Source organism: Schistocerca americana, chromosome 8 (assembly GCF_021461395.2).
Source record: "Schistocerca americana isolate TAMUIC-IGC-003095 chromosome 8, iqSchAmer2.1, whole genome shotgun sequence".
Classification (NCBI taxonomy): Eukaryota; Metazoa; Arthropoda; class Insecta; order Orthoptera; family Acrididae; genus Schistocerca; species Schistocerca americana.
This window is the reverse complement of record NC_060126.1, coordinates 112761580-113025439: the sequence shown is the minus strand read 5'-3', so window position 1 is coordinate 113025439 and position 263860 is coordinate 112761580. Positions and strand designations below refer to the sequence as shown.

Sequence of the window (263860 nt, the reverse complement as noted above, 5' to 3'; positions counted from 1 at the left end):
AATCGCTCCTTTTTTCAACCATTCTCGGATCCATTTCGTCTTTTTCATTGTTTTCTGTTGCTTGTAAGCTAATATAACCGCAGCACTCGCTTTCTTTTGGGTGTTCGACAGCTTAACCCTGTAAAACCGCGTTGTCAACTGACATTTTTTGTCTATGTTAATTAGTTTACTCATACTGACTACGAGGAGAAGAAAAACTTCTTAGCCAAGATCGCAATAAAACACTGTATTTTGGATGGCCAGTTTCGGTAAAAATATGTTATCATCATCAAATGGTGCCACTGTCAAAGTTATTGACAGTCTGAGGTCCAAATTGGCGTCCTTCACACGTACAATAATATTGTCAAACCATCAATATATTGAACGTCTGCGGTTCATATTAACGTATTGTCAAGACTAAAAATATTCACGAGAAGTACTGATGGCTTACAATATTCTCAATACATACTGAACGTATTTATTAACAATACCAGCATGTCAAGTCTTCAAAATATTGAAGTGCGACCTTACACCATCAACAATACGAAAAAATTAACAGTTAACGACGCAGTTTTACAAGGTTAAGATGTCGAATACCCAAAAGAAAGCATGTGCTGCAATTATATAAGCTATAGCTTCCGAGCAAGAGAAAACAAGGAAAAAGAGGAAATGATTCCAAGAGTAGTTGACAAAAAGAAAGGAGCGACTGGTCACAAGTTAATTTACTAATTGAAATCAGGACTGTGGACCCGGAAATTTTCATGAATTGTTTTCCAAAGAGTCCTGTAGCATACGACAATTTATTAATGTAAATACGAGATAAAATACGGAAGTATAATACGATAATGAGAGAGGCAATTGCAGTCGATGAGAGTCCTAGCGGTTGGCACATCATCAGAATGCTCCGAACTTTAGTTCTGTAATATCAGCAAACACAATTAGTAAAATACTATGGAAACCTGTGAACTAATTGTAACTGCCTGGGAAAGATCAGACAATTATCGTAAAACATATTTGACGACTTCTGATAATTTGGTGAAATCGACATGTATTTCACATACCTTTTACTAGTCACTGCAAGTAGGCGATGTATTTTTAGAATATCGTAAAACATCTTTTACGACTTGTGATAATTTGGTGAAATCGACATGTATTTCACATACCTGTTACTAGTCACTGCTTGTATGCGATGTATTTTTCGAAGTGGAAAGGTTTTTTCGAACTGCTATGTAATTCTCGAACCTATAGTATCTTTCCAAATTAATACAGCACACCGAGTCATAGAGAATCTTCCCTTGATTATCCTAAAGCGGTAGTCTTATATACTATGTTTATGCTTGTGTAGAACTATTACAATTATTTTGTGTTAAAAGTCAACTTTGGAGAATTGAATCTGAGGTGCGATACGCCCAAAGGCGAACTGAAAACATAAATAGTGCACACTAACATAGTGTGGATGGTTCATGATGCTCTGTCCATATATGAATGGAGGCTATTGACAGTATTGAGAATATTTTGAGGGTCCTCAGACGTTCAGTATAGCGATGGTTTGACAATATCATTGAACGTGAAAGGGCTTCTTAAAGCATAGTGACCAATGTTAACGCTTATTCAAAGTGTATAAGTCTTTTCGTCTTTGTTCTGTATTGTATTGTATTTTATTGACTCGAGATAGCACCATATTTTACAATACATACATGTGATACTGAACAAGTTAAATTTTAAATTCATTTTTTAGTCGTCAAGTGAAAGAAGCAACTAGTTTTACTAACAGATACATAGAGCTTCACAGACAGTGTCAATTTCTTTTAAGTCCTTTTGACAGCAGTAAGGTGTCATCGTATGAAACAGTACAACATAGTCTGCACACTGAGGAGAACTCTGCAAGACAGTCTTGTGTAGTATAAAATCACAAAAAAATAATTTTCCTCGCAAACAAGATATCTTTCGCCATTTATTATTTAATTGGCTGTGATTTCTCATTAATTTGGGGTTTCACGCTGCTTCACCACTGGGCCGGACGTGTGGGGTCACCCGGCTTCATCTCTACTACAGAAGACACCTTCGTGTGTGTACTATTGGCTGTTAGGTGCTCCAGTAAAAACTTTATTACGAAAACTGAGTTCAGTCAAATCCCTCCCTTCCTTCTGCACGTAATTCCATAGCTCCAGTCACAATATAACAAGATGGGGTCCGATGCCGGTATATGGAGTTTCACTTCGCATTTAGCAGTATGAACCACTCTTTGTGTAAGAAAATATTGGTACGTGTTTTAAGCAACAACAGATTTTTACTTTTATGGTTTTTTGAAGAAATAATAATAAACTGCCACACCTAGAATGAAGTATAATGTGTTAATGCCGTTCTCAAATAGGAGATACAAACGCAAGGAGTATGTAGAACTGTGACTTCAGTATACACTGCGACGACAAAAGTCATGGGATAAGGAAATGCACATATACAGAAGGTGATAGCGTCGCATACACAAGGCATAAAAGGACAGCGCATTGGCGGAGCTGTCCTTTGTGTTCAGATGATACTTGTGAAAAGATTTCCTACGTGATTATAGCCGCACGACGGCAATTGGCAGACTTTGAACGCGGAATGGCAGTTAGAGCTAGATGCATAGGACTTGCCATTTCCGAAATAGTTGGGGAATTCAATATTCCGGGATTCACACTGTCGAGAGTGTGCTGAGAATACCAATTTTCAGGCATTACCTCTCACCACGGAAAACGCAGTGTCCGACGCCCGTCACTTAATGGCTGAGAACAGTGGCGTTTGCGTAGTTGTCATTGCTAACAGATAAGCAATTCTACATGAAATAACAGCAGAAATGAATGTGGGACGTACGACGAAAGTATCCATCAAGACAGAGCGGTGAAATTAGGCGTTAATGGGCTATGGCAACAGATAACCGACGCGAGTGCCTTTGCTAACAGCACGACATCCCCTGCAGCATCTCTCCTAGGCTCGTGACCATATCAGTTGGACAATAGACGACTAAAAAACTGTGGCCTGGTCATACGAGTCCCGATTCCAGTTTGTAAGAGCTGATCGTAGGATTTGAGTGTGGTGCTGACCCCACAAAGCCGTGGATCCAAGTCGTCAACAAGGCACTGTCCAAGCTGGTGGTCGCTCCATAATGGTGTGCGCTATATTTACACAGAATGAAGTGGGACCTCTGGCCCAGCTGAACCGATCATTAACTGTAAATGGTTAGTGGACTGTCTTATAACTGACACTGTTTTAACAACATGGGAAATGTCATAAATATATTGAAAAAATTACTGGTTAAGCACATGTAGCTATATTGCGAAAACTCAGTGTAAGTAAGCTCTACTGAAAAGTTTTCCTGACAACAGAAGGAAATAATCTTATACAAGTAACTGACAGAATGGTTTATGATGAGGGACTAGCCATCACCAGACTGAGTGCACAGTGCACGTTGTTGTTTCTTCCGTAAAAGGAAACAGAGGATGTTGTTTGTCATCTGTTACATTTGTTTTCTTTGTTTCTTCAACACTTCGCTCCTTGTGTGGAACTCATTCGGACTTTTGCCAATAAAGTTATAGCTTTCCTGAAACAGTATTTGGAGAACTTAATTACATGGATACTGAGGAGCTCAATAAAGTGGTGAACCCGCAAATAAGCGGAAATATGCATGTGAAAATATCGATGGGTCCGTGGATGAGGTGGTTTGCATCCACCATGACAGCCAATGGAGCATTAATTCATGGATGAGCCAATTGTGTCACTTGTTCTAAACAACACTTGACTGTGAGAAATGCGGCTTTGCTCGTCAGATTCTAAGGTACTTTCCAATTACTGGCCCTGTGTTTGGTCGTGAGCAGTGTATTGAGCAGTTCCTGATGCCTTGCCAGACCCAGAAGATGTCACTGATAAAAAATCTACATAATTCTCTGTACATTGTCAGCATGGTCATATTCTGTTCTGCCTTGACCATTCCCAGCAGCAGTCCAAGCCTGACCAAAGGAACTACATATACTAGAAGTGCACTTCTCATTTACTGAACACACACTAATCAGGATTAACTATTATGCTGAATTCTTGCAAACACCGACAAAGCTGTACCTCAGCTGTTGGTGAAAATATGAGAATATTGTCCACGTAATAGGAGAAAATGGCAGACCCTATATCACTTAGTGCATAAAATTCTGCCACATCTGTGCAGTGTTTCTCAATCAGAAGACCTTAAATCTATTTTGAAACAGCTCAAAATGTGTTGTTACCATGGGTTTTCATAAATAACAGCCACCATGACCAGAATTTGCAAATAGGCCTCTGCACAATCAACTCCACTAAACAATTGAGCTTCAGCGATTGCTCTGTTACAGTGTGTTACATCAGGCACCAGGTAATAGTAGGGTGTTGTCCAAGCATTGAATGCTCTGTAGTCTCTGCATAATATACATGATCCATATTTCTTTCGTACATGTCTAAGTAAGATGCCCATGAAATGTTCAGTTTATGTATAATACCTGCTTTCAGGAACTCTTCAAACCTAGTCTGTGCCACAAAGAGTTTGTCCGATGAAATTCAGGTTTTATTCCAAAATTGTTGGTTTTGTAATGTGAAACAGAGGTATAATGCAGTATTAATAAACACACAAAAAATGTAGTTTCCTGAAAGAAAAGGTAGTCCTAAAAAAGACAACACAAGACAAACATCCCTCCAACACTTTGTCTAGATAGGACTTTTGGATTTGTCAATAATAACAGGAATCTATTGCCTTTGATCATGATGAAGAACTTTCCATTGAGAACAAAATCACATCAACAATAATAAGTACAAAAACAACAACAATTGTATATAACAACAAAAACAATCAGTTATTGACAAAATCATTTAATTGGATAGATAAAAAATCTACTCACCAAGCGGCGGCAGAATACAGGGTGTTGTAGATAAGTAATGAGACAGTCTAGAAAAACAAATTTATTGATCCAATTTGTACAAAACGTTAATATTCTTCAAAGTACTCGCCTTGGGCGTCGACACAACGTTGCCAGCGCGTTTTCCAAGCTTCATAGGCCCCACTGTAGCCCGTTTGAATTATCCCAGTTAGTGCCTTCGTGACAGCACGTTGGATGTTCGGAATATCGTCGAAACGATGACCCTTCAGGCATCTTTTGACCTTCGGAAATAGGAAGAAATCAGGACGACTCAAGTCAGGGCTGTATGGTGGCTGTGGCAAAACTTCAACTCCAATTCGGGTCAAGTAGGAGGTCACGAGGAACGCTGTGTGCGCCAGAGCGTTGTCGTGGTGGAGACGCCAGCGTTGAGCAAGGTCTTGTCGCTTCCGTTTGACGGCTCTGTGCAATCGCTGAAGGACTTCTTTGTAGAATTCGGCATTGACAGTCTTCCCCTGAGGGACAAACTCTTTGTGAATTAACCCCCGCTTGTCGAAAAACACAATCAGCATTGTCTTGATGCGGGACTTTGACATTCTTGCTTTCTTCGGCCGCGGGGATGCCGGTGTGTGCCACTCCGAGCTCTGGGCTTTCGTCTCCGGGTCGTACTGGAATGTCCACGATTCGTCGCCTGTTACTACGTTGTCTAAAAAGTGTGGATTATTTTCCAAATAATTCAACATCTCACGGCAAACGCCCACTCGTTGTTGCTTTTGTTCGGCGGTGAGCACTCGGGGAACCAATTTTGCGCAAACTTTCCTCATCATCAAATCTTGCGTAACAATTTGGTGAACCGTAAATTTATTCACGGAGACCTCATCGGCGATCATTTTGAGACGGTCGGAGTCCAGGAGTTCTTTCACTTTGGCCACCGTTTCATCCACACGACTCGTTGAAGGGCGTCCAGATCGTTCCATGTCTTCAACGGATTCCCTCCCGTTTTTAAATTCATTAAACCACCGGAACACTTGAGCTCTTGAAAGGAGTCTTCTTTGTAGGCCTCCGTAATCATAGCAAAAGTTTCCGAAGCAGTTTTGCCCAAGCGAAAGCAAAATTTGATTGCATACCGCTGTTCTATCGAGCGATCCATCTTCAGCGTTTTCACAAGTATCATGGGCACACAAACAACGTAATACGCAAAGCTCGACCCTCACTGCACCAGAGCTCCGACGCGACTGCGAACCGGTTCTATTGTTAGCTCAGATCTCCCACCACGTGACGTACAGGTGGAGACCGCCCTGCGAGCGACTGGGGCGCCGCGCGGCGGCCAGTCTCATTACTTATCTAACACACCCTGTACATACATAAAAGACTGCTGTAATTGGCAAGCTTTCAGAGCCAGTGGCTCCTTCTTCAGGTGTAAGGGTTGAAGGGGAAGGAACAAGCGTGAAGGAAAAGGCCTGGACAGGTTTAGGAAAAGAGGTAGATTTTGGGAAAGTCACCCAGAACAAAGCCTCCCTCCTACATCAAAGATACCAACCATTTCCTAGATCATCTGAAATCTCTGCCCATCCCACTCCCACCATATACCTTACTTGGCACCATTGATGCCACCTCTATACCAACATCCCCCAAGTACTTGGTCTGCCTGCTGCTGGAGGTTTCCACGGTTGGTGCCCACTTGATTCCAAACCTATGACATCCTTCTTACTCACTTTAGTCAGCTTTATACTTACCAACAACTACTTCACCTTTGATGGACAGAAATGTAAACAGATCTGGGGTATGGCCATGGGAACTAGAATGGCTCTTTCCTATGCCAACTTCTTCATGGGTCACTTGGAGGGGGCTGTCCTGGTACCCATAAGTTTTCAGCCCCTGGTTTGGTTTAGATACCTTGATGACATCTTTACCATATGGACTCATGGTGAGGCCGACCTAAAATTTCTAGAATCTCAGAATACCTTCTCCCAGTTAAATTTCTCATGTTCCTATTGCGAATCCCATGCCATTTTCCTCGATGTTGATCTCATCCTCACAGAAGGCCAGCTATACACTTCAATCCAAAACCAACCAACAAACAACAGTACTTAAATTATGGCAGTTGCCATCCTTTCCATGTCAAACGTTCCCTCCCATACAGCCTTGGCAGGCAAGGCAAACATATTTGTTTGGATGTAAGCTTTTTACAGCAATATACCACCATTTCACCTCCATCTTCACTGCAGCTAATTACCCCACCAGCCTAGTTAAAAAGCAGATTTACCACGCCATCACATCCATTACCGATCCTCAACTAAACAGCTGCGGAGCACACCATTGGTGACTCAGTATTATCCTGGTTTGGAATGTTTTAATCATCTACTTCGTCAGGGCTATAACTTCCTAAAATCATGTCCTGAAATGAGATAAATTCTGTCTGAAATTTTGTCCACCTTATCCAGAATAGCTTTCCATCGCCCTCTCAATCTCCAAAATATTCTTGTCAGACCCAATGCTCCTTCTGCACCCATCTCCAGACCCTAAGGCTCCTACCCCTGTGACCTTCCCTACTGCAAGACTTTCCATATGCATCCTCCTACCACCACCTATTACAGCCCTGTAACTGGCAAAACATATGCTATACCTGCTAAATGACACGTTGTATACCAGCCATTATGTAAACACTGTTCAGTGTTCTACATTGGCATGACTACCACCAAATTATCAATTACGATGAATGGGCATAAGCAGTATACTGGCAACTTGCATTATCCTGTTGCACACCATGCTCTACAACACGACATTGATGACCTCGGTGCCATCTGTTTTCTGTCCCTAGACACCAGTTTTTCAGAACTCCGCAGGTGGGGACTAACACTACAACGTGTCCCTGGTTCTCGCCCACCCACCTGGTCTTAATTTACATTAATTTCTTCCGTCTCTGCATTTCTTCACTGTAGCTTCTCTTTGCTTCACTCTGTTGCTTTCCTACATGTTTCATTATCTTCCCGTCTATTTTTCACTGCCCCCCTCCCACCTTCGTTACATACAATGCAATTAGCTTTAAACTCTTATTAACTCATGCATGTTGTTTAAGCAGTAATCTCTATCTGCTTATTGCCCTGTTTGCCAATTACAACAGTCTTTTATGTGTGTGTTCTGCCGCCACTTGAACAATAATTATAGAGATTTTTTTAATGTTTGTTCATGAAAATTGTATTTGCATAAAAAATAATTCTTTCGTTGCATAAAAGTGCAGAAGTTACATGTTCACAGATGAGAAAACATGGGTTCATCAGTTTGAATGGCAAACAAAATGGCAATCCATGGAGTGACAACACACCACCCCTACCCTGAACAAAGAGTTCAAAGCTGCAACCTCGGCCAATAAACTCATGGCAACTCTGAAGGGGTTATTCTGATGGAACAGGGTGTACACGCAGACAAGGAAAAAAAATACCGGATTTCCCGATTAAAAGAACACTTTCTCCGGGGTGAAAACATACTTTATCCCTGTTAAATGACTGTGTAACTTATCAATTCTTTGAATGGTTATGGTTTTGTACATGGGCGTTGAATTTCCCGGTGCTTTAGAAAACGAAACTCAGGGAAACACACGTTTTGGGAATATCTTTAATTTACGGCAACATGTACGCTCCATATTTTCGTATTACGAAACTATGAATTCGAATTCCACTAAACACTGCATATTACCTGCGCTTTTGTAAGTAGCCATAGCTCATGTCACGTGATCTCGCCAGCCGATGACAGCGGATATTCAGAGCTTAGACACGTGATGTAGTCAGCCAATAGCAACATCACTGTTAAGTAGCGCGAACACACACAAACAGGAAAAGTTAATGGTTTAAATTAATATATACATAGAGTTGCTACAAAAAAAGCAAAAATTTCACATATAATATTGGTCTCTAATGTTAATACGCTGCAAGAGAACCTAAGCTTTCACATACAATGTTGGTCTTTTATCCGCGTATTACACTTCTAAGATATATCACACAAATGTGCCACTAAAATTTTTAATAACGACATTAATGTTGATCTTCTGGGCTCGAAATTCATCTGCATGGCTCGTCATTAACGAGTTGATTTTTAAATGAGAGTCAAACGCCCTGTGACTAAAGAAATTCATCGTACATTCTCGCACACAGTTCGACTTGGGAAAATGGAAATTTACTTTGAAAGTACCGCTTTTCAAAACATTATTCGCAATATTTTCCCGCGACCTGTTAGAAATAGGTTCGTTTCAGCAGTTGCCAGAGAGCGCCAGATAACAGGCGCCACCACGCTTGCGCAGCTACGACGACGTAGGTGGCCCGTATGTTCGTACGTGTAAAACATTAAAAGATCTTACATTATGTCATAAAAGAAACAAGACATCATAGAATACTCAGAGAGCATCTGAATTTCGTGACCCATATTAAAATGTGTATATTCGTATGCCCAGATTCCCAGTCAAGTAGGCCTCGACCTGATATTAAGCTTTTCAGTGTGGTTTTTGGGATGTAAATTTTCTTGGAGTACCAGTACTGTGCTATCTCATGTTTGGTTCTTTATTATGGCATAATGCCATACGTGCTAGAAGACGAAAATATTCACTTGCAATGCAGCAAACAGTTTAAACTAGCCGATAGTGAGGAATTAAACAGTTCGTTTCAAATATATTGACTGCCTCAACCGAAAAGATTAATAAAAGTAAATTTCTTTAGCAAGCCGACAAAAATAACTTCATTGTTCTGACTATCAGAAAGATGGAAATAAAATATGAAACTAATAACATATCTTAGCCTTCCGTAATTACGTGAATGTATTTTAATTCACTTGGTAGCTCCTGGCCACAGAAATCCGTTTTGTTTTCACTTGACGTGAGATTAGTAAACAAAGGGGAAACAGCAAAATCACTAAATGTAAACACGGATCACGTGGAGACTACCCACTTCCCCACTACCGGTATAACTAAGACTGCTCTGTGCATCAGCCCCAGATCTACAATATATCCGAACCGAGGCAATACTAGATAGTCTGAAGTATACTGAGATACCCTCAGGAAATTGCAGATATGCCTTAGCACATTCATTCAGACAAAAATGCAAATAGACTTCTCCTCCATGACAACGCACAGCATCACGTCTGCACATCCAAGAGGAGCACACAATACTTCATTGAACTGTTCTTCCATCCTACTGCCCAGATCTTTCACCTTGTGACTTTCATCTGTTTGGTGCAATGAAGGAAGCACTCTGCTGCAAGCAGTATGTGGATGATGTGGAGGTTAATGATGCAGCAAGATGTTGGCTCCAACATCGACCAGTAGAGTGGTATCATGTTGGTATACAGGTCTTCACAGTAAAGTGGTGTAAGACCATCACATTGAATGGAGATTATGTCGAAAGATGAGATTTTGTAGTCAAAGGAGTGGGGAATAATATGGTGTTTTGGAATCCTGAATAAAAACAAACTGCTTTGAGAAAAAAAGTGTTGCATTACTTACTGAATGCCTCTCATAATTTATGCTGGAGATTGTGAGGGCGGAAGTGGTCTGGTGTTTATACCATGACTTGGGTCCATTCATTAAGGTTACTATCAGCCTGAATCAAGATGTTTATTTCAACAATCTTGGTGACCATGTATTGCCTCTTCCAAATCTATATGATGACTATGAATACTTCTATCTAACAAGATTACAACAGGCTCCTTGTTACATGGTCTGCATGTAAAAACCCCTGGTTTGACAAACATTCAAACACCCTGTCCCACCTTGACTGGTCCACTCAGTCACATGATCTTAATCTAATAGATGACTGTGACTATATAGAATAGCAGGTGAAACATAGCAATCATGTCATTTCAGTTTGGTATCTCGGGACGATCTATAATCAGTAGATTGCTTCTGCTAGACAAGGCATAAGTAAAGCAATCTGCGAACTCTCTTTCTTGCCGACTGAGATCATTGCTCAGACTAGAGGCAGTGTTACATGATTTTAGTGGAAGATCTCCTGTTTTTGTCCAGTTGCATAGTTCCATGACCCTTGCATTTGGTTTCTTTAGTATGCAGACAATGTCTGTCATAAGAAAATCTTTTAACCATATTCCTGTAAGGTGTATTTTGGTTAGTTGGAGGCGGGGAGGTTAAGGGAGTAAACAGGTAGGACACCAGTCCCTCGTTAATGTCTTTATTTAATCTGTACTCAATGACATATAACAGAAATTTGACTGAATTATGATTGAAAACAATATTGATGTCAGAGACAAGAAATAACTGAATGAGAGGTAAAAGTATTTGGGATTGAAAACAATATTGATGTCAGAGGCAAGAAATAATTGAATAAGAGGTAAAAGTATTTGGGATTGGCACCGGTCTGCATGCTACAGCCAATGTGGGCCTCCCGGGACTCATCTGCAGTGAAAGGCACCTTGCCCATATCTGACTCGCCAACCCGGTGAAGGAGCAAGACAGTAATGGAATAAATAATTGCTTCTAGCTGGGATGAAGAGGAGATCTGTAATTTTAAATGTGAAAAGAATAAAACATAATGAACACCAATAGCACCGTCAGTGGCAAAATATGGTGAAAGAAATAATCAGGTCAGTACATTGGCTGGGCACAGCTGTGTGGACCCTCAGCTTGTGGTGGAAGATGTCCCTATCACAGCTGTCCAACCCCTAATCTGGTAAATATGGGAATAGCACCCACTTTCTCAAAGGAAACATAGAGACCTGTATAACTGGTTTCCTTACCAGCTAGTATCAAGGATAAGGAATCCTTAAGGTCTTGCCTCCATTAAGATATTTTACAAAGGGGTACTCATAAAAAAAGTAAAATAGGATATGGCAGAAAAAAGGGCTAACCTCATCTAAAAGTAATCAAAAAACGAGTAAAAGAGGGATGACCAGAGTGGCTGGTGTAGGAGATAGTGTTGATGGACCTGCAGGTGTAGTATGTGGTCAGACACACCCCAAACCCAATCCTAGACTGATAGCAGATTAAAACATTAGATCTGAGAATCAAAACCATTTTCTCAAAGGAAATGAAAAGGCAGTTCAACTATCTATACATTATCAATCAGTAACAGAGGTAAAGAATCAGGAAGACTGTGATTGACATCGAAAAGTCAGCAGAGGGCATTTAATTAGGTTGTGAACCACTATACGTAAGGCTCTACAACATGAGGGTGGCAAATTAATAAGATAAAACTATGGATTAACCTGGTATGACAAATGTGAAGGTGATGTAGGATAGTGGATTCCCCCTGGAAGGAACTAATGAGGAACGGCGTGTGGTCCCAGTCTCCTTGATAGTGCAGCATTTATAAGAGGGGGCAGTAGTGCATCAGATATTTTTCCATTTCCAAGTAAGTGCAAGTCTTATCTGTGCCAACAAATCTGTGCCTGGACTGATAAAGTGAATGTGAGGCAGTAATTGCTTCTCTAGCCAAACTGTCAGCCAGTTCATTCCAACATAACCTAGCACACAGAGAAAGACGACTGAGCAGGTAGTATGACTAAGGTTAGAGAGATCATCATGGATAGCACATATCACAGAATGACAGGAGTAACATAGATCAGTGTCTCACAGATTTCTCACTGAGTAAATAATTAAAACACAGTCTACGGGGGTCTCTTTAATAAATCAGGACACTGTTAACTGATTTCAGCTCCACTGTAATAACACTACATGCTCCCAGTGACAAATGTGGTTCCTGACTCACTAGAGACGATAAAGTGTATCCTGTCCTACCCATGGTTTTAGAGTGATCAATGTAAATAAGAGTAACATCCTGAAGAACTGAGAGGAACATATACCGAAAGGATATGGGGGCAACTGGAACTTTAGGTTCTTGAAATAGATTTGTGCCAACTCATGGTCTGGAATCTAACCAAAGAGGTGTGCATAGGAATACAAGGAGGCCACACTGCAAGGGAGTAGCCATTGGTCCCGGCAGAGTCTTGAGGCACATTTCAACTGGGAAATCCACCCAAGGGCAAGCATACAGGGACTGATACAAGTAGTATGGAAGACGAATCTGATGAGCTGGATGGTTAAGAAATTGTTGTATAGTGATTGCCTAAGAGAATAAGAGTTCGCATCATTCGAACTGGAGAGGTAACATTCCTGCTCCTGTGAGGAGACTGTCAACAGGACTAGTCTGAAAAGTGCAGTGGTCAGTGTTACCTCACAGTGATGTACTGGGTCCAATAATTTCAAAGCCCAACGTGCTGTAGAACCATACATCTGGTGCCCAGAGTCCAGTCAGGATGAGACAAGGCCTTGTAAATGTGAGGTAGAGTAAAGCTATCTGCTCCCCAAAAGGAGAGGGCACAGAAGAAGACATCATTAAGGAGGATACCCAGAACAGTTATCGACCTTTAGTGGCCGAGTAGACTACATGGCTTGGCCCACAACTTGGATGAAGAGGCATATTTTCCCAAGGAGGAGACACAGTGTTCCCAGGCTTAATTACTTGTTATAGGTAGCGGACCTTTTCTCAGAGGTGCTTAAAAGTGACACGAGCAGTCTGTATGCGCTTAAAAGTGATGAGGGCAGTCTGCAAAGGATATCATTTGAGATCAGGGCCTTTTGATGGTCATAAATAGCTGTTGCTTGTCCAGAGACATAGGTGATCACATTAGAAACGTCTCTAAGAAATTTGTCAATACAGTCTGATGGGGAGTAGATGAAGGTGACAGCAGAGGTATATAACTGCTAGTGGGCCCTTTACAGAGTTTAAAGTGGCAGTTTGTCCATCAAGAAGTGACAAGATTACTGGAGCGTGATTACTGTGAAAAAGATTGTCATATAGTGACCTTTACAGCATAGCCATAAGATAGTGAGAACAGACTGCACGGTCAACAGCCAACATCGTGCCTTGGGTAGCACTAAAATGTGAAGGGGTGCAATTAATGAGACGGTTCACACTTAGAAAATAGTTGGCTAGTCAGAATGCAACCTACCACCAGATGAAGTGGTAGGTCCCACATGGTTGTGTTGAAATTCCCAACCAAGAGAATAAGGGAAGAACTGTCAGGCTGAGGTGGCCATCTCAAGGTACTTAAAATATCCTGCCTGGGGGGTAAACAAACGTTTCAAATGGAGATCGTGAGTCATCTGCACTCACACTGCTATTCTTCCAATGTGATACCAAGAAAAATCTACTCACTGACAACATCTGTGCAAAGCAAAGAACAGACCCCACAATTAATAGATGCTCTCTCAGGACCAGTATGATTTTGATACAGAGCACAGTAAACTCTAAGGGATGGGGAAGGTGATCAGTGATCTATGTTTGCTGGAAAGCAATACAAATCACAGAGCAGGAGAGTATTAGTTGTAGTTCTGGCAGGTAGCAGTAATGTACATTGCAGTTCTATCGAATTACCACATTAAGATCACCCTGGATAGGTGTGAAGGGCCACAGGGACATGCGACTCCCCAGGAGCACTGTTTGTTAACAATGAGAGTGGAACAACAATGACAAATATAGGGCGGGGGTCTGATGATGCGGGAGGATCTCGCATCTCTAGGTCATCAAAGTGGCCTTCTCTTGCAATTTCTTCTTTTTCTCTTTTAACGGTATCAGAGGATTGAGACTCCAGTGACAACTTATCCAGAAGAGGAGTGAGCAGTCCTGAGACCTAGTGCCTTCACCCACTGGATGTTGTTGGGTCACTTGCCTGTAGATTTGTGGGGAAAGGATCCCTAAGCGATCTCTGTCACTGCTAGGCAATGGAGGAGGATGTTGAAACTTCCTGGCAGATTAAAACTGTGTGCCGGACCGAGACTCGAACTCGAGACCTTTGCCTTTTGTGAGCAAGTGCTCCACCATCTGAGTTACCCAACCACAACTCATTCCCCATCCTCACAGCTTTACTTCTGCCAGTATCTCATCTCCTACGTTCCAAATGTCACAGAAGCTCTCCTGTGAACCTTGCAGAACTAGCACTCCTGGCAGAAAGATCCCGAGTTCAAGTCTCGGTCCGGCACACAGTTTTAATCTGTCAGGAAGTTTCATATCAGTGCACACTCCTTTGAAGAGTGAAAATCTCATTCGAGGAGGATGTTGTTTCTCTGGCTGGGCACATGGAGTTGAGATCCCTGAAGATGGCACTGCACAAACCACAGGAGGGAAGGGCTTCTCTCTCGCATGACCTAATTTACTTGTGCGATTACCAGAGGCAGATGGTCAGTAAATGTAAGGAGAAAGTATTCGAGGTACTGTCATGAAGTTGCGGCCACTGGAATGAGATATAAACAATCATACTTTTCCAGATTAATTTCTTTCATTTTACATTCGTTAATCAGTGTAGCTCACTTTGGAGATCAGGGAAGATGATCATCTCCGCAGTTAACTCAGAATGGTGTTGCTCAAATGGCGAACTTCCATGAAATGGCTGACAATAAATTGGGTTCATCATACAATGGGGAAATGTATGCCCAAACCACTGACATTTAAAGCAATGCATTGGGTATAGGAAATACGGCTCCACATCACATTGGAAGATTATGATGTTGACTTTCTTATGAAATGAACCCCCTCAGAAGTAATGATGATTGCTGTGGAATCAGCCTTATTGTCTGGGGAAGAGGCACTGATGTATAAAGCATATGAAGTGGACACCTTGCTGTTCCAGGTTTATACGTAAATTCCAATGAAATATAAATCCCTGTACTAAGTCCTGTGCTCCTTTTGGTTTCATTGTAACAGGTACATCAATAACCCTCAGGATTGGGTATTATTTGCTGTTTTAATTAAGATGGAACCACTTCATAATTTACCAAGGGAAGAGATTACTCCAAACACATTTTTGTTTTATTGATAACGACCTTCAAGTTAGTAGATAAAAATGACCCTCCATCAGTAGAGGTGCAAACCAGGAATCAAGGGCAATAAGTTTCTGCAGTTTGCTTGATTTTGCTTTCCTCCTATGGTACAGCCAAAGAAAAAAGCTGTTAAGGTTGTAATAATCTGCACTGTACCATTCAGGTCTATCTGAAGAGACTGTCAGAGCCTCACAGCTGCTGGAAGATAACTTTGATCTTTTCACTGCGTGAGGTATCTGCCATGATGCTGTCTACTCCAAATGTTGGTTCCCCCCATGGATATCACCCAGCCATAACAATGGCCACCTAGCTTGATAGCCATTACCCAGAGTCTCTAAGCAGACAGCACCTATTCCTCAGAAGATACAAGGAGGTAACAGCTCAGGCATCAATGGGATGTTCCCTCCACAGCCAGGGGGCCACCACAGCATGGTTACCTGGTGACCCCCTCCACATGGATATCTGCAAAGTTGAATGTCGAACCTAGATGAGTTAAGTTGGAAAATAAGAAGCACTGCAATGGCTCACAACCCATGCTCACGACACACATACTTACAAAAGAGTTCAGGTTCACAAATGCAGCGATGCACCAGAGCATTCGCATTTGGTCGATAGTTTCTCCTCTTCACATGTCAATAATATTATCAAAATCACTGATTATAATATTAACCGCCTTTCGGCTTCCATTTTATTCTGAGCCTTACACCTTTTGAATCTTTGTCATGTTAAAACTGTGTGCCAGATTGGAATCTGAAACTAGAATCTTTGCCTTTCATGGGCGTGCTCAAGTGACTGACCTTCAAATGCATCTTGATATAAATAAAGTGAGAGTAAACATAGTTAATTGTTTGTTTCAAATGATATAATCCCCAGAGACACAGTTTAGCTACCAATAGTATGTGAAAGTCAATTAAATTTGCTATCCAGTTTGTCCATCAGGCTGCATTTTTATTTGTTTATTTATTTATTTCTGGAACACAACAGTCTTACATCTTGAACAGGAAAATCTTGCACTTTGCAAGTGAATTACTGATTAAATATGTTCTAAGACGTTATAGTAAAATACGGTACTGATAGATTTGTAATCCTGGACAAAACTGATTATACTTGGAAGCAATGGAAGTGGTAGCTGGAACGATTAATACAGAAGCTATTGTTTCAAAATCTCATAATACTCTTTTGTTGTTAGAAATTATAATAAGCGTTCAGTCTGTTGCACCACAGTCGCTTCAGATTTCAGTGCTGGGTACAGGATGGGTTCTCCTGTACTGTGGCAGGTGTTGAATTAGGTGTAAATGAACTTGGTACTCTATTTATTGACAGGTAAGTCCATACAGGAATACAATGGTAGCTGCCTGTGTCTTCAGGCAATGTGTGACATACTCAGTGCGAAATGCTCAGGCAGCACAATAGTGTCTAAGATGTCAACATCCTGACTGACCAGGTACCCCGTCAGCTCAGCCAGCGCAAGGCCAGACAGCTGTTGTACTCCACCGGCAGTTCCACAATGTTGGCAGAATGTGTACAAGCACACCAGCCCGAACCCAAGACCCTTGAAGACAGGCTGGTATGTCAGACGATGATGACTGCTGAACAGCCTCATCCTGGCAGATCATGTACGAAGCCTGAACCATAACGTGATTCTGTTGGCTTCACACTGATGGCTCCAACTAGTAGACTATGCAGCTCAGTGGGGGCCAGCATGATCTAGCTACTGATTCAACGAAACACTGGTCAGGGGACTGTGCTGGCCAAATGCAACAAGGTGAAAGGTTTTGTCAGCTGTGCTAGGAGTATTTTATTCCCTCTGGCTGGGTGTGTTTCACAGGAGGCATGCTCCAATCACACACTCAACTGTGGGAATGCTGCATTATGTTACACCATACAGCAATATGTCCAGCCGACAAAGACATAATACAACATGCTTCTTTCTGCCAGTCTCTACAAGTTCTTCTGTTGTGGTCTTCAGTCCTGAGACTGGTTTGATGCAGCTCTCCATGCTACTCTATCCTGTGCAAGCTTCTTCATCTCCCAGTACCTACTGCAGCCTACATCCTTCTGAATCTGCTTAGTGTATTCATCTCTTGGTCTCCCTCTACGATTTTTACCCTCCACGCTGCCTTCCAGTACTAAGCTGGTGATCCCTTGATGCCTCAGAACATGTCCTACCAATTGGTCCCTTCTTCTAGTCAAGTTGTGCCACAAACTTCTCTTCTCCCCAATCCTATTCAATGCTTCCTCATTAGTTATGTGATCTACCCATGTAATCTTCAGCATTCTTCTGTAGCACCAAATTTCGAAAGCTTCTATTCTCTTCTTGTCCAAACTATTTATCGTCCATGTTTCACTTCCATACATGTCTACACTCCATACAAATACTTTCAGAAACGACTTCCTGACACTTAAACCTATACTCGATGTTAACAAATTTCTCTTCTTCAGAAATGCTTTCCTTGCCATTGCCAGTCTACATTTTATATCCTCTCTACTTCGACCAACATCAGTTACTTTACTTCCCAAATAGCAAAACTCCTTTACTACTTTAAGTCTCTCATTTCCTAATCTAATTCCCTCAGTATCACCCGATTTAATTCGACTACATTCCATTATCCTTGTTTTGCTTTTGTTGATGTTCATCTTATATCCTCCTTTCAAGACACTATCCATTCCGTTCAACTGCTCTTCCAAGTCCTTTGCTGTCTCTGACAGAATTACAATGTCATCGGCGAACCTCAACATTTTCATTTCTTCTCCATGGATTTTAATACCTACTCCAAATTTTTCTTTTGTTTCCTTCACTGCTTGCTCAATATACAGATTGAATAACATCGGGAAGAGGCTACAACCCTGTCTCACTCCCTTCCCAACCACTGCTTCCCTTTCATGTCCCTCGACTCTTATAACTGCCATCTGGTTTCTGTACAAATTGTAAATAGCTTTTCGCTCCCTGTATTTTACCCCTGCCACCTTCAGAATTTGAAAGAGAGTATTCCAGTCAAAATTGTCAAACGCTTTCTCTAAGTCTACAAATGCTAGGAACGTAGGTTTGCCTTCCCTTAATCTAGCTTCTAAGATAATTCGTAGGGTCAGTATTGCCTCACGTGTTCCGATATTTCTACGGAATCCAAAATGATCTTCCCCGAGGCCGGCTTCTACTAGTTTTTCCATTCATCTGTAAAGAATTCATGTTAGTATTTTGCAGCCATGACTTATTAAACTGATAGTTCGGTAATTTTCACATCTGTCAACACCTGCTTTCTTTGGGGTTGGAATTATTATATTCATCTTCCATTTCCATAATATTGTCCTCAAGTACATCGCTCTTGTATAGACCCTTTATATACTCCTTCCACCTTTCTTCTTTCCCTTCTTTGCTTACAACTGGATTTCCATCCGAGCTCTTGATATTCATACAAGTGGTTCTCTTTTCTCCAAAGGTCTCTTTAATTTTCCTGTAGGCAGTATCTATCTTACACCTAGTGAGGTAAGCCTCTACATCATTACATTTGTCCTCTAGCCATCCCTGCTTAGCCATTTTGCACTTCCTGTCGATCTCATTTTTGAGACGTTTGTATTCCTTTTTGCCTGCTTCATTTACTGCATTTTTATATTTTCTCCTTTCATCAATTAAATTCAATATTTCTTCTGTTACCCAAGGATTTCTACTAGTCCTCATATTTTTTCCTACTTGATCCTCTGCTGCCTTCACCACTTCATCCCTCAGAGCTACCCATTCTTCTTCAACTGTATTTCTTCCCCCATTCCTGTCAATTGTTCCCTTATGCTCTCCCTGAAACTCTGTACAACCTCTGGTTTAGTCAGTTTATCCAGGTCCCATCTCCTTAAATTCCCACCTTTTTGCAGTTTCTTCAGTTTTAATCTACAGTTCATAACCAATAGATTGTGCTCAGAGTCCACATCTGCCGCCTGGAAATGTCTTACAATTTAAAACCTGGTTCCTAAATCTCTGTCTTATCATTATATAATCTATCTGAAACCTGTCAGTATCTCCAGGCTTCTTCCATGTATACAATCTTCTTTTATGATTCTTGAACCATGTGTTAGCTATGAAGTTCTTCTATTCTTCTGTAAATAACTCCTGTCAGTATTTGCAACAACAACTTACTAAACTGATAGTTCAGTAACATTCACATCCTCTTTGAATCAGGTATATTATATTTTTCTTCATGGCTGGCTCTCTCTCCCAAGGCTCTTGTTTAGTCCTTCAGTTTTCTGTCAGATTCTTTTCGCAGTATCATCTCCTATATCATCTACATTTACTTCCTCTTCCATTTTTATAATATTGTCTTTGAGTTCATTTCTCTTGTATAGCTCTTCCACACACTCCTTCCAGATTTCCATTCTTTGCTTGGTACTGCCTCGTCACCTGAATTCTAAATTCATACAACTGCTTCTATTTTCTCCAAAGGTCTCTTTGATTTTTCTATAGGTGGCATCTTTCTAATAGACCTGCAAAATTCCACTGCTCTGCGTTTCTCCTGTAATAATACGCATTTAGGCATTTTGCACGTTCTGCCATCTCATTTTTAGATGCCTGTACTCCCGTTTGCCCTCTTCATTTTCTGCATTTTTAAATTTTGTTCTTTTGGCAATTAACTTCAAAATCTTGTATGTTATCCAAGGATTTTCACAAGGGATTGTCCTTTTTCTACTCCGCTGCCTTCACTATTTCAAGCCTGAAAGTTACCTGTTCGACTTCTATCATCTTTCTTCCCCATTTCTGTCAACCATTGCCTAATGCTCTCTATGAAACTCTCAGCCACCACTGGTTCTTTCAATTTATCCAGGCCCAGTCTCCTTAATTTCCCACCTTTCTGCAATTTCTCCTGTTCACAACCAATGAATTATGGCCAGATTCCATATCTGTTCCTGGAAATGTTTGGGAGATTAAAATCTGGGACAAAATCTGTCTTACCATTATGAAACCTATCCAAAACTTTTTGTTACCTCCAGGTCTCTACATAAATGGAATAATTATATGTACTTTTTAAGTAACTGTTACAAATGATAGACTTATGGGCAGTTTCATGGCCTGAGCCCAGCTCCATCACCACTTTTTTTGTCCTCAATGCTTTATATATGCAAGAAACAAAGCTACTTTACACTACAGATTTGTATTCCATGTTAAACTTAAGTTTAACTGGGTAGGAGATGTGTTTCACAAGCTATAAACAAAAGAGGATATAATGCTTTTATCTCTAGGAGAGGGTGTTGACTGTTTTCCTTCAATTTAGCAGCCGATTAGTTTGCAAAATTGTGCAAAATAGAATTTGGCACAGAGAGAAAGCAAGGAAAGAAAACAAATGCAGCAAATGTCCATTGTTAATTGGTGTGCACATCCACCAGGAAACATCCTGATATGATACTCCAGGATAGTATTTCTCAAGAGAATGAATTCATAAAGGTAGCAGTGGAAACATTTGACACAACTTGCCATGGACACTTTTAGCCTGCTCTCTCAGATAAGAAGTGCACGATACTTGATACTGCCCCAATCAGTTACAATGATATACAGTGAACCTTTCAATTCCCATGCATGTAAATTTTCTTTGTTCGGGACTGTGTTTTTGTTGCCTCTATAGTTTCATCTCATCTTCGACACAAAATTCACCAAAGGGCCATCAAATAGAAAGACTTGCACCAGGCTGCCAAACAGCTCCAGATGGGGTCTCCCAGCCAATAATGCCGTACATTCATTTCACTTCACCCATCATCCTCGGCAGCATGCAGATATAACTACAGATCTGATATGAATTGCAGAAGTAACTATTGAAGTTGATCATGTTGTGCTTGTAACAATATTAAATGAATTATATTTTTATTTCAGTTTTTATTTTTCTCTGTGACAGCCCAAATACTTTTGTTGTAAATGTTCTCACCGGAAATAAAATTATATCTGAAACTGAGTAGAAAAATCATGAAATTATAAAGCAGGATTGCTGGCTAGTACTTACTTTTGTGAGGCAAAATTTCAGTATTATCAACAGATGCGTGTAAAAGTAAATACACTATCCTAGCTTTCAGAACAGTTCATTTCTAAGAGAGGACAGGAGGATAAGTTGGGGAAAATAAAAGAGGAATGACAGTGACATACATATTATACACCAGCTAATCAGTTGTTGCAAAACAGATGAGTTCTCCTCACTCTGAGTGATATGACCTTTCTTTTTGACCTCCTCCACCCAACCTGCCATCTCCTTCCTGAGGAATGAACAAGCATAACTTCCGAGTGATTTTTAACAAAATTACTCGGTACATGAACTACTCAGCTCCCCAGAGTCTCTCAGAATTTCCAGAGTTGTTCGTAATTGCCTGGCTTTGTATACATTCAATTCCCCTGATAATTTCTAGATAAGTTGCCACCCTGACATGGTACACCCAGTAAGGTGAAGTGCAATACCTTATGTAACTAAAAATGCTGTCCCCAGGACTGTGGGTAAGGAAGTCCAGTGTCCTATTAGCATGGTGGAAGTATATGATACAATGAATGTTTGTATGCAACTGAAAACCTCATTTTCAATTACTGTGCAGTGAATTCTTGGTGACACATATTTGAAATACCATTTTATGATTACAAGAAAGCATATGATTTAGTAAAGCTAAACATTTATAAACTGATTCAATGGTTCAGCAATGTTACAACTATTTTTTTAGCTTTCTGATATTTTGTGTGTAATTTTTTAGAAACAATCTTGATGTTTCTTCTGGTAAACCTTGCGGGATGTAAGGTCGTGGTCCATGAAACTCTTCAGCTCCTAACGTTTCGTCCAGTGCTTCGCTGGACATCTTCAGAGGGGTGTTTCTCCTCTGGTGAGTCTTGCCGACCCCTCTGAAGATGTCCAGCGAAGCACTGGACGAAACGTTAGGAGCTGAAGAGTTTCATGGACCACGACCTTACATCCCGCAAGGTTTACCAGAAGATATGTCATCCGGTCGTGAAAGCCTTCATACTATAATCTTGATGTTTTCTATTTATAATTCCAGTGATAGGAACTGTTCAGGTTGATGACTCTGTTTAGATATCCTACATCAAGAGCTACAGTGCTGAACTGATTAATTCAACTAATGTCTATATACTTATCATGCTGAACTTGTTAATTACTGCAGTGTTAAATCTTGCCACACAAAGAATGGAAATTATTGTAATAGTCATTCCTGGGATGAGAACAATATTAGAAAAAGGACAGACTGCAGTTCACTGCAAGAAGGCACACTGACTTGCGTACAAATACATTAAAAAGACTGTTACACATTTAGCTTTTGGCCAAAGCCTACTTCAGAAAAGCATTCCAAGCTGGTCATGTGTGCATGAGGTGTGCTTGCTTGCATGAATGCGTTGTATGTGTCTTTTTTCTGAAGAAGGCTTTAGCTGAAAGCTAAATGTGTAACAGTCTTTTCACTGTGCCCGTCTGCAAATCAACGTGTCATCTTTACTATGACTAGCAATCTATCTTCTCCTAATATTGCTCATATTCCAATCTGGAGTTTCCATTGTTTCATACTTGGGATAGATAGCAAACCCCATTGAAGAGCAGCAGTATGGCATTAATGAATGGCAGATGAAGATACAGATGTGACTTATACAAGACAAAATTACACTAACTGGCACAATGAAACCTACAGTAGTGAATGTCCCCTGCAATATCCACAAAAAGATTAATTGAATCGGTTATTATGAAAAGGTCCTAAGTCCATAAAACATGATTTTGAGATATTAATAGAAAACTGTTTTATGCTTCAATGGTAGAAGATATGAAGTACTTGGATTTTTATACTCTGGTGTACCTGGAAACCATTAAATTTATATCTTCAAATCATCAATTATTATTTTCATTTTCTTCAAATTAATTTTTTTATATCTTGGACTCATGACCTTTTTGAACCAAATTAAAATAAATAATAGTAAAACTATAGAATTTTGAGAAAATTTATTAATAAACACAAATTACAAATAACATGATCATCATTACAGATAAGCATTGTTGCAGCACTTTCTGTAGGTTTCATATATTTTTCATCTTCAACTGTTGTAGGCCAAGTGGATAAATCAATATAAAAGTTTTTGTACTCCTCTGGGATGTATTGTTCCTATTTTTTTTTTTTATATCGTTTATCTTAACTTTGTTTATAGGACATTTCTCTCCATGTGTTAATGTTGTTGAGAGTCTGATATACACTTAAGTCGACTTTCATTGAACTGTCTTTTCCCACTGTTTCTAAACTCTACGAATTGTGTTTAAAAAGATCTGGCCACCAGTCCTCATAGTTCTTAACAATGTTGTTATCCTCAAGATAGCTGATGAATGAGTTCTTTTTATTGCCAGAAAGTAGGATAAGTTCAATATATTCAATGCAGGGAAGTGGTGCGTTCTGCATAAAATCCACACATATGCCTTCGACATCGTCGTTTTGCTTGCACTTTTCCTGTACAGCTTTTATCTTTTTATAAAACTTTTTGGTCCTTTGAATACGAACCATTTGCCCAGCAACAATCACTCCTTTAGCTGAATCACAAAGGTAAGTGTTTTTTAGTTGAATTTTCAGTTCCTCACAGTAACCACAAACATCTTTTTGAGGTCTGCCAGACCTCTAACTACAATTTTCGAGGAAAAATCCATATTTTACAGCCAAATTGGGGAATGTCTCTAGAAATAGCGAATGCGTGATCTTTACATTCAAACCAACCTTCAAATACTTAATATCTCTGTTTGTATAGTAAGTCACTTTTACCTCGAATGATTCAATGTGTTCCTTTATTTTATCAGTAACATCACCTTTTATAGTCCTGACTCTGCTTCCCATGCTCTTACCCCTGTTATCTACAGGAGATTTTCCTAAAACCAGCAAGTCTCCTAATCTTTGAATCCTCCTGTCACTCTTCAGGCTATGAATACTAATAAATACATTTTTAAATAGCAGTAGTCTCTTTCCCTGAACTTGAACATTTATTTGAAGTTCTTCTCCCTGCTTTTTGGATTATCCTTCCTTGGGTGTCTGCAGATAATTTCCATAACTTCCATCTTGCGCATCCTTGCTCCCGAATTCCTTGAACATTTCCAGGATCTGGACCCTGTCAATCTCATCAATGACATCAAAACACCGAAGCTTACAACTGCAATAGAAGAAAGCAATGTTTAGAATGAACAAGGGAAACTTTGGCTTTAAGTTTTACTATACATATACAAAACATGTATTCAAACTTAGTTCTTAAATTCATACTTACATGGAATTTTTCCATGTCGCAGTTGAAGGAATGTTTTGTCCTTTGTAGTTAATTTACACTTCTCCTCATAATCTAGCCTTCTTTATTAAGATGTGTTTGTATTTATCATAATGCTGTATGCCTTTCCTCTTGTTACGGCTGATACCTTCTTCATATGAGTCCATGCTCTCTTTTCTGATTAAATTGCCACTACTAATGAACGATTAGACAACAACCACACAGGATTTGCCTTACAACATGGTGCCAGCAATAGATCATGAGTCGGAACTGATAAAGTCTGACTGTTATTAATACAGGGATATAAACGGTAGGTTACGTCCAGTGATTTAAAAAATATTAAATAAAACTAATGAGAAGATGTAGTATGAAAAGTCATGAGTCCTGGACTCATGAAATTTTCGTACAAACTAAATATTTTGGCAATGATTTTCTTGGCTTTAGAGATTGGCAGTGACTTTCTTGGCTTTAAAGGCAGAAACTCATGACGTTCTCAACACAGATACATACGTCTACAGATGGAGAAAGCAAAAATACTGAAATCTGAATTTGTGAAATATTGGACTTCACTGATTAAATTATATATGTGACCTATCAAAAGTGATGAATCAACAACTTAAAGCGATGAATCAACAACTTCGAGAGATATTATAGTGTTATTTGTAGTCTTTTCTTCAAAACTAAACTAAACATAGGAATGAACTTGTCAGTTAAGAGTACATGAACATATACAGTTTTGAGTCAACCCATACCCTCTTCTGTTACCACAAAGTGGGGCAATGGAAACCAAAATAAAAATGTCAGATTGAATTCACAGACCAGACTACCTAATTGGAGAATACCAGGCAATACTTTAAAATTAGATCCTATGCCCAGAAAAAAATCTAAACCTTAAAACCATCCCACAAGTGCCCAAATCAAAATAAACAGCAGCAGCAGAACACACATAAAAGAAGGTTGTAACTGGCAAGCTTTCAGAGCCAGTGGCTCCTTCTTCAGGCAGAAGGGTTGATGGGGGAAGGAAGAGGGGTGAAGAGGATTGGAGAGGTCTAGGAAGAGGGGTAGATTTTGGGAAAGTCACCCAGAACCACGGGTCAGGGAAGACTTACCGTACGGGATGAGAAGGAAAGGGATGAGTCTTTCCTTCTCATCCTGTACAATAAGTTTCCCCTGACCCGCAGTTCTGGGTTACTTTCCCAAAATCTACCCTCTTCCTAGACCTCTCCAGTCCTTTTCCTTCCCCTTCAACTCTTCTGCCTGAAGAAGGAGCCACTGTTTGTGCAGATGGTTGTTGTCTTGCAAACATCCCCATCTGTTGACTCAGGGATCGAGACGTGGCTGCACGATCCGTTACAGCCACGCGGATAAGATGCCTGTCATCTCGACTGCTGGTAATACGAGGCTGTTGGGATCCAACATGGCATTCCATATTACCCTCCTGAACCCACTGATTCCATATTCTGCTAACAGTTATTGGATCTCGACCAACGTGAGCAGCAATGTCGCAATACGATAAACCACAATCGTGACAGGGTACAATCAGACCTTCTTCAAAGTCAGAAACGTGATGGTACGCATTTCTCCTCCTTACATGAGCCATCACAACAACGTTTTACCAGGCAACGACGGTCAGCTGCTGTTTGTGTATGAGAAATCAGTTGGAAACTTTCCTCATGTCAGCACGTTGTAGGTGTCGCCAACGGCGCCAACATTGTGTGAATGCTCTGAAAAGCTAATCATTTGCATATCACAGCATCTTCTTCCTGTAGGTTAAATTTTGCGTGTCATCGTCGTGGTGTAGCAATTTTAATGGCCAGTAGTGTATTTACATGTTCTCATCAGCATGTACCAACTTATACTGCAACTCAACAGTTTAGATAACCTTGTTTGCTCATGCATGCAGCATCTAGTGGCAGTGTCCCTGCATCCACACCAATGTCTGTGGTTGTTACATACACTTGTTGGTCAGTTGCTTCGGCATCCCATGGAGAAGTGTTTCTGAACAGTATGGCAGCCTTGGCAATGATTTGGTGAGTGTTTAACAGCATTGTGGTCCACATATCTGCTGTTAAATTTCACAAAAGTTGATGGTAATCCATGTAATTAACAAAATGTGCACAGCTGTTGAGTCTACTAACAGCAGTTTTGTATGAACAGAGAAACTTAACAGGCTAAACTGTTCCATTCACTGTGGTGACAGGGGTGGATTTTATCTATTATTCAGAGTAGCTTTTTTTAATTCAACTAGCCGTGAGAATATTTCTCAACTTTTTAACTGGGCATATTTCAGACTAAAAAAAAAGTTTAGGAAAATTATAAGAGCAGTGCATTTTTACAACATGTCTAGAAAAGTAATAATAATTTGAAATCCATGTGACTGCTGCCAGTAAGGATGAATTTTTTGGTCACATGATCATTGTCTGAAAGCCAAGGCATCTATAGTTTGGCACAAGGGTTCAATTCATAGTGACAATCTGCTGAAGTAGGGCTACACAGTTGCGACAGACTTGCATGGACTGGAACTCCGATAAACAGGTATTTCACAGGGGTAGTGTTGGAGACATGACACTTGTCTAAATTCATTTATTTATACTTTTTGTGGATGACTCTGTGTGCACTACTATTGTATGATAAACAATAGACTATCTTTACTGAATGTGTCCATTATTACCCCCATCCTCCCGTTTTCCAAACAGTCAAAAATTGTTAAGAGGAGAAAAAATTATCATCACTGGTTCTGAAAACTGAAGCAGCTAATGAAAGGAAGAAGGCACAAAATATATCAGTGAAAGAGTTTATGTTTTTTGACAGCTGTATCTTAGTGGAGTTTCAATATATCTGCTGGTTGCTAAACAATATGAAGAAAATACAGAGTATATTATTGGTGATGAGAAACTTCATTCTCCAGTCTGCTGGGAAATAGTTTGGTGGTGTTACAAGTTTGGCTAGCACTGTGGCACATAGTTGTAGCTCTTCAATCAACTCAAATTATGTTCACACTACTACTAAAAATGGAAGGACCACAACTGCCAAATTTTTAGAATGTAAATTGCAATATTCTTCTGAGGCCAACTGCAAGTCAACACATTACAATTGGTTTCAAATTTAAGTATTAATAACTAATTTTAAATAAGCTTGCAACACATCCTTCAGTCCTGTAAAGCCCCTGCCCCCAGTTTGCTAGCCTCTGGCCCACACTCACTTCCACCCTTACTTCTATCCCCATTCCACTCATCCTACAGTCATGTTCTCCCCTACACAGTCTCCCTCTTCCTCAGTCCTGTAGGTTACGCTACCCCCCCCCCCCCCCTCCTGCCTGTGGCAGAATGAGCTCATCTGTGCCACATTCCTAGCTCCTGAAACCCTTTCCCTCTTAACCCACTCCAACTGACAAACATCTTGCGCCAGCAGGGCTGCAGTGTTTGCACAACATAGTTGGTTGTGATAATGTAGCCGTACAAGTGTCTGTGTATTTTGTTAGCTCTGAAGCAGTATTTGTCTGTAGGTCAGCAAACATCTATTTTGTTTTGACAACTCGATGTCTCTACTTTAGCGTCATTTGTTATCTTTACTCTTCTATTACTTGTATTCCCCTGAGAATTTTTCATTGCCACATAAAAATTGCAAGTTTCTCTTTCTTTTTCCTTGCAACTGGTTGTAAGTCAACACATTACAACTGGCCATGCATTTCCTGTTGCACATCGTCACCATATGCAGGAGTGAAACCTCACAAGTTTATTGCAACTTCGCTGCAATAATTGTAAAAAAAGATCACTTTACATTTTTATTAAACTGCCACCAGAAACAACAAACAATTGTACAAAAGAGATATTTCAAATAAATTAAGGACAGTAACATTACAGACTGGCACACGAGTTTTACAGCATTCAAAAATCCATAGGACCAAATTTCCTTTACTTAGAAAATCCTTCTTTCAAGTACATGGAATGATCACTTCTCATAAGTTAACACAGATGTCTAGAAGTAACTCCTGTCTTCAATTCTTGCTTATCACAACAACACACTGAATTAAGTTCATGAGATTACATTTTTGTGCTATAGATATCACTTTCAAAAAGTTTGTATGAGATAACCATCTCCACTTTTAAATAATTTTTCATCACATCACTGTTTTTTCTGTTAAATGTGTATGAAGACCAGGTACCATAAATTTACATAAGAGTACAGTTTGAATAGCACAGCTCATGAAAAAAGTACAAAATAGTACATTTGTATTAGCAAAGAAAAGGTGAATGGTTGATGGCTAGACAGCAACTGTGTCACATTTTAGTACGCAAACATCTATAGCTCTAGCTTGACAAATTGCTAAGTACACCAATTTGGGAGGTTAGAGTTGCAAACATTATTAGTCAGCTAATTTACCTCACAGTAGCAATTAAAGCTTGATTGTGCTATGCTTGCCCACTTTGTATTTATGAATTTATTAAGAAAAGAGTTAATATTTAATTTCATGTAAAATACAGTGCTGTCATTTCCCTTGCTGTAGTGGTTAGTATGAAACAGTTAAGACTGGTCCCATTTCCCTATTTCACAGTATAAGAATAAATAAAGCAATTTAAAAACCACCTCTGGTAATTTAATTAACAAGGGATTTACAACTTCTTCCCTTTGATAAGTTTGCTCTGCTGTGTGGTCACACCTGAGTTACAGATACTTTTGACACAGGAATCTGATTTCTTGAAAGCTTTGTTTTTGCACAAGTTTATCAGTCACTTTCATTGCATTCACAAACATTTACAAAATGACTCTCTTCTTGTCACATTTTAAAAATGATTTATGTCATATTAAAATAAGAATATTTTTGTCATGATAATTTAAATTCAAGACTTTTAATAGCAACAATGTTATAAGGTAAATAACAACACTAGAAATGTACTAACATTTTGCAAAGTGGCTGACAAAATGTTTTATGTTTCAAAAGAAAATCAGTCTTCAAACTAAAATACATGTCATATATAGACAAAACAGTCTTAAAACACATATTGAAAAGAGCGACTCATAAGAAAAAACAATAATGCAGAAAATTTTGAAACTGTTAGACTGTCTTCTGTCCAATAACAAGGCATACCACATTGTAGTTGAAAAAAGGATACAATTGAAAGCGAGTACAGAAAATGTCCCTCCAGAAAGCATTATGGACATTTGATGATTGGAAATGTAAACTCCTATGAGAATAAAAAGTATTTCATTGTAGAGCATCTCATTTAATGACTTTTCCTCATCAAAAGTGTTGCACACATTTTGAAACTGAATCATCCTTTAGCTTTATACATGAACATTGCACAGTGTTTTGTTAATGACTTTTCGTCTCCAATCTACGCAAATAAGCAACTGACTATTATTGAAAGAGACCCTTGGAGTCCTATATATTATTAATCTTCACTACTTAAATTCTTCATTACTTAAATAAGCACAACCTATGGGATGTTTTAAATTATTCTTTGGTAAATTGGAGGTAATTTCTGCAAATCAAAAATATACACACCCTTTTGCTGTTAAACTGCAATCTTTCATTGAAATTCAATTCAAACTGAGATCACAGTTTTGCAAAGTTATACACACTAGCATGGGTACTGCATCAGACTACATCCCTTAGAGGAGATGCTATTTAAAACACAGCAATAATTCTTACCCTCTACAGCTCTGCGTCTATACTAAAATACATTATTTTTCAACAGTTACATAACCCCTTTACAGGCTACAACATAAACTTTAAAATATTCAACATTAAAGCTATGCAAACAGTAAAACATGTACAATATAAAAAAGTGCCTACTCTCTGGTTTATGATGCCTGTTAAAGCCTGTGATTTGCCTCTGAAGTACATAAAATATTTTGATTGGTGTTTTTTTCTGCTTCATAAGGTCACTTTCTCAGTACATTGGCAGATGATGTGTGTGTTTCCATTTAGCTGAACATCAACTCTTGCCTCATGATAGATCCCATAACACACTCAGAATTGTACACTTCTGGAACCAAATGAAAAGAAGCAATAAATAGCAAATCATTGTAGAATTTTGGACATGTGGTTTGTCTAATGCAACTAAACGAAAAGCTGGTTGCATTGTGCATATACGCCTCTCTCTCTCTCTCTTTTTTTTTTTTTTTTTTGAACCACCTTCGTTGGCCTGCAACATGTTTATTTTAGTATTTAGTGTGATTCCACAATGATATTACAAACTTTCAGAGGTGATGGATAAGGGTACTCTATCCATATAAGGTAAGGGACACTGGTCTGAAAACAACCAAGTCAAAAGTTATAAGTGAAAATGGTTCTCATACCTCCAACAGTGGAATACATGTACAGACTGCAGGCTGAGCAACTTTCGGAGGCAGCAGTATGGACCAATGCAAGAAAAAAAGTGTCTAGTAAACAGGGGCTCTAAATGCATATCTTAAGAGCTATGGCCACTTGTTCAACTCCGATACTGTGAAACACATCTTTTCTACAGCTAGCTCTTTTTTTTTTTTTTTGTGGGGAGGGTCGGGGGGGCAGTATGGATAAAAACAATAAAAAAAAGTCCAGTAAATATGGGTCCTGAAGTGCATGCATCGAGAGCTATGAGCACTTGGTCAGTAAAGATATGTGTTTCACTGAAGCAAAGATGAACAAGCATACACAGCTAAGGTGTGCATTTTAGAGCCCATATTTAATGGACTTTTTTCTTGTTTTGGTACATTCTATCTACTCCAATAATATGGAAAGCAAAGAGCTTGCTGCAGAAGGGGGTGTGCTTTTTTAGTATCCACTGTAGAGTCCGTGTTTGCTAGACGTTTTTCTTGTTTTGACCATGCTAACACCTCTACTAGTTGCCTGCCCTACAGTCTTATCGACAACAGTACTGGTGCACTTATTCCACCGCCATGAGGTACCAGAACAATTTTCGCCCGTAATTTTCAACATGTTTATTTCCGGAACAGAGTCCCTAATCCTCAAATTGATACATCAACCTTGAAAATTTGTATCATCATCATGCAATCACCCTGTATAATAACTTTGTTATGTAATAATTACAGATTTGTTACTACATTATTGTTATTTGGTATTTTCTTGATGTTAGGTGAGAAACAAATTTTTGTAGCACAAAAAACTGTAGTGTAATAGCAAATCTGTTGTTATTATATAACAGAATTATTACGCACAAAAACAAACATGTATTACAGGCCCCTGATGATGATTTACAAATACAAAGAAGCATAACGTGTACAATAGTATACAAACAATCTTTGATTTTGTTGCATTAAAGGATAAGCACAGATGCAGCTAAGGAATGGTGGTAAGTTCCTATGAGACCAAACTGCTGAGGTCATCGGTCCCTAGGCTTACACACTACTTAATCTAACTTAAACTACCTTATGCTAAGAACAACACACACACCATGCCCGAGGGAGGACTCGAACCCCCGCGTCAGGGGGAGCCATGCGAACTGTGGCAATGCACCTCAGACCGTGCGGCTACCCCGTGGGGAGACTAAGGAATGCCAAAAAACATAAAAAGCTGGAAATACGATGTGAAAATTTATAAAGAAATATGCAAGAAAGTGATTATATATATATAAAGGGGATGGGCACAGTACTAATATGTTCAACATCATTAAAGCATTACAGTCAAAATTTTTTCTAACACACAGTCATTGTTGCTAATGTACTATACACGAGCGGCATTTTACCTGCAAGTTTAAAAGTAAGTGTTTATTTCATGGACAACAAAAGTATTACAGTAGTATGTGTACCTGAAGAAAACTGATGAGGAGTTGTGCAATAGCAAAATAAAGTCTACAATTTTATACCCAATTTCAAATCATCACTTTGACATTTCTGTTCACGTGTGCATTTTGCAGAGCAAATAGAAATAATGAGCAGGGATTTTCATGTTATCACACTTGTGATGGTTGCTTCCATCTTTGTGTTGTTCACCAAGGGTGACAAAAAGAAAGGAGACAAATATGACACAAACAAGGAGAGTAATACTGTTTCATGTACAGACAGACAAAGAAACAGAGAAAGTAATGAAGATTACAGTTTAACAAACACGCTATGATAACGCTGTTAAGAAAGTAGGCTCAAGCTAGGATGGGTAGGAAAACAAAGAGTGTTCTATTCAAAGGAACCAGCAAGTCTGAAAACTAAATTTGTATGGTTAGACAGTGCCTTAACAACTGTACTATATCATATGTGTAAGGAATAAGGGTGGCAGGAGGGGGAAGGTATGAGGGGAAGACATACAATTCTAGTAAGCATATAGATTTGTTTGCAACATTTATTGGGTTGGTGCACAAGTTCATTACCTTTTTCCATAAGTTTAATAAACACAACACATACACAAAACAGAAACCTTAGTCATCAATAATACATTCTCTCTCACTATTTAGAACAGTCTGCCAATGGTGGGGTAACTTTCTGATTCTAGACTGTAGAAATCACACGGTTTTGAGGCAAAGAACTCATTGCGCCATGTTCAGAAGTTATTTTTCACTTGGAAAGGAAGTTTCTTTAAGGTTGTTTAATAGAGTGTGGAAAAGTTAAAAATCTGAGGGTGCAAGATCAGATGAATAAGGTGCATGCAGAATGACTTCCCAAACAATCTCCTGTACAGTATTTTTTGTCAGTATAGCAGAACGTGAGCGAGAGTTATCGTGGAGTGTCATCACTTCACAGTCTTCCTGGTCGTTCTTGGACTGCGTCTATAAGATGTCTCAGTTGTTAACAATAAATGTCAGCCTTGATGGTTATACCCTGGGGAAGCAATTCATAGTACATCACACTATCACTGTTCCACCAGATACATAACATTATCTTCAATGGATGCATGCAGGTCTTTGCACAGGAAGTTGCTGGTAGTCAGGAGTGGTCAGTGTTCCTCACGAGCCAAATGATGACGAGCAAGCAGAGATGTACATATGGCCACCCACTCATTTCTATGATTTTGGCTTAGAGCATGTGGTACCCATACACTCAATGTATGAACCTTCCCTAATGCATGGGAATGTTGTACAATGGTGGTATGACCACAGTTCATCACATTTCCAGTTCTCTTGTACACTGATGTGGATCATTGTGCATTAATGCGTTTCAACAATCTTCAACAAACCCCGAATCTTTCTGAATGTGGAGAGTCACTAATGTCACAATGATCCTCCTTAAAATGAGAAAACCATTTTCTTGCCATGCTCTGTGCGATGGCATTATCCCCATACACAGTGCAAATGTTACCCTCTACTGAAATCATGTCATAAATGTTCCGATTTCTCCATTTGGCACTTTATTTTCTAGCATCTGCAGCTCCACTCACTATCTCCAAATGACAAAATGACAAATGTAAATTCAAACAGTAATGGTGAACTACAAGTAAAAAATTACAATTGATAAATAAACCCATACCAACCAGAACACTAACATGCAAAAAAAAAATGCTACAAACTAAGCAACAACCTAATATCATTAAGTCAAACATGATAATATATGTAGGAAAAGAGAGAAGGCTACTTACCATACAGAAGACATGTTTTGCAGACAGGCACAATTAAAAGACATTTACAGAATTCATTTTGATCTGAGCTGCCGGAATTGGCAGTCATGTGCATGTGAGGTGTGCTTGCTTGTGCATATGAATACTGTGTGTTTCTCTTTTGCTGATGACGGCTGTGGCTGAAAACTATGTGTAGTCTGCAACTTAAAGTGTTTTCTGTCTAGTTTGTAGCAATCTCTCTTTTCCTACATACATTATTGGATGTTATATATTATTGTGGAAATCTACGTTTTTCTACGTTGTTAACATTCCTGTGAGGAGTTTCCATTGTATGGTATATGTGTTCTTTAAGTTAAAAATAGAATATGTAATACTTTAATTAACTAAATGTAGTTATACAATTCACTTAACTTTCCAACATTGAAAATGTGGCCAGTTAAATGAAAGATTCTTTAATTACTAAGTGAGTACATTTCTTTCATGAGCTACAGTGAAGCAGAAAAGGGAAGCAAATATTTCAAGGTGTGAACATGGCATGTTGCTCACTCAGTTTCCCCATTAACTAAAAAGCTTTTGAAATAAGTAACTCTCTTATTTGTTGTAATACTCACTAAAAATATCCTTTACAAGTGAACTGTGATCCATAACTCCACAATGACTATTCAGCTCAGCCCCTTTGTTCCCTACATTGTTTAAACTGCTTGCTTACACATCTATCTTGTGACCAAAAATATTTACACACATACCTACAATAATAAATTTTTTCACTGATGCCTCCATGTGCATTCTATTAGGGCTCTGTAAACAATTTGCCTTGGAGTCTATACTCTCAGTGGCAAATACTGATTAAGTTGCCAAAGACGTCTTGGGAGATGGAGGCTCTTTCTTTACAGACCACAACAACAACAACAAAATTGTTCAGCCCATTGATATTCAGTTTAAATAAGAACAATAAGTAGGCTGTTTATAATTGGTCAATTTTGTTGTGAAATTGTTTTCCTCTCAAGTATGTAGTGCAAATGGTTTGTTGCTACTTGATATGGCTAATTCCCTTCCCTGAATGTTTAATGAGAAGAGAGCAAGTAGGAGGCCAACTATCCGCCAAAATTCTCTCATGTGACAAGAGCTACAAATGGGAAGAGGATCTCACATTATCTCCCCCAAAACCAGAGAGAACTGTGAACACTGTGGAAACTATTATATGCTGGCCCCCAACTGGTGACTACATGTAATTTCAAAAGAATACCATACCATAATTTATCATTTATCATCGTTTAGGAATCCACAAATTACAAGGCCAAGGATTGTTAACAGTGTGGTAATGAATTTAAATTTAATAGTCTAAAACTGTGAATTAATAAAATAAACAATAAATAACAGGATTAGATGAAGAATGAGGCATGCCAGAAAAGAGGTGGAAATATGTGTATTTATTCAATATTTGTAATTTTTGTGTTTTATGTAATGTTACTAAAAATGATGTTATATCTGAAAAGATATAGTATGTAATCATAACAGAATAGAGCTGAACTACTCTGCCTTACTTTTGAGGGTATGGTTGTAAGAGAAAATGGATTGCAGTTTATATGTCTGTCAAAGGCTCAGCACCTAAATTATAGGTTGCGTCGTTTCCTTGGCTCCTTATTTGCATCCCATCCAGGACTTTCTTGCATCATATTAATTATAAGGTTTGTTAAATAGGTTGGGTTTACACACCTTTATCAAAGATTTTTCAGCCATTGTACTATGGGGAAAAAAAAAGTTGTGAGATTGCACCAAAGTAGCAAATTCTAATTCTTCACTCCATACGGACCCCACCCCTTCCTTCAACGTAGGGATTGCTAATGCACACCTATGCAATTGTGGAAGAAATTTTCACGATCAGTATTCTACTTTCAACGGGATGAGAAGTGGTGGCTTACAGCTACTGATCATCATACTTTGTGCCAATGACCAAGGTTAAATTCCAAACTTCTCCATTGTCCCTCATGGTGTGAGGTCATGTGACACTGTTGCTGATGATCTGCTAGCCAGCAGGGGATATTTCACTGAATTTACTCCTTGGTGCTACTGGAGAGAAGTAGACTGTGTGTCAGTGCCAGGTTCACCCTCCCTTCCTTTCACCCATAATAACAAAAACATAGCACTACACTGTATGAGAACCCATCACAGTTATCCAAATTACACAAACAAACATCTGACATTTCATAAAAGGTCAGAAAAATGCAATCTTCACTAGGACCTTGCCCAGAATAGCAATATAAGGCTCTTGTATCTACCACCAACACTCATTTTACTAAGAACATTCTGTAATATGTGACTACAAGGTTCCATATACATTAATTTTTCTTTGAAATACACCATATACAGAATAATAGAGAGACTTGACATTGCACTGAGAAAACACTCACCATAACCAGAGGGAAAACACTGCAGGAGAAGATGCATATCATGTTTCACCGAAATTATAACAAAACGTCGACCATCCTGTCGTGCTTCTAGGGCATAGTTTCGCAAGGCCTTCCGTCTCTTCTCCACTGTTCCGCCAGCACATTCAATCATTTCAGCGAGAGCTGATGGAGACGGGTTGATGCCAGGAGTCATAAAAAAAGTTATGCCCTGTTAAATAAAACAGTTATTAAATATCACATAATAGATGTTCACTTACATAAAAAAAAACCTAGCTGAGCACTCGGCGTTGCCTGGATATTTATTTATTCAAATCTCCTATTAGTTCATCTTTTCCTGCCCCTTCTCTCTGTCCATCTCCTCACCCTTCTTCCTCATCCACCTACCCACTACCCCTCTCCATCTTGTACCTGCCTCCGACACTTTTCCCTCCTCCCCTTCTCACTAATCTTCCCCTTCACCTCTTTCTGTCCATCTCCTGCCAACGCTATCTGTCAATCTCCTGCCACCTCTCTCCGCCCATCTCCCCCTACCACACCTGCCTGTCCATCTCCCCCCTCTCCGTCAACTCATCCTCCCACGTCTATCTGTCAATCTCCTCCTCCCCCATCTCTATGCTCATATCCTCTTCCACCATCTCTCTTGTCCTCTCTCTGACCATCTTCTTCTCCCATCTGTCCATCTCTGCCTTCCCCTTCTATCTGTCTGTCCATTCCCTCCCTGTCTTCTCACTCTCAATCTCCCCTCCCCTCCCCCCTCACTGCCCCATGTCTCTTTGCTCAGATGTGCCCTTACACACAAATAACACCTGGAATGCGTTCCAATACTACCCATCTGGCACAAGTCTGTTGTAGATTTCATGCACACTACAGACAACAACAGCTGCTACTGAGAGAGATGGCTACCTCGCCTTAATCACCAATTGCAGAGTTCAACACCACTATCTTTTTCCGTCGCTGATCGGTGGACCTGGAGGTCTTCGGTCCCACCAAGATCAGGACACCAGTGTTCCTGACATTCAGGTGGACTCAATGGGGCTTACCTAGATGGCAGGTCAATATCACTGAAATTCATGGCTACACAGCAACCGCCATCACGGTGCGACAGATGAGAAGAAGGGTGGTGAGCAGGACGGGACAGAGCACCTCACCTCACAAATCGGCGTGTGTAAGTTCAATACACACACTGCTGTCACTCACTGCTGCAGCATTGTGGTACAGCCACAGCCAGGTCCACTGCAAGTGGCAAACTGCCAGTGCAGCAGAGGCTGGAATGAAGTGCGAGATGTTAGCTGCTGTGAGCAAGTTGAATGGCACTTACGTTGCAATTTCTCAGCAGGCACTGACAGACGATCCCAATCACAAGTCAAGATGCTACCTGCATTTTTATGGAAATAAAAAACTAATTCTGAACCTTCTTTCACTGCGCCTACTGAATACGATGGGTCACTAACATACTTCTGTGGAAGTGGGAGAGTGCCCTCCCAATAGTAGCTTTCTGCAAAATTGGTGTCAGGAAGTGGTCGTCTTTCTGATCTACATCAGAAGGCTGTATGAGTATTTCATACAGAGTCACACCAGCAGTTACAATAATCATGGAGTGAATCACTGAAAAGCTTTGTTTCTCACCCAAGTTCATTTTGGTGTATCCATGTCCAGAATAAGAGACAGTGATTTCTGGGTTACTTTTTGCAATGCCTAGTATCTCAATTTAAGGGGAGTTACAGTACAATGTATTTTGTAACAGTACATTGCAAAATTTGTCGAGGCACAGAGTGCCTTTTCATAGGTTTATTCCTGTAATATATTCCACTGGCAGTATGGTCATGCAAAAGATAACTTTTTTAAGTGTCAATGAGACAAAGTAATAAGTAAATTTTTATATTCATTATAGTGTATATTGTGTGTGGTGTGTAAGGCTTATTTTTATAGAAAAGGAAGCTGCAAAAATATGGCACAAATGCGAGCAACTACTACAGCAGGCACAATATCTGCTCTGGCAGAACAAGTTACATTATTAAAGAAAGAGGACAAGCAGATGGCACAGCAGTTGCATAACCTAATGGGAGATCCTTCACAGTCAGGTCCCAGTCAAGTTAAATCAATACTGGCAGTACCTTCCACATTTGTGGACCCTATGGTCGCTAGTCTTATTTTTCCCTTTTTCTGGGAAAACATCAGAGGATGGCTCTATTTTTATTCAGAATGTGTTACCCACAGCCAGCTTGTGCTGCTAGTCTGAACAAACATCATTGCAGATGGCCAAATTGCACTTTCTGGGCGAGGTTAAGATGTACATCATGTACAATGAGGTTTCAAGTAAAGTAACCACATTTACAGAGTTGGCAAATGGCTTACAGCAACTGTACAGGAAACAAAATAGTGCTCATTTCTTTTGAGAAAAGTAATTTTGAGACAACTGCCAAATGAGACCACCAAAGCAATATCGGACAGGATACGCAAGCTGAACATCCAAACTTACGAGTTGACTAACAAACCGGACACTGATCCAGTTTTATTGAGAGAGGCTGAGGATAGGGCACTGGATCTGTTCCTAAAGGGGTTTCTCCAGAATTTTTTTGCAGTCTGAGAATGGAAAATCCACTAGATGTAGTAGCAGCACTGCAGGCAACCAATAAGCTGCAAGAGATAGACAGTGCTACTGAGTCTTGGAATGATCAGGAAATGTTTCTGTTGAACAAAGAATGTTATCACTGCAGAAGAAAGGGTCATTTTAAAGCACAGATTTGCCAACCACAATGTTTGTCAATGGATTGGTCATAAGGCATAGGAGTCTAGGTCAAAGGAACAAGGTAACTACAATGGGAAAAAGAAATCATTAAATGACAATGGTAATCTTCCTTCCTTTGAGAAGCATTCCCATTAATTGAGGTGTTTTCTGGAACAATGACTTAATGGCAATATATGGAAATCAAGATGCAAACATCAAATATTTGATCACATGTTTTCATTCATTTCAATCCCATGTACATTCACAAAATTTCATTCAAACAGAAATGACATATTGTTGTTTCAGAATAAATGACACGACACTGTTCTACGTACAACTTACATACTGATCTGAGCTGATAATACAGTACCACATTTAAGTTATTCTTCCATAAATCACTGTATAACATGAACAAGAAAATGACATTTTCCATATTTGACTATTAAACAGTCATCAAATCTAAAAGTAGCATAGTCAGACTGTGAAGCAAGAAAATATATTTTTATTCGGCAAACACAATTAGTTTTCAAAGCAACAGTACAGCGTAAAGGTGTTCCTAAAGGCATTATACCAACGAACATAACACACAATAATCCTCTTTAAAAACGTATTAATATAATCATCCACAAAATGAAAGAAATGCATTTATTCAATTACAGACATAAATACGACACAACACAGTCCTCAACAAAGATCTGCAGCAGTCTATGCATGGTTACTATTGATCATATGTCTGTTTTGCATCCTGAGCAATCATTGTCTGCCACAGATGCACAAATGTCGACAATATTCTTTAGCATTTCTGCATTGTTGTCTCAAAGGAACTTGAGTAGTGCGAAGATATCTTTCTTCTTTGCATCCATAATCCCAGGATGAGACTTCTTTGCCATCACCACGTCTGTTTTGTGCACTACCAATGTACAACCTCGTTTCTTTCTTTGGTAAGGACTGAATGTTGCTGCACAAGTAGACAAGACAGAAAAAGCATTTCCACTGTAACACAAAATGACATATTTTTGTATTCCAAATAGTGTCTTTTTCTTTGAGTTTTGTGATGTTGTATGGTGATAACACTCCTCAATAATGTCCACTCCAAAGGGTGCTGCATTCTTTCTGCAGCTCTGATATATAATGGCACACATTCTCAGTGTTTCCTACATTTCTTAGCATTTTTCCATACACGCCGAAGTTATGGTCGCATTGACTGTGTGAGTGTCCCTGAACTGGAAATATGTGTTGTACGGTAGGTTGTTTGATTCTGAAAGCGTAGTACAAAATAGCAGCACACTAATGTTTTTGTTTTGCCCCCCCCACCCAACCTCAAAAATCCAATAGAAGCATAAGAGTCTTAATATTGTTTGGTTCCCGGAGTTTCCTACTTATGAAGTCATACAAAAAGGAAGAAACAAAATTTTAATCTCTTTTTGCTGAACCTTTGAGGAACCAATATAATGTACCTGACTGGTCACTGTACAGTGAACATTAACTACATAGAACTGCAGTAGCCTGTTACAGAATTGCATAGTAATGCTCAGTTTAGGCAGAGGCATGCTCTGTGCATAATCAAATTCGAGCACTGAGGTATCTGTGTTGTTAAGTTTAGCCGACTTCAAATACTTGGCCTTGAGTTTATTGTACTCCGCAACCTTTAGTCACTGCTCTTCACGTGTGTCTTTATGCAGACTGTCTGCATTCACACTCAATATAACTTTATACTCACAGCAGAAATCAAAAGTATCAGTTCTTGGTTTTTGAAACAAATACTGACTATTCTCCCTAAATAACTTACAATAAGTTTTATACATCACCTTGAGTACCGAACTTATTTCATGGAGAAAATGATCTCTGAATGATATGAATAACCTTTCAACACTAAGGTCAGAGTTGTCAATATATGTCCTTTCAGACTTGCCCTGACGATAATGTTGCCGAGGTCGATCTGTAGAACTTCTTCTCCCTGACGTTTCGTTCTCAACTATGGAGAACATCTTCCGAGGTGAGTCGACGACTGGCTGCTAGGAGCTGGGGCCGCCGCTTATACAGAGATCATAGGGGGCGCCACCACACGTCACGTGGCGTTGATGTGCAGCTATCTCTGGCTATTGTCTGTTCTCTCGATTGCAGGCAATCGATTGTCACGTGATTGATGCAACGTCGACCGCCATATCTTATCCAGTTTTAATCCTTCTTCTTTACGATTAAAATTGTATTGATGTTTGTGGATTTCAATTGCCTCTCTATACATACGTGTATAATAGTGTGACGTCCTCGCTAGCACGCTTGTTTCACCAAATTTTATTTCGTGATCTCCATCCTTATAAACATGTTCCGCTACTGCCGATTTGTCAATATGTCCCAAGCGACAGTTTCTTGTGTGCTCCGTCAACCGTGTATTGATGCTTCTGTTTGTAGTTCCTATGTAAACCCTGCCACAACTACACGGAATTTTATATACCCCTGGGGTGGCTAGGGGGTGACGAGCATCTTTTGTTGATCTTAGGCATTCACTAATTTTCTTAGTAGGCCTAAAAATGGTCTCTACCTGAAACTTGGCTAGTACTTTTCCAATGCAATCCGTGATATTATGGATGAACGGAAGAAATACTTTTCCAGCTGATGGTTGTGGCTGTCTCCTATTTTTAGGCATTTTTCTATTTGGGTGAAGTGCTTGGTTAATCTCGTTTTTCGTATAACCATTTTTTGCAAAGGCCATTCGTAAATGATTTAGTTCTTCTTGTAAGTAGCCTGGTTCACAAATATAATTGGCCCTATCCACTAGTGTTTTTATGACCCCCCTCTTTTGCCTAGGGTGGTGGTTTGAGTTCTTATGGAGGTAGCGATCAGTATGTGTACCTTTCCTGTAGACCTTATGGCTTAAGGTCCCATCCGCCCGTTTGATAACTGATACATCCAACAAGTTAAGTTGTCCATTCTTCTCCTTCTCCATAGTAAATTTAATCTTTGGGTTGATGCTATTTAAGTGTACCAGAAAATCATTCAAGTCTTCTTCCTCATGATTCCATATTACAAAGGTATCATCCACATACCGATACCACTTCGAGGGGCTTTTTTTGGCCGACTTCAGTGCTTCATGTTCAAAATATTCCATGAATAAATTCGCAATTGCGGGACTTAGGGGGCTTCCTATGGCTACCCCATCGATCTGTTCACAAAATTCACCATTGTACTGAAAATAGGATGAGGATAGACAGTGTTGGAACAAGGCTACTATATCAGTAGGGAACATTTCGGCTATATGGGAGAGAGCTTCATCAACTGGAACCATCGTGAACAAAGACACTATATCAAAACTGACAAGTACGTCATTAGGACCGACAGCAATTTCCCTTAATTTCTCAATGAAGTGTAGAGAGTTTTTAATATGACTCTCAGTTTTGCCAATGTAAGGTTGTAACAAAGAGGCAAGGTGTCTGGCTAGTTCTTGGGTAGGAGCTCCAATTGCGCTGACTATTGGTCTCAAAGGAACATCAGGTTTTTGTATCTTTGGTAATCCATATAATCTCGGAGGATAAGCCTCCGTTTTACAAAGATACTTTTTAACTTCTATAGAAATGGAAGACTGTTTTATCAGACGATTGGTGGCGTTCAGCACATTCGTTGTGGGATCCTTTTTCAACTTCTTGTATGTGCTGGGTTCCAGGAGATCACTGATCTTCTTGTGATAACCCTCAGTATTCATTAAAACAGGAACATTTCCCTTGTCAGCGGCAACTATAATAACATTCTTGTCTGCATTGATTTCTCGCAATGCCTTCCTTTCCCCTTGAGACAGATTGCTGCTGGGTGGCTTAGCTTTGCGTAATATCCTGGAGGTTTCCATTCTAATTTCATCAGCAGAATATGATGGTAACTGACGAATTCCTGCCTCTATATTAGCAATAATGTCCTCCACAGGAATCTTGGATGGAGTTATTGCAAAATTCCCTCCTTCAGACAGAACAGAAAGTTTTTCCTTAGACAATTCTTTTTCCGATAAATTAATAACCGTTTGGGAATTGTCTGGAATCGGTGTTTCCTGTCGACCCTCTTGTAGACGATAAAACTTCTCCTTCTGCCCATTGCCTGCAATCGAGAGAACAGACGATAGCCAGAGATAGCTGCACATCGACGCCCCGTGACGTGTGGTGGCGCCCCCTATGATCTCTGTATAAGCGGCGGCCCCAGCTCCTAGCAACCAGTCGTCGACTCACCTCGGATGATGTTCTCCGTAGTTGAGAACGAAAAGTCAGGGAGAAGAAGTTCTACAGATCGACCACGGCAACTTAGCCCGGAAGATTTTACTGATAAAGACGCCAGCCGTGAAAGCCTACATGGAATGATTCGACGCCTCTACGGGGAGGAAATGTCAACTAGGGTACGACGACTGGAGAACCTACGCAAGAAGAAAGGTCAACAACTTTGCTCACTCACTTTTCTGCTACGCTGTCATGATACCGGCTTAGTTCCCAAGTTTTTAAAAGTGAGAAGAATGTTTCATTCGGCACAAGCTAACCGTATTTACTCTCGTATGGAACTGGCATTACTACGTGAGTGGATACATCAGACACGACGAGGACTGGCAGTATGGGATGGCCAACTGCTAAATCTTCATTTACTTATTAGCAATACTATGCAGTTTTGTCATTGGAACAAAGTGGACAGTTTAACATTTAGATCTATGGAGATTAGTGCAGAAGTGTCTTCCAATAGCCAGAAGGAGAAGTTTGATCGTCTACAAGAGGGTCGACAGGAAACACCGATTCCAAACAATTCCCAAACGGTTATTAATTTATCGGAAAAAGAATTGTCTAAGGAAGAACTTTCTGTTCTGTCTAAAGGAGGGAATTTTGCAATAACTCCATCCAAGATTCCTGTGGAGGACATTATTGCTAATATAGATGCAGGAATTCGTCAGTTACCATCATATTCTGCTGATGAAATTAGAATGGAAACCTCCAGGATATTACGCAAAGCTAAGCCACCCAGCAGCAATCTGTCTCAAGGGGAAAGGAAGGCATTGCGGGAAATCAATGCAGACAAGAATGTTATTATAGTTGCCGCTGACAAGGGAAATGTTACTGTTTTAATGAATACTGAGGATTATCACAAGAAGATCAGTGATCTCCTGGAACCCAGCACATACAAGAAGTTGAAAAACGATCCCACAACGAATGTGCTGAACGCCACCAATCGTCTGATAAAACAGTCTTCCATTCCTATAGGAGTTAAAAAGTATCTTTGTAAAATAGAGGCTTATCCTCCGAGATTATATGGATTACCAAAGATACAAAAACCTGATGTTCCTTTGAGACCAACAGTCAGCGCAATTGGAGCTCCTACCCAAGAACTAGCCAGACACCTTGCCTCTTTGTTACAACCTTACATTGGCAAAACTGAGAGTCATATTAAAAACTCTCTACACTTCATTGAGAAATTGAGGGAAATTACTGTCGGTCCTAATGACATACTTGTCAGTTTTGATATAGTGTCTTTGTTCACGATGGTTCCAGTTGATGAAGCTCTCTCCCATATAGCCGAAATGTTCCCTACTGATATAGTAGCCTTGTTCCAACACTGTCTATCCTCAAACTATTTTCAGTACAATGGTGAATTTTATGAACAGATCTATGGGGTAGCCATGGGAAGCCCCCTAAGTCCCGCAATTGCGAATTTATTCATGGAATATTTTGAACATCAAGCACTGAAGTCGGCCAAAAAAAGCCCCTCGAAGTGGTATCGGTATGTGGATGATACCTTTGTAATATGGAATCATGAGGAAGAAGACTTGAATGATTTTCTGGTACACTTAAATAGCATCAACCCAAAGATTAAATTTACTATGGAGAAGGAGAAGAATGGACAACTTAACTTGTAGGATGTATCAGTTATCAAACGGGCAGATGGGACCTTAGGCCATAAGATCTACAGGAAAGGTACACATACTGATCGCTACCTCCATAAGAACTCAAACCACCACCTTAGGCAAAAGAGGGGGGTCATAAAAACACTAGTGGATAGGGCCAATTATATTTGTGAACCAGGCTACTTACAAGAAGAACTAAATCATTTACGAATGGCCTTTGCAAAAAATGGTTATACGAAAAACGAGATTAACCAAGCACTTCACCCAAATAGAAAAATGCCTAAAAATAGGAGACAGCAACAACCATCAGCTGGAAAAGTATTTCGTCCGTTCATCCATAATATCACGGATCGCATTGGAAAAGTACTAGCCAAGTTTCAGGTAGAGACCATTTTTAGACCTACTAAGAAAATTAGTGAATGCCTAAGATCAACAAAAGATGCTCGTCACCCCCTAGCCACCCCAGGGGTATATAAAATTCCGTGTAGTTGTGGCAGGGTTTACATAGGAACTACAAAAAGAAGCATCAATACACGGTTGACGGAGCACAAAAGAAACTGTCGCTTGGGACATATTGACAAATCGGCAGTAGCGGAACATGTTTATAAGGATGGAGATCACGAAATAAAATTTGGTGAAACAAGCGTGCTAGCGAGGACGTCGCTCTATTATACACGTATATATAGAGAGGCAATTGAAATCCACAAACATCAATACAATTTTAATCGTAAAGAAGAAGGATTAAAACTGGATAAGATATGGTGGTCGACGTTGCATCAATCACGTGACAATCGATTGCCTGCAATCGAGAGAACAGACGATAGCCAGAGATAGCTGCACATCGATGCCACGTGACGTGTGGTGGCGCCCCCTATGATCTCTGTATAAGCGGCGGCCCCAGCTCTTAGCAGCCAGTTGTCGACTCACCTCGAAAGATGTTCTCCGTAGTTGAGAACGAAACGTCAGGGAGAAGAAGTTCTACAGATCGGCCACGGCAACTTAGCCCGGAAGAGTTTACTGATAAAGACGCCGGCCGTGAAAGCGTACATGGAATGATAATGTAATGGTTTGGAAGGAAATTGGTCTCAGAGAGAGCAGACCATGTCCCAAATTTCCATTGCAATTTTATGTGGTCTGTTGCTGTGTTTCCCTCTTTTGCCTGCTACTGTAAGACCAGTAGCATTCAGTGCCTTTAAAACAGTTTTCGGATGACTCTCGGTAACTTGCATGATACTTTGGAATTGGGATTTACAGACTACGGTGTTATTATTGTTGCATTTTAGATGGTATATATGGGTGGTGCTACAATTCCGAGCAGACCTAGCAGCATTTGATGCTCAAGATAGTGCTTTCTTTTCAGTTAAACTTAACATCAACGTATCTTGTGTGTAATTGTCACCTAAAGTCCAAAATTGTTCATGGATCTGTTGGGCATATTTTTAGATAGCATTCCTTTGGTCAACCTTTATACCAACTGCAAATTTCTTAGAACAGGCTTTCTTACTGGTTTTTGCCGAAATATAATACTGTCCTGAATTTCTTTTCTTCTTCACAACCTCTTTTTTCCACTCCTCTTTCTGCATCTTATGTTTCCTTTCAATTAGGTGGTTCTCATAATAACCACACTCCATACTGGATATACTATCACAATCACTTCCCATATTTTGGTTACAGTCACTATTTAGTTTCCATGTGATGTTGGAAAACATAAATTCCATGGCACAGATATCTTGTCTCTGACAAATAGGTCTCAGTGCAGTGCAGACACAACACCGGTAAAAGCGGCATGGAAGCTGTCTACCATGCTATGGTGGTCAGTGGAATGAGATGGAGCCACACAGCCTTCAAATGTTTCTAGAGGGTGTTGCGCCTGTCGTAGAGTAATAATAATTTGTGAGAACAAAGACTCATTTGTGTGGATACAATTACTTCACGAAATGGAAAAATGAGTAGAAAAATGAATGTAATGTCATTTTTCCTTGGAATGCCTCAATTAGAAGTGCATTCAATGCAAATGCAGAGACAGATTGTTCATTGGTGGCTTGTTTGAAAGGGAAACAATATGAACTTTTGATAGAAACAGGAGCACACATATAGATTTGTCAGTCTGGACCTCGTGCGGTAATGCAGTTGATTCAGTCAAGACAACATGGCTTGGGTTTAAAATAGGAAACACAAGGTTCATGAGCAAATGTAAGTTTGGTCAACTATGAGACAATGTGTCACTGTGATACTTGGGTTAGATTTTCTGGGTAGGCATTGTGCTAGAACCACCATTGGCAATAAGCAACATTGTTTTGTACGTAGGTGTATCTGTCAATAAACCTGGATAATTTTGGGGGAGATGAAGCGAGTCTTCCATAGGAATTACTGATAGCCACATTAGAGGTTCTCGAAGAGGAAGATACTGAGGAGTCTATGGCACACGGAAGAACAGAGGGAACCGTCGACATATCTGTGCTGTGAGAAAAAGTTAAACACCTTTAGGACAAATATAGGGCATTAATGGAATCAGTGTTAAACACAGTATAAGGATTTGTTCAATCCACAAGGAGTGTTACCTGCTACACCAATCACACAACATAGAATATCAACAGGCAATCATCTGACAGTATTTAGAAAACAGTATCGGCTACCTAAGCATTTACAGCCTTTAGTAGAGGGCATGGTGAATCAGCAGTTATCAAATGCGATTATAAAACATATTTATAGACCATGGTCAGCGAGTATGATGACTGTGGGTAAGAAGTCACCAGATGGAACAAGAAAATATCAGATGTGTTGCGACTGCATTTTCTTAAATGAAAAAACAGTAAAAGATGCGTATCTGATCCCTAATATTAGGTGACACATTAGATAATTTGGGTCAGTGCAAGTTTTTTTTCATCCCTAAATTTAAGAAGTGGGTATCATAAAATTACGGTACACCCTAAGGATAGTTCTGAAACAGCACTTACCATGACTTCTGGTCACTACTAATATTGTAGGATGCCTTTTGGGCTGAAAAATGCACCAGCTACATTTCATAATTTATTAGATGGAGTCCTCAGAGCTTTAAAAACCAAACAAATGCATGATGTATCTCGACAATACAATTATACTCACAAAAAGCCTGGAAGAGCATGTTCAGCATTTGGAGATGGTATTTGGCAGGTTGAGAAAGACTTGACTTATGCTTAACACTGATAAGCCTCACTTTGCACAATCAGAACTAAACTATCTGGGCCATATAACACGCCAAGATGTAGTAAGGATAGATCCGCACCTTACATCAGCAGTACATGACTTTTCACTCCCTCATACAGTTAAACAATTGCAGTCTTTCCTTGGATTAACAAATTACTATAGAAAATTCACGAAATTATGTTTAGCTGGACACCTGAGTGTCAGACAGCATTTCAAAATTTATTCAGATCCAATTTTGATTTTACCAGATTTCACAAATGAATTCATATTGTCATGTGATGCAAGTGGTACTGCTTTGGGAGCGATTCCAGGGCAAATCATTTACAGTAATGAACACCCAGTTGCATATGCATCACGTCAGCCTGATAAGGCAGAACAAAATTATTCTACATAGTATCTCTTATTTTAGACGTTATGTATATCGACATAAGTTCACATTGATTAAACGATCATGCAGCTTTACAATGGCTACTAGGGCTAAAAGATCCTTCAAATCATCTAACGAGATGGGCTTTGAAACTGTGTGAATTTCAATACGATGTGATTCCCAAAACGGGTGTTAAAGACACAGAAATGCAGACACACTTAGCAGGAAGATTGGAACATTGTAAGTATATGCGTTTGATCTAACAGATCTGAAGAGAGCACGAGCTAATGATACAGAGTGTCAGGTGTACCACAAACAGATACAGTTTGACGTACAATATGGGGTTTTGTGTAGATCAACCAAGTGTGGACTGCCTGTTGGGGTTCGAGCAGCTTTGAGGACAGAAATACTACGAAAAGCAAATGATCATGCATTATCGGGTCATGAGAGTAAGAGAATAAGAGTAGCAGAACAGTTCTGGTGGAGAACAACACACGCTGATGTTCAACGGTATGTCAAGAACTGTATTCTGTGCGCACAATGTGCTGATTTATGCCATCAAAAAATAGAATTACAAAAACTACTAGAGCGCAGATATTCTGGGGCTGTTTCACAGGAGTCAATCAGGTAACAAGTATGTGTTAACAATTATCAATCACTTCTCAAGGTACCTGGTAATGATAGTAATACTAGATCAGAAGGCAAGCAAAGGAGCTCATGCTATGATAAATGGCTGGATACTTAGATTTGTGGTGCCACAAACAATTATTATGGGCCACGGCACAGATTTCATGTCTGAACTCATTAAGCATATGTGTTACTTACTGAACATTAAGAAATTACGTACAAGCCCATTCCAGCGGTAGGCAAATGTTCGTACAGAAAGAGTTCATAGGACTATATCTAAGTTGCTAAGCCATTACACTATTCTCAACACCTAGATTGGGATGTATATTTATATTATGTAACTTGCGCGTACTATTCAAAAACTCATACAGGAACAGGATTATCGCCTTACCAGATGGTATATGGACGCAAAATACCTTCTCCATTTGATGCTATTCAACCAACATTGGGAAAAGAAAGTGAACATGTTAAGGTGTTAGCAAAAACTCTAAAGGAAGTCCGGCAAAAGGAAAACACAAAAGCACTATACTGTCAAGAGCATGTAGGATTAAGTAAGAGGAATTTGCAACAGTATTGTATGGGTCAATGAGTATTACACTCTCAACAATAAGATAAAAAAGTTTTTGATGAAGTTTTAGTGTCCTTACCAAGTGGTTGAGGAAAAGTCGCCTGTAAATGGAAAGTTACAATTACCAGGATGAACTTCACTAGTCCATAATAATAGAATTAAACCTTTTCAAGGGGCAATAGATTCCTTTCCTCAAGTACCAGCAGAGGTGCCACATACTAGAATTAAGAAGCATACATGGGTAATAGTAGAATGTAACTGGGTAGGTACAAAATCTACTCACCAAGCGGTGGCAGAACATGGATATAAAAAAAGGTTATAATTACACACTAGAAAAGATGTATGCGCAAAGTGTTGATTAATCTTGGTGACTAGCACATAAGCTAGAAAAAACACAGTTTCAACAAGACATATGACAACAAAGACTGACAAGAGGGGCACAAGAGAGAACGATGACCACATGGTCTAATATTACAACGAAAACAATCAATTTTTGACAATATAATGTAATTGTATAGATAAAAAACCTACTCACCAAGCAGCAGAAAAACATGAATATAAAAAGGTTACAATTATGCACTAGAAAAGACGCCCCTACATCTTTCCTGTGTACACCCAACAGGCCATAAAATCCCTTCAGCATTTTACCTATACAGAATATTTCCTTTCTAAATTACACGCTAGATGCTATGGTTGGGGTTGGGGTTGGGTTGTTTGGGGGAGGAGACCAAACAGCGAGGTCATTGGTCTCATCGGATTAGGGAAGGACGGGGAAGGAAGTCGGCCATGCCCTTTCAAAGGAACTATCCCGGCATTCACCTGGAGCAATTTAGGGAATCACAGAAAACCTAAATCAGGATGGCCGGACGTGGGATTCAACCATCGTCTTCCCGAATGCAGATGCTACGGTATTACAGGGCACAGACAAATTGATTGATGCATAAAAGGAGCTGACTGCCGTTGATCAAATATTAAGACATGTTCAGAACTTTCACCGTCGGTGAACACAGAGCACAATTACCATTAGTGTAGTAACCACTAGTATAATTGGAGTACTAACAGTCACTAGCGCAGTTTATCTTTTCCTAAGGAGTAAAATAACAAACGCACAGTCGACACTCACACACAAGATCCGTCTGGAATGGGTTGTACCAAAAGGCAATGAGAAACTGCAACACAGGTTAAGTAAGAAAGGCTAAGGCAAATGCAACAAATGGTACCTAGAGCTCTTATGAACCATTTCTTTACTATAGTAAACATGTTAAGCAAGCACAGCAGAAGGGAAACTGCTGATACCTTCGTAATAGGTCATGATGAATGACGTCAGGTAAACATTAGTCACTATTTTGCTCCATAAATATTGCAGCAGTTTAGATTGTGAGGCAGTCAGTCAGACGGATCAATGGCATGCGTGACACTCGCACTCCATTCCCTGATCACAGCAAAATGATGTCCGGCACAAGTCTGTTGTAGATTTCCTGCACACTACGGACAACAACAGCCATTACTGGGAGAGATGGCTATCTTGCCATAATCACCAGCTGCAGAGTTCAACACCACTGTCTACCAATTGCACAGTTCAACATCACAGTCTGCCTCTGTCACTGATAGGGGGGCCTTGAGGTTTTTCTGTCCCACCAGAATCAGGACATCAGTGTTCCTGACATTCTGGTGGACTAAACAGAGCCTACCTGTACAGCAGACCAATATCGTCAAACTACACGACAACAGTCACCGTGGTACAAGGGATGACGAACATTGTGGTACACGGGATGACGAAGAAGGCTGGTGAGCAGGGGAGGACCGAGCACTTCCCAAGTCAGAATGTGAGAGTTCAATATATGTGCTGCCATCACTCACTGCTGTGGATTCATGGTACAGCCAGATCTGCGGCCAACACAATCAGTGAACTGCCAGTGCAGCGGCCAGCTGGACTGAAGTGTGCGGTATCAGCTGCCGTGTGTGGATTGAAGGCTGCTTGTGATGCGATTCCTCAGCGGGCATTGACAGATGATGCCAAACATGAGTCAAGATGCTAACTGTATTTTTATGGAAATAAATAACTAATTCTGAATCTTCTTTCACCGCACCTACTGGCGATTACAGGTAACCTACACCCTTCAGCCGAAAACTGGAAAGGAGTGAAATGGGAGAGTGCCTCCCATCAAAGCAAACTCTATTCATGCCCTCCCAATAGTTGCCTCTTGCAGTACGTAGTATGCGTACCAAATCTGGCTGAAATCAGTTCAGTGGTTCAAGAGGAAATGTGGAAAATACACTTTCACAAATGCATACATCCATTTTTATATGATTATGTACATGTTTATATATGTAAATAACGAATGGGAATGTAGGCAGATAAAACAGACAGCAAACACAACAGAGGAAAAACTGTGATGGTCCTATACAATAACACACTATTAACTGATCTGTGCTCAGCGAAAATAAAGGAAAGATGTGAGAGTTCAATGTCTTGCTGATGACAAGATAATTAGATGCGTCCCACTCAAAGAATCCATCTGAAGACTAACCATATGAAATTAGGGAATCCTTGGAAAAATTTAATCACAATGGCTGAACAGGTGTTAAATGTGAGCCCATTTGTCACCTTGCTTGATACCTATTCAGGAAGGTTTGAAAAACAACACCATGGTAACTCTCTTTGTCACTTAGGACATTAATGCTCACAATAAAATGTGAAATAGAGAGAGCAACCATGCAGCGCAGAGGATATACAAACAGTGCACTGTTTTCGGAGACATGTTTTTACCCCCATCAAGAGCTTCAAAGTGAAGATCCTACATCCCCAACATCAATTAGCATAACATCCTTCAAGGGTCATACTTTTGTTTGCCAATGGATAACATGCTCTTAGGCACAAAGAGCCAACAGAAAAGGTGCAAGAATTAAATTTTCAAGTAATATCACTGAGAATTACATATACATCACTGCTGAATCTTCGATTTTACTTTCAGAATGTCTGAATCTTCGATTTATCTTTCAGAATGTCTGAATCTTCGATTTTACTTTCAGAATGTTATCTAACTGACCTATGATCACCCTCCCCTACCCCTACCTGGTATAAATGCCTGCTCTGTTCAGCTCTCTGTTTTCAAGAAACAGGTATTTAAATCAAGTTCAAACAAATGTAAGAGAGTGATAACAATACTGGTTGATATATGGGACTTCGTACATGGCTTTTTTTTTTTTTTTTTTTTTTTTTTTTTTGCATCATGTGTCTCTAAGCCCCACATTCTACAACATCTGAGCTGTATTACAGACTAGAATTCCTGTTGATATTTCTACAGCTGTATCAGCACTAAAACTGAAAACAAATTACTGATAGTTGGTATTGTTAAAGATCTTTTCTCAAACCATCTACTTTCTTTTTTACATATTAACAAACTTTTTTCCCTTCTTATAATGGGCAGTCAAAATTGGACACTGTACATATTGGCAACATGCTCTATAACACTACTAAGTATGTCTCCAACATCACAATGACACTCAAACTGATTGACTCATCTTCGCCCAAAGCTACTGGCTTGCATTTCAGAGACAGGAGCCAACATTTCAAAAGTCAAGCGGTCTTTACAAACTTTTAAGAGCATTATCACACGGCTAGAGAATGATGCCTTACAGCGACTTTATTTGTCCTACTTCTCTCTTATATTCTACTTATTATACTCCCCCCCCCCCCCCCCCCGCCCCCTCCCATTTTTTAAAAAACTTCTTGCTTCTTTTTAAGCCCTGGCACTATGCCTTTTCCTGTTCCATTGTGGATTTTTAAATATTTTATCATCATCATCATCATCGTCTAACCCCCTCCTCATTACAGATGGGTCTCTCATATCCTGAGATATGAGTGAGCTGCCCTTCCTCTTCAACTATCCCTAACTTATCCCTCCCTTCTCCACGAGGAAGGAACTAATAGTTCTGAAACTGTAATATTGTCAACACTTTTGAGTTAAAACATTGCAGGTGATTTGCGGTCTCGAATGGGTAATGCCAATGAGGCTCATATTTGTAAGCTGTTTATGTTTCTATACAAATAATGTTCCAACACTACAATGGGACAGTCAGCTGACAATGCAAACAAAAAAGATAAAGTAGACCTCCTGATGGTTGAGGAGTTGAGAGTACAAATGAGGCCCACATCACTGGGCTGGCTGTCCATATTTTGTGTTCCTGAAAAAGTGGAACTGGCATAACAACCATAATTGCTGATCCATTCTGGTGTTGTGAAGGTTGTACTCTTATGCTGTCATGGGCCAGGATTAGTCTCTCAATTCATTTAAAAAAAACGAGAAACATACAACACAAAGCTTACTGGAACACAAAGAGCATTCTGTAATGGCTACTGTGCAACTGTTTGCCGAGGCTAGAAGGATCATGAACATTTGAGTTCTGGTCTGACCTTCAGGGGTATCTTGCACAGCCCCAGTTCAAAGCCCCCCCCCCCCCCCCCACCCCCTTCTGAAACTGCCACATTTAAGTGTCCACATTGTACATGTGGAAGCACTTTGTACAACAATACACAAGCAGCACACTGAACTATAATATACAATGATGTCTGATCTGTCCACAGTGGATATGTTTTCTACTCTGATGAGCTGTAATGTGATTGGTTCTAAATGAGGGAAGTGTGTTGCACTGCAAACTGATGTACTTGGCATAGCTGGGAAAAACTATGATATTTTCTTCGGCTGAGAAAATGGGCCATGTTTATGCTGCCACCAAGCAAAAGCATTGATTCAGCAGAAAGAGAGCCACTGCAGCTTTGATGGCCTGGTTGCTTCACAACTGAGCTATGAATTTATTGTGCCTTATGTGACCAGAACCAATGCGGTAACAAAAAAAGTATGCTTCAAGCGAGTTTACAATAACCACAATTTTTAATCACAGTATTGCAGTCTGCCGACTACCTGTCCTGACTCCACCACTGCTAGCTGTGACACTGCTGCTGGTGCCAAGCTTGATATTGTGCTTTTAACGCTCACTGGTGGGCCATGCATAGGACCTATTTTAAAGGACCTACCTTAGTTGCTGCTGTCGTAGCCTGGAGGTCTCAGGTTCCCCTGTGGAAATGAGCAGCCACTCATCCATCACCTGGGTGGGAAAACTTCTTATTGCACACCACTGCTCTGGGCGGACTCTGCTGCCACTTCTGCTGTGCAGGGTCTCTAGCACGATCACACACGCCTTGGCTGTCCTAGTCTGGGTTGCTAAAAGCTTCAAACTGGGTTGACACAGATTCCTGTCCTAATGGGTCAGTGGCCTTGTACCATTTGAGTCAGCATGCCAATGCGTGCTGACAGCTCTGCCTTCTTCGACAGGGCACTAGCTGTTTACGTCCCGTGGGAGCTGGCATCTGACAATGATTTGATTCGTGTACTCTGAGTAATAAAGGAATGGTTCTATAACACTGTTTCTTTGATGTCTCCGTGGACATCCACCAGGAATCCACTCACCCCTTGACTGCAACCCATACCATAGGTGATGGTATTCTGACATTCAGACAACAGACACTAGTTCCACAACCCACTATAGCAGTCAATCACACACCCAAGGTATACAAAAAAGGAGGTAGGCCATAATAACTTACTACACAAACAATTGCTTATATACAAAGAAAATATTCATATTACCAATTTCAGAAAATAATTGCCATCTTCAGATGTTCTTAATCCACAAAAAGCTTTATACAGACAAACAAATACATTTAAGCACTTTGAACATCGTAAATTCAAGCAACATTCAATAAATGTACATATCATCACATGGTGACTGTCATTCATGTAAACTGCAAGGAGTCAATTGTCTTCAAATCTTTTATTTCGATCAAGTACAAAACTGTGCAACACACAGTTTGTTTTTGTATTATCGTCAGCAAATTCAGGACATGTGTTTAAAGGTTAATGAAAATTTCTCCACTTGTTAGCAAGAATGCTGAAAATACATCTAAAAAATGTCAAAGGATCTCTGTGACATTCAGAAACACAGAAAAAACTTCCCATTGACCTACTTAAGGAATCATTCAATATATGAAATTGGCGTTTAACTATTTTTCCTTCTAGAAATTGATACATCCAGAATTTACTTTTAAACTTCAATTTTTGATTTCCTTATACAGTACGAGAAGTAAAAGAAAGGCATGCACCTCATCAGACTCTATGATGCAACAGAAACTTTGAGGGGCAGCAGTTGACTTAGCAGTAGTGGTAGCATGACAGCTGCACAGAATGACAACAGCTACGCCTCTTCTTAGTGACAACATGTCATACATCTCAGTGCACTGCAGAGAAGCACTTCTCAATGGCAATGTGTGCATCCAACCTTACATCACTATACAGCCCACAGTTCCACAAAGGACTGAAGTATGGGAAAGTATTGCTGAAAAATGGTTCCATAAGAAGAAAGCAGAATGTGCACTACTTCAAGACCAGACATATCCAGTCAGTCATGCACAGGAACTACATGAATAATGATCATGCAATTACAGTAATATTCACCAGAACAGAAAGTGCACTGCCACAGAAGTGTCACTGAAAGCCACAGATCTTAAATCTTATCCAATAAATCCATATCTTTCTTTCCTCACTTAAAAATATGCATTCCATTTACCTTGAACAGTTCTTGTCGGTTGGGTTTTTCAAGAAGTTTAGGAATGTTACAATCAAATTTCTTCTCAAAAGCTGGATCATCTAAAATGTATGGTTTTTCATCTAGAAAAAGAAAACATTTGTAAGGTTTTCAATAATTCTGTAATACAACATACGTAAATTTCAGTAAAAGCTACAAACAAGCACTCACCCAAAATTTTATTTTGAGCATGACTGTCGTGAACCCACACCACCGAAACAATATACTGACAACTAGACAAACAGCACATAAGCTTCAATGTTCGCACTAAATTTGGCATGATCAAATGTGTTGCATCCTTACAAGAGGTTGCTTTCTCACATCCTAGTTGTAGCAATTTCTGTAAAATTACAAACAGTATCACAAACAACTATACAATTTTGGCAATAATCAAATGTCTCTCAAAGAAGTGCAGCACAGCTTCAACTACACATATAAAACTGCAGCTACATCTCGATACATGAAATCAAATATTATGACATAATACTTAATTCTCACAAACAACAACATAAATAAGGATGTAATAAAAGTATTTTGAGGTCACTCTTTACAGTAATGACATTCTTCTTTTTCTCTTTTGACCCAATCAGGTTTCAGTAATGTTGCATCACCCATATAACAATGGTGCAACAGTACTGGAATGTGTGGGTCAAATAAAACGTGAGAAGGCAGTGATCTCAAATTACTTCGCTGCTAAGCAAACATGGACATATAAAGCGGGCTTCAAAAAACATCTAGGTTTGGAAAGAATACCTTTGTATACCCTTATCTGTACTACAGGCTAAAGGTGGGCTCTGAGTGACTTGCTCTTCGTTTTAACCTTCCCCAACCTACCCTCTCTAGAACACATACGAATTTAGAAGATTGTCAAACTGTATGCCTGAAATTGCCTGCTATAAAAAGATGGTAATTGGGGAGCTTTCTGGCTGGAATTTTGACTGGCTCTATTTTAGCTTTCAATAAATGATTGTTTCTGTTGAGAAGCAGCAGCACTTTCCCGCCAGTGACCTGAGTGCTTCTCTGATTTAACGTGTTTCTCAACATCATTTTTCTTCTGACCCAGTTTGATAATTACAAAATCTGCAGAATACTGATTTTGACCTCTGGTGGGCATTCACAGCCATCCAATCCATATTTGCCAACACTAAAGATAGAACTGACAAAGTACATAATGTAAAAAGAGAACCAAAAAGAACTCTATTAACATATTGGGGAAAGACTTTCAGCATGATCGAAATACATTAACAGGTGGTGTTTTTCAGTCACTCAGTTGCTCGGAAGGCAAAAATACATATATGTAGTCTGAAGAAAATCTCAAATGAGAAACTGTAGAAGTTTATACAGGTTTAACAATAGAAACATAATTTGGTTGACTAACTTCCTTCCTGAAAACAATGAAAGAAGAGGGGGCGACCTTTCAAATCAAGAGAAAATACATACAGATAATTTTATTAAGGCTAATTAAAGCACATTTTCACATGCAGATAAACAAAGTGGACTAACCTTCGTAACCTCATTTTCATTAGATAACCCTGAGAGAATGAAGCGTGGCCTCTTGTCAGGAGGTGGTGGATCAGGATTTGTAACTGCTACCTCACCCAGTGGCTCCTCCTCAACGGGAGGAATCACAGAATTTTCACAGTCCAGCCGAGCTCGTTTATGTCTCCGCTGACTAGGTGGACTTTTTTGCAATTTGTCATATGATTCCTGTGTTATATTGATTGGCATTTTCCATGCAGCTAAATTTTAGATAAATTCAAATATGTATAGTATTGCAAAAAATAACATATATACACACATAACATAAACCTATACTCCTAGATTCTTTGCATAACATTGTAAAAAATTAATTCAAAAAGTAATTTCATTCAAATTATTAATTTATAAAAACTTATTATGAATTCAAAGCTGTAGTTACTGTGTCCATAGCTAGCGTTAAAAATTAATGTCAGAATATAGTAAAAAACACACACATTTTTATCTGAAATATCCTGTATATGAACCACTGAACAAATCTGAATGTTTATGAAATGCCAAGAATACATACACTCCTGGAAATTGAAATAAGAACACCGTGAATTCATTGTCCCAGGAAGGGGAAACTTTATTGACACATTCCTGGGGTCAGATACATCACATGATCACACTGACAGAACCACAGGCACATAGACACAGGCAACAGAGCATGCACAATGTCGGCACTAGTACAGTGTATATCCACCTTTCGCAGCAATGCAGGCTGCTATTCTCCCATGGAGGCGATCGTAGAGATGCTGGATGTAGTCCTGTGGAACGGCTTGCCATGCCATTTCCACCTGGCGCCTCAGTTGGACCAGCGTTCGTGCTGGACGTGCAGACCGCGTGAGACGACGCTTCATCCAGTCCCAAACATGCTCAATGGGGGACAGATCCAGAGATCTTGCTGGCCAGGGTAGTTGACTTACACCTTCTAGAGCACGTTGGGTGGCACGGGATACATGCGGACGTGCATTGTCCTGTTGGAACAGCAAGTTCCCTTGCCGGTCTAGGAATGGTAGAACAATGGGTTCGATGACGGTTTGGATGTACCGTGCACTATTCAGTGTCCCCTCGACGATCACCAGTGGTGTACGGCCAGTGTAGGAGATCGCTCCCCACACCATGATGCCGGGTGTTGGCCCTGTGTGCCTCGGTCGTATGCAGTCCTGATTGTGGCGCTCACCTGCACGGCGCCAAACACGCATACGACCATCATTGGCACCAAGGCAGAAGCGACTCTCATCGCTGAAGACAACACGTCTCCATTCGTCCCTCCATTCACGCCTGTCGCGACACCACTGGAGGCGGGCTGCACGATGTTGGGGCGTGAGCGGAAGACGGCCTAACGGTGTGCGGGACCGTAGCCCAGCTTCATGGAGACGGTTGCGAATGGTCCTCGCCGATACCCCAGGAGCAACAGTGTCCCTAATTTGCTGGGAAGTGGCGGTGCAGTCCCCTACGGCACTGCGTAGGATCCTACGGTCTTGGCGTGCATCCGTGCGTCGCTGCAGTCCGGTCCCAGGTCGACGGGCACGTGCACCTTCCACCGACCACTGGCGACAACATCGATGTACTGTGGAGACCTCACGCCCCACGTGTTGAGCAATTCGGCGGTACGTCCACCCGGCCTCCCGCATGCCCACTATACGCCCTCGCTCAAAGTCCGTCAACTGCACATACGGTTCACGTCCACGCTGTCGCGGCATGCTACCAGTGTTAAAGACTGCGATGGAGCTCCGTATGCCACGGCAAACTGGCTGACACTGACGGCGGCGGTGCACAAATGCTGCGCAGCTAGCGCCATTCGACGGCCAACACCGCGGTTCCTGGTGTGTCCGCTGTGCCGTGCGTGTGATCATTGGTTGTACAGCCCTCTCGCAGTGTCCGGAGCAAGTATGGTGGGTCTGACACACCGGTGTCAATGTGTTCTTTTTTCCATTTCCAGGAGTGTATTTACTGAATTTACGATATACAGCATTGTATAAACTATTCCAATGTCAGACACTGAACAACATGAATTACTTCTAAGTAAAAAACTTTTATGTCAATGTAGTAATGAATGGGGAATTAAATCTAGAAGAAATACTTTTACCGCTTTTAACTGCTATGACTCACCCATCAGATTTGGTATTAAAGCATATTCAACTCGAAAAGGATTTACAAGGTTAAACTGCTGATATTTTGGATTATCTGGTTGCTGAATGCATGAATATTGTCCGAAAAGAATATCTGTAAGCCACTGCACATTCACTACTGGTTTGCCCCATTCTCGGGCTTTCTTGTACTTCTGCCCATCTGGTCTAAAACAAATAACAGTATTACTGATATGTAAATAACCCATTATCATCAATGTAAATATCTCTATAAATAATCCATGAAATGGCGCATTTTTGTAACTAAGCAGCACCATGTAAAAAAGCTTAAAACAAAAGCTAAAGTATTTAGAGTAGAAGCAAAGCAAAAAAAGGCAGAGAAAACAGACATTATCAACGATGGAAATTAATATGAACAGTTTACAAAAAATTTGCGAGTTACAAGGTTTTAGAATCTTGATTTCCTTCTTCAAAGAACATAAAGGCAAATATCGGACAGATAAAAATGTTGGATTGGAGTTCACGGAGAAGGGACAGGAATGGAGAAGCAGGGTGCTTAACAGACTACATAATTCTTAAATCAAGCAAGAATAACTGGATTAGAGAGAACTTAGGCAAGAAAAAGCAGATGAGAGCATGGGCCATGATTGAAAGAATGGGGGCCATTCCGAATCCATGCCAATCAATACCTGGTCTCAGAATTAGCTCGTTCTTTCCACTTTTCTCATCCTTATGCCCCTGAAGATGAAGGTGTCCTAAAATCTTGAGTAGCAGTGTTCTTTTGCAAGTGTTACTATGAGGGATATTTGGAAAGTAACATCCAATTGGTTGCAAAATAGAAACCACTGTCTTACCAAACTGGAGACTATATTAATAGCCCTAGCTGACCACAAATGCAGAAGGTCAGTGACACAAAGTCAAAGACATTAACACAATGACTGCCATGAGGCCACCAACGGCCACAGTGGAGCCTCACAGCTGCTGCCACATGCCCACCAGCAGCCAGAGAAAAGTCTCATTACTAAGAAGGTGTGCCTGGCCTGGTGCTGAAATAATCATCACTAACAAGTGCACCAGTCAATGCCATTAACACTATCAAATCAAAGCCTGTCAGGACTCACTGGGATAATAAGATGGAGGAGATGATAGTTTCCTGGACAGCACTGTCAAAAAGATGTGATGATGTGTCACTGTAATGTGCAGGAGTTCCGAAGGGAGACTACCAAACAACACCATTTGAATATCCACTAAAAAGCTTAAAGAAGAAACCACCTGTGTTAAAAAAGACAGGGACAGGCTTCTGGTGTGAGCATAATGTGCTTCTGGTGGATGTCCTGGCAAAACTCAATTCTGAAAGCTAATAGAAGAGGAAAATGACTGAGCTGAAGATTTAAGTTTTCAAATGTATCCCTGAGAATTCAGAATTTTGTTAACAGCATGCAATGCTCAGCTCATACCAACTTTACAGCTAATGAACTTATTTCAGTCTTACAATGACTTCATAATTGTAGCAAGATTAGAATCGCCCCCTCCTTTTTTTTTTTTAAGTCCGTGAAAGCTTACTACAGGAGTAATTTTTGCTGGCAGTTTTATTGTTATTCCAATAATATGAGTGCATCTTACCACTGCAGATTTTTATAGGAAAGTACTTTTTTATGGGAAAGTAGTTTTTATGACATTTTTGGACAAAAGTTGTCTCAGTTTTCTACCAAAGTGCACTTTTATCAATGCTGGTGAGAACACCAAGAAATGTTGACAATTGTTGGAAAATTAAAGATGGTACTCATTTCCCTTAAGAAAAAACAGCTTTTTTCTGCTGATTAATACTAATTTCTTGCTTGATCAATTTAGCTTTCTGAATGGTAGATAATGAAGGAAAAACCAACTTACCTTCTACAGACTAGAATGTGATTTTCTCTTGAGAAATAGGCAGTAGGTTTAGCACCAATTTCAACAATCATGAAATGGACCATTCTTCTCTCTTCTTTCTCAAAACCAGAATATGATATTATGTGATTATTGCAAGGTTTTTCGTCAACCCTACAACAAGGTAAGGTATTAATGAGGCATGAATTCACATTTCAATTATTTGATTTGATTTTTTTGTTGTCTCTAGACAAATTTACAGTTGTGAGGTCAAGATATTGGTGACTTGTCAGTGACACACTGCTTATTTTACTAAATATTATGCTGCTCTGCATTTACTTGATATTAAACAAAAAATTTAAGACATACATGGTTTTAAGTCTAACACTGATGTATCCTACAGAAGTATTCCACTTTAAACTACAGTTTACTTCCTGGCACAAAGTAGGTAAACAAAAAAGTGTTGTGAAGTATTACTCTACATTTTCTAAGACATTCCTAACAAAGGAACACTTCTGAGCAATGTACACACAATATGCTTGAAAACAGGGATTAGTGGCTAGTGCCACAACAGTTTGTTCTAATATACTGATTCCGAGTAAGACAGGCTAATGTCCAACACAGATTACTGCCAAAATATAGTGCACGAGTTAATAAGAGTGGAAAGCCAAGTGAACTGTATGTGGTAGAGGTGGGGGAGGCAGGAAAAAATAAGACACGTCAGAAAATGAAAGATAAAGAGAACTAAAAAGGTGGGAAGAAAGGAATACTTACTGTTAAGAAATGCCAATTCCAAAGAAATTAACATAAATTTAGGTCAAGTGGGTGGCAAGAAAGGGCATATGGTGATGCCAGTTTCCACTCGCGGAGTTCCAAGGAACTGGTGTCTTGGTGAAGAATCCAGATGGCACGTGTGGTGACACAGGCACCAAGGTCACAACTATCATGTAGAGCAGCATGTTTTGCAACGGGATATTCCACATTGCCTGTACACACCCTCTTCCTATGCATATTAATTTTAACTTATAACTTGGTGTTAGTCATGGTGATATGAACGGCCAAACGTGTTTACATAACAGCTGGTATTTAACATGTCATTTCTGAGGTGGCTCTTCCTGTGATGTGCATATGTTTCGCCAGTTACAAGACTGGTATAGGTGGTGACAGGAAGGTGCATACGGCAAACCTTACAGCGGGGATGGTCACAGAGGTAAGAGCCATAGGGTAGGGAAATGGATGCAGAAGGATCATGGGGTCTGACAAGAATATTGTGAAGATTCAGAGAACAAGAAAACGCTGCTCTAGGCGTAGTGGGAAAATGTCAGACAGAATAAATCTCTCCTTTACAGTGCGGTTTTAGAAAGTACTCTTGTGAAGTAGGTGATTAATACATTCAAAGACCAGGACCAAGTGACAGGAGGTGTACCAACAGTTCCAAGACTACATTTTGCGTAAGGACCACGAAAATAACAGAAATTAGGGCTCATACATTGGCATGTAATAGTTGTTTTTCCCTCACTATATTTGTGATTGGAACAGGGCAAAGGAAATTACTAACAGTATCGTGCACCACATGGTAACTTGCACCATGTGGTGGATTGCAGAGAATGTATGTAGACGTAAGTGTTGTGGAGGATGGATGGGCAATGAAACACCACTTTAGGAGGGGTGGGAAGGAACTTAGGTAGGATGTCCCTCATTTTAGGGCAGCATGGTAAATAATCAAAGCCCTGACAAAGGATGTCGGCCAGTTGTTTCAGTCCAGGGTGGTACTGAGTGACAAAGTGGGCGTTCCTCTGTAGCTGGTTCTTGGGAGTGTTGGGAGGATTGGGGTGTGTATGAGGATATGGCACAGGAAACAGATTTACCCTCACCTCCACCACCAACTTTTCCGGACTGTGCAGATTGGTGTTAACCCTTACAACACATTCTCCACTCCTGAAACTATCCCTGTCTTAACCTACTGTCCCCATACCGTCCACCCAACAGTTACCATCCCTTCTTTCCTATAAACTCTTCCCAATTCACATCCCCTCGCTCTCACTATGGGCCGCTCTCTGCACACACACACACACACACAAACACACACACCACACACACACACACACACACCACACACACACACACACACACACACACACACACACACACCAGTCTTTCCACCTCTCTGCACCTCCCCTTTTCAGCCCCTCCTCGCATGTGCCTGGCAGCCTTGTCCTGCCGCCTTCTACTCCCTGCACGCTCTGCCAGACACTGCTCCTCTCCAACCCAGCCCCCTTCCCTTTCCCTTCCCATTCTGTATTGCTGCTTTTGTTCAACGCAATAGTTGTAGCTTAGTCAGAGTGGCCACAGATATCAGTCATGTATGTGTGAGGTGTGTGTATGTGTGTGTGTTCCTTTCTTTTTTGAAGAAGGCTTTGGTCAAGAGCTTAGTGTACAACAGTCTTTCTGCTGTGCCTGTCTGTGCCTCAGAGAGTAGCTATCTATTCTTTCCAGAACTTTCGATACGCCAACCTGGACCACATGGTAGTCACATAGTTTACTGTTGATACTTTCTGGAGAATATCACACAACACTTCATATAATCAAAGTAATAAACACTGAGACCACCGATATGGAAAGTCCAGCATGGCTCCAGGTAGCTGTATTTGGACTTAAAACTTTTATACTGTGTTTAATTTACCATTAGACCATACAGTAAAAGGACGCTGAAAAATAAATAATTTCTTCTATTCTTAAATTCTAGCAGCCTACAGGGTTGATAGGGCATGCAGATTGGCAGACTTAAAATTCTGCTACAGCTGGAATAAAATAACTTTGGGACTTTGCAATTGACAGATTCCATGTACCTATAAAATAACTGCGAGCATGCAGCACTTGAGAAAGAACATGATTGACTGGTGGGTGGCCCCAACCACTGATCTTGTTGGAATGTCAATCGCAGAGTTATTTTAATTGAATTACAGCAGTCAGATCTATTACCCGATTACTGATGAGCTCGAGCATCTAAGTTGTTTTCATCAAATACTGTACAGAGGAAGATGATGCGAGGAAACTGAACTGTAACAAGGCTCACGATAAAATTCAGTTTATTACTGGCAATGAAGCGGTAGAAATTACCAATTTATTCACCTAATAGACCCTTTTCCTCAGTGAATGCATATGATACCTGAAATTCAAATATATTAAAATGAGAGAATATTACGATTTTCAGAGAGCAATGATGCCGTTAGAAGTTCAAAATGGACAAGGAGTGACAAGGAAATTGGCCATGTCATTTAGAGAACTAAGAAAACTGCAAAAACCCAGTTGGGATTACTGTACGGGCATTTGAATATCACTCCTCCTGAAAACGATCCAAATGTTCTAGCCACAGCACCACCTTACTTGATAATGAATATTAGGTACTGAAAAAAAATACCACTGAGCAACCTAAACATAAGTGGATTCACCAATAATGTTATATCTTTTATCACTGTTCTAGCTTAGCTTTCACCTTGTCTTTCTTCATTTGTAATTCTACAAAACAGACTTCATAGGTTTCCTCATGTGTTTTTAAAGAATGTGTCCTTATACCAAGTGTCAAAAAATCCTAACTTGTTCAATATCACTCGCAACTACCAGTGTTCCATACTTTTATGATTTATACTGTACATGGTATAATGAGATTGGGTCCTCTATAACTTGCTGAGTAACTCAAATTCCAGACCCAACCATTTATTGTGCTGTCAAGAATGCTTTGGGACTCTCTTGCATCCATACATACTATAAAAATGCATGTGTGTATGTTCCACATATCCTAAACCATTGGCCACATTTCAACCAAACTTGGTACACATATCACTTACTACCTGGAAATACTTGCTATGGGGGTAGAAACCACCTACTTTTTAAAGGGGTGGGAGTGTAAAAGAAATGTACCCCATGACATGCGAATATCCTGACTTGATTCATCCAGTATCGGACAATGAGAGTACTTAGCGACTTACAACCAAATTTACACTCAAATTCAAATCTTTATGGCATTCCTGTCCGAGCTGTCAGGATGGCGATCACGTGTGCATGAGGTGTGTTTACTTGTGTTAATGAACATGTGTGTGTGTGTGTGTGTGTGTGTGTGTGTGTGTGTGTGTGTGTGCGCGCTTTTCTGTTGAAGGCTGCAACTGATAGCTAATGTGTGTTTTTAGTTGTACGTGTCTGCAACTTCATGTATCTTCTTTACAGTAAGTAGCAATCGATCTTTTGCTTCCATTGTTGGCACTCCAACCTGCAGTTTCTATTGTTTGATAAAACCTTTACGAAACTTTTTCTTGCCTAGAACACTCATAAAATGATGAAAGGAACAAATTTTGCTCACTACTTTTTTGCTGTTCATGCAGTAAAAATACTGCATCGGGAACAATGTTTTAATTTATTACTTCTTTACAACTAACTGTATTCACACACATTTTGCAGACAGTATTCACATATACCACTGAACGTATTGCAGATTTATCATTGCACTACACGTAGATCAGAAGACACTATGTCGCAAAGATTGAACTGTGAGAAAACGGAATGGCAGGGCAAAATTCACTACAGATAAAGGTGAAATATGTATAAACATGTTAATTGTATGTGAAACGTAAATAACATATGCAATATCTAGCAAAGCTGGATATAAAAGCATCTCCTAAACCCCTGGATTGATTTCAACAAAACCTGGTACACGCATTACTTACTATCTGGAAAGAAATACTGTGGGGATAAGGAACAATGAGCCTTGTACTGGGGTGAGGGTGATAACCTACTGAAGGAGAGAAAAGGTGGGGTGGAGGAGATGGACAGAGAAGGGGGAAGGGACAGATGGACACATGTAGGAGGGAGGAGGAGGTGAACAGAGAAAGAGGAGATGGACAGAGAGGGGGGAGGAGGAGATTTACAGAGAGAAGGGCAGAAGAAGACGAATAGAAAGTGGGGGTTGGAGGTGGGGGTGGGAACAGTTGGACAAGGGGGAGAGGCAAAGGGGGACCAACAGGAGCCTGCAATAAGCACATATCTGGGTAATGCCAGGTACTCAGCTAGTGCATTATATTTGTCAAATCTGCAAATGTGCAGTTTCTCTGCCATTTTTTCCTAGACAGTGGAGGAATTACTACAACTACAAGAGTAGATTGGCTGTGATAGTTTTAGAGCTGTGATGGGTGCTAATATAATTAAAATTGCATAGAGTGGAATGCTGTCTGTAGTTTCATTCCCACATAATAACGTAACACAACACTTTTGCTTCAGGACTTCCTTTGAATTCCACACACAGAAGAATGATGAGCTATGCGTCACTGAAAATGATAATTATTATACTACATGACTGTTTGTTAGTTCATTTATTAATAAATAACACTTCACAGTTAACTTATAATGTCTTTACAGTCTTTATTTAATAACAATTCCGAAATACCAATGAAAATTTATTAAGATGTATAGAGTATCAGTTACCCATGATTACACCTGCACAACAGTTCCACAAAAATTGAAGATGCTAGCAACTTATGTGTTCGTAACATAAAAGTAGCACAAATATTAAGTATTACTTCTACATTCCATAAATTTTGTGTTATCAATCACAGATTATTGTCATCCATAACAGAACCCACACATACTAAAATTTAACCCGTATGAATAATTAATGCTACCCATAATCCCTTCTCAAAATCTCAGCTTGCTGCATCCTAAATGTACTACTTTCATTTCATTTTTGCTTCTATTTAAAATAACTCACCCTCCACTTAAAAGAAAATTACCAACTACACAACAGGCAAACACCTCTGGAATACAATTTATTTTTAAGATGGTAAAATATCATACATACTTGTAAGGGCGTGGAAAATGAACTGCCAATGATGGTGGCACTACCTGTTGTTTCTCCAGGGCATCACTGAGCCAGTATGGTGTGACACATCGTTTACTATCTCTCAAGGCCTAAAGTGAATGAAAGTTAACTGTAAGATTCCAAAACAGAAACACAATTTATGATCTCTCTCCTCTCTCTCTCTCTCTCTCTCTCTCTCTCTCTCTCTCTCACACACACACACACACACACACACACACACACAAGTACATACAACTTCATTTGTGCCCACATCAAGTTATGAACAGCACCAATTAGAATTTAAATACACACTGATTCAATGCAGAAATTAGTAAGGTTGTCCAAGAAAAACAGATAAGTACATTGCGTTGAAGTTCATAACTGGACATTACATAGAATTCTTTATCTGGAGTTCTTAAGGTGGTATGAAATAGGTTCATTATTCAAAGCTAATACAGCTTCTACTCTTCTAGGTAGATTTTCTAGTACATTGCAGTAGATGACGGTCAACTACAACACACAAAACTTCATGTGTGTACAATTTGCTGCTATCGAGCAGGCACTACTTGATACATCTTGGCTTTGGTCAGTCCTCCTTGGTATAGTGCAACATTTCATTTATCAATGTGATGTGACACTTCTTCCATCATTTGGCTTGGCTAATTTTGATTGGCAGGACTTTCTTCAGTTTGGCAGCTCATTGTGCAAGTACTGTTTATTTTTATTTATTTATTTATATACATATTTCTTGGATCCTTTAATGCATGTGAGATGCTAGGATGTGGAACGACTTAAAGAATACACAAATGTATTTTCACAGAACATACTAGTTATTTTCCAAAAACAGACACAGGATATAATCGTCTTTTTACCAAACCAATTGCATGGAAAGTACATAATATAAAACTACAACATAAAAAAAGTGATAAAGACATGGATTAACACATGTTGTGTTGTTTAAAACCTAAAAAACATGCAGTGATACACACACACACACACACACACACACACACACCACTCTCTCTCTCTCTCTCTCTCTCTCTCTCTCTCTCTCTCTCTCTCTCTTCTCTATCGAAAATGAACGAAAGGCTTCTTCAAGTAAATGTATAATTAATTTATTTTTAAGTAATGCTTTGTTACTATGTAGGTGTTTGATAGAGTTTGGCAGTGAATTAAAAATTTTAATACTGGAGTACTGTACACTTTTCTGCAACCGAGTTAGATATTTTAGTTCACAATGGAGGTTACCTTCCTCCTTGTGTTGTGCCATGGAACCTTTCATTGGTTTCATAGTGGGCAGGACTGCCAACCATGGAACTCATAATTGAGTAAATAAATTGGGAGACTGTAGTAAGTATCTCAAGCTTCTTGAACAGATTACGGCACAAGGTTCTCCATTGTACTCTGCACATTATTGTGAAGATTTTGTGACACTCCAATTTGTGAGACTGTCCTAATGGCAAAAGTAGTGGAGAAGAAACATTTTTGGATTTGGAGGATATGATGTTCCCAGCTGGCTATATGAGGAGATCTAAGAAATTGGTGCAATGCACTCTTTGCATTTGCTGACTGCCATGTAAAACAGGAATCTCTAGTGGGACTTTGTGAGCAAAGTTGAAGTGGAGGTAACTGGTTTTGCTCTGATTTAATGTTAGTGAGTTTATTCTGAACCAGTGGAACTCGCATGTTTTGCATGACAAAAGTAAGTCATTTATGCGAATCAAAAACAGCAGAGGACTGGGGACAAATCCCTGAGGGACTCCATGGAGTACAGTGCCCCAGTCTGACTCCACCTCCTCCTCTGCTATGTTGGTCTTACGAAGAGCTACCTTCTTCTTCCTATTATTTAGGTAAGATTGTAACCAGTTTCCCACTGCCTTCTGATGCCATTGTGGCTTGCTTTGTTGCCAAGTATTTTTTGATTCACATAGTCAGACAAGTATTTTTTGATTCACATAGTTGAAAGCCTTAGAGAGAACACAAAAGATCCCAACTGACTTCATTTTTATATTAATGGATTCCAAAATGTCATTTGTGAATGAAAATATTGCTTCAGTAGTGGACATAGCTTTTTGGAAACCAAACTATCACTGATGTTAAAATTTTCGAGGTGCCTCACAATTCTGGAATGCAGTAATTTTTCGAGGACTTTTTGCAAAAGTGGTCAAAGGAGAGATGGGACGATAGTTAGTGACATGTGTTGTGTCTCGGTTTTTGTGGAGTGGCTTCATTACAGCAAGCTTCACTCCATCTGGGAAGACACTCTGATATGTAGAGGCATTAAATGTGTGGGCTAAAGCTTTGGATAATGAAATTACAGTCAAATCCAGACCTTTGAAGCTGTTTACAGGCGTTGATAAATATCAATGGGGAAAGTTGAAAATGTGTGCCCCAACCGGGACTTGGACCCGGGATCTCCTGCTTACATGGCAGATGCTCTACCTGACTGAGCCACCGAGGACACAGAGGATAGTGCGACTAGAGGGACTTGTCTCTGGCACTCTCCCCGTGAGACCCACATTTCCAGTTTATTGTCCACCCACTATATTTGTAGTGCAGATGCACTCACATTACTCAAACTCTTAAGGATTAGCTACAAATGTCTGGATTTCACTGTAATTTCATTCTTTGAGAGCTGCAAGATCACCAATGGTGTCTGTTCTTTTCGACACCATATTCACATAAAGCTTTGGATAGTTGATCACAGCAGGCTTATAGTAATTTACTGGAAATATTATTTACACCTGATGATCCTTTGCTTTTTAGTGATTCAATGGAATTCTTTACTCATTTCTGAGTCTGGGGGATACACTTACTTCATTTACTGAATTCGGATGTGGTGTTTCAATATGTCCACAGCACTTTCTTAAAGACCATTGCAGCCTATTTGCACCGCAGCAATTATGAAGTGCACACTGAAGGTTTTTGCAACTCTCTCTTGAAGGCTTATATGTTTATTGTCAATATTTAAATGAAGTCTACATGTTTATTAGCACTGTTGACACCTGTCTCATTCCTGATTATGCCTCAGATTGTTTTGTTTTTATTACAGATTGGTTGAATTTGGTGTTAAAATACGAACTTTTGGGCATTTCATTACTTTGCTTATTATTTTATAGTACTTTTTACAATGAATTCTTTGGGAAGACTTCATGAATGTTTTGCTGTGATGTACAATTCACATTTGTGTTTCCAGGGTTGCAGGGTATTCTTATCCCTTGGTGATCCATGATTTTCTTTTGATATCTTTGGGTTTATTCTTGTAAACCTTTTTTGGGAAGGAAATTTTAAATAATGACACACTTTCATTGCTAAACAATTGGATTTGGAACTGACATTTGTTTAATAGTACATGTGATTCCAATCTACATTTTTGAGGCATGACTTAAAGGCCTTAACTGTTTCATCATTTATGAGCCTGGCTATGTTCCACTGGGGCTCAGTTTTATTCTAGCAAGTAATCATATTATGAATCGTAACTCACCGACCATCACGATCAGAGAGGCCTTTCAGTATTTTACAAATGGTGATACTGCCCAGAGTCCCTTGGTCTACAAATAAATTGCCAATTAGGGTTCTTGAATTAAAAGTTACACTGGCGGGAAAACTGACCACTGGGACAAGGTTGCAGATGTACATCAAATTTTCCAGATATGACTTCCCATTACAGTGAGTGAAGAAGCTGATACTGAAATCTCCAAGTACTATGACGCCTCTTTTAGAATAAAATAGATGAAGTAAGAATCAGTCAAGCTGCTTCAAAAAGAGGTCCAGATTGCCTGAGGGTGTCCTATATATTGCTACAATTAAGAGGGTAGACTTACTTACAGAATACTCAATGGCATGTGCTTCAAAATTCTGCCCTAAACAAAAATCATTTACATCAATTCCTTTATAATTGATACAGTTCTTTATGAAAATAGCAATACCATCTCCTTTTCTTTGTTTTCTGTAGTATAAAGAATAAGATTGTTTTTAGGTACTACAAGTCTTTCCATTCCTGAGAAGCCTTGATACTCAGTGAAGCACAGTACATAAGAGATCTGCACTTCCATTGTTTTCCACACTGACAGAGAGTTCATTTAGTTTATTACATAAGCCTGTAATATTCTGGTGGATGATTGCCAGGTGGTGCTTTCCAGTGCTAGTTAAAACATTTTATTTAAAAATGAATTCTGAGTCGGTGAGCTCAGGGATGCTTTCTTGACCTGTTATTTCGGAAACCATTCATTTAATGTGGTCTGTCTATATGTACTACCTTTTGTAGAGCATAGTTTTTCCAAAATTTCTAGGCTGAGAAGGAGACCTAATACTTTTTTCCTGACCTGTTTAGGTGCATTCCGTGGGTAGTAAACAACTCCCTACTGAAACTGCTTAAGTCTACAACACGGATACTGCTAAAACTTCGCTATTCATTCATGGTATACATGAAGCTCACAAGACCAGTGACTATTCGCAAAAGTCGATGCATTTAAAAAGAAAACTGCAATGTGGAACATATATCTTCTGATAAGAATCAGTCCACTCCCCTAAGCTCATTGGTTTCAAACAAAACACGAATTCCGCACTATATACTGTGGCATTGAAAGAATTAGATCAACAGCTTTCTAAACATTTGAGGACACTGCCATACTCACATCTGTTTTTGAGCTGTTTTCGAGTCTGTTTACCATTTCAGCTGAAAGCATCCCTGTGCATCTGCAGTGTGACCGGGGTTGATTTTCAATGTAATTTCTTCTTAAATAGAAAACTCTTTTTAAGTTAAAACTGTCAAGGTATTCAACATTGTTTTCCTGAGGCAGAATTTCTATGTCTCTGTACTGAGACTGTGAGATTGCAAAGATGATATCTAAAAACCGGATTTTATGCATCATAAAAACCTTAAAATATGCATGAAAACTGTTGAAATATCAAGATCAAATAATAAAAGAACATGGTATTTACTGCATGCATTATATCTCAAAATCGAACCTGTGCATATCAATTATGAGGGAGAGTGCCAGCCATGCAAAAAATTGGTATATTTAGAATGCTAAATTTACTTTTTGAATACTTTCTGGTAGAGGTTAGGAAGGGGGCCTTCCTGGGATTATTTTCTAAAAATTTTCAAAATAGGGACGCACACTGTGTTTCAAGGACTACTCCTTCTTTGCTATTGTTGTCGGTAAAAAGTAGAGGCAATGCGAGTGATTCATAGCGAAAAATTCGATATGTACATGACCAACTTTGAGATATCTCACACGCAGAGGGGCACGCTCAAAAACTCGATAATATTTTAATTTAAAAAAAAACAATATAAAATCCTGAATTTTATGAACAGCATTAACTTTTAATTAATACTATTGGACCAAATCATCATTTACAATTTATTTTACATTTTTCTACTATTGTAAACATAAATGACCAAGTACTGTTCCAAATGTTTGATAAGATTGCGTCTTCAGTCACTCAAAACATTTTTATAAGCAGAAAAGGACCATTCTACATCAACTGAGGTAACTGGGCAATATTTGAATTTGGGTGCTACATTGTCACTTACTGTTTCTGGCAATAGTTCACCCCTCCCATTAATAAAACTATTAATTTAGCACAACGGTTTAAAGCCTTGGTTACTGTTTAAAATGTTTTCAAACTTTTGATTAAGTTTTCTTGGGAATACCTCTGCCAATGAGTAGTTCACTAGCATAATTTTATTCATTAACTGAATAGGTTCATTAAATCCAAATCTCGACTTTCAAGCTTTTTAATACTTGCAGGTAAATGGGAAAATATGAGTGCTAATCACAGTAATGTCTTTTTTGATATCTGAATCATTAAAAACTTCCTTGCACTGGCAAACTGCCAAAGCCTCTGTACTATCGAAGTCATTTACTACCCCTCTAATGGTCTCGAAATGTTCATTGTAAAACAACACAGCTTTGACCCACATACCCCAAGGAGTTACCACTGGTTTGGGAGGTAAAGGCACATTTGGCATATTTATTTTGTAGGTCTTGATGCAAGCAGGAGCCTTTAGAAACACTTTCTTTGTGGATGAAATCAGTTTATTTACATTCACAAACGTAGAACATACTTCTTCAGCAAGGCGATGTACTCCATGAGCAAAGCACGTCACGTCACACGAATCAAATTGGGATAAAATATAGGGTGCAGCATCTGAAATAAACACAAACACCCTTTCATATGCAGAAGATTCTAAAAATATTTTTCTGATATCCCCATTTGTAAATCTGGTGACTGTAGAATGATTAACTGTCAAGTTCTTTGCAGGCCACTAAATAGGAAGCAGAAGGCTCTTCTTTAAGGCACCAATAATTAAATTTGCAATGAGAAGGCCAGAAGTATCTGTGGTTTCATCAACTGAAATCCAGATAAAGCTGTCCTTGAGTTCATTGCGTTTTTTTTTTTTTTTTTTTTTTTTTTTTTTTTAGAACATTTACATAAATGTTGATTCATCTGATATATTTTGAATTAAGCAATATGTGCGCAGAAAGCCTTTGACGATAGGGTTTGTAAATTTGTGAAGACGAATATTGCTTGCAATGAATGCTTCATATAGATCCATGTTAAACCAACTGTTATGGTTACCTTGGGACAAATCCCTCCTATTGCAACCTGCTGTTGTCAGAAGTTGTTGTTGCGGTCCTTTCTTCTGTGTTTTTCCTGTATATGAAGACTTGTCTTGACATGCTGGTCTATATGAAACTTTTTTTTTTTGCACGAAAAGTTTTTCTTGCAAACTCGATAATGTAAAACAGTTCCGTCATATGTAAATGTTCCAGGATGGTCAGCTATCCACAAACATCATTTCTTTTTTCGGGCAGCATGGCGCATGACACGTTACACACTACTACATGTCGTAAACACGTTCAACTGCGTACAAGTAAACAGAAAGCTAAACTGAAACAATGGACGTGCGACTAAAAGCTTGCGTAGTTTATTTTAATTGTTGCCGACGCATATGGTATGACAGTGGAGGGGATTCACCGCGGGAGCGGGCACAGGAGCACTGGCTCTGTGTGCCTATTCCTTTTCTTCTTCTGTAATGTTTTCACTAGGCAGTGGCCTCTCGGTTAGCGATTGCACGCGGTTCATCATGGTCAATCTATGAGACATCAAAACTAGATCGAGCTAGAGACCGCCCATCTAAATCTTTAAAATATTGTAAATATAGGGCAAAATTACACATTGTCACTAGATTTCAGTTAAAACATGCAATAACCTGTGAAAAGTAGCCAAATATGGAAATGTATATAATCCAGTCTCTAATTATATCAGTTTTCACCAACATATTTGCATGAAAAGATTTTTTCGATTATGGAACAACATAAGTCACAATTACATGGCAACTTGGGTGATGAAATTCTGTGAAACTGTCTGAATGCCAGCACTTTGTACCAGATATGAATTTTATTATGTCCTCAGTATGGCAAAAATAATACTAAAAAATTGATTTGCTTGTGACCAACGCTGCTGAGAAATATGAAACAGAACTGCATGTCACATGTGGCGCTTTCACAGTTTCACCCCTTCCCCCTTCAGACAGCATGGCATGGTGGAGGGGTAAGTGCGCAAATAGGTGAGAGAAATTCGCACACATGCACAAGCACCACACACAGACTGAGTTCTTTGCTGCCCCTGCATTGTTTGCAAATATATCCAGTCATCCTTTACGCAGTGTGGTCATCAGTTCTTCCACTCTTTTGCACAGTATACCCTACTTTTCGGACTGTAAGACACCTGCCTCCAAAATTCAGGTGCATCCTATATCTGAAATTAATATAAAAATGTCCAGTGTTTGATTTAAAATTCCTGATGGTCTTGAAAATGGCCATATGTTTGATGCCATGGGAAACCTGCCTCTACCTGGTAACATCAGATTCAGCTAGCAGCAGTGCACCGATGCAACAAACGTTGAGTTGTGGGGTGGGGATTCACAAGGTTGCTAACACTTGTCTCCTTCACACACCAGCATCGCACATCCAGAACACTGTCTAGTCTATGATGAATCATTGCAGTCTACAGTGCCGGTGAACTTGAACTGAAAGTGATTTGTGTTATCAGTAACAGTAGAATATTTTTATTAGTAACTATTTTGTAATGGATAAAATAAAAAATATTCATATGATGTAGACTATAAATTGAAAGCAATAGTATACGCTGAACAACATGGGAACAGAGCAGCTGAGTGGTATTTTGGCCCTCCACCAACAGAAAAATCCATTTGTGACTGACAGGATAGTAAATAAAAACTAAAAAACAAGGGGAAAACTAAATCTGCAAACAGAAGACTTAATGTAAAATGGCCAGAACTAGACGATGTACTGAAGTAGATCCAAATACACGCTCATACGCAAGCACTGCAGTGCAAGTAAACAGACTTTAAGCGTGAAATTGGTTGGTACTACAAGTTTAGGAAGCATCATGGCCGTTCATCTACATCTACATTTATACTCCGCATTCCACCTAATGGTGTGTGGCGGAGGGCACTTTATGTGCCACTGTCATTACCTCCCTTTCCTGTTAATTGTTGCAATTGTGAAGTATGTCTACTCGGAATAAGAGCAAGCTCGATATTTTCCAGTCTCAATTTGTTTTTCACAGAAAATGCTGCACGAGTATGAAGGAGAATATCATCTTTCCATCACTTTATTATTCAACGTTGAAAGAAACCAGTGTGGAACTAAGCCAAATAGCAAATATGGATGAAACTCCTCTGACATCTGATGTGTCAAGTAACTGAACTGTTGCTATGAAAGGGGCTACAATTGTAACTAAAAAACAAAAAATGGTGGACATGAAAAAATGCTGTTGTCTTTTCATGTTAAGCTGACAGCATTGAACTTAATCCAATGATAATTTTCAAGTGCAAAACAATGCCAATACCATCTGAAATATAGCCAGGTGTTGTAGTCACGTAAGAGTTGGATGGGTGAGTATGATATGAAATTATGGCTTAACAGCGTATAGGAGAGAAGGAAAGGTGCTTTATTGAAGAAGATGTCTCTTCTCATGCTAGATCAGTTTGGTAATCACTTGAAAAAGTCTGTGAAAGACAAATTGAGACAGGGAAATACAGAGCTTGCTGTTATTCCAGGAAGACTTACTTCACAATTGCAACCTCTTGACGTCTCAATAAATAAACCATTTAAACTGTATATGAGAGAGGAATGGAACAAATGGATGATGGTAGATGGGTGAAACCCAACATCAATTCACATCAAAGGGAGCTTTAAAATGACCCCACAGACAAGTGTGTCAGTGGATAAAACAGCCGTGGTCTAGAGTGAGAGCAGACATTATTGTTAAATCTTTCAAGACGTGTAGCATAAGTAATGCTCTCGATGGCAGTGAAGATCATCTTACATATGAAGAGGACAACACTGAAGAGAGGAAAAGGAAGAAGAAGAAAGTTGAGGTGACAATTTTTAGGGATTTTTAGGGTTATTTTGGTTTTATACACTAAGAATTGTTTTCTAGTCTGGCTTTACAATCTAATAATAAAAATGGTAAAAATGTTATTTAAAAAATTTGCTTAAAAAATTAATGTGCATCTTATAGTCTGTAAAATATAGTATGCGGTGTTGATCATAAGTGACAAGCTAAAACTTGGATACAAATACTTATCTTTCACAAGCAATGTGGTACTGATTGCACTAACAGAGGGCTTTTTTACAGGCTAACTTTTCTACAGGAAATGGCTAATATGGAGAAACATCTGTGGTTTATTGATATTGAGTCAGTCAGTGATGCAAGATCAAATAAAATGGCTGGTAAACACATTTCAATGTAAGGCAAGTAACTGCATTACAATCCTGGTTTTGCAAACAGTTTTAAAATTTCAGGAATTACTTTCAGTTGCTTTCATTTCACCCAGTGATGATCAATTAGTATAAGTGCTCTGGGCTGCCCATTTTATACCATTTGCTACCATTTTGTCAAAAAGCTGGATTGTTATAGCCTCCATGAAATGTTTCAAAAATATCATGTTATCATGGAAATATTAGTTACCACAGCCTACATTGTGATTTGAACCCTAGAGCTTAAGTGGCATAAGCTCTCAACAAATTCTGCACAATAAAAACTTGAGCAAGATATATTGTAGAAATCAAACACAAAATGTGTATGGGTTCGGTAATATTCTTTTGCAATAACAAATGTCTAATTTAAGTGTGCGGAGTGTATGTGGGTCCTGATTATGTCATGTCATTCAGAGATAGTAATTAACAGAGCATATATTTTTAAAAATTCATTCTACACTCCTGGAAATTGAAATAAGAACACCATGAATTCATGGTCCCAGGAAGGGGAAACTTTATTGACACATTCCTGGGGTCAGATACATCACATGATCACACTGACAGAACCACAGGCACATAGACACAGGCAACAGAGCATGCACAATGTCGGCACTAGTACAGTGTATATCCACCTTTCGCAGCAATGCAGGCTGCTATTCTCCCATGGAGACGATTGTAGAGATGCTGGATGTAGTCCTGTGGAACGGCTTGCCATGCCATTTCCACCTGGCGCCTCAGTTGGACCAGCGTTCGTGCTGGACGTGCAGACCGCGTGAGACCACGCTTCATCCAGTCCCAAACATGCTCAATGGGGGACAGATCCGGAGATCTTGCTGGCCAGGGTAGTTGACTTACACCTTCTAGAGCACGTTGGGTGGCACGGGATACATGCGGACGTGCATTGTCCTGTTGGAACAGCAAGTTCCCTTGCCGGTCTAGGAATGGTAGAACGATGGGTTCGATGACGGTTTGGATGTACCGTGCACTATTCAGTGTCCCCTCGACGATCACCAGTGGTGTACGGCCAGTGTAGGAGATCACTCCCCACACCATGATGCCGGGTGTTGGCCCTGTGTGCCTCGGTCGTATGCAGTCCTGACTGTGGCGCTCACCTGCACGGCGCCAAACACGCATACGACCATCATTGGCACCAAGGCAGAAGCGACTCTCATCGCTGAAGACAACACGTCTCCATTCGTCCCTCCATTCACGCCTGTCGCGACACCACTGGAGGCGGGCTGCACGATGTTGGGGCGTGAGCGGAAGACGGCCTAACGGTGTGCGGGACCGTAGCCCAGCTTCATGGAGACGGTTGCGAATGGTCCTCGCCGATACCCCAGGAGCAACAGTGTCCCTAATTTGCTGGGAAGTGGCGGTGCGGTCCCCTACGGCACTGCGTAGGATCCTACGGTCTTGGCGTGCATCCGTGCGTCGCTGCGGTCCGGTCCCAGGTCGACGGGCACGTGCACCTTCCGCCGACCACTGGCGACAACATCGATGTACTGTGGAGACCTCACGCCCCACGTGTTGAGCAATTCGGCGGTACGTCCACCCGGCCTCCCGCATGCCCACTATACGCCCTCGCTCAAAGTCCGTCAACTGCACATACGGTTCACGCCCACGCTGTCGCGGCATGCTACCAGTGTTAAAGACTGCGATGGAGCTCCGTATGCCACTGCAAACTGGCTGACACTGACGGCGGCGGTGCACAAATGCTGCGCAGCTAGCGCCATTCGACGGCCAACACCGCGGTTCCTGGTGTGTCCGCTGTGCCGTGCGTGTGATCATTGGTTGTACAGCCCTCTCGCAGTGTCCGGAGCAAGTATGGTGGGTCTGACACACCGGTGTCAATGTGTTCTTTTTTCCATTTCCAGGAGTGTATTATATTAGACCAATTCACTGGGCTACAAATGAAACATAGAAGCAAATTTTAGAGATATAACGTAAGTTTTCTTTCTTACCTGCTGTACAAATGAGTTCTTTTGTGTATCACATATTACATGTGTAACACGATGAACATATGTTTCTTCAACCTCACCACCACTTCTTCGAACTAAGGTCTTCCAGTTATTTAGCTCTGGTTCATTTTCATAACCCACAAAGAAAAAGATACAGCCCAAGAGACAGAGGTCAGGTGGAACTGCAAGATAAAAATTTTATATGCTATTCTTGAAAAAGTCAGGTTCAGGTTCAAAAGTGATAATTACAACAGTGTTAACATACCCTAACCTTTAAAAATAATCTGAACAAAATGGAAATGTACATTCAATTATGAAATGCTACTGTAGTATTGGGAACACTGTATTTCTGTCACATACATGGCAGAGGAGCAGCCATTTAAAAAGACAGGCCTACAAGCTAATCTCAGCAAAGTAAAAGATAAACATTTACTCAGTGAAAAAAAACTAGAAAACAACTGAAGCCACATACAACCCAGCAATATCTAAACAGGAAATGGTAGACAAAAGTTTCCTTTTCCTTTCTACAACAGTCCATCTACACCAAAGATATTGTAACCAGTTTTACATGTTTGGCACGAACAAAACACATTTCAGAAAAAAATCACACAGGCCAACAACTTTTTTTTTAAAAAAAAACCTTTTTTACTTTTATAGCTGATCTTTATAGATTTTTATGAGCTGAATCCAAATATAGCCTTAGTTTTTTTTTATCACCCATAGTTTTTGAGCAATATGCTGTTTATTATATAGTATGAAAATCCTATGCTATACGGAAAACGGGGAAATTAATGAAAGATTTTGTTGCAACATAAGCATGGTTTGTATTTACAGTAATCTACTTAAAACAATGATATGTGTTAATAGAGGTTTCACTTGTCAGCTGGAATTGGTTTGTATTTTCTTTCTCTTTTTTTCATTGAAGCTTCTTCTTGTGTAGCTTTTTCTATGATGAGTCGCTTGCTGAACTTCTCGGTGAAGTGACCAACAGTAGTCCTCCATCATGTTGGTGTTCCAGCGACCTTGGTAGTGTTTTTCCATCACTTTAATGTCCTGGTGAAAACACTCTCCTTGCTCCTCACTAACATCTCCCATATTGTCCAGGAAGTAATCAAGGTGACTGTTCAAAAAGTGAACTTTCAGGCTCATTAAACATCCTAAAGTTTTAAATTTCTTTAACATTGTAGCTACAATAGAAACATATTCTGGGTCTTTTCATTTTCTAAGGACTTTGTAACAATTTGCATGAATGATACCCACGTTTCTCTCTCATTTAAGGTCATTGTAGATTCAAAATTAACATGCCTTCTTTTATTTTAGCTTCTGAAAGATGTGGGAACTTTTGGCGGAGATATTAAAACATGGTCCATCTTTAGGCAAAGCATTTACAAACTATTTCATTAGGCCTAACTTTATATGTAGAACTTTTTTTTATTTACAAGGTTTTTGTGTAGAATGTTCTTCTCACCAGGTTTTAAAGACTCCTTCACAGGCCAGTTCTTTCTGCACCAGTGTTGATCCCTAGCCCTACTGTCCCATTCACACAAGAAACATGGAAATTTGGTAAAGCCACCTTGCTGACCAAGGGGCATGCATGTTACTTTTAAATCGTCACATATCATCCAACCATGAGCAGAATAGCCTATTTTATTTAGCAGTATTTCTAGGTTTTCACAGCTTCCTTCCAACAGGTATAGATGCATACATGTTGCCATTGTGTAATAAAACATCCTTTAAACTAGTTTTGGATGAATCAATAAACAGCCTCCAGTCTTCCTTTTTTTATTAAATACCAACCTCATTCATCAGACAGGGAAAAATCACCTTCTTGTTGAAAAAACTTGGAAAATTGCTGCTCTCTCTATCCATACAAGTATATGCTGATTCCAACTGCCAATAAGTTCTTTTATTTTAATCTAGAGCCAAGCAGTTCAGCTTTTTCTTTCGTTAGGCCCAGATCCCTAACCAAATCGTTACGCTCGGTCTGAGTAAACAATTTGGGCTCTATACTTTCTGTATTGCAATGGAATTCATCATCATCTGGTTCATCTAAATCAGATTGTACATCAGAAAACACTTCCCTTGGAATGGAATTTAAATCATCTGATGGTTCAGGAACCAGCAAATCTACACTATGCCCTACTGGTCTGATGGCGCATGGAAGGTTAGGGTAACTTATTACCTTCTTGGTTTTCGAATTATGACCAGTAATATCAACACTGCAATAGTAGCAATCATCAGAATGATTTCTTGGTTCCCTCCATATCAAGCAAATCTGAAGGCTTTTCTCTGCTTTTTGGACTATTTTCTCATATGTTCAACACACACACAACATACCTTATGTGACACCCAAGATTTATCTTGATCACCCAGAAAACATCCGAAGCATGATAGATAAACCTTTTTCACAAAGTCTGTAATGTTTCTTTGGTGTTTTTTAATCACAAATTCACTACAAATATAACAAAAACGGTCAGCAGAGTTTTTACAACCACGATTAGACATTGTACTGAGTATGTGTACAGGAAACGGGAAAGTGAAGTTAGGTTGACAGTACACAAAACACCATCTGCTAACACAAAAATAGAATTGACCTTTTTTTGCCAGCAAATGTTTTTCAGCAGCGCTACCAGCGTCATCTACATTCATTACACCTCCTTTTTGAATTATTTTAACTATACAAAAGCTGTTAAATTATTTAAAAAATTGTTTAATGTAATAAATTTAACCATAAAATGTGAAGAAATGGTTGGTGATAAAGTTTTTAAGTATCATATTTGGATTTCCCACCCTAAAAAACATAAGAATAAGGTATTTTCAGCAAAAAAGTTTTTCCATCATTGGCCTGTGTTATTGGTGGTGATCAAAAAGTTTCCATTTGAGGGCATTGCTGCAGCATGTACGCAATGTAACGTGACTCCAATGCAGGTATATAACCAGACATGTAGTCAAGGAATTAGCATGGCATTCATGTCTTTCCAAATATGTGAGATAAATGCAGAAATCTGAACAATGGCAATGCTATTACTAAATCCACTCAAATAGAATCAACAAGCTATTATTCTTTTCTTAGCTGCTAAAGGACAAACACCACTAGACATCATCAGAAAATGAATAATGTGTACGGGGCAGCACACCTGTCGAAAACCACCATTGCGGAAAACTACAACAAAGGGTGTTGCTGGTTCATTACAACACAATTACCTATATGGAAAATGCTGTAATGTCAACTCAAGCGGGATACACTTGAAGACACGCTCTATAGGCCTCATCTCTCCCCATGCAATTATCACACCTTCGGTCCCTTGAAAAAGGACTTGGCGGGTGAATGATTGCTGCCAGATGAGGATATGCAGGAGGCAGTTACCAACTCCATCACGCAGCAGGACACGGTGTTTTATCCTATGGCTACTTCAACCTGGTATGTTGGTTGGATGATTTCCTCAACGCTCATGACAATTTCGCCTGATTGGCATACCAATTCTGAACTGTACAGCCTCCGAACAGAAACTTTTGGATTGCCCCTTATACTATCTAAAGACCAATTCTTATCAAATACTGAAAAACACTTGGTTCATAAAAATGTGAATGAGAAGCTAAGGTGCTACAATGTTGTATGTCTAGATGTAACAACTTTAATTTAATTTACATTATAAATCTTGTCAGCTGGTTCATAGTATCTTTCATTATTCACAAGCCACTACAGCGGTGCCTCACCAGCTGCTTGCAATCCCAGTTAAGACTAGGTCAAAAAGGTAGGGAACACCCCAGTGGCTAGAACATGCCACCGCAGCTGATGATATGCAAGATGACTGCGAGCAGGACTCTGTCCTCCAAATGTTCAATGACACTTACTCAGAGTTCATCAGCTGCTGTGCACTACTTTACTCAAATGTTGCAAGTAAACTGATGTATCAGTGTGACACAGTGGCAATAGCAGCCAATTCATTCTTGATGGTAAGAGATACAAATGATGGGATGCAGTTCCAAGATATGGCTTGGCAGCTAACAGGTCAATTCAATGAAACTGAGTTACAAAATTAATGAGTGAATACTGTACTACATTTTAGTTTAGTGTGTAACATGTAATAAGCATTTTTTACACAGCAGATCTGGTAGTTTTATCGTACTTTTTGCTGAATTAACAAAAACAGTGTAACTCTGTAGGTCTTACAGCAACATTTTAGAAGCAAGTTTTTGAAACTACATTTCTGACGGTCCCATATCTAACAAATGCCCACAGAGATTTATTTATTGGGACATTTACTAAAATTATCTGTGTGTTATTTTCATAAGTCACGAAAAGAACAGTTTGGAGTTTAATGTCTCTTATATGATCTGTTGTGTCTTATTATATTATTTCACATGTATTGCAGTCCATACGCCCTTTCCACGAGACATGTGCATTAATAATGTAGCAGACCAATTAGTCTCTAAACGAGACAGCACTTTGAGGTACAGGAAATATAGGTGAGGCTGGTGCTAGGAACGAAACTGCCACAGCACATAAGGCGGACATTCAGGTACCAGATGATGTCAACATCCCCTCACAGCAAAGAAAACACAATTTGCTGCAAATCACAGTACCAGGAAACAACACAAACACTGCAATACTCAGCTATGACCAGTTCAACTCAGTCCAACTTTAACGTGTGCTTGACTATGTTCAAAGTAGTAACGATAAACATAAAATCATGGGTGTTCCTTATTAAACTGTTAGAACTGGACAGTGATACCAGTAGCACCCGATTGTTGTTCTACATGAAATTTTTCTTAATACTGACAGCTTTCCTACCAACAACTACACCTGTGTGTTCTGTATACATGAGACAGATAAAGGTTTAGCAACAATGTAGGAAATGACAGATTGTTACGTACTGTAAAGAAGACACATCAAGTTGCAGACAGGCACAATTAAAAAACACTACCATAAAGCTTTCGGTCACAACCTTCATCACTAAAAGAGAGAGACACACCAGCACCTGGAGGAGCATTCAAGACTCCAATCCCATAAGTTATCAACCTACTGACATCCTACTGCCACCTCAGGGCACCACTATCCAACCCCTATCGTACCCACAGCATTCCTCCTCGTCCACCCCTTATAGTAGCTAAACTGTGCCTAGCTGACCTTTTCAACTCGCCACATCCCCGAAACTCCCTACCACCTCTCCACCAAATCCAGAGGCAAAACAGTCCTGTAACGCTGTTGTTAACTTTTCCACCAAAACCCTCAGCTCCACAGAAGTTTCAGTCCTATCTAAAGGCCTTACCTTTAGCCCTACACCCAAATTTAACCGTGCTGAACTTTTCAAAGACCTACTCTCCTTATCCCAATTCCTGCAATGGAAGCACTTCTTTGCTGCCAACCTCTCCAACCAAAACCACCCTAATTCCAACATTGAACCCTGCCTCTTCCTGTTCACACCACCATCCAACTGTGATCCTCACCCCCTCCCACCTAACCACCTTCCAGGAATTTCTTACCTCAAACTTAGCCTCACTATCCCTCCCTAGGTTTCTTTTTCAGAACACCAACTTTTCAGTAGAAGAAAGAACAGCCATACACAACCTCAACACAAATCCTGACCCAATCATCCTATCTGCAGGCAAAGGTTCCACCACTGTTGTTATGAACTGCAGTGATTACCTGGCAGAAGACCTCTGCCAATTATCTGACTCCTCCACCTACAAACTTTGCCAGAGTGATCCCATCCCGGAAGTCCAATACAAACTCCAATCCCTGCTTAAGGCCTCACCCTATGACACCAACCTTCTACACACTCCCCAAAATCCACAAACCCTACAATCCTGGACACCCCATTATGGCCGATTATTGTGCCATCGCTGAAACAATTTCGGCCCTCATTGACCAACACTTCAAATCGATGCTCGTAATCCACCTTCCCTTGTCAAAGACACCAACCACTTCCTTCACCAACTGTCCACCAGCCCTACATCTTCACCTCCTGGATCCCTACTTGTCACTGTTGACGCCACCTCCCTATACTATTGACACCACCACCCTATATAACAACATCCCTCATACCTGTGGTCTTACCACTATTGGACACTACCTTTCCGAATGTCCTTCAAGACTCCAAAACCACAACCTCATTCCTCGTACACCTTACTAACTTTATCCTAACCAACAGATACTTCTCATTTGAAGGGAAGGAATATAAACAAATCTGCGACACAGCCATGGGCGCCTGCATGTCACCCTCCTGTGCCAACCCCTAGTCTGGTACAGATATCTTCATGATATGAACTCAGGGCCAACACAACCTATCTTCATTCCTTCACAATCTCAACACCTTCCCTTCCATCATGCCACCTTTCTAGATGTTCCTCTTTTCTGATGGCTCCATCCACACCTCTGTCCACATTAAGCCCATCAACCACCAACAGTACATGCATTTTGACAGCTGTCATCCCTTTCACACCAAACACTCACTCCCATACATCCTGGCTACCCAGGGATGGCACAACTGCAGTTACAAATACAAAAAGTCCATTCCGCAGTATGCTGAGAATCTCACCAAGGCCATCACAGACGGACACTATCTCCCAGACCTAGTCCCCAAACAGATCTCTCGTGCCATTTCCTCTCATACCCCCAACACTCTCACCAACTCGCAAGATTCAGCCACAGAGGAGTGTCACCTTCATCACCAAGTACCACACTGGATGGGAACAACATCCTTCGCCAAGACTTTGATTACCTATCATCATGCCCTGAAATGAGAGACATCCTACCTGAGATATTTCCCACCCCTCCTAAAGTGGTGTTCCATCGTCCACCCAACCTCTACAACATCAGAGTCCATCCCTATGCCACTCCTAATCCCAACCCTTTGTCACATGGATTATATCCCTGTGGAAGACCCAGATGCAAAACCTGCCCAATCCATCGACCCAGCAGTTCTTATTTCAGTCCTGTCACACGTTTATCCTCCGCCATTAGGGGCCAAGCGGCATGTGAAAGCAGTCCTCTCATTTACCAGCTCTGTTGCAATCATTGCACAGCTTTTTATATTGGTATGACTACCAACCAGCTGTCCACTAGGATGAATGGCCATCTCCAAACTGTGGCCAAGAGTAAAGTTATCCTTACATCACATTCTCTGTTCTCATAATTATCCTGGCCTCAATCTACGGTAACATACTGTCTCCACACCCTCCACCCAACAGTTTCCATTCCCTCTGTCCTATCATCTTCTCCCCATTCCTATCTCCCACCTAATTTATTTGCAACCCTCAGTCAATGCATCCACAAATCTTCCCTCGCTCCTCTCCTCTTTTCTCCACCTCCTTGCCCCACAACATCCTGATGCTGTGTCTGTTGGCAGTATAAGCCCTGCACACTCCATCAGACAGCGTTCGTCTCTCTCCCCACCCGTACACTATTATCCCTTCCCCTTCCCTGACCCCCTTAATAGTGCTGGTTGCATCCCACATGATCGTTGTATTTTAGCTCGAGATGCTGGAGTTGGCGGTCGTGTGAATGGTGTGGTCTCTCTTTTGCTGATGAAGGCTGTGGCTGGAAGCTTTATGTAAGTGTCTCTTAGTTGTGCTTGTCTGCAACTAGACATGTCTTCTTTACAATAAGTAGCAATCTGTCTTTACCTACATTGTTGATATTCCTACTGTAGTTCCCATTATCTGACAGATAAAAGTTTTTTGCACCTGATGTTAGTATCTTCACTACCGTAACGAGTGATACAGCCAATTGCACTACACCTCATTAGGTGGACGGAGGAGGAGGAGGAGGAGAATGAGATTACTGTTCAATGTCCCATCAACAACAAGGTCATTGGAGATAGAGCACAAGCTCGGATTAGGGATGGATGGGGAAGAAAATCATCTGTGCTCTTTCAAAAGAACCTTCCCGGCATTTGCCTGGAGCGATTTAGGAAAATCATGGTAAACCTAAAGCAAGACGCCCGTATGAGGGTTTGAACCGTCATCACCCCAAATGTGAGTCCAGTGTGCTAATCACTGTGCCACTTCGCTTGGTCTAGGTTGATTGTACCACAGATGGAATAAAGAACTGGATGTTAAAGTATGCGTGTTGTACAGTGTAAACTCATAAATTTTGTAACTGACCTGCACATGTACAGTAGGAACATTGCTGTTGTTAGTGTGTTTTTAGTGCACTTAAGTCAAGAAGAATGTGATGTAAGTCATCACTGTTGTACAAATTAGAGGCAAATGCAACTACTGAAAGACAATTTGAATTCCAGTACAATATTATGATAACTACTAGATTATTTGAATTCCAGTACAATATTATGATAACTATTAGATTATTAAAGCAGCGATCTTGTTTTGGGTCATCCGATTTTTGACTGATTTGATACAGCCCATCAAAATTTCCTCTTCATTTAAAAGAAGCACTCAATGTTGCCAATTATTTGCTGTCTATATTCCAGTCTACATCTACATCTATTCTTTACAAATCACTGTGGTGTGCACAGCAGAGGGTACGTCCCACGTAGCAGTAATTACGGTTTTTTTCCACGTCATTTCATGTCTGAAGTATGGGATAAATGATTGATAATCTAATCTCACCCTCATGATCCCTACAGAAGCAATAGGTAGGGGATTGTAGTACATTCCTAGAGTCAACACTTAAAGTCTGTTCTAGAAACTTTTTTGGTAGGCTTCCTCGGGATAGCATACATCTATCTTCAAGAGACTGCCAGTTCAATTGCTTTAGCACCTCTGTGGCACTCTCCCAGGAATCAAACAAACCTGCAACCATTCAGGCCAATGTCCCCCATTAGTCCTCTTTCGTATGAGTCCCACACACTCCAGCAATACTCTAGAACAAGTTGCACAAATGATTTCTAAGCAATCTCCTTCATAGACAGATTGCATTTCCCCATTTGTCTACCAGTAAACTGAAGTCTGCCCTGTGCTTTACCTACAACTTGGCTAATGTGACAATTTCATTTCATATCCCTATAAAGCGTTACAAGCAGGTTTATGTATGAGTTAACTGATTCTGTGACTCACCGATATCACAGTCAAAGGATACTGTGGGTCCCCCCTCCACCCCAGTGCTCCCCATTTTTGAAGTGAACTACTTTACATTTCCGAACATTTAAAGCAAGTTGCCAGCCTTGGCATCACTTTGAAATCTTATCAAGATTTGACTGAGTATTTACACAACTTCTTTGAGACAGTGCTTCATTAGAGACACGTATCATCGGCAAAAAGTCTGAGGTTACTATGAATACTGCCCACAAAGTTATTCATATACAATAGCAACAGCAAGGGTCCTGACACACTTCACTGGAGTACTTTCAAAATTACTTCTACATCTGTTGATCAAAAAGTCCTCAGTTCAGTCACAAATTTTGCTTGATACCCCATATCATCGTACTTTTGATAGTAAGCACAAATTGAGTCAAATGCTTTTTGGAAATCAAGAAATACTCCATCCACTTGACTGCTTTAGTCCAAAGCTCTCAGCATGTCATGTGAAAAAAGTGCAAGTTAGGTTTCACATGAGCAATGATTTCAGAAATCGTGCTGGTTGGGATAGAGGAGGTCATTCTCCTCATTATGTTCAAACTCATAATATGCTCTAAGATTCTACAATAAATCTATGTTAAATATGGTAGTTTTATGGCTCACTTCCACTGCTCTCCTTGTAAATGGGTGTGGCCTCCACTTTCTTCTAATTACAGGGCAAGGGTTTTTGTTTGAGGGATTTACAACAGACCATAGTTAACAGAGGGGCTAACTCTGCTGCAAATGTAATATAGAATCTGACAGGGATTCCAGTGGGCTCTGGAGCTCCATTCAATTTTAATATTTCAGCTGTTGCTCAACACAACTAACTCTAACACTTATTTCATTCATCCATTCAGTGGTACCAGGATTAGCTGGGGCAACTCTAGTGGGTTTTCCTTTGAAAGGAACATTTAAAAATAGAGTCAAGTGTTCTGATTTTGCTTTTTTACCCTCCACTTCAATGCATGTCTCATCCACAAGTGACTGGACACTGACTTTGGTGCCACTAACAGCTTTTACATATGATCAGAATTTCTTCGGGTTCTGTGGTAGATCATTTGAAAATGTTCTGCTACAAAAGTCACTAAATACTTCACTCATTGCTCTCTCGATAGCTAAATGTGTTTCATTTAGCACCTCTCTATCTACAGTCCTATGTTTTGTTTTACATTGATTATGCAGTAGCCTCTGTTTCTTTAGAAACTTCTTTTCAGTGACTGTATAAAATGGAGAGACTCTCCCATTATCAACTGTTCTACTGGGTATATATCTATCCAGTGCATTGTCAACTATTCTTAAACTTCAGCCATTGTTCCTATACCGGCTCTTGTCCTGTGCTGAAAGTTCCAAGTTGCTCACTGAGATATGACATTACTGAACATGAATATCTTTCTGCTTGTTTTAGTTGTTCTTTGTACTTTGGTAATCACTGCTGTACAACCGTGCCATGATAACTGATACCAGTTTCAATGTGGACACCCTCAAAAAGGTAAGGTATATTTGTTGCCATTAGTGCTAATACATTTCCATTATGAATGGGATTCCTAATTATCTTTTCTAAGTAGTTTTCAAGGAAGGCATTTAGTAATATTTCACAGACTGTCTTGTCAGTCCACCACTGATGAAATTGTAATGCTCCCAACTGATAATTGGATACTTAAAGCAGTGATTACAGTACAATTGGGGAACTTACATACAACTGAGGTGAGGTTTCCTCTGAAGTTTTCAGTTACATCAGGAGGTTTTATGTCCACCGATAATGCTGAGTCTTGTCCAAACAATTCTGCATCCACCTTCAATTTTTATATTGGTGGATTTGAGTTTCTTGTCTACTGCACAAATACACCAACTCCATTTCCCACTAGTCTGTCCTTTTGATATACACTTAAACTTTCCGAAAAAATCCCACTGCTATCATATTCAGGTTTTAAATAGCTTTCTGTAGCTCGACTCTCGATGTTCCTTTACAATTTTTGTCCTTTAGAGCTCCCTCTAGTAATATGATGACTTAACCTATGTCCCATCACCCTGCCCTTTCTAGTTAAACTTTCGCATTTCCTAGCTTATCAGTCCACTTAACTTTCAGTATCTTTCTATAGCACCACACCTCACAGTTTAAATTATCTTCTTTTCTGTTTTTCACACAGTCCATGATTCAGTATCATAAAATGCTGTGCACCAAGAGATACTTTTTAAGAAATTTTCCCCCACCAGTGCCCTGTTTTCTTACCGTTACAGTAGTGCCCAATACAAGCAGTCATTTAGTGTTTCACCATTAGAACATATACAAACAACACTCTGTATACTGCAGAGATCTATATCATTTTTGAACACAATAAATATTTTATACATGACGGATACATCTTTTGATATAGACGTGTACCGTATATGCCACTGATGGTGGACTGTGTACTCGAATTTCAGTCTGGCAAATAAATACGAAAACTCATAGTATAATAAATGATGATGTTTCTCAAATGTCCTTTTAGTAAGAACTGACTTCTTTGGCAGTGCTTATCTGCTTCCTATGTTCTCTTTGCTCCATACAACACGTTATTTTTCTTCTAAGGTAGCAGAATTCCTTCACTTCATGTGCTACACCTCATCCTCTATTTTGATGTTACGTTTATCACTTATTTCATTTCTGCAACTTCTAAACACTTTTGTCATCATCCTTTCATAGTTTGTGTGCTGTAGACTGTTTGTGCTATTTAACAGGTGCTATAATTCTTCCTTACTTTCACAGAGGATAGGAAGGTCTTCAGTGTGTCTTTATCACTGATATTCTTTTAATACCATACTGGAACCTTTCTATTATTTCCTTTATTGGTTCTTGGTAAACAGATCGGGCCATAGAGTAGAAAGACTGCATCCCTGCCTTTTGGTCAGCGTTTCTCTCTGGGACTTCCATTCTTACTGTTTCCTCCTGGTTCTTGCGTATATGGTAATTACTAATATTTCTCCATAGCATACATATACACTCCTGGAAATGGAAAAAAGAACACATTGACACCGGTGTGTCAGACCCACCATACTTGCTCCGGACACTGCGAGAGGGCTGTACAAGCAATGATCACACGCACGGCACAGCGGACACACCAGGAACCGCGGTGTTGGCCGTCGAATGGCGCTAGCTGCGCAGCATTTGTGCACTGCCGCCGTCAGTGTCAGCCAGTTTGCCATGGCATACGGAGCTCCATCGCAGTCTTTAACACTGGTAGCATGCCGCGACAGCGTGGACGTGAACCGTATGTGCAGTTGACGGACTTTGAGCGAGGGCGTATAGTGGGCATGCGGGAGGCCGGGTGGACGTACCGCCGAATTGCTCAACACGTGGGGCGTGAGGTCTCCACAGTACATCGATGTTGTCGCCAGTGGTCGGCGGAAGGTGCACGTGCCCGTCGACCTGGGACCGGACCGCAGCGACGCACGGATGCACACCAAGACCGTAGGATCCTACGCAGTGCCGTAGGGGACGGCACCACCACTTCCCAGCAAATTAGGGACACTGTTGCTCCTGGGGTATCGGCGAGGACCATTCACAACCGTCTCCATGAAGCTGGGCTATGGTCCCGCACACCGTTAGGCCGTCTTCCGCTCACGCCCCAACATCGTGCAGCCCGCCTCCAGTGGTGTCGCGACAGGCGTGAATGGAGGGACGAATGGAGACGTGTCGTCTTCAGCGATGAGAGTCGCTTCTGCCTTGGTGCCAATGATGGTCGTATGCGTGTTTGGCGCCGTGCAGGTGAGCGCCACAATCAGGACTGCATACGACCGAGGCACACAGGGCTAACACCCGGCATCATGGTGTGGGGAGCGATCTCCTACACTGGCCGTACACCACTGGTGATCGTCGAGGGGACACTGAATAGTGCACGGTACATCCAAACCGTCATCGAACCCATTGTTCTACCATTCCTAGACCGGCAAGGGAACTTGCTGTTCCAACAGGACAATGCACGTCCGCATGTATCCCGGGCCACCCAACGTGCTCTAGAAGGTGTAAGTCAACTACCCTGGCCAGCAAGATCTCCGGATCTGTCCCCCATTGAGCATGTTTGGGACTGGATGAAGCGTCGTCTCACGCGGTCTGCACGTCCAGCACGAACGCTGGTCCAACTGAGGCGCCAGGTGGAAATGGCATGGCAAGCCGTTCCACAGGACTACATCCAGCATCTCTATGATCGTCTCCATGCGAGAATAGCAGCCTGCATTGCTGCGAAAGGTGGATATACACTGTACTAGTCCCGACATTGTGCATGCTCTGTTGCCTGTGTCTATGTGCCTGTGGTTCTGTCAGTGTGATCATGTGATGTATCTGACCCCAGGAATGTGTCAATAAAGTTTCCCCTTCCTGGGACAATGAATTCACGGTGTTCTTATTTCAATTTCCAGGAGTGTATTTTTATGAGGATTTAATTATTTTTTACCAGTTTACATGGTTGAACACTTTTTCTAGTCATTTTTTTTCTATTTTCCATAGTTCCTTGTTTGCTTCAAAATTTGGTAGAGGTATGTTCTGTCTATGCAACTAGTAGACAGTTTGTTTACTGCCATACATGTTTCTTCAGTGACGATTTCCAGCACTGTTAGCTCATTTGTGTGGTCCTGGAGATACATCCATTAGTCTCCATGCTCCAGTGGGCCTATTTACGGCATTCTTTCACCCACATTTGATTCAACAGATCGGATACATCACTTGCACTTCATATTTTGTGTTCAACATGTGCGTGTTTTCAGTGTGTAGTGTTGCCAACAGTTGGCAACACTACACACCCAAAACACACATATGCTGAACACAAAATATAAAGTGCAAATGATGTATGTGATGTGGTGAATCAAATGTGGGTGAACAAATGCCAGAAATCAGCTAATTGGAGCTTGGAGACTAACGAAAACATCTCCAGGACCACACAAATGGGCCAACAATGTTGGAAATTGCCACTGGAGATGCTTCACAAAGAGAAGAAGTGAAACACATTTGTCAATAAGCAAACTGTCTTTAACTAGTTGCACAGATGGAACATACCTCCATGAACTTATTCTGGGTTGACGAATCCCATGACAGTGTCTTAGTTTTACTTAATTTTTGCTTCCATTATCAAGCACAATTAGTTGCCACTTCCACCAACGATTTTGGAAAATCAAAGGAATCTTACCAAACTCTGAATCTAATACTGGATCCTCAACATCTTCCATATCGACACGCACTTCTTCTTCTATCATAATAAAGGTTTTTTTCTCCTCACACAGGCCCCCAATGTACCCTTTCCACATATCCGTTCTCTCCTCTCATTGCACATTCACTTCCTATTCCTTTAATTTCTTATTTTATTGTACTCCCTTTTCCCCCCTCCATAATTTGATTTACTTTTTTTTTCTTTCTTTTTTTTACAAACAACTGAATTTCTTCTTGAGCCCACAGTTTCCTCAGTTACCATTTTTATACCAAAATTTGTTTGTTCAACTTCTGTTATTACCCTTTTCAGGGTTATCCATTCTTCCTCAACACAAGTAACCTGCTGTAGCATTCATTACTGCAGTATCTACATCCCTAGAGAACTTTGAAGGTACATAATCATTCCTCAATATTTCAGTATCGTATTTCCTTATACTTAGATGTCTCCAAGTAATTCTCTTAAATTTTATCACAGTCATCAATACTAAACTGCGACCTAAGTTTACATATAACTAATTTAATAAAAGTAAAACTGAAACTGTATATCCATAAATGGAGTAAAAAAGTAAATGGGAGTGACTCCATCAGACTACTAGGAATATATGTGGACCTGCAACTGAAATGGGTTGTACACACAGAATAGTTCTGAAATAAATTTTGTGATTTTTACCAATTAAAGCCTTGTGTTAGTAATAACTAGCTTCTGCCTTCATACTATGCTTTCCTTCACACCCACTTCATATACAGAAATATCCTACAGTTCAGAACCAATGTTCATGCGGCAAAGAACACAGTGAGGACAATTATAGGCAGTATAGATAGTCATGCCAGCCACCATTCAAAGAACAAAAGATAATAACAGTACCTTCCCTCTATATTAAAGCCTATCTCCTTTCATTAAGAAAGCAGACAGAAACCCTTAACTTGCAGAAGTGCTGTCCACCATTATGAAACAAAAAGCAGAAATAATGTAGATTTAAAGTTCACTAGTTTAAATAAGTGCCAACCCTGACAGTGAGAGAGCTACCTTACAATTACTGAGCCAGGTATCTACACAATCTATTAATCAATAGATGTGTTTAAGAGGTATAAGACTTCCATAATAGCATAGAACCCTAAATACAACATGTAATTTTCAATGCAAAATCTTATTATTGTACACCTGCATAAATCCAATAGTTCAGGAATAAACAAACTACAATCCAATATTTGACTGCAAAAGCTCTGTCTCCCCATAATGCAATGCAGCTGGTACTTTCCTGTCTCTCCTAGCGCTTTGAACGCATACCTCCTCCAATTGTGATTTTTTAACAGTGTATTACAAGCTGAAATTCATGGCAGAGCTCAAGAAGTTGTCCTCTTCTCTCATTATTATTACGGAGCTAGTATTCTCCTGCAACTGTGCCTTCCATTCCTTCCCCTGCAATAATGTTCCAATCACGCCATGATAAATAGATTTTCATCTCCCATTATATAATGCCCTATCCATTCAGTTACCTCGTATACTCTGTATGCCGTCTCCCAATTATGACGTAAGCATTTGTACCTGAACTATTTGTTTATACTAACTCCCTCTTTGCATTACCTTCCTATTTGCAATGAATCCTACTCCTGATACACCATTTTATGACACAGTTGATATTAGCCTCTATTCACCTGACCAAATGTCTTTACCTTTCTTCCATTTCACTTCAATGAAGCATAGTACACCTAGACTCATCATTCAAATTTTCCATTTTAGATTTTCTATCATACCAAATTTATTGAAACTTCTGACATTATATGCTCCAACAAATACAACATTATACTTATTTTTATCAAAAAGTTACACCCCTCTGGCAGTCCCCTCCCGGAGATCTGAATGGGCGACTAATCTGGCATCATGCAGCATTGAAGAGATCACCTGTCCCCTTTTAATTACAAGCTACATTTCATGCTGAAACACTTTGTGTCTTTAAAGCAGTAGTTACCATTGCCTTCTGCTTTCTCATGTCACTGGTCATAGCTGATTCTTCCACCTTTAAAGGTGGTTTCCCACTTGAAGACCAACCGGATGCTCTGAACATATGCCTTTTTTTTCTTATACCATAAGTCTTCAGCCACTATAGTTTGATCTTTATTCAAAATCTAAGCAGAGATTGGGGTCAAACCCTGGAGTCAGGACCTTTGGATTAGTAGTCAAAGATACTGCCATGACCAAGACACCAACATTTGATTGAGGACAATTCAGAAGCAATTTATGGTGCTGGTTAACAGAACTCAGTGACACATACTGTTCCTGCCTTGTTGCTTGGTTCACGGAATCCCTCCAAATTGCCTTACCATCAAATTATCCATCTCCGGCTGCCAACCCTCCTTCCACAATGACACAAGACCACCTGTTCAGATTCTGCTAATCCTTAGCCCTCACCAACATAGTACTGCAAAACCATATCAACCAAGCTCAAACCTCCTTGCAGTACCTTGTCTCCATCCACAACATGCACAACGCCATCTCAGAAAGCTCTCCACCCCACTCACTTCCTACTCCTGCCTTAGAGTATCCCTGTTTACCACCTCTACAACAACCTCCAAACCTCTTCCATGTCCCCTCACAACTGATAAACCCTGTCTCGCAGACCTACTATACTTACTCCACCCTCCAAAAATCCCTCCCACCACCACACAGCATCCAGAACCTAAACAGACCTATAACACAGTCATGAACCTTTCCTCCAGAAACCTTAGACCCACAGAAATATCAGTCCTTTCCAAAGGCCTTACCTTTCGCCCCACTCCAAAATTCAATCATGCAGGTCTTGTTAAAGACCTTCTCTCCTTCTCCAGGTCCCTGCAGAAAAAACACTTTTTCACCACCAACTCTACCAATCAGACAAAGACCAATGCTGAACCCTGCGTAACTCAGTTCACTCTTCCAGCCAACCGTGATCCACCCCCACTGCCCCAAATCACACCCTGTTAACTTTCCAGAATTTCTTAACCTTGAACCTGGCATCACAATCATTCCCCAAATCCCTCAACATGCAAACTAACCTTATATCTGCAGAAAGAACCACAGTCCACCATCTAAAATCTTATGCTGACCTTATAATCCTATCTATGGACAAAGGCCTCACCACTGTTGTTTTGAACCACAAGGATTACATGGCAGAAGGACTCCACCAGCTGTCATGCACTCCCACCTACAAACCTTGCCACAATGAGCCCATTCCAGAAATCCAGCAGGATCGCCAGTCACTCCTAAAATCCTTAGGCCCATCCCAGAACCTCTCCTCGGAGTCCATTTCTGTGATCATCCCTACCACTCCATGTACACCAACCTTCTACATGCTTCCTAAAGCCCATAAACTCAACCACCCAGGACGCTCCATTGTGGTCAGTTACTGTGGCCCCACTGAGAGAATCTCTGCTCTTGTAGACCAACTCCTTCAACCTATTATCCACAACTTACCCTTCTATATAAAAGATATCACCCATTTCCTTCACTGGCTCTCCACAGTTCCTGTCCCTTTACCACAAAGGGCCCTGCTGGTCACTACTGATGCCCCCTCCCTTTACACTACTGATATTGAACACTACCCGATGGATTCTAAACCAACAACCTCCTTCCTAGCCGCCATGACCAACTATATCCTCACTCACAATTACTTCTCCTTTGAAGGCATTACCTACGTACAGCTAGGGGCACCCGCATGGGACCATCTTCTGTCAACCTATCCACGGGCCATCTAGAGGAATCCTCCCTAAACACTCAGAATCCTAAACCCCTCACCTGGTTCAGATTCACTGATGACATCTCTGCAATCTGGATCGAGGGTGAGGACACCCTATCCACATTTCTTCAGAACATCAACAGCTTCTCCTCCGTTCTCTTCACCTGGTCCTACTTGACCAAACAAGCCATCTTCCTAGATGTTGACCTCCACCTCAAAGATGGCTTCATTAGTTCCTCCATCCATATCAAACCAACTAACCACCAGCAATACCTCCACTTCAACAGCTGCCACCCGTTCCATACCAAGAAGTCCTTCCATACAGCCTAGCAACCCGTGGTCATCGCAGCTACAGTAACGAGCAGTCCCTCTCGAATTATACCAAGGGTCCCACCAAAGCCTTCACAGACCTTAATTATCCTCCCAAACTTGTACAAAAACAAATGTCCTGTGCCTTATCTTTCCAGTCTCCCACCGTCCAGCCACAGAGGAGCATTCCCCTCGTAACTCAGTACCACCCAGGACTGGGGCAACTGAATTACATTCTCCGCCAGCATTTTGACTCACTCTCGTCGTGCCCTAAAATGAGAAATGTCCTGCCCACTATCCTTCCCAACCCTCCAGTCATATTCCGCCATCCAACAAACCTACAAAATATACTCGTCCTTCCCTACACAATCCCTGCTACCAACCCCTTACCTCATGGCTCATACCCCTCTAATAGATCTAGATGCAAAACCTGTCCCATACTTCCTCCCACCCACAACTACTCCAGTCCGGTCACAAACATCACCTATCCCATCAAAAGCAGGGCTACCTGTGAAACCAGTCACATGACCTAAAAGCTAAGCTGCAACCACTGTGCTGCATTCTCTGTGGGCTGTCTGTCCGCATGAATGGCCAGCGACAAACTACGGCCAAGAAACAAGTGGACCACCTCTTGCTGAGCACACTGCCAAACATAACATCCTTCATTTCAATGACTGCTTCACAGCCTGTGCAATATGAACCCTTCCCACCATCACCAGCTTTTCTGAATTGTACAGATGGGAACTTTCCCTGCAATATATCCTCCATTCCCATAACCCTCCTGGCCTCAACCTTTGTTAGTCATTGTCCTCACTCATCCAACCCCTTCCCTGTTCCCTTTCCAGCACTACACAGTCCTCATACCACCATCACATCCAGTATTTTTAGTTCTCTCCTTTTCCACTACCCCCTCTCGACTGCCCTCTGTCTAACCTGCAGCACTTCACTGTTCGCCACTCCTACCCTACTATGTCTCCCCCTCCCCATCCCAGCCTCCTCCTTACCCCCACACAGTCGCCACTCCCATCATGCACTGGTGCTGCTGCTCACAGTATGGTCTCAGTTGCCTGAGACTCCAGTTGTGTGTGTGTGAGTTGCATTTTTTTTTTTTTTTGTGTGTGTGTGTGTGTGTGTGTGTGTGTGTGTGTGTGTGTGTGTGTAGTTTTGATGAAGGCCTTACGACTGAAAGCTTTATTTGTGTCAGTCTTTTTGTTGTGCCACTCCCATCATGCACTGGTGCTGCTGCTCACAGTATGGTCTCAGTTGCCTGAGACTCCAGTTGTGTGTGTGTGAGTTGCATTTTTTTTTGTGTGTGTGTGTGTGTGTGTGTGTGTGTGTGTGTGTGTGTAGTTTTGATGAAGGCCTTACGACTGAAAGCTTTATTTGTGTCAGTCTTTTTGTTGTGCCTATCTGCGACTCAGCATCTCCACTATATGGTGAGTAGCAACTTTCCTTTTCATACATTAATTCTGTGATTTATGAGCAAGTGAAGCAAGATGCTGTAGTGTCTCCTAATGCTGAATGCTGCCAATGGACCAACATGCTTCTTAGCAATTGTTACTTCTAGGCAGTCATTTGCAGTATCATGCTGGAGAAGCCACATGTAATGCATGACAGCCAAAAGCCTCAGTTTTCTGTTATATCAACACAGATGCAAGGTGTAAAAGTATTCTAACAAATGTATTATAGAATAATTCCCAAGGTCTTGTAACTGAGGCACACATGTTGCATGAACAAATTAGGAAAATGTTTTTGTATAAGAACACAACTCAAGACTTACGTTTAAGGTTAGGATTGTGACCATAAAACTGTTGTTGTGCACGTGGTGGCTGGGGTGGAGCAGCAGCTCCCTGGGCAGATTTTGCAAGTGCTGCTGCCACTCTAGCTGCGGTTGCTGCTGTCTGAGAGTACGGTATGGCTCCCGGGAGCTGTGGTGGTTGTGAAGGAACTGCAGCAAGCTGCTGCTGTGCTTGAGGTATTGGTGGCTGTGGCTGCTGCTGTTGCTGCTGCTGCAGTCCAACGACAGGTGGAGGAGCCAGCCCCGCACCCGCTACTGTAGTGTTGGCTACATTGGCTAGAGCACGTCGCTGCTGCTGTTGACACAGATAAAATACTTAAATACTTGCCTGAGTAACAAAGTAGGGTATTAGTTGATTAAGCAAATAATCATATTGTCCCTTGGCAATGAAACATCAGGGCTGCTAAGAAAATCTGAAACAGAACAAGCTGTTCCAGTGTGAATACATTAAATAATGCTATCATGAAACAAATATACTACAAAGAAACAATGAAATGCACATTTTTCTAAGTGAATTTCACTGAACAAATCGTCTCTGGTCTGCAGCCAAGTGTCATCTTGATCCAATGTAGCCCAGCAACATATGTCTAACTGGTGCAGTGGTTTCTGTTTACATTCTGGATGCAATATTGCAAAGTCATCAAGAATGTCCCCAATTGTGAATGGTAAAGGCAGTGGACAATACTAACCTCTAGTCTCAGCATTGTACCTACAGTCATACTACCATCTACCTCACCACTGGTCTTCTTGAGGTAAACATGGACTGTTTTATGCTCCTTTGGAAAAATAACAGCTGGGTCAAGACTGTGTAAAATATTATATGTAGGATCCTGCTAACTCAAGTGACTAAAGAAAGGAAGGAAGGAAGGAAGGAAGATTTGGGAATAAAATATTGTTGCAGAAGAAGCTGAGTTGCACAGTCACCATGGTGGAGCGGTTATGATACTAGACTATTGCATGGAGGGTCGTGAGTTCAAAACTCACCTGAACTGTACAATTTTAATTTCTATATTTGATTAGAGTACATTCTAAAAGTATCCACAAAAGTCAAGAATCATTGTACTGGAATGTTCTGTAACTGTATATATACCGTATGTGTTCTGGCCGGAGGCTGTTCGCCCCGCAGTCTTGAAAGTGCAAGTGCTTAATAAACCTTCGTTAAGTGTAGTTAGTGTTCGTCATTCATCTAATTACACCTTCTTCTACATGACATTATTCTGGTGGAGATGCTGGGTATTGGAACTTGTGATAGCGCACATCATCGACGACACAGTGGCTCCCATCAGGTGACGACAGAGCCGCTGTTTATGTGGCAAGAAACCCGTGTTCGGGCCATATTCAACAGATGGCAATCTACTGGAGACAGAAGAAGAAGAGGACACTACGATGACAGCAACTGTGTGCCACCACATGAGACATCCTATCAGGTTCTCTGGTGATGATGGCCAAAATCCAAACAAGTGGCTGAAGGTATATGAGCGTACAGCCAAACTTAACAAATGGGATAACACTGTGTTTGGCTAAAGTATTTTTCTACTTGGAGAGCACTGCCAAGCAATGGTATCAGAATAACGAGGAGAAGTTCTCAAGCTGGGAAGTATTCCAGGTGGAACTGCACAAGTATTTCGGCGCACATAGCGACAGAAGTGTAAGGCTGAAGATAAATTAAATTGCAGGGCACAGCGTCCAGGAGAAACAACAGCATCCTACATTCAAGACGTCTTGGAGCTGTGTAAAATAGTGGAGCCTAGAATGAAGGAGGAAGATAAGATTGCACATCTCATGAAGGGCGTTGCTGAGGACATGTATCAAGCCCTATTTCTGAAGGAGATTTCGACAGCAGCCGACTTCATAAACTGGTGCCAGTATATAGAGACAATGGATTGAAAAAGAATTAAACGCAAGAAGTTTGAACGGCTTCCAAACGTTGTATCGATGTCTGCGATAGAAGAAAGGAACTGATTTCACAAGTGTTCTTCATCAGATAGTGGGAGAGGAAGTTCAGAAGGCACTTGGATTGCACGGCGAGCAAAAAACCGAGATGCTTCAAGAGGTCATAAGGGAGGAAGTGGAACAGACATTGAATCCAATCTATTGTCCTTCATTTCCCTTCAAAATGGTGAAAAAGTCAATACCTACGCTAAGTTACATTCCTACAGTGCCACATGAGGAACCTGTTTGGCAACCAAGGGAGACTGACTTCTGGAGGACCCAGGATAACCAACCAGTATTTTTTCACTGCGGACGACCGGGACATGCGGTGCGCTACTGTTGAGAAAGGTGGCAGATATTTTATGATACCTGCGCCAGAAGACAGCAGACTGATCTTAGCTGATGCCAACTCCGGGACAAGATGAACAAGATGTGGGTGCAGGATGATGAAGATGAAAAAGAAGATGTGGGTGTAGGACGATGTAGATCACCATCGCCGCAAGCTAGCTGCTGGAGAGGACGCTCCCCAACATGCTGATCAAGGCCTCCATCACCGTTTAGAAGCTCCAGCCTATCACCTAGCCGCCACAACCTGGAAAACTAAAGGTGTGACCTTCCATGGAGGTGAGGCCACCGAAGAGAAAAATCCTCCGCTATCAATCACTGAAAAAATGACAGGAAACTACGTCAATATCCTCATGGATGGTCAACCAGCCCAAGCTCTTGTGGTCTCTGAAGCATCATATTCAGTCATTTCGGACAAGTACTGTCGCCAGTTGCAGAAAACCGTATTCGTCGACAATAAAACATCTTTGCTGAAGGTGGCTAATGGGAAATATGTAAAACCTACAGGAAGATGTGTAATTCATGTGGATATAAGTGGCCATACACAGCCCTTAGAATTCATCCTCTTACAAGAGTGTAGTCATGACGTCATTCTCGGATGGGACTTTTTGAAAGCTTCTCAGGCAATTATAGATTGTGGTCGCTCGAAGATTATGCTAGACGAGATGAGATACTGTGGACAGGAAGATGCGAGTCCGATTGTGTGGAGACTGTGTGTACTGGATGAAGTGATCATTCCCGCAGTCAGTACTTGAAAGGTAACTGTCATGTGTCATGCCATGCATCAACCCATGGATCTTGTAGTGGAATGTAAGAGAAGCATACCACTGAAGAATAACTTGGTCATTCCAGCCTTTGTTGTCTCGTTTAAGAACGGATTCGGTGAATTGTGGATAGTTAACTGTCGCCGAGAACCGCAGATCCTTCCAAGACGCATGTGCGTAGCAAACGCTGAGTCGTTAATTGCCGAACAGCTGAGCATCACAGAAATCTCCCATGCCGAGTCTGTGGGCAAAATTGGCGCTACCACTACGAGACAAGATCTTCTAGCTCGACTATCACCAGATCTCACTAAGGAACAACAGAAGCAACTACTTGCCATTCTTCAAGAGTTCTCTGAATGCTTCAATCCATAGGTGAAGAGCAAATTAGAAAAAATCGATGGTGAAGCACCGGATTAGCACTGGAGACCATTAACCAATAGGCCAGAGAGCATACCATGTGTCAGCAACGGAACGTCGAATAATTCGTGATGAGGTAGAAAAAATGATGAAGAATGACGTCATTAAGCCTTCGCAGAGCCCATGGTCGTCATGAGTAGTTCTCGTCGGGAAGAAGGATGGCAGTTGGTACTTTTGCGTTGATTACAGGAAGCTTAATAAGATAATTAAAAAGGACGTTTACCCCCTTCCACGAATTGACAATACACTACATTGTCTGAAGGGGGCTAAGTTTTTCTCGACTATGGACATGCACTCGGAACATTGGCAAATCGAAGTAGATGAGGCTGATCGTGAGAAAACTGCATTCATCACCCCTGAGGGCCTGTATGAGTTTAATGTAATGCTGTCTCGTAATGCACCAGCAACTTTTGAACAGATGATGGATAATCTTCTAAGTCACCTGAAGTGGACGATGTGTCATTGTTATTTAGATGACATTATAGTGTTCTCAGAGACATTTGATGAACACGTAAAAAGACTGAGGGCCATTCTTAAGTGTCTCCAACAAGGCGGACTGAACTTAACCCAAGAAAGTGTGTCTTTGAAGCAAAAGAAATCAAAACACTTGGACACCTTGCGTCAAACAAAGATGTGCGGCCAGACCCAGAAAAGGTGAGATCTGTAACGGAATTTCCTATTCCTAAAAGTATTAGAGATGTGAGAAGCTTCCTCAGATTATGTTATTACCATCGTTTAATCGAAGACTTTTGTATCAAAGCCAGCCCACTCCAAGAGTTGTTAAAAGCTGATGCTCACTGTGCCAAGATGTGGCTTAACAGTACCCCAAATTTGGCAGTTCTGTGCATTCACTGCACCCTGTAGAGTAAAAAGTGTCTCATCCCTCAATAGAATATTGGCTGGCTGTCATCAACTTTGATCCACAGCAGAAACTGAAGAGCAAATTCAGAATGTAGCTGCGGATCATGAGGTTTCAATCACTGCAACCATATGGATCTTCTACAGGTACCAGTGTAAAACAGACCATGGGATGGACAATTCTTGTGACACTGCACAAGCATTAGCACTATCTGGGGCACATGGTGCATGGTTAGTTACAGTAACAGTAACCTCATCAACAATTTCCACCAGGACAGCATGCCTTCCTCTTCCAGGTGCCACCCCAAATTCACCCACATTTTTGCATTTCATTATAATCTTCTTTAAACCATTTAATGATACTGGGTCTCTCCTCAGATCTTTCTGTCAATGATACTCCCTCAATGTATCATTTTATTTCTCAATGGCCATACTGTTCACTCATGTTCACTTGTCAAATAACAGTGTGGACATCATACCGTCATACAAACAGTGTAGAGCACCAGATTTGCACCTGGTGGCCACAACTCAAACTAATTGTTTCTCCTGCGTAAATCGGATCTGCTTTAACTCATTAGCATAGCTACAAAGTTTCACTGCCATACGATAATTACAGCCTACACTGTACCTCTGTGAGTAGTTATACTTTAATTACAATCATACGGAACTTCTTTCAGCAGTTGTCAATATGTGCAAAATCATGCATGGAGAAAGGTTTGAAAGTCTGAAGTCAATACCACTCTCACTGTATCGATGCAATGACCACTGATATGAAAAATAAATTGCTACCACATCTTCATTATAGCCCCAAACTTCACCCTGCAGCTTGATGACAGAAATTATATCAGAAATCCTTCCCAGCTTCTTGTTTTCATATGCTACTGTTATGACATTGAAGGGCAGAAGGACTTTCTGTTTCATAAAGCTCTGGAAGAGAGGACTACAGATGAAGATATTTCCTTTTTGTGGATTCCCTTTTCAGTGACAACAATCTGTCACAGACAAATTGTGTCAGAATATGTACTGATGGGATGGCAGCATTTACTGGAATTAAAAAGGAGTTCACAGCAGCAGTGTGAGCGGTTTCTCCTCCTGTAAAATTCACACACTGCTTGATACACATGTAGTACAACCAGAAGTCAATAATGTGATGAATGATGTAGTTAGAGCTGTAAATTTTGTGAAAAGATGAGCTATACACAGCAGGCTATTTTACATTTTTTTTGCAAGGAGGTGGGTTTCACTCATGGGTTGCTTCTATTTCACACAGAGGTAAGTTGGTTGTCTCTTGGTAAAGTTCTTTGTTGCGTAATGGAGCGGATGGATAAATTTGTTTTCTCCTATTGAACAGCAGCCTTGCACTTGCGGTTCTATTTCTGGATAAGAAACGGCTTCTAATGCCTGATGTTTCTGAAAAATTGAACAATCTTAATGTATCACTTCAAGGCCAAAAAGGTCATATCATCTATCTAATCGATAAAGTGCTTGCATTTATGAAAAAAAACTTAGATGATGGAAAATCCAGATGGAGAAGGGTAACTGTGAGATGTTTTCATGCCTGAATGATTCCGTGAAGGGCAATGAGTTGGATGTAGGTAAAATTAGTAGTCGGCATAGCACATCTCGGAAACCTTCAGCAACAGTCTCAGGATAAATTTTCAGAACCTTCATCGTAAATGTGACTGGATTCACAATCCATTCAATACAATCACGAGACCACTTGCCAACACTAGAACAGCAGGAGCTAATAGAACTCTCAAGTGACAGAACACTTAAAAATGTATTTAAATCAAAGTCCCTTAAACAATTCTGAGTGCAGACTCAGAATGAATATCCCAGTTCAGCAAGGACAGTGGACATGTTATTAACTTTCACATCAATTTACTTGTATGAGTCAACATTTCCTGCAACGGCATTCATCAGGGAAAAAGGGCCAATCTCGATACACTGAGATGTCATCTATAAGTTGCTGTTGCAAATATCTGATTAAGACTGGATTTGATTTCTTCACAAATTCAAGCACGCACATCACATTAAGTGTGCAAATGTCAGAAAATTTCTGAATTTTGAACTGTGTGCATTTTTACTCTTGTTTATCTCCTTCTTGGTTGATCAGTCTGAATATAAGTTTTTAAATTGGCATTAAAATAATGACAATTGTTCTATAATCATTTACTTAAATTGGCATTAAAATAATGACAATTGTTCTATAATCATTTATAAATAGTGCTCCTTCACAAATTAAAAATTCTGAATTATTTAAAAGCAATATACACAGACACAGTCAAACTTTAACTATCTGGCTAATTTATGAACTAATTTATAAAAAAAATATGTAGTGAACAATATAAGGAGGGACTGCTGTCGTGTGCTTGCTTGTGTGAATTAATGTGTATGTTTCCTTTTCTGAAGAAAGCTTTGACTGAAAGCTAAATGTGTAATTGTCTTTTCACTTGTGCCTACCTGACGTTTCCATTGTTTGGAAATATATAGGGAAATACTCATATTTGCTCAATCCCAATAACTGCACACATAGTTATGGTTATTTATAAATGCGTTGTAATTCTTAACTCTTGACTATCTTTGAATAATAATAACATATGATAACTTTTAAAAAAATGCTTAATCATGGTGTGCTCAGAGAACACTGTATAATTATTGGACAGAACTAAACAGATTTTGTGTTAAGTATGAGAAGCGCTCAGGATGGAAAGAGCAATGGGGTGGGAACCAAATAATTTAGGTTACAGAAGAGGGGTGTGGCAAAAATGTTTGAGAATCCCTGCCCTATAGTAGCAGGCTTGCACATTACACAGACTTTTTTTACGTGACTTATATGAGGAGAATGTCCACACATGAGTAGGCCATATGAAATATGTGGCTACAAGAGTGTGAAATTTGTCATACAGAGAGAATTATTACTGACCATATCTCTACGTCTCCACATGAGGTAGGACACTTGTGAGATCTCTTTACAGGCTTTGTTAATATGATCATCTCATGAGTTTGGTGTCAATACGTATTCCTAAGAGTTTGACACATTTATTTCCTACATTCTCAGACAATCCTTAAATAAGCTTTCGGGTTTTGTCTGAATTACAAACAAGTTTATTGGCTGCAAACTAATTTAATGCAGTCAAGAATTTCTTGAGTAATCTCATCAAGAGTTGGGATGTCATGATTTGAAGTAAGTAAATTCTATCATCAGCAGATCAGTTTACAGACTGTGATACATAATAGGGCAGGTCATTGACATCCATAATGAAAAATCATGAGACGAGCTGTCTTCTGTTGTTCAAGTAGAAGGAAATTACTGATAATGTAGATTTGTATACACCATAATTCTCAAATTTTGTTCACAGTATGCTAAAAGGAATGCAGTCAATGCTTCACTATCACATTATACAAGTAACTCTAGTACCTCAGGCCGCGGAAGTCGAACACGCGCCACAAGAAATGGACGTGATCTGCCCATAGAGGGCTCCGCATCCGCAGCGGCTACTCTGCGCAGCGGCTCTCGCACAGCGAGGGCACCACCGCTACGCCACGTGCAGACAGCAGCCAATAGCCGCTCCCTCCGGTTTCATATATAGGGACCCTCTCTGCCCTAGTCCAGTCAGTCTGGTACTCGCTCTGGATTGAGTTTCTACCTCGGCGGTACTGCGTTCTTGTTGTTGCTCGTTGTTGACTTTTGCCTGGCTCTGGTTCCGAGTGGATTTACTGTTGGTGTTTGGTGTTGTGGTTTCTACAAGCCTCCGTTGTTTATCTCTTCCTTGTTGTGTCGGTCATAGTCGGTTGTCGTTGGTCTGTCGTCCGACTCGTCCTTGTGTTTACCCGGTGGTGCGTGCTCCACCGCCGCCGGCTCCCCTGCCTGGCGGCTCCGATCCGCAGCCCAAGGCATTCACGCAGTTGGTTGTGGTTACTACAGTAACACCATCTTCTTATTTTGGAAATATGTAGTCTGATCAACAATTTCCAGAACAACTGTGGTAGTATTTTTACCTGGCCGAAATCCATACTGATTGTTGCAAGGGAGGTCATACTTTCAAAATAATTGCTTAGTTGAATGCACATGAGTGATCCAAATATTTTTGAGAATATTGGCACAACAACTATTGGTCCGTAGTTCTGGGGGAGTTGTTTATCACCTTTTTTTGAATATGGTGATAACTTTTGAGATTTTGGGGGAATCCGGGAGAACTCTATACCCTAAAGTTACTAAAACAGAACTTAGTGGCTTACTTATCAAGTGAACTGTTGATTTATCAACATAATTAGACATTAAGCACAAATCCATAATTTTGGAATTAGATAATTTGGAAACAATTTCCATCAGCCGTGAATTTATCCAATGCAACAGAGCCAATTCGGACAGCTGGGGACCAAGCAGATCCATTGCAGATTTGTCTGTTGCCTTAATTTAGTCTCAAAGCTCTCTTATGTGACAAAGTAATCATTCAATTCTCATAGTTCAAGCTGAGTTGAGCATACCTGACTGGAAGAATGTATCTTGTCTAATAACTTTCCATGCTTTCTTACATTTATTTGGAGTACCTTCTCCCTACTTTTTAACATTCTGGTTTTTTGGCTTGCATAAGCTTAAATTTGTAATGCTTTTTACTCCTAAGGTAAGCACGGTAAACCAAATCCCACTGCTCAGCCCCTTGATTATTGTCGCTTTTACATACACTCCTGGAAATTGAAATAAGAACACCGTGAATTCATTGTCCCAGGAAGGGGAAACTTTATTGACACATTCCTGGGGTCAGATACATCACATGATCACACTGACAGAACCACAGGCACATAGACACAGGCAACAGAGCATGCACAATGTCGGCACTAGTACAGTGTATATCCACCTTTCGCAGCAATGCAGGCTGCTATTCTCCCATGGAGACGATCGTAGAGATGCTGGATGTAGTCCTGTGGAACGGCTTGCCATGCCATTTCCACCTGGCGCCTCAGTTGGACCAGCGTTCGTACTGGACATGCAGACCGCGTGAGACGACGCTTCATCCAGTCCCAAACATGCTCAATGGGGAACAGATCCGGAGATCTTACTGGCCAGGGTAGTTGACTTACACCTTCTAGAGCACGTTGGGTGGCACGGGATACATGCGGACGTGCATTGTCCTGTTGGAACAGCAAGTTCCCTTGCCGGTCTAGGAATGGTAGAACGATGGGTTCGATGACGGTTTGGCTGTACCGTGCACTATTCAGTGTCCCCTCGACGATCACCAGTGGTGTACGGCCAGTGTAGGAGATCGCTCCCCACACCATGATGCCGGGTGTTGGCCCTGTGTGCCTCGGTCGTATGCAGTCCTGATTGTGGCGCTCACCTGCACGGCGCCAAACACGCATACGACCATCATTGGCACCAAGGCAGAAGCGACTCTCATCGCTGAAGACGACACGTCTCCATTCGTCCCTCCATTCACGCCTGTCGCGACACCACTGGAGGCGGGCTGCACGATGTTGGGGCGTGAGCGGAAGACGGCCTAACGGTGTGCGGGACCGTAGCCCAGCTTCATGGAGACGGTTGCGAATGGTCCTCGCCGATACCCCAGGAGCAACAGTGTCCCTAATTTGCTGGGAAGTGGCGGTGCGGTCCCCTACGGCACTGCGTAGGATCCTACGGTCTTGGCGTGCATCCGTGCGTCGCTGCGGTCCGGTCCCAGGTCGACGGGCACGTGCACCTTCCGCCGACCACTGGCGACAACATCGATGTACTGTGGAGACCTCACGCCCCACGTGTTGAGCAATTCGGCGGTACGTCCACCCGGCCTCCCGCATGCCCACTATACGCCCTCGCTCAAAGTCCGTCAACTGCACATACGGTTCACGTCCACGCTGTCGCGGCATGCTACCAGTGTTAAAGACTGCGATGGAGCTCCGTATGCCACGGCAAACTGGCTGACACTGACGGCGGCGGTGCACAAATGCTGCGCAGCTAGCGCCATTCGACGGCCAACACCGCGGTTCCTGGTGTGTCCGCTGTGCCGTGCGTGTGATCATTGCTTGTACAGCCCTCTCGCAGTGTCCGGAGCAAGTATGGTGGGTCTGACACACCGGTGTCAATGTGTTCTTTTTTCCATTTCCAGGAGTGTATTCAATACAGTATGAGCAAGGTTTCTCAAATTTCGGCAGTTCTTTTGTGTACCAGTTAATTTTTTTATTTTTATGTTTATCTGGAAAGCTTTTATTAATGGGGAGCACTGAAAACTGGAAGATCCTATATTAAAAAGTAATCAAAATAACTTTTAACTCCAGTTTTTCCTGTCTGACACTCATCTATGATCCTAATTTGTGTTCTTTAACTTGTCTCTTTGACCTCTTACCCATGTCACACTAAATCCAATGGAATAAGTTGGTTGCTTATGATAAACTGTTAAAACCAATGGAATGTGATCTGCAACATTCCATCGGCCAGGCTAACAACATATTTTACAATAAGTGCGAATTATACTGTTCTCTGACAGGGGAGAAATATGAAAAGATTAATAGAATCAGAGCCTGTGTAATCTACTTTGAAATGAAACAATAGAATACAGAAATTTATTTGTACAAGCTTCTCATTTGAAAGCCAAGAGAATACATATAAGAGAGAGTAACATACATAGCATGAAGTGACACAAACCACACATGTATTACATACAAATGACATTTTTTTCACTAAAAATTATAGGAACATTTATATTATTGTTTGAAAACATGTTAGCAACATTCAAATAAATTAGGGAAAGAGGAAGGGAAGCTGTTCCCTAAAGGAGCTTGTGGCGTGCTAACATAAGAGTAAGCAAGAAGCTGTAACTTCATACTGAACAAGGAGGAAACTAGAATGTAGAGTTATTCCCAGATGAACTGTAGTTGCAGGTACGTACATAATGCAAGCTAAGACGAAGGGAGAGGAGACGAAGATAAGCTATAACTTCACACTAATATACTCCTTAAAGTTTTAAAAAGAGATAATATGTTTATGCTAGGACAGATAAAAATATCGAAAATAAGAGCAACAATATTTTAAGGTAGCATGTAGGACTGACAATTTTACAGAGGCTCTACTAAAATGATCAGTGGTCTGAAACACAGTAACATAAATAATAAACTATATGTAGTAACAGCACTGAGATACCAAATGAAAAGAAGTCTAGTTGTGAATGTAAATCTAAAAGAGTGTGGGAACTCAAGTGTATAGTGACCAGGAAGAATCAAAAGGTTAAGGAGCAATGTCCTCATGTAAACGAACAGGGGAAAAGGGTAGGATGCTTTGCATGATGGTGAGTGTTTGTGATGCAATATACCAAGTATAATGAGTGTTTAAGAGTAAGGGGTAAGTGGACCCATAGAAGAGATGGCCTATGCCTAGGTTAGGTGAATCCACAGAAAGAATGACCTGAACCATGTTAGGGGAGGCTGGTTTGTATAGACACATTAGAATCTTAAACTGAAAGGTAATTATGAATTATCCAGCTACAGAAGATGGTGTAGGAGCAAGTAATTGTTGTTCTCATTCAGAAAGGTTACTTCAAGCTAGTACAATGTAAAAAGACTTACCTGGCTAACGTCGCAGTAGAGCAGCAGTGTTTCTGTGCATCCTTGACTTCCTGAATGTCTGAGATTTGCAATTCACAATGGCAGATTGAATCTACAAATTAGAATGTGCATAAAAGAAGGCATGCAACTGGCCTAGGTTTAAGTATTCAATGAGTTAGAGTGAACTGGCAGTGGCTACTGCTGCATAAAAGAAACAGTATACAATCATAAAATGAAGCTTATGAAATACCTCACATCTAAATCCTTGAATTAGCATGATGACATGTACAATGCAGAAGTTATCTAAGGCGAAGTGGCAGTAATCCACAAACCTTGGATGGTAATAAGTTAAGGCAATGGGAATAGATTTCACAAGTGAACATGACACTGACAGTGGACCTATATAGATGATTGGCTAAACCAAAATAAGGCACAAAGCTATAGGTATGTAACAATTATTATGACTTAATAAGAAAGGTGGTCTCATGGCATAGTGAAATTTATGAATATAAGCAGACCTAGAGATGAAACAGAAGATAATTTTAAGATACAATGGATGAAATGGAGAGCGGGGCTCTCGTTGATCTTTAAAGGCAAGATTGCTATGTGGAAATGGTTACAGTCAAGTATTCTGATATTGTGAATGCAGTGACATACATGAATCTATGTGATCAAAGAACATGCCTGATACATATAAAAGCAGTGTCCTGTAAACCAGACTCTGATTAATAAAGACATAAATGAAAGTTATAGAGTTTGGGGTTGAAAGAGAAGAGCTAGGCTTCTATCTGCTTTCTTAGTTACATATTTCCAGTACTTCACCATATTATAACTCAGGAGAATAAGAGCAGGAAATTTCAACTGAAGAATAGCACATCGTCTTCAAATCCGAATTTCCAGTCTATGTGAGCTGTGCCCAGTGCAAATTAGGTTGTTACCATAATTATGGTGCACTGAAGTACTGTGGTTCATACTTGTATACTGCTTGACTGTGGTGAACTTTGGCAGTAGGTTAACGGGAGCTCTAGTAACTACAACCATGGGGAACCTAACATTTTTCATACTTTTTGGAGGTGAATGAAGAGAGAATGGACACAAAAATTTCTACGATTGAGTGAGGATAGACTCCAAGATCTTTAGGTTTGCCGTCTAACACCTACCAAATTAACAATTGATCCACACACGTGTACTGCAATGAATATTAAATTGAAGAATATTTGTATTCAAAACAATAAATGGAAAATTCTGATTGTGGTGGCATCCCAAACTCAAATTTTTCTGTATCTTATTGTACCGTGTACTTATGCTTGTATCTCATTTTTTCCATTTAGTTTCACTGTTTTTAATTTTTCTTTCTGGGAGGGGACACACACACACACACACACACACACACACACACACACACACACACATACACACACAATGTATCAAAAATGAATATTACTTCAAAAATTCAGCTTTAACCTTTGTGAAATCTGTGGTTCTCCTCCTCCTTCTCCTCCTCCTCCTCCTCTCTCTCTCTCTCTCTCTCTCTCTCTCTCTCTCTCTCTACATATATATCTTCTCTTAATTACTGCTTTATTCGGTTAAGCATGGTCCATTTTGAAAATTTCCTCTTATTTTCAAGGTGATTCCTTTTTATACCTGTATATTTGGCTTTTGTGCTTTCTCCCAACTATGGAATAACATTTAGTGCTTTGACTCAACTTTGTTTCACAGCCAAGGGAAAAAAGAGCCAAAGTATACCATTTAAAAATAAGTAAGCTTGCAGTAATGACTGTGGTGTCATTTACTTACTGGAAACTAGAATTTGACACTGCAAATCATGTTACAGTCATTAATTCTCACAGACATCTGAGTTTTTATTTTGACTGTGTAATGCCGGCCGCGGTGGTCTAGCGGTTCTAGGCGCTCAATCCGGAACCGCGCGACTGCTACGGTCACAGGTTCGAATCCTGCCTCGGGCATGGATGTGTGTGATGTCCTTAGGTTAGTTAGGTTTAAGTAGTTCTAAGTTCTAGGGGACTGATGACCACAGATGTTTAGTCCCATAGTGCTCAGAGCCATTTGAACCATTTTGACTGTGTAACAAAACAAAAACAAAACAAAGATGAAATGCCCTACAGTTAAATACCCTTTTAACAAATCTCTGAGGACCAAAATATTTTTTTCTTAAAATGGGGCTTTCTATATGTAGTGTTTTAGATCCAATTTGCCAACAAAGTACCCACATCAGAATTTGGAGCTTTTTATACCATACAGGCAGTTTTCTTTTAAGTACAAATGCACATGACATGGCCCTTGCAAATCCTAAAATATATATCTGTGGCACACACTTTTCACTAACTCAATAATCATTTATTTTAAAGTCATATGTAAAATTATCAACTGGTCTCTCGGTTTAAAGGCAGCATTCAAAATGAAGAAGAAATTCTTCATTTTGAAAAGTTGTAACTTCCCCTCCCTTTCCCCAAAACAACACTCATAACCTATCTGCTTTGCGAAAGTCAATAATTTATAATCACAAAAGGTCCTGAAATGTCACATTTGCCAGAATATCTGTGACAGCATCCAGGTAAATAGTTTTCTTTCACTTCTGCAGTATCTGGTACTGCCCAACAGCTAGCATTTGAAAATCAGTTCAACACAGTCCGCTGTATTACAGATTGCACTCAGTGCCAAATGTGAACAGACCGTAAAATATTCACTATTATTACACCCTTTCTTTCAAGCAATGAAATTGTCCACTGTATAACAGCCATTTTGTATTTAGCTTTCACATGATGAATTAGGCCCAGTCTAGGGGCTGCAGTTCAGACCTTTGGGTATGCAGGGGGTATGTCAGTAATAACAGCGAACTTTCATCCTGCTGCATCCATCTTGGCATCTAAAGTGCTAAGAAACTCAGTATCAATTTCAGCAATAATCCAAGCATTTCTAATAAAATTGCAGGTGCTGAAAAGTGAGTTTTTATTTTTAAGTCACCTGGAAGTTTTAGATTTTCCCATTATTAATGGTGGCAACTTTCACTGTTGTTATAATTAACACTCACAAGGAGAAGGCCTCAGACACGGCCAACCAATTCGGCTCAAATTTGGAAGGTCACTTGTGTACAACCTAAAATGAAGGACTCTAAGATATTTTGGGTCAACACCCCCGCGTTTTTGAGAAAATCACTCCTAATGTTTATGACGAGCAATCGACTCAAAATTGGAGGGATCGATAGATAGTTGTAAATAGAGCATTTTTCATCATCAGGTATGGGGTCCGCAAACGCAAACTTTTCCAGAAATCGAGGAAACAAACTTGTACAACTGCCACTTCGGTACCCACATGGTAAACGCTTTTCGCCGACAGCGCTGATAATGCTACGGTCAAGGTAACTGGCTGGGAATCGGGGAACCCGGGTTCGAATCTCGAAGAAACCTAGCAGATGTTATTATTTTCGTTTGTATTTTTCCATATCTCAATTGATAGGGATCACAGGGATCACAGGGATCACAGATAGCCAACTGCACAATGCTTATTTACAGCAATGCATGGGACAGAATGCATGCGAGAACAGTTATGTTGTCCCGGTTGCCTCTTCGTCATATCATAGTTGTGAACTTGGAAGAGTGAAGGTGTCCAGCACGAGCCTTATAGAAGTCAATCGGAAAGAGTTGTTTTCAGTCATTAGGCTGCCATGAACCTTGCGGATACATGTAATGATTTTTCCATCGTTAATGCGCCGAGTGAAATACATTTTGTGAACGAATACAGTGTCGTTCCGTAACTAACATATGACGAGTACTGTATGTAGTTTGTAGTAATTAGTTCGTCTGTTTATGCCATAGTAACTAGTTATTGTTTGTTGTGTCATATCTTTCAGGTGCATAATCTGAATAATGAAGGATGTACACCTTTCGACTAGTGCTGTAATATATAGTTGGGAGCCTGTCACAGACGATGCCAAGCGGGAAGTTACCGACGCTGTGTTTTAGTTTGTAAAAGTGTTGCACAACAGATGCATTATCAATGCACTGTTGGAAGCAGGTAGTTCTGTTTCTCAGCATTCCAGATTGATAGGAGCGGCTATCGTCGAGCAATTTTTGGAGCTGACAAACGGAATGACTTTTGTTGATACTGAAGTACTATACCATGAAGACGGAGCAGAAGGTGATTCAGTGGAAGACATCCCGACTAGTGAATTGCAAAATGGTCATAACACTTTGGAAATCTCCACGTCACTGGGAATCTTCTTCTGTTCTTCATCTGTTCCCGATGAGTATTACAAACTGGTTACTAAAAGATTGAACTATGGCGCTATACGCCTTGAAGTAAAAGTAAAGGCGGTAGTGCTAGCCAGGAATCATCCAAATTGGAGCTTACAAACACTGCAAAAGAATGGAGCAACAACAACCCCGAAAAGGAAGGAGGACTTGAAATTGTGGGAAAGTGATATCATTAAAGGAGGGACAAGATATGACAAATACCAGGCGATAAATAAGTGGACATACATCCAATTTGTCAAATCTTGTTGTCGTAATGAGAATATAACAATGCGAATACTTCAGGATTGGGCTGCAGCTGCAGCACTTCAATATACAGCCAACAAGGATTTTACATTTCCTGCATCATTATCTTGGGCCAGAAATTTCAAATCAAGAGTATAAAATTCATCAACGGCATGTCAAAATACGTCTCTCATAAGGAGGTACAAAATATAGAAGATATACAGAAAGTGGCGGCTCTTTTCAGCATACAAATGGTGTCACTTATGATCAGTTTTCATCGTGATTATATGATCAATACAGACCAAACAGGATGCGAGTATCGAGTGAACATTCGAAGCACATTATCGCATAAGGGAGGAAAACGAACCCTTGTCGCAGTTGGTAGTAAAAACAAACTAACACATTCGTACATGGTGCAATATGCCATCTCAGCCTGTGGAAAAGTGTTGCCTAAGGTTTTCATGTGTTTACAAGAAAGGAATGTTACATTTGGTCCTTGGGTTATAGAAGAGGTCAATTGTTTAACCGACTCATTGAAAAATGTTTGCATTACCTGCTCCAAATCTGGGAAACTGACAAATATGATTTACAGAACATTTCTTGAGAATGTTTTAAAACCATATGTTTCTGATAACAAGTTCTGTCTAATACTGGATTCCTGGAGTGGACAAATATATGACACGATGTTTATAGACGGCGAGGCTCAGCCAACGTGCACAATAAAAGTAATACCGCCAAACTGTACACCTGTGTGCCAGCCATGCGATGTTTATTTCTATCGCCAGGTTAGAAACTTTATTTCCAGGCTTCAGAATTACAGTGTGCTTCTGGAAACCCAGCGAGAATTGCACAACCGCACGGATGCAATAACTATTCACAGCGTAATTCATAACCAACATTCAGCACAGATTTTTCAGGCAATGATATCGTAAGTGTGGTACGCATCAAAATTAATTCCCGAAAAGGACATATTTTTAAATGTAAACCAAGTTTGTTTTCCGCCGACTCTTTGGACGGAACAGTGCAGCTGTCGAAAGATTGCATTCATTAGAGGTTCTTGGTGCCGTGAGTATATTTGTTTCGAATGTTTATATGACAAGTACCATCCATCTAGTTGTTTGAAAAAAAGTGAGGACAAGTAATAGTGACTGGAAGAGAAATTGTAAATTGACCTGGAGTAACATTTTAGTTGTTTACTATCCCAAAGAGGTTTGAGAAATTTATTTGTCTACTTTATTATCATCATTCCTTATTGATTTGCCTACCTTATTATTATCATTCCTTATTGATTTACTTACCTTATTAACCCTCCTATCCCTAGCAATTGAGATATGGAAAAATACAAACAAAAAGAAGAACATCCGCTAGGTTTCGCCAATTCCCAGCCAGTTACCTTGACCGTAGCGTTATCAGCGCTGTCGGCGAAAAGCGTTTACCATGTCGGTACCGAAGTGGCAGCAGGGTGTATAAGGGGACAAGGAAAAAAAATTCCCAGATTATTCCTGGATTTCACCCGGGTATCCCGTTTAAAAAATATGCTTTTTCCCAGGCGAAAATACAATTTTTCTGTGCTAAGTGACAGTAGGTTTTCCCTCGGAACTGTAAAACTTATCAATCCTTTGAATGGTTAACGTTTTATACAATCGCGTAGAACTTCCCAGGGGAGGGGCGGCAAAAAAAAAAGAAGACGGGGCAGAGAAGTTTTGGAGAGACTAAAAAAAAAAAAAGGGGGGGGGGGGGGGGGAGAGAGAAGTTTTGGAAAGACCTTTGATTTGCAGCAACATATACGCTGCATATTTTCGTATTACGAAAGCATAAATTCGAATTGCACCAAACACAGTGCGTTAGTTTCCGGAGCGTTGAAACCGAGGTTGCCATGTCCTTTTGTAAGCGAGTCATATCTCAAGCCACGAGATCTCGCAAGCCGATGACAGCAGCTATTCAGAGCATAGGACACGTGTTATAGTCAGCCAATAGCAAATTCACTGGTTACATAGCACGAACACGCAAGAGGAAAAGTTAATGGTTTACATTAATGTTCAAAGTACCGTATATCTACAAGAAAAGCTAAGCTTTCACATATAATTTTGGTCTCTAAGGTTAACACGCTACAACAGAAGCTAAGCTTTCACATGTAATATTGATTTATTTTATTTATTTTCTTTTTTTTTGTGTGTGTGTAATACTTTAAGATACATCACACAAATGTGCCAGTAAATTTAATATTCTGACATAAATGTCTCTGCTCGAAATTCTTGTAAGTGGCTGGTCCTCAAACTGTTCAGTTTCGAACGCTCTGTGATTTAGATATCCATCCCACTTTCTCACACGTAACCTAATTCATCTTGCGTAAAAAGAAATTTACTTTGAAAGTAACGCTTTTCTAACAACCATTCGCAATACTATCCGGAGACTGTTAGAAATAGGTTCGATTTACCAGTTGCCAGAGAGCGCCAGAAAACAGGCATTATTGTGCGTGTGCAACTGTAGTGGTGTAGGAAGCCCGCATGTTCGTGTGTATGAAGCACTAACAAAGGTTACATACACTACACCATAAAGGAAACAGGGCATCAGAGGATACTCCAAAGAACATCGGAATTTCGTAAAGCATACTAAAATGCGTAATTCAGCTTGAAGTGCAAATTGGCTTTTTCCAGATTCACAATGAAGTAGGTCCCATCTGATATTAAGCCTTTCAGTGTGGTTTTTGGGATGTAAATTTTCTTGGAGTACCAGTACTCTGCGATCTCATTTTTGGTTCTTTATTATGGCATAATACCATATATGGCAGAAGATGATAACGTGGACTTGAAATTGCACTTGAAATTCAGCGAACAGTTGGAACTAGGCAATACTGTAGAAGGAAACACTTCATTTCAAATAAAATGATTGCCTCAGTGGAAAGATTAATAAAGCCAAATTTCTTTAGCAAACTTGCAAAAAAAGCTTCACTGTTCTGCAAGGCGATTAATGCTTGACTGCTACTAACTTGGAAATAAAATAAAATCAGAAAACTGAAATTAATAATATATTTTTGCCCTCCATAATTATGTGAATGTATTTTGATTCACTTGATAGCTCCCGGCCACAGAAATCCGTTTTGTTTTCATTTGACATGGGAGCTGTACGCGAAGAGAAGCAGCGAAATCACTTAACGTAAACACGGGTCACGTGGAGGTTAACCCCCTCCCCACTAGACAACTCTGTGCAAGCATGAATCTGGCAGCTAGGGCGCGGGAGAAAATTTTTCTCGTTTGCATCTGGCTGCTTGCTGCTACTACTGATACAGCTAACAGCCAAACTTCAAGTAGCGGGAGAAGGTCCTGCTTATATGCGAGTCAAATGCGGATACGCAACAGACCGCTGGCAATTGGTCAAAGGAACCTAACGTGAACAGTTGTGACGTCATGCTCATAGCAAGCAGTTTATTGTTACAAAGCATTACAGTCTGCGCCCTACGGCCTTTGACATATTTTTGCTATTTGCAGACACTTGTGCGTGCACGGTGTTTTGTTGTTGTAAATTGCACATTTCCTTTGCCACTGAAGTTTTATTTTTTTTCCCTCTCGTTTATATTTTATTGGTGCAGTATCATTCTCCAGTAGCAGAATACAATAACATTCTTTGCTAGAGAATCAATTCTGCAGTCAAAATTACAAAAATTTAACTGAAAGCTAAAACACGAAAAATTCCGGGAATTCCGAAAAATTCCCGGGTTTTTCCCGGTTTTCTCCCAGATGAAAAAATTCCCGAATTTTTCCCGGATTTCCCGGTTGTCCCAGGTCGTATACACCCTGGGCAGTTGTACAAGTTTGTTTCCTCGATTTCTGGAAAAGTTTGCATTTGCGGACCCCATACCTGATGATGAAAAATGCTCTATTTACAACTATCTATCGATCCCGCCAATTTTGAGTCGATTGCTCGTCATAACCTTTAGGGGTGATTCTCTCAAAAACGCAGGGGTGTTGACCCAAAATACCTTAGATTCCTTCGTTTTAGGTTTACACAAGCGTCCTGACAAATTTGAGCCGAATTGCTTGGCCGTGTCTGAGACCTTCCCCTTGTCAGCAGGGCTATCATTCTTTCTTTCCTTTTGTTGTCTCTGTAACATTTTCCCTCTGAACAGAATAGGCCTATGTTTTTCGGGGAGGTAAATTATGAAAGGCTACAGTTCCATCAGTATTGAAAACATTCCTGAGCTCATATCCATCATCACCCATGGCAAAATATTCTTCTCCCTATGTCCAATACTTTCCACATTGCCACCTCACTTAACATCCACCCACTACCCCATCCAAGGGATCCTGCCAGTCATTCACTGCACAAAAATCTTTATTTCCAAGTTTTGGGGAGATTTCTTGGGCCTTCTCTATAATAAATTTCCATCAATGGGAATGTTTCCAGTAATCATTTAATGAAGCCATTTTATTAGTAAGAAGATGGTTTCCAAATACTTAAGAAGCCAACACACCTTAAGTTTAGCTGTGCATCCTGTCACATGTCACATAAACCAGACAATTGCCTGATATGACTATGCACACAAGAGTAATCATAAAGTGTACAGCACCCTCCAGTAATTGTACAGTCTTCACAGTATTGTCATCATCTATTATCTGTTATCATAATTAACATGATAAAAAAATTTACTTTTGAATTTTACTGAAGACTTCCGAAACCTTCATAAACACTGGGATATAAAATGTGTTTTGTAACACAGTGTTCACATAAGATATTCCAATATAAAAACAAACTTCCTGGGTCCTGATATGACATCTGATGATGTAGTGAAGAAATTAAACAATCTCAATCTGCTTCCAGAAAGAGTTAAAGAAGCAATACAGCTGCAACCACACAACAAACTGCAATCCCCTTTTTCTGTCACACTGTCACTTTATCATCATAAATGACATAACGGAGGGGAAATCTGAATGTAGTCCACACACTTTCAGTTCAGATAATTATACAGCTTTTGGCTTGGATTAATAACTGCACAGGTAAAGATAACTTTAATAATGAAGCAAGAATGTTCTCCTTTTTTAATGCATAAGGGCCCTGAGTTTTAGCATTCAGAAATGTCTCTATACATAGAGCACAAATAAGATTGCACTAAATTGTATTTCTCTGCCATGTTGAAGAGTTTAATGTTTTAGCTTGTCTTCAGTATCACAATAACTGTCAGCTTTGCTGAATCTTACGCTTTCTTCTTTTGCTGAATAACTACAAAAACTTTCACAGTAGATAATTCAACACTCTGACAAACAACACAAGGTGATCAATCTGCATGCCCAGACATAATGGTAATATTTTTTGTAATGTCAGATCACATACATGCAGAAATTGGCATTTATTCAATATTTTTGACCAAAACTACAACACACCTATTGGCAATAAGAATCAATTATGAATTATTGAAATTTCCTGTACAAGCAATTTAATGCAAGTAGATACAAAATGAAAGAAATAGTAACAAACTCCTGAACACATTATGAATTTCATCATAGCAGGGTTTCAGTTTGCAAAATGTTTAATGTTTATTGCTTAAAAGAGATTTTTTTCCAAAAGCAGGGTTCGTTCAAACCAAATTGCAGATCATTGTTGTTATGGCAATTTCATCAGAACAGACAGAAATATTCATTAAAAGTGGGACCATTAATAAGAGGTTTTACTATACTTTGCTCAGGAGAAATGCATATGTTGCACATCACATATAAAAATACAAGCATGAAGCCCTTGACACAAGAATGAATTCTCAAAACACATCATGTATTACACAACAAACAAGCAATGAAGAGGTGATTGATAACAGAACCTGTCTATTTATGATAAGAAACAAGTTTATATTCACAGGGTAAGTGATTTCTCACTACACTGTAATAGATAAAGTTAATACGAACTTATAAGCTTTGGGTCTGCTTAAAAAAATGCAATTAATCTGTAATATGGATTGTCATGCATCTTCAGGTAAGAACAACAATAATTCTTAACACGATTTAACGTTGCTTCATTCAGCTACATTTTATTCCCCATGATTATTCTAATTTTGTAACAAACATTTATGGATATCACAGATTTCTTCAAAAAACATACAATCTGCCTTCATAATGAAGTAACATAACTTTTAGGATAGTATGCGATCCATTTGACGGTTTGCATATCTAGTTTCAGGATTCGGTACCAGTAAAGATATTTCAGGCAGGTAATATGTGCAGCTACTATAAGACTTCAAAGGTTATTCATAAATTAATCTCCGATTGGCTATTTAAAAAAAGGATTTATATTTCACCAAATGAAAATGCATGATTCCAGAGTCCTTTCCAGGTCTCAAACACCAATGATGTGCACATGCAGACTGCAGCAATGAATGTAAATTTCTACCAAGGCTGGCCTCACAAGGCACATGCCCTAGCTGCTACGCCACCCTGGCACAGTGGCTTTGCACCTGCACAGACTACCCTTGCAAGCCACCCTCCTCAATCCAAAATCCCATTCACATCTCAGCGCACTTGGTATTATCCCTAAACTTGAAAAGCATTGCAGAGGCTCTCCAACTGCATTGGAAAACACCCGAGTATCAAACAAAACAGGGTCCTGCCTGCCTTGGTACAAATTTTCATTCAGTGCTTCAGCCTGTATGTATACATGAAAGATATTCTTTGTATACAATCTATACTCAACACCTTGGCTTTGCTTCTTCACACAGCCAACATCAAAATTCAAATATCTGTCATACTGTGACACCAGCTCCGTCCCTTCATCAAAGAGTGGAGCTGCCTGATGCTTCACCCAGTTGTTGAACACATCCTTGAGCACATCATGATTAAGTGCTGAGTAGCTGGTCAGACTTCCATCTTTAGGAAGAGATGAAAGTCACACAGTGCAATGGTTCCTTTGGTAACCACATCACGAGCGGTTTGTATTGGACTGATCTTCGGAGTCCACAATAAACTTATGATGTTATAGTTCTATCAAGTGCTACCCTCATGAAATCTGTTGTCAATATTCCTTTGTGATCCCAAAAAACAGTAACCACCATTTTGCAGTTCAACAGAGCCTGCTCAAATTCTTTGGGCTGGACTGTTCCTTATTTTCAGAGTTCACGTACTGCACTGACGTCTCGTCACCAGTCATGATTCTGTTGAGAAGTTCGTCCCCCACTTCAGGATAGTGCTGGAAGACTGTCAAGGCTGAACCTATTCTTTCACTTTTATAAGCATCGCTTACACATTTTGGTACTTACTGGGCACCAAAGTTATGGTAACGTAACCTCTCTGTGACAGTGTTAAAGAGGGTTGTGCATGAAGTCTGAGGCACATTTGCAGCAGAAAGTCCAGAAATTCTGGACACATACCTCGCCTGTGCAATTTTCTTACCACGTTGAACTGGTTCATCAGTCATTTCAGAATGTATCCCTTAAACACTTTTATTATGCAGATCTGCAATTTGACCTATAAAGTCTCTTTCTCCGTGTAGACAAGCAACACTGTCAATTTCAACCACATGTGGCTTACATACTGACGAATGCAACAGAGAGCTGTCTGACGCAATGATTTTCTGACCATCAAAGTCTTTTCCAACCAGGCAAGCAACAGGAAGCTACTTCCACTTCTTTATTGTTAATTGGCAATTGGACATGCTTCCATATTAACTTGAAAGAGAAATGTAATCAATGTAAGCATATTGCATACTTAAGAATGTACCTGGTAGGCCGCAAGCAGCTGAGGGTCCAGGGAGGGGTGCTGCTGCTGCTGTTGTTGAGCATGGTGCTGTGCTGTCATGAGCCTTAGCTGGCCCGCAGCACTTCGTTCCCCTCCACTCTGCAACCGAATGCTTAGCATGTTGGCCAGTGCAGTCTTTGTGTTTGGGTTTACTACCAGCTGCTGCTGCTGTTGCTGCACCTGCATTGCCAAATGAAATATCTCGAACATGACAGTGGTGAGAAAAAATGCTCAGCTGCATTAGTATGCTCACTATTTTGTTACCTTTAAAATCACATTATTTTTACATCACAACAGTCAACAAATCATTGGACTGATACCAGGAACTGTTTACCTTTTAAGTTATACAATACACACATTAAACTTCAATACATGATGGCAGTGAAAGATGAGAACTTGTAAGATTGTAACACTGTCAAATACAAGGAATTACTGGTACAGCCAAGAACATACGGAACATATTTCATAAGAAGTACTATAAAGAGAAAAGAGGGGCACAGAAAGAATTACATTTTTACTCATTTCTGTTTCTTGTTAATGTAACAGTACTCATCAACTCTGCACTTAACATCAAGAGACACATTAGAAAGACAAACGATTGCAACTTGATTTGAGAAGAATGTTCTAACAGTAACGTCAAAATTTTGATACTTGCCGCTATGCTATTTGACATCCAACCTGAAGTGTGTCATAAAAATTGTTTAAAGGCTCACACGAGACATTATATCAAATGAAATAAGTTTACTGTTATCAGTCACTGTTTATTTAATTCCACAAAGTGTTTCAAAGTTTAAACCTCCATCACCAGGTGAAATTATGCATGTAATATGGCATATATCCACTGTGTTACAAGTTTAGAATAACTCGTGGCAGTCAGTGGTAACATGCTCCTTTCATCTTCATTTACAAAGTGTAAACTACGAGGCATGATGATGTGTACAATATAAAATTGCACTAAAAGGAGCATGTGACTATGGAGACAGTACGATATGTTATCATAATACAAGACACAATACACATATGCCAATTTAAATACATAAATCAACTAGACGATGCAAGTTTAAACCTTCAAAACGGATTGTGGAATTAAATTAAACAGCGATTGCTAGCAGTACACTTCTTTCATTCAATATCAATAAGAGTCATGGCGAAGCCTAACCAAATATGTTGACATTTAGAAATTCTATGTTTATTAATAGCAAAAAAATGTGCACCACGTATGGGCAGCACTACAAAAATTACTGTGGAGCAATGTGAGTACCATAGAGCATACAATACTTTGGTACAAATGCCTGTTACAGAGGATATGGTGGCTATGTAGCAATTTTTGGTGTGGTGCAGAAAGCGACAGAAAGTGAACAAAATTTAAGTTCTCCTAAAATAAAGAAAGAAATTACTAAATTGTATCAGTATAGACAGAAATAAGAAAAGGTTATTACATGGGGAAGAGGAAACTAAAGCTTTTCTTTCACTATCAGTTGTGAGCAAACTGACAGATTAATCTAATGTAAATCACAGATGCTCTGTAATCCAATATTGGGATTTACTGAACGATAAACTAATTTAATATATTTGGATTTCAAAAAGTACATAGCAGATGTTTCTCTTAAAAACTATGAAGAATGTATTATTAAATTTCATGGTCAACATGAACAATAATGTTTCAGGTCACATCACACCTAATTCCATGAAGTGACATGAGATGTGTGGGGGGAAGGGGGGGAACTCCTATTACGCTGATAGAAAAATATGTGGCCTAACAAGGATCCTCAAACATTTGGAAAAAGAACATATTACATGAAAAGCTCATGAAATTGTAAACAGTGTGACCAAAAAATAAAACCCTCCAACGACTGAAGTAATCACTGCTTGCATTACGATGGAAGTGTTTTTGGGAAACATCTCATTAGTTATATGCAATCTTGCCATTTCCAGTTACTGCAGCAAACTGGTTGGGTAAACCCTTTTTTTTTGGGGGGGGGGGGGGGGAGGAGGGATGAATCTCTGTTCATGACACACAAGATTCTGCAAGAGCAATGTTGACTTTAACTGAGGTGCTGCCTTCTAGAATGGAAAATAAGATAGGTAACTTTGAAGATGAGACCTACTGTGTAACCTTAAAACAAAAACTACCTGACTGATCCTAGAGCAATAGAATACCTATAAAATGCTCAGATAATGAGGACCTCAAGTCAAGAACCTTAAACACATTCTGTAAGTAAATATCACCATCACACTGCTCTTGTGACACATTCTTAAAAAATAAATGATAGACCAAAGATTGTGTGTGTGTGTGTGTGTGTGTGTGTGTGTGTGTGTGTGTGTGTCAGAGAGACAGAGATCTGCTGAGCCTTTTGTCACAATCTTCAAAAGCACTCTCCTTGTGTAGCCAGTGTGTTGACTAATGAGGTGACATATTTACTATAACTCTTTCAACAGGACAAAGATTTAGAACCTGAAAGCAAAGAGGGAGTCAATTGGGTCTTCGAATTTGCATGCATGTCAGTATCAGGCATCTGGTACGATCTTCCTCTTCCATCACAACTTTTGTTAGCACTGACTCTTCCTTTCATTCTGAAAACATGTATTTCATCACTTCTACTGTAAGTTTTTATCATCTTATTTTTAACCTTTGTAAATTATTTTATCACTCACTTCTTTTGTCTCATGACCATCCAATCACGAATCCCTGCTTATTTTATTTTTGCCAATTCTGAATACTCTCCTTGGCCCTACAAAAACTCCAATCGCTCATCCTCTTTCTGAAGTCTTGCCTGGAACTTGATACCCCACCCAACGGGCTTACCAATAAAATTGGTATCTTGGGCTGTTGCCCATCCTACTGCAAGAGCCTTTGTCTTTCCTTCACCAATTTGGTGCTTCATTATCACAAAATCCAAGTTCACACTATACTCCACTGCCTCTGATACCTTCAAAAAATATTAAGGCATAGCATCCATGTAAAGAAACAAGAGATATACCATAACCACAAAGAAACAACAGATATATATAAATACTTGAAACTAATTTATGCTTTGCTTTATATTATATCTGCCCATCCACCAGCTACTTCCAGCAGCACAACGCTTGCGCACTACATGTTGGCCTAGCCTTGGGCCGCAGGTGTTCCTCTGCTAAGACTATTTACAAATATCACATGGGATCACTTGTTGTAGATGCAGTATCATTTACAAACAATCTGTTTGCACACTGATTGTTCCAGGCACCACCAGGAGGAATCAGCAACATTCTTCCAGCAGCACAACGCTTGCGCACTACATGTTGGCCTAGCCTTGGGCCGCAGGTGTTCCTCTGCTAAGACTATTTACAAATATCACATGGGATCACTTGTTGTAGATGCAGTATCATTTACAAACAATCTGTTTGCACACTGATTGTTCCAGGCACCACCAGGAGGAATCAGCAACATTCTTGAGCAGTGCGCATATCAGCAAACGGTGGCAATGCTGTCATGGCACCAGCTTCTTCTGTGGGTCAAGGGACTGTCAAACTCCTGTGGGTATCCTTCCACCTGTTGTATACTTAATGTGTAATATTTATGTTATTCTTAGTGATCATGGACAATCTTTGAGTTATTATCCATAACAGTATGTTTTAATAAAGGTGTACATAACTGCAACTATGACAATCCTCAGTTATTGCACACCACCCTTGCCACTAGGTGAGGACATAAAACATAGTAAAGTGATTGCACATGAGACGAGCATCAGTGTGTTGATGAACAAGGTGACCAGCTTCTCTAAATAACAACGAGTGCAAGATGAAAAACAAGATAGTACAATCCGGGGGGGGGGGGGGGGGGGGGTGGTATGGTGGGGGGGGGGGGGGCGGGGTATGGTGGGGGGGGGGGGGGGGCGGCTGAAATACTCTGTGTGACTAAAAAATAAAATTGCAACTTGAACTGTGACTGGGACTAAGACTAATGTCTGCCAATAGTATTTTCCTCATCAAACAAGTATGCAAAATATAGCATAAACTATGATGTAAGAGATTCCAAACAGAAAACTGTCTGTTGTTAGCACTATCCACTACTTACACCGAATCTGATTTGGTGAATTTCATAATTAGGGAAGTTTTTTTTTAACCTGGCATTTGCATTGTTTGTGAGAATTTGTAAAAAAGGGGAGGCACACTTAAATCAACTGCCAAACATATATTAGGAATATGAGCTCATTCCATTGCTAATTTCAAAATATACCTGAAATGCCTCTTGTTGCAGAACATCCTCAGTGGGTGCAGCTTGAACTGGAGACTGGACTGCCGCTTGAGGCAAGGACTGAACCTGAAAATGTTAACAGCAAATATCAGTACAGTGAAGAAACAATGGCTGATTTCAACCAACATATATATATATATACATTTTTATTTTAAATATAAACTGCTTAAAAATGTCCAGTAGTAAAAACTGTTGCAAAATTATATTTATTGCTGATCTACAGTGCAGGATAATTACAAATGGGCATAAATTCTATGGGAGAAATAAAATGAAATTTATTTATGACTACAATTTTATTTCACATTTATCACCGTAAGACTCTAACCTCAGCATGAAGCCCCAAATATGTACAACAAGTTAATACGTTTATGACATAGTATTTTAAGTTTTCTTCATGAAGTAATCAACAAATGAAAAAAGTATAGATTTCGCACTCAGTTTCACAATCTGCCCTGTTTCCGAGACTCCATAAAATCTATTTAAATAACACACATTGGTTTTGTGCAAGCAGCTGCCCACAAAAAAACCACAAATTCAGCAGCTGAATAGCAAATCAGGCTACTTTAAATTTTTTTCTGACTTAAAGTAAGCTATCATAGTAATAACTCAAAACTAATCATGAACAGTTGGCAACCATCAGAATGAGTGCAAGAATTTTCCTTCCACTGAAAGTTATATCAATGAACTCCTTTTTTTCCCCCTGAAGCCCTTGTGAGGCTAGGGGAAAGCAACAGAGTAAACCGGCTGTTTGTTTGTTTTGTTTAAGGGTGCAAAAACAATTAGGGTCATATGCGCCCATGTCACAAATGTAAAACACAAAGACAGAGGGAAGGGTTAGAAATGATTATACATTAATCCCAATTAACGGAAGAAGAGAGAGCTACAAACAGTGACACTGAGGAAGGTCTATACAATAAACCATAGAGAAATGGAAGTCCTGAACTAAAAACTGAATGTCCTTTGCCATATTGCTACGACAGATAAAAAGTAAAACGCAGTCAGCAGCCCGCACATCATTCGCTAAAACAGTCAATAACTCAGATGGCAAACACAAACAAGAATGTATGTGGTTAAAAAAAAACGGGCATTCTGTCAGGAAATGGGGGACCATCAAAGGTGGAGCACAATGAGCAAAAATTGGTGGGGGAGCACCACTTAGCAAATGGCAATGGCTAAAAGGACAGTGCCTTATATGCTATCTAACTAATATGATCTCACAGTGAGAGGGCCGAGAGGAAGTCGTAGCCGCTAGGAGAGGCTTATTAACCCAGAGTTTGTTCCCGTGAAGGGAGGACCAGTAGTGGTGCCAAAGTGATACCACCTGCTGAGAGACGGCAACATAGAGATCTTCGGAGGGAATGTACGAACTAGCGGGCTGAGATATAAACATCACAATGGCTCCATCAAGAGTGAGCAAGTGACCGCTTCCTGGACCCATTGCACTAAGGGATGGGTGGTGTACAACGCACAGAAGCTTTGGAGAGCACTAAGAGTCGGAGCATATGACTAAATTGAAAAGCCTGTGATGCCGGATGTACTGTGTGACCTGATGCTGAGCGACGAGCTCTGCTGTAAATATTGAGCACTGTTCCGGAAGCCGATACTGAAAAACGGTGCCAATGACGAAGGCACATCCAACACCATGGTCGCCCGAGAGCCATCCGTGTACACAAAGGTACTCTGTGAAGTTCCATATGGAGGTCGTGAAACCGAAGGCGATAGAGTGAGGCTGGAGTAATGTCCTTAGAAAGCTAATGAAGGCCAAGGTGAATACGGACTACTGCATGAAGCCAAGGTGGTGAAGGGTTCACACCCATCAGAAAAGTGGCAGGTAGTGTGAAGTTAAGTTGCAGGAGCAAGTGCCAAAAGCAAACTCCAGGAGGTTACAGAGAGGAGGGATGTGCCCCATACTGGCAATCAAAGGAGTCATCAAATAAGGAGGCATAGGATGTATATCCACACATGGCAAACAAACGGCATGCATATCTGCTGAAGGAGAAAGTCACGGTGTTAGGACAGCAGTAATTCAGCAACTTCTGCATACAGACTCTCAACCAGGCTAGTGTAAAAGGCACCAGTGGCCAAACAGATGCCACAATGGTGGATAGTATTAAGACAGCGTAAGAGGGACACATGCAGATGCATAAACGAAACACCTGCAGTCTAGTTTCAAACAGACAAGGGACCGGTACAAACAGAAAAGGGTGGTTCCATCTGCTGCCCAGGAAGTACCATTGAGGACGCATAGGACTTTGAGGGACCACATACAGCAAGCTGCCAGGTACGACATGTGGGAGGACCAAGGAAGTTTCCTATTGAGCATGAGCCCCCGAAATTTCGTAGTTTCAACGAACAGAAGAGTAACAGGCCCAAGATGTAAAGACAGTGGAAAAAACCAACTGCGCCACCAGAAATTCATACAAACAGTTTTGTTGATGGCGAAACAAAAGCCATTGTCAATGCTCCATGAATAAAGACAATCCTGCAACAGACGGCATATTCGTCAACAAAAATGGAGCCTGAGATGCCCGGCAGGAAACAGATCATTACAGGGTTAATGGTAATAGCAAAGAAGATGACACTCAGGACAGAACCTTGAGGCACACCATTTCCTTGCTAAAGGTGTTCGACAAGACAGAACCCACATATACCTTGAAAACCCTGCCTTTTAAACATTCCTCAATGAAATGCAGCATGCGGCCACGGAAGCCCTGTGTGCAGAGTGTATGGAGGACACCAGTCCTCCAGCAGGTGTCGTAGGCTTTTTCCAAATCAAAAAACACCACCACAGTCTGGGATTTCGTAGAAAAGCATTCATGACATGGATGCACAAAGTGACGAGATCATCAACTGCAGAACAGTGTACTCAAAATCCACACTGTGCAGTGGTCAGTAAATTGCGAGACCCAAACCACCCCACCAGCCGGACATGAATCATACGTTCCATCACCTTACAAACACAGCTGGTGAGAGAAATGGTGCGGTAGCTAGAAGGAAGGTGTTTGTCCTTATCGGGCTTAGGTATGGGTATGACAGTGGCTTCACACTCTGTAGACAGTACAAAGGGAAAATGTCAAGTGAGGAAAGAAAAGGCAAACTGCGACAGCTTGAAGATGGGTTGGTTGGTTGGTTTGTGGGGGTTGAAGGGACCGGACTACAAAGGCCACCGGTCCCTTTTTGCACGACCATGAAATACCCATAACGAAGAAAAACAAGCAACAGAGAGGACAAGGGACGACACAGAACAAGAAAGACATAGACAAAGACCAGAAAAGAGGAATTTTAAAAACACACAGAGTGTTACAGAGGTTGACCGAGCATGGAAACAAAAAAAAAGGAAAACACAACCACCAAGAGACACACTAAAAACCCCAATCTAAAACCGTAGGCCAAAGGCCAGACTCAACACAAAAGAGACACAAACCCTCAGATTGAGCGATAAAAGCTCCGTGCACGAATAAAACTCAAAACTAAGCCTGCAATGGCAGCGTCATCCGTTAAAAGTGCAGGCAGCATATCAGGCCTGAGTGCAGTTAAAAGCGGACAGTCCAACAAAATGTGGCCCACTGTCAACGTTGAACCAAAGCAACAGAGGGGTGGGTCCTTGCATAAATAACCGTGTGTTAGCCAGGTGTGGCCAATGCGTAGCCGGCAGAGTACAACAGAGTCCTTGTGAGAGGCCCGCAAGGAGGAGCGCCACACATCGATAGTCTCCCGAAAGACCCGAAGTTTGTTGGGTGAAGGCAGGGTGGGCCATTCAGCACCCCAGGTACTAAGGAACTTCTGCCGCAAAACTGACTGGAGATCACACTCTGAAAGGCCAATCTCCAGGGCCGGTGCACTGACAGCCTGTTTGGCCAGCCTGTCAACCCGTTCATTACCCCTGGATGCTGGCATGACCCGCGGTCCACACAAAAACCACGGAGCGTCCACAATGGGAAAGAGTATGGAGGGACTCCTGGATAGTCATCACCACACGAGAGCGAGGAAAACACTGGTTGATAGCTCATAAACCACTGAGGGAGTCACTGCAGATGACAAAGGACTCACCTGGGCAGGAGCGGACATACTCGAGGGCACGAGAGATGGCTACCAGCTCCGCAGCCATCCAGCTACGAGTATTGTTCCGAGAGATCCCCAAGAGTAAAAGCATAACCAACTTGACCAGCAACCATCAAACCATCGGTACAGACTACGGCAGAGCCAGCAAACGTGGCAAGGATGGAAACAAAGCAGTGGCAGAAGGCCTCAGGAGGGACTGAGTCTTTTGAACTTTGGGCCAAATCCAGCTGAAGGCATGGCCGGGGCACACATCATGGGGGTATATGGAAATGGGCCCGGCAAGGAGGCGGGAGAGGGAAAATCTCAAGCCCAGAGAGAACAGACCAGACACGAATCACAATCGGACACTCTGACCAGGGCCACCGTTCTGGAAGATGTGACGACCGAGTTGGGGAACAGGAGATGGTAACTGGGATGCCCGGGCAAGCTACAAACATGCACAGCCTAAGCGGCCAGCAGTTGTTGGCACCGGATCCGCAACGGAGGGACACCAGCCTCCACAAGTAGAAGGTGACACGGCTCACGCAGAAAGCTCCAGTGGCAAGTCAGATCCTGCAGTGAAGGATGGGGTCAAGCAACCACAACGCGGTGAAGGTGATGACAAACCAGGTGAAGGTGATGACAAACCATAAGCCAGGCTCCCATAATCGAGACAGGACTAAATCAACATGTGATACAGTCGGAGAAGGGTAGACCCATCAGCACCCCAGCTGGTGTGCTCAAAAAACTGATGCGTCTCCACCACGGCAAGAGGTTCACCGTCAAGATAAAGCTGTGGCTCACGGTGAACAGCGTGATGCTAGCAGAAATAGTCTAGGCGGTGGACAACTGTAAGCTGTGCGTGACGGCTGCGGATGGCGCCTGGAGTTGCCGTCCAGCAACCGCAATGCCAGTGGGGCTATAGTACAGGCAAAAGTCATCAGCATACAAAGAAGCTGATACGGACATTCCCACAGCTGCACCTAGCCCATTGATAGCAACTAAAATGAGGCAGACATTCAAAACAAAGCCCTGTGGGGCCCCAGTCTCCTGGACTCAGGAGGAACTATGGGAGGGACCAACTTGCATGTGGGAGGAACAAAGCAACTGAAAATTTTGAATAAAAATCAGGAGCGGGCCCCAAAGACCCCACCCATGAAATGGGGTGAGGATGTGATGTCACCATGTTGTATCATATGCCTTCCGCGTGTCAAAAAGACGGCAACCATGTGCTGACAGCGGGCAAATTCCGTAGGGATGGCTGACTCCAGGCAGACCAGATTATCAGTGGCAGAGCAGCCCTTACGAAACCTGCCCTGAGATGGAGCCAACTCAAACTCTGGCTCACCATGCGTTCGAGTAACTTGCACAGAACATTGGTGAGGCTAATGGGGCGGTAGCTGCCCACCTCCAGTGGGTTCTTACCAGGCTTCAACACTGGTATGATAATGCTTTCGCACCACTGAGATGGAAACGCACCCTCAACCCACATACGGTTGAAAAGGTCTAGGAGGTTTCGCTGGCAGTCCAATGAGAAGTGTTTGAGCATCTTATAGTGGATGCAATCCAACCCGGGAGCTGTATCAGGGCAAGCGGCTAGGGCACTTTAGAATTCCCACTCACTGAACGGAACACTGTATGATTCAGGGTGGCACATATGGAATGAAAGGCTCCGACTTTCCAAGCACTCTTTCAGGGAGCGGAAGGCCAGCGAGTAATTCGTAGTAGAAGTAGAACTCTGCGCATAATGCTCTGCTAAGAGCTCTGCAATCGTGTCCGATTCAGTACAAACTGCTCCATTCAGGGAAAGCTCAGGTACGTTGACGGGCATCTGATATCCATAGAGTCACCTAATCTTGGCCCAAACCTGCAATGGAGAGGTACGGGTGCCAATGGTGGAGACATACCTTTCCCAGCACTCCTGCTTCCGTCAGCGAATAAGACAACGGGCTCGGGCAATGAGCCCCTTAAAGGTAATAGTGTGGTCCAGGGATGGGTACCGCTTATGACATTGGAGTGCCCGCCTGCGATCTCTGGTGACCACCAAGGCACAGTCCTCTGCCTAGGGGACCAGGAAGAGCAGGGGATTGCAGATTCCGCCGCAGAAACAATGCCGGTGGTTATCATGTGAACCACCACATCAATGGCGTCACAAGAAATAGGTGCAGTAGCGGCAATGGAAGCACATGAGTCCCAGTTTGTCTTATTCAAAGCCCACCTGGGGAGGAGCCCAGAAGAGTGATGCTGCAGTAGTGACAGAAAAATCAGAAAGCGGTCACTACCGCACAAGTCATCGTGCATGCTCCAATGGACGGATGGTAGAAGGCCACGGCTGCAGATCGAAAGGTCGATGGCTGAGAAAGTGCCATGCACCACACTGAAATTTGGGGACGCACAATCATTTAAGAGAGAAAGGTCGATCTGCACCAACACCTGCTCAACAACAGTGCCTCGGCCCGTTGCCACTGATCCACCCCACAAAGGGTTATGGGCGTTAAAGCTGCCCAGTAACAGAAAAGGTAGTGCCAGTTGGGCCACCAGTGCAGCCAATACATGCTGCAGGATATCACCATCCGGTGGAAGATAAAGGCAGCAGAAAGTAACAGCCTGCGGCGTCCACACCCTAACAGCGACAGCCTATAAAGGTGTTTGAAGAGGGACACACTCACTGTAAAGAGAGTGAACAACGTAAATGAAGACTCCACCAGATACCCTCTCATAAGCTGCCCAATTCTTATAATAACCCTGATAGCCCCGGAGGGCAGGGGTTCACAATGCCGGAAACCAAGTTTCCTGGCGAGCAATGCAGAAGAAAGAGCGGATGCTGAGAAGTTGACAGAGCTCAGCAAGGTGGTGGAAAAAACCGCTGCAATTCCACTGGAGGATGACATTGTGCATGATCGAAATATGCGTGAAGGGACCGAGGAGGCAGATCACGCCGTTGGGTCATCGACCGCCACCAAAGGGGAGCCTGAGTCGAGAATCAGTGCGTCTGAGGCAGGGGCAAGATTGAGGTCATTGGAGGACACCAAAATCTGCAAATCGTCCCCAGACTCAGAGCTGGTAGGAACAGGGGCAACCTGAACCTCACCCGTCTTACCCAGCCTATTCTTCTTCTTCTTCACCTCCTCCTGCTGCTCCTTAGGAGCAACCTGGCATGGAGACTCAGAAGGAGCGTCAGGGACAGACAAAGAGCGGGAAGCTCTTCAATCTGCCGCTTGTGGCTCCTTGAGCCACTGACTGAAGTCAGCTGTCACGCTGGAGGAGGCCTTAGAAGGTAGATAGACTTCCAGGTGACCCTTTCTGTGCAAGAGAAGCCAGAGCAGGCTGGCGTACCTCCGGCAAGGAGAGGAAGGGGGAGGGGAGGGGGGGGGGGGGTCCGTGAGTTTGGGGGATTGGTCTCCCAAAAGAGGTACCTTGGGAGCACCAGAAGAAACAGTGTCCCCCATCACAGACATCAAAGAAGAGCCAGGGCAGCCCCGAGGGCCCACTGGGGGCTTAACAACCGCAGGGACAGCTGTCGCCACCTGGGGTAACGAACTCGCAGTCGCAGCATAAGATGTAGTCATCTGCACAGGATGAAGTGGTTCGTATTTCCTCTTTGCATCCTGATAGGTGAGCCTGTCCAGGGTTTTTATTTCCATTATTTGCTGCTCCTTATGGAGAACAGGGCAGTCAGGCGAGCAGTGGGAGTCGTTCTTCTGAAAGTTGACACAAGTGGGAGGAGGCGCACACGGAGCGCCCAGGTGCAGAGGGTGACCGTAATCCCTGCATATGGCACTGGAAGTACAATGAGATGACTTGTGAGCAAACTTCCAACACTTGAAGCACCGCATAGGGAGAGCGATGTATGATTTCATGTCAAATGGTAAACCATCACCTTGACCTTTTCAGGCAACGAGTCACCCTCAAAGGCCAAGATGAAGGCATCAGTAGCAACTCTGTTGTCTTTGGGTCCCCTATGCATGCGCCGGACGAAGTGCACACCCATCGCTCAAGTTGGCACATACCTCCTCATCCGACTGCAAAAGGAGGTCACAATGGAAAATAAGACCCTGGACCAAGTTGAGGCTTTTATGGGAATAATCGAAGACGGGGATATCACCCAGCTTTTCAAAGGCGATCAACGCCCGTGAATGGGCTGGGGAGGCCGCCTGGATCAAAATCGCCCCACTGCACATTTTAGACAACGCCGCCACTTCCCCAAACCTATCTTCAAGGTGGTCTATGAAGAACTGCGGCTTCGTTGTCTGAAAGGTCTCTGCATCAGTCCAGGTACCGAGGCGAATACGGCTCACAAGACTGAGTCGCCCTACGGTTCTTCCACGGCGTGGCCAGGGAGGGGAACAATCGGGAATCATAGGTCACAGCATCAAAGTCATTTCATACGCGCTTGGAGACTGCTGGGGCCAAGCGACCACCGGCTTGAGTCGACGTAACCCGTTTCATTGCGGGTCATCCGCCCTGATGTCACCCACTCTGATCAGGAGCTCTCCCCACGGATGCCACCCAGCTACAGCAAGGGCCACCTGGTGGAATGGCCGTTGCCGGGAGTCCTGGTGCCCCAGAAAGGATGGGCACCTACTCCTTGGCATATGTGGGGAGTTCACAGCTCAGGCATAAGCAGTGAAATCTCTGCGTTGTCAAGGGGCTACAACCAAGAGGTTGCTTGACAACCCCACCACGACAGACTGGCTACTGCGCTGGACTTTGGGTGCCAAAATGGTCCAGAATTGTAGCAGGCACGAAGAATGGTATGGCACTGGAGACGAGAAGTAGGCAACCTACAAGACTGAGGGGGCCAAGCCCACCACACGACAATAAGCAGCATGCAAGATCTCAGTGCATGATGGACAAACAAAAAACACCATGTATGGCGTACTTCCCCAAACGGCACACACTATCTACAGAAATTTGGAAATGGTGGAGGTCTAACCCAAGAGAGGACCATCACAGAAATGCCGAAATGGTGGTGACTCCTTTTAGTCACCTCTTACAACAAGAAGGAATATCGCGGGCCTATTCTTACCCCTGGACTTGCAGGGGGCTTGAAGATGGGTAGTCAGGGAGAAGGGTTGACTATCAAAAAAATGTGTGTGAAATCTAATGGGACTCAACTGCTGAGGTGATCAGTCCCTAAGCTTACACACTACTTAAACTAAACTATCCTAAGGACAAACACACACACCCATGCCCGAGGGAGGACTCGAGCCTCCGCCGGGACCAGCCGCACAGTCCATGACTGTAGCGCCATAGACCGCTTGGCTAATCCCGCGCGGCGGTTGACTATCAACATCACCCTGAATGAGCAGCATGACTCCCCCATGAGATTGAGTGCCGTCCTCAGGGGGAAGGTCAAAATGGACCGGGAGGAAATGTGAGATCTCAAATTGGTCGTGAGGAAGCAATTTTGTTTCCTGGAGGCAGAGAACAAGTGGGTGCAGCAATTCTAAGAGCAGCCGTAAATCCTCTTTATTTAATCAAAGGCCACAAATGTTCCTTTGAAAGAGAGTCACAACGAGGAAAGAGGAGGAGGAAAAAAATAAGGGGGTGTCACCTCGGCTGCTGCCGAGTGCCAGCCTTCAAAGACTCGCTGCCACAGGGCGCAGAGGCTGGAGGATCCTCCTCCATGAGGTCCACAGAGGCATCGATAGTCCCCCTCTGTCGATCTGCAGAGTCCAGGTCAGAAAAACAATTGGCGGTGCGCATTGGTGACATGGAGGCCAGTCAGGCAAGTGTATCATGTGGAGACACCGTAGAAGAGGATCTCTGAGTCAGCGAAGCAGATGACTGTTTGCCTTTGTTTGACTTCTTGCAGCCTTTCAGGTTGGCAGAGGAAGACTCAGATGTTTATTGGCTGGAGGAATGAGGGAAGTCTTTGCAGCAGTAGTCCTTCTGTCCTTTCTGACCTGACAGTTGCGTAGCTGGTGACTTCGCCCCGTAAGGCGAAAGTTTGGCAGCTTGCTACACAGCTGGATGAGGAGGCTTTGATGCTACCATGACATTTGGTGATTTCACAACTGCAGTGCTGAATATGAAGTGACATGTCTGTGTGGCCATGTCCTTTGTGGAGCGAGATGTAGCAAGAACAGTACTGTAGGTGCGAGATGGTATAACGAAGGGTTTCCCACTAGCCAACAACTTGCAAGCGACCAGGTGAGACACTTTTTCTTTCACCCGGTTCTCCTGGACAGGCCGCTCATCGAGACACATGGAACAAACTCGATATGAGGTAACTTGGTCACCACTGCAGTTGATACACTGGATAGGAGGAAGCTGACAATTGCCCTCATGAGCATCCTTACCACAGGTTACACATTTGGCCAGGTATCAACAGGACATTCGAATGTGGTTGAAATGATGACACAAGTAGCAGCGTAACGGGTTTGGAATGTATGGTCGGACTGTGACAACTTCATATCATGCTTGGATCTTGAACAGAAGCACCATTCTATCAAAGGTGAGAAAAAGAGCGCATGTGGGCACGCATGGACTGCGATGACACCATGATCAGAGAGGTATATTTGGATTTCTGCCTTGGTCAGAACATCGTGCAGCCTAATGTAAACATCACCATGGAAAGAATTCAGAATTCTATGAGCCTCGACATGAACAGGAGAGCCGTGGAGAAGTGAAGTGGTGAGCACTTGTTGAGCTTGAGAATCAGAAGTTGTCTCCAAAAGCGAAGTGCCATTGTGTAAATGAGAGCAGGATTTCATTGTGCCAGCAATTGCAGAAATACCTTTCTGAATAAGAAACAGATTTACCATCACAAAAGATTGACTGTCTTCAGTACATGAACCCAATAGGAAATGTGGTGCAGCTGCGGGGCGGGGGGCTCTTTGAATAAGGAGCTACATTCCATTTATATTTGGTAGATGATGTTGATTGTGAAGATGACGATTGGCTGATTGCGAGAAAATCCTCCACGATTGCCAGCATCTCCAGTGGTGTGCTCCTGCTAACTGGAGGTCCCCCCTCAAAAGGGGGCTCAACTGTCATAGGTGACTGTTCACTCCACAGTCACACCTCCCAAACCCCTGACAGACACATCAATCAGCAATTTGAGTCAATAGCAGCTCAGGCAATCACCACTTTCAGGGCCAGGCCTGTACCAGGGGGTATGTGCCTGTTGACCCGGGGCTGGGAATTATATGTTATTCAGTCACCTGTTACGCATCAGACACATGGGCTGGCCCTCAGGAGCGCACAGGGAGGAAGAAGAAAAGAGGAACATCAAATGCCAAAGTGGAGGAAGGATAGGAGGAGGTGAATGAAGAAAACAAACAGAGCAAAAAACAATGGTGAGACTGTTCTGATGTCAGCTACGGAAAATGTGGAACACATTCCCAAAAACACCCCAGAGATATTCCCCAAGGGAGAGGAAAAGGAATGGCAAGAGGACGGACATGCAGCACCGAAGGGAAAAGATGCTGCAAAGGCTGGAACCAAGCAGTAGCCAAGCATAAACCTGTCAAATAGCGTTGAGCTCCCTGGGGGAGTGGTGGTGGGGGATAAACCTGCTGTGAGTTCCTGTCATTCAGGAATTAGTGGCAATGAGCAAGCTGATAGGTTGTCCAGGACAGGTGAGACGAAACTGCATAGCTGGACCAGAAGATAGCATGCAGAAAATTGGAATAAGATCAAAAAATAAAAATAAAATAAAAACATGTCAAGGTAATGATGCCATTGCTGTGTTTCTAGAGATGTTCTGCAAATCCTGGGCTTGAAAAGCAGACAGATTAAACTCATGGTAGGACCAATGACTGACCATGAGAACTTTAAGATATACCTGCACACATTGGGTACAGAAGCCCTTAAGTGTAGGCTATGTGGCAAGGGAATGAAATCACACCAAATTTAATCTTCCAATGCAAAGTGATGGAGGCCTGAAGACACAGAATACTTGGATCATAAATTCCTAAATAATTTGTGACTAACGGAGAACTAGTAAAGAGTTTCCTACTATTCTTTAAGGAAACCAGTTGGCTTTACTAGAATTACAAGGAGAGGAATCCCACAATAAACTCAGTTTTGGTGCAGGCAATAGCAAGTCAAGATTGCTGCTGTTTTGTCTCGCTACAAAAATCAAGACAATTCTATGGTTCCCCAGACCATGCTACCTACAGTTGTTCTAACAAACTGATGAACATTTGACTTAACAGGCACCATGTAGCACCTCTTTGCAGCTTGGTGACAGTGTTGACGTGTCAGGACAAGGACTTCGTGATACATCAAAAGTTGACTTCAAAGCTAGATAAAGATCTTTTAACCATGCTGTAAAGCTGTATGTAAAGAAGGAAACATTTCTCTTCTGACTGATTCTTGTACTGGACGAAGCAATCCCATGTTAGGCAATGAAGTTTTTTGAAGTAATAGGTATCCGTCTACTTGCACCATACAAGCAATTTCACCACTGAGCCTACTTGATGGAGATAAGTATATAAATCAATAATACAGAAGACTGCATAAAAACTCCTTCAATTTTCATCACCAGCTGTCCTCTCCAATCTTCAGTGAAATGATCTGGTATGTTTGATTCATTTCAAAACTTTGTGATAAAAAAAGGATTCTTTATGAATGTGAACGCAGTTTACTTTCCAATTGATATAATTCAAGGAGAAGACAGAAAAGGATTTTAACTTCAAAGATGAAGCATTTATACAGTGTGCACTGTGCTGTGAAAATATTTGTTTTCTATGTTTTTATGACACTTATCACTCTGGCTCGTATGAAACTGAACTTGTGTTATAAAAGAGTATTTCATTTTTCATATTTGCCTCAACAAATTGATTTGTATTTTTTTTTAATTTATACAACCTTTATGAACTATCTGTAAGAAATATAATTAAGATTTATATTTGCACTGAAAACTGGAATTTTTCAGGTGATATGTAATTAGAAACAAAAAGACACGCATTTTTCATTAAGATGATTAGATATTTGTTAATTAGCATAAATTTTATATTTGAATGATGTATGTGTTTAGATAAAAATAAAAAATAAGAAAAAATAAGAAAACCAAAGGAAAATGACCAAACTGAGACTCGAACCAGTGATCCATTGATAAAACAATCCCCCACAAACTGCAGTCCCCCCACCTCCCTCTTGGCATTGGCAATTCACAACAACTCCCCCCCCCCCCCTCCCAATCCCTTCTGTACTCCATGCCCCCCTCTTCGTAGAAGTCACATGCTTCTCCTTGTATGCTGTACCCATCAAAAATCACAGATAGTAGTGTTGCTGTGGTCATAGGAGTGAGCCTGTCGGTGCATGTGTGGTAGTATTTGTGAATGTGGGTACTACTGCTAGAAAAAGTAGTAGTGCTTGAGAGCTAATGTGAATGCTGTTTTCTCCTGCATGTTACTGTGCTCTGCATGTCAATCTGCTGTAGGTGTGTGGTTGCCTTTCCCATATTTCACCTACTGCTCATCCAGTAATTTTAAATATTGTTGAATATTAAAATCAGATCTCCCAACACAGAAAATTAAAATGACTCAAAATGCTCAAGGTGACACTTCACGTTTTACATTTCTTAGACCATATGTAATGAGAATTCACGCACTGCATTGTTCCCTATGACAGAAATTTTTCGCAAGTCATTGCTGTTTGCAAAAACGGTAAAGGAACATAGATCTCCCCAATTTGTAAAAGCTTCTCTCCAAGAGTCACATGAATGTCAAAATTTCAAATATTGAAATAGATGACCATGGGACAAAAACTGCTTAACAGAGGAAAGGCCATAGGACCTAACAGAATACCAACACAATTTTACGTCGAGTTTGCGGAAGAAGTTGCCCCTCTCCTAGCTGCATGATACTGTGAGCCTCTGGAGGAGTGAAGTGTTCCTAATGGTTGGGAAAAAACAACAGTTCATTTCCATTTTTAAGAAGGGTCATTGAACAGATGCACAAAACTGTGTGAACACATCCCTGACGTCAGTCTGTTACAGAATTTTGGAACATGTTTCATACTCACATATGAAACAAAAGTCTACTCTGTAGAAATCAACATGGGTTCCAAAAACAACAACTATATGAAATCCAGATTGCTGCTCGTACACAAGACACAGAGAGCAGTAGATACTGGCATCCAGGCAGAAGCCATCTTCCTCGACTTCCAGAAAGAATTCGATACAGTTCCACACTGCCACCTAATGAGTAAAATACAAGCATTTGGGATTTCAGAAATTTACGTACATTCCGCCCATATGCCTTTCTTGGGTTTGTACTAATAGCGACTCATATCTGTATTCAATGTAATGTTAGTACATTTCGTAGAAAAAACAAAATCCTCCTCCATGAGTGTCTGCAAGCAGTGTATTACCATTCACAAGGAGAGCTGCAGAAGGTTAAGTATAACTTTGTGAAATATCCTGATGTTGCTTTCTGGGACACAGTGAGATAGAGAGAATGAGGAATTACCTGCTTGCTCTTCACTTTGCAGACCTATGAAGGAGGGAAATGCATGACCACTATTCTGGCGACCTAATTTCCCTCACGCTTCTAAACTGCACCCCAGCCTTTCCACCCTGTTACAGCCCCAGAACACAATTTATCCCTTAATACGGTTCTACTGCCCTTATAGTACAGAAATTTAACATCTGTTCTTAACCCACTTCATTTTACAATAAACATCAATTTTATACAATTAAAGCATTATTTTTAACAATCGGTGATTTTTCCATACCCTGCAGCACGGGAACTATTAGTCTTAGAGAAAAAATAAACAGACCCTTTTTGTAAGACATTTAATGTAGTTTAATTTTGTACTGGAAAACATTTTTGCTAGATGCCATGATTTTTGAGATATTCAAGAAAAATGTAGAAATGTGATCTTCTACCCACTAACCATCTGCACACTCACTGGTTAGAATCTTTTGTATGTTGTTCATGAGACACTGTCCTACCATAACGAAAGTTTGAGACTGCAAAATTGTTTCCCCAGTTAACATTTTTTGCTCTTCATTGACTTGGCTAAAAGGAGCCTTCAGTACAGAACCACTTTTGTAAAGTTGATGCTCTACTTCTGTGGAAGGGGAAAGGGCTGAGCAGGGGCCACCCACTTGGAGGGAGTAGGGATTAATTAAATAAAATTTTTTGTTCAAGAATTAACTTCTACACTTGGAGTTTGCTGCTGTGATGACCATTCACAGCCTATCCACTGTCCCAACACATGATGCTGGATTAGGCATGGTTCTCATGGTGAAGATTATTCACAGACAGACACCTTGCTGAGCATCGGTTGCAATCTTTGATCAATAGAAGTATAGGGGATGATCACATGGCGTTTCGTGCTTCAGTAGCAGAGGGTCACAACAGAGATGCCTCTCTCTCTTGGCTGCTGCCTTCCGATGCACCAACATGTCTCTCCTCCTGTTGTGTGTTCCGTTTGGGCGTTTGACCCTAACAGCCATTTCCAAAATGATGGTGGCTTCCTTAGGTGAACCACATCCATCCCTTTTAGATGGAATGATTTTTACCAGACTTCTGTGATACTTGTCTACGAACGCAACAATCCTCAATGTCCACAAAAAGATCCATTCTCGCCCCATCCTGTATGTTATCTACGAATATGTGTTCCGTGATTTAAAGTGGAAGAACCACATAAAATCAATTGCATGTAAGGCAGATGCCAGGCAGAGATTCATTTGAAGAATCCTCAGGAAATGTAGTACGAAGAGGCGGTTAGAACGATACTCAAACATTGCTCATCGGTCTGAGATCCAGTCCACATAGGATTGATAGAGGAAATAGAGAACATCCAAAGAAGAGCAGTACGTTTTGTTACATGTTCATTTAAAAGCACAAAAGTGTCATGGAAATGCTCAGTGACACCAGTGGCAGATGCTGCAAGAGAGCCATTGCGCACCACAGTGTGGTTTACTACTAAAGTCAACCAATATATTGCTTTCTCCTATATATACTTCAGGAAAAGACCAACAAGATAAAATGAGAGAGAGTCGAGCCCACACAGAGGTATGCCAGCTTATCTTACTTCCTGCAAACCACTCGTGACTGTCACACAAAAAAGGGGAAGTGACACGGTACACAAAATATCCTCTGCTACACACCATACTGCCATTTTAAAAGTCTCTTATGCCTTGATGCCAAGCAGACAGTTCAACAGTCATGATGGCTTTCTGAATGATCCAAAAGTGTAATTTCAAAACAGGAAATATTCATCATTGGAAAGTGTAGGTCAAATCAAGAGTTCACAAGATGCCACAAAATGCCCAATATATGATCTAAAATACATGACAAATTCCAAAGATGTCTGCGAGAACTTTGTCTGCACTGCGTAAGTTGCCTAAGAGTTCCTGTTTTCCAGCAACCTATCATAGGCTCTTTATGCCAACATAGCGGCCGTACTTCCCCACATTGACTGCATAGAGAATGACAGGCCCCGAATAAGCAGCCTGTCCCATAGCAGTTATGGACATCTAGCAATTTACCTCACAGTGTGCCATACAGACGTAGTGTGTCAAGACACTACCATGAATGGGGAAACCGTAGGCAGGATTCCAAAAGTGACAAGGTAGATGCTAACAAGTCCTCCTCTACAGTGCACCTCATATAGGAAGGCGGCCCGATAATCAGCCATTCTGCTGGTACCCCTCCATAAACTGCTGGCAGCCATTATAATTCATTCTCTTTCTGAGCGGCTAGCAGCGAGTTACGAGAATTTCTCTCCTGAAAACTGCACATTTGTCATACTTCACAACAATGCAATTTAATTCACAGAGCGAGCACATTGTTCATTCAATTATCGGTGCTATTTTCTTATTGCCTCATAGCTGTGAATGTCTATCTTTAAACGTGTTAGTGCGGTTTCCAAATAACTACATCAGGCGAGGGCAATAAATGTGACGTGAGGGCAATAAATGTGAAATGCTTCACAAACAGGCGAAGATTATCTCCCGTATTACAACTTCTTCAAATGTGAATCTGAAAGTGAGGCTCCCATCACTGACATTTTGAAGACAAGAACAGACTGCAGAATCATGTGGTGTAGGCAAGAGAACTGTACAGAGAATTATAATGAATGTGTCAAAGCTCTAGAAATGTCAGGAGATGATGGTTTCGTGTTGCCTGGAAAGTGTAGAAATTGCAAGAAACCTGTAGCACAAATGGATTGTTTTGACAAGAATGTTTTGAAATGTATATGAATGGTGAATATCCGACTTCACAAAAACTTGTTAAAATCATTAATGACAAAACTGGCTTCAAAGGAAGTGCTTCATCAATGCAAAGAATTTTGAAAGTAACTGGTTTCAAATATGTTAAAAGTAATGATGAGGGAAAGTTTTAGTGTATTACCTGGATGAAACATGGGTGAATCAAAATCATTCCAAGAAAAACTGCTGTAAAATGAGTGATGGTAGTACCAGTTTTGACATTCCTATAGAAAAGGTTATCAAATAATTTTTCTGCATGCTGGCACTGCTTCTGGTTTTGTTCCTGAGAGTAAACATGTTTTTAGATGTAAGAAAAACAGCAGTGACTACTATACAGAAACGAACACTGTCACATTCCAGTAGTGGTTCACTGAACAGTTCTTGCCGTACCTGACTCCACAATCTGTCATTGTAATGCACAACGCCAGCTATCACTCACACACAGACAAACACCAGGAAAGCGAATATCATGTTCTGCTTAAAACTAAAGATATTGCGCACAAAATAAGCCAGACCCATGCGGAACTATTGCAGCTCATTAGTTTAAACAAGTCACACAAGAAAACATACAAACTTGACTCACCTGCATGTGAATGTAGTCACACAGTTTTGTATTTACTGCTGTACCACTGCCAGTATAACACGATCGAATTAATTTGGGCACAGGTTAAAGGCAATGTGGCAGGAAGGAACAAAACATTCAAGATACACTGAATCACTTGTGCATGAAGCAATAGACAACATCTCCCCTTCAGCATGGGCAGGTTGTATGCGGCATGCTGAAAAGCTTTAGGAAGATGACATTGATAGGGAGGTGAAGATGGATAGAAACCTTGAACCCATGATCATAAATTTGTAGTCAAATGGTTCATACACAGACTCAGATAGCAGTGACAACAGTATTACTACATGTAGACTCAGGAACAAAGAAAGATAATAATAGTATTTGTTTTTATAGACTCATAATTTAAAAAATATATTTTTGTGTTTCAATACATTAGTTGTAATATAGTATACGAATTGGCCTTTATTGATTGGAGATTTGTATTCTAAGAAGTATGCAGATGTTAACTTTTTATTAGTGATATACCTATAATTTTTAATGTATTGCACAGGGTGAATAAGCTAGTTCTTTGTAAGTTGTGAAGTTCAATCTTTTTCCAGCATTTACTATGCACTCATGAGAATGTAGCCGGATAAATTTGTCAAAAACTCTGACTTTTGACAAGCAACAACCTGTCATTTTCAAGGCACAAATTGGAAGACGTCTTAAAATAAGAGGAAGGATTACTTGTCAAGATATCGGTCATTTTTGACGTACTTATAGGGCAGCATTTCCTCAAGTTATTCGAAGATGATGTAAGTTGTTTGGTTGTTCCATAGCTAACAGGTGTTGTAGTGTTCAAGAATTTTGGTGTAAATTCTAGGAACACTCGGCCTTCAACTGTCTTGAACACCCGATATTTTAGGTACAAGTGCGGGAGAGTGAGAACATTTCTACTGTTCCACCTGTTTCTATGTGCAGGTCGGAAGTTCGTTATTAGAAAACTGTAAGAGAGGCGAGTCACTGACAACAACAAGTGTTTGCCACCGGCGACATAGAAGACTTATGCCATTTGAATATGTGTAAATGAGTCTAACATGTAAGTAATAAGTTAGCTTGCAGAAGTTATTATCTTTGAAAGTTGAAAATATAAAGTGACTGAACTGAAAAGCATTATATGAGTACCAAAATAATTTCAAGGATAGAGAAGTATTTTAATAAATTCCCTTAACCTTCGGAGAAGAAGCTCGTGGAAGATCGACATAGCTGACTGCCCAGAAAGAGGATCGGCTACACACAAAGTGCAAGTTAATTGAATTGAGAGACGTGTGTGTCTTGCAACCCAATACCACACTGTCTCTTGTCATCTGAAAAATGTTAGTGTGTGGTCTCTAACTCTACAGTGGAAAGTGTTAGTTTACACTAACAATGGTATTTGTCAGTGAAAAATATGACAACATACTGACCATTTACACTGCAGTCTGTTGCATTCATCTTTGCTACCAGTAATTCTTTTTTTGCACACAGTGATTTAGATTTAACTGCATTCAAACCCACCCACATAAACATATTATAAAAATTCACATTTCTTAAAAATCTATGGAGGAGGAGCTGTCAAGCAAAAATAATAATTTCAGTTTGTGTTTGAAGTTATTTTGTTACCCATTAGATTCTTCACTTCAATGATTAAGTTGGGAAAGATTTCTGTGAGAAAATACCTTACTAATTTCTGTGTCCAGTATTATGAATCACTGATTATTGTAAAGAATTTCTCTTCCTCTTATTGTAATGACGAATGCTAGCCTACTGTTGTTTTCAAACTCCAACTGATTGTTGAAAACAACTGTTTAATGAGTTGCCTTCGACAAGTTCTAAAGTGGATATTATGTATTACCCTTGTTATGAGTTTCTGTGTGACAAACACTTTAGGAAAAGTTATCGAAAGCTATGATGCCATAACAAATTAGTGAACAAAAGTACAAAAATTAAGTCAGCTTTTTGAAATTTGCATCTGCCTCTCTGCTGTAACCCATAACAGGATAAGTTGCAGAGCTTGGATGCTAAAGATTTGCAACCTGCGAATTTTATTTTCGGTTTTTATCTACACACAACTTTGTATTACATTTTTATTTACAATCACACCAAAATGACAAATATTGTAAGCGGTCTTGATGGCCTTATCACTGGACAATTATCTTTTTGAGAAAAACTGTACTTTACGCGTTCACAAAACTGCATCAATTGTTCTTGCTTTCCGACATTACATGGAATAAAGCTGTTGACCACCTGATGCAGTTCATCAACATTTGACTTAAGACTTGTATCATACAGATAACTGATTGAATCGGTTATAAAATTTATTTCGTCCCTCACAGATCTGAATGTGTAATAAGATGTACAGTACGCAAATGAATCTGATTCTTCTCAGCACCAACATGATTTGGCAATGCGGACTTCGTTTGCCCTTTCTCTGTCGCCAAGTTTATGCAAACCTAATCCCTCCACACTACTCTACTGCTCTGCCTCTATGTGCAGACACACCGTCCTATGTGCGCGGGTTATAAGAAACGGTGTCTATGTCACTTTGATACAGGCACTACCACACAATTTCTAAGAGAAAGCAGCATCTCTTACAAAGAAATCCCTGTAAAAGTCATAGTGAGTCACATTACCAATAGAAACACTAAATAAAACAATGGAAACTCCAGGTTTGAATGTCGACAATATAAGGAAAAGAATAGACTGCTACTCACTGTGAGGATGAAACAATGAGTGAACATGAGTGCCATCTCCGGCAGCTCAGGTTGAAATGCAGTTTCGTTGTGCTTGTCTGATACTCATTATGTTATCTTTACAATGAGTAGCAATATATCCTTTTCCTTATGCTGTAAATAAAACGAAAGATCTCTACTGAGTTTCTTTCTCAACAAGCTTCCTGCGACACAACTTTCCCAGCCACCCATTTCTTCTAGATGCTGAAATCACTGAAATGCTGGCAGTATTTGAGCTGCTGAACCCAACAGCCCAAAAGGCATTGACTTCCTGAAATGGACAATAATGCCCAAGTCAGGGTGTATACGTGGACAAGGAAAAAAAAATTCTCGGATTTTTCCCGGATTTCCCGGTTAAAAATACACTTTCTCCCGGATGAAAATACACTTTTTCCGTGTTAAGTGACAGTATACTCTTCCTCGGCACTGTAAAACTCATCAGTACTATGGTTTTATATGCGGAAGTAGAATTTCCCGGCACTTTAGAAAACGAAACTCAGAGGGGGGGGGGGGGGGATACGTTTTGAAAGACCTTTGATGTGCAGCAACATGTATGCTGCATATTTTCATATTACGAAGCTATAAATTTGAATTCCACCAAACACCGCATGTTACTTTCCGAAACATTGAAATAGAGATTGTGATGCGCTTTTGTAAGACAGTCATAGCTCCTGTCACGTGATCTCGCCAGCTGATGGCAGCATAGAACACATGTTGTAGTGAGCCAATAGCAAGATCACTCTTAAGTAGCGCAAACACACAAATAAGAAAAGTTAATGGTTTAAATTAATATACACAGCATTCACATATAATATTGGTCTCGGAGATTAATAAGCTGGAAGAGAAGCTAAGCTTCCACATATAATGTTGATCTTTTTTGCGCGTGTTACACTTTAAGATAGATCTCACAAATGTGCCAGTAAAACGACGTAAATGTCTGATCTTTTCGGCTCGAAATTCTTCTAAATGGTCGTCCTCAAAGAGTTGATTTTTAAATGAGAGTCAAACGCTTTGTTATTTAAGAAATTCATCGTACATTCTCGCACATAGTTCATCTTGTGTAAAAGGAAATCTGCTTTGAATGTAACGCTTTTCAAACCACCATTCGCAATATTTTCCAGCGACCTGTTAGAAATAGGTTCGTTTCAGCAGTTGCAAGAGAACGCCAAATAACAGGCGTCACCGCGCTTGCAGGAAGCCCATATGTTCGTACGTGTAAAAGATTAAAAGATCTTACGTATGGGATAAAAGAAACAAGACATCAGATGATACTTCAAGAGTGTCGGAATTTCGTGAACCATACTAAAACGCATAATTTGGCTTAAAATGCACATTCGTGTGTAAATTTTCTTGGAGTACCAGTACTGTATTATCTCATGTTAGGTCCTTTATTATGGCATAGTGCCATATGTAAACTTGAAATGCAGCAAACAGTTGAAACTAGCCAATAGTGTGAAATTAAACACTTCGTTTCAAATAAATTGACTGCCTCAGTAGAAAAGATTAACTTTAAGCCAAATCTCTTTACCAAACCGGCAAAAATAACTTCATTGTTCTGTCTGAAAGGTGGAAATAAAATCTGAAACTAATAACATATTTTAGCCTTCCGTAATTATGTGAACGTATTTTAATTCATTTGATAGCTCCCGGCCACAAAAATCCGTTTTGTTGTCATTTAACATGAGAGCAATAAACGAAGAGGAAACAACAAAATCACTAATCGTAAACACAGGTCACGTGGACGGTTCCCACCTCAACACAGACTGCTCTGTGCATCATCCCCAGATTTACTATATTCCCGAACCGAGGCAATATTAAGTAGTAGCGCCCAGTCACACTTCTGTAACCAGAAGCGGGAGAAGGTACTACTCATATGCGACTCAACTGATTTAACTCAAGAGCCCGCCCGCAACAGCTCAAACGAATTTAATTTAAACAGTTGTCACGTCACGCTCATCGGAGGCAGTTTGTTGTTATAAAGCATTGCATAGTCTTCCTAAAGCCTTTGACACAGTTTGCTGTTAGCAGACGCTTGTATCATCACTGTTTTGTTGTTGTATATGGTGCATTTCCTAAGTTTTATTTTCGTTTTCTTTTTTCTATCGTTCATGTTTTGTTGCTGCAGTATTATTCTGCGGTAGTGGGATACAGTAATATCCTTTGTTAAAGTATTGGTTCTTACCAGTCACAATCACAAAAATTTAACTAAAAGCTAAAACAATGAAAAATTCTCGGAATTCTAAACAATTCCCGGGTTTTTCCTAGTTTTCTCCCAGATGAAAAAATTCCCGGGTTTTTCCCGGATCTCCCGGTTGTCCCGGGTCATATACACCCTGCAAGTGCAGTGAGCTTCAATCACATTCCAGAACATTGTTTTATTGTTTAGCACTACTTACTTGGCACAGGAGGTACTTTTTCAAGGTGCCTTATGTAAAAGTATAACTCGTAAACCTGTGCTTGTGGTGGAAGTGTGGGTCTTGCCTGGACCGGAGGCTGCTGTTGCTGCTGCTGTTGAACAACCAGCTGCTGCTGCTGTTTCTGCGCTTGCGCCAAAACTGCTGCTTCCCTCTGCATCTGCAGCTGTTGCAGCCTCATTTGCTGTTGCCTTTGTAGTTGCAGCTGCTGCTGTTGAAGTTGTTGCTGCTGTTGCTGGGTAGAACTTGCGACAGTTGCTCCTGCTTGCTGTACGACACCTGCTGGAAAATTACGCCAATGTGGTAAACAGCTGCATTATCAAGAAACATATAATTATAAGGAAAACATTTTTTATGGGTTCCTGACTTCTGCACCCCCCCCCCCCCCCCAATTTCCTCCTTTTAAGTCCCAAACTACTTTTCACAAAATAATTCACATCTGTATGATACACTCTTGTATTAGGTTCCTCTTGTCCCTCCAACTAATCATCATATGGCCCCCATTCTCTATTCTTCAGTATAGAAGTAAAGCTGAATGGAATGGCTAGTTGGGAGATCCTATGGGTTATGTTCAGTCACCCAAATGGAAGGTTTTTCTTCTTTAGTACACAATGGCACCTTTCCATTGCAAAGCAAAGAGAGATGGGGTCTTAAGTGAATGTGACCAATGTGTGCTTATGTACAATGTGGCATTGTGCTTGTTTTGTATAATGATGAGAGTACAGATAGTGTGAAACCAAGTGCCAGCATATTACCCTACTGTTCCCAAATAACACTCATCAAGATGCCTCTGATCTAAGGACAAAAACATGCCAAATTTGTGATAAAATCAATATCATCTTAAGATTTTTTCAGTAAGATTCCGCAATGCTTCTGGCAATATGTTTCTGTACCTGTCTACGCGATGAAAATAAACATAAAATCTTCAATACCAATGAAATAAGATTCAAAACTCTCTTTTTTTTTGTAGTAGCCAGTATACTATTTTGATACATCCTTGCTGATTGGTTCCTCACAACAAATTTCTGTTCTGATTTACTACACATCACTGTTTGTTAAATTAGTAACACTTTCGTCAAAATAAAGCATGATGCTCTGACCAATTTTCTTAGTTTATAGTTCCAGTCTTATCTACTCATTTTTTTCTACAACTGTTATTGTTACATTAATAAAGCATTCTTGTTAATCCTTGTACTCTGTTTCGTAATGTTGGTGTAAGGTTCTTTATGTGACAATTTTTTGTGTAATGTGACTCTCAAGTTTCCACTGCAGATAGAATATTCTATCATCATTCACGCATTTATCCAGGACAGCAATACTTGCATCTTCCAATATTTCAGTGTTAACTGTACAGCCATCTACATGGCAAGTCGGTGGCTGAATTCTGAGTGTTCATGTAGGCATCACAGATAAGTCAGTACAACAGCACCAATCATAAACAAAATGTATGCATCTAAGGTAAACTGCTAATTGTATTTCCTCAGCTTCCTTAACTACTGAACCCCAGTAGGATGAGGCGTGGCCACAATCATGCCTCTCTCTGTGAGCCACCATAAGGTGCACAGGGACAGTACCTTCCACTACTGCTAGTCATTCCCTTTCCTGTTACACTCACAAATTGAGCAGGGAAAACCAACTATTTGTAAGCTTCCATACGAGCCCTGATTTATCTTGTGCTTACGGCACTTCCACAATTTGTATGCTGATGGCATTAGGACTGCTCAACAGTCTTTCAAATACAATTCTCTAAACTTTTAACTGTGTTTCGAAAAAGAACATCTCCTTTCCCCCAGGATATTCCATCCGAGTTCATGAAGTATTACTGTAACATTCGACATATCTTGATTTCACCAACTGGCAACAAATCTGCAACATGCCTCTGAATTGGTGTGTTAATTTAACCCGATCTTGTAGGGATCCCGAATTCTGTAACAGTGCTCAAGAATGGGTCACCCAAGTACTCTGTATGCATCTCCTTTATAGATGAGCTACACTTTATGAGAATTATCTCAAAAAACTGAAGCAGAGCATTCACTTTCCCTTGTGCAACACAACTAGCTCTTTAGTCTCACGAAGTACAGATTGCTATTGACATGGAATGTAAAACTGATTTTATATTTTTTTATTTCCAGTAGTCTTTTGACATCGTTCCTCAGAAGCTACTTCTATTCAAATTACATGTCTATGGCATGTGAATTCAGGTTTTCTTGTCAGAAAGGTCACAACTCGTCGTCACTGATGGGAAGTCACAGAATAAAACAGAAGTGACATCAAGTGTTTCCCAAGCAAGTGTTACAGGCCCTCTGCTTTTCCTGATCTACATAAATAATTTAGGAGATACTCTGAGCAGCCCTCTTAGACTATTTGTGGAGAAGTCATCCACATAAATACCACAAGGAATATGCTAAATTTTGGCTACGCAATACATCACACAAATCTAAAGGCTATTCAACTAAATACTTAAGTATTACAACTACAAATACCTTAAATTCGAGTGATCACATATACAAAATTGAGGGGCAAGCTACCAAAGACCACAATTTATTGGCAGAACACTTAAAGAAAGCAACACGTCAACTAAAGACACTGCTTATACCATGCTCGTCCACCGTCTTGAGGAGACGGATGAGGAGATTAGTGTTTACCATCCTGTTGACAACATGGTCATTAGAGACGGAGCTCAACCTCAAATTAAGGAAGGATAGGAAAGGAAATAGGCCATGCCGTTTCAAAGCAACCATCCCGGCATTTGCCTGAAACAATTTAGAGAAATTATGGAAAGCCTAAATCAGGACGGCCGGAAGCGGGTTTGAACCGTTGTCCTTCCAAATGCAAGTCCAGTGTGCTAACCACTGCACTGCCTTGCTCAGTCCCGCCCTCTTCTGGAGTAATACTGTGTTGTGTGGGGCCGCATCACATAGGATTGACGGTGGACTCAAAAAAGTTCAAAGAAGGTAAGTTCATTTTATATTATCCCAAAATAAGGAGAGTGTGCCATGGATGTGATACACAAATAGGGGTAGCAATCGTTGAAACAAAGGATCTTTTCACGAAAATTGGAACACTGACTTTATCCTCAGAGTGTGAAAATATTTTTCTGGCACTTACATCCATACGGAGAAATAATCATCATAATAAAATAAGAGGAATCAGGAAATATTTAAGTTTTCATTTTTCCTGCAAGCTGTTCGAGAGTAGAATGGTAAAGAAATACCCTGAAGGTGGTTCAATGAACCATCTCCCTGGCACTTAATTGTGAATTGCAGAGTAATCATGTAAATGCAGATGTAGATGTACGAAGACCTTATGTACTCATTCCATTTTATGTTGCTTTGCAACAGTACACCTCGATATTTAGTAAAAATGATTGTGTCAAGCAGCCCATGTCTAAAACAGTATTTGAACATTATAGACATATTTCTCCTATTCATCTGCCAAAATTTAGCTTTTTCCTCATTTACTGCCAGTTGTTATTCATTGCATCAAATAGAAATTATGTCCACATCATTCCGTATTCTCCAACAGTTACTTAAAGACGTAGCGTGAGAGCTGCATACATTAGTGTCATCTGCAAGCACTTACAGAATGCTGCTAATCCTGCCTTTCAGATGGTTTGTAGAACAGCAAATGGAAATACAATGCTCAACCACTGCAGATTTGTTAGGCTGGGGAAAAGGGATGTGCTATTGGTGTTTAAGGCACTGTGGATTTCCTGACTCAGTGCTTGCTACAGTTTTATATCAGGCACTTAAGTTTATGTATGAGTGGCTTATCTATGATACATGCAAATTTTACTCCAGAGTATATTTTTAAATCCTGTGGTTTCCAAATTTCAGCATTTAAATACATATGCCTGAACACACAGAAGTCACCCTGAAGAAACTATATGATCAACAGCTAAATCATCGGAAACTGAAGTACTGCCAATCTGGACACATGCCTGAAAGGTGCTGGAATAATAAATTTCTTTTTGTGATTATTTGCTGAGCATTTGACTCAGACGCCACTTTCTGCTTTGCATACCTTTCTTTTAAGTTTCAGTTATCTATCTTTGGACTCGTTTCATGTATCCTGCCACAAAGTACTCTCGTGCCAACCTCTTCATCTCAAAGAAGCACTTGCAAGCCATCTGATGTCCTCAATTAATTGTTGGATTATTCCAATCTTAGTCTTCCCCTACAATTTTTACCTTTTACAGCACCTTCTAGTACCACAAAAGTTATCCCCTGATGTCTTAACACATGCCGTATCATCCCGTCCCTTCTTTTTGTCAGTGTTTTCCGTATGTTTCTTTCTTCATTGATTCTGTGGAATACTTCCTTATTCCTTATATCTTATCAGTCCACCTACTTTTCCAGAGCCCTGTACATTCTCAGAAATTTCTTCCTGAATTAAGGCATATGTTTGATACTAGCAAACTTCTTTTTTCCAGGAATGGCCTCTCTGCCTAGACTGCTTTTTATATCCTCCTTGCCTCATCTGTCATATGTTATTTTGCTTCAAAGGTAGCCGAATTCCTTAACTTCATCTACTTCACAGTCACCAATTTTGATGTCAATTTTATCTCTAATCTCATTTCTGATACTTCTTTCTTCAATTTACTCTCAAGCCAAAGTGTGTGCACATTAAAATGTTCATTACTTTCAACAGGTCCTGTAATTCATCTTCACTTTCACTGAAAATAGCACTGTCATAAGGGAATGTTGTCATTGATAGCCTTTCACCATGAACTCCATTCCATCATTGTTTCTTCGGTGTGTAGATTCACGACAGAGCAGGGGCGAAAGACTGCATGCCTGTCTTACACTGTTACACACTTTGTCCTGGGTCTTCAATTCTTATTGGTCCCTCTCCATTCTTGGACATATTATACATTATCCACGTTTCCCTACAGCTTACTCTTATTTTTCTCAGAATTTCAAATATCTTGAAACACTTTACACAGTGGAGCACTTTTTCTAGGTCAACAAATGCTCCAAGCATGTTTCGACTTTTGCTAAGTATTGCTTCAAATACCACTTGTAAAGTCAGGAGTGCCTCTGTGGTGTCTTCACACTGCTACAGAAAATATAAAGCCACATACCTGCAGCAGCAGCAGCAGCAGCAGCAGCAGCAGCAGCAGCAGCAGGCTGAGCACCATCAGCGACCGGCTGCTGCGGCAGCCAGTTCCCGCCGGCAGCTTGCGGCTGCCCCACTCCTGCCGCCACCAACTGCTGCTGACCCGGCACCTGCCTCAGCACTGCACCAGCCTGCTGGAGGACCTACGATGTCAGCACCACACATTACATAACAGCAGAGGAAAGAGAAGAAAGCTGAAGATCAGCTCAATGCTAACTAGAAAAGTTTCAAGGTTTAGAATATGAGGATCAGCATAAAATTCTGCAAAATTCAATAAAAAAGTGTCTCAATTTAATTGATAATGGAAAGAGTAGTAGCAAAACAAGCCATGTGACAGACCAGTGAGATAAAAGTATAGGTGTAAGTGGGAAATATGTAAAAATCAAGGAAAGATTTCTATCTTACTAACTACTATTCCATTCATGCTTTTCCCTCTTTTCTTACATCTATGAACCACTGCTGTCAAGCATCTGCCTGCGTGTTATGTTTGTATACTTTACTACAATATTCCCTTTTTATGTGAAGCATTCGAACCAAACACTACGTTCCTTATGTTACTAGAATTCGTGTCTTAAATTTGTTCACTTTTCAAAATGAACTACACCTCATTTACTTTCTTTATTCCTTAGCTCCCAAAAGCAATTTTTTGTCAACGAAAACTTGCAATCAAACAAATTTTTATTGCTAATGGTATACAGGTATTATTTAGCCAATAACTATTTTCAAATCTTTGGGGTACTTATTGGACTTCACCATTGGACGTTACAATTTTCAGCTTCTGTAACAAATATATTAGAAATAATTCCAATCCTGCAAACTCAAAATACATAGCAGTTGTCAAAACAGCAATAAAAATGGAAGCACAAGCATTTACTTCTCCATAATGAACAACACAATATTTATACTAGCTTAATATGCTTGTATACTTTTAAGAGAAATTTTCTTACAAATGGAAAATGTGTGTAATACATTGCAGGACAATGATGTTACCTGTAAAGACATTAGACAACTTGGTAGATTTTACATATAACAATTAAGATATTTATAATAGAGGGAAACATTCCACGTAGGAAATATATGATGAGGCAACAGTTTGTTGCGAAAGCTTGAATTTTGTGTGTATGTTTGTGTTTGTTTGTGTGTCTGTCGACCTGCCAGCACTTTCATTTGGTAAGTCATATAATTAAGATATTTATTTATCTAATGTGTAACCAACCCCCTTATAATAAGGAAGCCCATCATTACAACATATTGAATTCTCACTCTGTGCCTTTTGTTACCAAGCATAATGTCAGCTACTGAAATTTTCCCTACCTTTTGTGTAGAATAATAGACTGACTGACAAAAAAAGTGTAGCATCCAGAAGACATGGTCAGATGCTTATCTTACTTCTTACATTTACACACCACTGCTGGATACGTAAATGATTAGAGCTGCACTTCTTTGTGGCAGGTAGAACAGCCACCAGAGTACATTAGTACTGTTCGCATTTCGTGTTGTTAACAGGCCTGGTAGAGTATGTCAGGGGGGGTGAAAAGTGTCAGATGCTGAACGAACACTGTGAAGGACATGCAGATGCTGCATACACATGTGAAGCAGCATGACAGAGTTTGAAAAGGTGCCTTAGTGTGGGTTGCCCTTGGCCAGCTGGTCGAATCGTGGAGTATCAGATTTCTGCCCACATTCGGATGTGGCAGTGGACTTCGTTGGACTGTATGGGAACATGAAGAACGTCACACTTGCCATCAATGTTCTGGTTGACCTCACCTGAACATCACAAGGAAGGACCACCGTATTTGAGCACCAAACACATTGTAATCCCTTCATATCTGCACCCGCCATCCTAGAACAAGTAATAGGCTCACTGCAAAATTTTGTGTCACAACGCACCACAGATTGGAGACTAGCAGCAGCCGGACATGGGAATTACTGTCCCTCCCACAGGCTGCTATTAACACCACCACACACAAAGTTGAATTTGGAAAGATGCTATGACTGGGAGGCATGGACTGCTAATGAATGGTGTTACAGTGTTTAGCACCGTATTACAGTTCTTCACTATCCCTGATGAGACATGGGCAACGATTTCAGTGACAACACAGAGAGGGGACCCACTGTTGCAATGTGTTGGAGAGGCACTCTTGGCGTCATTGTGTATGTGTGTGGGGTGGGGAGGGAGTGGATTGATTATGACTTAAGGTCAAGGCTGGTAGTGTCTGAGGGAACTCTGTGCGAAAATACATCATAGACAACCTGCAGTCCCATGTGTTAACTCCCATGCAACAGTATGTTGGTTCCATGTATAAATAGGACAAGGTTCATACACCTAAGTCACATTTCTCTATGAACTGTCTGCAAGATGTTGAGGTACTCCCATGTCCAGCAAGATCTCCAGATCCGCACCTATAGAACATGTGTCAATCCAATTCAAATGTCAATTCTGTCCCCGTGCCAATACCCAGGATAAGTTACAACAGTTGTGGGCCAGGATACAACAATTTACGACACTCTTCACAAATAAATCGGTGCCAGAGGAAGTGCAACATTTTTCTGATAACTGGGCTCATACTGCCAAGTTCTTTGTAAATTTCATTCAATAGTGTAATCGCCAAAATAAATTCACATACCCTCTCAAATTTACTGATCTACTGGAACTAGTGTATTGACACTGTGATGTCATCTAAGATTCAATTAATTCTGAGCATCGACCCAACAGTAATTTTACATGTAACTGCATGCAACAAAGATTCCAATACAGATCTTCGCCTTATGCATATAATGCTCATACCAGCTGAGTTATGCCAGGATTATTCATTGTTCTTTATTCTTTAGCATATTTGTCTTATGCCTGATTTCAAATGAAGGCTCTCAGTGGCGTCCGTCTGACACCTTACGATCCAGTCACAGAACAGAGTGCTGCAGGTTGCCATCCTGTTAAGGCACCTGCAACTCAACCAGAACCCATCCTGCTTGCGACATCTGCTGCAGTATCTGTGGGTGCCACATCTACCAGATTCAGCACTGTTGTGGCGGCACTAACTCACCTCCGCAAGCCATGTGATACTGGCCTAACTTCGCAGTTTTCATAAGGACGCCGCCCAGCAGCTAGTCAATCAATGCAAGATTCAGGCTCAATGCTTAACATCATGTTCTGTGTATGTAGCTGTCAGAGCCATGCATGCCCGCTGGGACCTCAGATGTCACCAGGGCTGCATATAAACACTGCATATAGACTAGAATGGCTTCCTTCCTTTGCTCCGGTGTTTCTTGTATACACTGTTTAATTGCACCCATCTGCTTCTCTTGCTCCCTGTCAATATTTAACCCTCTTTTGTGTTTTTGTCACTGATCTCACTTGCCTATTTGCCATGGCTACTTCTGCACAGGACTTGTGACCCCTGCAGCTTTGCCAGTTATGGGGCTGACGTGCACCGCTAGACCAAGGCACCACTCACTTGACGATGAAATTTTCTGTGCAAAGTCTTCATGCACTATAGATGGGATAGCACAGACTGTTTATCACACACAGTATCTCCTGCACACCACTGGGCTACTTCTACGGCACCTCATATGTCACAATATTCCCCCTGCCTGGGACTCATCTCTGCTCCCTCAGAAGTTTGACAATATATTGGATTCACGGCCCACATTCCGTGCTTCATGTAACCACCTCCTTCATGTTTCTGCTGTTCCAGATGTTTCTCTTCGGGCCACCTCCAGCCCCTCTTCCTCTCGCACACTTGCCTCCAGCATTGCCTCCTCCGACACTGCCCTGGCACCTCCTACCCCAGAGCAGCCAGCCCGATTGACACCCCGCTCTGACGGAAAATCTCTTGTACTTTCGGTACCCTCAGCACCCATCCATTCTGTGGACCCCATTCACCATCCTATGGAGGCATCACTCATCTCTTTTCTGCTTCTACCTAACCTGGCCTGTCACCTCCAGATGCATCTCCCACAGTTCTGTCTGTCGCTGATGGTTCGGTGTCCTCCTTCCCCTCTTGGACCATCTCTCTTCTCAGTGTGAGTTGCGTCCATTTTCTGTTCTCGCATTCTTCTCCGACAGGCACTTCCACAGTGCGCAACCCGCTTTCTGTGGGACCCTGTCTGATGCCACCATGTCCTGGTTGCTACTCATATACATCTTTCATCACAATAAAAAATGTCTTATCAAAAGTACGTTCAGCCATCTAAATTTCCATTTTTTTTTTTTCTTTTTGTTACCAGTTTTGGCACTGGACCACACTCTCTTCAGGATGCCCTGACCGACATGTAGGAATAATCCCACCTCTTGCACAATCAAAACAGGGGCCAGCACACAATTACTGGTATCCATAGATTTCTTACTTCTTTTGAATAAGGCGATCCTTTCATTCATCAATTGCAGATTGTTACACAAACATTCAAACCAAACCAGTCAAATATAAAAATCAGTTCATCACTTTCATTTCATGCGGCCTCTGACTTCCCTGTACCTTCCATTCTGCGGTCTTTGAAGTTTCGTCCCAAGGCCTGGTCACGCGTTCTTCCATCGCCTTCAGTGGACTGGTGCCATTTCTCAATGAGAACCCTTTATGTGTCTTCATTTTTCCAGGTCTACTCCTCACCTTATCCTGTCTGCATGGTGTCTGCCCTTCACTGGCCACATTCAATGCTGCTTGTGCCTTATCCTGGGAGCCCTTGGTCGAGGCCGATTTTCCTTCCCAGTATGGCTCAGCACCTAGGCTCTTCGTCATAACACAGCAGCAATGCGTCCACCAAACTCAAGGGGGCATCTTGGTACCACTGTCACGCTCGGACCCAGCTGCTCCCACGTCCTCTCAAGCCATTACTATCTGACTGGCCGCACTGGCAGCCTGTCACCATAATGGCTACCACTGGTTTGACCGTCTATCTCCCACTGGCCGCCAGCACCCTGGTGCTGTTCTCCTGCCCAGCCTCCATCAGGACCACACAGCACACCTTGCAGCCACCATGTGGGGTGCCTGCCACACTGTTCCAGCACCACTGCATCCGACACTTCTTCTGAACCCAAACCCACCATATCACACACCATATCACACACCAGCAGCCCAGATGCTGTCCTCCACCGTCGGTCCTTCCCTTATGCTTCACGTGCCATCAGCTCCTGCCTCCTTTGTGCCTTCATCTTTTCGGTGTGATGGCGACATCACCCATCCTCTGCCATCCCAGATGACTGCATCTTATTCCTTCCAAGCCCTTTGAATCATCATCATTTCTGCATATTGCCAACATTTCTTCAGGGTGTGGGGCATGCACTGGGTTTCTTCTCTAACAGACCCCTTTGTGAATCTCAATGTACTTTCTCCCAGATCTGCTCCTCACCAGACTGGAATTTTGGTCGCCTCCTGTGTCCTCAAGAGCTTTCTCTTTCAAGCATAGTGCCAGGCTCTTCTCTTCAGGGCACTCTCTCCGAGCTTTTAGTTGGACTTCATCGCTGCTTCTGTTCTACAGTCCTTGCCTTGCCTCATCTGGTCACGACACCTTCAGCAGCTCAGTCACTTCCAATCAGCCACTTTAAATCCACATCCAGCCATCTAAATTTAGGTTTTCCATGATTTTCCCAAATTGCTCAGGCACATGCTGGGATGATTCCTTTGAAAGGGCATGGCCAATTTCCTTCCCTATCCTTGAAACATTGCAAGCTTATCATCTGTCTCTCATGACCTTGGTGTCAATGGAATGTTAACTCTAACCTTTCTTCCTTTATTTTTCAAAACTTTCTAAATATCTCTTTAACCATCCATAATTCACTGTTGTGTAATACTATACTCCAGACTCCAGACATAACATTTAGCAATCTTTTCCTGAGTTCCATTGGAATTCTTCTAGATGTTAATAACTACACCACCTTTTCAAATGCTCTCTTCTCCATTGATATCCTTCTTATTTCTTCAGTACAGCTTCCATTCCACATCATTAAACTTCCGGGTACAGAAATGATTTCATTTGTTCTACATTTTTTCTTTCTCCAAATTTGTTACTGGAGCTTCCTTCTTACTTATTCGCATCATTTTTGTCTTTCCTGCACCTACCTTCATTCCATATTACACGGCCCTTCTTGCAATACTCTTCCAATATTTGCTTTAGCTCCTCTTGTGAGTCTACCAGCACTGAAAAATGATTCATCCGAAAGTTAATAATATTCTCAGTCTTTTTTATGTGTCCTTCGACGAGTCGGCGCTGCCACTATTTGATGAGTTGTTACCTTTATCCCTCGAATTACTTACATTCCACCAGCACTTTTCATTACCATATTTACGTGGAATTTTTGTAGTACGTACATGCTGCTACAGTGTGAAAGAGATGTGGAGACTTTGTATGTCATATATTTGTTGCCTTATTAATAGTCTGTCTTACTATTCATATTTTCATAGTTCCCATCATACAGAAGCTATTCTGTGTTTGCTAGGTCATGTCTTGTCACACACATCAAAAGATACTTCTGAAATTAATAATGGCATTAACCAGTGTATTAATGCAATTTCTTTACTATCTGAGTATCATAAAAAAGCCTAGTTTTATCTCGAGCTATAGTTGAAAATACATTGACTCTTAAACTAAGAGTCATTTTTATACTGTCATATTCAATATTCAAACAGGTGTGCTTTCCTTGCCACAGTGAATGTGCAGCATGCCAGAAAACAAAAGAATGGTAATTAAAAAAACTACAAAATTGTGCATACTTCTTACATCAAGTATTTGAGTGCATCTGGTGGCATGCAGACCATGCAGTCCAACATCAAAGAAATTTGTGAAACAGTAACCAACTCATACAGACAACCAGGCTAGTCAGAGTGCAAATGGTAGCTCTTGCTTCAAAATATATTAGAGATTTTTATAATTAAAGTTTCTAAACTTATACTCTAAATCTTATTACAGCAGTAGCAGCAACAGCAGCACAGAAATTTCCTTCCGATACAGTCCCTAAGGGCACCTTATCCTGCACTGTACACTAAATGCATTTAAATGAAGTCTCATTTTTGTCATGACTCAGAAAATCCTCATAATATTCCTTAATATACCACATCCTTCTGTTTTCCAGTTCAAGACACGTACGTACACAATAATGATCTCAATTGGTTACAATATACCTGTACAATATTTTTTGATTAAGGATCTGTAGTTACAAGCCTGCCACTAAACACACCTCTAATTTTCAAACGACAATTTGGAGAAGTAGGTATTTTCAAGCTAGAAAACAAACACTTCAATGGTTCACAATGAAAGATGATGAAGTTTCAATATTAAACAGGCTTCAGTGCCAGGAGGAATACCATCACACAATGATGCTCCATGAAGAGTTATGTGAATATTTCAAACTAAGTATCTCTGCTTAACACTATAAAATGTTGGCAGATACTGGGCAAATGCTCTCTGGGTAGCCAAATTGCACATTTATTGGTAGTCACACGACGTTAATATTTCTGTGCCCTCCCTTATCAAATAGATACACATCAGCTCTTCTCTAAGCACCAAATATCAAATGAAAATGATTACTTTTTAATAGTCATCCTCTTCTGACTGGTTTGATGCAACCTGCCATGCTACTTTACCATAGCTTTAATTTTTGCAATTTGCCTCAATGCTTTCCCCATACACTACATATACATTTCTATAGTCTGAAGTCAGTCACTGAATAAGGGACTTGGCTGCATGTCGCTTCTCATGCTTACAGAGAATCTTCATGTTAAGAAATTTTCAGATCAGTCTTTAAATGAAAAAAAACCAGGTCAAGTCATACAATGTGCAGTCTGCAGTGCATGGACCTGCCTTACCATTTACAAATTAGTTCTTGTCAAATGACAGACACAGACATAGTAGTAGTATGCAATCACCCCTTGTACCATGTTCAAATTTAACCATTATCTGCTTTATTTCTGGGAGACATTGTGAATACATGATACTGTATTAGTTTAGAGAGGATCACAGCAAGGGTTCATTCTGCCTGTAAAAGTTCACACTAAAAAGTGTCTATGTACAATGACAAAATTATGAGAAGGGTACGTTGCTATTCGCCATATAGATGAGATGACAGGAACAACAAAAAGACTGCTAAACATGTGACTTTTGGGTAAAAGGCCTTCTGCTAAAGTAGACAAAAACACACACACACACACACACACACACACACACACACGTATGTATGTATGTACAAGACCACTGTCTCTGACCACTGAGGCCTCAGGTCATGGGCAGGTGAGTTGTGCTTTTGTGTGTGTGTGTGTGTGTGTGTGTGTGTGTGTGTGTGTGTTTTGGCCGATAGCTCATATGTTTAGTAGTCTTTTTGTTATGCCTGCTGCAACTCAGCGTCTACTCTATATGGTGAGTAGCAATCTATTCTTTTCACAATACTGTCAATATTCTGTCCTGGATTTTGCACTGTTCTTCATACAACGAAATTTTCACAATATGTGACCAACATGTGTATCACGCAACAAAAATTTCTTTCTCTCTTTTATAGTGTCTGAGCACAACTTGACACACAGTCACGCAAGAAAGAGAATGTATGTAACAAATGTGGAGGTTCCATTACGAGTGGCCAACACTGGAAATACTGAATATCATTGGTCTCTTCCAATGTAAATTTCATGAAATTACACACAGTCCTACAAGTCTGACTATGAAATACTCTCCATGCACACAACGTACTTGGACACTGTGATACTGTGTGTGTGTGTGTGTGTGTGTGTGTGTGTGTGTGTGTCAGAAGTAGCAGATAACAATACTCAAGGTTTACTGGCCAGCACCCAGCAGGCAACCATGCTGGCTGTCCCTTTGGAACAGAGAGATGAACTTGTCTATACCCGGGCCGCTGAAACATTTTACTTCAACGTCACTCCCCGAGTGAGGAGCGCAAGGCGCTGTGTCTTCTGAACCAGTAACAGCACCGCTACAAAAGCCGGTTCTGGTGTCGATGCTCCCACATTGCCGGCTTCTGTGTAAACATTGTATGTTAGTGCGCAACTGCCTGCTTTTGTGTTGTGTTGTGTTACCACCTCGACTACAGTTTCTGTTTATTAAACAACATCACCAAAACGACACTGTTCACCAAGCGACAATCCATTGCATCATGGAGTGCCATTAAACAGTCAGTCTTTAGAATTGCTACAGAGGATGCATGAGTTTTATGAGCAAGAAAAAGGATTTGTTTCTGTTCATGAGCAGGTGTCGATTCCTGCCGATAAAGTTTCAGAGCGCACCTCGGAAACTCTAGGACTCAGTCAAAGAACAGTTATAAGAGACGGTGTGCTACTTCAAGATGTACAAGATACTGAAGTAAACTATGTGGAACAAAGCCCCAGAGGGAAAACAGTGTGTTTTTAAGTACTCGTGGAAAGAAAAAAAATCAGCCTCGTCCAATTACAGATATTGATTCTTTCCAAACTGATGCAATTTGTCGGCACATGTACGGATATTATAAAGGAAACAATACCCCACAATAGCGAAGTTGCTAATTTCTTTAAAAGAAAGTGAACTTTTCTCAGAAGGAAAACATCACTTAAGGTGGTGTTAAAAAGTATGGGTTTTGTTTTCAAAAGTTAGATGGGCAAAAGCTCTTACTTGATAAAGCTCACATTGTTGCAGCTTGTAGCATTTCCTTACACAAAATTGTAGGAAAGGACATACACTCAGTCATATGGTTAGATGCTGGAGAATCAGTTGATAAATACTGGACAGATGATACTTCAAATAGCAGCGGTCATCAGCCAACAGGAAGAGGATACCAATTAATTGTGGCCCATGTGGGATCTTCAAACGGCTTAGTGGCTGAAGGACTTTTAGTTTTTCAATCGAGAAAAACTGGTGACTATCATGAGAATATGAATTACTCATGGTTTCTACAGTGGTTTAAAAATTTGTTGCTCCAGTTTAGTGTTCCGACAGTGTTTGTGATGGGCAATGCACCATATTATTCTGTAATTTTAGACGAAACTCCCACCACTAGTGGCCATAAAGAACGTGACAAAACTGTTGTTATATTTGCTCGTTAAACAAAATAAGCCTGTCACGTCTAAATACACTGTAGATGAAATTGCAAGCAAACAGGGTCATATGGTAATTAGGTTACTGCCTTATCACTGCCATTTTATTCCAATTGAATTGGTTTGGAGTAATGTCAAGGCGTACATTAGAAGCAATAACAAGACTTTTACAATAACAGATGTAGAAAGACTGCCACGTGAAGGTCTTGCGACCGTACACACAACCTCATGGAGGAAGAAAGTAGACCATGTTACTAAACTCGTAAGAGAAGTACAGCCTATAGACTGAATTATAAACAAAAACGAACAACTGATGACGATGATGATGGCGAAGACAACATTTTGGCACCAATTCTGATGATACTGCAGGAGAATCGGATGGAACTGCACCACTGACATCGTACATTGGTGAGTTTAAATGTATACAGAATTAATTCTTTCTCTCTGCAACCGAGTAGGCTATGCGTGCTTTGCTTTGTTTCTTTCTACAAGGGTGGATGGTGTGTTCTTCGGTATTCTTAGGTTTACATTATTCTACGACATTTTATATGCAACTATTCCGGTAACAATTTTGAACAACTTTTCATTGATACTGTCACTAGAGCACGTCAAAACGCGGCTCAGTCTCGCTGGCTTCTCGCTGAGTACGCAGCTCATTATCACTGGCACAAGTGCATGAGGCGGAGATGACTGACGTCATGCTACGAAACTGAGCTGAGACGAGGATTGTTGAATATGACACGTGCCGACCCAAGACTGCAAAAGCGCAAGCTGCCCGAGAGACTCGCATTATCATAACATAGTGGTAGGCAGTAAATTGTCACAGGACTAAACTCAGCATGAGTGGTTGCTGAACCGGGACCAGTGCAATGACTACCATAAGAAAAGATGTTGTGTTGAAGAAACTTGCCGATAGGACGGACATTCTGATAAATAAAGTGGGAGTAAGGAGTGGCAGTTCCAGTTGGGAAAAATTTAAGGTAAGCCCTTCAATTATTACTAAATAATTACAGAATAGAGCTTCCGAATTCGAGATGTGATAGTATTTGATTAATCGAATCGCTTTGTTTTTGTAGCAATTTTTAATGAATTCTTGTGTCCGTAAACTAAAAGAAAAATTGGCTTCGTGAAACATACGTGAAGGTGTTTATTACGACTGTTTCAAGTGGTTGCTGAAAGAGATACACATCTTCCAGTTGGTTACATTCAGTGCCAAAATGGAAATTGTGGAGCATTACTTTCTTACAAAGGAAGCACAACCAGAATGAACAGACATAAATGCAAGAATAATCGACACTTGTCAAGCATTGCAGCTGCCAGTGCTGATAAAATATCTATTACGGACAAATGTGTGCAACAGAACTCCGACCATTTAATATGGTAAGTGGTGAAGGATTCATAAGCTTGGCTTAAGAACTGATAAATACGGGAGCAAAATATGGACAAATCACTGTCCAAGGCGTGCTACCTTCCCCAAGGACTGTAGCACGACATATTAAGGAATTGACTGATCAAGTCAGGAGTGAACTTATTCCAGTAGTGAAAGACGCAATTGGTAAAAACCAGTGTTCAATGACGTGCGATCTGTGGAGAGACGGTTACCGTAAGACCCATTACCTGACGGTCACGTCCAGCTACATTGATGAATTGACAGACAAATGTAAACTAAAAAACAGTGTCAAATGTTTTTTATTCCAGTCTTTGATCACAATATCACAACATATGAACATGGAGGGTCCAAACGATGAGTTCACAGACCTTCTCTCATGGTGGAAAACAAATTCGTGTGTCCTGTCGAAACTCAGCAAAGAGGTTTTCTGTATACCTGGCAGTAGTGCCTCGAGTGAAAGAAATTTTAGTAAGGCATGGATGGTACTGACTCAGAAAAGAAGTTGTCCAGATTCCAATCGCGTTAATGATATTCTCATCATCCATAACAATAAGAGAACGAAATAAGCTAAATTTGAAGCACAGAAGCAAGGGGAACTGACAACTGGTTTTATGAGGTGTATACGTAATCAAATATAATATTGAGAAGTGATAAGTAATGACTGCACAATTATGCAGTGGATATTACATTCTTCATACTAAGTAATGTAAATTGTTGTATAACTATGGTACTAACAGGAGAACAGACTCAACTGCAGTGCAATTTCTTCAGAAATGGGACTGCTGAATTAAGGTTTCAGATTAATTTGCGAAACTATATTGTACATTATTTGTTTTGATTATGTACACTTTCTTTTAATTAAATGAATTTATTATTGTGTGCTACGGTCATTTACATAGCTTGAGTAGAAGAAAATTGGTTGTGTATAACAATAATTTCAACGTACTGTTTAGCAGGTGGATCAAATCCTCAGCTGTTGCTTTAAATGGTTTTACTTTTGGGTGCTATTGTACGACTGTCGGTACAACAGTCTTTGGTTGGTCAGTTAGTTAGTTAAATGTTCGATAGATCATTTGAATGATTCTTTTATGGAAATGACATGGAAAGAGAGTCTTTTTTTCTCTGGCTACCACATTTTCAATAGACATTCTCAAATGGAACAGAAGAAGTTGTCCAGGAGAAGTGATTTTAAGTTTGATTTAAAACTCACTTTGCTACCTACCAGCCTTTTTAATTTTTAAGTTTGATTTAAAACTTACTTTGCTACCTGCCAGACATTTTATGTTATTGAGCATGTGATCAAAGATGTTTGTTGCTGCATATTGTACTCCTTTCTGAGCCACTGACAGCTTTAATAATGGCTAAGATCTTTTTCCCCTCTAGTGTTCTGCCTATGGACATCACTGTTCTTCTCAAACTGTGATGGGCTGTTTATGACGAATGTCATTAGCAAATATATGTATTTTGACAGCGCACTTAAAATGCTAACCTCCTTGAAGATTATTGTGCCTACATGATTTCCGTGAGTGAACATCGCATATTATTTTTACTGCTCTCTTTTGTGCAATCAATACTTTCTTCCTAAGAGATGAGTTACCTAAGAACATCATTCCATACCGCATTTCTCTTTGTTGAGTTCAAGCATCGTAATCTTCAGGTTCTTCCAGCTTTAGCAACAGGTGGATACGGCTTTTTGTAGTTTTTCTTATGCCTGTTGCTGTGATTTGTATATTTTCAGTCAGAAAACACAGCATATGAAAATAAAATTGCAAGACGGTAATGGTTAACAAAAGGATATCAAACAATAACAAATGGTAATTATGTACAGTGATTAATACATTAAGCACCTATGACCTGAAAAGTGGAACACCTCAAAAGGTGGTCGTTTCCTTCAAGCGTTCCAAGTATGTAGCTACAGAGCCTGCGAAAGACTGTTCGTAAGTCCAAAGCACCTGCCTTCTCGAACATTCTACTTGTACAGCGTTGTTGCAAAAGTGAAATATTTTTTATAGAACTAGGGCCTACAACAAAATAAAAATAAAACACAAAGTCACACAATTAGCTTTGATAGCAAACGTTACAAAATTAACTCTGAAACAGATAATATGTTAACCACCTTGCCCTAGTTGATGGCAATCTTTAATGCTAACAGAGGTCGTAATAAATACAGTGAACCGTATTAAGTCATTGAAGAGTGAAGAAACAGTGGGATAATAAATCTGTAGATAAATAAAGAGGAAGAAATAAACACAAGGATAAAGGCAATAAACTTCAAAACTAATTCCGCGAAAGGAAATCTTGTGTATGCGCAGTTACACACGAAATAGGAAACATTTGTAAAATGAGACGTCACTTTAAAAACAGCCGTAACTACAAAACGCGCACACACAAAACTCAACATTAATATTTATGGTAGTCAGAAAAGTGGGTGGCTGGTTTTCCTTGCTACGGCAAGAAATGACTTCGTGTTAATGCTTAGCTTAGACCCCACGATAATCGTATCATCATGTAGAAAATAATTTACAGTCGTCATCTCTTGCTTTGTCATAAGGTTCCACGATTTCCCTTGTCGCCGTTACATACAGTTTCTGAGTAACCAGAATGCCACCACTGATAGCACTTTTACATGAAACTTTGGCAGCTTTAAATTTATAATTACGTAGACCAGAATTGTTCGAATGTCTCAGTTTTGATTTGTTCGACCAAATCTCCCAAAATGTATTCACACATACCAGCACAACTGTGACATGTCACATGTGCATGTTCCTTACTACCGTACTTGTAAGTCGGATAGTCGTACACAGTACGACCCGCATCCTGAATGGCCCCATGCGACCGGCGGCGCTGCAGATGGCCAGCAGTGTGTGTCGGTTCGCCTCATTATCGAGACCGCGCTCTTGGAACTAGATATCTCCCAGGCAGCATTCTCACTGCTCAGTCCCACTTACGAGAATGAGCGGGAATACGGCGACAGCTGACGGCCTCTAACTGTCACTCACTTCAGGCATTTTTATTTCTCAATTTCATATACTATCAAACGCTTTGTCTCGTCGTCATTCTCTCCATTGTTAGGAAAACGTACTTTGTTGTACTTATGTATAAACGTTGATTGTAGCTTATATTTACAAAATATACTTCGGAGCTGTGGGCATGTGCGGTGGCTGTTATTGCAACCTTGGAATCACAGTACAGCCAACTACACGTGAGATGTCAAGTGACACTTTTCACCAGCCCATGTATAATATGCAGGGTGAGTGTGCCTCCTGCGCATGGATCAACTTATCCTATGTGTGCTCTGTCGCTGTTTCAAAATTGTGCATATGGTGAATTTTCGGTCTTGACTAGTATCTCTCATTGGCTCAATAAATACTGTGTACCGGTATGAAATGATCTCTCTCTCTCTCTCATCCTCCCATTATGTTGAAAGAACTCACAATGCCCTTTTTCCATTAATACTTGGAAAAAAGCAATACCAACGATACATGTTACTGAAATGAACTTTATACCACAAGTTATGAACATGACAACACACGAGCAATTTGGATTACATATGGTTTGTACTCAACTCCCAGAAGCATCAATGGTGATTGCTAGAGAACCATAACAAGCTGTCATCCAATTGTATCCTAGACATGTTTGATGGGCAGCATGTCAGGTGAACATGCCAGACCAGTGTAGCAGGGTTACTAAACACTCTTTGAAGAAGACTCATACGTGCCTCGCGACAGGCAGTGTGGGCACTTTCCTGCCAAAATATGGCATGTGGAGTTGTTAGAAGGCTCAGGACGCTAGCCTGTAATACTTCCCTGATATTCTGGTTGCTGCTCAAGACTGCCTTCAATGCATTCAAGCTGAAATTATATGCTGTAACCAATGGTGCTCCAATCAATCAGGCTTCACACTTGTCTTTTATGCTGCCCAGTATTAACAATGCAAGACCGTGATCATTGCAGAAAGACAGGAATCTGCCAAAGGCACTAAATTTTGATACACAGTAGATGGTGGGTTTGGAGAGTGGAAGCTGATGCAATGACATACATGCCACATATCTGGCCCACAGAATACCACGTCTAATTGTCGATACAGCTGGTCTCACACCTGTGATAGTCCTCCAGAGTATTGAGACAACACGACGATTAGTTTTAAAGTCTATTATGGTGACACATATGAGGTGGTAATCTCCCATATTATGGGCATATGGAATGGTCCAGAATCCGCTCATCATTGAGAGCAATCTTCTTCCATCCATTGGTACCCCACACCCTTTGTGTCATAGTAATATATCCTGCATGAGCTGAAATGTTATAACAAATCCATTTCTAAGAGATCAACTGTTCTGTCCTATATGGTCACACATGATGGTATTGTTGACTTTGATGGCAATGAGCCATACTGAGATATGTTTCCATGTTGGAACATTGTTTGACAGTTCTTCATTTCAAAAGCTGGATGCAACTGTAACCTTCCTGGTACCACAATAAAGAGAACTATTGGGCCTATGTGTGCACAATCCCTCAGATATCACTTACTTCCCTCAGATATCACTTACTTTTGGTGCGCTAATCATTTAAAGTGGAGACTGCAATATTGTGTGTCTACTTTGACCAGTAAGTAATAAGCACAGCAGCTACATGATAAATACGGTGACCACAAAATCATGTTTTGAACCATAAATTAAACAGCTGATTATCACAATTTTTACATTAAAAAAACAACATCATGAGTTACAACTATGATACTCAACCAAACGTTAATAAAATAAAGAAAACTGGAAAGAAAATAAGAGTATTGTAGAAAAAAAGGAGCTATAGCTGGAGGGGAGATGAGTACATTCGGTACAAAATAAAAATAATTTCTAGGATATTGGAATTTCACATTGAAATCAAAAACAAGTATTGTAAAATAAACTTTAGCCCAAATGGAGACTGCAACAGAACATTAGAAATATATGTCTCAAATAGGAGTAATTTGAAGTGGTAACAGAAAAACAAAAGCTGTTTATCAAAAATGAAGCAAATTGGGTAACGCAAAAAAAGCTGGAGTATAGCAAATGATACATAGTATGAACTAAAAAACATTAGATTTATCATAAAGAAATAGAAGTTGGTATCGCAAATTTAGTTTGATCTTAATTATGTTGCCTTATTAACTGGTCATGAGTATGTTCAGTGCCATACAATGCATTTAAAATTTTTTCTACAAAATTATACTTTTTCAGTGAATTATTGGTCATTTTTTAATCTCATATTCCCTCAGTTAATTTCATAATAGTAAAATGCACTCCCAGAATACCTTTCAGAACTTCTGCTACCATTCAAAATATCAACAGAGTTGAAAGCAGTACTCGACTACACGGTCGCCTCCATATTTTGCAATAAAAGCACTGAGATCTTGAAAAAAAATCTTAGAATTACCAACAAAGAAAACTGGTACTTTGTTTCTCATATACAACCAAGATTACAGAAATGATATGTTTGAAAACTAGACGCCACTGCTGCAGCCACCATCTGAGATTGGATTCATTCAGGCCATTCTTTCTGGGTGACGCAGTTTCCAAAAATTCAGTGTATCACACGTCAATGTCAATGTCTAGCCACTTCTGAAGTATGCCAAAGTGAAGAAAATCCAAGTGATTTGTATGCCAATTCACTTTCCATCCAATTACGAAGGAGGGTTGGGGTGGTAGCCTTATTATATTCTCACCAGTCAGCTGGATGATATTTATGGCTTTCTTAACTTGCACATTAAAATACATAATTCTGTAACAAGTCACAGAGAGTTATGTAATGGTATAGCACTCTATCTCAATTTATATGTAAGCAATCCAAGCCTAAAAAATTCTTACGATGTTGCTTTAACGAACACACTTTTCTCTGTGTCAGAGCTCAATTCACGAGTACATAAACAATTAGGTTCCTAGTACAGTACGCCGGTGAAGCTTCCTCGGTAGGTGTATGACCAGTGCCAATCTTACTATCTTTCTGCCACACCTGCTGAGGACGAGGCTGTGCTTGCTGCTGTTGCTGCTGTGCTTGCTGCTGCTGCTGCTGAAGCAGCTGGCGGTGTTGTTGCACCCAGCGTAATTGCTGCTGAGGTGACAACCCGTGAGGCACTTTCACCAACTGCTGCTGTGGCTGCGGTTGTTGCTGTGGGACAGCTTGCTGTGGTTGCTGCACCACCTGCTGCTGCATAACAGGTGCCGGAGTGCCAGGAGGGGCAGCCCTCGCTAGCTGTTGTTGCTGCTGCTGTTGCTGTTACATAAACAGAGCACACCACTAAAGTGAAGGCAAGAAGTGTCATCATTAAGTACTTATGGCTGATGCTAATATTTGGTGAGACAACACATTCAACAGAAACTGTAAACCCCAGTTTTCAGTAAAGTGCCTTTGGCATATATGGTTCCAATAAAATGATTTATTTCATTAAGCAAGCAACAAATTAAATTAATATCACAAAAAAGGAAATAAGAAGACAACCATTCAGTATTTAGAAGATGTGTTGATACCTACACTGAAACAAAGAATGGACATTAGGACTCAGTTTCTGAACTTGCATCCTTTCTCGAAGTACATAAATACATACAACATGCACACACACATACCCCAGTGCTGTTGTCCACCTGATTTAAATTGCAGGCATGGGAGAGAGTAGTGCTGTGGCGCACGTGTGTGTGTGTGTGTGTGTGTGTGTGTGTGTGTCGCGCGCGCACGCAGTCTTTTCATATATATCTATTGGCAATACTGACATTTGTCCTGAATACATGTACTGGCCAGCAATTCTGTGTGATAATCAGTGGAAAAATGCTCCAATCAGAGGATAAAAAGGGCAAATATGCTACTGTTTATTAAAAAGACAGACTGAAAAGTGGGAAACCAGCTGCCTCATTCAACCTTCTACAGCACCCTTAAAAATTTTCCCAAAAATTTTTGGCATACTAACATATTCATACTCTCTCTAACACACAACTCAATTCTTATTCCCACAAGCTCCCATAATTGTAACTCGCTCACACCCATTAGTCCATCGCTGTCAGGGCGCCCTGCCTCCACAGCCATAGTCTCCTTCATTCTGTCCTACAAGGTATCCTCTCACAGTCACTGTCTCCCACTTGCTCTATCTTACTGCTACCACCTTCATTCCTTCCCAATGCTGCTGTCTGCCCCCCCCCCCCCCTCTCTCTCTCTCTCTCTCTCTCTCTCTCTCTCTCTCTCTCTCTCTCTCCCGCCCCCCATCCTCACTGTCACTGTCCTAGAATCTGTCTGTCATTATCACTGGTTCTCACCCAGGTCCACTTTCTCCTCCTCTTTATTCCTCTTCACTGGCACTGGCTCTGTCCCCTGCAATTTTTTCCTAGCCTACTACCACTGTTGCCTCTTATCTGAGTACAAAAAACTGTGAATATGTTTGCAATATTTAAGAAGAAAGTAGAATGAGGTAGCTGACCTTCCAGTCAGAGTGTTTTAATAAACAGGAGCTCACTCACCTTTTTTGTGCTCCCACTGAAGCATTTTCCTGCTGGTACCCTTCCTTTTTTTTCTATTGCTATTCTGTATCAATCCCCCATTAGAATTAAATTTTCAGCTCTCTTAAAGACCCGAATAATTCCTTGTATCTCAGAATGGTGTTTATATAAATTCATCCACATTCATATTTTCCTATTCATTTTAAGAACTACTCCTGCAGTACCCATACTTGATTTTGTTTTGATAAACCTGTGCTCATCTGACCGAAAGACCTATCCACCTTGGCACCGCACTTCAATAATTCCCACTTTATCTGACTTCGACCAACCCATTTCTCTTTTTAAATTTCAATTCTACCAACCCAATTAAGGGATCCTAAGCATTCCGCCATCTGACCCATACAACACCAGGTTCATTTTTCCTTATAACAACATCCTCCTGAGCAGTCTCCACCTGTAGATCTGATTGGGACAATACTATCCCTCCACAGCACTTTACACAAAAGGATGCCATCACAGAAAGTCATACAATAGAGCTGCATGTCAACACAAAATATAATGGCTACTGTTTCCTCTTGTTTTCAGCCATCTGCAGTACGAATAAAACAAGACCATACTGGTTAATGTTACAAGACTTGGTCAGTCAATCATTTAGACTGTTGCCCTTTCAACTACTGGAAAGATTGCTTCCTATCTTCAAGAATCGCATGTTAGTCTGGCATCTCAACAAATACCCATCATATATGGTTGAACCATGTACAGCTAACTGTATTGTTGAGGCACAAGTTACCCTACTGCAACGGAGTCCATGGTTCATGGCGGACTGTTGGTCAATTACACAAGACTAATCCACTGAAGTATTAACGTACATGCACATGTTGTGACTTTGATGCTAAAGTCTCAGTCCACCCACACCCAGAACAGTTTCCTTCTTCCATGTATGCCATCACATAATTTGCAGTGTACATTAAACAATCCTATCAAATAGTGTGTGCCCTGTTCTTCAACAGTGCCATCACACCATTCAGGATGTAATAATTAATCCTTAAAAGCAACTGGGTGTTATCAATGATGTGCATGGGACAGAAGGGGTGGGGGCCGTACATCACAAGCTAGAAGGTTCAGCTGCAGAGTGGGCATGTGTGTGTCTAGTTTAATAATAACAACATATAAATAATCACACATACATGCATTTTTGCAATAAAACCTATAAATAACAAAGTGCTGTAGAAAATTAACAGTGAAATATCAGTACAGTACTTCAAGCAACTTTTAAGATTTGAAATCATGCACCATCAATGCATATCCCACATTATAACATTTTAATTCTTATGAAGTACATAGCAAGCAACGTTAATACGTAAAATGTAACTATACAAATAAGGTGCAAAGCACATAGAGCTGGCAACCAAATTTCAGTGCTGTAAATTGCAAAAATGTGAAAATTTGCATGCATATGAGTCAGTTTAAGTTCTTTTCAAATAACACAGAAAAAATATTTTGATGTAGATGACAGAAAGTTGTAGTAAATTAACGACCTAACCTAAATTCCATTCTGTCGTGGCAACACCTAACCTGAGACTTCCGCGAAAAACTATACGCTTGCCTAACTGTATAAAACTTTGAAACAAAACAAAAAAAGGGAACAAACTACAATAATACTTACCTGCATTTGACGCTGCAATTGAAGTTGCCTTTGTTTTTGTAGTTTCTGTAATACTAAAACTCGCCTCTGACTATCCATTTGCTCTAACTGAGCTACCATCTGAGCATCTAGGTGAATCAGTTGTCGTGGAGGACCCTGAAAGGATGATACAACAGTTTATACATAACTAATTTAGACTCTTTTAAACTGAAAAAAAGATAAAGGTAGAAACTCATTAACCCCTCACACAGTCTGTGTTACTTATGTGCCTAGTACTCCCAGCAGCACTCTATCCAACAGATCTGTAACTACGCCAGTGTGAGACCTGTACAAAGTTGTATTAATCAAAGAAAATAGTGTGGAAGATTAGGGTTTGTCATGAATAGACTTCCCTGGTGGAATCAGTTACAGGATATTTGTTACTTTATTTGACTTTTAAGTCAAAAGGTGATCTCTCTTTGTAATCAAAATTATTGTATTTTCTATCTAGAGCATCCCATATCGCAGTAACGCTGATGAACAAACGGTGTACTTATTTTTTTTATGTAGTGCGTGGGTTTCTTTGAAATCCTTGTATTGTGGGTACACAGCTACTATAAATTCTTTATATGATGTCATTCTCCACTTTTTCTTGTAACTGTTTTTCTTACTCTACTTTAACTTCAGCCTATATGCCATTGTCATGTGTCTACAAAGATACAACATAACACACTAGGTAAACATAATAGGAGAACAAGAGTTCACAGACTTATAAGAGTCAATAGCATGTTATAACATATGAACAAGTTAAAAACAGCAATGCCTTTGTGGTGTAGTCTTCTGCTCCCCAACCCTCCCCACAACTGAGCATAATACAAAATCTTAACCAAGAAAGACCAAAGCTCTTTCAGGTGCTGAGTGCCACTATGTGGACAATGGTCTTGATTTCATATGTGGGGATAAGACCACCTTTACCAAGCACAAGACCCAAAAAAGTCACCTTCAATAATAAAAAATTGCATTTCTGCAGCTAGCAATGAAGGCCATTCTCCAAGAGGCAACAGAAAACCAACTGAAAGTTTCATAAATGCTCCTCCTGCATCATCATGGTAACTGATGCAATAGCGAATGTCATGAATCAACTGCTCTGAATACTGTTGGTAAATTCCCGGCACAGAAAAAATTTCAAAAGGCAAGCAGTTAAACTAGCTAAGTCCAAAGGCAGTGATGATGACCATGAAATTCTGAGAAACTGCATCAAATGGTAACTACATGTAAGCACCACACAAGTTGATGTGGGAAAAATATTAGCCTCCTCCCACCAACTTTGCCAACAATACTACCTGCCGCGGAATGGGATACGAATTCGCAACACGTTGTGCACTGACCATCTGTTTAAAATAGGTGCAAGGTGGTATTGGGCTTCTGAAGCACCACCAAATCAGTGGCCCACTGACTCAACAAAATAGGAGAAACAACATTCTGATCCTGACAACGCTGCAAATTGGCCTTTACCTTGTCACGAATGGTGAAGGGAATAGGGTGGGGATGACAAAATTTGGGAACTGCCAACTGCTTAAGAGAAACATGTGCCTTGAAATTTTCTACTTGGCCCAAGGTATTCTCAAAACAGCGGGCTGTAGGACTGCAGTAAGGGGTCCAAATGGTGTAAAGAAACGGACTGAGACACCAAATGCACTTCATAAACAATCTGGAAGCCAAAAACAGGAAAATTGTTAGAGCCCAAAGATATTTTGCACCGTCGGTGAATTTACCACTTACAAGGCAAGGTTCCGTTCCACATTCTTATAGCGTGCAGAGACTGAAAACTGCCCCCACAAAGGAATGTGCTATTTACTTTAGCATACGCTCTGACGCAGTAGCTGTCGGAGACAGTTGTAGCATTCAGTGGAAACATTGGGGGTCAAATGACTGACTCGCAGCCCTCCACTGTCAAAAACAGTTGCCAAATGACCTTCACGCCGACATGCTCCACACATAGCCTCCACATGTAGGCAACATCAAACATGTAACAAATGACAATGGAGGCACGACTGCTGGCTCGCTCACAAGTGAAAGAACAATGCCAAGGACCCAAGAAACACCAATGGCACGAATTACAATGATGCGAGCGACATAAACCTCCCGAGATCTACACACACAAGGACAGACAACAATGCAATGCCACTGCACTGGCACTGTCAATGGAGGAAATACAGGGCGAATTAGTGGGAGTCAAGGCTGCCTGAGGTATCCCATGGGGCACTGGGGGCTTCTAAACATGTACACCGGATTGAGCCATGTGTCAGTTATCATAAAGGTCATTTCTTGCAGCTGATGTTTCCAAAATTGGGCAACAAGACCTAAAGAAAGGTCAGACAAGGTCAACGCTCTAGTGTGAAGCTCATGGTTGGGCGCTGGAAGCAACTGACAAAGCTCGTAAAAGGGTAGTTTCTCAAACTCAACAGAGGGCTTCAAATTTTGGACAACTTCATACAAACCTGCACTGCTGGACAAAAATGCAGCCTTATTAACTTGACTGATGATATGTCTTACCTATCTTAGCTAGTAATGCAGCAAGAACTGGCAAAAGTAATTGTCTCACCTTTCCACTGACTCGCTGAAACTGGCATATGGCAACAGGGATGAGTGGGTGGGTGGGTTGGTTGGTTGGTTGATAGGTGGATGGGGGGGGTGGGGGGGGTGGGGGGTGCAGTCAACGGAACAGTGGATGCCCAGCTCCTCACTAGCAAGGCAAAGGTGCAAAGCAGTTCCCATTCTGGGTTATCAGGTCGGCATCTGCTCCTGTTGCTGCTCCTTCTGTAAGCGTAACTCTTCCGCCCAGCATTGTAAAAGTGATGGGCCCACAGTAGTCCAAGTGAACACTAGGAAAAGGGAAAGAAAATATAGGAGTGTCCCAAGCGTAAGAACATCCTTTGTTGCTACTTTAGTAGATGCCCAGGAGTGACAACACTGCTTCACTACACAGTTGGTGTGTGTACTTCAAGTGCTGATGGTGGCTCGATAATAGACAGGGAACAGAACCCCACACATGGGAAGCAAATTTGTGGTGCGACTCAATCTATGGGAAGCACAGAGTCCAAACCCACTTAGAGACCTGCATGTGAAGAACTCCGTGCATGGCTGGAATGGATGGCTAACAGCTGTGATGTCCGCTGGTGGGGACACTAAAGCTGGAAATAATGTATTAAGGATCTGAAAAGTACTGTGATGTTGGTGGTGGGAATTCTGAAAGTTAAGATGATTATTTACAGTAACACAAAAATAAACACATCAATTTGATATATTAGGCACATACTTATGTCAACAAAAATCAGTACAACCACAACTAACCTGAGGTTGGCCCTGCTGACCCCATACAACTTGCCGCTGCAATTGGATCTGCTGTTGCTGCTGCTGTGGCGGTGGTTGAGGCTGGTGCTGCTGCTGTTGTTGCACTACCTGTATCTGACGTTGCTGCTGAAGCTGGTACTGCTGTTGCTGCTGCTGTTGCCACGTCACATCTCGCTGCACTGCCGCTACTGTATACTGTTGCTGGCCAGCTTCTCGCAACAGCAACTGCTGCTGTTGCTGCTGCTTTTGGAGCTGTAATTGTTGCAACTGCTGCTGGAGCTGCAACTGCTGTTGAGGTTGGCCTTGTTGCTGCTGTTGCTGCAGCTGTAACTGCTGCTGAAGTTGCAACTGCTGCTGCTGAAGTTGCACTTGTTGCTGCTGCTGTTGCTGTTGTTGTTGTTGTTGCTGCTGCTGCTGAGTTTGCTGCTGAACTACTTGCTGCACAAGATGCTGTTGTTGCAACTGTTGTTGCTGCTGTTGCTGCTGCTGTTGTTGTTGTTGTTGCTGCTGCTGCTGCTGTTGCTGCTGCTGCTGCTGCTGCTGCTGCTGCTGAATCTGCTGTTGCTGTAGTTGCTGAAAGCAGCAATCAAAACACTATATGTTGGCCAAGCAGTAAGACCTTATATTGAGCAAACAGTAAGAAAAACCTAAGGGAATTTTAGGAAATGAATTAAAGTAGAAGAAATAAAAGCTGCAAGGAAATTGTTGCATAGTATTTTTCAGTCTCAGTTTGAACAAATATCATAACTGGTTTCAATTCTTAGCAAGTCATCATCACATGACTTCAATACATTACAGCCCTGCAAAAATTTTGAAGTTTGCAGATGAAAATATAATTCTGTCAGAAACTGCAAATGACTTGGAAGAACAGTTTAATAGCATGTACAATTACATTAGTTTAATGGAACGGATAATCTTGAAAAGAGGTCACAAGGCGAACATCATTAAAGGTAAAACTAAGTTAATTTCATACTACAGTATTTAATACACATTGTCATATTTGACGTGATCCCTTTCCTTTCTTTCAACTTTCAAAATGACTCGCTAAGACAGTTACAAGTAGATAAGAATAGTTACAGTGGACCAGCAGTTCAAATCATAATTTTTTACATTAACAAATAAAAAAAAGTGGTACGTGACAGAAAAACTTTCTAGTACAGATAAGTACTGAACCCCAGACATGATATAAATCTTTCCCACTTAATAATTACTGATGTATATATTAATTTCTTTAAACTTGTGGTGCAGATTAATGCATAAGGTGTGTTCAAAAGAAGTCTAAACTTTCATTATAACATCTCTAGTGCTCATTGTAATACATTTAAAGCACTGTCCTCCGCCCCCCCTCCCCTCCCCTCCCCTCTCGGTCACAGTAGTCCCCTCCACTGACAATACACCAGATCCAAGGTTTCTTCCATTTCTGGTAAGCCTCCTAAAATGCTGTTTGTGGGGTGTCACATTGTCCTGTATATTCTCTATGGTTTGGAAACAATATTCTTTCGCCGTGTTTTCAAGTTTGGGAAATAGGACTATGCCCGCTAGGTTTAGAGAATAAGATGGATGAGGCACAATGGGAGTCTAATGTTTTGCCAGATAGCGGCAGACAAGAAGCGACATTTCAGCGAGTGCACTGTAATTATAAAATGTCCAAGTCTGATTCCTCTTCACTCAGCCCTCTTACTGCACATGGTATTCCTCAAACGCATTAAAATTGCTGACGGACTTCCTTGTTTACCAGGTGGTACAAATTCCTGATGGACAATGCCTTCGTAGTTAAACATCACACCAACATCACCCTGATCGAGGAGCAACTATTTTACATGAGGAACTCTTTTCACAAGTACGTAGCAAAATTTCACACACACACACACACACACACACACACACACACACCACATTCTTGTTCAAGCTCTTTCACAGGCATTTTCTCACTAATCCGACAAACAGCTCGTGCGTGTGCTCACTTCGGTGGCTGTAGATTGGCAACTATCACTCATAGTAAAAGTTTGTTATCTAAATCTGCCATTAGCGATGCTCAGTAGCCACAGCATGCTTCCTCTGCAGTAGACGTGCTACTTCAAAGCTCACTATTTTTTATAACACATCTCGTATTGCATATACTGGTGCAGGATACAAACCATGGTTTTACTGGGGCTTCGCAGTTAGCTAGAAATTGTATGCAACTTAGCACAATGAAATGAATGGTCACAGTGGTGCGAAGGGGGAGGGACAGGACTATGAGAAATGCACAATTTTAATTGCACACTATTATTGTTTCAATCAGTTAGCAACACTTGCTACTGTTCAGTTCTCATCTTTCTACATGACAAGTCAGTGAAAATGATTCACTTTATACATGCTGAAGCAATTCACTGTCATTGACAAAACTTTTTACAAGTGTGGGAAAACTTCAAAGATATGTTGCAAGTAACGCACAAATTTTCAGTCAGCAAAACATACCTGGCTCATTGACAGTTTACTGAGTCATTGAAAAATTTGAGGAAAGTGGTTCAGGTACTGATGTTGAGACATCTAAGTGACATTGTAATAGCCAGTCTGCTGAAAATATTCCATCAGTAAATGACAGCATAGTCCAAGTCTCCGAACCTTGATAACAAGAATTGAACAGTTTAAGGAGAGCCATGCAGCAAATTCTGACACAGGATTTTCATCTAAATACCTACATGAATCAACTTAGGCCACAAATACTGCTAATTGACCATTTCCGGCATTTTGAATTTGCAAGTTGGGTGTTGGAAAACGGAAATGTGGATGCAACGTTGCGAGGAATGTCATCTTTAGTGATGAGGCACATTTTCTATTGGTTGGCTATGTCAAAAACCTTAATTTTCAGAGTTGAGACGAAGAGAATCATTGCATAACCATCCAACAATCAATGCATACACAAGCCATTGTTGGTTTGTTGGTTGGTTTGGGGGATTAAAGGGACCAGACTGCTACGGTCATCGGTCCCTTTTTCCAAAACTGAAAAACACCCACACAGAATAAAAACAACAATGGAAAAGACTACACAGGACACGAAAGACTTAGACAGAGACCAGACAAAAGGAATTAAAATCACAGTGTGTGGCAGTGGTTGGCCAACCATAGAGACAAAAAAGGAAAAGCCAACCACCGAGAAACACACTAAAAACTCAGACTAAAATCGTAAGCCAAAGGCCAGAATCAATACAAAAAGGACAAACAGATTAAGTGATAAAAGCCCCCTGCCCAAATAAAACGCAAAACTAAGCCTGCCATAGCAGTGTCATCTTTTAAAAGGGCAGGGAGCGTATCAGGCAGCGCAAACGTCTGCCTGAGCACAGTTAAAAGGGGACAGGCCAACAAAATGTCCAGAGATGGTTTACTGGTGGCCTGTTTGGCCAGACTGTCAACATGTTCATTGACGGGTATCCCAACATGGCCTGGGGTCCACACAAAGACCACAGAGCGGCCGCAACAGGCAAGAGTATGGATGGACTCCTGGACAGCCATCACCAGACGAGAGTGAGGGAAGCACTGGTCAATAGCTCTTAAACTGCTCAGGGAGTCGCTACGGGTAACAAAGGACTCACCTGAGCTGGAGCAGATATACTCTAGGGCACGAAAGATGGCGACCAGCTCAGCAGTGAAAATGCTGCAGCCAGCCGGCAATGAATATTGTTCATAGTGGTCCCCTAGAGTCAGAGCATAACCGACATGACCAGCAACCAACGAACCGTCAGAGTAAACAACGGCAGAGCCCTGATACGTGGCAAGGATGGAAAGAAACCGGCGGTGGAAGGCCTCCAGAGGGACTGAGTCCTCCGGGCCCTGTGCCAATTCGAGCTGAAGGCAAGGGCGAGGCACACACCACGGGGGTGTACGCAGAAGGGCCCGGAAAGGAGGTGGAAGAGGGAAAACCCCAAGCCCAGAGAGAAGCTCTCTGATGCAGACCGCGATCGTAGAACCTGACCGGGGCCGACGTTCTTGGAGATGGACGACCGACTGTGGGAACAGAAGACGATAATTAGGATGCCCGGGCAAGCTACAAACATGCGTAGCATAAGCGGCCAATAAACGTTGGCACCATAACCGCAGTGGAGGGACACCTGCCTCCACAAGTATGCTGTCCACAGGGCTGGTCCGGAAAGCACCAGCGGATCCCGCTGTGAAGGATTGGGTCCAGAACCCGCAATGCAGATGGGGATGCTGAACCATAAGCCAGGCTCCCATAATCCAGACAGGACTGGAGTAACGCCTGGTAGAGACGTAAGAGGGTAGAGCGGTCAGTGCCCCAGCTGGTGTGGCTCAAGCATCGCAGAGCATTAAGATGCCGCCAACACATCTGTTTAAGCTGGTGAATATGTTGGAGCCAAGTCAACCGGGTACCAAAAACCACACCGAAAAACCAATGTGTCTCCACCACAGCAAGAAGTTTGATGGCAAGGTAAAGCCGCGGCTCAGGATGAACGGTTCGTCGCCGGCAGAAATGCGTAACACAGGTCTTTGCAGCCAAAAACTGGAAGCCATGCGCTACAGCCCAAGACTGCACCTTGCGGATATCGCCCTGCAGCTGACGTTCAGCAGCTGCAATGCCAATGGAGCTATAGTAGAGGCAGAAGTCGTCAGCATACAAGGAAGCTGAGACAGACGTTCCCATCGCCACAGCGAGCCCATTAATTGCAATTAAAAACATGCAGACACTTAGGACAGATCCCTGTGGTACCCCGTTCTCCTGAATTCGAGAGGAACTATGGGAGGCTGCAACTTGCACGCGGAAGGTACGATGTGACAGAAAATTTTGTAGGAAAATCGGCAGTGGACCCCGAAGACCTCCACCGTGAAGCGTAGAGAGGATGTGATGGCGCCATGTTGTATCGTGTGCCTTCCGCATGTCAAAAAAACAGTGATGAGGTGCTGACGGCAGGCAAAGGCTGTACAGATGGCTGACTCCAGGCTCACCAGATTGTCGGTGGCAGAGCGGCCTTTACAGAACCCACTCTGAGACGTAGCCAGAAGGCCCCGAGACTTGAGTACCCAGCTCAGTCGCCGGCTCACCATGTGTTCGAGCAACTTGCAAAGAACGTTGGTGAGGCTAATGGGGCAGTAGCTGTCGACCTCCACTGTGTTCTTGCCAGGTTTCAAAACAGGGATAACAATGATTTCCCACTATTGCGACGGAAACTCACCCTCGACCCAGATATGGTTGTAAAGGTAGAGGAGGTGTCGCTGGCAGTCCAGCGAGAGATGTTTCAGCATCTGACAGTGGATGCGATCTGGCGCCGGAGCTGTATCAGGGTAAGTGGCTAGGGCAATGTGGAATTCCCACTCAGTGAATGGGACATGGTAGGATTAAGGATGGCGGGTGTGAAATGAAAGGCTCCGATGTTCCAACCGCTCTTTAATGGAGTGGAAGGCCAGTGGGTAATTCACAGATGCAGAACTGAGAGCAAAATCGTCTGCTAAGCGGTTTGCAATTATGTCAGAGTCAGTACAAATTGCCCCATTCAGTGACAGCGCAGGGACGCTGACAGGGGTCTGATAGCCATAGAGGCGTCTAATCTTGGCCCAGACCTGCGATGGAGAGACTTGGAGGCCAATGGTGGAAACTTACCGTTCCCATCACTCCTGCTTGTGTTGGCGAATGATGCGGTGTGCCCGCGCATGCAGCCGTGTAAAGGCGACGAGGTTTTCTATTGATGGATGCCGCTTGTGACGCTGGAGTGCCCGCCTGCGATCTTTAATCGCCTCGGCGATTGCAGGCGACCACCAAGGGACAGTCCTCCGCTGAGGGGACCCAGGAGAATGGGGAATGGAAGATTCTGCGGCAGTAACGATGCCGGTGGTGACCGAGTGAACCACCACATCAATGGCTTCATTAGAAAGAGGCACAATAGCGGCAACGGAGGAGAACAAGTCCCAGTCAGCCTTATTCATAGCCCATCTGCAAGGGTGCCCAGAAGAGTGACACTGTGGCAGTGACAGAAAGATCGAGAAGTGGTCACTACCACACAGGTCGTCATGCACACTCCATTGGACAGACGGTAAGAGGCTAGGGCTGCAGATCGAAAGGTCGATGGCTGAGTGCGTGCCATGCGCCACACTGAAATGTGTGGAGGCACCATCATTTAAAAGGGAAAGGTTGAGCTATGTCAATACATGCTCGACGGTGGCGCCTCGACCTGTTGCCACTGACCCACCCCACAGAGGGTTATGGGCGTTGAAGTCGTCCAATAACAGGAAAGGTGGCGGCAATTGGGCTATCAGCGCAGCCAGGACACGCTGCGGGCCATCACCATCCGGTGGAAGACAGAGACTGCAGACAGTAACAGCCTGTGGCATCCACACCCGAACAGTGACAGCCTCTATAGGTGTTTGTAGAGGGACAGACTCGTTGTGAAGGGAGTGAAGGACATAGACGCAGACGCCACCAGATACCCTTTCATAAGCTGCCTGGTTCCTATAATAACCCCAATAGAAACGGAGGGCGGGGGTTCGCATTGCCTGAACAAGTTTCTTGAAGAGCAATGCAGAAGAAAGGGTGAAGGCTGATAAGTTGTCGGAGCTCAACAAGATTGTGGAAGAAACCGCTGCCGTTCCACTGGAGGATGATATTGTCCATGGCTGAGAAAGAAGTGAAGGGACTGGGGAGGCAGATTAGGCCGCTGGGCCACCTGCTGCCTCCGCTTGAGCACCTGTGAAAGTGCTATCCATTGCATCCGAGGGACCGGCGAGATCGAGGTCCTCAGCGGACACCAGGGATCTCCACCTCATCCTCAGACGCAGAGCTCGAAGGGTGCAGTGGGGTGGGTGCCACCACAAGTTCTTTGGCCTTAGAGGTCTTTCTCTTGGACGTCTCTCGCTGAACCTTGGGTTTCACCAGCTGGGAGGGCTTCACTGATTCAGTCTCTGGGCGGAGGAGGATCACGAAGCCCTACGACCAGCCGCTGGTGGGAACTTATGCCACTGTCGGGTGTCATCCTTCCCGCTGGTACAAACCTGGGAAGGGAGGGACCCAAGGGACCCCTTCCGAGCGAGGGTAGCCCAAGAAGTTGGACGCTTCTCCGGCTGAGAAGCGGACGTCCCCGATGGGTGGGAAGGTGTTGCTCCCCAGATAGGTGGTGCAGGAACTGCAATGGGGTTGGGAGAGCCCCCCACGGGCAAGGGGGCATGTGGAGTTGTACGGCTCTGTGATTTGGCTGGAATATGTTGAACTGATGGGGCTAACACGGTTGTCGATGCAGCAGCATAGGAGGAAGTCATTCACACAGGATGTAGTCGTTCAAATTTCCTCTTGGCCTCAGTATAGGTCAGTCGGTCCAGGGTCTTATATTCCATGATATTTTGCGCTCTTTCTGTAAGATCCTGCAGTCTGGCGAGCAAGGTGAATGAGGCTCTCCGCAGTTGACACAGATGGGAGGCGGGCCATATGGAGTATCAGGATGTGATGGGCTTCCGCAATCTCGACATGTGAGGCTGGAAGTGCAGCGGGAAGACATATGCCCGAACTTCCAGCACTTAAAGCACCGCATCGGGGGAAGGATATAGGGCTTGACGTCACATCGGTAGACCATCACTTTGACCTTCTCCGGTAACGTATCACCCTCGAAGGCTGAGATGAAGGCACCAGTAGCAATCAGAGTATCCTTCGGACCCAGATGAACGCGCCGGACGAAATGGACACCTTGGCGCTCTAAATTGGCGCACAGTTCGTCATCAGACTGCAAAAGAAGGTCCCTATGGTAAATAATACCCTGGACCATATTTAAACTCTTGTGGGGTGTGATCGTAACGGCAACATCCCCCAACTTGTCACAAGTTAGTAACCGTTGTGACTGGGCAGAGGATGCCGTTTGTATCAGTACTGACCCAGAGCGTATTTTGGACAAGCCCTCCGCCTCCCCAAACATGTCCTCTAAATGCTCGACGAAGAACTGAGACTTTGTGGGCATGAAAGACTCCCCATCAGCTCTCGTACAAACTAGGGACTGGGGCGAATAACTGTTACTGCCGTCCTGAGACTTACGCTTCTCCCACCGTGTGGCCAGGGACGGGAACATTTTCGGATCGTATTTCTGAGCATTAAATTGAGCCCGAGAATGCTTAGAGACTGCTGGAGGCTGGCCACCAGCAAGAGATCATGTACCACGCTTCATTGCGGGCCATCCGCCTTGATGCCACGTACTCCAACCAAGGGCCCTCCCCACGGGCGCCACCCAGCCTCAACAAGGGCCACCTGGCAGGATGGCTATTGCTGGGAGTCCCAATACCCCAGGAGGATAGGCATCTACTCCCTGGCATACGTGGGGAGTTAGCGGAACAGGCATCAGCAGAGCGATCCCTGTGTTGTCAGGGGGCTACAACCAACAGGGTACATGGCGGCCCCACCACAACGGACTGGCTACCGTGCTGGATCTTAGGTGCAAAAATGTCCAAGGTCGTCGTCTCAGCAAAAAGCAACACTGCACAAGGCGTAGTTGTAATCGCACCCAGGAATGTATCCTCTTCCAAGAGGTGGAAAACGAGTAGGACAGCATTGCGACGACAAGAAAGCCAGCTAAAGGTCTCAATGCACGACGGATACAGTGCACCATGTAAGGCGCCCTTCCCCAATTGGCTCACTCTTCGGAAGAATTTAGAAAGATAGAGGTCAACATACATGGAAGAATCTTGGAGATACTAAAAGGTATCAGATAGATTATATAATGGTAAGACAGAGATTTAGGAACCAGGTTTTAAATTGTAAGACATTTCCAGGGGCAGATGTGGACTCTGACCACAATCTGTTGGTTATGAACTGTAGATTAAAACTGAAGAAACCGCAAAAAGGTGGGAATTTAAGGAGATGGGACCTGGATAAACCGACTAAACCAGAGGTTGTACAAAGTTTCAGGGAGAGCATAAGGGAACAATAGACAAGAATGGGGGAAAGAAATACAGTAAAAGAAGAATGGGTAGCTTTGAGGGATGAAGTAGTGAAGGCAGCAGAGGATCAAGTATGTAAAAAGACGAGGGCTAGTAGAAATCCTTGGGTGACAGAAGAAATATTGAATTTAATTGACGAAAGGAGAAAATATAAAAATGCAGTAAATGAAGCAGGCAAAAAGGAATACAAACGTCTCAAAAATGAGATCGACAGGAAGTGCAAAATGGCTAAGCAGGGATGGCTAGAGGACAAATGTAAAGATGTAGAGGCTTATCTCACTAGGGGTAAGACAGATACTGCCTACAGGAAAATTAAAGAGATCTTTGGAGAAAAGAGAACGACTTGTATGAATATCAAGAGCTCAGATGGGAACCCAGTTCTAAGCAAAGAAGGGAAAGCAGAAAGGTAGAAGGAGTATATAGAGGGTCTATACAAGGGCGATGTACTTGAGGACAATATTATGGAAATGGAAGAGGATGTAGATGAAGATGAAATGGGAGATATGATACTGCGTGAAGACTTTGACAGAGCACTGAAAGACCTAAGTCGAAACAAGGCCCCAGGAGTAGACAACATTCCATCAGAACTACTGACAGCCTCGGGAGAGCCAGTCCTGACAAAACTCTACCATCTGGTGAGCAAAATGTATGAGACAGGCGAAATACCCTCAGACTTCAAGAAGAATATAATAATTCCAATCCCAAAGAGAGCAGGTGTTGACAGATATGAAAATTACCGAACTATCAGTTTAATAAGTCACGGCTGCAAAATACTAACGCGAATTCTTTACAGACAAATGGAAAAACTGGTAGAAGCCGACCTTGGGGAAGATCAGTTTGGATTCCGTAGGAATATGGGAACACGTGAGGCAATATTGACCCTACGACTTATTGTAGAAGCTAGATTAAGAAAAGGCAAACCTACGTTTCTAGCATTTGTAGACTTAGAGAAAGCTTTTGACAATGTTGACTGGAATACTCCTCTTTCAAATTCTGAAGGTGGCAGGGGTAAAATACAGGGAGCAAAAGGCTATTTACAATTTGTACAGAAACCAGATGGCAGTTATAAGAGTCGAGGGACATGAAAGGGAAGCAGTGGTTGGGAAGGGAGTGAGACAGGGTTGTAGCCTCTCCCCGATATTGTTCAACCTGTATATTGTGCAAGCAATAACGGAAACAAAAGAAAAATTCGAAGTAGGTATTAAAATCCATGGAGAAGAAATAAAAGCGTTGAGGTTCGCCGATGACATTGTAATTCTGTCAGAGACAGCAAAGGACTTGGAAGAGCAGCTGAATGGAATGGACAGTGTCTTGAAAGGAGGATATAAGATGAACATCAACAAAAGCAAAACGAGGATAATGGAATGTAGTCGAATTAAGTCGGGTGATGCTGAGGGAATTAGATTAGAAAATGAGACACTTAAAGTAGAGAGGATATGAAGTGTAGACTGGCAATGGCAAGGAAAGCGTTTCTGAAGAAGAGAAATTTGTTAACATCAAGTATAGATTTAAGTGTCAAGAAGTCGTTTCTGAAAGTATATGTATGGAGTGTAGCCATGTATGGAAGTGACGCGTGGACGATAACTAGTTTGGACAAGAAGAGAATAGAAGCTTTCGAAATGTGGTGCTACAGAAGAATGCTGAAGATTAGGTGGGTAGATCACATAACTAATGAGGAGGTACTGAATAGGATTGGAGAGAAGAGGAGTTTGTGGCACAACTTGACTAGAAGAAGGGATCGGTTGGTAGGACATGTTCTGAGGCACCAAGGGATCACCAATTTAGTATTGGAGGGCAGCGTGGAGGGTAAAAATCGCAGAGGGAGACCAAGAGATGAACACACTAAGCAGATTCAGAGGGATGTAGGCTGCAGTACGTACTGGGAGATGAAGAAGCTTGCACAGGATAGAGTAGCGTGGAGAGCTGCATCAAACCAGTCTCAGGACTGAAGACCACAACAACAACAACAACAACAACAACAAATGAGGTCAAACCCGAGAGGGGACCATCACATAATAACGAAACATTTGAGACTCCTTTTAGTCACCTCTTACGACGGGCAGGAATACTGCGGGCCTATTCTAACCCCTGAACCTGCAGGGGGGCAAGCCATTGTTCGCTGCCGATTTTGGACAGATGCAGTGACCAGGCCTTACTTTTTCTAGAACATCATCTGGGTTGTAGCCTTACCCCCATTTTATTCAGCCTGTACACTGAGCAAGCAATAAAGGATATTAAGGAGAAATTTAAAATGAAATTTACGTTCACGATGTTAAAGCATCATGTCCAGAATGGTGAGGTAGCTGGCCAGCCTGGATGTTGTTTTTAGGCAGTTGCCCACAGCTCATTAGCCAAATACTGTTATGGTATCCAAGTCATGCCTCAGTTACACAATTTGCAAATGTTTGGAAAACTTTCACAATCTTTCTCATTGATAACACTATCTACAGATCATTTGGGTACACACATTCCACTTCGGGAGACTAGAGTGTGGCAACAGGAAGGGTATCCAGCTGCAACTTAAATTAGCTACACCAAAGCCAACAGTAACCATGCAAACCCCCTAAGATGCGAGACACAGGCACAAGAAAAGACGGAGGAGGAGGAGGAGGAGGAGGAGGAGGGAATATTGAGGTAATTAGAGTAGGAAATTAGAAAGTAAAACTATTACACGACTTTTGCTGTCTGGGTAGCAAAATATAACTGATGAATCCAAAGTAGAGAGGATAAAAATGCAGACTGGCAATAGCAAGGACAGCATTTCTGAAAAACAGGACTTTAATAAAATTAAATGTTAGGAAGTCCTTTCTGAACATGTTTTTCTGGTGTGCAGCCCTGTGCGGAAGTAAAATGTGGAATATTAGCAGTTCAAACAAGATGAGAATAGAAGTTTTTGAAATGTGGTTCTACAGAAGAATGTTGAAGATCACCTTGCAAACACAGCTGGTAAGAGAAATGGGGCGGTAGCTAGAAGGAAGGTCTTTACTGTGCTTAGAAATGGGTGTGACAGTGGCTTCACGCAAGTGTCTGGGAAACGTGCCCTCTGCCCAGATGCAGGTATACGTATGAAGCAGAAAGTGCTTGCCCGCAAAAGAAAGGCGCTGTAACAGCTGAATGTGAACATCGTCTGGCTCTGGGGCAGAGAATCAGGATGAAGTGAGAGCATGATCTAGCTCCCTCATAATACAGATGTCAGTGTAGCACTCACGATTCTGAGAAAAGAAGGGTACCCCCAGAGCCACCTCTGTTCATTTCCGATGAAGGAAGGCAGGGTGATAATGGGTGGAACTCGAAAACTCCGCAAAATGCCGGCCCAAGGTGATGGAGATAGCAGTAGGATCCATGATGACATCTTCTGCTACTGTCAAGCCAGAAGTTTGGGACTAGATCTTAGTCCCAGAGAGCTGCCAGAGGAGGGACTGTAACTGTTAGAAGAACTAGTGAATGAAATCCAGTTAGGTTTTTTTTGCTATCTCGAGGAATGCGATGATACTGTGCAAGCAATCGTTTATAATGAATGGAGTTTGCCATCATAGGATGACAGTTACAAATGCAGAGAGCATGTCTCCGTGCGCGAATTGCGACATGCCACGCCTCAGTCCACCAAAGGAACAAGACAAGGCACAGTAAAGAGAAAGTGCGAGGAATAGAACGTTGGGCAGTGGTAAGAATAAAGTTTCTAAACGATTCTACCTGGTCAACGCAACTGGAGAAATGTCATTCATCGAAGGTCGCCAGGGAGGAATAAAGCCTCCAGTCAGCCTTTGTTGCCATTTGGGTGTGACACATAGGTAGGGTAAGAGTCAGTAAATGGATAGCACACGGGAAATGGTCGCACAAGTAGGAGTCAGAGAGAACGGACTTCAGACGATCGGCAAGCTGGGCAGTGCAGAAGGATAGGTCCAAATGGGAATAGGTGTGCGTGGAGCCTGAAAGGAAGGTGGGTGTCCCTGTGTTAAGGCAGAAGAGGTTAAGCTGATTGATAAGGTCACCCCAGAGGGCACCTCTCAAGATAGGTTCTGGGAGAACCCCAAAGAGGATGGTGCGCATTAAAGTCACCGAGCAGCAGAAAGGGATGAGGTAGCTGCCCAATAAGTTGGAGGAAGTCTGTCCTGGTGACATCAAATGACGGAGGGGGGTAAACGGTACAAAGGGAAAATGTACAGTGACGAAGGAAAAGGCGAACTGCAACAGCTTGAAAGCAGGTACTCTGGAAGATGACTACGAAATTTAAGGTCGCATGTCTGTGTGGCCCTGTCCTTCGTGGAGCGAGATGTAGCACAAACAGTACTGTAGGTGGAGGGTGGTAGAACGCAGGGTTTCCGACTAGACAAAAACTTGCGAGCGACCGTGTAAGGCACTTTTTCCTTCAGCCAGATCTCCTGGGCAGCCCACTCATAGAGATACATGGGACAATCTCAACAGGAGGTAGCATGTTTGCTTTTGCAGTTGATACAGAGGGTAGGAAGAGGCTGACAGTTGACCTCATGAGCATCCCTAAAACAGGTTACACATTTGGACAGGTATCAACCATTGGTTGCGAAAGCTTCAATTTTGTGTGTGTATTTGTGTTTGTTCGTGAGTCTATCAACATGCCAACACTTTCGTTTCGTAAGTTACATCATCTTTGTTTTTGGGACATTAGAATGGGGTTGAAATGATAACACTGGTGGCAGCATAACAGGTTCAGAATGTATGGTCAGACTGTGATAACTTCATAATGTGCTTTGATCTTGGACGGAAGCACCACTCTATCAAAAGCGAAAAAAAGAGTGCATGTAGGCACAAAGGATGCATCTACCTTTTTCATCATCTGATGGACGGCAATGACACCATGATCAGAGAGGTATGTTTGGATTTCTGCCTCGGTCAGACCATCGAGCAACCTAGTGTAAGTAACACCGTGGGAAGAACTCAGTGTTTGATGGGCCTCGACGCGAACAGGTTAGATAGCCAAGGAGAAGCAAAGCTGAAAACAGTTGTTGAGTTTGAGAAGCTGTTTCAGCTGTGAAATGAATTGTGTACTTTCTCTGTAATTATAAAGTTCTATTTTTCTTGACTATCTGGGCACCCTTCTCCATTTGTGTGTTCGTTGTCCACAACAGTCACCAAGTGTTGTGTAACATCACTATATTTAAGCGAAATTAGTAAATATTTTGATATTTATGTACAGAAAATAAAGCTATTTTATACCATCACTGAAAAAAATTGTTTATCTGGATACAATACACTAACTACAAAATGGTGTTTATTAAATAATTTTGTATCTATATTCACGCATATTTTTCAGGCCCTTATTACAGGTTGGCGGAAAGTAAGTTTTGCTTATATGGATTACAGTCTGATGTGGTCATACTAACCCCAACTTGCCTCCAAGGAGGCCCAGGTGGCTGAATGACTCTCTGCTGTTGAAGGAGAGCCTGCTGCCGCAGCATTGCAGCCTGAGGTTGCATAACCCGTTGCTGCTGGGGCTGCTGCTGCTGTATTAGTTGCAACTGTTGTAGCTGAGGAGTTGCCTGGAAAAAATTATGTTTTATCAGAAATTAGTAGTAAACATTTGCTGCTGTCCAAAAACATTACTTTGTACAATATTTTCCAGACGTTTCAAATTTCAAAATTCCAGTTTAAAAGTATTGGTGTCCCTTCCCACTGAGTGTGTACTCGTCACATTGCCTTGTATCCCAAAAGTCTTAAAGACAAACCACTAATTTTTCATGACCTGGAAAAATAAAGAAAGGGAAAAGAAAATTGAATTACAAAACTGTTGTAGCTCAGTCTATACAGACATCTGCAAGTCATGTGCAAGACAATTTACCATGCAATTTCATTATTGTTGAACAAGTAAAATAATCAATTTTCAACAAATATTTTTTCAGTTTGATAAAGCTTGAAGACGTATACAAAAAGCCATTCTTCCTGAAACATAATATGAATACATGGAATAAAATGGGCATAAAGTTTATGTTTGTGCAGCAAATAACCTCTCAAATGTTTTCAAACAATGGAAAGTTCAGGATAGTATTACAACAGTATTATGAAAAGGACAGATTGCTACTCACCAAATAGAGGAGACGCTGAGTCGCAGACAGGCACAACGAACAGACTGTTATACTTAAATTTTCGGCCAAAAGACCTTATTACAAATTAGGAAACACACACACACACACACACACACACACACACACACACACACACACACACACACGACCATTCTCTCTGGCAGCTGTGACTGGGCTACGAAATGTGCATGTGTCTGAAGTGTCCAACAACCTGTAGTGGGTGATGGGCTAAGGAAGAGGCATAGTACAAGGGGGAGGGGGGTAGGGGGGGTTGCAGGGTTGGTTGGTTCAAATTGGGGAGGTATAGTGCTGTTGGACATAGTGGGGACAGTGTACGGCTGCTAGGTGCAGTCATGATGTTCGGGGTGAAGAGCAGGGGGGCGGGTAAGCGAGTAGAGAAAGGGGAAATATGTGGTGTGTTAGCAGAGTAGAAGGCTGTGCAATGTTGGAATGGGAGCAGGGAAGGGGTACATAGATGGACAGGAATTACCAACATTGAGGCAAGGGGGATTACAGGACCATAAGATGTATCAACACAAGAGTTCCCTCATGCGCATTCTGGTGCTGGTAGGGAGGATCCAGATGGCACAGACTGGGAAGCAATCATTGACATGAAGACCAAGGGTCTCAATGAGCCCCTCATGGACCGAAATTATCCTCCCAACCTCATACAGAAACAGATTTCCCAAGCTTTATCTCTCCAATCGCCTACAACAGCCCATGTACACAGTGCCTAGTCACAAGTAACCGTCCCCCTCATGACCCAACACCACACAGGACTCAAACAACTGAGTCATATTCTCCACTTGTACCTCTTGTTGTGCCCTAAAATTATGAATATCATATCCACTATCCTTCCCACCCCTCCCACAGTGGTATTCCATGCAATATACAATATCCTTGGTCCATCCTCATTATACTTCTGCTGTCAATCCCTTGTCTCATGACTCATATCACTGCAATAGACCTAGATGCAAGACCTATCTCATACACCACCACCACCACCACCACCACCACCACCTACTCCAATCCAGTCACAGGCATCTCCTATCCCTTCACAGGTAGGCCTATCTGTGAAACCAGTCATGTGACCTACAAACTAAGCTGCAGCCATCGCGCTACTTCCTACATGGGCATGACAGCTAACAAGCTGCTTGTCTGCATCAATGGCTACTGACAAACAGTGGCCAAGAGACAGCTGATCCAGCCAGTCACTCAGCAAGCTGCCCAACACAATGTGCTTCACTTCAATGACAGCTTTACAGCCTGTGCCATCTGGAGTCTTCCTTCCAAAACCAGTTTTATTCTTAAATGCACAGGTGGAAACCCTCCCTGCACTATATCCTGATCACACAAACAGCACTACACCCTCCTCCTCCCCACCTCATGCCACCTCCTTAACCCCACCACACACCTCAGATTACTAAACACAACAGACACAGGCACAGTTCACAGTCCAGCCACAGTGGCTGGAGACAGGTGTGTGTGTGTGTTTTCTACTTTAGAAGAAGAAATTTGTCTGAAAACTTATACATAACATTCTTTCCACTGTGCCTCCCTGCTACTCAGCATCTCCTCCCTATAGTGAGTAGCAATCTATCTTTTTCATAATACAATAATGATATAGTCTGAAACAATGAATTAAAATTTGTACCACAAAGACTCGAACCCGGATTTCCTGCTTACTATGCAGGTGCATGGACTACCCTATTGCATCTCCCTTCCCGACACAAATTCTGATCCACACTTCAGCCCATTGCTAGGCCCTTTTAAACTTGCATCAGTATTGCCGAGGCTCTCCAATATTGGAATACCAACTTAGCAATGAGCAAATTGAGGTTAATCTTGCCAGTACCTCAGGTGTAGGTGATATATTAATCATATACAGTTGACGTTCCTGCAAAACATTGAGGCCCACCTTCTTCTACGATAATGATGTGTAGTGAAGCAATTTATAATACTCTCAAACCTTTTGTGACTTGTAGAAATAATTTTCCAGTAGTCTATTCAAAGGTCTGACAACACTTGCTTCCTGTGCCTTTTCCCCTGAACATACTTCCCCATCCAAAATCACATACTAGATAAAGCACCACAAACAGCTACACAACTTTATACCACACTTCTCTTGCTTGCTTTTTGAATAATGCAAAAATGAATTAGCCTAAAAAATGTGACATATCTTCATCAACTATCAAACATCTATATAAAACAAATGAAAAAGATGACACAGAATGAAAATGCTGAAGAAACAGTTGAGTTTTGAGAAATGTCAAGTGATGCCTTCACATCACCAATTTAAAGAAAAGTGTGTACAGGAGGACAGTCAGCTGCTAACATCTAAGTGTCTCATCTGCTGCCATGAATGTATTACGTAGTAACAGTAGTGAAGCTGATAGTGCAAAAGATACTGCAATGTCATATTCTTTACCTTTAACCAAATTGTGATACACTATACAACCATAACTGTTTTTATACATGTTCTTTCAGCAGGCACATTCTTGCAAATGACACACTATATTACTTCTTTTCCTTATCACATACTTCAACATTCAACTGCGCAGAAATCTTAATCAGTACCAAAATTATCCATTTTCCCCTCCTGAGCCAGAACCATCAAGTATTTCTTCCAATGAATCAAAAACACTAATATTACCCAATTTCGCCACCTCAAAGCTATGATAGCACATGAACAGTGAGGCAACAACACTCATATAGCCACCAGAAGAAGCATGAACACAACCCAGGCCATAAACAAAGTGCTATTCTCAGAAGGCAATATTTATCTAGTTGAAATACACCAAACTCAAAAGCGAACACAATGATCAGGTAAAGGTGAATAAGATTTTTTAAGATAGATTCATAATCAAATCAGTTAAGAGCGCACTCCATAAGGGTTGCCCCAAGTGAAATTCCCTGGTATTTCCATGATTTCCAGATAAGTTTTACCGTTCTTTCCTAACAAATTTTCAGATCTCAAGGGTGCATAAAGACACAAGTTGACAAATAAATGTAGGGACTTCTGTATTTCTAAACATGTGAGCAAAAATCTTAGGTACTAACATCAACATCTTTTGTAACGAACTTTTTAAATGGAGAAAGCAAGCCAAATTAAATATATATTTCATTAAGACCACTGATGTTATAATATTTCAGTAAAACAAACTATATTTGGTGACAAAAATATTCATTTCCTTGGAGTCGCAGGGCAGATTTAAAATACCTTCACTGATTTCAGAAATAACCTCAGAAAAAAATAGGCCTCTCGAAAGAAGCGTATAAGGTGGGGAAGAGTTGTGTAAACCAACACTGTAGATGACCGCCAATGAGATATTGGTTCTATTATATTCATTATATCAGTTGTTATCCACTGCATTATGTCTATTATTTTAGAGATATTGTGGCTTAGCTGAGTGGTAACATATTTGCCTACCGTGCAGTGGGCCTGGGTTCGATTCCCAGATGGGTAGGAGATTTTCTCCACTCGTGGACAAGGTGTTGTGTTGTCCTCATCATCATTTCATGATCACTGAGATGCAAGTCACCCAATGCGCCATCACCTGAATGAAGACTTGCAACCCCGCAGATAACCTTCCTAATTTCCAGCCATCAATGCCAGTCATTTCATTTTACAACTATTGACATTTTTCTTTCTAGAAATATAAGAGTACACACAGTACTAACCTCCAGCGACTGCCACAATTTACTTATTTTTATCGTCCATACTTTCTAATATATGATCTTCTTTCAAAGTGCCAAAATGTAATAGAATAAATAAAATGTCTATAAAATGCAGCACTGTACAATGTACTTGTAGTTAAACGGTCGCAATCTCTGAAATCCATTGCCCCTGCCCTCTGGTCTGCCGAGGATCCTGGGATAAACCTTGAGAATCCGCTGCATCATGCCACACACAAAAAGATGTCGCCTGCGGGCAGGTTGGTGAGTCTAGATCTGACGGGCAGGCCTACACATTAGTGGAAAACGATGGACTTCATATCAGTAGGCCTGATCCGTTACAGATGCGGCCTGCGATTTTGGGCCATCGTGAAAGCCCACTCGTGCGGCCAGCTACTCGTGAGTCACAGACACATTTTGATGAAATGAGACCATGGTGATCAATCCATGCAACTGATAACTGCATATAGGACAGACCAGGGCTGTCTAATACATAGGATGTAAACAATAACCATTCAAAACGTACCACAGTGGTGTAAAGGAAATGGAGATGAACAGTTTGATACAGGACATTTGTGCTCTGTCAAGCTGGGAAAATACCTCAAATTGTCCTGTGAAAGCCACCTAAAGCTACAGCGCATGTTGATCACATGAAATTTTCAATATTTTATAGCTCTCTTCATACAAACTATTAGTCTTAGAGAAGAAATGAATAAGACCGTAGTTTAATCTTGTACAGTAATACATTTTCAGTAGAGGCTGTAGTTTTGCAGTTATTCAAGAAAATTATACGAAAGTGACTTTCAAACATACCTCCTTCCTCACACTCAGTACCCATCAGTCAAGATTTTTAGTATGTTGTCCGTGGCACTCCCAACTACCATTTTACCTACCAAAATTTGTGTCTACTCTCATTATTTGCTGTATTTGACCTTTTTTGGTCTTTTTCACTGGGCTATTATGCCACCATCTTACTCATAGACTCACAAATTGTAAAACTGAGGTTTGCATAACGTTTACCCCACAATTCCATGAATTTTTACAGCATAAAATTAATAATTAGATTTTTATGTTTGTCTGGGCTTGTTACTATGAAACTATTATGCACGTAAAGGTTGAGTTTAGACTGAATTGCACGTGCAACTAGTTTTTGCATAACACTTATTTTCTTTCGCTTCCAGCACAGGAAAGTTTGAACTGATAATGTTAACACAATGGCCGACTAAACTGGTGGCCGGCCAGTCAATAAAGACCAAAAAAAGGTCGAATATGGGAAATAACTCATATAGTCGCACATTTTTGTACAGTGGTAGGATAAAGTGCCACAAACAGTATACTCCACTAAAAATCCTGACCATTGTATGCCAATCTCGTCAAACATTGTGAAATTTCTTGTTTCTAAATCTAAGCAAAACAGTATATCATTTTTATTCAATTAACTGGTTTCAATGTCATTTTTTAAATTCCTAATTCTTTGTCATGGTATTTTCTTCGTTTCACTGAATTTTTTATTTGCTCTTACTTTGCTCCCTATCATTCTTTTTTTGCCCGGAATCTGTCTCTACTATAATCTGGAACCAAGCGCCAACATTTGGTAATGTGGCAGCTCTTGTAGCCAGTGAGAGGATAGTTTCAGGCAACCGGTGACAGCAAGATATTACAGTTTGTTTTAGCGCTGAAACTAAACTTTTTCTGTCTTGAATTTGCTTGTAGAGGTTAGCTTCAACAGCTGTGAACAAATCAATCATGATTTTAGCTCTGCACAGACTGTTGACCACCGCTGTCTCAGATATATAACATGTAAGGAGGTTGTGGTTGGTTTAGGACAAGAGTTTAAATTCAGAGCTACAAAACAAGTCTCCTGCCACAGTTCAGTCAATGGTCACTTAAATCAGCTGTCAATAGAGCTTCTCACATTTCCAATATACATTGTGGCAGCCACTTGCAACACTGCTCCACGTTACACATTATCAGCATTTGTGAAGTGACCTGCCACATTTGCATGTTACCTATTACTGAGTGGTAGCCAGCAGCCAATGTGGCAACACTGTAGAGGCAAGTGATAGAGATCAACTATCAAGTGATTTTAAGCAGGCTATAGCAGATCAGCTTTGTGATCAATGTAACAGGCAGAACTCAATGTGAAAGTTATGGTTAAAAGTATTCTAAGTGAGAGACTTGTATTTTGTCTATATCAACTGATATGTTAATGATCAGACAATTGTAAATACAGGACTGTACTAAGTTAAGTAATTCATCTTATCTATGCTCTAATGAAGTGAACTAATATTTTATGTGTTGTAGTATCCGCTTGGTCTCCTCCTGGAGCAAACTTAAAAACCCATGATTGTACGACCAAGCGTATTTTTGTCCGGTAGAACAGTAACGACCACTCCATCTTATAACTTAAGATAAATCACTTTTTTTTACCTAAGGCAGCAGAGAGCAAAATGCACAAAGGCCATCTGTTGGTCCCCTTAGATATATACTTTAGTGGTGCACACCATGTGACAGGTAAACATGCGCTTACAGTGTCTGTGACTGTACTATTGCATACCGTAATTGGCAATGGTTCACATGATAAATGATGGGAAATGAAAATGACAAATCATGAGCTGGATATGGGTAACCAATCACACTGCCCGTAAGTAATTTCCTTTGCTTTGTAAATTAACTTTGCTGGCATTCTCTTTACACCGAAATATTAGGTCCTACCCTAACCACCAACAAGGAAATCATGAAATATTCTGAAAAATCAGCTAAATATTAGTGAAAAAACAACATTATAAGCTCAGGCGATTCTCATTGGCTACTGTGTACTATCACCCAATTGGTTGGAACCTACAATAAGGAATTGCTAACAAAATGGTTCAAATGGCTCTGAGCACTATGGGACTTTAACATCTGAGGTCATCAGTCCCCTAGAACTTAGAACTACTTAAACCTAACTAACCTAAGAACATCACACACATCCATGCCCGAGGCAGGATTCGAACCTGCGACCGTAGCAGTCGCACAGCTCCGGACTGAAGCGCCTAGATCCGCTCGGCCACCGCTGCCGGCGAATTGCTAACAGAAGCATGAAAGTGAAGATCCGCAGACACTGTAAGTGCTCTTTTAGCCCGCATGGCACATGCTATGAGCTACATGCTGCACTGTTTAGCCACAGTAAGCTGACCCTTCTTGCTGGTGCTGCCAGTAATGGAGAAAATTGGCACTAATAGAAAGACATTCATTTGTATATAAGTGCTGTCAATATTTCTGTGTGTGTCATTTCTACTTTCATATGAGCACGAAATACGGGTAACGGTGCCAGCACTGCAGGAGTAGTAAGCACTGCCTTTCCCCTCACTCCTGCTCTCAACACTCCTAATGCAGGGGCAAGGCATGTCTCGTGCTGCCATTCCCAAAAACCACCTTATGAAGAGTCAACTTATTGTGGCCAAACAGTGATGTCACTTCTACAAAGGTGTCATAATAAATTTGAGCCAACAGTTTATGCACGAGGTGACAAAAAGTTACCTTTAATCATCGTAGTTGACATTTAATCCACAAGTGTTAACTATTGTAGGTCTAATCATGTTTTCTATGTAAGAGTATGACACCATACCTGTTGCTGTGGTGGCTGATTCCAAGGCATACGCTGCTTCAGTTGTTCAAGAAGAGAAGCTTTGTTAACTGTTGCTCCAGCTGCCTGCTGGATGCCAATAGAGGCCGTAGGCAATGACAGAATAGTGCCATCCTGTTGCTGCAATAGTTGTTGTTGATGTTGCTGTTGTTGTTGCTGCTGCTGTGGAGGTGGTAGTGGCGGTGGTTGTTGTTGCTGCTGCTGCTGTTGTGGGTGTTGCTGTTGCTCTTGCTTGAAGTTAGTCACATCTGAGAAACCTAATATTTCAGCTGTAGACAAATCCCCTGTAAGAAGGCAAATATTTTTCAGGAGAAAGTATACAATTTGCAGCAGAGCAATAGAATGCTATTCAACTGATCGACAAACATTTTGTATTTACAAATGTAAAGAGCCCTGGACAACGCTAAAGAGGAAAGCAATGATGCAGAACAGTAGGAGTACACAAATCACAGAAAGGAATTGCTGCAACCTTACCAACAAAACAGATCATTAAGCTTTGACAGCCACATTTATTATATCATGCAACCGTGCAAAAACAGTACCAAATGTCAAAAAATCAAATCTCATTATATTTATGAGAACATGATATACAAAATGTGTCTGGAAAGCAATGCATTTTTTAAAACCAACAGATTTACTGTAGATATCATTAGAAACATTTAATAATCTTTGAAGTAATTATCTTGGGCACCTACACACTGTGACAGTGGCTCTGCCATGGGCAGTACGCATCCTGGAAGGCTTCCTTTCTGTGCAGCCTTGATCGTCGGGAAGCAAAAGAAGTTGGTCAAAGCCATGTCAAGACTATAGGAAGGTTTCAGTGGGTTTACCAAGTTGTGCTTCTCCAGCTACTCACGGATACACAGAGCAGTGGGTCTTAGAGCAGTGTCTTGGAGGAACTCCCAGGTAGTGGCGATCCCATTTCTCACTTGGACAACTCTCTTTTGTAGTTTTTATCAATGTAGTAGACAGCGTGCACAAAGTTTTGTGGACAACGCATTCAACACTGTGCTCATTCTCACTTTTTTTGGTTTTTGGGAACACCATAGTGGGCCACTCACAGCTTTAACCTCTTGTTTCTGGGTAGTACTTGAAACATGCTTCATCCCCAATAACAACACTGTCCAAGAAAGAAGGTTCAATTTCCATGCATTCAAGAAGTTCAGCCATATCCGTCACCCAGTGATTCTTCTGACTGTCCGTCAAAAGCTTGGAAACCAGCTTGGCAAACAGCTTCCTTACGTGCAATTTATCAGTCACCAGTTCATGTACAGTTGTATTGGGAATGTTGAGAGTTTCTGCAATCATCCAAACACTCAACCAATGGTTAGAAGTTAACAGGTTGTCCCAAATTGCCATCGACAGTTCTGCACAATCAATTGGCAGGTCTCTACGAGATTTGTTATTGCATAACATTGCTCGAGTAAGAATTCCATAGCATTTCATGTCACATGCACTAAACAGGGAGTGGGGAGGCAACAATCCTGACACCTCAACTGCTCAGACTAGCGAAGGTATTGCTTTGAAGTCAAGTCTCCCCACTTAACCCAACCGGTCGGAACACAATGCAGCCACTTTAAGTGCCAGCACCAAAAAAACTGCACTACTTTCCGGACATACTTCATATATAAAATTTGCTTATGTAAAACACAAACCTGCTAACTCAAAATCTGATGTCTGTTGTGTAGGAGATTGAGGCTTGGGGAACGTTAAAAGTCGTGGATCATACTGCTTCTCATCACACAAAGAACGCGTTGAAATGCAGCGTAGTATCCAGTCAGGAGTCACTATCTGAACACCTTTTCGTAGTGCACACTCATATTTGTCCTGCAAACAAATTACACTTCTTGAACAAAACTGCAAACAACTCCACCACAGATCCAATTGACTGTTCACGATTACTATGAGACAATGGTACTTTATAAACGTATTATAATGAAATGGGTAACTACAATTGCACAATGCTTTACTGATATGAGTTTTTGATTGGTGAATAAATATCTTTTGGTGTTCTAAGAAATTTGCTACCTTCCTGTGTCGCAAGGATTAGTGCCACACCAGAACAGTTGTTTATAAAACATATATGACAAATAAATGCCTCAGAGGTAGAAGCTTCCTCCAGGAACTCACATCATGAACTGCTGCAGGTTCCATTACAGCTCTCCCCAATTTGTATAACATTTATTGCTAATGTTGGTAGGTGACTAAAATCTTTCAACATGAGTGTTCCAGCATGACACTAACTCCTCAGATACTCATTAAAAGAAATCAATTTTTTGTCTTGCCTGAAGGCGATTAGTCAATAACCATTTCCAATAAAGCATCAAGCAAATGCTGTATCAATAATGCTTACTCTGTTATATTAATACAATACTGTAAAGTACTGGATGGAATACAAATAATTGAAGGAGTAAAAGAAACCAACTACTGTGTAGCATTTGCCAGCTTACAGGCACACAAACAAGATCGGATTTGTCACAAAGCTTTAGGACATGAGCTAACAAAATGTCCTTCTGTGGAGCTAACAAACAACATTAAACACCTGTACTAGTACTTTGTACCAGTGTTGCAAACAATCTTGGGTTACATGTTGTGGTGTTGGAGTGGATGAGACAAATAAGGAGATAGGGAGGGGAAGTGAGGGATGGAGGAAAGGGAGAAGGGTTACAACTAGGACATAGAAGTGGCACTTGAATGGGATAGGAATATGCCACCTGTGAGTCTGCATTGGTGCAGGTACGGGCAGTGCAGCACATGATGAAGTGGAGGAGTGGGTTGCGTGTAGATTAATGGTGCGAAGTGGGAAGCATGATGCCAAGGGTGGAGACTGAAAACAGGAGAATTGTTGGTTGGTTGATTTGGGGAGGGGACCAAACAGCTCAGCCATCGGATTAGGGAACTATTGGGAAAGAAGTCAGCTGTGGCCTTTCAAAGGAACCATCCCGGCATTTGCGTGAAGCAATTTAGGGAAATCACGGAAAACCTAAATCAGGATGGTCAGACACGGCTTTGAACCATCATCCTCCCACATGGGAGTCCAGTGCGCTAACCACTGTCCCACCTCACTGGGTCAGAACAATTGTGCAAATCAGGGAGCTGTTATGATAATTCCCACCTGCACGATGAGAAGCAGGTAATCAAGGACGTGGGTTCAGACAGCATGGATTTTGAAGCAGCCACTGAAGAATATTATGTAGTACTGAACAGCATATTCTGTCTCTCTGAGGTCAACTTTGCTCTTGGCTACAGTTTGATAATGTGTTACTCATTCGAGTGAACAGCTGGTTGGGGGTCATGCCCACATAAAAGGCAGTGGACACATTACAGCAGAATTGGAATATGACATGACAGTTTCCTCAGGTGGTTCTGGTAGCCCAGCATATATCTGATGAGACTAGCACAGGACAGGTCTCTTACTTGGGTCACCGTAATGATATCTACATCTCCACCTGCTCTCTACTAACCACTATGAAGTGATAGCAGAGGGAACTTTGTATTCTACAACGTTCTGAAGTTTCTTCCTATTCCATTTATTCTTGAGACAAGGGAAGTAAGACTTAAATGCCTCTACAAATGAGGTAACTATCCAAACAAGTATTTGGGATCCTTATCGAGTGATACCTGTGTGGTATCCGATATGTGTTTTCAGAACTGTGTAAATATGTAAATAGGTTTTTGTAGGATATTTTGTGTACATGTTTAAACACCTGACAGTTCAGGTTTTCAAGCATTTCTTCGACTCTGTCTCATGAGTCAAATAACCTGTGCTGTCCTGTTTTGTATACGCTTCATATCCCTTGTTAGATCTATTCTGCACGTATTCCACACTTGAGCATTATTATAGGGTGGGTTGCACGAGTGTTGTGTATGCAATCTTTATTATAAGCTGACAGCATTTGTCCAGTGCCCTATCAACGAACAGGGATCTATCACTTCCTTTATTCACAACTGACCGTCCATGTTATAATGCCAAAACCTGTAACAAACACATCAAATGAATGTATACGGTCGATGTGGCTAGGAGTTAATAGTTGGTCGGACGTATATGGCGGGAGGGTTTTATGGAGCCACTGCAGAGGTGGAGTTCAACATCCAGGCAGGTGGAATGCTGAACAGTACAGGACAAAGTGAAGCAGATTGGTTTCAGGGCACTCAATGGCATGGTTATTAGCAACCCATTGGAAAATAAAGTAAATACTAAATGAGAATAACATCTTTCCTCATACGCAACAGACATTAAATCATTTCTGAAAATTATAATGGCAAGGTATTTGCAAGCTAGTTGGTCAGTATGTGACAGTGTCTTATCCCAAAATTTAGGATCAGGTAACAGACTGATCCGTAACATAACCTTAGGTCCAAGTTAGTCACAAGGTAACAAACTGGTTGTAAGCTGGTAAAGCCAATGAAAGTGTAAAAAAAGAATTAGAAATTAGAAAAAAAGGAAAGCAAGACTGTGGTGGTGCCACGCTAATTTGAATCTTAGCCTGAGGTTGAGGTAAGTTGGCAACTCATAATTTGGTTGTGAGTTTAATAATTAAAAAGTAACAGTTTAGATATACCGAGGAATGTTACTGTAAAAGGCAATATATCTTCAACCAAATTCAATCTAAAAGTAGTTAACCATATCAAACAGAATCATCTTGACGAATGTGCTAAATGGTCAAAACAGATTAGTACAATGCAGTAGGCCTACAACTGAAGGAAAAATTTGTTAGCTTATATTCATGAAATTATAGTCTTCAATTATACAAATTATCAGCACATAAACCACAACACAATAAACATCCTTCATAAAACACTGAGTTGTTATCCACTTACACCAGCTGGTTTTGATATAATCAAGTGAGTGCAGCTTCTATCAAGCTGAAGCTGACATTTACCACCATTGAATGTTACCATTGCCCAAAGGGCTTTGGCATCTTCGTAGCTGAGCTGAGAGAGGCATGCTGTGACTCTAACAAAAAGCTGTGTTCCTTCTGGTGGGAATCCTGATGTACTAAGCACATGATTAAAGAAATTATCAAACAAATTCACACACATTTCATTATTTCAATTTTTAAGCAAGTGCAATGAAATATAGCCACATCTCCCACCCAAGACAGACAAAAATCCAGAGATTTCATCACATCTTCAACAAATCCAAGAATTTGTCAGTATTTATGATCATCAACAGTAAAAGTGAAATTAATGGTTCACCAAACACACTTTATTTGGATGACAAGAAAAAAGTGAATTTCTGCCTGTGCAAAAGTGAGGCTCCCAGAACAGATTGTCACATCACTGAACGTCCACTACTCTCCTGTAATTCCAAATCGCCACATCCCTTTATGATAGATGAAGCACAGATCTGTTTTACATAATACATTTACAATTAACCATTAATGGTCAACTTGCACATCCTGCATCACCTGATGCCTTAACACATCTCATTACGCAGGGCTCCATCACAGCAGAACCATAGGAGTGGTAGTAAATTAACTTCACACTTGATGCAAAAAAAAAGTACTCGGCATAGGGCCTACATTACTTCTGCTTTCATTACTGACAGCATCGAAATTCACGTAAGTTACAATAAACATGTTACACTAAGAAGTGCTTCACTCCGGCCTATGATCCAAGTGATACCATGGGTCCTGAAGTTTCAAGTAATGGTAGTTTTAATATAAGCAGACGAATATCAACAAATTGCGTATACAAGGACCACAAACACATGGGAGAACGAAGTCCAATATCAAAGGGTTTCCAACTAACGCTCCAACAATTTTTAAACCATTCTGTCTTGTGACTGCTCCAAAGGTTTCATAAAGGATCATCATAACTTCATGCAAAGGATACGGTAAAAGTTTCCTGCACTGCGCTGATAGTAAAACCCAATTCTGATTTACAGCTGGGACTTCATATAATTCCTTTGCATCACTGATATCACTTTCAGACGCATCTTCACCTATAATGCAATGGGTAACAAAATCATAAAAATAATTCATACGCTCCCCGCCGCCGTCCAACAGCAAACGCAAAACCTGCAACAAAATATATATTTACAGGGCTAGAATACAATCAGCTGTTCCACATTAGCATTTCTTAAGCATCGAGTGAGCAAAAACTTACATTATCTTGAGCTTTGCCGCTGATATAAAATTTAACATCTTTAAAAAGTGAAGTATCAGTGAGAATTATATCCTCATTTTCTCCGAGACGCCCGTAAACTTTTACATTGCTGTCAGTATTTTCATTTTCGCTTCCCATGGCTCAACACATATCTAAACAACATAACAATAATGGCGCTACTTATTATCTTTGATGGTGCGGGCAACATCACTTTTGGCGGGCGTAAGTATACACAAACAAAATTGAAATCGATAAATATTCCCTTCGATTATCATTGCAGAGACATACGTCAGGTATATCGATAGTCGGCAGGATGTGTAACCGATTAAAACGATATTTATCCCGATTCGGGATTTAGTAGATTGCTAAGTTGAAAACCTTAACAAATTTATCACAATACAAAAAACATTACTTTCACACACAGTAATTTATTTAAAAGGTTATAAGATTGTTTGCGAAAGTAATAATAGAATAAATTTTATCCATTACGGTATACACTCGTTCAGAGCAAGCTCCTAATTGAAAATTAAGTAAGATCTTATAAAGAATGAAAAAAATCTTGCAGGTTGCAGTAACGGCGTTGTCTCTGAGAAATAACCTCCAAGTAGAGACGATACGTTTCTTTAAATTTACTGTTGCTTTGTTTCGATCCGCAACTGAACTTACGATAAAGATAGAACTAAACAGCTGCTAGCCCCTGGAGCCACAAAAAAAGTTTTTAACTTATTCAAACAGCCACGGGGGAAGCCTTCAACATACGTTGATGACACTTTACGTACTGATTATTCTCTTTTCTCGAAAGTTAATTTCGCAGATCTGTAAAAGGGCTGCAGTTGCAAAATTAACCACAAAAATATCTGAAAATGGACGATCACGTTTCAGTCAAAAGCAGCACAAACGATGAAACTTCCTGGCAGATTAAAACTGTGTGCTGGACCGAGACTCGAACTCGGGACCTTTGCTTTTCGCGGGCAAGTGCCCTACCAACTGAGCTACCCAAGCACAACTCACGCCCCGTCGTCATAACTTTAATTCCGCAAGTAACTCGTCTCCTACCTTCCAAACTTTACAGAAGCTCTCCTGCGAACCTTGCAGAACTAGCACTCCTGGAAGAAAGGATACTGCGGAGACGTGGCTTAGCCACAGCCTGGGGGATGTTTCTAGAATGAAATTTTCACTCTATAGCGGAGTGTGCACTGATATGAAACTTCCTGGCAGATTAAAACTGTGTGTTGGACCGAGACTCGAACTCGGGACCTTTGTCTTTCGCGGGCAAGTGCTCTACCGACTGAGTTACCAAGCACGACTCACGCCCCGCCCTCACATCTTTAATTCAGCCATTCTAGCACAAACGATGTTTACGAGACTGACAGAAAAACTGTCCTCAGAGGGTTCAGGAAGCTACCGAAAATATGCAACAAAAATGTCACCATAACAAACGTACCAGTTCGAGAGCATTTCATTATTTGCTTCAGTGACAGTGTGCTGATATAATGAGCGCTAATTTCTTGGAGCTGCAGAAGCTGTACAAAAAGATCAGAAAAGACACGAACGTAACTAAAACAGAAAGAAATGCTAAAGCTGCCAATCAGAGAGCAGGAATTATTGATGAACTGAATGAAATCAGAACCCAATCATCCTTGACTATGTACAGTACTCTTTCAAGCAGAATAAGTAACGCTGCTACTAAACTGAACATCTTGGATTTGAACGGAGTCTTTAGTACTCTTACAGAAGCGGGACAATTTGATGAATTTAACTGAAAATTTCAGTGCAGTGTGAAATATCGTCTGATTCAGAATCCCTTGATCCAATGTGTTATGATTCACTAATGTAAAGATAGTATTAAATTATAGTAATAAAAACAAAAACCTGAGGTAAATGAAATAATGTTTCCACATAACATCATCTGGGACAAAGATAAAATTTTTGAAGAAGCAATACCTCAAAAGACGTATTTTCTTCTCTGCTAGTCTTTAGACTAGCTCAAACAAGAACTTCTAATCAAGCTGCAGGCCTATGGCGTATCGTCTCAGTTGTGCGACTGGATTCGTGATTTCCTGTTAGAAAGGTCGCAGTTCGTAGTAATAGACGGCAAATCATCGAGTAAAACTGAAGTGATATCAGGTGTTCCCCAGGGAAGCGTCCTGGGACCTCTGCTCTTCCTGATCTATATAAATGATCTGGGTGGCAATCTGAGCAGTTCTCTTAGGTTGTTCGCAGATGATGCTGTAATTTACCGTCTAGTAAGGTCATTCGAAGACCAGTACCAGTTGCAAAGCGATTTAGAAAAGATTGCTGTATGGTGTGGCAGATGGCAGTTGACGCTAAATAACGAAAAGTGTGAGGTGATCCACATGTGTTCCAAAAGAAATCCGTTGGAATTCGATTACTCGATAAACAGCACAATTCTCAAGGCTGTCAATTCAACTAAGTACCTGGGTGTTAAAATTACGAACAACTTCAGTTGGAAAGACCACATAGATAATATTGTGGGGAAGGCGAGCCAAAGGTTGCGTTTCATTGGCAGGACACTTAGAAGATGCAACAAGTCCACTAAAGAGATAGCTTACACTACACTCGTTCGTCCTCTGTTAGAATATTGCTGTGCAGTGTGGGATCCTTACCAGGTGGGATTGACGGAGGACATCGAAAGGGTGCAAAAAAGGGCAGCTCGTTTTGTATTATCACGTAATAGGGGAGAGAGTGTGGCAGATATGATACGCGAGTTTGGATGGAAGTCATTAAAGCAAAGACGTTTTTCGTCGCGGCGAGATCTATTTATGAAATATCAGTCACTAACTTTCTCTTCCGAATGCGAAAATATTTTGTTGAGCCCAACCTACATAGGTAGGAATGATCATCAAAATAAAATAAGAGAAATCAGAGCTCGAACAGAAAGGTTTAGGTGTGCGTTTTTCCCGCGCGCTGTTCGGGAGTGGAATGGTAGAGAGATAGTATGATTGTGGTTCGATGAACCCTCTGCCAAGCACTTAAATGTGAATTGCAGAGTAATCATGAGGATGTAGATGTAGACTAGGGACTGACATAGTAGCACACAACTAGCTGATACATGTTGGGTAGGAGCAATGTGAAAGGGATGGTGTACACACACACACACACACACTCACACTCACATACAAACAACAAATACACTATTGTGTGGGGGGACAGTGAGTTACCTTAGGTTTAAGTCAGGGAGGTTATAGGAGTGAAGGATGTGCTGTAAGGATAGCTTCTAATTGTGCAGCTCAGAAAAGCTGGTAGTGGTGGGGAGGATCCAGATGGCAAGTGTTGTGAAGCTTCTGGTTGACAGCTAGTTTGTTGTCATACCAAAGTAAAACGCTGTGCAGTGTTTGCAGCAGAGCTAGTATATAACATGACTGCTTTCACAGGTGGCCTGTCCTCTGATGGGGTAGGATAAGACTGTGTTGGGACTGGAGTAGGAAGTGCTGAGAGGGAGCATAGGACAGGTCATGCATTTGGGTCTTCCGCAAGGATATGATCCCTGTGGCAGGGAACTGGGAGTGGGAGTAGGATAGGTATGGACTGGGGTATTGTGGAGCTTGGGTGGGTGCCGGAACACCATTTCAGAGGGGATGGAAGTATCTTGGGTAGGACGTCTTTCATTTCAGCACATAGTGATAGATAATAAAAGCCATGATAAACGGTGTGGTTCAGTCGTTCCAGTCCCAGGTGGTATTGGGTGACAAGGAGGCTGTTTGTTTGAGGTTGGTTCTTGGGATGGGTGTGAGGATCAGGTGTATGTGGGGATATGGCATGGGAGAGCTGTTAGTGTATTAGGTCTGGGGGGATTTGCCTGTCTGAGAAGGCCTTCAGCATACTGGGCGAAGGAGTTACCATCAACAGATGTGTCTGCCAAGGGTGGTCAGGCTGTATGAGAAGGATTCTTTTGATGTGGAATGGGTGTTAGCTGTTAAAGTGCATGTACTGTTGGTGATTGGTGTGTTTGATGTTGACTGAGGTGTGGATGGAGCTTTCTGAGAGGAGGATATCAGCATCTAGGAAGATGGCACGATGGGTGGAGGAGGACCAGGTAAAGGGGATGGGAGCAAAGGTGCTGAGAATGAGGATAAGGTGTCCTGGCTTTGGGTCCATATTATAAGGATTTCATCAGTTTACCTGGACTAGTCTGGACCAGGGTTTGGGGTTTTTGGAAGCTAGGAACATTTCCTCTAGGTGGCCCATGAAGAGGTTGGCATAAGGGGGTTCAATGAATTTGATTGTATACCTCTGCTTCAAAGATGAAGTAGTTATGGATAAGGAATGAAGTGGTGGGTTTGGACTCTGCAGGGCGTAAGGAGAGGTAGTGTTCAATCGTGGCAAGTCCATGGGCATGAGAGATGTTATGTATAAGCAGGTCGCATCTACACTGACGAGTAGGGACCCAGGAGGTAAGGGTGTGGGGATGATGGAGAGGTTGTGCAGGCAGTGGTGGTTATGTTTAATGTGAGAGGCTATGTTTTGGACAATTGGTTGCAGATGTTGGACAACAAGTACTAAGATTCTTTTGGTTGGGGTGCTGTTACTAGCCACAATTGAGCACCCAGGAATGTTAGGTTAGTGTATTTTGTGGGGCATGTTGAAGGTGTGTGTGCGGACTGTTGTTGGGGTGAGCAAGGAGATGGATTCAAGGGAGAGGTTCTGGGAAGGGCCTAACGATTTCTGCAGCGATTGGAAGCTATGTTGGACTTCTGGCATATGGTCACTCTGGCAGAGCTTATAGGTGGAGGTGTCAGACGACTGGTGGAGGCACTCCACTAGGTATTGATTCATCGCAGCAGTGGTGGAACCATTGTCTACCTGGAAGATGATTGGGTTTTAGGTTTTTTAGGGAAGTCCTTTCTTCTGAAGAAAGGTTGTTGGTCTTAGGGTCCTAGGGAAGGATGGCGAGGCCAGGTTGGAAATTAGGAATTCCTGGAAAGTGACCAGGTGATGATTAGGCCAAAGTGTGAGAGAGTCAAAGTTGGATGATGATATCAATTTGGACAGGAAGGGTTCGATATCTGTATTGGACTGGCTTTGGCTGGGAGGGGTTGAGGGCAAAGAAGTGTTTCCACTCTAGGGAGCGGGAGAATGAGAATAGATCTTTCACAAGTCCAACATGGTTACACCTGGGAGTAGACCTTTGGGTAGGACTGAAACTTCTGTGGGGCTGAGGATTTTGGTGGAGAGGTTAACAACAGTGTTCTGTATTTTGTGGAGTGCTGGCAGATGATTTTAGAGGAAGTGGTAAGTTGAAAAGGTCAGCCAGGCAGGGTCTGGGTGCTATGAGGGGTTGACGAGGTGGGAGGAGGGTTGGAGTTGGATAGTGGGCCCCCAGAGTGGGAGTAGGATTTCAGCAGGCTGGGTAACTTGTTGAGTTGGATGTTTGTCATGTTCTTCTAGGTGTTGGATTATGAGGATTTCAATTTGGGTGATGAGGTGTAGGTAGTGAAGATTGCATAGTGGCAGTATTTTGCAGAGAGAGTGGATGTGCTTCAAGGATGCCTGTGCCATGGAGACATGTTTTTATAAAAAAAGGTTTGCAAGGGAAAGAGACTGATGGTATCTGACAAAGTGAAGTTCATTGTACAAGGAGGGGTGGGATCCAGAAATACGGATTTTTATGGTTAGGCCACGAGGGGTTGGGGCGAAGGATTCCATGGCTTAGACAACATTTAAGGAACAGGATATGGGACAAGTTTTGGCTAGGAATAGGGAAACATTTCTGAACTGATGCAGATAAATAGAGCAGGAGATCATTGACTTGTTGGGGGGGGGAGGGGGGGGGATGGCACTGGGGAAAGAAGTCTGTGTTGAAAGTGGCTGATAAAGGCTGCAGGTGATTGCAGGGAGTGTAAAGCAATGTTGATGCGTGTAAGGAGTGAAAGGAATTGTGTTGGTGGCAGGGGGTAGTATTGTGACATAGCTATATCTGACCTGTCTTGTCATCACACGTAAGAGATAAATAGAAATCAAGTACAGAAAGATCGAGAGCGATATGCGACGAAGGTAGGCTTTTGTGTTGCTAGAAGTGTTTATGCTGTTATAGGGAGTCGCATGCCACGTAAAGTTGCGTGCATGACTGTAGTGTCCCGCATATAACGAATTCTGTTATAAAGGCGAGAAGGACGAAAGGCGAGAGAAACAAATGGATAGGCAGTAGAGGGCAGTTGGATAAAGGAGACATATCGAAGGGCAGACAGCACTAGGTTTGGATGGAAGGGAGCTGCTAGGCATTATAATAATGCATTTCCTATGTATTCATTCCAATTTACGTTGTTCGTAATTGTATTTTCTAGGCATTTAGTTGAAGTCATGGTCTTTAGATTTGACAGATTTATCATGTGACCGAAGTTTAACGAATTCCTTTTGGCACTAATGTGGGTGACCTCACACATTTCGTTATTTAGGCTCAACTGCCAATTTTCGGATCATACATATATCTTTTCTAAATCATTTTGCATTTTGTTTTGATCTTCTGATGACTTTATTAGTCGATAAACGACAGCGTCATCTGCAAACAACCTAAGACAGCTGCTCAGATCGTTTATTTAGATCGTTTACTTTTATTATATTGGCTTCTAGCATACAAAGATCGTTTATATAGATAAGGAACAGTAAAGGGCCTATAACACCACCTTGGAGATCGCCAGAAATCACTTTTGTTTTACTCGGTGCCTTTCCGTCAATTACTACGAACTGTGACCTATCTGACAGGAAGTCACCAATCCAGTCACATAACTGAGACGATATTCCACAAGCAAGCAATTTCACTACAAGCCACGTGTGTGGTACAGTGTCAAAAGCCTTCTAGAAATCCAAAATACGGAATGATCTGAAATCCCTTGTCAATAGCGCTCAACACTTCATGGGAAAAAGAGCTAGTTGTGTTTCACAAGAACGATGTTTTCTAAACCCATGTTGACTGTGTGTCAATAGACCGTTTTATTCAAGGTAGTTCATAATGTTTGAACACAATATACGTTCTGAAATCCTGCTGCATATCGACGTTAATGACATGGGCCTGTAATTAAGTGAATTATTCCTACTACCTTTCCTGAATATAGGTGTGACCTGTGCAACTTTCCAGTCGTTGGGTACGGATCTTTCGTGGAGCGAACGGTTGTATATGATTGTTAAGTATGGAGCTAATGCATCAGCATACTACGAAAGGAACATGATTGGTATAAAGCCTGGACCAGAAGACTTGCTTTTATTATGTGATTTAAGTTACGCTACTGCTCCGAGGATATTTACTTCTACGTTACTCATGTTGGCGGCTGTTCTTGATTTGAATTCTGCAATATTTACTTCGTCTTCTTTTGTAAAGGCATTTCGGAAGGGTGTGTTTAGTAAGTCTGCTTTGGCAGCACTGTCTTCGATAGTATCTCCATTGCTATCCCGCAGAGAAGGCATTGATTGTTTCTCGCCACTAACATGCTTCACATACGACCAGAATCTCTTTGGATTTTCTGTCAGGTTTCGAGACAAAGTTTCGTTGTGGAAACTGTTATACGCTTCCCGCATTGAAGTCCGGGCTAAATTTCGAGCTTCTGTAAAAGATTGCCAATCTTGGGGATTTTGCGTCTGTTTAAGTTTGGCATGTTTGTTTTATTGTTTCTGCAATAGTGTTCTGACCAGTTTTGTGTATCAAGGAGGATCAGCTCCGTCGTTTATTAATTTATTTGGTATAAATCTCTCAATTGCTGCCGATACTATTTCTTTGAATTCAAGCCACATCTGGTCTATACTTATATTATTCATGTGGACGGAGTGGAGATTGTCTCTCAGGAAGGCGTCAAGTGAATTTTTATCTGCTTTTTTGAATAGATATAGTTTTCGTTTATTTTTGGAGAATTTGGAGGTTACAGTATTAAGTCTCGCTACGACAACCCTGTGTTCACTAATCCCTGTATCTGTTTTGATTGCTAAGAGGTCAAGTGTGTTTTCACAACCGTTTACTATTCAAGTGGGCTCATGAACTAACTGCTCGAAATAAGTTTCAGAGAATGCGTTTAGCACATTTTCGGATCATGTTCTATGCGTACCTCTGGAATTAAACATGTATTTTCGCCAACATATCGAGGGTAAATTACAGTCACCACTAATTATAATTGTATGAGTCAGGTACGTGGTTGAAATCAAATTCAAGTTTTCTTTGAACCTTTCAGCAACTGTATCATCTGAATTGGAGGTCGGTAAAAGGATTCAATAATAAATTTGATTCCGGTTGCCAATAATGACCCCTGCTCATACTAACTCACAGGAACTATCTATTTCAATTTCGCGATAAGGTAAACTACTGACAGCAACAAACAAGCCATCGCCAACCGTTATTAGTCTATTCTTTCGGAACACCGTTATATTCTTCGCAAAAATTTCGGCTGAGTTTACCTCCAGCTTTAGCCAGCTTTCAGTGCCTTTAACGATTTGAGCATCAGTGCTTTCTATTAGCGCTTGGAGCTCTGCTATTTTCCCAACAAAGCTACGACAATTTACAACTGCTATACCAATGGCTCCTGTATCTACGTTCTTCCTGTGTTCGGCCTGCACCCTTTGTGACTGAAGCACTTCTTGTGTTTTCCCAAGACCCTCTCATCTAAAAAACCACCCTGTCCACGCCACACAGGCCCTGCTACTCGTGTAGCCGCCTCCTGCGTATAGTGGACACCTGACCTATTTAGTGGAACCCAAAACCCAACCACCCTTTGGCGCCAGCCGAGGAATCTGCAGCCTACACGACCGCAGAACCTCTGAGCCTCTGATTCAGACCCTCCACTCGACTTTGTACCAGAGGTCCGCAATTGGTCCTGTCGACTATGCTACAAATGGTCAACTCTGCTTTCATCTTGCAATCAAGACTGGCAGCTTTTACCACTTCTGTTAGCTGCTCGAAACCAGAGAGAATCTCTTCTGATCACACATCATTGGTACTGGCGTGACCAACCACTTGCAGCTGGCTGCACCCTGTGCTCTTCATGGAATTCAGGAGGACCCATTCCTCATTTGGAATGACTCCATCCGGTATGCACACAGAGCGCACTTTGCTTTTCTTTCCCTACACTACACAGCGTTTTACATTGGTGTGACAACTAATCAGCTGGCAGCCTGAATGAATGTCCACCATCAAACTGTTGCCAGAAAGAAGGTGGACCACCCAGTAGCACAATATACAGCAGGGCACAACATGCAAGATTTCAACAGCTGCTTCACAACACTTGCCATCTGGATCTTCCCCACCACCACCACCAGCTTTTCTGAGCTGCACAAATGGGAGCTATCCTTACAGCATATTCTTCACAAACTGTTGCCAGAAAGAAGGTGGACCACCCAGTAGCACAATATACAGCAGGGCACAACACGCAAGTTTTCAACAGCTGCTTCGCAACACTTGCCATCTGGATCTTCCCCACCACCACCACCAGCTTTTCTGAGCTGCACAAATGGGAGCTATCCTTACAGCATATTCTTCACTCCTGTAACCTCCCTGGCCTAAATCTAAGGAAACTCACTTTCCCCCCCATACATTAGGGGGTTTCTGTGTGTGTGTGTGTGTGTGTGTGTGTGTGTGTGTGTGCTAGTGTGCACCATCCCTTTCACACTACTCCCGCCCAATACGTGTCAGCTAGTTGTGTGCTGCATTTCAGTCCCTAGTCAATGAAATTGCGTGCTTAGCCGTCTGCCATCTGTCCCCTCTCCTTACACTCCCAGCTAGCCCATGGATGGCTCCCCACTCTGCCTTGAGCCACTAGACGCTTCCATCCAAACACCTCCCTGCCTCTCGCCTCTCTCCATCCCTCACCTCATCCCACCCCACTCTGCACCACCACTTCACCACAGTACACTCACCACAGGCCAGGAAAGACCTGGTAGTCGAATGAGCACATGTAGGGAGACAGGTGTGTGCATGTGAAGGTGTGTTTGTGTCTGTGTGTGTGCCTGTGTGTGTTTGTATGCATGTTTCTCCTACTGCTTGATAAAGGGATTCCATCCCAAAAGCTGACCACACAAAGCTTGGTACCTTTTCTTTGTGTATCTGTCGGTGACACTGCACTTCTGCCTTTTGGTGAGTCGTCTCTTTATTCCTACACAATCTGTTATTCGCAACCAGAACTTTCTGTGCTTCATTACATCATTTTTTATACATTAAACAATATACTCCTGTGTGACAAATTGAAAGAAAATTTTACCTACTATAATTTTGGGAGATATAAATTCAAACTTTGATGTAACATGTAATGGATCTTGTGTAAGCGTAATTTTAGTAAAGTGAATTCAAAACCTACAAGATTAAAATCATACTTGGATAATGTTTTTGTTAACTGTTCTCATACTAAATGTTTTTCAGAGGCAAATGAATTTATTTTCTCAGAATACTGCATGTTGGTTCAAATGGCTCTGAGCACTATGGGACTCAACATCTTAGGTCATAAGCCCCCTAGAACTTAGAACTACTTAAACCTAACTAACCTAAAGACATCACACACATCCATGCCCAAAGCAGGATTCGAACCTGCGACCGTAGCAGTCGCGCGGTTCCGGACTGCGCGCCTAGAACCGCTAGACCACCGCGGCCGGCTACTGCATGTTAATAGCAAAGGTAAAACCTATTACTTCAGGATGTAGTAATAAATACCTACAAAGTTTCCAGAATAAAAGAGGCCCTAGAGTATAAACAAAATACAACCTGAGCAAACTAATACAAAAGGAAAGAGGTTATTATAGATGGAGCACAAGCTCAGATTGTTTCAAGGATTAGGAAAGAAATTGGCCATATCCTTTCAAGGAAACCATCTCAGCATTTACCTAGAATGATTTAGAGAATTCACAAAAAAACCAGATCAGGGTGGCTGGATGGAGGGTTGAACCATCATCCTCCTGAATGCCAGTCCGGTGTGGCGACACTGTGCCACCTCCCTCAGTGCAAACTAATACACCAGCTAAATATAACTAAATAGACAGAATCATAATTAACAAGTATTCTAAGATGGCAAATTAGGCTACAAAAACTTTCACTGTTGCTTTATAAATATTATAGTTCCTCACCTGGTTTCAAATAATCGTAATAGAATAAGGAAGGGAAAACTATGGTATACCAAAGAACAGAAAATGTAAAATTGAGTCTCTTGTAATTAAAAGACCAGGATCGAGTTTAAACAGAAAAAATGAAATTAAGCACCAGCTAAAAGTAGCTAGAAAACACTACAAGAATGAGTGGCAGTTGGCTAAGTAAAGACCAGATTTGAGTTAATTAATTTCCTAATGAAGAATAAAAATCAGTACAAATTTATCTGGTCAGTCTTCAGTATTATTAAAGGTAATGTTAGAAAATCAGATAAAGCAGTCTCAGTACCAGCTGATACTTTCAACAAATATTTTGTAAACTGTGCAGAGGAAATTAAAAGGATGCTCAATAAACCAAATGTATTGTACAATGATTATCTTAATAACACAAATGTCAAACAGCATCAGATATCTCGATCTAGCAACTTTAGGGAGGTAAACAAAAGAGAAGCTGTTACAGTTGTCAAATGCATGAAAAGAAAGTAGAAGTGGTAGACATATGAACTAGTGGTATGTGCAAAATAATTAAATGTAACACACAATACATTACATTGTAGCATCGTTAATACATTCTATAGACTTACATCTCATAGAAGGTGTCCTTTTCAGTGGCTTAAGAATATCCACAGTGGCCCAAATTTTTAAGAGGAGCAGCAAATCAGAGCCTGGCAGACCGATCTCACTAATTGCAATATGAGCCTGAGTCTCTGAAAGCAACATGTATCAACATATGTGTATGTACCTAGCACTGAATAAAATGTTAAGCACTTACAAGAAGGAAAGGTCAGTTGTGTCTGCCATAGAACTATTGGTGATGGACATTTCATTAGCATTCAAAGACCATGTTATCACAAGGGTACCTGATATTACATAAGCAAGGTTATCTTACTGTGTTGACCATTTTGTTTTGTTCTCTAAACAGGAGCACTATGGAACTTAAGGCAATAGTTTAAGGCACACGGTCTGAGGCCCCTTGTCACAGTTCACTCAGCTCCTCCCCCCCCCCCCACCCCACCGTCAGAGGTTGAGTCCTCCCTTGGGCATGAGTGTGTGTGGGCATGAGTGTGTGTGTAAGTTAGTTCAAGTTAGATTAAGTAGTGTTTAAACCTAGAGTCCAATGACATCAGCAGTTTGGTCCCATAAGATCTTACCACTAGTCAAATAAATTAAATTTAAGACTAGTCAGATCATACCTTTATCACAGAAAGCAGGCTGAGTGCTGGTGGGCAACTATGAAACTCAAATGCTCTACATGAAGCACCACAGGGATCGAAATTAAGCCCTCACTGGTTACTTGTACAGATGGGTTAAGAAAAGTAATGTTTGATCGCCTCTCTCATTGAACCTAAGAAATCAGCGATTCTATTACTGAGAATAAAATAATAAGATGCAGACATAGTGCTTGATAAACTTTGCTTACTTAACTTGGAAATACAGATCAGTATCTAAAACAAATCCTTGAGATAGGCTGAGTCGTAACTACCATCATAACAGAAGTTGAGTGATAATGCTTAGACCAAACACACAGAGCAGAACTAACAGACAGACTAGACTAGAGCTCATTGTGGCACCCTTTAAATCAGCTCCATGGCGATCCTGGCCACACTGGCCAAGGGAGGTGTATCCCAGAGCCAGCCACAGATTAGCAGTAAAGTCACATGGCTGTTGCCAACTAATCTATGTGGACCGCCATGGCATTGTATCGAAAGTTTATGATACCATATCCCTCCCCTCACCCTCTCCCTCCACCAAAAACTCCTCTCTGTCATCAAGTACTGGCACTACTGGAAATGAAGGCAGGGAGGGAGGTCTCGATGTAAGTGCCACTGGGGAGACATGAGCCAGAACTTGAGCTGATGACAGGCTCCTGCCTACACCCTGATATTCCCAACATTCTTCTTTGCACAGAAGGTGGCAGGGCAAAGGGGACCCATGGCTGACAGCAATGGTGCTGCATTGAGTTCCATTGGCTCCCTGTCTGCTGATGGAGATGCTGGACCTGAGAGAGGCAAAGGCAGGTGAGGCTGCAGTGTTCTCCTGGGCACTGACTCTATAAATGAAAAAATCATGGCTGTATCATACAGCCCATGCTGGTTTTGATGGCACTTTTGTAGCCCACTGTGACTGTGTACAAAATACAATGAGTGCCCCAAGATTTTGTAGATAACGCGTCATTATCATCGCTTGTGTGTGCCGAAAACTCTGAAAAAGACCAAATCATGTACATTAAACTTAGAGCGCAGTGGAGGAAGGGCCATCAGCTGTGGACGATGCAGCAGCTGAAGCAGTGTGCTGGGTTGGTGTCCATACAACAACTCTGTTGGCAATTTCCCATTGCTTGACTGGAAATTGTAAACAAGAGAAAATGCGTGAGAAACACATAACTTGTTCATCTGTTGCTTAAAAGTCCTGACAAATCATTCCACTTCACCTCTAGATTGAGGGTCAGATGATGTGGTCGTAACATGCTTGATGCCATTGGTGTCACAGAACTACTGAAATTCTGCGCATATCAACTGTGACCTACTCTCTGAAAGCAGCATTTCAGTTAAACCTTCCATCCATAGTATTGACAGCAGAGTCTTTATAGTGCTGGCTGTTGTGATGGAGAGCATGGGCACCTTGAATCGAATCTTGCTAAAAGCGTCGACCACAATAAGGCGACAGGAATTCAGTAATGACCCCACAAAATCAATGTGCAAATGTTGTCAAAGGTCACTGGGCTTTGGCCACACAAAACATATTTGTAGTGGAGTAGCCTGGTGTTCCGCGCCTGCCAGATGCTATGAAATTAATTGTTCTGTTTGAGGGTCCATAACGATCCATGTGCAAAGGCGTCAGATGAGTTGCTTAGTGTGTACAATGCCCCAATGACTTTGGTTGAGAAAACGAGGAATTTCCTTCTGAAGCAAATGTGGAACAACCACATGGGACTTATCATTATCTTTATGTAAGCGAGTGACACGCTGCTGGACTGATAAGCTGTGCTGAAGCACAAAATAATGCCATACTACTTGATTGCTAATCTGCTTAAATGAACGTGGCCAACCAGTGTAGAAGCGCTGCAACAGAATCTTGAAATAGGGGTCTGCAGCCCCTGCTGATCAGTCCATTGGTGGCCAGTGAAAAAACTATCAAATGTTTCATTGTCCTGGATTTCAATGTGAAAACAAGAGTCTCAGTTCGGTACTCTCGCCTGGAGGGAGTAGAGTTTTTTTTTTTTTATTTTTATTGCGGCGTAGTAGTTCTCCACAAGCTTAGATGTTGGGAAGACCACGCATGGTCTCATGGCTTCAGCATGAAGTGCTGAACAGAAATGTTTGCTGAACAGCCGACGCCTTCAGTGGATTTTGTTCACTCTCCTTGGGCAATAGGGCAGTGTAAAAGGAGTTATGTGATGCCTGATGTTAAGTTGAGCTCTTTTGATTTTCCGTGCTTGTTCCATTAACACACTTTTGTTCCTACTCTCCCACGCCCTCAGTTATGTATACCCTCATTTGGATATAAGCCTGTTTGGGGGGTCAGCTTTTGGCAGTTAAGCATTATGTTATTCTTTCAACCATGTTGACCTAGATGTCCACTTACTCACCACTCATGCCACATTGTACACTTCTGAGGTGTCAAACACTGAATCAGTGCCAATTGGAAGGCAAGAAAGTGTGTCCACATTTGAATTCTTAGCCATTGGTCTGTACGCAATTTCATATTCATAATTGGAGACAAGCAGAGACCAACACAGCAGCTTTTGTGCATGGCATGGAAGGACTGGCTGTGTAGGACTGGCTTATGATCGATAACCAAGTAGAATTCCCTGTGATACAAGTATTGATGGAATTTGGTTACCCCATATACCATAACAAGACCATTCTTCTCAATTTGTTAATACCTGCGTTGTGCTTTGTTGAGGAGCTTGGATGTGAAGGCAGCTGGCACATCAAATGATTCAAATCATTGCAAGAGAACAGCGACTCTCACAAGAGAATGCGTCATCTGTTGGCATGACTGGCTTAGTGGAATCAAAAGAACCCAAGCAGAGATTGCTTAATAAAGCAGCCTTCGGTTTCTGAAATGAAACTTGACCCTCAATAATTCACTCACATGGAACATTCTTCCATTGAAGATGATACAATGGTGCTGCAATTAACACAGCATACGGATGAACTGAATGTAATAAGTGAGTTTACCCAACACAACCTGGAGTTCACTGATGTTCTGAGGACCTGGAAGGTATTGGATGGCAATTGTCACTCAAAGGATGGAAGTAGGAGGGTAAAACCGCTACGAGCACAGTCTGCAGTGTTTGAAATTTCCTTTCCCTCCTGCAGCCTGATATAGGATTTTAGTGGTAGATGTGGCAACATCGCAATTTAATTATGCGAATTAATCAATTTCATTATACAAATTAGTCTTCCCCGTCCCCTCCCCATGCCGTCAACCACCCCTCTCTTCCCCCTCTTCGTCCCTTACCTGCTCTACTGTAAGGAATTTTTGCGGTTAAATGGAATTTCATGGGATTTTCGAATTATCGAGGTAAAATTCAGTTGTCAATTCAGGGGACGTAATATTAAAGGAAATTGTTGATGGAGATTGTTTATAAATAAAGATAGGTGTAAAAATCGAAAAAATTCAGATGATGGAAATCAGGGAATTATGCACTGCAGAGGACATAATTTGCATTTCGTAGGACTGGAATACTGTTATGTACATCTACATCTACATCTACATTTATACTCCACAAGCCACCCAACGGTGTGTGGCGGAGGGCACTTTACGTGCTACTGTCATTACCTCCCTTTCCTGTTCCAGTCGCGTATGGTTCGCGGGCAGAACGACTGTCTGAAAGCCTCCGTGCGCGCTCTAATCTCTCTAATTTTACATTTGTGATCTCCTCGGAAGGTATAAGTAGGGGGAAGCAATATATTCGATACCTCATCCAGAAACGCACCCTCTCGAAACCTGGCGAGCAAGCTACACCGCGATGCAGAGCGCCTCTCTTGCAGAGTCTGACACTTGAGTTTGTTAAGCATCTCCGTAACGCTATCACGGTTACCAAATAACCCTGTGACGAAACGCGCCGCTCTTCTTTGGATCTTCTCTATATCCTCGGTCAAACCGATCTGGTACGGATCCCACACTGATGAGCAATACTCAAGTATAGGTCAAACGAGTGTTTTGTAAGCCACCTTCTTTGTTGATGGACTACATTTTCTAAGGACTCTCCCAATGAATCTCAACCTGGTACCTGCCTTACCAACAATTAATTTTATATGATCATTCCACTTCAAATCGTTCCGCATGCATACTCCCAGATATTTTACAGAAGTAACTGCTACCAGTGTTTGTTCCGCTATCATATAATCATACAATAAAGGATCCTTCTTTCTATGTACTTGCAATACATTACATTTGTCTATGTTAAGGGACAGTTGCCACTCCCTGCACCAAGTGCCTATCCGCTGCAGATCTTCCTGCATTTCGCTACAATTTTCTAATGCTGCAACTTCTCTGTATACTACAGCATCATCCGCGAAAAGCCGCATGGGACTTCCGACACTATCTACTAGGTCATTTATACATATTGTGAAAAGCAATGGTCCCATAACACTCCCCTGTGGTACGCCAGAGGTTACTTTAACGTCTGTAGACGTCTCTCTATTGATAACAACATGCTGTGTTCTGTTTGCTAAAAACTCTTCAATCCAGCCACACAGCTGGTCTGATATTCCGTAGGCTCTTACTTTGTTTATCAGGCGACAGTGCGGAACTGTATCGAACGCCTTCCGGAAGTCAAGAAAAATAGCATCTACCTGGGAGCCTGTATCTAATATTTTCTGGGTCTCAAGAACAAATAAAGCGAGTTGGGTCTCACACGATCGCTGTTTCCGGAATCCATGTTGATTCCTCCATAGTAGATTCTGGGTTTCCAAAAACGACATGATACGCGAGCAAAAAACACGTTCTAAAATTCTACAACAGATCGACGTCAGAGATATAGGTCTACAGTTTTGCGCATCTGCTCGACGACCCTTCTTGAAGACTGGGACTACCTGTGCTCTTTTCCAATCATTTGGAACCTTCCGTTCCTCTAGAGACTTGCGGTACACGGCTGTTAGAAGGGGGGCAAGTTCTTTCGCGTACTCTGTGTAGAATCGAATTGGTATCCCGTCAGGTCCAGTGGACTTTCCTCTATTGAGTGATTCCAGTTGCTTTTCTATTCCTTGGACACTTATTTCGATCAGCCATTTTTTCGTTTGTGCGAGGATTTAGAGAAGGAACTGCAGTATAGTCTTCCTCTGTGAAACAGCTTTGGAAAAAGGTGTTTAGTATTTCAGCTTTACGCGTGTCATCCTCTGTTTCAATGCCATCATCATCCCGGAGTGTCTGGATATGCTGTTTCGAGCCACTTACTGATTTAACGTAAGACCAGAACTTCCTAGGATTTTCTGTCAAGTCGGTACATAGAATTTTACTTTCAAATTCACTGAACGCTTCACGCATAGCCCTCCTTACGTTAACGTTGACATCGTTTAGCTTCTGTTTGTCTGAGAGGTTTTGGCTGCGTTTAAACTTGGAGTGAAGCTCTCTTTGCTTTCGCAGTAGTTTCCTAACTTTGTTGTTGTACCACGGTGGGTTTTTCCCGTCCCTCACAGTTTTACTCGGCACGTACATGTCGAAAACGCATTTTACGATTGCCTTGAACTTTTTCCATAAACACTCAACATTGTCAGTGTCGGAATAGAAATTTTCGTTTTGATCTGTTAGGTAGTCTGAAATCTGCCTTCTATTACTCTTGCTAAACAGATAAACCTTTTTTTATATTCCTACTAACTTCCATATTCAGGGATGCTGCAACGGCCTTATGATCACTGATTTCCTGTTCTGTACATACAGAGTCGAAAAGTTCGGGTCTCCTTGTTATCAGTAGGTCCAAGATGTTATCTCCACGAGTCGGTTCTCTGTTTAATTGCTCGAGGTAATTTTCGGATAGTGCACTCAGTATAATGTCACTCGATGCTCTGTCCCTACCACCCGTCCTAAACATCTGAGTGTCCCAGTCTATATCTGGTAAATTGAAATCTCCACCTAAGACTATAACATGCTGAGAAAATTTATGTGAAATGTATTCCAAATTTTCTCTCAGTTGTTCTGCCACTAATGCTGCTGAGTCGGGAGGTCGGTAAAAGGAGCCAATTATTAACCTAGTTCGGTTGTTGAGTGTAACCTCCACCCATAATAATTCACAGGAACTATCCACTTCTACTTCACTACAGGATAAACTACTACTAACAGCGACGAACACTCCACCACCGGTTGCGTGCAAACTATCCTTTCTAAACACCGTCTGTACCTTTGTAAAAATTTCGGCAGAATTTATCTCTGGCTTCAGCCAGCTTTCTGTACCTATAACGATTTCAGCTTCGGTGCTTTCTATCAGCGCTTGAAGTTCCGGTACTTTACCAACGCAGTTTCGACAGTTTACAATTACAATACCGATTGCTGCTTGGTCCCCGCATGTTCTGACTTTGCACTGCACCCGTTGAGGCTGTTGCCCTTTCTGTACTTGCCCAAGGCCATCTAACCTAAAAAACCGCCCAGCCCACGCCACACAACCCCTGCTACCCGTGTAGCCGTTTGTTGCGTGTAGTGGACTCCTGACCTATCCAGCAGAACCCGAACCCCACCACCCTATGGCGCAAGTCGAGGAATCTGCAGCCCACACGGTCGCAGAACCGTCTCAGCCTCTGATTCAGACCCTCCACTCAGCTCTGTACCAAAGGTCCGCAGTCAGTCCTGTCGACGATGCTGCAGATGGTGAGCTCTGCTTTCATCCCGCTAGCGAGACTGGCAGTCTTCACCAAATCAGATAGCCGCCGGAAGCCAGAGAGGATTTCCTCGGATCCATAGCGACACACATCATTGGTGCCGACATGAGCGACCACCTGCAGATGGGTGCACCCTGCACCCTTCATGGCATCCGGAAGGACCCTTTCCACATCTGGAATGACTCCCCCCGGTATGCACATGGAGTGCACATTGGTTTTCTTCCCCTCTGTTGCTGCCATATCCCTAAGGGGCCCCATTACGTGCCTGATGTTGGAGCTCCCAACTACCAGTAAGCCCACCCTCTGTGACCGCCCGGATCTTGCAGACTGAGGGGCAACCTCTGGAACAGGACAAGCAGCCATGTCAGGCCGAAGATCAGTATCAGCCTGAGACAGAGCCTGAAACCGGTGCATCAGACAAATTGGAGAGGCCTTCCGTTCAGCCCTCCGGAATGTCTTTCGCCCCCTGCCACACCTTGGGACGACCTCCCACTCTACCACAGGTGAGGGATCAGCCTCAATGCGGGCAGTATCTCGGGCAACCACAGTCGTAGTCCGATAGGGGGATGCGTGGGACGAGCTGGCCGTCCCCGACAAACCCCCATCCGGAACCCCACAGTGATGCCCATTGGCAACAGCCTCAAGCTGTGTGACCGAAGCCAACACTGCCTGAAGCTGGGAGCGAAGGGATGCCAACTCAGCCTGCATCCGAACACAGCAGTTGCAGTCCCTATCCATGCTAAAAACTGTTGTGCAAAGAACGTCTGGAACTAATCAACAGAGAGCGCAAACAAATCGACACAAAATTTAAACGGTTATTAAAATACTAGATTGCCTAGTAAATGCAGTAATGCTGCTACTTGCGCACTGCTGACACACTGCTAGGCGGCGGAAGGAGACTACGCGATTTTACACTATTCAGGTACTAAAACGCGATGCTACAACTCTCAAACACTACAATACGCCCGAAATTTATGAATTAAACAATGCAAGTACCAAAAACACACAAAGAAATTAAGAATTAAACTATGTAACAAATGAGTGTGCTAGGAGTAGACGACTTGCTGCTGCAGCTGCTTATCCAACGGCGGCAGGGAGCACACTGACTGTGACCAACCGACACTGGCCGTTCAAAACAAAAATAGAAGACAAACGACTACGCGTATTTACACTACTCAGGTACTAAAACGCGATGCTACAACTCTCAAATACTATAATACGCCAGAAATTTATGAATTAGACAATGCAAGTACCAAAAACACGCAAAGAAATTAAGAATTAAACTATGTAACAAATGAGTGAGCTAGGAGTATACGACTTGCTGCTGCAGCTGCTTATCCAACGGCGGCAGGGAGCACACTTCTGAGCGCATTATATACTACGATTATACCGCTGTTTAGATGCTTCATGGTATGCTGCTGGGTGCTAGTGCAGCGATGGTTAAAGTTAGTACACACAGGGCTCGTAATGTCATATTTAATGCGGAGCATGGCATGGTATTCAGTCGTGGAGTGTCACACGCTCTGTGGTTGCCTGGTAGAGGTGTTACTCGTGCTGTGTTATGTGACTGGATAACCATCCATGCACTTCATGCCATGCGTACCACTTGGCGCGGTACCTGGTGACCAGCAGTGGAACTATGAGACCCGCCCCAGGCCGGCTAGCAGATGCCTCGCGCAACCTTGAGGGGTCTGAACACCTGCACTGGGTCACTTCCCCCTGCCTTCCATTTCCGCTCAGTGCAGCCCATCGCACTTGGGATCCCAGCTGCCCCACCTCTTGCTGCTGCTCAGTGTCATTCTGTCCACCTCACATTGGGTCACAGATGCCCCACAATCAGCCAGTGATCAAAGGGACGTAGAAGTGGAATTCAATGTGAGCCACTGTTCCTGAAGCATGTGGCGATGGGTGCCCGCTGCACGCTGTAGAATGAAAAACCTAATTGTTTTCGAAATTTGGCATCTTCTTCCCATAGCTGTGACCTGCAAAAGATGATGCTTCCAGCCACCTGCAGCAGGATCAGATGAAGTTCTATGCCATCTGTTTGTCCCAGAATTATCAGAGGGTGTTTTTTCGAAAGATAGCAGCTGTGTTCTATTTTCCAGCCACTTGCAGTCACTCGCCAGCAAAAAAAGGGTGTTTTCCAAAGTTCCCTTTATCTGTTTATCCTAGAATTTTTTTGAAAGCTTGCTCTCTCCTCACAGTGGCGTACGGTTTTCTCAGCCACCTCCACCAAGCCTGCTTGAATGGAAAGGAGGTGCATTCTAATGCACTGGCGTGGCAGCCTGAGTTCATATCGGTCCTCTGAAAATCAGAGGGCGGAGCCTGATGGTAATGTCTAACGCCTCCACAGCCATCATCGGTCGATCTTTGGCAGTGTCTAGTTTAGTTCATGTGTTCATCACAAGATGAAACGGTCAGCCAGCTGCAGCGCCAGTGGCAGTGGTGATGGGAAATGGCAAAATCGGAGCAACTACCATGTAAGTGTTTACTAAAAAATAATGAGTGCAAATTGCTAGTGTTTAAAATTTCATAGCAACGTGTTCAAATTTTTCGAGATCGTGCTACATTTTCGTAACAAGTGGTTATAAAAGTTCTCTTTCTTGCTGTTTCAGCATTCATTCCCGAGATGCTGACTGACCTAGATGTCAGCTGGAATCCTAGAAGCAACCGTGTAAGTACATCTTCAAATTCTGTGTTTGAGAGTTTACATGTTCAGAAAATATCTGTTAAAGTATTCAAATCGTAACAAGTGCTTATAACATTTCTATTGTTGTGGTACAATCATGTATGTCCATCTCCAAATTCTGTGTGTGGGATAGTTTATGTGTTCAGAAAACAACTCTCGATGTATTCAAATTGTAATAAATGCTTGTAAACGTTTCGATCTTACTATTGCAGCATTACAGGAGCAGCTGACCGAATTTAGGTGGGTGCTGGAGGCCAAAAGGCAGCAGCATCAAGAACGTAAGTACATATGTTATTCACAGGGTGAATTTTTCCATAATGTACAAACTCTAGGGTCCTAGGGATTGATCGATAATGGGATACAGAATCGAAAGAGTCTAATGAACTTGTATCCAGAAATGCATAGTCTACTTTCTAGAGACCATTTATTCAATCATACTTTGTTACAGAGACTGCAGTCCAATACACGGTGTACCATGCAGCAGCATTTACATTATGTGTAGTTTCCTCCTAGAGAGTAGAACTGTTCCTCATACATCACATCGTAATGCACTCTCCTGCCATAATAAATGGTAATGTTAAGTCCGATTCACTTCTCTTGCTGACTCACCTTGTGGTGCATGTGATACTCCTTTGTACACAATGGTTCCATATTTGAATTGGGGGCTTGCCAACATGGTATTTACTTACGGAAAGGCAAATGGCAATGGGCAATGGTCAGCAAGGATGTATCAGGAGACCTATCCCCGTCAACAACAATCACAGCATTCGAAGTTTACAACAGTGTTTCACCATTTGTCTGAGACAGGGACGTTTCAAAAAGCAGGAAATCATGAGGGTCATACCTGAAATGTTCGGAGACCAGACTTGGAGAAAAATGTTATTAACGCTGTGGAAGGCGAGTGCCATATCAGTTCTAGGCAGTAGGCCTACCAGTGCAGGGTGCACACAGTGACCTGCCACTATGTCTACAGCAAGTAGTTCCATGAGGAGGCTTCAACCCCAGGCTGTTGACAATGCTGGAACATAAGCAGAGATATATCATTCACTACCGTAATCTCCAGTAGTGTGGCAGTTTGGGGTTGAAGCTGCCGAAGTCAACGAAAAGTTTGTTCCTCCAGGTCACACAGTCAATCAAACCTTTTATTTGGAAGTTTTAAGATTGCACAACAGTGTTCATCAAAAAAGACCCAATTTGACACAGGCAGGAGACTGGTTTTTCCATCACGACAACACACCTGCACACACAGCCATCTACTTTAGACTCTTTTTGGCTAAAAGTGGCGTGGTTCCACATCCCACGCATCTTACTCCCCAGACCTGACTCCATGTGGCTTTTTTTAAATCCCAATCCAGGAAAGGCGGCATGAAAGGACACCAATTTGGTAACATGGAGGAAGCCATTTATAAAAATGACAACGAAATATGTTTCGAAGAGTGGAAGCATCGATGGGACATGTGTATTAGTTGTAATGGAGAGTATTTTGAAGGGGGATAATGCTGTTTTGTAAACAGTTTGAAAGTATATAGCTTTTAAAAAATAATTCCGATCTTTTGGGAATGCTCTCCTATTTCCCCTTCAGTTAAGTCATTTACTTTCTTGACAATTGCACTAACCCAATCATTTAGAGTATTGTTCACTCTGAGAAGGGTATGACAATACGTATCTAGTTTCTTGTGTACACTGTGATGATACAGTGTTTAGAGTGGTGTACCATTGGTTTGTTCCTGCCATGTGACACATGGAACGTACGTATAATGTTTAGATATGGTAAATGAATTTTATATTTTGTTGTTACAACATTAATACAGAAAGAAATGTTTCTGTTTATATGTGTTTCATGACACAAGCAATGGTGGAAGTAGAGGTCTTCCAGTCGTCACATAGTCAGAGTTACTGGTCATCAGAAACGTAACAACGACAGTCGAGTTCCAAAGAAGACATCCTGAAGCAACTCGCCCAACCTTGCGGTAATATTGGAAAAAAGAAGAATGTTCAGATTTAGTCATGAATGGTGCAAACTTACTCATCACGTTGTTTATGTTTAATACGTGGCTGTTTGTATCTGTGTAGTTTCACTGTAATGAAGTGGATAAAAAGTGAAGTTATTAATTTTGAAGTATTCTGTCGAAAAGTTTATGTGAAGATAATTGTACGAATTGAGTCTGAGTGGAATATATTGTGGATTAAGTGGATTTTTTAATGTTGAAGTCAGGTAATGGGGATCACACCTTGCCTATCTAACCCACATCAATTTAGGCAAGTATTTGACCCATTTCTGAAAAATCTATTTGATGCAGGACTTTAACATTTTTACTGTATCTTACATGATGCTAATAGAGTCAACTGTACTAAAATCTACTTTATCCATTTTATAGTTTTTAAGAAATACTTTTTTAAATTTATTTAAAAAAATATTAAGTTTTTTCTGCAGAAAATATTTTTTGTGAACTTTCTAATGGGGAAATATTAATTAATGTAGTACCAGAGGTGGTTTTTTATGTTATGCAGAGACTCTGAAAATTTCATTCATTTATCTATGATAGTTTCTGATATAATGGGGCATATGTACTGAAAATTTTAGTTTGTGGGAAATTGACTTTATAGAAAAAACTTTTGAAATTTGTTACTTCCAGTTAATTAAAACTGTACTACTGCATATGATAGCCCTTCTTTCGCCTCTAGCAGGTTTTCCAGCTTACTTTTCACCTTCCTGGATGTTTGTCTTGCTTCCTTGGCCATATTAAATTCAGACCTGTCTGCATCGGCTATCCTCATTTTATCGCAATGTTGCAGCCCAGTGATCATATTTTCACCAGGATTAATTCCCAGATTTTTCAGTACCCAACACTTTCCAACATTACCAAAATTGAATTCAGTAACAGCACCATGAACTCCTAGTTTCATTGTATGCCTGTCTACAAATACAGTTTTAGGAAGGCAGTTCAAAATTATGCTGTTGAAACAGTCATTTGGGTTCTGTGTTTGCCCATGCAGACATTTCCTTAGAAGGTCAGGATGAGCCAAGTCTCTGAAAATAGGTTTAATTGCTGTAGTAACAGCAGCAGGAAGAGAATGCTGGTGAGAATAAGATTCTCCAGTTGCCTGAGCCCTATTGTATTTGCACCACGAATTTTCTCCTGATGTACACAATCCATGACATGGCTTTTCACCAGTAGAGGACTTATGGAAGAATATGGCCCAAAAATCTCTCTTCATTGCCTGCAGCTTTTCTTTGTTTTTCCTAATTGCCTGCCCATAGTATACTTGCAAGTTTTCTATTTCAATTTTAGTTAACTGACTCTGTCCGGTCAACAGTTTTCCATCTTCCAATTTTTTTCCTCTCATATCAACGGTTAGTTTTCCCAGCCTTGTTCCCAAACGTTTTTGAACATGGCCTACACGTTATATTTTGCTAGTAATGGCATCTCCGTATGGCTTAGTGTTCACCACATTGTTGTATGCCTTACTGTCACCATTGCCCAAATACTTGGTGTACCGTACACCTCTTGTTTCTATGGAGTGATGAAATATATGTTGTACTCCATGAACTTCCATACCAGCACTTGTTCCTCTAAAATTAGCCACACAGTTGTGTTCTTTATGTTCACTGACTTTACAACATTTTCGATATTTAGACATTATCTCCACATCTAACACTTTTGCCAGTGTGTACACTCATGGCAGTCACTACTCCATTCAGAGAAGTATGTCCTCTTTTCTTCCAACTTCCATCAAGTGCAATTGCATTATCCAAACATCATTATTTTCTTCCACTGCTTCTCTAGCAGCCAGTTTCATGCTTTCCTCACTGACCTCACTTACAGCTTTCTCTAATATTGCAGTCACTTTTTCAAATTTATTTGGTGGTTGCTGTAAGTTCATCACTGAACAAAATGTTCTCCCTGCAGCCATACCCTTGCCAATGGACCGTAAGGCATAAAGTAATCTAGTACTGATTCATAAGGGCCACTTGAATCTGGTTTTGAAGAACTCATAAATGAAATCACAGCTGAGCATTTGGTGCAAATTAAATCCAAACCAATTGCTAGACATTTTCTCCCATTGCCACTCTCACAAATTTTCACACTCTGTGATTCACCACACTGTCTACATTGTACAAATTTAGAAATTACATCTGATAATACTCTCAAACTTATAATAATGTTACTGCACCCCTTGTCACTTACAGTAAATTCGTTGTAACTCTCTTGAAATGGTGAGAGCTTCTTTGATGATGCACCTGTTGAAGAATTACAATTAGATACATCATTGCCAGGTGACATAACCCCTTGTACAGAAAGCTTTCTAAACTTGTTTCCTCTCAATCGTCGTTTCTTGAAAATGCCTTTATGTTTCGTCATCTTCAATAAACACAACAAAACAGACGCAAAGAAACACTGCAAAAGTAAGTATAACAACTACTCACAATCACACCTGAGCAAAACTAACCATGTGGTTGAAAGCATGTTGTTTACAAACAGCAGAAACAATATAATACCAACTGTTGCATTCCAAGGATAGCCAACACACTCGGGAGTAAAAAAATTCCATAATGTGCAATGAAGGGGATATAAAGATCTAAAATACACGCAGAAAAGTGGGTAACAGAAAAGTGGGTGTGGCACATAATCGCACTTGTTAGGAAAATACTTTTTAAATTCTCGAAAAAAATTGTTTTCAGCAAAATCCTTTTCAGAGTACTTAAATAAAACCTTAATCTATCGAAATATGATGAAAACCGAAAATCAATTTTTTTCTGCCTGATCCACTGTATGGTCCCATTAATGAAACGGGAGATCAACTTATATGGGATGGTGCTATCTTAGGAATATTGAATGCACAGAAGTGATATTTTATGACTATACTACCTCACAGGGATTAGGATGGTAATAATTTCTTTAGCAGGCATACAAAAGATATATTTAAATTCATAACATTGCAGAAACGAAGGTTTTCAAATGTAGTTTTAAAGTGGAAAGTCATACTATTTATGAAAAAGTGTTAGTTGGAACCAGTCCAAAAGACAATTATTATTTAAAAGTGAAACTTAGTCTGTGTTTTTTTAAGCGAAAAATCATAAACTGTTCCAGCATTAAATGTTGTTAGAACCAAAGATCAATTGCTGTGGAAACTTGACAGAAAGTGAGTATCTTTGGGTTGCTAGGTCGACAAAATAATAAAAAAGGCCGTGATAAGGAAATTTTTATAATCATGAATACTACTAAAGCTACTGCTACCAATGTGCTTACGCCCTCGACGATCGACCATTAAAACTGAACCGGCATACTGATTATATCTTCAGAACTGTAGAGTGTACGGCACCTACAGTATGTGCTTTGCTTTATTACAGTAGCATATTGTAACTGACAGGTACCACCTATTTGTCACCAAGCAATAAAAGTTGCCGTGTTACTGTATGTGGCACAGACGTGACAGGACTCTATCCAGGGGCGATGGCAGTACAAGAAACAAAAAAGAATAAGAAGCCGCACAGGCATTGCAGCAGTACGTTAACACAAGTGAACGTTGCAAGCCAACATCCAGTGACACCCAAGAGCAAAGCATCCGCACGTGTCGACAGCTGCAGAGTGAATGACGCCACGCGCTGCGGAGCAGAGCACCCCCGGCAGGCCAGAAGTGTGACGTTATTCAGTTCCCCCTCCTCCTAGCAACGGCCGCTCGGCCGGCTGCAGCCCGCTTATCAACTTCCGGTCGCGGAGCAGTAGCGCGCGGTCCCTAGTAATACTAGTGGGACCGCGCCGCCCAGGCTGCGCCAGAGTATAGTCAACAATACAGGCTTACTAGCTAAGGTTCCCTATGGTACACTGGTTCCAGACAAGCCCTTTACTTTGAGTACAAGAAGAAGGAAGAAGCTGAATGCAGACGAGTGTTAACATACCACTGCAATGCCTGTGCCACGTGGTTATCGTCGCCGTTGGCAGCACAGTGTTCCTGTGTACAAGTTATTGAAAGCAATAGACATTGACCTTCCTGTGCAATTCAATAAGCAGCTTTTTATTGGTGGTCCAAATGTCTTTCGTGGACTGAGAATGCAGTTCAAATGTGATGTTAGTGCTGCCTTTGGGGGTAGTACTTGGTTGACCTTGGCTGTTGTATGGGGGAACAATGCAGACTAGGGTGGCCTTGAAGCTTTCCCTGATCAAACATCTTGGCTTGGAAAACGTGGAGTATAGTGGAGAGTATGGGCCTACTAGCTAAGGTTCCCTATGGTACATTGGTTCCAGACAAGCCCTTTACTTTGTCTACAAGAAGAAAGTTGTTCCCGTGTACAAGTCTTTGCAAGCAATAGACATTGACCTTGTTGGCCAGTACAATAAGCAGCAGCTTATTGGTGGTCCAAATGTCTCTCATGGACTAAGAATGCAGTTCACATGTGATGTTGACCTTGGCTGTTGTATGGGGGAACCATACAGACTACGATGGCCTTGAAGTTTTCCCTGATAAAACATTTTGGTTTGGAAGACGTGGCGTATAGTGGAGAGTACAGGCCTACTAGCTAAGGTGCCCTATGATACATTGGTTCCAGATAAACCCTGTACTTTGTCTACAAGAAGACTCTCTCCAGGTGCTGAAATCGTTGGCTTTGTATCGTAGTCACAGTCGATGGGTACAGTACATCGGCTTCGCATAGCAGTCACAGTCAGGGTTTGCAGGTAATCATCTTCACATCCCAGTTGCGGTCCATGGGTGCAGTTCGTCGGCTTCGCAGTCAGTGCTTGCAGATCGACAGCTTCGCATCCCCGTCACAGTCGGTGTTTGCAGTTCATTGGCATCTCATTGCATACGCAGTCAGTGGCTTGCAGTAAACCTTCGTCGGATGGGCAGTCGCAGATGATGCTTGCAGCACAGGTTATCATCCTGCTAGAAGAAGCTGACCAGGTGTACGACAGGATCCCAGGTTGCTGCCACTCCTGTGGGTCCCAACACGCCAGATAGTGCCACCATTGCAGGTCCCGACATGCAGGGACATGTCGCTGCTGCAGATCCTGACGGGCTGCAAGATGCCGCATCCCCTAATGAGCGAAGACGAGAAACCATTACAAGTGATAATAGCAGCACAAAGACTTCACCTTTCTCACAATGACAATACAAACAGAAATTAAGCAAGGGGTAATTATGCTTCTGCGGTTTCCTATTCTGCTACTGCTGTGGCTGGGTGGCGCTGGACGATATCAGCTGGCACTTCATGCTGACTGGCTGATGCAACTGAGGCTGCAGAGCTGCTGGGTTTGCCTTATATCCCTGATGTGATAGGATGCTGTGTTCCTGTTGGCTACCATCAATTTCGAGCACCTCACATGACTAGAATTGGTGGGAGAGGTTCAGTCTATGCTGAGCCATCGTTGTGGACACACAATGTGTTCAGTCAATGTGAATGTCAAGAACAGAGCAGCTTTCAATAGCCGCACAACATGTGCATATTCGAGGGAGGACTGTAACCACAATTAACAACTGCATGGGGGATGGAAGACTATACAATGGAAGAGTGTAGGAGAAAGAAGCAGGAGAATTAGGTTCAGCAGATTGTGGCAATGCATAGGGATGGGGCCAAATACGTGTTGCAACTGGTACATCCCTATGCACATGGCAAGCTGTCGAGATATTCGACATGAAGCATTCACTCTTCCAAAATGGAATAGATGGGAAGCTGATGCTAATTCGCTTCAGTGGAAATATATTCGTATATGCAATATGTACAATGAAGAGCATCACCTGCACATCCCCATCTACTTCCCTCTCTACCAATCCATCTTCTCATCCCATCACCAGTCACTTGTCATCCTTGGTGTTGAGCGAAATGTGTTCTATCGAAGAGCTGCTGGTGTCTGACTGGAAGATGTTTAACAGCCATGTCGCCTCTAAACATACAGCCAAGGACTGTGCCCATAGCTTCCTACATGCAGAATGGAAAGGAGTTATACTGGATGAGAGCCTGGAGAAGAAGAGGAATACTGTCCAGCAGACAATGGTTGTGCACCAGAATGGTGTCCAGATGCGAAATTCAAATTCAGTTCACAAGAGATGTCTGCCTCCAATCCAGAGGACCAAATTAAGGAGAAGTCTCCATGGTTAGGGAACGAGTCAATATATGAAATTATAACACGATAGTAGAAACAGATAAAATGAAACATAAGAAACATATTCAGGCGACAAGTCGTAAGTTTAAATAAAGAAAATCAACAATGTAATACTGGAATTTGCTTAATTTTTCAGCTCTTCCAGGAGCTCCTCGACAGAATAGAATGAGTGAGGAGTGCAGCCTCAAACACAGAAGAATTTTATTGACTGTTTCTATGTCACTTGATCTCAGATAGCGTGAGAGGGCGGCAGTGTGTGGGAAAACTGCGGTTGTGCGTTGTCTTTTAAGGTAAAGTGTGCAACGAATTTATTAACTATGCCTAGGCTCTCTTGAAAAGCTGCTCTGTCATCAAATTTGAATTTCCCGTCAATTTTTGGGGAAGGGGGTGGGGGTGGGACGCACCACAGCCTTAGAGAAAATTGAAATTCTCGCCATTTTTTTAATTTCCCGTCAAATTTCGAAATTCCTGCCAATTGGGCAGGTGGGGGAGGAGGAAGGGGAGGGGAGAGGGGAGGGCTAATTCACATAATTAAATTGATTAATCAGCATAAATAAATTGCGATGTTGCCACATCTACAACTAAAACCTTGTACCAGGACGGGAGAGAGAGAGGAAATCTGGCAACAATGCAAACTGCGCTTATAGTGGCTTTACCCTCCTACTAATGGATACCCTGATTCTTGATGATGCATCCGAAATACTCAATCTCAGTCTGCAAGAAGGCACACTTGTCTCTTTATTACACTTGAACCCACCATCTAAGTACACAATTTCCTGAGGTTGGAAATATGATCGTTGGGAGAACGGCACAAAACTAATTTGTCCAAACAGTTCGAACAAGAAGTACTTGTCGCAATCATCTGTGATAAGTAGCGCTGAAAAATTGCCAGTGTGGACACACTGCCAATAGGCAGCTGCAAAAAGTAAATAACCTCATGTGTTTATCCATCACCAAAACACAATGAACTGTTCATCCAAAGGAAGCTGCAAATAACCATCGCAAAAATCAATATTGGAAACAAGCGACTCACACCAAGCTTGTCCATGAGTTCCTCAGGCCATTGCAAAGGAAAAAGAGTAAAGCGCAGTCTGTGGATCTACCATTGCCTTGAAATCCGCATTTGAGCGTAATTTGCCTGGAGATTTCCTAAGGAACACCAAAGAGGATGCCCACATCTAGTTGCTACAGGGGAAATCACACCATCGTCTTGCCAAGAGAAGCATTTTTATGTCAAATGTAAAAGTAGGCTTCCACGGCCGTGATCACAGTCAATAAAATTCTTCTGGGTTTGAGACCTGAGGAAGGTGTATTGCAATAGTCGCCGAAACGTCGGAATTTTATAATTGACAATGCTGCCTCAAACACAGAAGAATTTTATTGATGATTTCTATGTCACTTGATCTCAGATAGCGTTAGAGGGCGGCAATGTGTGGGAAAACTGCGGTTGTACATTGTCTTTTAAGGTAAAGAGTGCCACGAATGTATTAGCCATGCCTAGTCCCTCTTGAAAAATGTCTCTAAACTCAGCACAAAGTCAAGCTGTTCTGTCTTTAGACAGAGAGGAGTTCGCAGAGATAACATTGTCTTGAATGCGCAAACTAAAGAGATCAAAAGAGTCTATACCAAAAATATTTTCCCCTTCACATGAGCAAAAAACGGTGAAGGAAATTGTTTTAGTAACGTTAGGCAATGTGGCAGGTAGGCTGCTAATATCTAGTGGAGGAATGTCATACTCACCGTAATATGAAAGCATTCCCTGCGACTTTTGTGGCTTGGGCTTGTCTAACAGATCGTGTGTTCCTCTATTCTAAAGAGACACAGATGCACCAGTGTCCAGTTGCATATGTACATCATGTTTGGCAATCCTCAAAGTGACAAACAATTTATTGGTCTGATGCTGGATGGAAGAAGTGTGTGACTTCTTGACTACTGCACATAACTTGTACCGATCAACACTAGAATCACTAATGCATTTACGTCCTTTGATGGGGACGTTGGAGTAGTCTTGCTGCACTTGCATTTGTCCAGAGATAGATTGGAGGTGGCTGTGCTGGCCACAAAAGTCATTATTGCTGCTTGAATGCCGCTTGTGTGCTGTGAAACACACTCCGTTACCCTGTTGCCTAGTACACTTGTTTTGTTTACGATACTGCCCTTTCTGAGACATTGTGTACTACGGCAGGTGAATGGAGGGCACAACCTGATTATCATTGCTCCGAACCGCTCAGACAGAAGCTGCACTAACACACGAGTCCTGATGCTCCACTGTTTCCAGAACCTGTTGCAAGATAAGATCAGGATGCCTTAGAACTAGCTCGCGCATGCGAGGATCTGACACATTTTGAGTAATGGCTTCCCTAATCATGATCCCACTGAAGTATTGACCACGCTCACACTTGAATTTGCAGTAGCGCGTTAGCCATTTTAAATAAGCAACCGGCTGTTTATATGTCTGGTTGGTTTGCCTACACAAACGAGGTAATTTGTAACAATCAGCTGCCCCGTTAACCTGTTCATCACTTAAGGAACGCTTTCAGGGCAGGTGGTGGGAGAAAGTTTTCAGGCTATTTAGTACATGGACACACTGACAGTTACAAGAAAACATGGTTGCCTTTTCCTACTTTCATTGTGATGTGGCGTGAAGTGTGAGTTGAGCTGTGCGTGGTGCTCGGACCATTCTTCTTGTTGTGAATGAAGTGTATGGAATGGTGGCATGGAAACAGGCGCCGCTTATAGTGCCGGTGCTGCAGCGTCATAGGCAGCACTGCTGCGTTTTTCTGAACAGCGAGCAATGTACCCATTGTTTCCATGAGCTGCTGCATCTTCTGCTCCTGAAACCGAACAATCTGAGTTGCTGACAGTTCTTGTGGGGGACAAGCCATTACTAAACATACACACACACACACACAAAGTTGAAAAAAGAGCGCTACCGCCAAGCTATGCTGCATTAAAGTATGGCCTAAAGCCACTACCAATATCGGTCTCTGAAAATCACAAGAAACACAATCAGATGCTGAGTGGATGTTCTGAAACACACAGTAGCAATGAAGCAATGTGGCAGGGAAGTACAGTAAAAGTCCACAAATCTGTAATAAAAACACACAAGGGATGTCGTTTGCCATTGTTTGTGTGGCGAGAAGTAGAACCAAGGAGCAACCAAAGACAGTTTTCCTCATTACCTGATGTTTGTATCGTGAATGAGAGAATGGAATTGAACACTAGTGAGAAGCAACATTCGTCACCAGATTTTTAGTCGTCCTGTTGGTGGGTTCTATTGGAGAGAGCAAAATAGTAAAATGCACACGTAGTGGATGACAAACTTCATTTACCAAAATTACTATTCCAGATCAGTATCTAATAGAAGTCACCAAGATAGGCCAAGTCGCATCCATAGTCATAACAGACACTGAGTGCTAAGCTAAGAATAGACAGACATACATGAACTAAGAGACAGATTAGAGAAAAGCTCAGTGCAATGTGCTTTAAGTCAGCTCTGTGGCAGTGCTGGCTGCACTGGCTGAGAACAGTGTATCTCGGAGCCGGCCAGAGACTGGCAGTGCAGTCTCTCGGTTGTTGCCAAGTTGTAGACATGGACTGGGGTTATGTGGTATCAATAGTGCACGACGGCACATTAAGTTTCATGTTCTGGCCCTGATGCGGTAATTGGGCCCAACCGACTGCCCAATCATCCTCTGCCAATGGCATCATCGGCTGTAGTATATTGGGGCATGTGGTCAGCACAGCGCTCTCCTGTCCATTGTCACGTTTCTTGAACTTGGAACCGCTACTAATCGGTCGAGTAGCTCCTCAGTTTGTCTCACTAGGCGCAGTACACTCCGCATTGGTCCCACACAAAGCAAAAATCCCAAGTAGTAGCAGGAACCGAAACCAGGTCGCACACACAGCAGTCAGCCACAGTGAACACTCAATTATGAAGATGGATGTGCAGATAAATGATTTACCATCAAATACTAATGGAAATATACACTCCTGGGAATGGAAAAAAGAACACATTGACACCGGTGTGTCAGACCCACCATACTTGCTCCGGACACTGCGAGAGGGCTGTACAAGCAATGATCACACGCACGGCACAGCGGACACACCAGGAACCGCGGTGTTGGCCGTCGAATGGCGCTAGCTGCGCAGCATTTGTGCACCGCCGCCGTCAGTATCAGCCAGTTTGCCGTGGCATACGGAGCTCCATCGCAGTCTTTAACACTGGTAGCATGCCGCGACAGCGTGGACGCGAACCGTATGTGCAGTTGACGGACTTTGAGCGAGGGCGTATAGTGGGCATGCGGGAGGCCGGGTGGACGTACCGCCGAATTGCTCAATACGTGGGGCGTGAGGTCTCCACAGTACATCGATGTTGTCGCCAGTGGTCGGCGGAAGTTGCACGTGCCCGTCGACCTGGGACCGGACCGCAGCGACGCACGGATGCACGCCAAGACCGTAGGATCCTACGCAGTGCCGTAGGGGACCGCACCACCACTTCCCAGCAAATTAGGGACACTGTTGCTCCTGGGGTATCGGCGAGGACCATTCGCAACCGTCTCCATGAAGCTGGGCTACGGTCCCGCACACCGTTAGGCCGTCTTCCGCTCACGCCCCAACATCGTACAGCCCGCCTCCAGTGGTGTTGCGACAGGCGTGAATGGAGGGACGAATGGAGACGTGTCGTCTTCAGCGATGAGAGTCGCTTCTGCCTTGGTGCCAATGATGGGCGTATGCGTGTTTGGCGACGTGCAGGTGAGCACCACAATCAGGACTGTATACGACCGAGGCACACAGGGCCAACACCCGGCATCATGGTGTGGGGAGCGATCTCCTACACTGGCCGTACACCACTGGTGATCGTCGAGGGGACACTGAATAGTGCACGGTACATCCAAACCCTCATCGAACCCATCGTTCTACCATTCCTAGACCGGCAAGGGAACGTGCTGTTCCAACAGGACAATCCACGTCCGCATGTATCCCGTGCCACCCAACGTGCTCTAGAAGGTGTAAGTCAACTACCCTGGCCAGCAAGATCTCCGGATCTGTCCCCCATTGAGCATGTTTGGGACTGGATGAAGCGTCGTCTCACGCGGTCTGCACGTCCAGCACGAACGCTGGTCCAACTGAGGCGCCATGTGGAAATGGCATGGCAAGCCGTTCCACAGGACTACATCCAGCATCTCTACGATCGTCTCCATGGGAGAATAGCAGCCTGCATTGCTGCGAAAGGTGGATATACACTGTACTAGTGCCGACATTGTGCATGCTCTGTTGCCTGTGTCTATGTGCCTGTGGTTCTGTCAGTGTGATCATGTGATGTATCTGACCCCAGGAATGTGTCAATAAAGTTTCCCCTTCCTGGGACAATGAATTCACGGTGTTCTTATTTCAATTTCCAGGAGTGTATTTCAAAAGCAAACCATTGTATAAAAAGAGCAGTATCTGGTGTACTGGATAGAAGTCCGAATATTTTTATTGGTGACTAAGAACAGTGTACTGAACGTACTGAACAACGTTGCATCACTATTTATTTCATTTTCAGACTAATATTTATAGCTAATAGGCGTAGTATGACTTAGATGAGTTAGTATCTCCAAGTATGCATGTCAAGAGCAAGACATTTTCCCTGAGCAGTAGGTCAAGCTCTGAAGTGTAGACACGCCAATGCAAAACAGTTAGCCTATACTGATAGATATAGTTCACTTGGCGATGAAGTTACGACTGTGCAGAAAACATTAGGTAGGAGATTATATGACTTGTTTGTGGTAAGACTGTTCACTGCGGAAAAAAAACAGCCAACGCACTGTGTGTGTACATATTAAGGTACCAAATATAAAAATTTCTAAACTTATACCCATTTCACACTGTATATATGAAGTGGAAAACTATTGACCATGTGCTTTGTTATCCATTTCTCTAGAAGTAACAGTGACAGTCATGAAAAATAGAGTAACAAGTTACCTTGAAAAGTTCTGTCTCTTTTCTGTAAACCAAGACTGTTTTCACAGACGCAGAAGTACAGAATCATCTACTACGCAATTCATTTTACATCTACATCTCCATGTACATATATACCCTGCATACCACCATGAGGTGCATGGCAGTGTCATCGTACCAGTTGTTACGCTTTCTTCCTATTCTGTTCAAGTATGAAGCGTGGGAAAAATGACTGTTCGAATGCCTCTGTGTAGGATGTAATTATTCTAGTCTTATCCTCGCGATTCCTATGTGAGTGATACGTAGAGGGTTGAGCTTAGAGATAGAAAGTTTTGGTTCAGCTATGTACTGAGCAAGCTAGTTAGGAGTGAATAGACGAGCGCAGCCTTGCAGCACCACGAGGTCGGCCGACGTCCACACAACGACGCCGCTCCGCCACGCTGTATTCGGTGATATTGCGCCTGCTCCGGGCACTGATTAATTTGTTGGATCACGTCGGCAAAGTTTCCACGAGGGTTTCATGGGCCGTGTATTGTAGAATTCTTCTCACACTTCGCATTACGCCTGGGTCAGTCGATAGGAATTACTTTTGAGTTATCGCGCTTTACTCCACGCAAACGCAATTTATTACCACTGCCAGATAGGAGAGTCTTGTAATGTGATGATTGAAGGTCGGGAATTAAAATAAATTTGTGCTAATCGACTGCATCTCTTTTCAATCAAGTAGTTGAAATCCCAAGTCACTTTCTTAGTTAATATTATGTTCAACATTTGCATCTGGTGTTCAATAGCTGAATATAACATCAATGTGCACCCCTTTTTAATTAAAAGTGATCAATTCTGAATAAATTAATGTCAACACTGCCATCGCAGTTCAATCAGGAGTCACAGGGCCATATTACTTTTTTGCGTTATCCGATATTGCGGCAGTTTTGCACTCTCTGTTGATCTGTTAGTCAATTAGTTGGGGTGAACACACGCCAAAACCAGCTAAGTGACCGGTGGTGTGTTACAGTAGTACTACACTTTGTTTTACACCTATTATGCAGTAATTTCTGTTTCTGTAGAAGTTTATTTGCAGTGAATGTATACAATGGAGGTTACTTCCATTATGAACTGTTCTTCTGGGTACATATATATCCCCTGTGTGGCCGACGATCCTTTTAAACTTGAGCCAGATTTCCTGTATGTGCTCATGACCTGAGTTGAAAGTTTCAATGTCTTCATTGAGATATGACACCACTGATTTTTTTATCTAGTTTACTGAACATATATGTCTTTCTTCTTGTTTTAGTTGTCCTTAGTACTTTGGTAACAACTGTTACCACAACCCGTCGTGGATACTGATACCAGTTTTTGTGTGGGCATCCTCCAAGATGTCAGGTCAATTTGTTGCCATTTGATTCAATATATTTCTATCATGAGTGGTTTCATAACTACCTTACGTAGGTAGTTTTCAGAGAAGGCATTTAGTAATGTTTCATTGTACACTACCGGACATTAAAATTGCTACACCACGAAGATGAAGTGCTACAGACGCGAAATTTAACCGACAGGGGGTAGATGCTATGATATGCATATGATTAGCTTTTCAGGGCATTCACACAAGGCTGGCGCCGGTGGCGACACCTACAACGTGTTGACATGAGGAAAGTTTCCAACCGATTTCTCATACACAAACAGCAGTTGACCGGCGTTGCCAGGCGAAACGTTGTTGTGATGACTCGTGTAAGGAGGAGAAATGCGTACCATCACGTTTCCGACTTTGATAAAGGTCGGATTGTAGCCTATCGCGATTGTGGTTTATCGTATCGCGACATTACTGCTCACGTTGGTCGAGATCCAATGACTGTTAGCAGAATATGGAATTGGTGGGTTCAGTAGGGTAATACGGAACGCCGTGCTGGATCCCAACAGCCTCGTATCACTAGCAGTCGAGATGACAGGCATCTTATCCGCATGGCTGTAACGGATCGTGCAGCCAAGTCTCGATCCCTGAGTCAATAGATGGGCACATTTGCAAGACAACAACCATCTGCACGAACAATTCGACGACGTTTGCAGCAGCATGGACTATCAGCTCGGAAACCATGTCTGCGGTTACTCTTGATGCTGCATCACAGACGGGAGCGCCTGCGATGGTGTACTCAACGACGAACCTGGGTGCACGAATGTCAAAACGTCATTTTTTCGGATGAATCCGGGTTCTGTTTACAGCATCATGATGGTCGCATCCATGTTTGGCGACATCGCGGTGAACGCACATTGGAAGCGTGTATTCGTCATCGCCATACTGACGTATCATCCGGCGTAATGGTATGGGGTGCCATTGGTTACACGTCTCGGTCATCTCTTGTTCGCATTGACGGCACTTTGAACAGTGGACGTTACATTTCAGATGTGTTACGACCCCTGGCTCTACCCTTCATTTGATCCCTGCGAAACCCTACATTTCAGCAGGATAATGCACGACCGCATGTTGCTGGTCCTGTACGGGCCTTTCTGGATACAGAAAATGTTCGACTGCTGCCATGGTCAGCACATTCTCCAGATCTCTCACCAATTGAAAACGTCTGGTCAATGGTGGTCGAGCAACAGGCTCGTCACAATACGCCAGTCACTACTCTTGATGAACTGTGGTATCGTGTACCTGTACACGCCATTCAAGCTCTGTTTGACTCAGTGCCCTGGCGTATCAAGGCCGTTATTACGGCCAGAGGTGGTTGTTCTGGGTACTGATTTCTCAGGATCTGTGCAGGCAAATTGCGTGAAATGTAATCACATGTCAGTTCTAGTATGATATATTTCTCCAATGAATACCCATTTATCATCTGCACTTCTTCTTGTTGTAGGAATTTTAATGGCCAGTAGTGTATGTTGTATCACACCCACCACTAACAAAACTATAATTGACAGTATTGGATCACTGTTTGTATACACGACCATGTCGCAGTTGGTAAAACTGTAATCTCCACCGATGAATAAAGTATGACTGGGTATCATACGTACAAGTGAATTGAGGTTTTCTCTAAAGTTTTCGGTTACATCAGTAGATGAGTCTAATGAGTGATAAAGGGAGCAAATTATCATTGTATGCCCACCCCTGATATTGAGTCTTGCCCAAATAATCCAACATGCAACGTCAATTTCTATCTTGGTGGATTTGAGTTTCTTGTGTACTGCAATAAAAACATCACCACCATTTTCCATTTGCCTATCCTTTCAATATACACTCAAATATTCCCCAAAAACCTCACTGTTATCAATTTCAAGTTTCAACCAGCTTTCTGCACCTAATATTATGTGAGCTTCGCCGCTTTTCATGAGCTCTTCAAACTCTGGCACTTTTTTGCAAATGTTTCGACAGTTTACCATTAGGATTTTAATGCTCTCAGCTGTGACAGGCATTTCTTTCGATCTTACACTGATACTTCTGGGTTTCCTACAGCTATCGTCCTTTGGATTGGATGGAGAGTCGCCTAATCTAAAAAAAAAAAAAAAAAACGTTGTGTGCACCTCATACACAATCAGCTATCTGAGTAGCAGCCTCTGATATGCAGTGCACACCTGACCAATTTAGGGTGACCCTAAGGTTCTCAACCCTATAGCGAAAGTCCTCAAAGTTGAAGCCTAGCTTTTCACAAAACCTTCGAAATCTCTGGTTCAGTCTTCCACTTGACTCAGAACCAGAGGGCCCAGTCAGTTCTGGGAACAATGCTGAAAATTGTGAGCCTTGTTGAAACTCCATGTACAAAGTTGGTGTTCTCAATCTTCTCTATCATTCGCTAGAATGACCCAAGAATAACCTCAGAGCCCAGAGAACAGGCATCGTTTGCTCCAGTGTGTGCCACAATCTGCAGTTGGTTGCACCCTGTTCCCTCAATGGCTACCGAAACAGCCTCTTCAACATGCTGGATGAGGCCTCCAGGCATACCAACTGAGTGCACCTGGTGTTCTTTCCTGCCCCTCACTGCCATCTCATTGACTTATCGAAGGCATTCAGTAGTGTCAAACGTGGTATATTGCTACATAAATTAAAAGGTGTTGGTATATGAGTAGTTGTGACGAAATATTTCGGTTATATCTCCAAAATAGGAGACAGGTGATGAGACAGGTGAAGAACTCTTCTCAAGTGATCAGCCTAATAGTAGCGTCGTCTTGTCGCAACTTTTCGATGAGTTTCGTATCCATCATCCTCAAGCGAGGCGCCAGGATGCTGTGCTGCACATATTATATGGTTATTTGACCGCTGTCCTCTTCTGCAGACAGGCCAATCACGAGCCTCCGGAAACGGGTGCTGAGCAGCGCGGCCAGTGGTGGGTGATCACGGTGCGGCTCTGGTGCAGGCGTCGAGTTCTGATCGCTGTCCATTCTGTCCGCAGACACCACCACCTTCAGAACGGAGCGTTCCTGACGTATCATCTCAAATGCGGAATCACATGCTGCGCTGAAATCTGCTATACTGGTTGACCAGGTTGTGGAGATGTATTTCCACAGACTCCTTGAAGACAGAGTCTCAGAAACTGTTGGCACTGCATATCTTCTTCGTTTCTTCAAAGTTGAAGATCTGCACCTAATTAATGCTATGCGCTGTTACCGCGGACTTGCTTATTTGTCCTAAGCGCATGTTTCTGGTGTGCTCTGTACAACGCTGTGATATACTGCATTGTGTTTGCCCAATGTACTGCCTTCCACATTCGCACTCGGTACTGTAGATGCCCTGTGTCTGTAATCCTAAAGGGTCTTTGCTCGAGCCAAGTATGTCCTTTACTTTTCGCGTTGCTTTTTCTGTATTCTTGAGATTTTGGCTGTTGACTGTCCAGCACAGGGGTTGTCCTCCTGGCTTTTGTCTGTCTGTAACGCGAGTCTTACCTGCGTCTCGCTGTAGCCGTTTTTTCGGGAAGTTTCCCACAGATGCTGCAACTCGTGCGGCCAACTCTCCCTGTCGCAGATGGACCTGGCTATATGTACCAACGTGTTTAGTACCGAGTTGCGTTGTGCTGGATGGTGGTAACTCCCTGCATTAAGATAAAGGTCCGTGTGCGTATTTTTCCTGTAGACTAAGTGTCCCAGCATACCATCCGGATTTCTCTTGATTAAAATGTCCAGGAAGGGTAAGCTACTTCCACGGTGAACTGTGATGACACAGAAACTCCTGTAGGTTTTCCTTGCCATGTGGTCACACCACAAAAGTGTTGCCAACGTATCTATAGAACATCTTTGGTTTCAGCAGGGCGGTATCCAGTGAAACATCTTCAAAGTGCTCCATGTAAAGGTTGGCAATACCTGGAAGTAAAGGGGAACCCACGGCAACCCCCTCTATTCGTTCATAGAATTTCCCATCACATTTGAAATAGGTGGTAGTTAGCACGTGACAGAAGAGTCTGATTGTTTCTACATCAAAGTGTCCCTCGAGAAGCGCAACAAATCGTTCAGGGTGTGCAAAGGACGTAGCATCACAGCTGACTGATATGTCCTTCTCATCTATCCACAGCTCTTGGAGTACCTTAACAAATTCTGTCGAGTTCTTGATGTGGTTTGGGCAGTGACTAACAAGTGGTTTTAGAAGTTGTGCTAGATGTTTGGCTATCCCAAATGAAGGTGAGTTTATGGTGTTCAGTATCAGACGTAATGGAACCTTCTCCTTATGGATCTTCAGGAGGCTATATAGTCTTGAAGGCGCTGGTGCCCTGGGGTAAAGCCTTCTGATGGTGTTTCTGTCTAGTCAAGAGCTGTTGAGAAGATCTATGTTCTTATGTGTGACTGCAGTAGTCGCGTCTTTCCTCACTTGTTTGTATGCAAAGTCTTGATCTTTCGCTAGTAATCTTCTGTCTACAGTAGTACAGTCCCATTGCCTTTATGTGCTGTTAAGACCACTATATCTTTGTCGTCACGGATGGCTAGCAGCGCCTTGTGTTCTCTGGTAATCTATCTTTCTAGAGTATTGTGCCAGCGGCCTCTGAAGTGGGCCTACAATGGCTTGCTTGATGTTGCTGATGATGTCACGTTTTTGTAACGTTCTAGGAACTGGAGCAAAGTTCTCCAATTCTCTCTCAGTCAATTTGATGACTTTCTTAGCACTGTTGGATTTGTCTTCCTGCTGCTGAGCCCATGGAAGTCAGACAAACTTGTTGCATTGTTTCTTACTGTTTTTCGACTTGTGGAGGTCACTACCTGCGTAAGTGTTACCATCTAGCCATTCCCAGGTATGAACTGGCAGAACAGAAGCCATGTATAAGTGGTGAGACAGCAAGTTCCTTATGTTCTTGTCGTGTTCCATTCTAATAATACGGACGTGCTCCCATACCAACTGGCGCGTTTCCTGTCTTGGTCGTGCTGACGGGATGCTGTAGCTTAGCAAATTGAGGCATCACATCCTTATCCTGACACTTTAGCAAGACAGACAACCTGCTGAGCTGCTTCCCCTTCTTGAATCGTAGTTTCTGCAGCATCTTGTAGTTGTGCTGGCTATCTTCCCCGTAGAGGTGTGATAAATGAGACTGCAGGCTTTCTCGACGTATTACAATGATGAACTCTTGTCGGGTGTTCAGTTGAGTGGTGACACCGTCTTGTCGCAACGTTTCGATGAGTTTCGTACCCGTCATCCTCAAGTGAGGTGTCGAAATGCTCTCACTCTCATCTGTTATTTTCCCCTTTTTGGGAAAGTGTGTTGAGGAGCTTGTAGCCTCTTGGCTTTTACTCCACGTGTTTCTATGATTTTTGTATGTCTGCATAGCGTGATGAATGTTCTGTGTGTGTCTGGCACTTGCCTGAGGTTGGCGAGATGAATGATTTTATGGGGGAGGGAACACGATTAAGGACTGGAGATGGGGATTTTCCCTTCGACTTAGTCATCGAAGATCGTCATTGGGTGTTTCTGTTTGTCACTGGACATGTCATGCCTACCTAGGTCATTTCCTGATCTGAAAGAGCTCTCATGAGAGACTCTTGCGTTTTTGGAAACGCTCTTTCAGGAAGAGGATTTAAGCTGCCGTGTGCAGATCATCAGTGGGGAATCCCAGAGGTAGATGCTGTGCCCTTGTGAGGACGCAGTTCTGCAACCTCTGCAGTCAGATACTGCTTTGCCATGTATCCCCAGACTGGGCATCCATACTGCATTACTGGCCATATAAGGGCCTGATATACATTTACTCCTACAGAGCAGGGAAGGGAGCTGGTTGTGTTGAGGATTAGGTATAGGATGGACATTCTGGCACAGACCTTCCTCTAGACCTAATCTACGTGGGGCTTCCACATAAGACAAGAGTCCAAGATACTTGGCGGTTCTGCGGTGGGGAAGTTGGGTTCCGTTTAGGTGAAGGTAGAGGGGGAGGCGATGAGGGGATCCGCACCTTCCGAGTCTTCAGGTGAACAGCATAGCCTGCGTCTTCTCAGAGCTGATGGGCCCAAGTTTCTGTGTCATCTAAAACCCTTTGTAGCCTACAGATGACCAGATCCTTGTTCGCATTACGGGTGTGGAACACTGTGTCATCTGCATATTGTGCGGTGTGCACCTGGGGGACCGCTGGTATGTCCACAATGTACAAACTGTACAATATGGGCCCCAGAACCGATCCCTGCGGCACCCCAGCATGAATACATCTTTTTGTGGAGGTGGCTGTTTCTACTTTAACAGAGAAAGTTCGATCTGTGAGATAGCTTTTAATTTGGTTAACTATGCTCCTGGGGAACCCTTGTGTGTAAAACTTGTAGAGTAGCCCCCTGTGCCACACTGAGTCAAAGGCTTTGACCACATCTAGTAGTACCATCCCACAGCAGCCTCTATGGTTGAAGCCCTCTGTTGCTGCTTCAACCATACTCATGATCTGTTGTGGGGCAGAGTGGTTCTGCTAGAATCTGGATTGGAAATTCGGCAGAAGTTGCTCTCTGGTAATATGTTCCTGTTTGGGTATAGGCAGGAGGAGCTCACTGATCTTGCTGAGAGCTGGCAATAGGCTAATCGGCCTGTAGTGCTGCAGGAATAGAGATGGTCTTTCCCCGGTTTGTGTGTCGTGACCACTTCTGTGTGTTTCCAGCAAGCTGGGAACTAGTGGGAATGAGTAATCTCATTGAAGACGTTCGTGAGGTGTGTGATCACTGAGAGCAGGAGGTTTCTAACTAACTGATTGGTGACAATGTTGTGTCCTGGCCTTTTTTTTTTTTTTTTTTTTTTTTTGGAAGGGACCTAATTATTTTTGGCATGTCTTCAGCAGCAAAAAGTGGGGGGTGGCCTCTTCCGCTGCCTGCAAGATGGTGCCTGTTAGGTCTTGTAGCGCTTGTTCTGCTGTTTTGCCAGTAGGTGGCGGAGTGGGAGCGATATTCGAGGTGACAGTTTCTTGGTATCGCTTCCAATCTGTGCGTTTGTGGGACGACTGGTACTGCGGGAGTGCTAGCCATTCTCCCACATCTACCTCGAAATGACAGGATTGTGGTTGGAGGACATTCACAGCCACAAACACTGTGATCCTCCTAGTGAGAGCTACATCTAATATGTCGGGCCTACCTCCATTTTTGGGAAAGTGAGTGGGCTCAACTGGACACCATGTTTCAAAGTGGTGGTTGTGCGCTGGTTGTTGCAATTTGGCGCCTGCTCTGGAGGTTATTCTAGAGTTCCAGTCTGGGTGCTTGGCACTGAAGTCGCCTCCGATTAGGAGCTGCTATATCTCCTTCGTCGACCTCATCATTTGGGGGTCGGTAGATTACAAATACTATTAGGAGTATGGTGGCAGTGGTTACTTCTACTGCCACTGCTTCAATTTTATTGGTAGCTGGTATGTATATCTGGTGGTGGGGGATCCCTCTTTTTATGTATATGGCCAATCTTCCACCTTGGGTTGGCCTATCTACACAGTAACTATTGTAATTGGGAACTGTCACTTTGATTCCCAGCTTGAGGTGTGTTTACACCATCATGTATATGTCGATTGAGAACGCCTTCATGAGTTCCCTGAATTCGATCACTTGATTAACAAGGCCATCTGCGTTAAAAACGCAGATTGTCAGGACTTGGATATTTGGTCATTTATCCATGATGAGGTTTTGCTGCTGTTGATGAGGTCAGCAGGGGGAAGCGACTGCTGGACTGCTACCTGGAGGGTGACGAGGATCTGTGTGTTCTGCTTCTGGGCCTCCCTGAATTCCTTCATCATCTCCATAACAAGGTTTACAATCTGGACAATAATGTACAATAGCTGATCTGAGGAGGGGGATTGGGAGGCTGCTGCTGCAGCTTGTATTTGGGTTCCCTAAAGCTTTCTCTGTTCTAGTGAAACTGGTCGTTGTTGTGTTGTCTTCCCTAGTGTTGTTCTTGCGTCTGTGTCTGGTGTTGTGGTGATAGGGTTACGTTTTCATGGCTTCTTCAAGGAGAAACCACTTCCACGTACATTGCCCTTGGTGTGTCTGGTCTTAGTTTTACCCAAGTCTTGTCCGTGTGTGTTGTTGTTCCTTTGTGTTTCTGGGTGGGACGGTGGTGTCTTGTTTGCGTGTGTGTGGGGCGGCCTTTGCGCCCTTTGTCTGCTGTGTGTGTCTTTTGTGGACTTCACACCCTTAGTAACCCGCTATGTGGTTTTTGCCACATAGTACACACCTTATTTGTGGGTCTGTGAATTTGATTGTATATTCTCTGGTGTTGTGGGGCTCGGTGCACTTCCTGCAGAGCACCGCCATATTACAGTATGTGGCTATGTGGTTCAATCCCTGACACCTGAAGCACTCCACTGTCTTAATTTCTGTAGCGCAGGGGCTCTGTGGTGACAGGGACAGCCATAACCTTCTTGATTTCACTTTTGTTTTGGGGTATATCAGGGAGAGTCACCTGATACAATGGCCACTTGCTTTCTGTCCCGGGTTTGCCCATCTGTTGAACGGTTTTGATGACATACCCCTGGGCAGTAAAGTCTGTTTTGATTGCTTGGGGGGACGGCCATCTCAGAAGGTCCCTAATGACAATGTTTCGGTTTCTGGTTTTTGTTGTGGCGACCGTGTAGTGACATATGATCTTGTCTGCGAGAAGGTCCTTGATGATGTTGTAGTGCTCGATAGTGTTTAGTGTTATTTTAATCTTGTGTCCTCCTCCTGGCTTGGCTTTAAAGTTGTTGCCTTTAATAGCCGTTTTTATGGGGAAACTCCACAACAATCGGGGGGAGGTGGTGTGTCTCGCACTTTTGTGTCGTTGGTAGGTGTTGTTGTGTCTCTGGCTCATCAGCCACCGGCTGAAACCCGTTCAGGATGGGTTCTATTCCCTGAGCTGGCGGAGGCCTCGGCTGGCGAAAGGTTTTCCTCGCCATTACGAATCCATCCAAATCCTGGGCAGTTACACAGTTCCCTTCCACGGCGATGGTTACCTGGTTCGATCCCAGGGCGACAACAGGTGCTGTTGGGGTTGCAGGCTCCTCGAAGTTTGAGGGAGTGGTTGGGGTAGGGGTGATGGACCTCGTCTTGCTCTTTGTGTATCCATCCTTGTGCTCCTTCTTTGCATGCCACTGTTTGGGTGAAATGGACTTGTGTTGGTGGGGGGGGGGGATTTTAGGTATTTGGATCAGGTGGAGGGTCGAGGCGGTGGGTTTGGGGAAGAATCGATCAGCTGACAGGTCGTCTGCTTGCCTTTACTCAGGGATGCTATGTAATTTGGAAGGTTGTTCATGGCAGGGCAAGGGGAGGACAGGTGGAATCGCCTTCTCATTGGTTCTGCAGCTGGCTTCCAGCTCCAGGCCCACAATTTCCTTAATCTTTGGGGGAGCAGAGCATGATTCTGTGGGAGCTGGAATACCCGAAACGGCCAGCGACGCGGCGCACGGCAACAACAAGACGCGCCTTTTGTTGACAGCGGCAGATTGCTGTGACTCCACCACCTGCGCACGACATTCCCTAGCGGCAAAACAACACAACAATTCCGCTCTCAAGGTGTCCTCAGGCTTCCTCGCCCTCAGATGGTCTTCCTGAGCACCAAACTGTATTTTAATAAAAAAACGCAGTTAGTCGCTTCTGCGTCCTCGCTATGCCAAAGTCTGAAAGCTTTGCGCACCCTCGTAACATAACCTGCACGCAGGTCCCTATGGCTCAATGCAGTACGATATGTACTCCCGCAGCTCTGCACGTGATCCACACAGTACGGCTGTCACTGAGCGACTGTCAGGATGCTGCACTACACATATCTATATAGTTATTTGACTGCTGTCCTCTTCTGCAGGAAGGCCTATCACACAAATCCGGCTACGGGTGACGAGCGGGGCGGCCATTGGTGGAGGATCACGGTGCGGCTCTGGTGCAGTCGTCTAGTACTGGTCGCTGTCCATTCAGTCCATGGACGCCACCACCTTCAAAATGGAGTGTTTCTGACTTATCTTCTCAATTGTAGAATCCCATACTGCACTAAGTTGAAACCCACTATCCCAGTTGACCAGATCGTTGTGGAGACGTATTTCCACTGCCTCCTTGAAGATGAAGTCCCAAAATCGGTTGGCACTGCATATCTTCTTCGTTTATTCAAAGTTGAAGGTGTGCCCCTCGTTAATGCTACTTCAATAAGCATTAAAAACCAAAATAATGATTACAGAGCTAATATTCACACTGTACCAATAGAAGTAACACAGGGTAGAGTCCTAGGACCTATTTCTTTTTTATATAACTGATACCGAGATTTCAGTCACTGGCATTCATATAATTCTGTTTGCTGATGCACAAATGTTATTGTAACTAATATAACCCAGATATTGTCAACATACGAGTCGCCCATTTCCCAAACCCATTAAATCCATTTTTTTAATATTAACTTGTTTATATGTCGAAAGAGAACACTTCAGGCAGACCTGTTTAGAACATTATACAAGTTCCAGTAGCTGCTATTTCTGTTGTTAAGAGTAACTCCAAAGTTTGGTTCAACAGGACTTAACATTGTTATATTCAATGCGTGTTAAATGCTCTAAAGAAGATACATCCCCAAACCTGTTATTTCTGTACACTCGTCATATCACATTTAGAATACGTTTTAAACATTATATGTTCCCCCTGTGAGGTAAATGTAACTTTATTTTGTTCAGGTTTCTGTGTCTGATGTTTTTCATGTTGGTATACCTGCCAAATTGGATTTTGGCACAAATACACATTATTAAGTAATAGCTGGTTGTTTAGTTGAACTTAATAGATTGTAGTCTTAATTTTTGAAGCAGTGAGCTATGTAAAATCATGGATATGAAAGGCACAGTAGTATCCAGCAATATTATTACACCAGCTCCTGTAGAGAAATCGCAGAATAAGTGGCAGCTGAAGCAACACTGGGCAATAAAGGTTGAAAAGGAAATGAGGTTACCTGTTGATTATTTCCATTTATAATATATTTATGCTTACTTTTTTCGAATAACATTCTTATAAGCAAGGAAATGTGTGTGGTGCATAATGTTGATTGAATTTACCCTTCCAGATATTCCAGCAAGGGAGTTCCAACGATGCCATCATACAAGCATAAGTGGGACCATATGAAGGTAGACAACTTTCCAAGCAAACATGAAAAGGATGAATCATAAGTTCTATGCAACACATTTCAGGCGTATCCAGAATTATTTCATTCTTAAGTACACAATCGTGTAGATGGTAAGGCAGAGAAGATCATTGTAAGGACTGAAGAATAGGACGGAAGCTTGTAAAATACGTCATCCAAAGCTACACAATGTGATTTCAGAGACTCAGGGTCTGTTAAAAAAAGTATTCATTGAAACAATTGGAGTAGGTTGAAATAGTGTTCAGAAGCTGTGTAAACAGTTTCTGGAGACTGGAGTATCTCTGAAGGAGAGGATTTCGCGCTTATGGTGACAGAAGGAAATCTGTGAGAGATTTTATAGAATCAACAGAACCAACTGAGAAACTTTGCTGCCAGGGGAATATAGAGTAGTGACCTGTCAATTTGCAAATTACACAAAACACTATGATTCCTTTCGAAATCTATTTGATAATGATTACAATATTGTATTTGGATCTCCTGCCAGAAATGTTTGCTCTTTTTACTTACAGTCCAAAGAATAACTAAAACAGACTCGAAATATCAAGGGGAAAGATGAGATGAAGGCCAAGCTTATCTTACATAAACTGAAAGTAGACACTTTTTACAATGAACTTCGCAGTGAAACAGAAGGAGAGTGAATAATGAGCTTTGGTTGCTAAAAGAATTTGATTCTCCCTAAGTTTCCTCATTAGCTGTCATACTACTTAAGCTGACTTTATTTTTACAATTTCACTGTGAGGGACTCTCTCACGGTTCCCAGAACAAGTGCAATGTATTTTCCTATATGTGGTTAGAAAATGACTTCTCTAAAGGTTCACATCAAATTGCATCATCAATTTTTCATAGGCTGTGCAATACAAACCTTGAAGTTGCTAACCGATGGTAGTGTAGGACAAGATAAAAAGTTACGATTGGCATAATGTGTACTTGGTTGCTCATAATTGTTTACAAAACGTGAAACCTGTCAACTTTAATTTTCTAGTTATTGGCCAATCATATATTCCTCCTGATTGCGTATTTAGCTGGACTGAAAAGTAAGTACGTTCAGTGATTATTATTACATTATCAGAAATTTTGGGACTATCTACAAACTTGGGTGAGATATAAATGCTGTTCACTGGAAGACAGTTCTTAAGGATGTCATGAAATCTCTCTCTGCATGGGGGAGGAAGAGGAGAAGGAGATTAGTGTTTAACATCCCATCGACAATGAGATCATTAGAGATGGTGCACAAGCTCGGACTAGGGAAGGATTGGGAAGGAAATCGGCCGTGCCCTTTCAAAGGAACCATCCTGGAATTCGTCTGAAACTATTTAGGGAAATTACAGAAAACCTAAATCAGAATGGCCAGAGATGGGTTTGAATGCGAGTCCAGTGTGCTAACCACTATGTCACCTCGCTCGGTCTCTGCATGGCATTTTCATTTCAAGCCTTCAAAAAAACATTAACCAAAAAGGAAGGTCAGAGGAATATTATTTTTCAAGAGGAACAAAACCATAACACTGAACAGGATATGGTAAAAGTATCTGCAAGAAGGGTATATCCTCGATGGCAATAAAACCAGCAGAGATATGTAAAAGTGATATGGTACAACCAGAAAAAATCAAAGATGTAACAGTTCTTTCATGAAGCCACTATTGACCAGGATGGATGGACATTTATGAACTTGAATCCTATAAGAATGTCCTCAAACAGTAGTTGAGAGCTGAACTGAATGAAGAATCTGATGTCGGAGAGCTACTTGATGAGGCTGAAGAGCAGTTCAGTATTTGATGTAATAAAGTAATGCTCTCATAATGATGTGCTATTTTAATATAAATTTGATGGCAACAGCTCAAAAAAATTAATTAGCAGGTATGTGATACATTATTCTTTCCAGTGGTCACTAATAATTTTGTTATACGAATAAATATTATGAAATATCTATATCATTTTTCATTTGTACCCATGATCTTACAACCAAAACTTTTCCAGAAACCATTATGTCCAGACTATTGTTTCAAAAGTCATTGTATTAAAAGTAATTTATTTATTTTAAATAAAATATTGTAGTGTGGTTTATAGGAAATATAAATATAAATCCAGAATATAAAGTAAAACTGTGATAAATAAACAACAATAAAACCAAATAAAAAATGAGAGACAGATTTTCCTCGTTCCAGACAATTTTTGGTGCTTGGAGATAATGGAATTTGAAAATGGTCGACTCATATACAACCAGAGTTTTGGAATAGATAGGGGAACTCAGGGCAGAACGGGATACTGGGGCACAATGGGAAATTGCTCTTTTCCAGACTGGATGGTGTTGCAACCTGATGTATGGGCATGTAACTATTTCTCCGAATGGAAGGGAAGTGAGGGCAGCCATTCTGATTTAGTTTGAACAGCGAGATCTAAGTGAATTGTTGTCCATCACTGCTTGCGTTGTTCTAATGTTTGATGAAATTCAACGCCAGGTAAGCTGTTAATTGTTACTTGTATACCCTAAAATGACACATTCCCTTAAAGTGCATGGCATTTGTTATACTTTAGTTATTTAATGCATTTAAATTATTACACTCTATAGAAGTTGTTAACCTCAAAATTGCTCTTGGGACGGTATAGGACGGGGCAGAATGGGATAGTGTCCCATTCGGCCCTGTCATATTTTGATGCAAGTAGAAAGCAAACCCTGCCTGGATGTTCATGGGTGCCAGACTCTCCCAACCAGCTATGTTTGGCGAACAACTCAGCTTTCCAGATATCGCCCGAGGCTGTCATTCCAGTCCCACTAATCTGTCAAAATACATGGCGGACTACAAGACGAAAAGGAAAACCATCATACTAACAGATTCTCCTTATAAGAAGGAACTGTAGAATGCTCTCGCAAGTAAAGTAGGCCTACAGAAAGGTGGAGGGTGCACAAATATAAACAATGACAGGACAGAGACGTCAATGCAATGCAACTTAAGGCAAAAATATCAAACTGTACACCCAAAAAAACCAAAACAGAGGACATCAAAGACCTTAAGAAAAATAAAAGGAAGAAGATGATGGACAAGAGAGAATCAGAGAGAGAGAATGCTGAGTGTCTCTACTGTGGGGACTTCTACTCCACTTCTAATGAGGGCTGGGTTGCATGCCAGAGTGGCCACACAATTCATGTGCTGGCATAGACAGTGAAGATGAAGAGGAAATACTGATTTGTGACTACGTCGAAAGGGCTAGTAGTTAGTGGTTTGATGGTTACTAAGCATTGTACATTTTTCGGAATGATATTAAAATATTTTCTTATTTTCAAGAATGAAGTATTGTTTTAAATTACACATTTCTTAGTCTGAATTGCCTGTTATACAACATTTTATCATAGTTTAATACAATATTCGTAATTCAAATTCAACATTTATGCAACAATTTAACAAAAAATACCCTTACCCCATTCAGCCCCGTGGGTGGGGCGGACGGGAAATATGCAAGACTTTCTTTGAAAAATTGTAAAAAATGCAAAATGTATTGTTTTAAGTGATTTTAAAATAAGGTACATTAGGTTACCCTACAAGGTGTTTTCTTATCACTTGAAGAAGTGTTTCCTTGTGTTCCCTTATTTTATAGAAATTGTCAAACATTAAGTATCCCATTCCGCCCTGAGTTCCCCTATACAAAAAACGACTGAATTGAGAAATTTAACCTTAAATCTTTCAAAAACTAATTATATACATCGTAGAAAAACAAAGCCATCTCATGACTTTGACCTTACAAGATTCAAATTGAGAGGGTGCTGCCCCAAAAATTTGGTGTGCGTAATGACAAATATTCGTACTGGAATGTCCATGTCCTTTATCTTACTAACAAACTAGAGTCTATTTGCTTTGCATTTTGTGTAATTGGTATTGTGTGTTGTAAACAGTGAAGCAGAACTGTCTAGTTTGCTTGCATCCATTCTGTTATTTCCTGTAGCCTCTCTTTTTACGATAATAGTAAGACAAACCTGGAAACAATCTTCACTATAGCAAAAAGAGCTTTTAGAATAACTATCAACGGTTCTAGGTTAACACCCTCTAAACAATTATTTCAGTGGGTAAATTTTCTACTCTCGCCATGTCTCTACATATAGAAAAGTGTAATTGTTATAAAAAGGTAGACTGACAGCTTCAAAACCAAGTCAGATCTTTCTTCTTATAATAAAAGAACATGCAATGACATCTGTAGAGGTGACCCTGAAGGTAAAAGAATATTTTAGCACAAAAAAAAACAACATTCAGCATATCAGATTGTACAACAAACATCTGACACAGATAAAAGAAATAAAAAAGCTATATTCATTTAAAGAAACTATATTCAATTTTTTAATGGCCAGCTGGTGTTACAGTGAAAATTAACATCTCCAAAAAACTTGTAGAAATAATTACATTCATTTACTATATGTCAATAGTATTTTTCATCTGCTTGATATAATATGAATGAATATTTTGAGGGGTTAAATCTAAGATTTTATTGCATGTAAGTATTCCATATAAATACGATTTTCGTAGATTTTTGTAATTCATCAGAGCTATATATGTAATTTTGAATGTGGTATTGTGTGTCTGGTACACCTTTGTACATTTTTTTCCACATGTATTTTCTGACGAAATCACCACAATGTACATTATTTCTGTGTGAATAAACTACAACAACAACAACAAATACTACTACTACTACCACAACCGCTAGCATATGGTAAATCTCTGAGAAACGAGACAGCATTTCAAAACAACGACATTTATTGGCTAACGAAAATACCCACATCAAAAAAAGTTTTTCATCAGCCCAGTTCCCAGAACTCCTGAAGATAGACATTGACTGTGGATATTGTATCATAGACACAGTCCCTTTGACTTCAGAGATGTCACTGAACTCACCCAAGGATGTAAACAACCATGCATGAGCAGCACCTATTAGATGGAAGGGGCCTGATAGCCGATCAGTTCCAGTCATTCCACCAGGAAGGAGGTACACGGCTCGTGTTGTCTGTAGATGCCTAGATGGTCAATACTTCAGATTGATCGCGTCCGCATTGTAAACTTTGTGCCAGGAAGGGCTCTCAACAAGGGAAGCATCCAGGCGTCTCAGAGTGAACAAAAGCGATGTTGTTTGGACATGGAGGAGATACTGAGAAATAGTAACTGTCGATGACATGCCCCCCTCAGGCCGCCCAAGGGCTACTACTGCAGTGGATGACTGTTACCTATGGATTATGGTTCGGAGGAACCCTAACAGCAACGTCACCATGTCGCATAACGCTTTTTGTGCAGCTGCAGGACGTCGTGTTAGGACTCAAACTGTTCGCAATAGGCTGTATGGTGCGCAACTTCACTCCCGACGTCCATGGCGAGGTCCATCTTTGCAACCACAAGATCATTCAGCGTGGTACAGATGGGCCCAACAACATGCCGAATGGACTGCTTAGGGTTGGCTTCACGTTCGCTTCACCGATGAGTGTCGCATTTGCCTTCAGCCAGACAGTCGTCAGAGACATGTTTGGAGGCAATCCAGTCAGGCTGAACGCCTTAGACACACTGTCCAGCGAGTGCAGCAAGGTGGAGGTTCCCTGCTGTTTTGGGGTGGCATTATGTGGGGCCAACGTACGCCGCGGGTGCTCATGGAAGTTGCCATAATGGCTGTACGATACGTGAACGCCATCCTCCGACCGATAGTGCAACCATATCGGCAGCATATTGGCGAGGCATTCGTCTTCATGGATGACAAATCGCGCCCCCATCGTGCACATCTTGTGAATGACTCCTTCAGGATAATGACATCGCTCGACTAGAGTGGCCAGCATGTTCTCCAGGCGTGAACCCCATAGATCATGCCCGGGATAGATTGAAAAGGGCTGTTTATGGACGGCGTGACCCACCAACCACTCTGAGGGATCTACGTCAAATCGCCGTTGAGGAGTGGGACAATCTGGACCAACAGTGCCTTGATGAACTTGTGGATAGCATGCCACGACGAATACAGGCATGCATCAATGCAAGAAGATATGCTACTGGGTATTAGAGGTACTGGTGTGTACAGCAATCTGGACCACCACCTCTGAAGGTTTCACTGTATGCTGGTACGACATGCAATGTGTGGTTTTCATGAGCAATAAAAATGGCGGAAATGATGTTTATGTTTATCTCTATTCCAATTTTCTGTTCAGTTTCCGGAACTCTTGGAACCTAGGTGACGCAAAACTCTTTTTGATGTGCATATATATATGTTCCAACACATAGCACAAAATTCGTAAGTGTAGACATAGAGACTGTTTACTTTGTATATTATGTTTTGTTTCCCACATTGCAAATACCTTTTTACACAATTGCGTTTTCCTCCTTCAATAGACGTGACTTTTTCACTTAATACTAACTTAGTTAATGAAAATTAATCTGCTTAGTCAATATAAAACGTTAAACATTTTTCGTTTTCAGATATTTGGTCTTTCTTATGGAGGAACACTCAAGGATAGGCAAACCCAAGTCATGAAACATTTGCAACTTCTTACGAAAACAAAGCAAAATAATAAAATAAATTCTAAAAATTCGCATAAGATTGAAATCCAGTGTTATAACAAGAATGACGGCGGCGAAAATACTGTATGCTAATTTCCCATTTTAGTGGCCAATGGGACCAATGCCAAATTAATTTTTTTTCTTTTAGAAAAACCTTGCCTTTGATTCCTGTACCATCCTATTCTATTAAAAGCTTATATGAATGCTGCCACCTCAAATGAGTTGAAGAATGTTTTGACATTTCGTTCCATCACATGTGAATCGACGTTTCTGTGAAATTCTCTACAAGTACATACACACCGCTACAATAATTTTGCGTTGCCTTAATACCAGTAAGTGATTATGGGGATTTGTTGAAGGCCAGAATGAGAACCTTATCACAAGGTTTAAGAATATGTTTCCAATTTGCTTCCTTAGTTGAGGACAAAGTTCAGTAAAGTAAACAGTTATTACTTTTCCTGTCAAACCAGTTGGCATCATATTTCATTTTCATTTCATTTTATTATCTTTCTGTAAATCATTTACATGATGTAGGAATTGTCACAACAAAGTTATGATACTAGTACAAGTACTACAGTCATAATAATGGAATATCACTTGCAAGGCATTTTTTAAAATTACAAATTTAGACATATAAATTAAAATTTTTGGCAATAAATTTACACACAATCAAAGTACTCATCTACGTCATAGAAAGTTTTGCTTAAAAGGTAATTTTTAAGCTCAATCTTAAATTTTA

General features: G+C 41.6%; 1 protein-coding gene and 1 long non-coding RNA gene across 2 annotated transcripts; both read right to left on the bottom strand.

Annotated features, from left to right (window-relative positions):
- Positions 1 to 23723: 23723 nt before the first annotated feature.
- LOC124545323 lies at positions 23724 to 25948 on the bottom strand. Its single transcript, XR_006967601.1, has 2 exons — positions 24917 to 25948; positions 23724 to 24805 (listed from the first exon to the last, which is right to left on the bottom strand). It is a non-coding gene; the product is annotated as an uncharacterized LOC124545323 (long non-coding RNA).
- A 2859-nt stretch (positions 25949 to 28807) lies between these two features.
- LOC124545610 (PAX-interacting protein 1) lies at positions 28808 to 208704 on the bottom strand. The gene is made up of 24 exons (XM_047124558.1): positions 208484 to 208704; positions 208211 to 208395; positions 207194 to 207371; positions 204028 to 204199; positions 202355 to 202656; positions 194371 to 194526; positions 180626 to 180676; positions 180104 to 180583; positions 176792 to 176926; positions 173654 to 173914; positions 156256 to 156409; positions 151186 to 151433; positions 128184 to 128267; positions 123947 to 124144; positions 99884 to 100196; positions 79882 to 80060; positions 68121 to 68230; positions 62297 to 62446; positions 60429 to 60613; positions 58299 to 58534; positions 56967 to 57135; positions 56778 to 56878; positions 36815 to 37022; positions 28808 to 30903 (listed from the first exon to the last, which is right to left on the bottom strand). Exons 1-24 carry the CDS (start codon positions 208619 to 208621, stop codon positions 30842 to 30844), a joined length of 4455 nt encoding a protein of 1484 aa, XP_046980514.1. The 5' UTR covers positions 208622 to 208704; the 3' UTR covers positions 28808 to 30841.
- Positions 208705 to 263860: the final 55156 nt, after the last annotated feature.

Bases quoted from the DNA above. Each gene is read 5' to 3' on its own strand.
- LOC124545610 (XM_047124558.1), bottom strand. From the start codon at position 208,621: ATGGGAAGCGAAAATGAAAATACTGACAGCAATGTAAAAGTTTACGGG. The intron at 208,396-208,483 runs GTAAGTTTTTGC...ATTTTGTTGCAG, and splicing joins GCGGCAAAGCTCAAGATAAT to GTTTTGCGTTTGCTGTTGGA. The intron at 60,614-62,296 runs GTAAGTTGGTTT...TATTTGTTTTAG, and splicing joins CACATTCTAGTCTGTAGAAG to ACCAGATGGGCAGAAGTACA.